The 276,049-nt window shown below is 46.9% G+C and overlaps 19 protein-coding genes and 2 pseudogenes across 89 annotated transcripts in view; 13 read left to right on the forward strand and 8 right to left on the reverse strand.

Annotated features, from left to right (window-relative positions):
* Positions 1–12,611: 12,611 nt before the first annotated feature.
* Positions 12,612–40,498, reverse strand: SEMA4F (ssemaphorin 4F). 5 transcript variants are annotated; one of them, XM_004029482.5, is made up of 14 exons: positions 40,193–40,498; positions 38,010–38,161; positions 37,065–37,124; positions 36,738–36,836; positions 31,866–31,959; positions 21,085–21,204; positions 20,833–20,984; positions 19,992–20,170; positions 19,633–19,780; positions 19,284–19,506; positions 19,034–19,143; positions 18,759–18,919; positions 15,336–15,394; positions 12,612–15,071 (listed from the first exon to the last, which is right to left on the reverse strand). In XM_004029482.5, the coding sequence occupies exons 1-14, from the start codon at positions 40,335–40,337 to the stop codon at positions 14,461–14,463; spliced, it is 2,313 nt and encodes a 770-aa protein (XP_004029531.4). In that variant the 5' UTR covers positions 40,338–40,498; the 3' UTR covers positions 12,612–14,460. The 5 variants fall into 5 exon arrangements, with proteins under 5 accessions (XP_004029531.4, XP_004029532.4, XP_018877101.4 ...); XM_004029483.5 differs by lacking the exon at positions 36,738–36,836 and having other exon boundaries at positions 40,193–40,496; XM_019021556.4 differs by lacking the exons at positions 38,010–38,161; positions 40,193–40,498 and adding an exon at positions 37,970–37,987.
* Positions 39,950–136,898, forward strand: M1AP (meiosis 1 associated protein). Of its 3 annotated transcripts, XM_063695758.1 has the most exons (11): positions 39,950–40,133; positions 45,470–45,560; positions 54,122–54,413; positions 79,290–79,475; positions 87,199–87,367; positions 112,529–112,702; positions 117,735–117,897; positions 118,776–118,917; positions 131,914–132,120; positions 134,490–134,630; positions 135,914–136,898. In XM_063695758.1, the coding sequence occupies exons 2-11, from the start codon at positions 45,544–45,546 to the stop codon at positions 136,070–136,072; spliced, it is 1,650 nt and encodes a 549-aa protein (XP_063551828.1). In that variant the 5' UTR covers positions 39,950–40,133; positions 45,470–45,543; the 3' UTR covers positions 136,073–136,898. The 3 variants fall into 3 exon arrangements, with proteins under 3 accessions (XP_063551828.1, XP_055234118.2, XP_055234119.2); XM_055378144.2 differs by lacking the exons at positions 39,950–40,133; positions 45,470–45,560 and adding an exon at positions 46,293–46,417; XM_055378143.2 differs by lacking the exons at positions 39,950–40,133; positions 131,914–132,120; positions 134,490–134,630; positions 135,914–136,898 and adding an exon at positions 125,836–127,249 and having other exon boundaries at positions 45,487–46,128.
* On the forward strand, positions 65,488–66,202 carry LOC109025596 (Golgi apparatus membrane protein TVP23 homolog B-like; annotated as a pseudogene).
* LOC134756828 (torsin-1B-like) lies at positions 70,197–75,578 on the forward strand (annotated as a pseudogene).
* Positions 136,899–137,242: 344 nt separating the features above from the next.
* Positions 137,243–145,915, reverse strand: DOK1 (docking protein 1). 6 transcript variants are annotated; one of them, XM_063695761.1, is made up of 6 exons: positions 145,625–145,915; positions 139,984–140,157; positions 139,345–139,644; positions 139,126–139,219; positions 138,716–138,900; positions 137,243–138,486 (listed from the first exon to the last, which is right to left on the reverse strand). In XM_063695761.1, the coding sequence occupies exons 2-6, from the start codon at positions 140,041–140,043 to the stop codon at positions 137,680–137,682; spliced, it is 1,446 nt and encodes a 481-aa protein (XP_063551831.1). In that variant the 5' UTR covers positions 140,044–140,157; positions 145,625–145,915; the 3' UTR covers positions 137,243–137,679. The 6 variants fall into 6 exon arrangements, with proteins under 6 accessions (XP_063551831.1, XP_063551830.1, XP_063551829.1 ...); XM_063695760.1 differs by having other exon boundaries at positions 139,984–140,076; positions 145,625–145,788; XM_063695759.1 differs by lacking the exon at positions 145,625–145,915 and adding an exon at positions 140,250–140,405 and having other exon boundaries at positions 139,984–140,076.
* LOXL3 (lysyl oxidase like 3) lies at positions 140,482–161,699 on the forward strand. 2 transcript variants are annotated; one of them, XM_004029476.5, is made up of 14 exons: positions 140,482–140,922; positions 142,149–142,473; positions 144,448–144,611; positions 145,214–145,428; positions 157,893–158,112; positions 158,350–158,530; positions 158,671–158,825; positions 159,068–159,235; positions 159,369–159,531; positions 160,049–160,292; positions 160,392–160,507; positions 160,587–160,723; positions 160,830–160,941; positions 161,144–161,699. In XM_004029476.5, exons 2-14 carry the CDS (start codon positions 142,161–142,163, stop codon positions 161,215–161,217), a joined length of 2,262 nt encoding a protein of 753 aa, XP_004029525.4. In that variant the 5' UTR covers positions 140,482–140,922; positions 142,149–142,160; the 3' UTR covers positions 161,218–161,699. The 2 variants fall into 2 exon arrangements, with proteins under 2 accessions (XP_004029525.4, XP_055234113.2); XM_055378138.2 differs by lacking the exons at positions 140,482–140,922; positions 145,214–145,428; positions 157,893–158,112 and having other exon boundaries at positions 142,161–142,473.
* HTRA2 (HtrA serine peptidase 2) lies at positions 161,487–164,976 on the reverse strand. Of its 2 annotated transcripts, XM_004029478.5 has the most exons (8): positions 164,311–164,976; positions 164,002–164,206; positions 163,718–163,912; positions 163,452–163,484; positions 163,121–163,226; positions 162,898–162,967; positions 162,109–162,204; positions 161,487–162,003 (listed from the first exon to the last, which is right to left on the reverse strand). In XM_004029478.5, exons 1-8 carry the CDS (start codon positions 164,814–164,816, stop codon positions 161,838–161,840), a joined length of 1,377 nt encoding a protein of 458 aa, XP_004029527.1. In that variant the 5' UTR covers positions 164,817–164,976; the 3' UTR covers positions 161,487–161,837. The 2 variants fall into 2 exon arrangements, with proteins under 2 accessions (XP_004029527.1, XP_018876430.1); XM_019020885.4 differs by lacking the exon at positions 162,109–162,204 and having other exon boundaries at positions 164,311–164,816.
* Positions 164,977–165,024: 48 nt separating this feature from the next.
* AUP1 (AUP1 lipid droplet regulating VLDL assembly factor) lies at positions 165,025–168,174 on the forward strand. 7 transcript variants are annotated; one of them, XM_004029477.5, is made up of 12 exons: positions 165,025–165,243; positions 165,324–165,461; positions 165,541–165,691; positions 165,890–166,074; positions 166,336–166,408; positions 166,504–166,577; positions 166,819–166,885; positions 166,987–167,089; positions 167,236–167,355; positions 167,463–167,578; positions 167,767–167,885; positions 167,990–168,174. In XM_004029477.5, exons 1-12 carry the CDS (start codon positions 165,194–165,196, stop codon positions 168,024–168,026), a joined length of 1,233 nt encoding a protein of 410 aa, XP_004029526.1. In that variant the 5' UTR covers positions 165,025–165,193; the 3' UTR covers positions 168,027–168,174. The 7 variants fall into 7 exon arrangements, with proteins under 7 accessions (XP_004029526.1, XP_018876431.3, XP_018876432.1 ...); XM_019020887.4 differs by having other exon boundaries at positions 165,114–165,243; positions 167,433–167,578; XM_019020886.4 differs by having other exon boundaries at positions 165,102–165,243; positions 165,324–165,691.
* Positions 168,175–168,255: 81 nt separating this feature from the next.
* On the forward strand, positions 168,256–176,725 carry DQX1 (DEAQ-box RNA dependent ATPase 1). The gene is made up of 11 exons (XM_055378140.2): positions 168,256–169,358; positions 169,637–169,830; positions 170,531–170,915; positions 171,298–171,525; positions 171,617–171,716; positions 171,821–171,979; positions 172,064–172,255; positions 174,766–174,885; positions 175,054–175,244; positions 175,570–175,760; positions 176,198–176,725. Exons 1-11 carry the CDS (start codon positions 169,053–169,055, stop codon positions 176,352–176,354), a joined length of 2,223 nt encoding a protein of 740 aa, XP_055234115.2. The 5' UTR covers positions 168,256–169,052; the 3' UTR covers positions 176,355–176,725.
* A 452-nt stretch (positions 176,726–177,177) lies between these two features.
* TLX2 (T cell leukemia homeobox 2) lies at positions 177,178–180,259 on the reverse strand. The gene is made up of 3 exons (XM_004029473.5): positions 179,606–180,259; positions 178,942–179,179; positions 177,178–178,838 (listed from the first exon to the last, which is right to left on the reverse strand). The coding sequence occupies exons 1-3, from the start codon at positions 180,003–180,005 to the stop codon at positions 178,622–178,624; spliced, it is 855 nt and encodes a 284-aa protein (XP_004029522.1). The 5' UTR covers positions 180,006–180,259; the 3' UTR covers positions 177,178–178,621.
* Positions 180,260–185,537: 5,278 nt separating this feature from the next.
* On the reverse strand, positions 185,538–211,729 carry TTC31 (tetratricopeptide repeat domain 31). Of its 19 annotated transcripts, XM_019020893.4 has the most exons (14): positions 211,607–211,729; positions 211,332–211,420; positions 204,642–204,744; positions 204,296–204,525; positions 204,030–204,113; positions 203,587–203,643; positions 203,396–203,476; positions 203,099–203,290; positions 202,717–202,768; positions 202,543–202,633; positions 202,327–202,468; positions 202,025–202,126; positions 196,512–198,423; positions 185,538–195,692 (listed from the first exon to the last, which is right to left on the reverse strand). In XM_019020893.4, exons 1-13 carry the CDS (start codon positions 211,644–211,646, stop codon positions 198,406–198,408), a joined length of 1,281 nt encoding a protein of 426 aa, XP_018876438.1. In that variant the 5' UTR covers positions 211,647–211,729; the 3' UTR covers positions 185,538–195,692; positions 196,512–198,405. The 19 variants fall into 19 exon arrangements, with proteins under 19 accessions (XP_018876438.1, XP_063551839.1, XP_055234102.1 ...); XM_063695769.1 differs by lacking the exons at positions 185,538–195,692; positions 196,512–198,423 and adding an exon at positions 200,215–201,850 and having other exon boundaries at positions 202,025–202,096; positions 203,105–203,290; XM_055378127.2 differs by lacking the exons at positions 185,538–195,692; positions 196,512–198,423 and adding an exon at positions 200,215–201,847 and having other exon boundaries at positions 203,105–203,290.
* Positions 187,067–189,726, forward strand: PCGF1 (polycomb group ring finger 1). The gene is made up of 9 exons (XM_004029471.5): positions 187,067–187,191; positions 187,620–187,725; positions 187,883–188,035; positions 188,517–188,588; positions 188,712–188,817; positions 188,999–189,032; positions 189,131–189,217; positions 189,350–189,430; positions 189,579–189,726. The coding sequence occupies exons 1-9, from the start codon at positions 187,099–187,101 to the stop codon at positions 189,624–189,626; spliced, it is 780 nt and encodes a 259-aa protein (XP_004029520.1). The 5' UTR covers positions 187,067–187,098; the 3' UTR covers positions 189,627–189,726.
* Positions 191,902–197,248, forward strand: LBX2 (ladybird homeobox 2). Of its 3 annotated transcripts, XR_010129942.1 has the most exons (3): positions 195,167–195,430; positions 196,448–196,988; positions 197,180–197,248. XR_010129942.1 is itself a non-coding variant. In XM_031008300.3 (2 exons), exons 1-2 carry the CDS (start codon positions 191,902–191,904, stop codon positions 196,837–196,839), a joined length of 585 nt encoding a protein of 194 aa, XP_030864160.3. In that variant the 3' UTR covers positions 196,840–197,248. The 3 variants fall into 3 exon arrangements, 2 of the variants coding, with proteins under 2 accessions (XP_030864160.3, XP_063551842.1); XM_031008300.3 differs by lacking the exon at positions 195,167–195,430 and adding an exon at positions 191,902–192,094 and having other exon boundaries at positions 196,448–197,248; XM_063695772.1 differs by having other exon boundaries at positions 195,160–195,430; positions 196,448–197,248.
* CCDC142 (coiled-coil domain containing 142) lies at positions 211,716–220,972 on the forward strand. Of its 2 annotated transcripts, none has more exons than XM_004029469.5 (9): positions 211,716–212,925; positions 213,205–213,291; positions 213,371–213,520; positions 213,657–213,787; positions 213,861–213,974; positions 218,994–219,108; positions 219,318–219,495; positions 219,605–219,804; positions 219,918–220,972. In XM_004029469.5, exons 1-9 carry the CDS (start codon positions 211,905–211,907, stop codon positions 220,172–220,174), a joined length of 2,253 nt encoding a protein of 750 aa, XP_004029518.1. In that variant the 5' UTR covers positions 211,716–211,904; the 3' UTR covers positions 220,175–220,972. The 2 variants fall into 2 exon arrangements, with proteins under 2 accessions (XP_004029518.1, XP_004029519.1); XM_004029470.5 differs by having other exon boundaries at positions 211,905–212,925; positions 213,678–213,787.
* Positions 220,973–221,675: 703 nt separating this feature from the next.
* Positions 221,676–222,731, forward strand: MRPL53 (mitochondrial ribosomal protein L53). Its single transcript, XM_004029467.5, has 3 exons — positions 221,676–222,142; positions 222,241–222,353; positions 222,461–222,731. The coding sequence occupies exons 1-3, from the start codon at positions 222,051–222,053 to the stop codon at positions 222,592–222,594; spliced, it is 339 nt and encodes a 112-aa protein (XP_004029516.2). The 5' UTR covers positions 221,676–222,050; the 3' UTR covers positions 222,595–222,731.
* A 6,506-nt stretch (positions 222,732–229,237) lies between these two features.
* Positions 229,238–233,647, forward strand: MOGS (mannosyl-oligosaccharide glucosidase). 2 transcript variants are annotated; one of them, XM_031007918.3, is made up of 5 exons: positions 229,238–229,368; positions 229,695–229,786; positions 229,960–230,186; positions 231,318–231,514; positions 231,692–233,647. In XM_031007918.3, the coding sequence occupies exons 2-5, from the start codon at positions 229,753–229,755 to the stop codon at positions 233,427–233,429; spliced, it is 2,196 nt and encodes a 731-aa protein (XP_030863778.3). In that variant the 5' UTR covers positions 229,238–229,368; positions 229,695–229,752; the 3' UTR covers positions 233,430–233,647. The 2 variants fall into 2 exon arrangements, with proteins under 2 accessions (XP_030863778.3, XP_004029514.5); XM_004029465.5 differs by having other exon boundaries at positions 229,270–229,786.
* Positions 233,648–233,822: 175 nt separating this feature from the next.
* On the reverse strand, positions 233,823–236,607 carry WBP1 (WW domain binding protein 1). Of its 12 annotated transcripts, none has more exons than XM_031008085.3 (6): positions 236,180–236,607; positions 235,617–235,718; positions 235,163–235,237; positions 234,970–235,072; positions 234,666–234,842; positions 233,823–234,494 (listed from the first exon to the last, which is right to left on the reverse strand). In XM_031008085.3, the coding sequence occupies exons 1-6, from the start codon at positions 236,231–236,233 to the stop codon at positions 234,034–234,036; spliced, it is 972 nt and encodes a 323-aa protein (XP_030863945.1). In that variant the 5' UTR covers positions 236,234–236,607; the 3' UTR covers positions 233,823–234,033. The 12 variants fall into 12 exon arrangements, with proteins under 12 accessions (XP_030863945.1, XP_055234110.1, XP_030863943.1 ...); XM_055378135.2 differs by having other exon boundaries at positions 235,532–235,718; XM_031008083.3 differs by having other exon boundaries at positions 236,046–236,607.
* A 157-nt stretch (positions 236,608–236,764) lies between these two features.
* INO80B (INO80 complex subunit B) lies at positions 236,765–239,695 on the reverse strand. 2 transcript variants are annotated; one of them, XM_019020898.4, is made up of 5 exons: positions 239,557–239,695; positions 239,133–239,325; positions 238,795–238,913; positions 238,456–238,625; positions 236,765–237,391 (listed from the first exon to the last, which is right to left on the reverse strand). In XM_019020898.4, the coding sequence occupies exons 1-5, from the start codon at positions 239,612–239,614 to the stop codon at positions 236,861–236,863; spliced, it is 1,071 nt and encodes a 356-aa protein (XP_018876443.2). In that variant the 5' UTR covers positions 239,615–239,695; the 3' UTR covers positions 236,765–236,860. The 2 variants fall into 2 exon arrangements, with proteins under 2 accessions (XP_018876443.2, XP_018876442.1); XM_019020897.4 differs by lacking the exon at positions 239,557–239,695 and having other exon boundaries at positions 239,133–239,452.
* A 12,590-nt stretch (positions 239,696–252,285) lies between these two features.
* On the forward strand, positions 252,286–268,791 carry RTKN (rhotekin). Of its 8 annotated transcripts, XM_063695774.1 has the most exons (13): positions 253,021–254,334; positions 254,710–255,137; positions 262,019–262,218; positions 263,992–264,053; positions 264,151–264,204; positions 264,304–264,421; positions 264,636–264,845; positions 265,731–265,825; positions 265,936–266,042; positions 266,277–266,405; positions 267,081–267,249; positions 267,400–267,504; positions 268,100–268,791. In XM_063695774.1, exons 2-13 carry the CDS (start codon positions 255,066–255,068, stop codon positions 268,429–268,431), a joined length of 1,653 nt encoding a protein of 550 aa, XP_063551844.1. In that variant the 5' UTR covers positions 253,021–254,334; positions 254,710–255,065; the 3' UTR covers positions 268,432–268,791. The 8 variants fall into 8 exon arrangements, with proteins under 8 accessions (XP_018876446.3, XP_055234092.1, XP_055234090.1 ...); XM_019020901.4 differs by lacking the exons at positions 253,021–254,334; positions 254,710–255,137 and adding an exon at positions 252,286–252,983 and having other exon boundaries at positions 268,018–268,791; XM_055378117.2 differs by lacking the exons at positions 253,021–254,334; positions 254,710–255,137 and adding an exon at positions 252,286–252,983 and having other exon boundaries at positions 267,918–268,217.
* Positions 268,792–268,918: 127 nt separating this feature from the next.
* WDR54 (WD repeat domain 54) lies at positions 268,919–272,961 on the reverse strand. Of its 9 annotated transcripts, none has more exons than XM_019020903.4 (10): positions 272,850–272,961; positions 272,291–272,513; positions 271,742–271,804; positions 271,289–271,355; positions 271,143–271,196; positions 270,692–270,819; positions 269,699–269,799; positions 269,446–269,599; positions 269,183–269,257; positions 268,919–269,104 (listed from the first exon to the last, which is right to left on the reverse strand). In XM_019020903.4, the coding sequence occupies exons 2-10, from the start codon at positions 272,510–272,512 to the stop codon at positions 268,973–268,975; spliced, it is 996 nt and encodes a 331-aa protein (XP_018876448.3). In that variant the 5' UTR covers position 272,513; positions 272,850–272,961; the 3' UTR covers positions 268,919–268,972. The 9 variants fall into 9 exon arrangements, with proteins under 9 accessions (XP_018876448.3, XP_055234097.2, XP_018876449.3 ...); XM_055378122.2 differs by having other exon boundaries at positions 268,919–269,034; positions 272,850–272,960; XM_019020904.4 differs by having other exon boundaries at positions 268,919–269,034; positions 269,437–269,599; positions 272,850–272,960.
* Positions 272,962–272,988: 27 nt separating this feature from the next.
* The window catches only part of C12H2orf81 (chromosome 12 C2orf81 homolog), a 7,539-nt gene continuing 4,478 nt past the window's right edge, over positions 272,989–276,049 (forward strand). The window contains exon 1 of one of the 3 annotated variants that reach the window (XM_031008325.3): positions 272,989–273,122. In XM_031008325.3, coding sequence (XP_030864185.3) covers positions 273,105–273,122 — 18 coding nt within the window. In that variant the 5' untranslated portion in view covers positions 272,989–273,104. Of the gene's footprint in view, positions 273,174–276,049 lie in introns of all 3 variants that reach the window. The other 2 variants (XM_031008324.3, XM_063695773.1) reach the window with 2 other exon arrangements.

Consider the following 276,049-nt stretch of genomic DNA (forward strand, 5'->3'; position numbering starts at 1 on the left):
TAACTATTAGGACATGTCACCACGCATCAGTCTTTCCCAACTCATTGTTAGCTGGGAATGACTGGGAATGGGAACGCTGGGGGAAAAATCCTGGATGGGTGTGGCTAATAAAGAGGATATGGCTGTGGAGCAGATAGACTTGGCTTCAAACTCTGCATTTACTACTTCCTAGCTGGGGACCTTGAGCAAACTGAGCTCTGGGTTCCTCATTTTGTAAAAAGAGTTCAAAAGGGCTCTTGGTGTGGTTGAAATGACGGTTCGAAATAATATACTCAGAGCACCTGCCAAGGTGTCTGGCCCCAAGCTGCTCAATGTCTAACAATGATTTCATCACCTTCCTTGCTTCCATCATGTGCTGGAAAATCTAAGTGCATTAAAAAAAAAATGAGAGACTGAAGGATGTGAATCGCTATGAGAAAGCATGAATATCAAGAAGGAAGCATAAAAGGTATGAAAGAAGCACGCACACACACATGCACACACACATGCAACAATTCCAGGCTCAACTGTCTTGTCTGCAGATGTTTTATCAAACACAGGAATATATTATAGCCAAGTTGTCTAAACTCTGTTTACCTGAGTCTATCAGAGTTTATCTGTTAGTAATCTATCTGTAAAAGGCTGAAAGCTTCCCGGTTCATTCTAACACAGCAGTCCCGTTTCTGAGAATTTACTTTAAAGTATATCCACACACCTACAAAATAATGGATTTATGGGGTTGCTTACTGCAGCAGAAGACTGGAAACACCTCAAATATCTATCACTAGGGAACTGGTTGAATAAATAAACTATGACACAACCACACAAAGGAACACTGTACCTATAAAAAAAAATGAGGAAACACCCTATGAACTGATAGAGGACAATTTCCTTGATTTATGGTTAAAAAGAGCAGGTGTAACACAGGTTATAAAGCATGCTACCTTTTCTGCAATATTTTCAAGGCAACAACTTCACCTTCCCGATCTGCAAAACCACTAACACAGGGCTGACCTTAGGAACAAATGCGGCTTCAGCACTAGGACATTCACAGGCTAAAGGAGAAAAACTATACCATCATATTACTGGCTGCTTATGAAGATATTTGACATAATTCAACATCCATCCTATCCTCTTAAAAGAAAAATATAAAACCCTGTTAGTGTTAGAGGTAATGCAAAGACTCCCTCTGTATTACAAACCTATTAGAAACCAAGAGGAAGTGTGAAAAACAATGGTGAAATACTAAAGCCACTGCTATAAAATCAGGTTCAAGTCAAGAATGAGTTCTTTCTGGGCCAGTTCTGGAAGTTCCAGCCAACATGCTGAAATAAGAAAGAGAAGAAAGAAACAAATGTATTATTTTCAAATGATGTGATGTTAATCAATGGAAGGTTAGTTAAAATAAGAAATATCAAGCAACAGAATCCTATGCAGGATGATGATATAGAATAACATTTTATTGTGGAAAAGTACCCAAGATATAGTATCAAATGGAAGAAGCAGTTTACAAAATAGTATCATACTATGTTTATTGAAAATATCTATTTATATCCCTATGTTGAATACATACATAGAGAAAAGTCTGAAAGGAAATCCACCAAAATATATTTAGAGATTGTATGGCCTATGGGTTTTGAAGTGATTCTTATTTTTATTTACTTTTCAGCATGTCCTAAATGCTTTATTATGAGCATATGTATGTAATTTTTTAGATAAATTTCTTTCATCCACAAATAAACACACTCGTGTGTGCACATGCAAAACTCATTTCAAGGTCAGTGAGATGAGCTGCATTTCTCTTAAAGTGGCTAGTGTTTGTGACCTAAGGCCACTTTCCAACTCACTCCCACCTTTGTGAAAAACCAAGCTGGTCTGCTCTGCCTGGTCCCTGCCCCTCTGAACAGAAGCCTCAGATCTGTGGGCTCCAAAAAACCTTACTCTGGGTTTGATTTCCCAGGTAACCATGGCCCCTGTCCTTGGTAACCATGGCCCCTGTCCTCATTACCCATACCCAGTCCTAGCCCTATCCTAGCTGTTTGCAAAGAACTCCCAGCCCTCTGAAGCCTGCCCACCTTGCCTGAGTGAAGAGGGCTCCTCCTTGCCACACATGCAACGAAGCCTTTGCCTACCCAGTGGGTGAATTTGGAGATCCCTGTGGCAGTCTGAAGCCTCCAAATGCCAGGCTTCTGAGCCCCACAATGGGGCTGAAGGTCATAGGCAGAGCATACCAGGTCCTGTCACCTCATCCCAGGTCTCTTGGGACCTTACATGTCCCCCATATGTGTTTCCTCCCTTGGGTCCCTGCCTTGTATTTCAGACAGCTAGTTGGGTGGATTCTGCTACCTCGTTTCTGTTGGCCACATTTCATGAATGTGGCCTTTCCCCACCTCATCTTAGGTGTCTGCCTTTCCCCACCTCATCTTAGGCACATTGCCTGGCACAAGCTGCTGGTATGTGTGGTGCATCTGATCCTTACTTATTCTCCACCTTGCACCCTGAAGTTGTGAGAAGGCCACTCCTAGGTCTCAATTCCTCTGGGGAGAGGACTGGATTTGTTATCTTCCTGCGTCAACTTGAGTCATAATCCAGCAGTCTGCCCCCAGAGCCTGGTACTTCTTTTGCCTGGTACTTGCCCCACACCCCACCAGCTTCCCTCCTGGCCCAGTGCCCACCACAAACCACACCATCAGAGGGTGGTCAGGCCCGCTCCGTAAGGCTGGACACTGTTACCCCAGACAGGAGCATTCCGATGGCTGCAGCAATGGAGTGACCGAGCCATATATACGTCCAGCATGACTCAGTAGACTGAAATCAAAGCTGGCCTTGATCATCTTGGGACTCTGAAAAATATTGGCATAATCATCCCTCATCTATCCAGAACCAGCTTCCTATCAGTCAGTGTCTCCTTTCCATAATTTAGTTATGAACCAGGAATTAATGCACAAATACAAATGCCTTCAAATAGAGTTACTTTGAACCTGGGAAAACTTTACATTATACTCATTTCTACCTAGCTTGGTTATTTGATTTCTAACTCCAAAACGTTTTAGGAAAAGCAAACTAGGAAAAGGGAAAGCAGCAGCTATGTGGCAGTCCTCAGGAAATGATTGCCTGATAATTGATAACATGCAAGGTTTGGAAAAGTACAAGACCTCCAAAAGAGGGAGCAAACAGTCCTTTGCATCTGATATTACCACTCAGCACAAAACCTCATGTTTATAACGTAACCCCAAGTCACACACATGCAAACATGAGTCACCTTCAGCATGCTCCCCGAGGATGCCTAGGTGTTTCCGAACAACTCCCAGACCTCTGAAGGCTGCACACCTTGTCCAAAGTTGAGAGGGCTCCCCCATGTAATGCATCCCCGAAAGCTTTGCATAATCACAGTACGCGAGCAGCATGGTCAGTTCTCATAATTTGTACTGCAGTTCTCAGAAACTGATGGGAATGTATTTTTACGGTTGACATATTTACAACAGTAAATATATATTCATATATTTAAAGCACAAATCGTGCTTTATTTGCTGCCTATATCCTTGTTTCTTGAATTAGCTAATGGAGGGGAAAGAAACCTTGACCAATTAATTGTTAATGACTTCAGTTTTCTAATGAACTTCGCCTTCCTCATCTCTAAAATGAAGCCAATAATACCTGCCTGAAGCACTTTGGATGACCACGAAAATCTAATAGGATGGCTATGTGAAAGTTCTACAGAAAGGAATAAAGAATGTGTAGTAATTTCCCTTATCTAGATTGGATCATGGATCTAAATTACAGAAGGAAGGAAAACTACAAGTACACATTACTCAAAGGTTAGAAATTAGGCAAATCTTGAAGACAGATAATTGACAGAATTGGGCACAGCTCAGAAGGGACTTCCACCAGCATTAGCAACAGGCTGTTCTTGGGGAAAAAGCGACACCTACTGCATCTAACTATACTGCAGTGGACCCAGAAAACCAAAAGTCTTCAAACTTGTGTTCAATGTTAGTCGGGCACGAGATCCCTACTTCACTATTGCAAAAATAAAAAATTAGAAATAGTCATATTGTATTTCTCCGGAAAAACCACAATCTCCTTTCATTTAAAAATAACCGTTGTTTTTCATATTCAAGTGTAATGCATATTAATTATAGATATTTAAAGAAGAACATAAATATCCTCTAATAACATCATTATCAAACATGTCTTAGTGCTGCTGCCACTGCCATCTTCATTTCTCTTCATTCTTCCATTTTTTTCCTTCACTTATTCTCCTTCCCCACCTCTTCATCGTCCTCCTCCTTCTATCTCAATTCATGCACATTGTAAAAAATAAATAAATAAATAAGACAGTAAATCAAAAGTAAAACCCCTCATCAGGGGTGACCATTGCTAACAGTTTGTTGTGTGCTATGCCACACAACTTTATAACAGTGGAAATACATTATCTATTACAAATGATTATAAGATAGTACTGGTTGTCATTGCTGTCCAGCCAAAGATCACTGGGAACACACCTGTAGTCAAGCAAGTTGGGGTTATTACTCTTTGCTGCGGGGGAGAATGGATGGCATGGGGAACTGTGGGGTGTTTCAGTAAGAGGGTGTTAGAAAGAACTTATTATGGGACTCAGGCTTGTGCTAGGGGGTTTGCAGAAGGGTTTAAGGAAGCAGGGTAATTCTGTGCGTGGGTATCTTAATAACTCTCATCCGGAAGGAGGGAAGACTGCTGCAAGGCTAAAGCCAGAGAAGAACTGGTAAAGAAGCACCAGTCATTCCTATTGGCCAGGACAGGAGGCTGCTCGGTCATTTTGTGGTCTGGACAATGTACCTGTTTTGCCTGTGTTGAGATATGATTATAGAGTGATCTCATTTTTTTCTTCATCATCGGCACTGAGTGTCCTTGTCTGATGTTGGTGTTCTATGAAATCCTTTATGTTCAATAGGAAAACACCGAGGCCTGGCTATGAGTGCCAGGCCAGCTCCTATCTGTCAGGAACCACTTTTCTCTTTCTTATTGTTTCCTCCTTTTTTGCTTAACAATGTGGACATTTTTTCATGTCAATACTGAAGCTTATTTAACCAAATTTCACTTGTTGAATAACTGATTTTTTTCCCAACATTTTAGGCTTATAATTAATATAAAAATAAAAATCTTTAAAAGTATGTCTTTGCACACTTATACTGCTATTTTCTTAAAATAAATTTCTAAAAGTGTAATTACTGGATCAAATGATATATACACTTTAAAGTTTTCAATAGATATTACCAGAATGCCCTCCATAGAGTGTGTACTAATTTCATTTCCAACAATAGTATAGAATGCCCACTCTCCACAAATCCTTGTTTGGGGAGCACACAAGGTCACCAACCTTTTTTTCTTGTTTTTTCTGGTTCCATAGACAGAAAAACATCTTATTTTAAAGTGTTTTATTATGTAAAATTTGATATGCACAAAAGACAAAATGAGGCATGTATATGTCTCACTAGACTACACTACATTAGACTGTCTCAGTAGCTTCAGGGGAGTCTGGTTAGGTGGTACAAATGCTTTGATTGGCATCCCAAACCTGTTTCTCAAGCTGCTAGTTAAGAAGAGAGGTCAGTAGAATGAGGTATCTTTGGGTTCCTCAGATTTGGAACACACCTTAACAATAGCGCCTTTCAAAGTGTGTTGCTGTCTGCTTACTCATCTGCCTATCCTTGAATTATGAGCTTTAAGGGGACAGGGACTATGTCTTATTCACTTTTGTGTCTCCAGAATCTAGCCCAGAACCTGACCTAAATAGACCTAAATTAATATTTAATGAACACCCCCCCAATCTATTTGTTTAAATCAATTGATACATAAGTAGTTGGGGGTGATAAATTAGCTACAGATTTTCTATGTAAGAAACATACTTATACATAAAATTCAATTTGTCCAACTACTCCGTTGGAATAATTCCTACAGATTGGAACTGCCAGGGCAAAGTATATACAAGATCTAAATTTTGAGTAAATTTCCCAAAACTGGAGTAAATTTTCCCAGTGTTTAAGAGTTCCCTATTTCCTAAAATTCTATACAAATGTTAGATTTCTGTATTTGTGATCATTGATAATGTAATATTACAAAGAAACTGCTTTTTCATCTATTAATGTTAAGCTACATCATCTTCATATCACCTTATTAATCATTTGTGTTATTTCATTTTCCTCTGTTTCTTTTATTTTCATTTCCCTTGTAATGTTAGTCTCTTTGTTACTGATTTCTAAAAGCTCATTTATGATTACGAATGTTAACATTTTTTCAAGTATTGCAAATGAAATACCATGTTTTTCTCATTTATTTTAATGTGGTGTTTTAATTTTTGGTTGTACAGAAGTTACGTATTGAAATATGATCATGTTCTGTTTTATATATATGAAATGAATGATGAGTGAAGGAGGAAACACCACTCCACTCTACGAAGGCAAGACCCAGTTCTTGGAAGTTGATCTGTAATGGGCACTATTTGGGTACTTTGTACACTGCAGGGGTTCTGAGCACAAGCTTTGGAATCCGAGAGACCTGGGTTTTAGTCACAACTCAGCTACAAACTAACTGTATGACCTGAGCAAGTTATTTCTCCTTCGAGCCTCAGTTTCACTGGCCGACAATGTGGCTAACAACACCAGTCTTTCTGAGATTGAGTTTGATGTAAAAAATGTTTAGCTCAATGCCCACATCATATCTAGTAGTTGATTATATTTTAGGGCATTATTATTATTATTAAGGGCAACTATGATTAGGGAATTTATGCTTGCAAAGTGGTGTTGTGCCTTCCAGGGATACTTTGATTCTTTCACTCTGAAAGAAAGAGCAGAGAGGACCTACCTGTGGACAACCAGACACAAATTAGGGCCCAAAGCAAAGAAGGGTCCAGGTTGGAGTTTGGAACACAGACAGGGAGAGGTCGTTTGAGGTCTAGGAGAAGGACACCCTAAAGCTATCCCTTGAAAACCATGAGTCTATGAGCAGAGGATCCCAGGGGCTGCCACTTGGTACTGCAGAACCACAGTAGCTGGGAGCTAAGTGGCCTCCTATAGGAGTACTGACCAGTGGATGGTGTTGGCCTCTCAGCAGGACCTGCGTTCTTTCCATTACCCAGTGGATCAGCTCGGCAATGGCCATATTCATTCACTCAATAAATATTGAGCATCTACTATGTGTCAGGCACTGTTCACTGTTCTAAGCACTGGGGATAAAACAGTGAACAAAAAAGCCATAGTTCAGGCTTTCATGGAGTTTGCAATCTAACAAGAAGGAAAATAATTAAACTAAGCAAACAAGAAAATACAAATTGATGATATGCTATGCTGAGAATTAAAATAGGAGGATGTGATAGGAAGTAACTGGGGGCTACTTTATACAGAGTAATCAGGGTGGGCCTCTTTATGGAGGCAATGTTTAAGATAAAGCCTCACTGACCAGAAGGACTTGCAAAGATCAGGGGAAACAACAAGTTCTCCCTAGTTGGGAACAAGCTTGGTGTATCTAGAAAGCTGAATGAAGGTTGGTGTGGCTGTTGCTCCTGAGTGAGGGGAAAGTAAAAATAGTTTAGATAGATGGACAGAGGTCCTAACATGTAAGGCTCTGTAAATCAGAACAGAGGATTTGGATTTCATTCTAATTGTAACGGGAAGTGATTGGAAGGTTTTCATTTGGAAGGAACAACATTATCTTATTTAGTTTTCTTTTCTTCTTTTTTTTTTAAATTATACTTTAAGTTCTAGGGTGCATGTTGGTTTGCTGCATCCATCAACTTGTCATTTTTACATTAGGTATTTCTCCTAATGTTATTCCACCCTCAGCCCCCCACCCCACAACAGGCTCCAGTGTGTGATGTTCCCCGCCCTGTGTCCATGTGTTCTCGTTGTTCAACTCCCACTTATGAGTGAGAACATGCAGTGTTTGGTTTTCTGTCCTTGTGATAGTTTGCTCAGAATGATGGTTTCCAGCTTCATCCATATCTCTGCAAAGGACATGAACTCATTCTTTTTATGGCTGCATAGTATTCCATGGTGTATATGTGCCACATTTTCTTAATCCAGTCTATCACTGATGGACATTTGGGTTGGTTCCAAGTCTTTGCTATTGTGAATAGTGCCACAATAAACATACGTGTGCATGTGTCTTTATAGTAGCATGATTTATAATCCTTTGGGTATATACCCAGTAATGGGATGGCTGGGTCAAATGGTACTTCTAGTTCTAGATCCTTGAGGAATCCCCACATTGTCTTCCACAATGGTGGAACTAATTTACACTCCCACTAACAGTGTAAAAGTGTTCCTATTTCTTGGCCGGGCATTGTGGCTCACGCCTGTAATCCCAGCACTTTGGGATCCGCCGAGGCGGGCGGATCACGAGGTCAGGAGATTGAGACCATCCTGACTAACACGGTGAAACCCCGTCTCTACTAAAAATACAAAAAATTAGCCGCGCGTGGTGGTAGGCGCCTGTAGTCCCAGCTACTCGGGAGGCTAAGCCAGGAGAATGGTGTGAACCCGGGAGGCAGAGTTTGCAGTGAGCTGAGATCACGCCACTGCACTCCTGCCTGGGTGACACAGCAAGACTCTGTCTCAAAAAAAAAGAAAGAAAAAAAAAAGCATTCCTATTTCTCCACATCCTCTCCAGCATCTGTTGTTTCCTGACTTTTTAATGATCACCATTCTAACTGGCGTGAGATGGTATCTCATTGTGGTTTTGATTTGCATTTATCTGATGACCAGTAATGATGAGCATTTTTTCCTGTGTCTGTTGGCTGCATAAATGTCTTCTTTTGAGAAGTGTCTGTTCATATCCTTTGCTCACTTTTTGATGGGGTTATTTTTTTCTTGTAGATTTGTTTAAGTTCTTTGTAGATCCTGGATATTCGCCCTTTGTCAGATGGATAGGTTGCAAAAATTTTCTCCGATCTTATTTAGTTTTCAAAGGTCACTGTCTATATCTAACTCTAAGACAGCTATAGTTAAGTTACAGTAATTGTGGTTTTTATTTGCCCAGCCAACTTAACCATGTCCCTCCTTCTGACAATTTAATCCTGTCCTCCCTGGGCACGGACTTGACTCAGGCCTGACCAATCATAGTATCCCATTTCCTTGGACACAGTCATTGGTTCAGTGTGGGCATGTGATCTAAGCTGAGCCAATCAGAGTCCTTCCCTGGGATTCCCGGATTGGAGCTAAAGAAGAAGTCTTGTCTCTACCCTACAGAGCTGAGAGAATGTGAAGGAAAGATGGCAACCATCTTTCCTAGTTCTAGGAATATGTCCATTTTCAGCAAGCAGAACATGCAGAGATGACAGACTAATGGAAGAAAAATAATCCTGATGGCATTAACACTGATTCCAGTGGCTAAGGCCTCAGTTCCTGAAGCCCTTCTTGCAATCCTGGGGAATAACTACTCCTTATCTTTCCTACTAAGTGAGACACTAAGTTTCTCTTTTTACTGAACCCTGTCACCATGAGTCCTCTCTAATTCAACAGCCCTTCTTACCCAGGTATTTTTTAAAATATCCAGTCGCCATTTCTCTAAGAGGAAATTCACTGTACTCCATGGAGACAGAAGAAAGGAGAGGAAGCAGCAGGTGCTCAATAGGAGGGATGAGTGAGATTATGAGTGCAAAGATTTAGTATATGTTTCCCTTCAAAAAAGATCCTAGCAAAAGGGTCTGAGGCCATAATTTTTGTTTTTGTTTTTGTTTGAGACAAGGTCTCACTCTGTCACCCATGCTGGAGTGCAGTGGCACGATCATGGCTCACTTCAGCCTCCACCTCCCAGGCTCACAGGCTTAATCCATCCTGTCGCCTCAGCCTCCTAAAGTAGCTGGGACTACAGGCATGCGCCAGAATCCCGAGCTAACTTTTGTATTTTTTGAGAGACAGGATTCCGTCATTTTGCCCTGGCTGCTCTGGAACTCCTGGGCTCAAGTGATCTGCCTGCCTTGGCCTCCCAAAGTGCTGGGATTACAAATGTGAGCCACCGCGCTGACCCTGTGGCCATACTTTAGGCACAAATGCTTAGTACTGTGGTCTGAGCACAAGGCTATCATAGCCCTTCTCCATCTGCTTGAACTTGCATAGTCACGTGGCTTGCTTTGATCATTGAAATGTGATCATGCATGTTACTTCTAGACAAAAACTTTAGGTGCCTACCTATGGTTAGCCAAGTTCCCTTTTCCTTTCTCTACAATCATGGAAGCTTATGTCAAGATGGAGCCTCCCTGAGCCTTGGTTCCTGAGTGACTACCAAGGATAGACATACGGCATGAGTAACAAATGTTTTAAGCCACTAAAAGTGTGGGGTTGTTATCGCATCATAGCAAAGCCTGCCCTGGCTAGTAACACAATAAATACCCAAAGTAGAATAAGAACTTACCTAGCAAAGATCTTAATGACAGCTGTATTACAAACCTTTGTAGAGGTAGCATGTGGACAGCTTATTTTGTTGACTGGAATCCTGTAGGTTCATACTCCCTTTTTTCCAAGGACATTTACCTAGGAATTACAAGGCAATCTCAATCTATGATGACCTATATTATTATGATGAAATCATAGGCTTTGTCTGGTTAAAAAAAAAAAAGTTAATTTGGTGGATATGTGTGGAGAGAAGTTGCATTAGGGGGATGACTCCTGCAAAAGGTTGGAGGGAAGTCCTCTTTCTTCATTTTGAGCACTTGGTGCTCATTCAACTCCACCCCATTTACAGCTACTCTGCTCTATCTATAGATAGGTTCATCACGCATATGCTCCAGACAGATCATTTTAGAAATGCTGATATTAGTATAGTGGCCAGGAATTTTTCTCCACAAACTCATAGGTACAAAAACTATTTCTATTTATTTATTTAATCAAGTTAACCTGATTCTAAGCATCCAGTCATCTGATGAGATATTTGATCTCAGCCATCTTCAGGGTGGTCATCCCTCTCCCAATAATTCCACATGAATCCAGGGGGCTCATGTGGCTCCCAGCAAAGAGCAGAAAATCCTCTGGTTCTTATGACTGCCGCTGAGAAGCTCCTCATCCAAGCCCATACAGAGGGTGAGCAGCTCCCTCCTTCCACACCAAGCATGGGGACCCTTTCTCACAATCCTCTATGCCACAGCTGTCTCCAGCAAACACACATTCCATCCCAGCAGAGGTCTGTCACATCTGAGGAAGTGGCATGGAAGCAGGGCATAGGTCTACATCACTCAAAAGAAAAAACTCCCATCCCCGTCCTCACCTCGGGGAAAGCCACTTCTGCCTTCTCTCTCCTTATGGAGGAAGGAATTGGAGCTTACGTATCAAACACACTTAAGTGTGTCTTGAGAGTGCTGAGGATGGGTGGCACATCCTCGTGTTTTGGGCTGGCATAAAGTTCAGATGAACCCATGTGAGGTGATTAGTGGCCCTTACTTGACAGACATGCAACGTGCCTAATGAAGGCCTGAGGCCTCAGCCTCCCTGACTAGACAGGTCCAATCATCCTTCTCAATCATTAATCGTCAGAGAATCCCTGCTGTCTTAAAAATGTACCCAGGTTTGTTCTAATAAGGTATAATAAGACACATAGATACAGAAATGACTGTCATCGAGAAAGTTGATACTCACAGGTCCCTAGAAACAGGAGGCAAAGCACACTATACAGGGGCCACATGGGGAAGCACCAGGGTCAGTCGGGATGCAGAGGGAGCAGGGAAAACGTCGGCAAGAGTGCTTATTGTGGTTTCCATTGGAAGAAATGAGTGAGGCAGGGTAGGCAGACTTAGGATTGGCTAGTTTGAGTAATTTCAGCAGGCTTTGGGGTAAAGAGGCCATCCCTAGTTGTCTGGTGCCTGGCCCTAGGTGATTAGAGCAGGCAGATAGTGGCTCAGAGTATAAGAGCTCTGGTCTCTCTCCTCCTTGAAAAACTCTTCTCTCCCACTCCCCACAGGAAGCCCAGTCCCCTTTGACATCTCCCCACCTTCCTCCCTCCCCCAAAGAGGAACTAGGCCACAACCTCAAGTGAGTGGGGTTGAAAGATAGGCTGAGGGTAAACCAAAGAACACACAGCCTTCCTCCATTCTATACAAAGGGATCTCAGGCCACTAAGGTCAGACAGGTCTGAGGATTATAAAAATCATAGATCTGCCTCCTAAAACCTAGAAACCAGCAGCTATGAGCTGTCCAGAGGTGACCCAGAACAGGACATCTGTGAAACAATGACTGTCCTTTACTGAGTGAGGCTTAATATGATTGCGAGTGTCATGGTTATCTTTTTTTTTTTTTTTTTTTTTTTTGAGACGGAGTCTTGCTCTGTTGCCCAGGCTGGAGTGCAGTGGCGTGATCTTGGCTCACTGCAAACTCCGCCTCCCGGGTTCACGCCATTCTCCTGCCTCAGCCTCCCGAGTAGCCGGGACTACAGGCCCCCGCCACCGCGCCCAGCTAATTTTTTGTATTTTTAGTAGAGACGGGGTTTCACCGTGTTAGCCAGAATGGTCTCGATCTCCTGACCTTGTGATCCGCCTGCCTTGGCCTCCCAAAGTGCTGGGATTACAGGCGTAAGCCACCATGCCCGGCCTACGAATGTCATGGTTATCATATAGTTAAGCTATATGGTTATGTATAGTAAGCCCATTTTTGCAATAACAACATCTATTGGTACAGACAGGTCTTTATTGTTGACATATTTTCTCATTTAATCCTTGAAGCAACCCTGAGGTAGGTTTTATTATCCCCACTTTGCAGATGAGTAAACTGATGTCCCTAGGTTAGGTTACTTGCCGAAGATCACACATTTATTAGTGGCAAAGCCACTGATAATTCCAAACCCAAGGGGACTCTTTTGAGTAGTTCACAGGCTGCTGCCAAGGAAAGTAGAGCAGAAAACTTTGAAGGGGAAGGACTGGATCATTGACTGGAGCTTGAGGGGCTCAAGCACCAGGGATGAACGAGGCACATTCACAGGCCAAGACCAGGACTCAGCAGGAGAAGCCTAGAGCCATGTGCGAGTGGTCAAGCAGGAAGAGATCTTGACGTTTGGTAAGAGTTGACAATGTCATCAAATACACATAGAGCTCAGCTTCCAGGGACTGGAGAAACAAGGAGGCATCCAGCAGCTACCAGTCCAGGGACTGGCCACAGTCAGTCAGACCCAAAGAGAATTGAGAGGCAACAACAGTCTTCCAGACCCAGCAACCTTTGGCATCTCAGTGGTAACTCCATTCCAGCAAATCACCCTGTTCCAGGCAGGGCAAGGCCAGGGAGAGCTGCCACAGAGTGATGCCATCCTAACTTGGCCTCAGTGCAGTAACCTCAGGGCAGTGGTCCTTTAACTTTGTTAAGGCCTTGAAAATCTGACAAAAGCCATAAAACCTCCCCACAGAGACATACAGACACACATGTACAAACAACATTTTGCATACAATTTCAGGGAGTCCATGGACCCCAGGTAGGGGGGACTCCTGCTTTAGGGCAAGGGTGTCACCCTGAGTAGTCACTGATTGCAAACGTATCTTTATACTGCTCGTATATCCTATGACTGTTCCCCTTCTGTTGTTCCCTAATCATTAGAATGTTGTTAATTTTTAATGGGAGCCAAGGAAATGGGGTACAGCCTACACTCCAGCCAGAGAAAGCAGCTGTGACACGGCAGTGGTGGCAGCCAGAGGGTAAAAACAAAGAAAAGGACGGGGTCATGTGTACTGCTGCCCTTCCCACCCGGAAGGTCACTTTAGGAGCTTTTCTCTACTCAAATTTAGAGTAACGTTGTGGGGCAATGGGGAGAGGGGCAGTGTTTCAGTTCCTTTTAGAAAGGAACGCCATTCCCTCTATGGCTACAGGGTCTAAAGTTCTGCAGGCAACACCCCCATTCCAATCGTCTCCCTCCCCATCCCTCATAAATATTCCTAAGCATCAGCCCAGTCATTCATGCACATGTGGCCAGGTCTCTTATGAACACCATGTATTTACACGTACTCTTTCATGGAAGGAAAACTGAGATGGGGAAGATCTCAGGGCAGAGACTCCATGTTGCAACATGGGGATCATGCACTCCCCACAGATTCAGATAAACTTGAAGAATAAGCAGAACTACCCCAAGGACACAGTGCACATTTGCCCCCAACCACCTCCAGGGCTCTTCCTTCCGGCCAGGCTCCACCCAGAAAGCAAAGTCATAGCTATGCCCTGTGCCCCATCCCCAAAACTGATGGGCCCAAGATAGGGGGCCAGGGATGAAGGGTTACAGGAGTTCAGATGTTAGGGGGAAGCCCTGATTTGCTGCAGAAAGCAGTTCTGATTTCTCATGGGAAATCAGGAATCAGGCAAAGGTCTGGCCCCAAGCCCATCCAGGCTCAGAGAGAACAGATACTAAAGTCCAAGCAATCACTCATACTCAAAGAGAACTCAGAGGCTGGGATGGTCTTCCAGGCCCAGTGACCCCCAGCATCTCAGTGGTCGCTCCATTCCAGTGATCACTTATACACTAGTGGTCATTTGCCCAGTTCTAGATGGATGTTTCATCACATGTGGCTAGAGGAGCCCCAGTTAGCCGAATGTGGGCTGGGCTTGGGCAAGGATCAAGCAGGAAGGGTGGTGAGAATCCACCAAAGCCACTGCCCCTCTTGGCCAGAGCCAGCGGCAACCGCTCATCTTCAGGAGAGGGGGAGGGAGGGTCTTGGCTGTAGCTTGTGGTCCCAGAAGGTGGAGCCCCCAGGTCCAAGCCCACCTTGTCTCTAGCCAGAAGTTCCCTCTGTCGCCGTCGCTGCTGACGCCGACCAATCAGAATGAGAGTCAGGGATGCTGTGAGAACCCCCAACAAGAAGCCAGCCAGTCCCGCCCCCACTGTGTGGGCCCGGCTCGGAGCATCTCGCTGGCTGCCCCATACCAAGCTGTAAGCTGCTACCACACGGGCTGCCCCACCCTCCTGACATTCACAGGCATAAGCGCCCATGGCCCCTGGGGTCACCACCACTTCCAGTCCATCCCGCCGGGGGGTGAGTGCAGTCACTCCACTGGGCTGGTGCCACACACAGGATGCCCATGCTGAGCTTGGAGAACATGGCAAGACCACATGTGCAGCTGTAGCCACGGGTACTTCAAACACTACTGGACGTTCTGTGAGAAACAGCAAAGGCACAAAAGGAGGTGAGGCTAAAGGCTGGAGGTGTGATGAAGAAAAGTGTGGGGTGATGTCAGACATGAAAAGGGGCTATGGAGACTAAGCTAAAAAGGGGATTCCTAAAGAGGCTAAGGCCCAAGGTTCCTGGCTGCCACATCTTCCAGGATCCAAGGTTTAGAATGGTTCCAAAATGAACAACTCTCTAGCCCCTTTCCATCCACTCCACCCACATTTCCCTAATCCATACAGACCATACAGACCTCCAGGCTCTTTAGGACACAAAGAGGAGACATCTGCTGACTCTATGTCTTGGACCAACCTACAAAGAAGAGAATGCTTGGTAAATCCAGTGTGAACATTCCCTTCAACCCTCCTCAGTATTACTGAAGACTCCCTCATTCAATATATCTCCCATCATCCCAGAAATCACTCCAGAAATATCAGTCAAGTTTCTCCTCATCACCAAATTTTTCCCCAATACCTCTTAATATTACTCATGACATTTCATTTGCCATATCAAATTCCATGCATCTTTCTAGCAGACCAGTGATAGCTAAATTTGCACTAGGTCTGTTGTAAAGATGTTTAGTGGGGGTGCTTTAAAAGAAACAGAATCTTCTAAGAAATGAACCTGGTTCTCCACAACCACAAGATTTCTCTAGGAAAAAAAAGGATAAAAAGTATAGGGATTATTTTTTTCCTCTTATTTAAGAGAAAGAGCAACTCCTTTTCTGTAGAAGCTAATCAAAATTCCTTTAGGGTCAGTGAGGTGACTTCTTGTTTCCTAAAAGCTCCTTGTCTCTACAAAGGAACTCTTCAATAGTGGTTGATATATACTGGCCTATGTGTTATTTCAAAGGATCTGGGGTCATCCAGCCAGAAGCTCCAGGCACAGTCCTGGCACTTCCAGGATTTGGGTGGACTATATCTGATGGAGGATAGCAAGATGGACTGCTCACTGCTGAACTCTCTGGCACCACTCCCAGAGGCCGGGAAGTCAATGAGACCCCTACACTAGGGTTGTCAGTGAAAAGGTCTGAACACACAAAGCCTCAATCAAACACAGACTCATCTGAGTATGAACTCCCTCAATATGAATTGAGGTCCCTGAAATGAGCTCCCAAGACTGGTATGAATAGATGGAAGTTTCTTGGGTAAAACCAAGGTTGATTAGTCTAGCTGAGAGTGGGGAACACAGGAAGACCACATGTACAGCTGCTGCCACAGGAACTTCACAGTCTATGTTCTTCTCCCTTGGATGAACTGAGGTATGGGCAATGTACACAAGAACAACCCAGAACACTGGCAATAAACACACAGCCCACACTCCCCACCACCCCCCTCCACTCATGTATACCTTAAGGGAATCCTTGAGGCTCAAGTATAGAGGATATCTAAGACCAGTGAATTCTTATTTTAATGGAAATTAAAACAATAAAGGACAGAATAAAGCCCTTGCTTTTCTCTTAGATGTTTAAAAGTTCTCCCCCAAAAAACTAAAAGACCAGGTTAAAGTTCTTAACCAAAAATGCAAAGCTGGCCAAGCCTGTCATCCAAGAGTTACTTTATATCCCCAACTGGCAAAAAGTCAAGAATCTGATCAAGAGACGGCATAAGATTTTACACTTATAATTCAAGACAAATATCAGAAAAACAAAATTAAATGTTATGACTAATCTAATTATATGTCAGTTTTTTCTTTCATATCTAGCCCTACAGATCAGTTACCATTTTAAACATTTCACTCTGTTTTGACATGTGTGAATTAATCTGTTTTATTCCAAAAGACAAGTACTTTTACCTCTACAGAATTTGTAGCCATGGGGTTTTGTAACATTCTGGATTTTGTATATACTTGAGGTTCTGTAGTATACAAATATGCTATAAATTAACTGGACTTCAAAACAGGAAATCTCAAGGTCAGTTTGCAAAAACACTTTCGAATCAAGTGATTAAAAATACTTTACTGGAAGATCTCAATAATTAAAAGACACTTAAGAAACATATCAACCAATTACAATTAACAAGCATTATTTGGATACTGACATAAATTTTTAAAATATATGCAATTGAAGAAATCAGAACACTGACTGGATATTTGATGACATTAAGAAAGTAAGTTTTTGGTATGATAATGGTAATATGGTTTTTTTTTTAAAGCCCTTGTATGTTAGAGACACGGACAGAAAGATTTATGGATGAAGTGAAATGATGTCCAGGATTTGCATCAAAGTAGTTGGGAATGAGTAAACGTACTGATGAGGCAAGATTGACCAGGAGCTGATGGTTGTTGAAGCTGAGGGATGGATGCATGGAAATTCATTATACAATTCTCTCTACTTTTGGATATGATTGAACTTTCCCACAGTAAAATGTTTTTAAGAGTCCTGGGCTGGGCGCAGTGGCTCACACCTGTAATCCCAGCACTTTGGGAGGCCAAGGCAAGTGCATTGCTTGAGGTCAGGAGTTCCAGACCAGCCTGGCCAACGTAGTGAAACCCCGTCTCTACCAAAAATATAAAAATCAGCCGGGCGTGGTGGCGGGCACCTGTAATCCCAGCTATTCGGGAGGCTGAGGCAGGAGAATCGCTTGAATAAGGGAGGCAGAGGTTGCAGTGAGCCGAGATGGCGTCACTGTACCCCAGCCTGGGCGACAGAGTGAGACTCCATCTCAAAAACAAACAAACAAACAAACAAAAAACTCCTTATCTAGTAGAGATACATACTGAAATATTTAAGATGAATATGATATGATGTCAGGGATTTGCTTCAATGTGACATATGCTTTTAAGCTGCTAAACGGAAAATGGATGGTAGGAGCCCAAAATGGTCAAAAGAAGACCAATTAGGTTATTAGAGTAGTCCAGTTAAGAAGCGATGATGGCTTGGACTAGAGTGGTAGCGGTAGAGGTGGACAGAAGAGGGTGGACTAAGGACATTTGGGTGCTAGAATCAGTACAAATCATAATACAATGTGGGCAATTTCTGGCTTGAGCAACTGGATGCATGGAGGTCCCTTTACTGGAATGAGGAAAACCAGAGGAGGAGCATGTGAGAGAAAGAGGAAACAACAGTGCATACTTTGACTTGCTAAGTTTGAGTTGCTTATGAAGCATCCAAGGGAATATCAAGTAGACAGTCGGATGGGGAGTTCCACAGCTCAACTAGATATATTTGTGGTTGTCATTAGCACTCAGATGGTATTGAAAGTAACCAGAATGAAACTGCCTAGAGAGAGCATGAACGTGTGAAGAGAATGGGTCCAGGACTGAACCCTGAGGAATATCAACATTCAGTTGTTGGATGGGAAAGTAAAGGAGACCAAAGAATGCAGTCATAGAGAGAAAGAGGAAAGTATTTCAAGGAAAGACGGAGTGGACAACTGTGAAAACACTTCCAAGAGCTCTTGTAAGATGAAAACTAAGCAGCATCCACCAGAGATGGCACACTGTCAGGTCAAGGCAGGTCCAGCAGAGAGGCAAGGACATTGATGAGGTAGCACTAGATGGACAAACAGATGAGCTAGTATGGACTGACAGAAGGACACACGAGTAATGTAGACACTAACAGACAGAAAAAGAAAACAGCCTCCGGCAGGGCAGCATTAACAGATGAGAAACGTAGACATATGGATGGGACAGAGCCCTGGCACAGTAAGCAAGAAATCCAGGCAGCTACACTCACCCTCGGTGCTCCCCGGCATGGGCCACACACTCATCCAGCCGGAAGCTCCAGGCACAGACTGGGTCCTGGGCCAGGATGCACTCTGAGCAGCTCTGGAGACGGCCACAGTTGGTTGTATTCACTTGTGTCACCTCAGTACGGGAGCCAACCAGGAGCCAGCTCTACAAAAACGGAGTGGGGAAGGGGAATACACTGGATCTCCCAGACCTCAGGGTCACAAACTGGCTCTGGACTCAGATGTCTCCCCAATAGACTCTCCAAAATCTACAACTCACGTGGTACAATTTCATGTTCTCAACTGGCTGTGGCTCTGGGAATAAGGCCAGATCTTCAAGAACACTGAGCTGAGTTCCGATCCGCACTGCTCGGTGGAGGTGTCCATCCTCTAGGGGACAGGAAAGGAACAAGAATAATTACATAATTGCCCCTGTGCCTGGGACTCAGACCTGTATGTATTACAGTACCCTCTCTGTGACGAGAATGTGTATGCACTAGGTAGGCAGCCTGCTTGACCATTAAATATACCTGTCCCCAGGTAGAGCACATCATACTCTTTCCCTGAGAGGCTGGTCACCCTGTGGGCCACGACTCTGAGATAGGCTGTATCTGTAGTGACCAGCAGGGGGTGGCCATCAGCTGGAAACACTGGCCTGTCCATGAGTGGGTGGTCCCGGATGAAGGTGAGTACGCGGTCAGGCAGGGAGAGAGATGAGCCAAAGTGCCGGAGCTTCATGTTGTTGGTGATGCACTAGAGGAAATACAGGGCTGGTGACAAAGTTTCCCAGGAACAGGACATGCCAGTGTTGCTTAGTGGGGCTCTTGCCTTAATAGCAGCTCTTGACTTCAGGTCTAGAATGAAGATCTGCCCCCTCACCTCTCCAGGTCTGGGCTGGGGCACATCATTGTCCACGACAGGCAGTCCTCTGTTGCAGTCATGTTTTAGTTCTCTGAAGGGACCATTCAGCACTGTCCGAATGTCTTGTGGTCGGAAGGCACAGACAGCAGAGATAGTAGCCCCCTCCCTGGAATTCACAGGTTGGAGCTGGATATATGGAGGGGTCTGGGGGATAGCAACTCATCCCTTGTCAAATGAGATGACCCCCGAGAAACGCACAGGGAGCCATGCAGCCAAAGGCGGGAGAGCCTGCCCCCTCTGGAAGAGACAACACTGACATTGTGCCAACCCCACATATCCCCCACCCTGTAACTCTCCTCCACACCAAGACCCCTCACCACTGGGAAGAAAAGATGCCATAAAAGATGGGAGTCCCTGCCCCAAGCTCAGGTCGAAGCACAGCAACATCCTGCAGGACACTGGAGGCCCGGCCATGCTCAGGCCCTGGACAGAGCAGGTCAGCTTTCAAAAACGTCGTCCATCTCTGCTGGAGGGTCTTCCGGCCCCCGAGGTCCCCCTGGGGTGACAAACACATGGGAGGTTCTCTTTAGATGATCATCATTGGGCAAGGAGCATGGAGACCAATTTAAGTTTCCTCCCTGACTTCAGGGCAGACAGACAGATGGGGAGACAGATACATACAAATGCAAGGACAGAGAGCCACACAGAGTAGCTGCGGGGATAATGAGATATGAGGGTGAAGGGGTCACAATAACAATGACAGTGACTAAGTTAACTGTGCCCTTATAAAGTGCTGTATTATGTGTTTTACGTAAGTTACCTCATTTAATCCTCAAACAGCCCTCACAGACAGGCATCATTATTATCCTCTTTTTATAGACAAGTTTCAAAGACACTAAAGAACCTGGACAGAGTTGCAAAGGCAGTTAAATGGTGGGTAGGGCAGGGACTTGAACCCTGGTCTATCTGTCACCAGTTCCTCCCTTTAACCTCTACACTAGTCCACCTCCTGTAGACAGTGTGTCACAAGGGTAATTGTGCGTGTCAAAGAGGCCAGAGCCTCTCTCTCACATTACTCAAGCTCCCAGAAGAGAAGTCAAGGCAGAGAAAATAGGAGACACAGGAGAGATTCAAAGACAGAGACCCAAAGAGGAAAAGATAAGACGGGGGACAGACAGAGCAGGAGACAACAGACAGACAGCTGGGATGGGGTCTCACCGCACACACACGGGCCACCCGTGGGACTTTAATGCGCTCGTATGAGTCAAATGCTCGGGAAGTCTCCGTAAAGAAGAAGTAGATTTCGTCGTCTCCATCTTCATCCCCCCATTCGGCTGGGCTCAACGCCACGGCTGCGACAAAGGCTGGGGCTGGGAATACCAGTGGGCTCAGATCCTCACAGACACAACCTAGGACTTCCCAGACTCCACCCCATCGGTCCCCCCAGAGGACCCCTCTCCCTCTCCCCACCGTTCAGCCAGGAAGGCAAGGTGTCTGTCCGAATCCAGTCCTCGGCACGACCCACTGCTCGGGTGATAATTGGCTCTGTCCCCAGGTAGTTTTTCACAGTGGCAGCATAGAGGACCCCCCCTGCAGGGCGACAGGGAGGAGATGGGCTATCAGGGACCCACTGAGGGAAGCAACAGAGGTCACAGGCAGAGTAGGGCATAAAGCAGGGCAGCGACTCTCAGGGACTAAACACCCATGAGTGCCAGACTCTGCTGAGCACATCACAGGCATTATTGCAATTAAGGAAATCTAGACATAAACTGCTCCAGGGCAGTCAGGGAAACCAGGATTAAGAAAATATTGTGCAGAAATGTCCATGTGTATGAGAATAAAGGCATCCCTCATAAAAATCAAGCTTGTTTCTCTGGGGCTTTTTTGTTGCTGTTTCAGTAATCCTGTAATGTGCTGATTGTACTGTGACTCTCCAAAAGGGGCATTTGCTTTGTAACAGGTCCCAATCTTATTTAAGTTGTCCCACTACGGTAAATGTCTCAGGGGATGAATGTTCTTTCTGAACATTAGTGGGCGTACACTGCTTTGGAACAAGTCACGATTTTAGAGAATACTAGACTCACTTGGGGAAGTGATTTAAATGCAGATCCCTGGGCCAGCAATTCTCATTCAGTAGAGCTGGGCTTGGCTCAAGAACCTGCATTTTGAAGAAGCAATCAGAGTAATCAGATGCAGGTGATTCAGGACCTCACTTTGAGAGATACTAGCCTAGGATATGAGTGGAGATTTCACAGGCAGCCAGGAGAAGCAACAAGGAATCAGGTCCTCCCTCCTAGTACAGTGGAGGGGCAGAGGTGCTCCAGGGATAGTGGAGACTGAGTAAGAGACAAATTACAGACACTCTGGGAAGGAAGGGGGGTTCAGCTCTGTGGGTTGAATGGGAGAGAACTGTAGCCACTCTGAGTACCACCACCAAGGCCTCTGACATGAGTAGGAGGAAAATGAATCAGAGAGTAGTACCAAGTCATGAACACCCTGGAGGTGTGTTGAGTATCACAGGCACTCTGGAGAGAACAAGGTGGCATGCCTTCACCAGCTACTATGTACAACAACTGCGCCGGGTGCTAAGTAAATCCCTGGCCCCAAGAACCCCCATGTGAGTCAGGAAGACAAGTGTGTAATCAGATTCCGGGAGGCACAGACTAACAGATATGGGGGACCCAGCTATATCTACCTGAGGGAACAGTATCTCAGAGGCAACATGTGAGCTGGGTATGGGAATGAGAAATTTGCCAGATGGAAGGAGGACTTCAGGGAGGAAGACAAGCAACCAGTTAAGAGGGTAGTCATGCTCAGCCATGTGGGGGCAGAGAGGCTGCTGGGCAGGGCCAGTGAGCAGAGAGGAAGCTGGAGGTGTGGGGATGGGCACTCAGTTGTGGTTAGTCTGCTCTGCCATGCCAGCAGATATGCACTTTACCCTGCAGGTAAGAATAAAACTGCAGAGATTTCTTTTTTTAGGAGGAAAGTGATATAAACAGTTTTGTTTTTTAAAAAGATAATGCTACTTAAAAGGCTATTCATACAGTCCAGGCAAGAGTGAAAGGCCCAAAGTAAGGCAGAGGCAGAGGAAATAAAGGGGCTGGATTTGGAAGGCATTTCTGAGGTAGAATCCATTAACAGGATTTGAAATTCATCAACTGAATATGAGATGAGACAGAATGGAGTAAACCAATGTCTCTCAAGGTTTCTAGCTTCTAAGACTGATGATAGTCAGTGGTGACATTATTAACCAAGCCAGCAAATGATAGAATAAGGCCCATAAAAGAGGCAGCTGGAGAGGAAATAAGTCCCCTTGTTGCACATCCTAAGGCTGAAGTGCCTTCAGGATATCGGTCAGAGATCCTGGAAAGCAATTAAGGGAAGAGCCTGGGAACAGGGCCAGAGTCAGCAACTTGGGAGTCATCACACTTCATGCTTAAGTCATGACATGAAAGTCATAGCCCGGGAAAAAGGTAAAGCCAGAAGAGAGCACTCTCATTTAAGGGGAGAGCTACCAAAGGCAACTGAGAAGATCCAGTCAGAGGCTAGAGAAGCAAGACAGGCTGATGTGCTGGAAGCGGGTGCATGAAACCTCAGCCAGAACCACAGGGCTCATGCACACTGGGGGAAGCAGCAGAGAGTGGGGGGCCACTTGGAGGGAAGCATGATCATCCTGGGGTCACAGATGCTCCAGAGAAGCGGCATGTCTCAGGCACCAGAAAGGTAACCAGCACTGAAGAAACACTCTACGCAGAGAACGAGAGGGCCAGAGCCTTACAAGGGCAGCAGTGCAGGGGCTGAAAGAGTTCTTTTGGGGTGGGGAAGTGAGACTATTCCATTATTTGCAATTATAAAAAGAATCCAAGTGTTTGGGAGCCAGGAAGACTTGGGTTTGAACCCAAGTACTAGTACTTGTATTAATACTAGTACCTAAGTATTAGTACTATGATCTTGGGCAAAATAACTTTTCTAAGCCTCAGGTTCCTCAAACGCAGAATAGAGATAATGCCATCTTCCACTCAGAATAGTGCTAAGGGTTAAATAAGATAAATAAAGAGACCTAGCTAAGGCCTGGCACATGGTTGACATTCATTCATGTTAGTTATAGCTCCTTATGAAACTTCAAAGGGCCATATGCTTGATCTGCCACCAGAAGAGGGGGAAGCTATACAAAGATATTCCATTCCCTTCTAGAAAATTTCAGGAAAGAAAAACCAAGTATTGGTCAAAGGTCCTGGCAGAAAATGGAGCAGCAAATGAGCCAACCCTCTGTATTTCCAAGGGGGGAAAAGTTGACACAGAGGCCAGAGTTTGAAAATGTTCCCTAAGAGCATGACACATTAAATGCTCTAAAACCAAAACCCTGGCAGAAGCCGTGTCATGGATACCCTAAGAATAGGAGATGTGGTAAAGCAGATGCTGGGAGCGTGACTTGGTACGTAGGGTTGGAGAAAAACAATCATAAATATTCTGGAAACAGTAAAGGACCACAGATAACCATGCAAAGATGCAGCAGTAGATGGAGGTCACAAAACTTCCTAAGTGACCAATGTGGGAGTCAGCAACACTGGAGCTCAGAAACACTGAGAGGTGCGCAGTCACTCAGAGTGGAACAGCCAAGGATCACTGACACTATGAAACAGCAGGAGGGATCAGACACTTCGGGAGCAAGTAGCAGGGCTCCAGGTGCCCTAAGAGTACGAAGGGGCTTGCAGCACATCTTACAGCAGACAGACAGACAGATATACATGTACACACCCCTACACAGCAGAAGGAATAGCAACCATTACAATATTGAGCATAGGCGTCCACAAGATCACCACATGTCCTGGACTCTTCAGGACACTCTCAATTCCAAATATTGTGATTGTGATACATTGCTTATATAATAACACCGACCATACAACTGTTTGGCAAATTATTGCTGAATGGATCAAGGCCACATCCGCCATCGGCAAAAGATGATGTGCAAAAGCGAGTAATTCCCACAGTGATGAGTTTGCTCAACAAGCAGGTTAGAAAACACCACCAGGAAAAATTCAACCCTATTTTTATTTTTTAAAAAATAAGTATATATGCCTGCAAGCATAGGAAAGATTATTCATTGAATAATCCTTGTTTTTTGTAGTTAGCATCTTTTACTTTTATAGTGCAAAAAAAACTAAGATATTTTCATTTTGAAAATACAAAAAAAAGACATTGAAAGCCACAAAAGACGAAGAAACACAGCCAAAGAAAAATCATAATTATGTGTAAAAATAGATCCCAACTTGCCCAAATGGAAAGCTTGTAAACATGTGTCATGGCAGTGAATATTTCTCTACAGCCTGGGGGTTTAAAATTTCTATTCTGGCATCAGAATGCTTCCTTTTAAAGGAGAGTTACAATAGGAATTATCAGTTCATTAGTTTTTTGTTTGTTACCTTTTGTTTTGTTGTTGTTGTTTGAGACAGAGTCTAGCTCCGTTGCCCAGGCTGGAGTGCAGTGGCGCTATCTCGGCTCACTGCAATCTCCGCCTCCCAGGTTCAAGCGATTCTCCTGCCTCAGCCTCCCAAGTAGCTGGGATTACAGGCACCCCCCCACCACACCCAGCTAATTTTTGTATTTTTATTAGAGACAGGGTTTCACTGTGTAGGCCAGGCTGGTCTCAAACTCCTGACCTCATGATCTGCCCACCTCAGCCTACCAAAGTACTGGGTCTTGAACTCCTGACCTCATGATCTGCCCATCTCAGCCTCCCAAAGTACTGGGATTACAGGTGTGAGCCACCATGCCCAGCTTACTTTTCAAGACAGGGTCTCACTTTGTCACCCAGGCTGGAGTGAAGTGGCGTGAAGAGCCTCAACCTCCTGGGCTCAAGCAATTCTCCCACCTCAGCCGCCCAGCTGGGACCACAGGCATGCGCCACTATGCCTGGCTGATTTTTTTTAAAGACAGGGTCATTTTTAAAGACGGGGCCTTTAAAGACCCCGTCTTTAATTTTTAACAACAGGGTCTCAGTATGTTGCCCCAGCTGGTCTTGAACTCCTGGGCTAAAGCAATCTTCCCACCTCGGCCTCCCAAATTGCTGGGATTACAGGTGCGAGCTACCACACCTAGCCTTGTACATTAGTTTTAAAAAGCTAATTTTTTTTTTTTTTTTTTTTTTTTTGGCCACGCTTGGTGGCTCATGCCTGTAATCCCAGGACTTTGGGAGGCCGGGGCGGGTGGATAACCTGAGGTCAGGAGTTCAAGACCAGCCTGGCCAACATGGCAAAACCCCGTCTCTGCTAAAAATATAAAAATTAGCTGGGCATGGCAGCGCATGCCTGTAATCCCAGCTACTTGGGAGGCTGAGACAGGAGAATCACTTGGAGACAGGAGAATCACTTGAACCCAGGAGGTGGAGGTTGCAGTGAGCCAAGATCACGCCACTGCACTCCAGCCTGGGCGACAGAGCAAGACTCTGTCTCAAAAAAAAAAAAAAAAAAAAAACTGATTTTTTACATGCCTTGGCCTTTCTTCTTCCACTGCCTTTTCTTCTCATAGTCAGACATTTTTCAGGATAGATAGCTCCTACTCAAAAAGTCTTTTCCTTATTTAAGGATTGAGCCAGCTGGATATTTTTTAAAAAAAAAATTTTTAAGCCTATTATTGGGCACAATTAGATGATTGGAGATGCAGTGTTGACTCTACCTTTCCCTCTGTTGGCCATGTAGGATTTCTGTAGCTGTCTTGTTTTCATGTGTGAATGCTAGTCTCAGAGATTTAAGAGGTAGACTTGGCCTCAAAATGTTGGCAGCATGCAGTGCATCTGGAACATGTGCAGAGCTCCTTGGCAGATGCGTTCATCACAAGATGCAATGACACCAAAACCATACGATAAAAACACAGGATGGGTTCCCAAAGAGAAAGAGCAAAGTCTTCTGCTCTTCTTGATAGAAACCCTATCTATTATAGGATGTGATAGGGAGGCCCAAAGACAACTGACTGCTGTCTCTAGCTTGGGTACCTGAGTGTATGGCACTATACACTCGGAGGAGGGAAGACTGACAGAGAAGCAGGTTTGGGGGAGGTGAGTAAAGATGATGAGCTCACTTTGGGACATGATGATTTTCAGATTCCTGTGGGACATCCAACTGAAGATGTGTGGAAGGCAGTTGGATGTGTGGTCTGTACCTCCAGGTAATGTCCAAGAGGCAGATGCAGATTTGGGAGCCATCAGAATGCAGTGGAAACAGAAGCCATGGGCTCACTGAGATCACAACTACACAGAGTGAGAAGAGAAGAGGCTCTTAGGTAGAAGCCCAAGGAACTCCAATGAGCAGAAGACAAAGAATGAGCAGAAGACAAAAGGCCTGTCAAGGAGACTGAGAAGGAATCACTGATGTTCTTAGGCTAATGTGAATGTCAAAATATTCATATTTTTCCAAATTAGAATAGCGCAAATAAAGACAATGAGATCATTTACTTAATTGTATCTAAGTATAGTACAGATAAACTTCGTATTTGAAAATAAGATTTCAGAGGCTTTCCCAAAAGAAACAGAAGTACCAATAAACACATGAAAAATTGTTCAACCTCACTAAAAGAAATGCCAATCAAAATATATATATCATACTGGACTTTGTAGGAGGTCACTGTTTGTTTGTACATATTACTTGGGACTGGCAATGGGACAGGCCCTTTAGCCACTGCTGGTAGCCATTGCTGGTAGGACTAACTGGAGAGCAATTAATTTGTCCAAATCCATCAAGCACTATCAAAATCTATACTCTTACACCTAGCAATTCCACTTTTTGGATTGACTCATATGCAATTAAGTAGATTAATGCAAAGAATTATGTAAAAGGATTCCTGCTGCAGCATTATTTATAAAAACAATAATTTTAAAATTTGAATGTATAATTATATAGAAATAATTAAGTCATGCTACATCCATCTGTGTACGCAGTACAAATTATGTAATTGTATGCAACTGCTAAAAATCATGTTTTGAAGAAACAATTTCTATGATGAGAAAATGCTCAGTATACAATAGTAAATGAAATATACATAATTCCAAGTTATAATAAATACGCAGACACATAGACACGGTAGAAGAAAACACTCAAAATACTCCAAAATAATAATAGTGGTTACTTGGTAATGATAGAATTACAAATAACATTTTTACTTTCTTCTTTATATATTTCTACATTTTCTCAATTTTCTACAATGCACATTGTAATTTTTACAATTTTAAGTAAATACTCCTATTATATTCTAATCATATTTTCATAATTAAAAGCTCTTTTCATTTCAAAATACTGCTATTATCTTTAAGGACATTTTTACAGAACCTAATTGGGAATTTTGGTTCTAATGATTATATAATGTTACCACTATTTCTATACTGCTATTTTCAAAACAGAGGCAAAGCAAGGCATAATGAATCATTCTTGAAAGCCCCAAGTAAACGCTAGCACTTATGTCAGACCAGGAAAAACTTTTAAATTATAACCCTGTAAAGTAATAACTTCAGATGAAAATGTATAATATTAGTATTGACTATGATTTGGATCTGAGACAGCTAGAGACATAGAGTTTCCACATTAACTGAAGCTAACCATTCTAAACCATTAGGAAGTGAGTTCTGATCGCCTCCATCAATTATCAACTGAAAGGCAACCCTGAATTTTATTTAAAAAAAAAAAGACTTAAAACCTTTTTGAAAATGTTCCTCCCACTTTGTCTTATAATGATCTTTATGAAATTTGTATTCTTGTGCTCGCTTCAGCAGCACATTTACTAAAACTGGAAATTTGTATTCTTAAACCACATTCTAATATGAATTCACTTGCTGACCTAATAAAGAGAAATTACTCACAGAGGGCTAAACATGCTTAAAGATTACTGCTTGAGGCCAGGTGCAGTGGCTCACGCCTGTAATCCCAGCACTTTAAGAGGCCGAGGCAGGCAGATCATGAGGTCAGGAGTTTGAGACCAGCCTGATCAACATGGTGAAACCCCATCTCTACTAAAAATACAAAAATTAGCCGGGAGTGGTGGTGGGCTCCTGTAATCTCAGCTACTCAGGAGGCTGAGGCAGGACAATCACTTGAACCTGTGAGACGGAGGTTGCAGTGAGCCGAGATGGCGCCACTGCATTCCAGCCTGGGCGACAGAGCGAGACTCCATCTCAAAAAAACAACAACAACAACAACAACAAAAAATTACTGCTTGAAACAAAAGTACGATAAATGATTATCTTAGAGTGTTGCAAGAAGTCATTTTGCTGATAAACAGTTTTATAGACTCAAGAGATATCACAACCACGAAAACTCAGAAATCTTTAATGACTCTGAGTGTTATCAAAGATGTTGATTAAAAACCTAGAAAAATAAACTATCGACTAAATTGTTTTATTCAAACATGTATAAGGAAGGTCTCAATTTCAACAATAGATAATGATAATCATGACAACTCAAAATATTGTATTTAGTCAATATATACTTTATGCTCATTTTCAAAAACTTTTTTTTATTTTTCAGAAAAAGATAAGTCATTAACTATAAGACTAAAGAGTGACTTAATGGCTGGGTGCGGTGGCTCACGCCTGTAATCCCAGCACCTTGGGATGCCGAGGTGGGCGGATCACGAGGTCAGGAGATCGAGAACATCCTGACTAACATAGTGAAACCCCATCTCTACTAAAAATACAAAAAATTAGCCGGGCATGGTGACACGTGCCTGTAGTCCCAGCTACTCGGGAGGCTGAGGCAGGAGAATGGTGTGAACCCAGGAGGCGCAGTTTGCAGTGAGTGGAGATTGCGCCACCGCACTCCAGCCTGGGCAAGAGAGCAAGACTCTGTCTCAAAAAAAAAAAAAAAAAAAAAGAGTGATTTAATTTGTATAGCTTTTAAAACTTTCCCTAAAAAATAAAGTATGCATAGGAAAAAATTTTCATTGTTAGATCTTGTGTCCCAATTTTTGTTTTACATAAAATATTTCCCAAAAATATAGGTAAAAATTAATTTTATGATAAAGTTGGCAAAAAAAGTCAGCAAGGAAAGAAAAAAACAGTATGATGAATGATGCTGAGTCAACTGATTAGCTAGCTGGGAAAAATTAATTTAGATCCCCCTCTCATGCGATTCATCAAAATAATGCCAAATATTAACAGATCAAAGAGTTATATGTTTGGAAAAAATTTTTAAGAAAAAAATGTTATCTGCTCTTTAAGTGAAGGATTGAGCTTAAAAATTATACACAATCACAAAGGAAAAGATATGTAATTGAAACACTAATATCCTACCTGTTAACTGGTCCAAGAACATAAGCAGAGGATTTACCAAAGAAGAAATAAAAATAAGTACTAAAACATGAAGAACATTCAACTTCACTAATATTCAAAGAAATACAAATAAAAACAAGGTGTCATTTTTAGACAAAATAGCAAAGATTTTTTTAAATGACAACAATACATTCTGGTGAAATTCATGTGAGAGAAAAGCCACTCTCATTCACTGCTGATTTAGGGTGTAAATTGGTATACCCTTTCTAGAAACTCAATTAGCAACAGATAATGAGCCATTAAATGTTCACACCCTTTGATACAGTAATCCATTTCTCGGAATCTTAAGAGGACAACCTAAAATGTGAGCAAAAATTTATGCACAAAGATGTTCATTACAGTAATATGGATAATAGCAAAATCTTTGAACTAATTAAATTTATATAAATAATTTGGAATTGTTTAATTCAAGGTAGATTAGCAGAATAAGTAACATGTCATTAAACATCTTTACAATGAATTTTTAAATTATATAGAAATGCCTGTGATATAAAATTACATGACAAAATTCAAAATTACATCCATGTAGCATGACATTTAAAAGTTTTATAATGTGCACATGCTCATAAAATTTCCATTAACCTGCTTTACACTACCACAAGAAAATGGCTTTTCGCTGAAAAGCCATTTGGAGGGTGTATGTTGGGTGGTCTGACCTAAAATTCAGGCTATGTGGCACAAAAACAATTTGCTGTGTGGCTGCTAATAAATTAGCCATTCTCCAGAAGAGGTTTAGGTTTGTGATAGAATCATTTCACACTTGAGCAATCACAGGCAGCTTGTTCAAAAGAAGTACTAGCAGGAATTTATTTAATAGTCATTACTGACTCCCCTGAGCAACAAAGGACTGGCAGCAAATGTATGTGCATGAATGTACATGGGTGTGCACACACATTAATATCCATTTAGAATATGATATGGCTTGGATGTTTTGTCCCCTCTAAAACTCACATTGATATGTGACCTCCAAAGTTGGAGGTGGACCTAGTGTGAGGTGTTTGGGTCATGCAGGCAGATGTTTCGTGAATGGCTTGGTGCTGTCCTGGCAGTAATGAGTGAGCTCTCACTCTGAGTTCACAAAAGATCTGTTTAAAAAAGTACCTCCTCCCTCTCTCTCTTGCCCCCCTCTCACTATGTGACACACTGGCTCCCCTTCACCCTCTGCCATGACTGTACGCTTCCTAAGGCCCTCACCAGAGGCAGATACTAGCACTATGCTTCATGTCCAGCATCCAGAACCATGAGCCAAATAAACTTCTTTTCTTTATAAATTACCCTGTCTCAGGTATTTCTTTATAGCAACACAAATGGACTAATACAGGATATTAGGAAATATCCTAAAATATTAGCAATAATTTTCTAAGTGGAGATATTTTAGAATTACACTAATATGGTACCACTAGACACACAGGGCTATTTACGTAAAATTAAATACTATTTAAAATTCCTTCCTTCAGTCACACTAGTCACATTTCAAGGGCTCTATAGCCACAATAGCTAGTGTCTACTGTATTGGACAGTGCAGATGTAGAACATTTCCATCATTACATAAAGTTCTTTTGGAAAGTGCTGTTCTAGAAGTTTTCTTCATGTTCTTCTTTATACTTTTTCCAAATTTATTACAATATGCATTGTAGTATATTCCACTTATTAACAGGAATAAAAACACTATGAGAAAAGAAAATGAGGTTAAGAGAGGAAACATTACACTAGAGGTGCAGAGGACACATTCTGTGGAGAGAATCCTGGGGATATCATACTAGGTGGGGAAAAGCAGGTGGTCACACAGGCACTCAGGGAAGAACAGGAAAGGCTAAAAAGAGACATGAGAATAATAGACATTCCAAGGTAAGAAAGAACACAGAAATTCTAACAGCAGGGGTGGGGAAGGAGGCAATTAGCAAGAAGTTACAGGTTCTTGTCTCTCCCCACTCACCAGCCATTACAGCTGCTGACCGCTGAGCTGGCTCAAAAGGACATTTCCCCCGGCCACTCTCAAGTCTTTCAACCTGCTGGAACCTGGACACGTCCTATAGACCAGAAGGGGGCAATTGGTTTAGGGGTCATAGGGAAGGTTCATGGTGAGAATTACAAAGATGGTCAGATGAAGGAAAAGGTCAATTCCCATTCCTCTCCCCTTCCACTCCCTACCCCCAACTATCATCCCCATATTACCAGTCAGCTATTCCTGATGCCCCCATCTACTCCTGCATTTCTCATCTCTGCTATCCTTTGTTCATCAGTTTATTCCTCTTCCCTCAATTCCCCCAGCAGCCAACACCCACATGCCCTGATGAAGAAATTCCTAGGACAGCCCAAGAAGCACCTAAGAGGCTGAAGGTAGGTCTTTCCTCTGAAACACTGCTGAACTGTAGGGTTTGTAACTGGCTGGAGAATATGCTACATGACAAGAAGGATCAGGAAGAAAGCAGGCCTCCTGAGGACTGGAAACCTTAGAAAGGACAAAGAAAAGTGCAGGCTGATAAAGGACCATCTGAAACCCAGAGGCCTAGAGAGACAAGGGCCATCCTCCTCCTATTCCCCACCCCAAGGATGAAAGACAGAGCTGCATCATACGACCAAGGGCAGAGGACAGGGGAACCAGCAAAGTCAGTAAAGAATGACCTGAAGCTCAGGTCAGAATGTGAGAGTTTGGTAGGTAAGTACCTTCCTCACCCAGGGACTCCAGAGGGACTGACATGGGCAAGGAACAAGAGGTGTAAGAGCTTCATCAGGGCCAGCCAGAAGTTACCTTAGTCTAGCATTTGGCACTAAGAGAGGCTTCAAGATAACATCTAAAAACAAGGATGATTTCAACCTAGGACTGAGAGGGAAGTTAACAGTGGCTGGTTGAGAGTCAAAGTTATGGCATGGAAATGACAGGTATGATATCTTTAGTTCACAAACTGGCATGGGCATATGGTGTCATTGGAGCCTAATTACTTCCATGGTAGCTGTTGCAGAAATATCAATATATATCCCCTGAACATAAGTGTACTACTGGCCCACTCCGATTACTCATCTCTTGTTCTAGATGGCAAACAAGATTCTATTTTACTGAGAGTCTGGAAGAAGGCCTGTTAAAACTTTTGAAGTCCCCAAAAAGGGAATGCTGGGTCAGAAGAGTCTGCTGGAATGGAGGACTCCACAGAGGCACAGCTCTCCAGCTGTGTGACAGTGGGAGCATCCTCACCTGAGAAGAAAGATGGGTTTGGTGAGAGATTAACAAGATGGTTGGGCACCCTAGAGATGTGGTACTTACCTGCTGCTGCTTCCCTTCTTACCTCTCACCTAAACCATGGCAGTAAACTCCTTTCTCCACATCATCTAGCCACCCCCACCAACCAAGTTATTCTAATACCCACCCAAGATTAATCTGAAGTATTGGTCACTGACTTAATAATAAATTTTTGTGCAAGAGAATGAGAAAATAGCCCACCATTGCCTGGAGTACAACCTCATCAGCCAAACCTACTTATTTTCAACTACTTCTCAAAATGACCTTTGTTCTATCCAAACCAGATCACCTGTTATTCCTGGAAGACAAATAATGTTTTCTATGCCTATAACTACTGCCTTACATTTCTCCAAGGACTAAAGGGATGAACTTTTTCTCAGTTCTCATTCTCTTTAACCTTTATGCACCATTTGATACTTTTGACTCACTCCCTTCCTTGAAATATTCTATTCCTTGACTCTCCTGAAACTCTGCCCTTCTGGAATCCCTCCTATCTGTTATTTCTCCATTTCCTTCTTCTTTCTAGCTCCCACATGTGTATCCTAAGAATCCACCCTTAGTAGCTTTCACATATGCTTCAAAGATCTCATTCATTCTTTCCAGCCAGATATTCTACGCAAATCATTCCCCAAACTCTCCAAATCTGGTATCTTCTAAACTCTAGCCCATATTTTTATTTGACTGCTGGACTTCCTCACAGAGATTTCCTATCTGCCCTTTAAAACTCAATATGTTGAAACTAGTTCTTTTTCAGTTTTCCTCAGCAGCATCATCATATCATCCAGGTTTCTAACCTTTGAAGAGGTGAGCCTCCTATTAACTAGATAGGTTATGATTATTGCATGGTCAAAATGACATTTAACTCGGGTCTGAAAGAGACATGACCACTCCACTATATTATCTATCTGAATGTTGAGATTCTTCATTGTATCGTCATTGTGTTAGTCAGCAGCATAGTCTCTGAGAATCAGCTGTGGTAAAGCAAAGCTCCCGAAGCTGAAAGCTGGAGCTGGACAGGAAGGCTCTCTCTGAGCTATGGGTTGGAACTGGTCCTTCGGCCTTGGCCAAGAGGAGTTTAAGGCATAGGAAGGACCTTTCCCAGGTGGCTAAGAAAAAAAGCAAAGAAAAGAAAGATGGTTCCTAGTACATGAAACACATCAAATGCCACAAGAAATTGAAGACAGATAAGGTCTTCTGGGCTGCAGGCTAGACTAGAGGGACAGGATAGTGGAACAGAGCCAGAGACAAACACAGGTTTAAATTTTGGTTCTGCCTCTGCTAGCTATTCAGTCTTAGAGACAATACTTAATTTCTCTGAACTTCAGTTTCATTACTTGTAAAATGGAAATAATACCTAAATATCATGATGTGGTGATAAGAATTAAACTTAATCCTTAATGTAAAGTACCTAATACCAAGTCTTCATCAGAGCAGACACTCAACTGAATGGTTGTCATTGTTGTTGTTTGTTGTTGTTGTTGTTAGAAGTCTAACATTTTTCTCTGTTAACTGCTAGAGGTCCCTCAACAAAACAAATTACGATATTTTCCTCCAATGTCCAATGAGCTATCACTGAAGGACAGCACTCCACAGTGGGAGCCCTTAGATCCAATGCTGGAATTTCCTTTTTGTAAGAACCTTCATTTCTCCACAATCAACTTTGATCAAGTTGCTATGTCTGGAACAAAGCTCTCAGATAATTGTTTATATACAGTCTCAAAGTCATCAGTCTAGGACATGAGAGGTTCAGCAGTGAGGATAAAGGAAGAACTTGGTCAAGCAGACTGGGGCTGCTGGGTAGTAGGATAAGACAGGTTAAGGCAGAAGAGAACTTTCAAAACGCCTACAGAGCAGACAGGATGTGGCTCAAAGGGTTACCAGAGTTGACCTCTTGCGGCTAGTCTCTATATTCTCCTTCAAACAAGCCTTGACCAAAGGATGGGCCCCCATTTCATAAGCCTGCTAGACAGGAGGGTTCAGGAAAAGAGCTGAATTCTTGGGAGCTCAGGACACAGACCCCTGGCTTCACTCTTCATTGCTGATGTTCCTCAAGAAGAGACAGGCATCCAAGTCACACCAATCCTGACAGGTATGTCCAGAAAGAACATTTTCTGTCTAGATACCTTATGTAACAACCACTAGAGTCCCACCTCAGAGAAACAAGGAAGAATTAAAGGCCCTAGGAGACTAATTTAGAACAATCACACTGTCTATAAGCCATGGCTCTGGGATTCATACCCATGGAATCCCCAAGCCTGGCAGAATGGAAAAGGACAAATATGGCAATGGCAGTACCATTGCTACCTTATAAACTTAAGGAGAACTGTAGGGAAATTAGACCTCAATGTTACCTGAGGGAATACAGAGATTTTCACCAACACCCTGAACTGCGAACCTTTCCAGAATGAGGGAGCTATCCAGATGCTGGTAGGGAGCCTGTATCACCTGCATTATGAAAAGGACTTAACATAAGTCCAACCCACCCCAAGGCAGCCCAGGGGGACTAACTGGAGCAATCATGCATATGATTATGATTAGCATCCTAAGCCAGAGATATGAGGGTGGTATGTAACAAAGAGGGGTTTAGAGATACATACTGACTTGATCCAGGTGGCAGGGATTACTGAGGACTGAAGAAGAGTCAAGACAAGATCTACAGTTAAGGATGAGGTCAAAAAAGGGAGCAGTTATACTCCCTCCTATTGCTCTACAGAGCAGAAAGGGAAGCCACTGGATATAAAGGATATGTGAGGCTTCTGACTCACCCCAGGGGCTTGTCACAAATGTGAGCTGCCAAAAGACCAGTGCTGACTACTGTGTAACAGATGGGAAAAGCTGAGAATTCAGAAACAGTCATCAGTCCCAGAGATTATGACTAGCCTAGATGTGATTAGGATACACATGTCCCAAGCCTGTCTGTGTTTGAGGCTGGTGATGTCCAGGCCTTCAGCAGCAATAAACAGCATCTATAAGAAAACATGATTGACAGAGTGCCCGCCCTGAAGGCAAGATCCAGAATATGGGGCCAGCAGATATTACATTAGTGGAAGTGACATCAGAAGCCATGAGAGGAGAGAGTCACAGCCCATATACAATGAGGTTGGCAGTGGAAGTAGGAGAAGGTGGTAAGAGACAGTCACATGCTATGAAAGGAAGAAACAGGCAACGGGCTGTACTAATTAAGAAATGGACACAGGCTGCCTGGACAAAGCATACACAGGGCAAGGGAAACATGAGTTTCTGGTTTCTGAAGTCTCTCCCTGGATTTGTTGTTTCCCCAGCCCAACCAGCATCCCTAACTTCCTTAACTATCCCACTATGTCTCTCTTCACACTTTGTATATCTTACCCTCTCCAGACAACCTCCCTTTCCCTCCCTCAGTGGCTTACACATACCCTCATCCCATGAGGACAGCCCCTACACCCAATGCTTATCATGCACAATGGTTGCCTTGACCATGCCCCCATCATGGTCGCTCACAGAAAACCCTTCCCATCCTCCCACCACCACCCCAAGTAACTCACACTGGTGCAGGCACCCTCTCCCTCTCCTCCCACCCCTGTCACTCACAATAACCCCGCACTTCGGATCAAAAGCGAAGGTGCCACAAGTGAGGAGGTGAGAGGCATTGGCAATGGCGAGAATCTGGACAAAATTGTGACATTCGTCCTGGGGGTCAGAGACGGTTAGAAAGAATCAGAAGCAGCAGGTACGAGGAAGGGTAAGGTAACGTCAGGACAGTTAGATGCAGCTTTGGGATCAGAGATGATGGGTGATGGCATGGTGTTAGAGTCTCTGCCTGGGCCCATTGGGATGGAAGCATTACAGGGGACTGAGAGTCAGGGCTGGGCCAAGGTCTCAACTGACACTCAAGACAGGGCTCAGATTTACACCTACCTCTTTCTTGCCTTTCTTCCTACAGTTCTGTCTGTGAGCCTCAGGAACCATCCAGTCAATCTGAGAAAGGAGAAGTGATCATTTCACCCAGATTCCCCTAACATCAAACTCCCTCGATGTTAGAGGAGATTAAACTGTTCTGTAACCTCCATCAATTTGGGAACTTCAGAAGTCCCCCTAGAGCATTGTTTTTCAAATGGAGGTCCCCACACATTAATGAGTAATAAAATCAATTCTGAAATCATAACCAACATTATTTTTAATGAAATAGAATATATCAAAATGTATCACATATAAGAGGTAGATATTGTTTCAAGAAAGGTTTCTTTCAGTACATAATTGTGTACTGGGCCACAATACACAGTATACACTGAGCACCCCTTATCTGAAATGCTTGTGATCAAAAGTGTTTTACATTTCAGATTTTTTCAGGTTTGGGGATATTCGCAGAATACATACTGGTTGAGCATCCCTAATTTCAAAATCCAAAATCCAAAATGCTCTAATGAGCATTTCCTCTGAGTGCCAGGTTGGCACACAAAAAGTTTCAGATTTTGGAGTATTTTGAATTTTGGATTTTTAGATTAGGGATGCTCAAACTGTATAGTTCTAATAATGGTCAAAAAAAAGTTTGAAAGCTGTTTCCCTAGAGTATTGTAATTTTAATGATCTCTCTGCCCATTGTCACCTGAAACCTGGTCACTGTGGTCTCCTCCCCATCATCATGAACCTCCTTCATATCCTCCCCAGTCACCCTGACCCGCCATACTCTTAGCTAAGAAAACAAAGTGGATGATCTCCCCCCATGTCTCCCAACTCACCCCCTCCTACTACCCCTGCTGTTACATCTTTAGTTATTATGAAATCCCCCACACACACACTCATAAAATCATAGATTTAATCACATGCTATAGGGTCGGGGTCCTTCCCTCTTTTGTCTCTCACCCTGCGGGGTCTCTCCCCTGAGAAGGGCAGGGATAAAGCGAAGATGGTGTCCCGGGCGCCAACATAAAGTGTGTGGGAGGCAGGATCCACAAGGAGAACAGAGTAATTGTATGTGTGAGGGACTGCGAACCGGGTGAGACAGGAGTCAGCCTCTGGCAGGAAGAGAGGAGAGTGATGTTAGCCATCGCTTCCTAAGGGTCAAGTCCACAAGAGCAAAACCAAAGGGGCCAATTTTTGTTTTCTTCCAAGTACCATTTATTAAGCAGCCATGGGGAAGAAACAGAGCCTTGACAAGTGAACCAGAGATAGATGAGGCCAGAATATTTAGCACACAATCCAGTGGGTAAGTATGCTTTTTCTATTAAAATAGAGCACTAGCTGGACACGGTTGCTCACGCCTGTAATCCCAGCACTTTGGGAGGCTGAGGTGGGTGGATCACTTGAGGTCAGGAGTTTGAGACCAGCCTGGCCAACATGGTGAAATCCCGTCTCTACTAAAAATACAAAAAATTAGCCAGGCAAGGTGGCGCGCACCTGTAATCCCAGCTATTTGGGAGGCTGAGGCAGGAGAATTGCTTGAACCCGGGAGGCAGAGATTGCAGTGAGCCAAGATCACACCACTGCACACCAGCCTGGGTGACAGAGCAAGACTCTGCTTCAAAAAAAAAAAAAAAATCTAAACCTCATATCAGCATTCAAAATTCGTATCTATTTAAAGATTGGAATAAGTTGGCATGAATTTACCTTCCTAGCTCAACCTCTGGTTCTGGGGACCCTACCCTTGCACCAATACAGCTCTGCTCTACCTGCTTCCTCTGCTCAGTACCCTCAAGACGGCAGAATGGACACCAACCCATTCATTCCTAGATGTACTGATGTGAGTCCCGCCCACTCCATCCTCCCACACCCATACTTACCTCTGTGCCCACTCTCTCATGCTTAGTATAAGCCCTGGATCACCTGACTTCCCTTCACATCCTCAACTCTGCTTCACCTTGCTTGCCATCTAGACATCTCTGGATGCCTGGACATCAACCCAGCCTGGCAATCTCAACTTACTTTGTGGCTATTGCTCGGGTGCAAACTGAAACCCCAGGCTCTGGCCACAACTTCGCCTTCTGGAATCACAGCATCCCTATATGGCACTAGTCTGAATTTAAACTCTAAACTACTATTAACCAGTCCAGAGTTGTTGCCAACAGGTTGTACTCTTGGCTTCACTGGTTCTGTCTGCCCAAGGTGCTAATAACACTCAATGCCCACTGAGAAGACAACAAGGTCCATGGCCATGCTCATACCCACCTCAGCAGAGTCTAAAATGTGAATCGCCCCAATGATCACTTTTAACCTTGTGACGTCTCCTAGCTTCTTCCACATCTTTTCAAAGGATCATATCCCCCTCCTCTATTTTTCCTTCTGAAGACTTGAAAAATCATTTAAGCAGAACTTTACATCAACACATTGAATGGTTTACCAATATTCAATGTAGGGAATGGGCAGAGGCAGCGAGGAACACTAAGCAAGTTAGGAGAGTTAACGTGGATCCAATAATGGGAGAATGGGAGCTGCTGTCAGAGATTTCAGGGGAGCGGGAAGAGGGTTAGGAAGATTAGGGCTGTCAGAAGGGCCAAGAGGTTCTGATGATGTATAGAACTGATAGGGAAATGAATTGGAGAAGATGGAAATGCTGACCTGGGGATCGGAATGGAAAGCTGGAGTAGAATAAAAGACTGATGGGTCTGAAAGCAGAGTGGGTGTCAAGCTGGAATGATGGACCCAGGTGTATGTGCGGGGAAACGGGACTAAGGGAGACGGAACTTCGAAATGAACGACCTCGGGCAGCCCCCACCCGAGCTCTGGGCCTCAGTGTCCGAGTCTGCACGGTGAGGACTGGACGCTCCTGCGGCTCTGGGAATAGGGCCCGCTGGGGCAGCCTGGGCGTGTCGTGGGAGCCGAGGCGCGAGGCCCAGGCTGGGGATGAGGGGCTGGGGGGCGCGGGAGGAATGCAGAGAGGATGCGGTGAAGTGCGAGGGTCTCGCCCCGGTCCCGGCGGGGCGTGGGCGGCGTGGAACGCCATACACCAGGCTGAGAGGCCCGGGTCCGGCCGAGCGGTCTGAGGAGCAGGTGGGTGTGGGTGTGGGTGTGGGCGCGAAGGGCTGAGGGCGTGGGCGCCCGCGCCTTACCAGAGATGGGAAGCGAGGTTCTGGGCACCGAGCGGGGGACGCGGCCGGATACCGGGCCGCCCAGCACCGCCAGCAGCAGTAGCGGGAAGGGCGAGGCTGTAGGCTGCCCGGGACCCGGGCGGGGCCGCGCAGCAGAGGCCGGCATCTTTGGCTCCGCCTGGCCGCGGGTGCGGCGCAAGCTACGGCCTCTGCTCAGGGCCCCGGGGCTACTGGCCTCGGCCCCACTCGGGTCCTCTCGGCTCGGTCCGGCTCAGCCTGAGGCTGAGGGATGAAACACCGCCCGGCTCCGCCCCCTCAAAAAGGGGCCAATGGTCGGGCCTCCTTCTTCCAGCCAATCGGGATTGAGTGAAGGCGGGGCTGAGGGGAGGAGAAGCCTAACCCAGGCAGAGGCGGTGCTAGACCCAGGTGAAGGTGGGAGTTCTGCCTCGGAAGTGCGCTGGGGCTGCCAGTCAGAGACCTCGAGTGGCGAGTTTGCTCCGGCCACTCCAAAAACTCAAACGCCCATAGCTGTACTAATAAGGAAAACTTGCTAATAAGAGGACGTGGATACACGCACCAAGTTTCTCAAAATTAATACTTTGCAAGCATTTAAGGACGGCTGCCTATGTGCTGGGCAGGCACAGTGTAACGCGCGCGCGCACACACACGCGCACACACACACACACGATTATACAGAAAATACTAAAAATCACGGCCCTTGCCCTAGGGAGTTCACACTGTAATGGGGCTTCCAATTGTAAACAAATAACTGCAAATAGATAATTGCAATACGAAGCAATGCACGTTTGCTATAATAACGTGCAATAAGTGTGCAGAAGGGCCAGGTTTTGCCAGAGGAAATCAGGAAGGCCTCACAGAAGAGGTGACATTTGAACTGAGTCTTCTAGGGTTGGTAGGCCTTTGAGGGCGAGGAACAAAGACTGCCTATGGGCATATCCACTTGGATATCCTACAAACAAGGCAAGCATAGGTCCTGAGGATAACTCACTATCTCCTCCATCCCAACCCTAGGTCCTTCTTCAAGCACTTAGTCTGCACTTAGTAGGTAGTCTTTGCTTTCTCCTCTTTCACCCCCATTGTATTAGTTATTTAGGCTGCAAAACAAATGTAACAAATTAACCTCAGAATTTGGTGGCTTAAAACAAACAAAAGACCTGGTCCCTGAATTCAAATTGCTTAGCCTGGAGGGAAAATCAGACATTTGGAATAAACTTTTATTATCTCTCACAGTCTCTCTGCGTCAGAAATTTAGGAGTAGTTTAGCTAGGTGGTCTGGCTTCCAGTCTCTCACAAGATTACAGTCCAGATATCAAATGGGGCAGCAGTCCACTGAAGGCTTGTCTGGGGCTGGAGGATCCACTTCCAAGATGGAGGACTTCCATGCCTGCCAAATTGGTAGTGGCTGTTGGCAGTAAGTGAAGGTTGTTCTCCACATGAATTTCTCCATGGGGCTGCTTGAATGTCTTCACAAAATGGGGTGACTTCCTCAGAGCAAGTGATCCAAAAGAACAAGGCAAAAGAGCAAATGATATATTTGTGACCTAGCCTCAGAAGTAACACACAATCTCTCAGCCATATTCTACTTGTCACACAGGCCAGCCCTGATGCACTGTGGAAGGGGACTTCACCAGGTGGTACAGGGATTTCACTGGGAATACAAGGATTTCAGCCTCCTTTCTTGGAGACTAGCTACCACGCCCATATGTAAGAAATCACTATGTCCTTATAAATCTGACTAAAAAGTAACTTAAATCCATCCTTTTCTTTCCATTATCATCATAGTTCAGGACATCATCATCATTCACCTGGACTGTGTGATAATTTCATTTAAAAAACAAAAACCTTGCCTCCAATCCCTCCCCTTCCAGACCGCCATCAGGATAATCTTTCTAAAGTGCAAGTACTAGTTCTAGGTTATTCTTTCAACAGTTATTAAGGGCTTACTATGTGCCAGGCATTTTACTAAGTACTAGAGATAAGATTAAGACATGGTCCGTTGGCTGGGCATGGTGGCTCATGCCTGTAATCCTAGCACTTTGGGAGGCTGAGGCAGGAGGATTACTTGAAGACGAGTTCGAGACCAGCCAGGTCAACATAGCAAGACCCTGTCTCTGCAAAATAATAATAATAGCAAGGCCTGGTGGCACACACCTGTAGTCCCAGCTACTTGGGAGACTGAAGCAGGAGGATCACTTGAGCCCAGGAGTTCAAGGCTGCAGGGAGCTATGATCACACCATTGCACTCTAGCCTGCCAAAAAAAAAAAAAAAAAAAAAAGCCATGGTCCTTGAATTCAAATTGCTTAGCCTAGAGGGAAAATCAGGCATTTGGGATCAGTACTTCTAATCTTCTCTCTGAAATCTTCTTTCTAAAACCAACCTCAACACAATGGAACCCCTGCCCCCATCTGAGTTTCTTCCTCTAGCCCACTATATGCCTTTCCTAAGCTGCTTCTCAGCAGTCTAGTCTAGGCCTTAGTCCCTTCTCTGAACATGACTTATTGGTTGTCTTTTGATTTTTTTAATATTTTTTCCATTTTTTTCACAAAACATACAATAAGAGGTTCTTATTGTGCAACCTAATCGCACTTAAGTACATGCATTCATGTACCCAATGTACATATTAGTGAGTTAAATTTTTAACAAAGTCATACTTACATTATATTTACCTTTACTTCAGGAGCTAAATTTTTTTTCCCTATCATGTTGCATTTTATTCTATTCCCTTTTTTTAAATGCTGGTTGCAGCCCACTAAATTGATTTTACTATTCATTAAGGAGTTGAGATCTCCACTTTGAAAAAAAAAATCACCGTTCTATGTAGTCTCATTCATACTAATTTAGTTAATAATGATTTTCTAAATCTACATTTCCAGGCCATATCTTTCTCTTCAGCTTCTGACACACACATCCAAGTGCCTAGTGGACATTTCCACACAGTGTAACCACAGGCACCTTGATTTCAATATGTCCAAAACTGAACTATCGTCCCCATCCTCATAGCATCCTGGTAATTGTGTGGATGCTAAAACCAATGTTCCCCATCTCTATACATAGCACTACTGTCTTTCCAACTGTCTAAGCCAGAGACTTTGCATTTGTTTATTCAATAAGTATTCATTGAATGCCTACTATGTTCTAGGCCCTGTCATTTTGGATTCCTCCTAATCAATCAAATCAATCATAAAGGCCTGTTAATTTTAACTCCTAAATATTTCCTCCCACATCTCTGCATCCCCTCTGCCAATACCCTAATTCAAACAACTATCTTCTCTTGGCTGGGCTCCTTCCTACTCTTGTCTTGTCCCTATGCTCCGCTGCCACCACCCCAATTTCAGCCCCCAATCCATTCCTTTTAAGGCAGGGAAGGCAGGGAGAACGTTCTCTCCAGTACACAAATCAGATCATGTCACTCTTCTGCTTAAACACTTCAGTTTATCTCCCCATTCCAGCCCACCCCGCCTTTGCTATGAGATAAGATCCAAAATCTTTACTATAGTCCACAGATCGTATATGTTCTGGCCCTTTGCCTATCTCTCCTGCTTCATCTTTGACACTCCTCTTCCACCTACTATACTCCATACTGGAGTATAGTTCAGCAAGACTGTTGGGGAATCATCAAGCCAATGTTGCCCATTAGAGGAGTGCTGTGTGAGAAGTGCAGTGTTTCCCAGGAATGGGTCTGCCTTAGTATCTCCACCACATTCAGTCAGTGGCTGGGAAGATGGCCTCCATGCAAATGTGGCAGTAGATTTCTTTTTTCTTTTTTTTTTTTTTTTTTTTTTTGAGACGGAGTTTTTGCTCTTGTTGCCCAGGCTGGAGTGCAGTGGTGCAATCTTGGCTCACCGCAACCTCCGCCTCCCGAGTTCAAGTGTTTCTCCTGCCTCAGCCTTCCGAGTAGCTGGGATTACAGGCATGCACCACCATGCCTGGCTAATTTTGTATTTTTAGTAGAGATGGGGTTTCTCCATGTTGGTCAGGCTGGTCTGGAACTCCTGACCTCAGGTGATCCACCCGCCTTGGCCTCCCAAAGTGCTGGGATTACAGGCGTGAACCACTGCGCCCAGTCGTGGCAGTAGATTTCTAAGGCAGCAGCTGATGCCCTTGGTCAGTTACACTCCTTGTAGTTTAAAGTCTGCAAGGTGCTTTCTCATGACCATTACAGTTTGTCACCCTCAGAAAACAATTCTTATGTCATAGTCCCCATTTCTGGTACAGTTCTTTGCATATTTTTAATAAATGCTACAGAGGGTACAGAAAGAAATTAATAGTAGGTAGGAGCAATGGGTGGTATGGTTTGGAGTGAGGCTAGTGCTCAAGTTTGAATGTGTCCCCCAAAGTTCATTTGCTGGAAACTTAGTACCCAGTGGAATAGTGTTCAGAGGTGGGGCCTAACAAGAGGTGATTAGGCCATAAGGGCTCTGCCCCCATAAATGAATTAATGTCATTAACTTGGAAATGAGTTAGTTATTGAGAGAGTGGGTTTGTTGTAAAAGTGAGTTCAGCTCCCTGTTGCTGTCTTGCTCTTTTGTACCCCTTGCCCTTCTGCCTTCTGCCATGGGATGATACAGAAAAAGTGCCCTCACTAGATGTGAGATTCTCAACCTTGGAATTCCTACCCTCCAGAATTTAAGAATACATTTCCTTTATTTACAAGTTACTTGTTCTGTGGTATTCTGGTATAGCAACACAAAGGGGAGTAAGACAGTTAATGCTGGGGTTGAGCCTAGTAAGGTAGGTGGGGTCAGTTATAACGGACTCTCTAACCGAAAAGGAAACATAAGCCATTTTTGAGACAGAGAATGATATGATCAAAATATTTTTACAAGGACAATTCTAATATCAGTGAAAACGATAATCTGGAGATTAGAGACAGAAAGGCTAATTTGGACTATATGGGGGGAAAGAGCTGTTGAGAAGCTACCCTTTAAACTGAAACACAGGAACTCTATTGAATATCAGATTATAGTGTTTAAAAAAAGACATAGGTTAAATAGTTCTGTTCTTACCTGAGGAACAGTTGATAGGAGCAAAATTGTTTAGTGGGACTAGAATACAAGCAGGCAACTCTTTTCCTGTTGAAACATCTAACCTATCCTGTGCCACTCATTGAAATATTGCCCCACCCCACCTCCAACCTGCATCTAGACAATGAACTGAGAAAATAACAATAATAATAATAAAGAAAACAAGGAAAACTGCTTGTACATTTCTAGCTTGGAACTAGCACTATCTTTCCCTCTCCTGTGGACTAATTCAGAGAATTCCTTTTTAACCAGAGTTGAAGACCCAGACCAACCAACTGTTAAGGACCAGGACGCTCCTACCCCATCTGGAGTTCGTCAAAGGGACTATGGGAATCAACCTCAAGTAAGCGAGAATGAGTATGAAGAGAGCGACAGACCCTCTTGGAATACAGGAGTTTGAAAAGACTTAAAAGAACTTTCTGAAGGCAGCTATAACTTCCATGAGGGCAGGGACCATTGTCTGTACATCCACTGTACTCCAATCCTAGCACAATGCGTGGCACATAATGTGCCCACCACAGACGTTTAGTGAACAAAATAGCGACTGGCTGAAGGAAATGATGTGGAAGGGAAAAGTTAAAACCAAGAAAACGGTCGGTGGGGGAGCTACTGGCATGTTTCATGGGAAGGGGTAGAAAAAGAAAAATGTCAGGTTTAGCACAGCATTTCCAACAAATAGACAAAATTCTACCTAAGGGACAAAGAAGGACTGTTTTCAGGGTATCTAGGGACTTGGAGACCGTTTTCCTGAAGCGCCACCTGAAGCGCACCCTGAGGCAGCCAGGCCCCGCCTTGCCCGCAGTGAGCTTCCCGCCCAGCCGCGCCGGCCTGAGGGGGGCGCCTCCGAACGCGCGGGCGCACGCTGAGAGCTGGGAGGACCAGGTGAGGGGGCCTCCGTCTTCCGAAGACAGGTACGGTTCTCCACGCCTCGGGGAGGGAGGGCAGCCCGAGAGCAGCCGGCACCACTTCGCAGGCTGGGCGTGGGCCGAGCTCGGGCCCGTCCTCAGGCAGGTGTTGGTTGCGCTGGCCGTGGCGAGTGCCGGCGCAAGACTGACGCCAAGAGAGAGGCTCCGAAATCGCTGTCGGAGTTATCTCTCCGCATACTGTTCTGGGCGGCCAGGCCTGCGCGGAGTCTGGGCCCGGAGCTTCCTCCGCGGGGCCCCCAGGCCCGAGGGCCGGGCTGCTGATCTGCCAGGCACGGTAGGCGCCATGCCGAGGGACCACGGAGGCTTCAGGGAGCCACGAGAATTTTTTTTCTTCTGGTTTTGCTTTGTTTTTGAGACGGAGTTTCACTCTTGTTGCCCAAGCTGGAGTGCAATGGCGTGATCTCGGCTCACTGCAACCTCCGCCTCCCGGGTTCAAGTGATTCTCCGCCTCAGCTTCTCGAGTAAGCTGGAATTACAGGCTCCCGCCACCACGCCTGGCTAATTTTTTTATATTTTTAGTAGAGACGTGGTGTCCCTATGTTGGCCAGGCTGGTCTCGAACTCCTGACCTCGTGATCCGCCCGCCTCGGCCTCCTAAAGTGCTGCGATTACAGGCGTGAGCCACCGCGCCCGGCCACAAGAATGTTTTCATTTCGTTTAAAGTGAACCCATGAAGTCAAAGAAAGTGTTTTGATTTTTTTCTCACATCAGGAGGGGGAAATGAGATTTTTAGGGCCTACAAAATCCATTAACTTCTTTTAATCTTTTTTTAATGGAGGAAGGGGCCCACGAAGACGAAAGTGGCTTAGGGCCCACGAAATCTTTAATAGGGTCCTGCCAGAGGGAGAACCATTGAATCGTTTATCACGCGACAAAGTGAATGAGGGCTTGTAAAGGGGCCCTAACCTAGAAAGCTCAGCACGGAACAGAACATCCGCAGAGGCAGACACAGCGAGAAGCCGATCTGTGAGAGGTGGATCTCCCGGGGTGCGGGCAGGGGAGGGCCTAGTGTGGGGATGGAGAGTTGGGCAGAAGGCACAAGCAGAACTTTAGGGCCAGGGTAAAGAGATTGGATTCTGTTTCCAGTGGTGTAATTGGAAATCCCTGGAGGGTTTTTAGTTTGGGCATAACTTGGTTTGGAGTGGTTCAAGGCCCAGTTCCAGTTTTAACCAGTTTGCAGGGAGAATTCATTAAGCGAGTGTTCTTGGCAAAAGTGGAGAGTATAGGGTCAAAATAAGGTCAGAGCCTGTTTAGTACTATGCCCAGACACATCAGATGCATGAATTGATGAAGTTTGAGGATGTAAGGAAGAGAGCTGCCTCTTACCTCGTTTAAAATACAGTCTTCCAATTGCACATTAGTGTGGGATTGAAAAATGACTGCAAGCTGAAACCATTCAAAGAGATCTTAAACACCAATGGGAAAAATTACAGTTGTTCTATAACCTTGAAAAATTGTCAAAACACTAAAACTTTCTTACTAACTGTATAGGGAAATGTAAAACAGTAAAACTATTTCATACACTAACTTAAAACATTAGAAACATTGAGAGCTAAAGTGTTTTATTTGTTGAAAAAAAACTTACCAAGAGTAGTTTGAACAGTACTTGTTTGCTTCTCATAGTAAAACTTATGAGAGAGCAAACATTTTTTGTGTGTCTTGGCAAACTGTCATACTTCTTTCTAAGTTTGGGTTAGTTTCCTACATTTTATCCTTTGTACCTTCAATTTTGTAAAATATCTCTGAAAGTTTCTTTAATAATGAAGCTTTTTGCCAGTGGCCCTTTCTGTAGGATGTCTTCATCCTTTTCATCACAATGACTTTCCTCAAGTATGTTGATAAGTTTGCCTTCACTAAATTCCTCTGGCTGCTTCTCTAGAGTCTATCAGGTGGAGGCAGTGTCAACACTCTCATAGTCAGCTGTTTCTCCTTTAACTCCACTTATGTTAGATTCAGATTTCACTCTTGGCATTATCATTTTTTATTTATTTGCTGCTCCTTTTATTGGCTAGTTTCCTCTTTCAATTTTTGTTTTTATAAAACATCACATGGGCTTATCACTAGGAGACAAGGAGGCGACACAACTACACACTTCTGTCTGTGCTTTAACTGACTAATGGATCTGCAGTGACCGGTCACCAACAGACTTTGAAAGAAGTGATATAATTAATTACTGATCATGATGCACTGATCACTATATTATATCAGTACGCTATATCAGTATACTATACTATTGATACTGATAACTAGTAATTCGTGAACTAAAGAGCTAGATACTACTTTATGTAATTACAGTTAATATTCCATGGTAACTGAAATTTCAACTGTGTTGTTGGAAGACTAGTGTTAATTAACTAAACTGTAGTAACTGAAATCTATATACTTGAACCATGCAAAATGAGGACTGCCTTTACTTTATTTTTTTATTTTTATTTTTTTCAAGGGTGAGCTGGTGATGTTAAACAGCAACTTTTATTGAAGCAGCAGTGTACAGCAGCAGCAGAGGTACTGCAACTGTGGAGCAGGGCTACCCCATAGGCAGTGTGCCCAGAATAGCAGCTCAGAGGTAGTTCAGCAGTCATAGTTATACCCACTTTTAATTACATGCAAATTAAGGGGGAGTTGATGGAGAAATTTCTAGGAAAAGCATGGTAACTTCCAGGTCATAGAGTCGTTGCTATAGAAAGGGATGGTAACTTCTGAGTGTTGCCATGGCAATGGTAAACTGACAGGGCACACTGGTGGGCATGTCTTATGGAAAGCTGCTTCCACCCTCGCCCTGTTTAAGCTAGTCCTCAATTTGGTCTGGTGTCCAAGCGCTTCCTGCAGAGTTGAGTCCCGCCTCCTACCTCACTATCAAAACTAAACTCATACGTGCCTTATGGCCCAGCAATACTGTGTCCAGAATTGGTGGGTTCTTGGTCTTGCTGACTTCAAGAATGAAGCCACGGACCCTGGCGGTGTTATAGTTCTTAAAGATGGTGTGTCCGGAGTTTGTTCCTTCTGATGTTCGGATGTGTCTGGAGTTTCTTCCTTCTGGTGGATTCATGGTCTCGCTGGCTTCAGGAGTGAAGCTGCAGACCTTTGCGGTGAGTGTTACAGCTCTTAAGGCGGCGTGTGTGGAGTTGTTCGTTCCTCCCGGTGGGTTTGTGGTCTCGCTGGCCTCAGGAGCGAAGCTGCAGACCTTCACGGTGAGTATTACAGCTCATAAAGGCAGTGGGGACCCAAAAAGTGAGCAGCAGCAAGATTTATTGCAAAGAGTGAAAGAACAAAGCTTCCACAGTGTGGAAGGGGACCTGAGCAGGTTGTCCTGCCTCTACTTTAAAATGGCGTTTTCAGATGTGAGAGATGGAGATGGATAATTAAATTTAATTATACATTAAATAAGGCCTCTGACTACCTGTTTGTGTGAATTTCTCTGTGTCAGCTTCAAGTTCAGCATTCCATGTAGAAATTGGCCCCATGTACTTAAAGTACAGTTTAAAAATATGTTATGTGCTTTCTTGGTAAATACATTAGTAATTGATTTGGATTTCTGGTTCAAGATGACTTTCAACAGATTAGCATATTCATTCATTTATTTTTCTAGCTGTATCCAGCACGTAATTGGAACTCAATTTTTAAAAATGTTGAATGAACAAATGCTGACTTCCACTATCCAAAAAGGGAAGTTTGAAGAGAATAACTTCACTGATTCATTTGGGGAAATACATCTATCTATGTATTTTTTTTTTTTTTTTTTTTTTGAGACGGGGTCTCGCGCTGTCACCCAGGCTGGAGTGCAATGGCGCGATCTTGGCTCACTGCAACCTCCGCCTCCCGGGTTCCAGCGATTCTCCTGCCTCAGTCTCCTGAGTAGCTGGGATTACAAGTGCGCGCTACCACGCCCGGCTAATTTTTGTATTTTTAGTAGAGATGGGGTTTTACCATGTTGGTCAGGCTGGTCTCAAACTCCTGACCTTGAGATCCACCCGCCTCGGCCTCTCAAAGTGCTGGGATTACAGGCGTGAGCCACCGCGCCCGGCCTATCTATGTATTCTTAGATCATTTTTAAAGATTCTAAATTCCAAAGTGTTTCTGAAAATTATCATAATTATCTTTCTATTGGTCACAGGGGAAATCAAATAAGCTTTAATTTTCCCTACATTGTTTAGCTAAAAACAATTATATAGAATGATTTTAGTTCTCAGAGGTGGGGACATATTTTTTAGCTATCTTTTTTATCATATTTCTTTTGTTTTCTTTTGATTGTCCTAATGTTCTTCTTGAAATATTTTTATTATTAAATATAACATATATACAGAAAATGTCATAAAACATGAATGTATAGTTTAATAGTAGAAAGTGAATATCCAATATCCACAATAAAGATCAAGAAATAGAACATTAGGCTGGAAGTGGTGGCTCTTCCCTGTAATCCCAGTACTTTGGGAGGCCAAGGTGGGAGGATTGCTTGAGCCCAGGAGTTTGAGACCAGCCTGGGCAACATGGCAAAACCCTGTCTCTACCAAAAAAACACACAAATTAGAGAGGCATTGTGGTGCATGCCTGTAGTGCCAGGTACTTAGGAGGCTGAGGTGGGAGGATCACTTGAGCCTGGGAGGTGGAGGTTGCAGTGAGCTGAGATTGGGCCACTGCTGCACTCCAGCCTGGGCGATGGAGCGAGACCCTGTCTCAAAAAAAAAAAAAAAAAAAAAAAAAAAAAAAAGAACATTACCAACACCCCAGGACCCCCTTCTTTTGTCTCTTCTCATCATAATGCCTTCATTCTTTCCTAGGGAAAATCACTACCCTCATTTTTGTGATAATCAATTCTTTACTTTTCTTTATAGTTTTATCACTGTGTATGCACCTCTAAACAATATAACTACTTTTGCTTATTTTTAAAATGTAAATGAAATCATGCTACATGTGTATGTATTCTTTGTGTCTTGCTGCTTTTACTCAATATTATGTTTCTTAGAATCATCCATGTTGCCACATGGAACTGCAGTTCATTCATCTTCATTGCTGTATGTGGAAATATACTATGATTTATCCATTTTAATGTAGATTGACATTTGTGTTTTTTTCAGTTTTGGGTAATTGTGAACAAGATTGTTATTAATAGTCTTTTGGCTGCTATGATCTGACTTTTTTTTCATGTATCCTGTTATATATGATTATTTAAAGATTATATGATTAAGAACAAAAAAAATCCAAAAAGTTCTATAGATAAATTATTATAATTAGTAAGAGAGTGCAGCAAGGTTGTTAAAGTCAATATACAAAAATTAATTATAGCTGAGCACAGTGGTTCATGCCTGTAATCCCAGCATTTTGGGTGTCAGAGCCGGTTGGATTGGTTGAGCTCAGAAGTTCAAGACCAACCTGGGCAACATAGCAAGACCCCATCTCTATAAAAGATTGTTTTAATTAACTATATTTCTATACATAAGCAACAAACTAAAAATGAAATTTAAAAAGATGAGAAAGGGAAACTTTGTCATCGATAGTTCTTTGAAATGTAAATTAATATTTAAAAATTAACAGATCCCTAAGACTAAAATTTGACAAAAGACAAGGAGATCTTTTGGGAAAAATTACAAAGCTGTAGATTATTTTAGATTTTCTATATACACAATCATTGGCACACAATGACAGTTTTCTTTCTTCCATTGCAATGCCTTTTATTTATTTGTCTTACGTCGTTACTACCTTCACTATAATGCTGAATAGAAGTGATGATAGCATGCTCCTTGTCTTACATGGAAAGCTTTCAACATATCACCATGAAGAATGATGTTTGCTCTCTCTTTTTGTAATATATTTTGTCAGATTATTCCTATCATCTATTCTTACTCAGTCTTTATCATGCACAAATGCTGGGTTTTAAACAGAGGCTTTTTTGCATCTATTGGGATGATCATATCATTTTTCTCATTTACTTTTTTAATGTGACGAATTACGTGATTGATATTCTAATGTTATATCAACCTTATGTTCTTGGGATAAACTCAACTTGGTCATGCTGTGTTTTTTTTTTTTGTATATTATTAGTTTCAATTTCTCTATATTTTATTTAGAATTTTTACAAGTTTATGGGTGAGATTATCCTATAATTTTTTTCTTATTACACCTTTATCTGGTTTCACTTTCAAAGGTTGTGCTAACCTCATAAAATTAATTGAGGAGGCCAGGTGCCGTGGCTCACGCCTGTAATCCCAGCACTTTGGGAGGCTGAGGCGGGCAGGAGTTCGAGACCAGCATGACCAACATGGAGAAACCCTGTCTCTACTAAAAATACAAAATTATCCAGGCATGGTGGCACATGCCTGTAATCCCAGCTACTCAGGAGGCTGAGGCAGGAGAATCACTTGAACCGGGGAGGCAGAGGTTGCAGCAAGCCAAGATCATGCCATTGCACTCCAGCCTGGGCAACAAGAGTGAAACTCCATCTAAAAAAAAAAAAAAATTAGTTGAGGAGTGTATCCTGTTATATATGTCCTTCTGTTCTTAAAATAATTTGTTTAAGATTGAAATTCTTGGCTGGGCACGGTGGCTCACACCTGTAATCCCAGCACTTCAGGAGGCCGAGGCAGGTGGATCACTTGAGCCCAGGAGTTTGAGACCATCTTGGGCAACATGGCAAGACCCCATCTCTACAAAAAAAAAAAAAAAAAAAAGATTGAAATTCTTGGTCTTTGCATGTTTGATGGAGCTCATCAGTGAAATCATCTGACCCTCTTACTTGTGGGAAGATATTTGATTACCAATTACATTTCCTTAATGATTATAGACTATTTAGGTTTCTAAAATTTCTTTAGTATTGGTTAGATACATTTTTCTAGGAATTTGTCCACTTTATCAAACTTATTAGCATAAAGCTATTCATTATGTCCTCTTATAACCCTTTTCACGTTTGAGCATTTGTGATGATGTCCCTTTCTCATTCCTTATATTGGTTCTTTGTTCTCATTTGTTCTCACTTCCTAATCTGAGTCCTGGGGATAAGTATAAGTAGCCAGTAGAGAAAGAAGGCAGGAGTATTGGAGGCAGAGAAGCAGCATGAGCAAATGCACTAAAGTGAGTATATTTGGTATTGTTTCCATGAAAACCTTGAGGCGAAGAACAATTTCTAATGAGGCTAACAATTAAGTAATGACAGGTCTTAAAGACAGTTTAAATTTTACCTTATAAGAGATTCAGACAACCAAAGAATTTTAACCAAGGAGAAATGTAGTCATATTTTCATTTTTAAGAATTATTCGTTAGGTACTAAACACACATATGCTAGGCATTGATGAATAATATCAACAAGACAGGTTCTCTACCCTTGGGAAGCTTACGATATAGTGGGAGAGGCAGTCATAGAAACAAATTGTAATAGAGTGCAATAAATGCCAATAAAGAAACAAAGTTTATGAGGGCAGATAGCTTACTTTGAGACAGAAGCTTGAGTTTTTTGGTGTAACTTTTGATTAGTTCCACTCAGCATCTCTAAGCATTCTCAGGCTTACATTATAGGCAAACATCTAGATCTCTTGGGAGCTGTTAAAATAGGATGGCCTGGGCCAGGTACGGTGGCTCACGCCTGTAATTCCAGCACTTTGGGATGCCAAGGCGGGCGGATCGTGAGGTCAAGAGATCAAGACCATCCTGGCCAACATGGTGAAACCCCATCTCTAAAAATACAAAAATTAGCTGGGCGTGGTGGTGCGCACCTGTAGTCCTAGCTACTCGGGAAGCTGAAGCAGGAGAATCGCTTGAACCTGGGAGACGGAGGTTGCAGTGAGCCAAGATCGCACCACTGCGCTCCAGCCTGGTGACAGACCGAGACTCTGTCTCAAAAAAAAAAAAAAAATAGGATGGCCTGGACAAGCTTTAGTACCCAATCTGACTCCTTTCTGGATTTGTTTCCCTCGACTTGTATTTTATATTTCAACAGAGCACACATAATTCAGTTTGAAAACCAGTGGTTTCTCTTTCCTTCCCTATAGGTGTAAAGAATATCCAGCTGGTGGCTACAGTTCCCCCTCTGGTTTTGCTGCCATGCATCCTGGGCGAACTACTGGTAAAGGGCCCTCCACTCCCACTCAGATTGACCAGCAACCTCCACGGCTTCTCATTGTGCACATTGCTCTACCATCCTGGGCTGACATCTGCACCAACCTCTGTGAGGCTCTGCAGAACTTCTTCTCTCTAGCCTGCAGCTTGATGGGCCCCAGCCGCATGTCCCTGTTCAGTTTATACATGGTACAAGATCAGCATGAGTGCATCCTCCCTTTTGTGGTAAGTGTATCTATATTTATTCATTTTACCCTGAAAGCAAATACAGTGGTAAGGTTTCTGGAATAGAGATCACAGTTATTAATACTTACAACAATAACCGCACTACTTCTCCACACACAGTAGCCCCCGAGTAACACCATGAGAGCCAGAGGGCATCCTGCATATATAGGGGTGTGTACTGTTGAAGAGAAAATCCAAAATTATTAATCTGGGAGTATAAATAGGCTACAAGCTCCACTCCAGAGAGAGGGAGAGAAACCTTGGCATTGACAGATGTTTGAAATGTAAACAACTGACTCCTTTTATGCCCTTTGAAATGTAAACACACAAGGAGGGAAGCCTCTAAATCTCTTCTGAGGTCTCCGACTATTCAATCGTCTTTTAACTTCCAAGACTTGCCCTTTAACCCAGGTACCAGTTTTCTTCGCTCAGAAAGCCCTAACTATGCAAAAACGTGAAAATATTTTTTCTACATTCCACATAGACTCAGGTGAAACTGCCCCCTAGGGTTATGGAAGGTAATGGCTGGGCCAGGGGCAGTGTCTTTACAAAGCTCCTTCATACATAAACAATTATCTATGCTCCTCCTCAAAATTTCAATCTTCCCTTTCTCCCTTGTATAAAATTCAGAATCATAGTGAAGAGAAAGACTTCCAGAGGTTCTATGCATCTCCTTCCTTGAGGTAGCCTTGCTGCTAATATACGTTATCAAATGGATATAAGTCTTATTTAAGATTTCCAAAAGAGGAAATTTCATAAATCCATTGCTGAATTATGAATGTAATATATGACTGAAATCTATTTTTTTATTAATGCCTTAGTTTCCCTCATTGGAAGTGGAAAGATAACATCTCTGTTGATACTATAAAGAATGAAAATAATATATATTACTTCATGCTTCTTGAGTTAGAACATACCCTGGTTGCTTTGACAGAACCTTAGGCTTATAACAACTCATGGTTTATTTCTTGACAAAAGTCACACAGGGAAAGTTTTGAGTATAAATGCTCCAGTGCTAAGTATGGGGATTTTGTCTGTGCATTGTTACTTAGGCTGGGTTGGGGATGGGAAAAGGATAAAATTATTTAAGAAATTCAACGGATCCTTTCTACAGTTTGAGCAGAATTTGGTACCTCTATTCATTGTTTATTGCTGTGTAACAAATTATCCCAAAATGTAGTGGTCTAAATTAATAAACATCATCTCATAGTTACTATGAGTTAGGAATTCATAAGTGGCTTAGGTAGATCAGGCTTGGGGTCCCTCATGAGGTTGTAGCCAAGATGTCAGTCATCTGAAATCTTGATTGAGGTTGGAGGATCCAGTTGCAAGATGGCGTATTCACTTAGCTGTTGGCAGAAATTCTTATTTCCTGACCACTTGGATCTCTCCAAAGGGCTGCTTGAATGTCCTTAATTTGTGGCAGTGGGCTTCTCCCAGAACAACTGATCCAAAAGAGAGAGAGCAATGAAGAAGCCAAAATACCTTTTATGTCTTAGTCTCAAAAGTAACATGTTGTCACTTCCTCCACATTCTGTTCATTGGAAGCAAGTCACTGTTCCACCCTAGACAGAATAACAGCAAGCTGATTTACCCTCTTGCCTCAAACAATAAAAAAAAACTGGATAAAACCTATGAAAAACACTTTTCAAAACACTGGACATCACGCAGCGAAGAACAAAGCCCCCTGGGAGATAGGAAGTCAATGAGGTGAGACTTAGAATTGTTCCAGCTTGCAGATCACCTGAGGTTAGTAGTTCAAGACCAGCCTGGCCAACATGGTAAAACCCCACCTCTACAAAAATACAAAAATTATCCAGGCATGATGGCAGCTGCCTGTAATCCCAGCTACTCGGGAGGCTGAGGCGGGAGAATCGCTTGAACCCTGGAGGCGGAGGTTGTAGTGAGCCGAGGTCGCGCCACTGCACTCCAGCCTGGGTGACAGAGCAAGACTCCGTCTCAAAAAAAAAAAAAGAATTGTCCCAGCTTACTGCCTTGAGAAAGTTTCTAAGCTACAATGCAGAGAGGGAGAACCTAGGGGCGGGTGCCAGTGGTTTCCTTGAGTCAAGGAGATGGATCTGGGACTTCAGAGAGACCAAGGTATTAATAGCTAGAGGAGAAGGAGCTACATACAGAACTCTATAAAGACCTGAAGAGGGTCCCCCTTGAGTATTCAGCAGAGTACTGATCAGTACATGCACATGAGGAAACTACCCAAGGCCAAAGAAGGAGCCACCCTAAAGGACTAGAGACAGTGGTACCTGATATTCACAACTGGAATAGTACCTGTTCATATCAGCCAAGCTGGAAATCCTCATAATTCATGATACATTGGATAGAGGACTCACAAAGATCTTGCCTCAGTAGTAGGGCATAAAATAGCCCAAGACTTAGTACTGCTCAAGACTACCTAACATAAACACAAGATCCTAAGTGTCAAACTGTTTCCAGGTAACTTAACTATCCCAGAACAAAGCTCAAGAATATTTATAGAAATACAAAACTATCTAGCACCCATCAAGGTAAAATTCATACTGTGTGACATTCAATCAAAACTTAAATAGGTGTGCAAAGAAGCAGGAAATTATGACTCATTATGAAGAAATTATTAATTAAAACTGACCCAGAAGTGACATAAATGTTAGAATTAGCAGATGAGGACATTAATTGTTATAATCAGGTTCCATGTGTTCAAAAAGCTAAGTGGAGATATAGAACATATTTTAAAAGTTCCAAATCAAACTTTTAGAGAGGAAAATTACAATTTCAGGCATGGAAAATACACTAGATGGAATTATTGGCAGATTAGACATTACAAAAGAAAAGATTAGTGAGCATGAAGACATAGGAATAGAAACTATCCAACATGAAACACAGAAAGAAAATAATCATTTTTTTAAATGGATAGAACATAATTGAGCTCTGGGGCGACTTCAAGCCATCTGATATATGTGTAATTAAAGTCTCCAAAGGAGAGGAACAGGGGATAGAAAAAATACTTTTAAAAAATGGCCAAAATTTTTCTAATTTTGATAAATACTCCAAACCCACAAATTTAAGAAATCAATGAATGCCATGCACAAGAAACATGAAGAAAACTACATTAAGGCACATCATATAAAAACTATTGTTAAAGATGAAATCTTGAGGCTGGGCATGGTGACTCACACCTATAGTCTTAGCACTTTGGGAGTCTGAGGCAGGAGGATCACTTGAGCCCAGGAGTTTGAGATATATGTATAGGAAATACCTAAGACAATTATATTATAAACAAAGCAGGGGAAAGTGATATAAAGGGAGGTAAGTTTTCTACACTTCATTTGAACTGGTAAAATGTTGACACCAGTTGACTCTGATAAGTTTCTATGTACAATGTGATAATTAGAGCCACCACTAAAAAACCTATACAAAGAAATACACTCAGAAACACCATGGATAAATCAAAATAGAGTATTTTTAAAATATTCAAATAGCCCATTGGAAGGTATGTAAAAGAAAACAAAGAAACTAAAAACAGAGGGAACAAGCAGAAAACAACAAATAAATTGGCAGACTAACACATCAATAGTTACATTAAATGTGAGTGACCTAAAAACATCAATTAAAAGAAAGAGCTTGGCAGAGTTGATTTTTTAAATGACCCAACTATATCCTGTCTAAAAGAAACTAACTTCAAACACATTAAATGTAGGCTGAAAGTAAAAGAATGGAAAGGGATATATCATGCAAAGATTAACCAAAACAAAGCAGGAGTGGATTTATTGATATATCAGATGAAACAGATTTCGGATCAAAGAATACCAGGTACAGAGAGGGACATTAGACAATGATGAAAAGGTCAATCCACCAAAAAGATACAGAAATCCTAAATGTGTATGCATCAAACAACAGAAGCTATAAAATACGTGGAGCAAAAATTGATTGATCTAAAAGAGGAAATAGATAAATCCACAATTATAGTTGGATTCAGTGTCCTTCTCTTAACAATTATAGAACATCAATAAGGATATAGAAAAACATCAGCCAACAGGATCTAATTGACATTTATATAATACTCCACCTAACAACAAGCGGAATGCACATTCTTTTCAAGCACCCATGGAACATTTGCCAAACTAGACCATACCATGGGCCATGAAGGAAAGAAACTTAAACAAACTTTAAAAATTGAAATCATACATAGTATGTTCTCTGACACAATGAAATCAAGGTAAAAATCTATAACAGAAACATAACAGAAAAATTCCCCCGAACACTTGGAAACTAAACAACACACTTCTAAATAATCCATTGGTCAAAAAGCAAAATGTCAAGGGAAATTTTAAAAGACAATACATTGAACTGAAGGTAAATGAAAATACAAATATCAAAATTTGTGGGATGCAGGTAAAGCAGTGCTGAGAAGGAAATTTATGGCACTAAAATGCTTACATTAGAAAAGAGAAAAGTCAAATCAGTAATATAAACACCCACCTCAAGAAACTAGAAAAGGAAAAGCAAAATGAACTCAAAACAAGCAAAAACAAGGATATAATGAAGAGCAAAAATAAGTGAAATTGAAAACAGAAAATAGAGAAGATCAATGAAAACAAGTTGATTCTTTGAAAAGATCAATAAAATTAACAAACCTCTGGCAAGAATGACAAGGAAAATAGAAAAAGAAAATACAGATTACCAATATCAGGAATGAAACAGGGGAGTGTCATTATAGGCCCTTATTATTCCAAAGGATAATAAGAGAATACTACAGATACCTTTACATACGTAAATCTAACAACTTAGATGAAATGGACCAATTCCTTGAAAAGCACAAACTATCACAATCGCCCAATATGAAACAGATAGTTTGAATGGCCCTGTAACCATTAAAGAAACTGAATTCATAATTTTTAAATTTTGAAAAAGAAATCTTCAGACCCAGGTGGTTTTATTGAAGAATTCTACTAAACATTTAAAGAAAAATAACATCAATTCTACATAATCTCTTTCAGAAAATATAAAAGAAGGAAATACTTCCAAACTCATTTTATGAGGCTATTTTTTATCCCCAAAATAGACTAAGATGGTACAAAAAAAGAAAACTGAAGACCGATATCCCTCATGAACATAGATGACATAAAACTTAACAAAATATTAAAAAATAGAATTCAGCAATTAAAAAGAATTATACACCATAACCAAGTAGAACTTATTTCAGGGATGCAAAATTGGTTCAATATTTGAAAATCAATCAAAGTAGTATACCATATTAAAAGGCTAAAGAAGAAAACCACATGATTATGTCAATTGAAGTAGAATAAGCATTTGACAAAGTTCAACGTCCACTCATGATAAAACCTACAGCTAATGCCATATTTAATGGTGAAAGACTGAATGCTTTCCCCCTAAGATTGAGACAAGACAAAGATGTCTGCTCTTAGTACTCCTCAGCATAGTACTAGAAGTCCTAGGCAGCACAATAAGGTAAGAAAAGGAAATAAAAGGCATGCAGCTTGGACACAAAGAAATGAAATTGTCCCTGTTTGTGGATGATGTGATGCGCTAATTAGAAAATCCCAAGAATTTTGTACTACCCTTTGAGGAGAAGTATGTCAAAGAATTTGTATACATATTTAAAACCACCATGGTTCCCTTCTGGTGATATACTAACACCTTAAGTCAAGTGATAAGAGCCTGGATTTCTGAGAGGGAGCTCAATCCTCAGGTACTTCCCACTGGTAGTTTTGCCCTTATGAAATTGCCTCTATAGTAACCACCAACCTTCTCATTACAAATATACAAGGTATTTGTTGGTCATTTTCAGACACTCAATTCAGACAAATCGCTCTATTTGCTAATATGTTAATAACATTAAGCTGATATTATGGAGTGCTTACTGCATACATGGCATCATGCTAAGTGTTTTTTCCATGACTTTCACTTTTATCCTAATATATGTTTGCTTATTGATGTGTGTATTCAATGTAGTTTTTAAAATCTATTGTTATCTTTTAGCTTATAACTTTAAAAAGTATTTTAGATTTTATTTTCCTTTTTAATTGAGTATTTATGTAAGGAGCTGTTAAGTCAGTCAAATTGCTAGGAAGAAACAGATAGATGGCACACTCAAACCAAATAATTTTCAAAGAAATGTAAAAGGGAATATTTACGTAGGTGTGGGCAGAGTTTAGGTGGTGCAATAGCCATACCACCTCTAGGACTGAAGAGGAGGGAACTGTCTGAAGAGGGATGCCTGACAGGATCTTTGGCCTTTGTTAAAGAAAAAGTTATTCATGACATTGTTAAATTATGGTAAGAAAGACTTTACTGAGGACCAACACAATAGGTATGTTGTTATGGTCCTAAATAAAGGGACCATAGCACTGGTCCCTTGGAAATCCATCAGTAGGTATAAGGACCATGACAATGGGATGTTGCAATGGGAAAGAGAGATTGGGCTCAATTCTGAATATGGCACAAGCAAGTGGGAATATATAGCCAAGGAGCCTGTGGGGATCAGTGGATAGATAATTACTAAGAGGAAACATCAGGGGTAAGGGGAATTCTGGCTAAACTGACTTACAGGATTCTTGCTGAAAACAGGCCAGGGTGATCAGACATCACCTGGGGGATGGTGCAGGATGAGGAACCCAATCAGATACTGAGAATGATCAGACATTAAGAGTAGGGGATTCTCGCCAGACTGACTTAGCAGGGTTCTTTGCTAAAACGAAATTTTACAAGGAAGTGCACAGATGGGCCTAAGAAAAGGTTTAGAAGCCTGACTAAAATTTGATCAAGCAAAGAATCATGTTGCCTTCAGAAGAAGGATGCAGCCATCCCATGGCAATCTGGTGAGGAGGAAATCAGGAGATGAAATACCCTGACCTCACTTTCCTCCCACATGCAGATCTCCTGCTGGTGCCTCCCATTGACCAAAGCCAGCTGGAAGTAAGAGTGTGAATGACCTCATTGAATCAGTCCCTATGGACCACCTTCCTAGGGCACAAAATAGGGTAGAGAAAGTAGAGAGTGATCTGGAAGGGCAAATAGAAGATATCCAGTATAAGAGGTTTCTTAGGAAATGAGCCCATGTCCCAAACAAGGGTAAAAGGATTTTTTTTCCTCCTCAAGTGGCTATGTTATATCCCTCTGGCACTCCTCAGTACATTTGGACCTAGTTGAATCCCTTAATCTTTTAATCACTCCACTAGAAAAGGCACACAGTTTTACACTAGAAACCACTGACTTGTCAGAAGCTCAACTAAGCTAGGGAAGAGCTGAGCTGTCATAGTAGCTGATTAACGACATCAAGCCACAAATAAAAGGGTAAGCCTTTGATTATTTACAGTAATAGTATAAGCAAGAATCTAAACTGGAGAAAGTGCCTACTCGCCCTATTCCATTTCCTCCATGGAACTGTGCACTGGTTGAAGATAAGTGCAGACATGGGGATAGTTTCACTGTTGAAGGAGTCCCAAACAAAAGGCTCTAGCAATTTTATGCACCCTGGGGTTGAGGGGAGGGCAAGGAGGGAAGGCCAGGAGTGGAAAAGTACTGAGTAGTGACTCAGAGTAGGGAAAAGTGTCTTTAAGTCTTCCTTCTCCCTTCCGCCACAAGGAGGTCTTGACAGATGGCCTGAGGAGGACTTGGCCCAAGGCCTCAGATGAAGAGAGCTAGAAATGAAAGTACCAGAGCTAGGAATACAAATATTCCAAGAACATGACCAGCTAGGGGTTCTGAATCCTTGACTGCAACTCCCTACAGAGACTGCAGTGCATTGGCTGTGCACCAAGTCTGGTGTGGCAAAGGCAGCTTTTTCGCCATGAGGTCTGCCAGGTAAATTATTTGTAATTGCCTATGGTCAGGCCTGAAAAAATCACACATAGGTTTTTAACCAGGAATCAGACTCCTCACTGGCTTCTCAGGAAAAATTGAAAGCCAAAATTTCTTTCCAACCGAACAATAAGTTCAACCCTAATTAAAAGCTCAAGAAAATTGCAGAAACAATGCTATTACCTTACGTATAGAACAATCCAATCTTTGCTTATGGAAAAACATGACCTTAAATCCATTGTCACTGACCTATATAAATATTTGACATTTTCCATCTGCAGAAGCAGCTTAAAATATAAATGGAGAAAGATAGCATGTGGGAAATCTTACTCAGAATGAATACCTCAATGTATCCTCTCATATTTAATTTTTGAGTATAATCAAATAATTCTGAATGTTTTATAAGGAGTCATGACAAGGGATTCATAATTAATATTAAAATTCCTTTTATATCCATTGTGCCCTTAATATAAATAATTCCAACCAGAATGATTCATTTCCCCTCAAAACAGGGTTTCAGAAGAATGCCCTTACTGTAAAGATCTTCCCAATTATTTTACTTTTTTATAATAAAAAACTTATTTAAATCATGTTATCTACAATGAGATATTAGGACTCAGAGTATTCTAATTTAGCTATAATACTTATTTTCTCATTCTTAATAGCTGGCATTCAAATGGAATCACTTCAAGGTGACAAATAATAGAGATATAATATATTAAACAGCATAAAGGTAAACCCCAAGAAAGATAATATAATAAACTATAAGTTAGTGCTGCAATAAAGGGAGCGTAAGAGTAATAAAAGGAAATACACTAATTTTTTCATTTCTATAGTGGTGAATTGATAGATACTGCTAAAGATTAACTTAAGGGAATTACACAGAGTTATAAAGATAATCACTAAAGCAGAAATACAGGCCTTCCTAATCATGACAAGACAAACATACAGAAAAAATAAAAATATACAGTAAAGTGATTTTCTAAAAGCTGTAAAAATAAAGAGTATACCATAAAATAATATAACTAAAAACAAACATATCTGTCATATCAGATGCTTTTTAGAACTTACAGACAAACTTGATCACAAAGCAAATCTGTTGTTTTCAAGAGACACAGCTACAACAAAATGATTCAGAAAGGTTGAAAATAAAAGGGTGGGCAAATATATACTAGGCAAAGGCAAACCAAACAAAGAGAATTACGATCAATTGCAGACAAGGTTGAATTTGGAGCAAAATGCATTAAATGAAACTAAGAATGGCACAATGGCACTTTAATGCTAGGGCAAAAACAGAGTAGAGTACAGAGTGATCAAGAAGGCACACTGAGAAATACCCTTTGACCCAGCAATCCCATTACTAGGTATATACCCAAATGAATATAAATCATTCTGTTATAAAGATACATGCACACATGTGTTTACTGCAGCACTATTCACAGTAGCAAAAACTTGGAACCAACCCAAGTGCCCATCAGTGATAGGCTGGATTAAAAAAAAATGTGGTACATACACACCATGGAATACTATGCAGCCATAAAAAGGAATGAGATCATGTCCTTTGCAGGGACATAGAGGAAGCTGGAAGCCATCATACTCAGCAAACTAACACAGGAACAGAAAACCAAAGACAGCATGTTCTCACTCGTAAGTGGGAGCTGAACAATGAGAACACATGGACACAGTGAGGGGAACAACACACACTGGGGCCCGTTGAGGAGGCGGGAGGAGGGAGAGCATCAGGACCAATAGCTAATGCATGTGGGGCTTAATACCTAGGTGATGGGTTGATAGGTACAGCAAACCACCATGGCACACATTTACCTATGTAACAAACCTGCACGTTCTGCACATGTATCCCAGAACCTAAAATAAAATAAAAATTTTTTTAAGGTGCATTGAAGATATTTAGCATAGAAGGCTTGTTGGAAGGGGAGCCTATTAAAAATATATCAGTTTTGAATACCTCTATACCAGCCTGGTGAGGTGGCTCATGCCTATAATTCCACTTTGGGAGACCAAGGAAGGAGGATCACATAAGCCCAGGAGTTCAAGACCAGCCTGGGCAACATAGTGAGACCTCATCTCTACAAAAAAGTTTTTTAAAAGACATGGTGGTACATAGCTGTAGTCTCAGCTACTCAGGAGGATAAGGCAGGAGGATCACCCGAGCCCCAGAGGTTGAAGTTGCAGTAAGTCATTATTGTGCCACTGCACTCCAGCCTAGGCAACAGAGCAAGGCCTTGTCTTAAAAAAAAAAAAAAGTTGTGAATCTCTTATCCAAAATACTTGAGACCAGAAGTGTTTCAGACTTTGGATTTTTTTGAATTTTGGAATATTTGCATGTACATAATGACTTAGGGATGGGACCCAAGTCCAAACATGAAATTCACTGGTTTCGTATATACCTTATATACACCATCTGAAGGTAATTTTATACATTTTTTTTTGAGACAGAGTCTTGCTCTGCCGTCCGGGCTAGAGTGCAGTGGCATGTTCTCAGCTCACTGCAATCTCCACCTCCCAGGTTCAAGCGATTCTCCTGCCTCAGTCTCCCGAGTTTCTGGGATTACAGGTGCCTGCCACCGCACCCAGCTAATTTTTGTATTTCCTAGTAGAGATGGGGTTTCACCATCTTGGCCAGGCTGGTCTCAAACTCCTGACCTCATGATCCACCCACCTGGGCCTCCCAAAGTGCTGCGATTACAGGCATGAGCCACCGCGCCCAGCCTATACAATATTTTTAAAATAATTTTGTGCATGAAACAAAGTTTTGACTGCAACCCATCACATGAGGTCAGATGTGCGGTTTTCCACTTATGGCCTCATGTTGACCCTCAAAAAGTTTTGGATTCTGGAACATTTCAGATTCAGACTTTTAGATTAGGGATGTTCAACCTGTATTGGCAATATAATCCAGTGTCACATTAAAAGAATTATATGCCAAAAATTGAAATATGCTTTAATATTAGGAAATCTATTAATATAATTTACTATGTTAACATATCTAAGGAGAAGAAACATCTTATGATCATGTTCATCTCTGTAACTTCTGAAAAGGCATTTGATAAAATTCAACATCCAATTTTGTTTTGTAAAAACTCTAATGAAACAGAAACAGATAGCTATTCTTTAGCATAATACATTTCTTTTTCAATTCAAGAGTTAGTATTGTTCTTAATGGAAAAACACTAAAGACATTCCCATGCAATATAAGGAAGTTTAGTATCATCACCATTATTTAAAAGTATTCTGGGCCATGAAGCAGCAGGATAGTAATGATGACACTGCAGCTGTTTCACTAATTGATGCAGAAGAGGAGACAACTAATAGACCAAAAAAATCCAAAAATCAGATATTCAGTGGTATCGTTTTTCCACTTATTCTTTCAAGTCAGTGCAATCATTGTCTATCGTCTCTGTGCGTTACTCAGCAGCAGCTTTATTGCCTGTATGATGACGATTACCTTGTTGTTGTCGTGTGACTTTTGGGCAGCAAAGAATATCACAGGTAGACTAATGGTTGGCCTATGTTGGTGGAGTCACACTGATGAAGATGGAAAGAACCATTGGGTGTTTGAATCTAGAAAGTCATCCTCTCAAGATAATAAAACTGTGTCAGAAGCTGAATCAAGAATCTTTTGATTGGGACTTATAGTCTGTGCAGTGCTTTGGGTGATATTTGCCTTTAGTGCCTTGTTCTCCTTCAGAGTAAACTGGTTAGCAGTGGTTATCATGGGTATGGTGTTAGCACATGCCAACCTATATGGTTACATCAGGTGTAAGGTAAGCAGCAGAAATAATTTAACCAACATGGCTACCTCGTATCTTGTAAAGCAGTTTTTAAGACAAAACACTGGAGATGATCGGAGAAGCTTCCTGAATAGAGAAAGCTTATGTGCTTTGTTACATTGGGGAACAACTGAACAGATTCTTGACTCTGAACCTTTTGGAGCTTACTTGATGTCTCAATGAGGAGGATTGGCTTTGTTTTTCCACTTAAAAACTATTTATAAAAAGGAAAAGTAGTTTTCGTATTGTTTTTATTTCCTTTCCAGCAGTTGGGAATGGAAAGTATGTTGGCAGTAGAAACATTGTCAAGGTTTGTTCTGTAGTGTATGTACATGTTCCATAGGTATGCGCATGGTCATGTAATATCAATATATCCCAAATTAATGAAAGAGTTTATTTATATATATAATGGAGACCTTTGCATTTTGATCCATAGAACATAGGAGGATGTTCTTAGTCTATCTCAAAGCTCTATGTGTTTGTATATTATTTCTGTAGATTATTTTCAGAAGTAAGTTTTGCTTTCATGGTAAGAGTGAGTGCTTTGACTTATGTAAAAATGAGAAATAATTGTTAGATTTTAATATGCACTTCATGGAGAAATTTCTTAGACAAATGCAAGCAAGTGAAAACCAAATTAGGGCTAGTGGTATTAACTAGTTTCTAAAATGTTATTTTTATTTGCAAGAAGTCATTTACTTACAGCCCAGGTAATATGAATGGAATCATCATAGTTTATGTTTAAGGGATACCCAGAGATTCCTGCTGTTCTATTTGTTTTACGGAAAAGATGGCCAGATTTTTCTTTAGAACTTCCTGAAAGCTCTTCAGTGGACCTTGAGCTAATAAAATCTATCTTTTACCACTAAAACAATAAAAATAAAAATAAAAGTATTCTAGATATTTTCACTGATGTAGTGATACAAGAAAAAGAAATTAGGGTATGAAATGAGAAAAGAGGAGATTAAATTGTTATTTGCGGATTGTTTGATTATCCAGAAAGCCCAAGAGAATCAACTAGGAAATTATTTGAAACAATAAAATAATCCACAGCAAAATCAACACAGATATTTGTACTCTTTATATGTCTAAGAGCAACAAGTTAAAAGTTATAATGGAAGAAAATTTTTCATCACAATAACCAAAATGATCAAATACTTATGAAATGAACAATAAATATGCAAGATTTATATGACTTAAAATACTATTGATATATTTACATTAATAATAATGTTATATGTCATAAATATATATAGTTTTCCTTTTGCCAATTAAAAAATTGTTTAATACTATTGAGAAACACAAAAAGAGACTTGAACAAATAAAAAGCCATTAGTTTTTGGGAAGACTCAGATGTCAGTTATCCATAATGTACAAATGTAATGCAATTCCCAAAAATTATAAAATTTCCAACAGGATAACTAGACATTCTGCTAGTAAAGTTCAACTTTTAAAAGAAAGAATATCCAGGGACTATTCCTATCAGATATTAAACAGATATTCAAAACGATGTGATACTGGAGATTGAAAAGACAGATTGTAATGGAATACAATTTAAAGTTCATTTAAAAAAATATATGTGGGAACTTATTATGTAATAAAGATAGCATTTAAAATGAGTTGGGAAAAAGGCTATTAATAAATGTTTGGATCAGCTGGATAGCCATATGGGAAAAATAAAGCTAGATCCATACTCACAGCATATAACAGCATAGATTCCTGATGGAGCAAAGTATAAAAATAAACTATACAAGTACTAGAACAGATTGTATTAGTCTGAGTACAGTCAGGAAACAAACCACAGAGTGATTTAAACAAGGAAAGTTTGTGTAAAAAGTTTTAATACAGGCTGGGCGTGTTGGTTCATGCCTGTAATCCTAGCACTTTGGGAGGCCAAGGAGGGAGGATTGCTTGAGGCCAGGTGTTCACAACCAGCCTGAGCAACATAGTGAGACCTCATCTCTACAAAAAATTTAAAAATAAAAAATTAACCAGACATGGTGGCCTGCAACTGTAATCCTAGCTACTCAGGTGGCTGAGGCGAGGGGATCCCTTGAGCCCAGTGCCATGAGCTATGATTGCATCACTACTGCATTCTAGCCTGGGTGACAAAGCAAGATCCTATCTCAAAAAACAAAAAACTGAAATATAGCTTAACGTATTAAACTATGATAATAGATTACCTATAAGATATAAGGGAATTTATATGGTACCCTAGGGCTAAGGGAGAGATCCTAAGGAAAGTCAAACTTGAAAGGGGGACTCCCTTCCCGAGGCTGAGGTTCACACCAAATTGCAGAATGTGTATTTGTAACCCACTGGATGGCAGAGTTCACTAGTTTGTCAAGGCTAAAGTGGGTCTGCAGTTCCTGGGAAAGCAGGAAGCTACTCTCCAGTGATAGGTGAGCTACAGTGGTGGCTGGGCTTACAGGCATGCAGAGAGAGTGCAGGCAGGATGCCCAGAATATGTGTTCTCCATGTTGGAAGAGCAGTAGCATTGAGATGGCCACAGGAGACAAACTTCTCACGGGGAGGAACAAGTAAGCAAAGGGAATTAGGCATTAGTACAGGCAGGAGGCCTGAATCATGTGGTGTCCATGTTGAAAGGGCTGCAGAAAGGTGATTACTAGGCCAGGCAGGGCTATGAAGTCACTGAAAGACTATGAATTCTGAATGCATGGATGGGTCACCATTAGATGTCCCTATACTCCATAGCTGACCCACAGTATGCTGCATGTAACAACAGGAGAGCCTCTTTATGTCCCTCCAGTGCCCTTTACTAAGAAAACTTAACATTGTGCTCACTGTAAAAGAGAAATGCTTAAAGGAATTTATCACAGAGCATGTACTGAAGGATGAATTGGGAGTTGAGAGGCAATAAATTAATAATTAATACACAGACCGTGGGGAGAAAATAATAGGAATGGCTTTTCTAAGCATAATATAAAACCAAAAAATCTAAAAATAAAAGATTAATAATATATAAAAACAGAAAATGTATGCTTGGAAAAGAACATATGCAAATTCTAAAGAAATAACTATGAGGAAAAATATTTGCTTCTCATATCATGTAGAGTTAATTTTCTACATACATAGAAAACTCCTACAACTCAGTAAGAAAAAAACATTCAATAACTCAGTAGAAAATGAGGATGGATATACACAGTCAGTTTTCAGAAAAGAAAATATAAATGACATTGAGACATGAAAATACATCAACATCATTCATAGTAAGAGAAACCCAAATATGCAGAGATGTCACTTTCCACCTATATGATTGGCAAAAATTTTCTATGACACATTTTCATGAGAATTTGAAGAAATAAGCATGCTTATATGCCATTTGTCAGTGTATAAATTGACATTATAGAGGGCAATTTGGTGACAGTATCACAATTTACATATCTTTTAAAGTAGCAAATTCACTTCTAGGACCTTATCCTACATATATATTTACACATGTACAAAAATAACTTAAGTACAAGATTATTCATTTTAGCCCTGTTTGCAGTAACAAAAGATTGGAAACAAACTGAATGTCTGTAAATAGGGGATTGGTTACATAAAATCACGGTTCATCCATTAATGGAATACTCTATAATGATGTGAAATGATTGCTCAAATACAATAATCAACAAAAGCAAGATACAGAAAAGTATTGCCGTCACTTCTATTTAGGGAAGAAAAATGATAGAATTACATATCCTTTTGAATTTCAAACCCTATGAATGGATGTATTCAAAACACATAAATAAATATTAAAAATACATTTATGCTGATAAAATACCAATTTATATATAGGGAGTCTTTGTAAGATTTGATTTTTTATAAAGGGAATTCTGATTGTCTTTTTAAATATTTTTAATTCCCTCCCTAAACTGCATTCTGGTTTCTTGACCTGACCTCCAATGAAACATCAATCTAAGTTATCCTAACTGCCTAGGGCCATATTATCTATCTATAAGATAACCCAAAAAAGTTCATGTATGAAAGCCCAGAAATAGAATTCTTGAAGATTTTGTCAAGCCAAGGCATTTACATGATGTCCAACAAATATTAGCCATACTCAAGTGTTCTAGGTCAATAATATATGTCTACTGATTCCTGGAGTTTACCCAATTATTACCAATTTTTTATCCCTTATTTCTCTAACTTGACTTTCTGATAACCAACTAGAATGTGCCACAGCTTTACAGCCTCTGAAATCCTCTTCACCTTTACTTTAATGCTGGCTTATGCTGATCTAGCACTAGCCTATGCCTTTGTGACCAATCCCTCCAACAATGATATGAGTGTCAGCCTATTTCAAGACAACTCTATAGATAGATGATACACAGAGAAAAGACTTAAATTTTACATAAATGAGATAATGCTATGCCTGCTGATTCCATTATCTAATTTTTTTTAATTAACAGTATATTGTAGGCCAGGTGTGGTGGCTCACGCCTATAATCCCAACACTTCGGGAGGCAAGGTGGGAGGATCGCTTGAGCCCATGAGTTCGAGACCAGCCTGGGCAACATAGCAAGACCTTGTCTCTACTAAAAATTTAAAAATTAGCCAGGTGTGGTGGTTCATGCCTGTAGTCCCAGCTACTCCAGAGGCTGAGGAGGGAGAATCGCTTGAGCCTGGGAGTTTGAGGCTGCAGTGAATCGTGATCACGCCACTGTACTCCAGCCTGGGTGACAGAGTGAGACCCTGTCTCAAAAAAAATTATTTAGTTTAATTAAATAAAACATAAGTTAAACCAGTTTCAACCTTAGCTGCACATTAGATTTGCCTGAGGAACTTTTAAAATATATCAGTGCATGGAGCCCACCTGATAAAATTTAAATGTCTGAGGGTGTGTCTCAATGCCTCAAACTCTCTCTCTCTTTTTTTTTTTTTTATAGACAGAGTCTGGCTCTGTTACTCAGTCTAGAGTACAGTGGCACAATCTCAGCTTACTGTAACCTCCACCTCCTGGGCTCAAGCTATTCTCCCACCTCAAGTCCCAAGTAGCTGGAACTACAGGCACGCGTCACCATGCCTGGCTAATTTTTATATTTTTTTTAGAGACGGGGTTTCACTATGTTGCCCAGGCTGGTCTTGAACTCTTGAGCTCAAGCAATCTGTCCACCTCGGCCTCCCATAGTGCTGGGATTACAGACGTGAGCCACTGCGCCCAGCCCTTAAATATTATTTTACTCTCAATTATTACTGTTTTTAGGTATGCATATTAGAGATGACATACAGTGGAATTTTTCAATCTAGTCCAATAATTTGTTTTTTAGCTGGTATATTTTAGGAAGTAAGTTTGTATTTATTGTAATTACTGACCTTATTATTATTAAGATTATTCTGATTATCTTACTTGGTGTTTACTATTTGTCCTGCCTTTTCTATGCTTTCTTCTCCCATTTACTATCTGATTTTCGGTTTGTTTTTTTTTTTTCACTCTATTTTTTTTTAAAGTGTATAATCTATTTATTTTCTTTTAGGGGTTGCCCTAAATTAATTGGTATCTCTACCCTTCACTAAACAATACCTTAGAATGCTTTAACTCCGATCATCTCCCTCTCATCGTGCATATTTTTGCCCCTGTGTTTTACCCACAAATTGGACATTACTGCTATTGTTTTATACAGCTAATATTTATTTCATTTTACTCATATATTTACCAATTTATTTGCTTACCCTTCCTTCTTGCGTATCAGACCATTTCTCTGTGATCAGTTACCCTCTCTCTTCCTTGAAGTATATCCTTTAAATCAGCACCATTTACTAGATATGTAATGTGAGCCACACATATAATACAAATTTTTCTATTAGCCACATTTAAAAATAGCAAAAAAAAAAAAAAAAAAAAAAAAAAAAAAGCAGGCAATGGCCAGGCGCGGTGGCTCACGCCTGTAATCCCAACACTTTGGGAGGCCAAGGCGGGCGGATCACCTGTCAGGAGTTTGAGACCAGCCTGCCCAACATGGCGAAACCCCGTCTCTACTAAAAATACAAAAAATTAGCCAGGCATGGTGGCAGCGACCTATAATCCCAGCTACTCAGGAGGCTGAGGCAGGATAATCGCTTGAACTCGGGAGGCGGGGTTGCAGTGAGCCAAGATCGTGCCACTGCACTCCAGCCTGGGCAACAAGAGCAAAACTCTGTCTCAAAAAATAAAATAAAAAATAAACAGGCAAAACAAATTTTAATATTTTATTTATCCTGACATATCCAAAATATCATTTCAGTATGTAATCAATATAAAAATTTATTGAATTTTTAATATTATCTTTTTTTTTAAATTTTGAGATGGAGTCCCACTCTGTGGCCCAGGCTGGAGTGCAGTGGCACGATCTCAGCTCACTGCATCCTCTGCCTCCCAGGTCTAAGTGATTCTTATGCCTCAGTCTCCCGAGTAGCTGGGATTACAGGTGTGCACCACCACACCCGGCTCATTTTTGTATTTTTTTTTTTTTTTAGTAGAGGTGGGGTTTCACCATGTTGGCCAGGCTGGTCTCGAACTCCTGACCTCAAGTGATCCACCCACCTCAGCCTCCCAAAGTGCCAGGATTACAGGCTTGAGCCACCGCCCCCAACCAATATTAAACTTTTTAATGTTTGTTTATTTTTTGAGACGGAGTCTCGCTCTGTTTCCCAGGCTGGAGTGCAGTAGCGCGATCTCGGCTCACTGCAAGCTCTGCCTCCCGGGTTCACGCCATTCTCCTGCCTCAGCCTCCCGAGTAGCTGGGACTATAGGCACCCGCCACCATGCCCGGCTAATTTTTTTTTTATTATTATTTTTTGTAGGGACGGGGTTTCACCTTGTTAGCCAGGATGGTCTCGATCTCCTGACCTCATGATCCGCCCGCCTCGGCCTCCCAAAGTGCTAGGATTACAGGCGTGAGCCACCGCGCCCGGCCAATATTATCTTTTTTACTACTCTTCAAAGTCTTATGTGTATTTTACATGGATAACAAACCTTCAGTTAGAGTAGCCACGTCTCAGATAATACCCACAGGCGGCCAGTGGCTGCCATATTTGACAGAGGCCCGGCTGGATCAGTTGTTAATCTGTGCCTCTCATTTTGCCAGCTGGGAAAGTGCTGCTTTTCTGGTGCTTTTTTGTTTTTTGGGGTTTTTTTTGAGACGGAGCCTCGCTCTGTCGCCCAGGCTGGAGTGCAGTGGCGCGATCTCTGCTCACTGCAACCTCCACCTCCCGGGTTCATGCCATTCTCCTGCCTCAGCCTCCCGAGTAGGTGGGACTACAGGCGCCCGCCACTAAGCCTGGCTAATTTTTTTTTTTTTTTTTGTATTTTTAGTAGAGACGGGGTTTCACCATGTTAGCCAGGATGGTCTTGAACTCCTGACCTCGTGATCCGCCCGCCTCGGCCTCCCAAAGTGCTGGGATTGCAGGCGTGAGCCACCGCGCCCGGCCTTTCTGGCATTTTTAAGGTGTGTTTCTCTATTCTGGAGCTGACTCCTAGAGCCCTCAAGCTGGATTTGAAGGAGAAGCTGTTTGGACAGCATGTTGCTGCGGAAGTGATTCTCAAGGCGCTGACTAGCTTCAGAAGCAACAGAAATTCCTAGAAACAACTAATTCTTTCCTTACATGGCTGAGCTGGCATAGGCAAGAATTTTGTCAGCCAAATTGTGGCTGAACGTCTTCACTCAAAAGGCCTGAAGAGTAACTCTCCACCTATTTGTACCAACTCTGTACTTCCCTCATGAGCAAAAGATAAAAAACTGTACCAGGCAGGAGAACCCAGCATTATCTTGTTCACAGGCCATTTGGACTGGTCTGGGCAAACTGCACTAACTCTGGCCTCTGCTTCTCTTTTCTTTGCATTGCAGTAGCCCCAGGCTGCACTGAGTTAAGACACACTTGAACCCAAATTTCCCAACTCCCAGTTTACATGGTAGTCACATCCTCCAATGAATGAATGCACTCAACATTCCCAGCAGAGCATTTGGTGTTAGGTGAGGGTTGTTCAGCAGGTTGTTTGGGCATGGGGTCATTTAATGCTCTCCACCTATGATGCAGCCTCAGCCTTGCCTCTGCATGTTGCAATGTAGATTAGAGGATTTCTTTTCTTCTAAACACCTTTTATTCCCTTTGTTCCTCTCATCTTTCGAGTCCTTGGCATTGCTTTCTTCAAAGAAAGCCTCAAAGAACTGAACATTGACACTGTTTCTCCTTTTCAGATATTCCTTCCACATTTAATTTATATTACATTATCTAGGAGGGTTCATTCTCATTTAAATGAATGTCGTCCTTGTCAAGGTTAATATTCCCACTATTAGGTGGGGACTGAAATAAGAAACAGAAACTTAACTGAACAAGGAAGTGAAAGTGAGTGTTTGCCACACAAACTGTAAGATAGAGAAGACTGCCAAAATCAGGAATAATTTTCTTATTTTTCACATTTTTTCATAAATCTCTAGAAATATAGTAAAATAAATAAGGATGTATCTGGGGGAGTTTCCTGGTCACAACCTTTTTACATTGTGAGGTTGAGAGCTTGTTGCTTGGGTGTCTTTTTGTTCCAAGAATGTATCAGAATAAATGCTTTTCATGAGATGTCACCTAGGTCAACTCCTTCGTTCATTCCATCAGTACAAGGCATTGGTCTCGGGCACTGTGCAGGTCTTAATCTAGTTCCTTATTCTTCAATATGTCTGGTAGTATTAAGTTGAGATTTCGGTTCACAGTGAGATGAACACTATGGATTAGTTAACAGTGAATGATAAATATTTATGTATCTTGTGTCTCTTATACCTTTAAAAAAGTCACATTTAACATGTCATTTGAGTTAGGAAAAAACTTCCTTGCATTTTAGCACCTATCTCTCTGCCAATTTCAAGTTTGTATAGATAAAGTTTTGGAAAAACTTACCCACTGAATGGAGGTGAGAGTGCAGTTTCCTAGAGTTCTTCCCCAGGGAGCTCTGATCTTAAGTCTTTTAGAGCGTGAAGAGCAGCATAGTGCTTCTGCTCCCTCAGAGCATCCTTTGAGCCTCCCCATCCCATTTCATCTTTTATGGTTGATCTAGGACCAGTTACAGAAGTGGATTCATGGTAATGTGAGTGCATGTTCCAGCTATTTTCATATTTGACAAGATGCATAAATTCCACCCCCAGGGTTGTCAACACAATCAGTCTGTTTCTAGACCACTACAAAAAGGTTTTTACCAAAAAGCCATCTTCATCTTTCCCAGAAACATAGACAGGGACCTCATAACTGAGATAGCTCTTGACTTTTGGTGGGTAGGAGGAAGGAGGGAAGACATTTAGCTGAAGGACCTGGAACCTGTGCCGTCTGATAGTCTTCAATAATAAGCACAGTGGTCTGTGGTGCAATGGACTGATCAGCAGAACCTTAATCAATTACTTTACCTTTTTCCTGCCAATGAAGTACAGACGTGAAAATATGCATGAAGGCAGAGATGAGGGCCCATGGTTCTGCTATAGATGAAGACATTGTCACAAGAGTGGCAGAGGAAATGACGCTTTTCCCCAAAGACGAGAAAATCTACTCAGTCAAGAGCTGTAAGACTGAACAATGACAGTTAGATTTCCACTGAGCTCTTAACCAGATGGGATAAGAGGGATTTGAGAGTCTCAGCACACGAGGGACCTTGCCTTTCAGAGGCATTTTGAAGACTTCTTTGGGGTTTGGCACATTTGCACCTGTGAACTTTCGGGATATAGAAGTTTCTAAGAATTGGTTTTTGAAAAGACACTAATCTGTCAAGTGCACTTGTCATTTTGCAACATGACATCAATCCAGCTGTTAATTGCAGTTAAAGATAAACTATAAAATCCCCTTCACACTTGTTGTTGCTGACTTTGACAGAAGTGCCTGGAAACAGCTATGCAAGGGAGGCCTGAGGATCGAGGATTGTTTCTGACCCACAACAACCACACTTCAGAAGCTACTGTTGTGACTGAAGGGGTTCAAGGGCCCTGCTACAGTCTGAAGAGCATTAGGTTTTCACCTGCTAAAAACATTCTTCTGATGTTTCTTTTTCTTCACACAGAGAGGGTTCACTGACTTGTATTTTCAGTTTAAATTGGTGGCACTTGACAGGTACAGGTGGTGTCTGGTGGGAGGACATGGCCCTGCACGCTGAGCACTCTTGGCCTGGGGTGAACTGTCTGCATGTGGGGTGGGAGCTCCATCTGAGGTCTCTGCAGAGCAGGGCAGACAGGTCCATTGCTGTGGCTGCTGATTACATCTGTGATCATGGAATTCCTTCACCCATCTCTCACTTGATATCACTTACCCACTTGCCTTCCTTGTACCACATCTTCTCCTGACCTTCACTTGCTACTAAATTCCCCCCAACCATATCATCATAGAAGCTAATCAGAATAAGACTGTAGCTTCAAATTTGAATCCTTGGTTCCTAAGGTTAAACGTTTGCTGTTACCTTTAAAATATGGGTCAATCTCTTGCTTTACTCCAGAGAACCATTTGAAATTCACAGGACATGCACATTCTCCATGGTTGACATGTGCACAGACTAAGCAGTCAGTTTGCAGATTCGGCATTGCCAAAGAAGTGGGAGTATTAAACACTAGAAATGCTAAGAGTTTTCAAGGATTTGTATATTTATTATAATGTTTTTACTTCTGAACCTTCGATAATAGAAATATAGAACATTGCTTATTTTAAAACATGAGAAGGGCACAAAATGGAATAATTGCTTATTTTTTCCCAGACACTCTTAAAACAAATGGTATGAATTTTTTTAACTTTTATTTTAAGTTCAAGGGTGCATGTGCAGGTACATAAGTAAACTTGTGTCATGGGGGTTTGTTGTACAGATTATTTCATCATCCAGGTATTAAGCCTACTACCCATTAGTTATTTTTTCTGATCCTCTCCCTCCTCCCACACTGTACCCTCTGACAGGCCCCAGTGTGTGTTGTCCCTTTTTATGTGTCCATGTGTTCTCATCACTTAGCTCGCACTTATAAGTCAGAACATGCAGTATTTGGTTTTCTGTTCCTGCGTTAGCTTGGAATTTTTATTGTTAAATCCATAGTAATATGTCATCACAATTGTAGACACAAACAAGCTTAGTCCGAAGTTGTGGCTGGTTCTGGGTGTCATCTAATAATGACACCCTATATGACATCACCAGGCTGGACTGCCCTGATCACTGAGAAGTAAGGCTTAGATTCCAGCTATTGTGAATCATTCTGTGTCTGTCCTATAGTTGTAGTACAACTGCTGACACATAATTAGAACAATGGTGTAGCATTTTTGTATATAAAATGTGATAGAATGAATTTGTGACATGGGAATGCCTTGTAGGGTATCACATTTAGTCTTTTAAAATACCAAGGTGAGGCTTAAAATTTTTAGTACATATTCTCAAATTGGAGTTAAGTTACATTTCTTTTATAGCCTTTTGGGTATCTGGTCAAGAGAAAACAAGATTTTTCTCTGTTTATAATGATGCAATAAACTCAACCCATGTTGGCCACCAAATAAATAAAATAGGAATAAAATTTGATACTGAATGTTGTGTCATTCGATCAGTAATCATTTTATTTATTCACACAAACCTGAGCTAATTGAAAGAAGAGCCCAGCTTGTCCATGCCATTAAGAGGAATATTTCCAATTATTAAGAGAAACATTTCCAATTAAAGCTATGCTTAATGCCAATAATTATTTCTCAAAATTTGTATATACATGTTGTTTTAATAAATTGTATATGAATGATAATTCTAATAATAACTCAATCTAGAGTGCCCCTTAGAGCCTATGCTCATAGGAAACTTAGAACTCTTGCAAAATATAGCTGTTTTAGATGCAGAGAAGTATGATGGGATGATCAATAAAAGGTTGCCAAGCATAAAAATTCTTTTACATTATGATAAAACTCTCAGGGAAAGTGAAATGGAAATATGAGTTCAAGGAGAAAAAGGAACAATCTAAATTTCTATCTCTTGGGAAAAAAAGAGCTTGTTCATGTACTTTTAACACTGAATAATGGTGAGTATCAAATCACCATGGCATTTAGATTCAATTGGACTGTTTTGAAGAGTTATATTATAGTTTTATTTTTAAATGTTGATACTTAAAATATGCTGGAAGTTACATCCTTAGCAACCACTTATAAAGTTGGAATTTTAAAATATAGATGTTCACTTAAAAATGCTTAAGGGGGTACATTGTTTCTCAGATTCTTTTAGGGGGTACATGAGAAGAAATGCTTAAAGCCTACTAGGCTACACCTGTGGTGTGATTTCTTCTAATTTCTTTCTCGGATAGTTTTCTTATTTTCCTTTCTAGATTACAAGTTTTCTTTGTGTAAGAATTATATGCAGTTCCTTGTGTTTTCACCCCAAAGACTTGGGGAGAGAAGAATGTAATCAACTGTGGAGCTAAGCCCAGGAAGGTGTTGACTTAAGCAGTCTTTGTATTCTGGCAGGTTTACAGCTCATGCTCATGGATTTTATGTGCATTACAGATATCACTCAGTTCTGCTCTATGGTCAGGAAGGTGTCCCCATCCCAAAATATAATTCTTCCCCACCCCCCACCTGCTATTGATGCATGGAATCCCTTCAAATGATGTCACAAATCTTCAGTCCACATTTATCAAAATGCATATATCCTTAGGAGAAGTAACATTGACCTAGTATCAGATTAAATTAGTTGACTCCTAAGAGCAAGTTTTTATAAAGGTAGATGAGGAGAACCAAAAGGTCGCTTCTCTCGGGTTAACATGTTGGCTCCTTAAGCTGACTGCAGACTAACCCAAATATCTCTTCTTTACTGAAGTTATCCTAAAGAGCGTATTAGATAGGACGTATGAATTCTGAAGTGATCAACCACATCAAAATTCTCACTTCTGGGAAAACATCATTTTTAAGTAGAGAAGCTTTTGGTGCCTAGACTGACTAAGAAATGAAGATAATGTCTAAGGTGAACACTGTCTGGCCTCCAGTTTGCTGGTCACCCCAAAGTAAAACTAAGCAGTCACACAACTGGATTTCCCTTTGTGTGAGTGAATGAGTTAAAACACTTCCTTTCATGTTTCTGGTAACTCTAAGTAATCAAAACCTTTATGGCTGCAAATTTTCCTTCTGCTAGTGTAGGGAAGATTTTGGTGCAGTGGCTAGAACACAATAGGAATTCAGTAGATGTTGGTCAAATAAACAAATTTTCAGGAAGGGAAGGAACTTCTGAGGAATTATTTATAATAAATTTAGACTGCCAATTAATCTGAAACCTGGTCCCTAAAGACTTGTGTCTTTGATTCGTTTTTCTCTGCAGCAAGTGAAAGGGAACTTTGCTAGGTTGCAGACCTGCATCTCAGAACTCCGCATGTTACAGAGAGAAGGGTGTTTCAGATCACAAGGTGCTTCTCTGCGGCTGGCAGTAGAGGATGGGCTCCAGCAATTCAAACAATACAGCAGACATGTGACCACAAGGGCAGCTCTGACCTATACCTCCCTGGAGGTAAGTGATGCTGGCCTTTAGGACTCCAAGCTGTGTTCCGATTTCAGTCCATATAGGTCATTATTTATCATCTTTACATTGTTCTATCTTTCATTCACTCTAGATGTAATATTCAAAGCAAGATTTTCAGCTCCCTACAGGCAGAGGACATGTTTCTCTTCTTCCTATAACCTGTACAGTTCTTAATGTAGAGATAGTTATAGAGAAGAGCTCTAAAAATATAGACTGAAGTGAATTATGAGGAAAAACTGAAATCAAAATAAAATCTGAATATGCCATCTGCCTCTGGATTTTTGGAAGTTGTAAAGAAAATGTTAAACTGCCTACATTGGTAGCTGTATTTATATTTACCTTGGTACTCTTAGGAATTTACAGTTGTTTTTAATCAAATCTTGGCATCAAATTGAGGAACTTTTCTCGGGATTAGCAAGTGTGCAAATACAAGAGTGCCAGACTGAGCCAATCTTAAAAATATAAATAAGGGCATGGCTGGATACTCCATTGGGTACATGAGTAAGTGTGAGTTAAGACAGTTTCGGTCTCTTGTAACCTCAGGGATCAAACAGACAGGACAAAAAATAATCGTGTGAGATTGCTGGTTTCCAATTCTTCATGTAAGGAGCTTGGAAGTTGCCACTCCATCCTAACTAGTAAAAAGCTTAACAAACTAAAAAATCAACAATATTTTTTAGATCCCTGAGAAGTGAGGTCACAGGGCAAACTGTTGCATCCAAAATGGGAGAGACAACCAGGCAAATACAGAGAATCACAACATACTGGAACAGAAATCTCCACAGGAACCAGTGCTAGAGTAGGAAACTGTCATTGACATTGCTACAGGCTAGGTGTAGACATGTCTAAAATTTTAGGAGAGGATGAGCATTGTGGCTCACACCTGTAATCCCAGCACTTTGAGAGGCCAAGGCAGGAAGATCACCTTGAGGCCAGGAGTTCAAGAGCAGCCTGGACAGCATAGCAAGACTCCATCTCCACAAAAAATAAAGATTAGCCGGGTTTGGTGGTGTGCACCTATAGTTCTAGCTACTTGAGAGGCTGGGGCAGGAAGATGGCTTGAGCCCAAGAGTTCAAAGTTGCACTGAGCTATGATCATACCACTCCACACTTTTGTGAGTTTTACCTCCAGGAGCTCAACCAAGTCCTCATAGTAAACATCGGGGGAAAATTCCCTCATGCCTCTGACAGGGAGAGGGAAAAATGAACCATTTTGAAATATACCAGAGCACTCTGTTATTAACAGGTATAATGAAACTACCCTAACAGGTAGTTACTCAGGAGAAACTAGTTAAACAGAACCTAACCCCTAACCTCCTGGGATTTTATCAGAGTCGAAATGACCTGGAAGAAGGGAAATACCAAACTCCAGCCAGCTGTATCCTTCAATGTAGCAGAAAGGAAATACTCAACTTCAGCCCACTCTAGCCATCCTGTCCCACCTAAGTAGGGAGAGAAAAAACTGAGGAACACTTGTAAAGTTCACAGTCCAGAGGCATAGGTTCACTAAAAGACTGAGACCTGATCATACTACCCCTCCCTCTATCCCTTACCACACATTACTAAAGGCCTGCTTATAGCAGCTCCTTTAGCCTGGAACATCATGTACAACTATAAAAAGCGTACTAAAAGACAAAAAAACACAGTTTGAAGAGACAGCAAGCATCAGAATTAGACATGGCAGAGACACTGGAATTCTCAGACCACAGAATTTAAAGCAACTATGATTAATATGCTAAGGGCTCTAATGGATAAAGCAGACGGAATGAAAGAACATATGGGTAATGTAAGCAGAAAGATGGAAATCCTAAGAAAGAATAAAAAAAGGTGCTAGAGATCAAAAACATTGTAATAGATGTGAAGAATGTCTTTGATGGGCTTATTTGTAGACCTATGGCTGAAGAAAGAATCTTTGAGTTTGAGGATGTATCAATAGAAATGTTCAAATCTGAAAAAGCAAAGAGAAAAAAAAAACTGGAAAAAAAACCCACAGCAGAATATTCAAGAACTGTGGGACAACTATAAAAGGTATGACTTATATGTAACGGGAATACCAGAAGGAAAAGAAAGAAAGAAACAGAAGAAACATTTCAATAATAATAACTGAGAATTTCTTAAAGTCAGACACCAAACCACAGATCCAGGAAGCTCAGAGAACACCATTAAACCACATGCTCCTGAACAACCAGTGGGTCAATGGAGAAATTAAAAATGAAGTTTAAAATCTTCTTGAGTCAAATGAAAATGGATACACAATATACCAAAACCTATGAGATACAGCAAAAGAGGGAAGTTTATAGCAATAAATGCCTACATCAAAAAAGAAGAAAGATATCAAATAAACAACCTAGCATTGCACCTCAAGGAACTAGAAGAACAAGAATAGACTAAACCCAAAATTACTAGAAGGAAAAAAAATAGTAATGATCAGAATAAAAATAAAAGAAATAGAGACTTAAAATAGTACAACACTTTGGGAAGCTAAGGCAGGAGGATCGCTTTGAGGCCAGGAGTTTGAGACCAGCCTTGGTAACATAGTGAGATCCCATCTCTACAAAAAATTTTTTAAATTACCCAGGTGTGGTACACATACCTGTAGTCCTAGCTACTTTGGGAGGCCGAGGTGGAAAGATTGCTTGAACCCAGGAGTTTGAGGCTGCAGTGAGCTATGATCACACCACTGCATTGCAGCCTGGGTGACAGAGCAAGACCTTGTCTCTTAAAAACAAACAAAAACATAAAAGTTCAATGAAAAAAGAACTGGTGGCCGGGCGCGGTGGCTCACACCTGTAATCCCAGCACTTTGGGAGGCCCAGGCGGGTGGATCACGAGGTCAGGCGATCGAGACCATCCTGGACACGGTGAAACCCCATCTCTACTAAAAAATACAAAAAGTTAGCCAGGCGTGGTGGTGGGCGCCTGTAGTCCCAGCTACTTGGGAGGCTGAGGCAGGAGAATGGCGTGAACCTGGGAGGCGGAGCTTGCAGTGAGCTGAGATCGCGCCACTGCACTCCAGCCTGGGCGACAGAGTGAGACTCTGTCTCAAAAAAAAAAAAAGAACTGGTTTTTTTTGTTGTTTTTTTTCTGTCTGTTTTTTGTTTGTTTGTTTTGAGATGGAGTTTTGCTCTTGTTGCCCAGGCTGGAGTGCAATGGCGCAATCTCGGCTCACCGCAACCTCCACCTCCCGTGTTCAAGCAATTCTCCTGCCTCAGCTTCCCGAATAGCTGGGATTACAGGCATGAGCCACCACGCCTGACTAATTTCGTATTTTTAGTAGAGATGGCGTTTCTCCATGTTGGTCAGGCTGGTCTTGAACTAAAAAGAACTGTTTTTTTTTGAAAGGATAAACAAAATCACAAACTTTTGGCTAGACTAAGAAAAAAAGAGAGATGACTCAAATAAATCAGAGATTAAAAAGGAGACATTACAACTGATACCACAAAATACAAAGGATTATTATAGACTATTTTGAAGAACTATATGTCAACAAATTGGAAAACTTAAAAGAAATGGATACATTCCTGTATATACACAATCTGCTAAGATTGAATCATGAAAAAATAGAAAGCCTAAACAGACCAACAGTGAGTAATGAGATTGAATCAGTAATAAAAAGTCTTCCGTTGAAGAAAAGCCCCAAACCTCATAGATTCACTGCTGAATTCTACCAAACATTTAAAGAAGAACTAATAGCAATTCTTCTTAACTACTCTACAAACTTGAAGTGGAGAGAATTCTTCCAGACTCATTCTACAAGGGCAGCATTACCCTGATACCAAAACCGGACAAGGGCACAACAATAAAAAAGAAAACTATAGGGCAATATCTCTGAAGAACATAGATGCAAAAACCCTTAAAATATTTGCAAACCAAATCCAATAGCACATCAAAAAGATCATTTACCATAATCAAGAGGGATTTGTCCCAGGGGTGCAAGGATGGTTCAACATATGCAAATCAATAAACATGACACATCACATTAACAGAATGAAGGACATAAACCATCTTCATGGATGCAGAAAGAGCATTCAATAAAATTCAACATCACTTCATGATAAAAACTCTTAACAAAATAGGTACAGAAAGAGCATACCTCAACACAATGAAGACCATATATGACAAACCTACAGCTAACTCATACTGAATGAGGAAAAGTTGAAAGTTTTTCCTCTAAAATCTGGAACAAGTACCAGGTGCAGTAGCTCACGCCTGTAATCCCAGCACTTTGGGAGCCGAGGTAAGAGGATCACTTGAGGATCAAGACTGGCCTAGACAACATAGTGAGACCCTGCCACTACGAAAAAAAACTTTTTGGAAAAACTAGCTGAGAGTGGTGGTGCATGCCTGTAGTTCCAACTACCCAGGAGGCTAAGGCAAGAGGATCCCTTGAGCCCAGGAATTCAAGATTGCAGTGAGCTATGATCATACCACTGCATTCCAGCCTGGGCAACAGAGCAAGACCCTGACTCTTAAAATGAGGGAAACAATTTGTGACATTGGTCTGGGCAAGGATTTTTTTTAATAAGACCTCAAAAGCACAGTCAACAAAAGCAAAAATAGACAAATGGAATTTTATCAAACCAAAAAGCTTTTGCACAGCAAAGGAAACAATCAAAAGATTGAAGTGGGCCAGGTGCAGTGGCTCACACCTGTAATTCCAGCACTTTGGAAGGCCAAGGCAGCAGGATCACTTGAGTCTAGGAGTTCCAGACCAGTCTGGTCAACATGGTGAGGCCTCCATCTCTACAAAAAAAAAAATACAAAAATAAGCCAGGCATGGTGGCATGCATCTGTGGTTTCAGCTACATGGGAGGCTGAGGCAGAAGGATCACTTGAGCCTAGGAGGTCAAGGCTGCAGTGAGCCATGGTTGCACCACTGCACTCCAACCTGGGCAACAGAGTGAGACCCTGTCTCAAAAAAAAAAATAGAGTGAAGTAAGAGCCTACAGAATGGAAGAAAATATTTGTAAACTATGCATCTGACAAGGGATTCATATCCGGAATATATAAGGAACTCAAACAACTCAATAGGGAAAAAATGAATAATCTGAAAGCTGAATAAACATTTCTCAAAAGAAGACATACAAATGGCCACAGGCAGGTGCAAAAATGCTCAACATCACTAATCAGAGAAATACAAAGCAAACCCACAATAAAATATTACCTCACCCCAGTTAGAATGGCTACTATATAAAAGATTTTAAAAATAACAAATATTGGTGAGGAGGTGGAGAAGGGGGACCCTCCTTACATTTTTGGTAAGAATGCAAATTAGTACAGCCACTATGGAGAACAATATGAAGGTTCCTCAAAAAAATTAAAAGCAGAGCTACCATATAATCCAACAATCCCACTACTGGGTATATACCCAAAGGAAATGAAATCAGTGTGTTGGAGAGATATCTTCACTCCCAGGTTTATTGCAGCACTGTGCACAGTAGCCAAGATATGGAATCAACCTGAGTGTCTATCAATGGATAAATGGATTTTTAAAATGTGGTATTTATACACATTGGAATACCATTCCTTCATAAGAAAGAATAAAAGCCTGTTGTTTGTGACAACATGGATGAGTCTAGAGAACATTATATTAAGTGAAATAAGCCAGGCACAGAAGGACGAGTACTGCATGATCTCACTCATTTGTGGAATCTAAAAACGTTGATCTCATAGAAGTACAGAGTTGAATAGTGGTTATCAGAGGCTGAGGATAGGGGGGAAGGGTGCATGAGGAGAGGTTGGCCAATGGTGCAAAGTTACAATTAGACAGGAGGAATAAGTTCTGGTGTTCTATTGTACAATAGCATGACTATAGTTAACAGTAATGTATATTTCAAAATAGCAGAGAGGGTTTTGAATGTTCTCATCACAAAGAAATGAGAAGTGTTTGAAGTGATAGATATGCTAATTACCCTGATTTGATCATTATACAATGTATAAATGTATCAAAACATCACACTGTACCCGTAAATGTGTACAATTATTATGTGTCAATTAAAAACAAAATAAAACTTTAAAAAATGGACCAAGGGCCTTATCAGATACCTCACCAAAGAAAGTACACAAATGGTAAACAAACATGAAAAGATGCTCCACATTATATGTCATCAGGGAAATGCAAATTAAAACAACAATGAAATACCACCACATACCTATTAAAATGGCTAAATTCCAGAACACTGACAACACCAAATGCTGGTGAGGATGTGGAGCAACAGGAACTCTCCTTCATTGCTGATGGGAATGTAGAATGGCACAGCCACTTTGAAAGATAGTTTGATGGTTTCTTACAAAACTAAACATACATTTACCATATAATCCAGAAATCATGCTTCTTGGTATTTACCCAAAGGAGTTGAAAACCTATCCACACGAAAATCCACACTTGGGTATTTATGGCAGCTTTATTCATAATTGCCAAAACTTGGAAGCAACCAAGATGTCCTTCGGCAGATGAATGGATAAATAAACTATGATTCATCCAGACAATGGATTATTATTCAGCACTAAAAAGAAATGAGCTATCAAGCCACAAAAAGATATGGAGGGACCTTAAATGCATATTACTAAGTGAAAGAAGCCAATTTGAAAAGGCTGCATATATATCCCCAACTATATGACATTCTGGAAAAGGCAAAACTATGGTGATATAGTAAAAAGATCAATGGTTGCCAAGGGTTGAGGAGAAGGAGGGATGAATAGATAGAGCAGAGAGGATTCTTAGGGTGGTGAAAAGGCTCAATATGATATTTATTATACTGATGGGTACATGTCATTATGCATTTGTCTAGACTCATAGAATGTACTACACCAAGAGTCAACCCTAATGTAATCTGTGGACTTTGGGTGATTATGATGTGTCAATATAGGTTCATCAATTGCAACGACTTTGGTGGAAGATACTGATAATGAGGGAGGCCATGTATATGTGGGACAAGGGGTATATGGGCTATCTCTGTACCTTCCTTTCGATTTTGCTGTGAACCTAAAACTTCCCTAAAAAATAATGTCTTTTAAAATAATAATAATAATAGTGCTTTAATCTACATCCCTCTTCATGGATCAAAAACATCTAAGTACAAATGAGAATTGCATATGTTTAATGATTACTGTCCAGTGTTTAAAAGTTCAAGAGGAAACTGCTAATAATAACATACAGTGGCCAGTCATGGTGGCTCACGCCTGTAATCCCAGCACTTTGGGAGGCCGGGGCGGGCGGATCACGAGGTCAGGAGTTCGAGACCAGCCTGACCAACATGTTGAAACCCCATTCTACTAAAAATACAAAAAAAAATTACCCGGGTGTGGTGGCACGTGCCTGTAATCCCAGCTATCCAGGAGGCTGAGGCAGGAGAATCACTTGACCCCGGAAAGCGGAGGTTGCAGTGAGCCAAGATTGCACCATTGCACTCCAGCCTGGGCAACAGAGCAAGACTCCGTCTCAAAAAAAAAGACTAAAACATACATATGGTTTCTCCAGTCACTTTCTAGGGTCAGCTCAGCCTGATTGGAAAGGTCCTGTGATAACCTGTCCCACAAGAATCTGTCAGATAAAATTTGATTTTAAGTTACAGCCAAATCCTTTTTGCACTAAACATAATAGCCACCACCACAGACTTATGCTGTATTTATCCTCCGGGTAGGGACTGTTATGTTCCTCACTCTGTACATCAGGGAGAATAGACACATTGATTCTTGGATTTATTTTCAGATTACTATTCTGACTTCTCAGCCTGGAAAAGAGGTGGTCAAACAGTTGGAGGAAGGGTTGAAAGATACAGACCTAGCCAGAGTCAGGAGGTTTCAGGTCGTTGAGGTCACAAAGGGAATCCTAGAGCACGTGGACTCAGCGTCTCCTGTTGAGGATCCCAGCAATGATGGTAAGAATTTTTTAACAAGGTAAAAAGAATTGTAAGAATTTTAATGAAAATGACGAGCTAATGGGTGCAGCACACCAACATGGCACATGTATACATATGTAACAAACCTGCAAGTTGTGCACATGTACCCTAAAACTTAAAATATAATAATAGTAAAATTTAAAAAAAAGAATCTTAATGAGCAGTCTTTTACAAGTCAGAAAGATTATTTTCCGTGGTCTTTTTGTGTTCTTAAATGATAAAAGAAGCCAGCAGATTTCATTGAGGTTCAGACAGATGTTTCTAGATGTTGGAGTTGAATTTTGTAATAATCATTTTATTTCAGAAACAATATATCCTAATAATGAAAACTAAAATTTTATGGGTATAAAAAGTAAAAATTCGTTTCTCCCCTAATCACTTTGAAGGGATTGGGCTATCCCTTCTAAAATTCTTTTATATATATATATATGCACACACACACACTCTCTTAATATTTTAATTAACACTCAATCTTTTATAGATACATATATACACATACACAATTAATTTACTGAAACCTTCTTTGTTTATGTGTGTTGGACAGCTGTGTCAGTGTTTATAGATCAGACTCGTTTTTTAATGGCTTTTTATTGTGTTGTTTTACCATAATTTATTTGTTTAATCACTAATGTAAACAATTTGGTTTATTACATTTTAGTATTATAAACAGTGGTGTATGAACAGACTCATATGCAGGGCTGGCTTCATGGGCTAATGACCAGGGGAGTCACACAGGGTCCTAAGTACAGAAAGGCCCCCATCCTTGAGATTTAATGCCCTGTGGCTTCTGTCTTAAAATTCTTAATAATTTTATCTTTGAATTTGTGCAGTTTGATGGAACAGTGGAGCATACACCAGGAGTTTTGAGCCTTGGCTCACACATGCCCTGCCTCCTGCTTCCTTCCCACCACTCCATAGTGGAGACCTCACTCATTTGCCAGCTTACCAGCCATCCAGTGACCTCTGCTGGCCTCTGTTCCCCCGGCTGGGCAGAAGCCTAGACACCTGTGCGAAGGTCCAGCACACATTACTTTTGTGTTGAGTTGCCCAGGCATCTTTGAGGGTCTGCACTTGCTTGGCAAGTATCTGGTGCCGCCTGAGGAAGTATGACATTAATAGCAATTTTTTTTTTTTTTGAGATGGAGTCTCGCTCTGTTGCCCAGGCTGGAGTGCAGTGGCGCGACCTCGGCTCACTGCAAGCTCCGCCTCCCAGGTTCACGCCATTCTCCTGCCTCGGCCTCCTGAGTAGCTGGGATTACAGGCACCCGCCACCAAGCCCAGCTAATTTTTTTGTATTTTTAGTAGAGACAGGGTTTCACCGTGTTAGCCAGGATGGTCTCCGTCTCCTGATCTCGTGATCTGCCCGCCTCAGCCTTCCAAAGTGCTGGGATTACAGGTGTGAGCCTCCGCGCCCAGGAGCAAACTTTTAAAAACCATGTCATGATGAAAAAGATGAGTAAGTTCTAGATATCTGCTATACAACATTATACCTAGAAATAACAATACTGTACTACTGTACATGTAAAAATGTGTTAAAAGGTTAGATCTCATGCACGGTGTTCTTACCACAATTAAAAAACAACACCCATACACACATACATACAATGACATCTTAAGAAAGAGACTATGGAAAAAAGGAAAAGGAAAAAGTTTTATATTTTAGTATTGTTGATGGCAGTTTTTTCCTGCTTTTTGAACAAAGGGCTCTGCATTTTCATTTTGCTCTGAGCCCACAAATTATGTAGCCTTTCCTGTTTATGTGTATAACTGTGCATTTGTGAGGATGTTTTCTGTGGAATAAATTCCTAGAAATAAAGTTACTAGGAGGTAAAACAGTATATGCATTTTTGACAGTTATTGCCAAAAAACTCTCCAAAAAGATCATACCAATTCATACTTCCACCAATAGTAAATAAGACTTTCCTAGTAGGAATTATCCTTGTTTGTTTGTTTTTTTATTTTTGCTAACCCCATGGGGAAAAAAAAGTCTAGTTTTGACTTTCTTTCACCATGTTGGCCAGGCTGGTCTCGAACTGACCTTAGGTGATCCACCCGCCTCAGCCTCCCAAAGTGCTGGGATTACAGGTGTGAGCTACCATGCCTGGCCAGACTTTTATTCTTGAATTACCTCCTAGGATTTTTTTGGAGAGAAAGTGTGGAGTGGTCCTACGTAGTGATCTTTCCCCTTGTTCCAGTCACTCTGTACCTTAATGACATTTTCCTTGATATTTACGTACTGAAAAATATTCATGTTTATTGCAAACAAATTAAAAATGCAAATAAGCACAAATAAGTAAATCTAAATTACCCACAATCCTACACTTCCTAAAAGAAGAAATATTCAAACTGTGTCTTAGAGCAGGGATCTCCAACCCCCAGGCCATGGACTGGTACCATCTGTGGCCTGTTAGGAACTGGTGATCACACAGCAGGAGAGGAGGGAAGGGTGGAGGCAAGTGAGCATTACTGCCTGAGCTCCACCTCCTGTCAGATCAGCTGTGGCATTAGATCCTTATAGGAGAGCAAACCCTACTGTGAACTGTGCATGTGAGGGATCTAGATTGTGCACTCCTTATATGAGAATCTAACCCCTGATGAGCAGAGGTGGAACAGTTTCATCCCAAAACCATTCCAACCACCCATCTGTGGAAAAATTGTCTTCCATGAAACCAGCCCGTCATGCCAAAAAGTTTGGGGACCACTGTCTTGGAAGACAAGTAGGAATTAGCTAAGCAGAGGAAAAGGAAAAGGGCCACTCAAAAAGGAGACCCAGAGACATGAGAAGCAAGATATGCCCAACTTTTGAGAAATGCCCATGCTTCCCTACACCAGAGCCTGTCAGGCAGAGGTGGGAGTGAGGCATAAAGGTAGGCAAGGGTTAGATGGAAATGGCCATCTATGCCATGCTAAAACATTTGGATTTCATTCTAAGGCAGTGGAAATGTATGAAAATATTTTAGTCAGGAAGTCAAGTAGAGATCTCCAAATTATGGAGTTCAAGGGCTTAGGGACGAGTTTTAATTCATCCAACATTCAAGTTACAGTTCACCCTCCTGCAGTCCTTTTGGGCTGTACTGGCCTTTTCCATGGTTGTGCATACATGGAAGTGGCCACTGTTCTGATACCATCGATTTCTTTCTGGTCGTGTGCAGATGACTTCACTCTTCCTCCCCCTCCCATCTCACCTCCCTCTAATTAGGTAGGAGGGAGGGTTGGTTACTAAGGGTGTGGTTCCTGTCAGATTCTGACACATGTGGATCCTTCCACCATCATGCAGCCACTAACATTGTTCTGGCAGGGGAGGGAAGGCAACCAGCCCTAGCCGTGTGATTTGTGAGCTCTCACTGTGTGTCCTCCTGTCTCTTCACTGACTGTCCTTTCTGTCTCCATCCCTGTACTCATAGCAGTCTTTTCCTCTAAATTCCCTCTTCTTCTCTCTGAATTCCTTCCTCTATTCTCTTCCAGCCAAACCCTACTCATTCCTTAAATCCTAATTCAGGTTCATTACTACTGTATTGATTTTCCTCTTCTTAGAACAACCACATCACTTCTTCTTAGAACAACGACATCACTTGTGGTCTCTACCACGTAATTTAGCACTTAATTATATAGCATGTAGAATCGTTCACCATTGCTTTATTGTGCAATAATTGTGTCTTCTCGCCTAAATTGTAAACTACTTGATATCTTTTCCCTCTGCATTAAACTGTAAGCACCTTGGCATTAGAAACTTGTCTTACTCATTTCTGTGTCCTGGTGTATATCCTACATTATCAGTATATATTTGTTGAGTGAATCAATGACTTTGATACCCATGGAGGCTACTCTTGGTCTGCCTAGCATCTTCCATATCCCCTTTCTCTGGTAACACCTCCACCTTCCTGGTCACAGAATGGGTCATGACCCAGGTTGAGGCAATCATAGTTCCCTAGGCCACCAGTCAGAGCCCTTCTCATTGGGTTCTCAAAATGAATCTGTGAGAGAGAAGCTCTTTTTCTCTCTTTGGCCAGTGACAGATCAGGCATGGACTATGTTCTTTTCTGCCTTCTGTGACTGTCACCAGAAAGAACTTGTTATGTCTCTAATTGCATAGAGCTTAGAGTACACTAAGGCTGCCTCATGCCTTTCTTTAGAATAGTTAGTGGCTAGCACTGTATAGAACAGCTTTTAAATGCAGGAAAGCAGCTTTCTACCTGTGTCAGTGCTGATGACTCTTCCAGTAACTTCCCATTTGCTTCTGAATAATGCATCCTTCCATAAATCGCTTGTAATTCCTCTTTGTGGGTTAAGTGTATATGACTCATTGCTCAAAATCTTCCTAGTTTGCCTGTGCTTTCCTCATAATTAATTGTTTTATTCCCTTAGTGTTTTACTTCATCTTGGTGTTGTTATCAAGACATTAGCAACAGCAGCTTCTCTCATTCTCAGAAGGATGTGTGCTCCAAAATTAGGTTGCCCAAGTCTAAATTGCAGTTTCTATAACTTTCTAGCTATGCAACTTTAGGCAAGGTATTTAGCCTCACTAAGCCTTAGTTATTAATTCCTACTCCATGCAGTAGTTGTGGGAATTAAATGAGATCATGTAAGTGCTCTACAAAAGTTAGCTATACTTATTATTAATATTTTTGAAAATTTTTGTATATGGATGGTTTGTTATATTTCTGAGATTTGTTTTTAATAGCCAGGTCTCAAGTGAACTGTCAGTTACCTGGAACTAAGACTGTGTCTTATATATCTTTCTATCACTAACGATTATCACTCCACCTGGCACACAGTAGATTCTCAATAAATGTTTTTTGACAAAACAAATGAATGATTGAAAAAAAAACAAATGATTTGTGTGAGTGATTGGGGTCAACCTCTGTGACATCAGCTAAAATAGTTAGGGATATGTCCCAAACAGCCATAGCTTCCCTCGATAACTCATGAATATCATAAATTGATTCAAACACTTCTTAAATCTAGTTATAATTCTTTTATTCCAGTAGCCATGATCATCAATTAAATACAAATTATCTATAGTCCACTTGTCAGAGAGAAATACATCAAAAGCAAATGTTGATATTGCAGATTCATTTATAAAATAACTATGAGAATGTGTCCTTCAATCAGTCTAAATGCTGCCTACTTTAGTACAGTTCTGCATAGTGAAAGCTAATTATCACAAAAATGACTTAAGGACCCTGAAAGATCCAGGATCACTGTAAAAGAATGAATTTAGAAATTAAGAAAGTAGACTCACATCTTAGAAAATTCTTTTACAGGGTCTAATATGAAAAGGTTAACTTTAAATTACATTCACATTAGTTAAGGTTTTCTATAAATTTTAACCATATAGCCTATTATATATTTTCTTCTAACTGTATAAATGGGACTTCCTTTAATTTGTTCCTGGTCTTTTTCATTTTATTCTTTACTTTAAAATTTTGCTGAAAGATCCTGTCCAGTGCTGTTTGTAGTAGCTTTTGCCTGGCTATTTTAAAATTTTTTTATTATGCATTATACAAATGTAAACATTATAGAGGCATAATAGAGACTGTTCAAAATGACCCCAAATTCCATCCTCCAGAGATAACTACCATCAACACTGTAAGACACATTCTACTGAATTGCCCTCCTTACACATGCATGTATACTGATATACATGTAACATTATTATTGATATTATTTACTTTGACAAAAAATGAGACTATACCATACCAACTGCTCTGCTTTTTTTTCATTTAGCTATTTATCTAGGATTTTTTCCGTATTGGCACATAGAGATCTAACACCTCCCTTTTCATAGCTATGAAGTATTCCAATGTATGAATTAATCATCATTTATTTAACTATCCTTTTGGGTTTTTACATTTTAGTCTAGAACTATGTAACCTTGAACAAGTTAATTTAACTCTTTATTCCACAAATTTCTCATTTATAAAATAGGGCTTTATAAAATAGTTTGTTTTATAAAGCTCATTTGTAAAATAATAGCTACTTTATGGGGTTTTTGTGATGATTAAATACAACTTGCATGGAAAGAAAGCACTTATAACAGTGCCTGGCACAAACAAATAAATGTCATCTACTGATATTAATAGTAGTAGAAGTCCTTCTTATATATGCCTTTTACTGAGAAAATTTCAAGCTCTAATAATTCGTATTTATTAAGAACATAAGACTATAATTTTTAATGTAAAATTTCTCATTTCACCACCCCATTGCACTTTTATTTTTGCACGTTGCTGCTCAGTTGTTCACTCATGTTTATGTTACATAGTTATAATTCATGTATATAATTTTTTGTTTTCATGTAACATAATATTATAAAACTTTTTCCATAGTTCTCATAGCCTTTCTTTTCTGTTCATTCTCTATTTTGTTCCTCTTTCCTCTTTTCCTCTTGAAGGAGAACTACGAACTGTCTGTTCAAGAAATAGAGATAAGAAGATACATACCTCTCACAGGGAAAGCCAGATGCTTTCTTTGTCCTTAAATGCCCTCTTTACATATAAGCCAACCCTACAACCCTAGAGCAGATCCCTAATGCTGGATCTTCATCATAAATTTAGGATAGAGGAGAACCTGCCGATTCTAGCAACCAATGTTAACCCCATAGAAGAGCCATAAATCATGGGAATAATGCTGCTAGCTTTGTTTTTAAATAAATTCTGAGACTTGAGGAAAAGATATGTGAACTAAAGCCACAGTCTCTTAATATTCTAACATTTGTTTTTAGATCATAATTACGGCAACATTTTACTGAATACTTACTGTTCAAATACTTTCTGTTCTAAATAGTTTCTACATATTATCTTATTTAATCCTTGTTTATCTAGATGAAAAAACTAAGACATATTTTCTTGTCTATAATAACTTTCCCAGGGTTTTTCAGTTGAGATAGAAAAGGATTGACATCCAAGTATTGTGCTCCAATGGCCCCATGCTTAACTCTTCTCTATACTGCTTCAGTTGAAAAGAACAATAGAGATCAACAGTTCAGGGCCAGGTGTGATGGCTCATACCTGTAATCCTAGCACTTTAAGAGGCTCAGAAGTTTGAGACCAGCCTGGGCAATATAACAAAACCCTCTCTCTACCAAAAAAGTTTAGGCACGCTGAGGAGGAAGGATCTCCTGAGCTCAGGAGATTAAAGTTATAGTAAGCTATGATCGCATCAGTGCACTCCAGCCTGGGTGAGAGCAAGACTCCACCTCTTTAAAAAAAAAGAAAAATCCTGTCAGAGTTTTTAGATGAACTTGACAAGCTGATTCGTGTGTGTGTGTCTGTGTGTGTGTATTATATATTATATATAGAGAGAGATATATTCTAGAATATATGTATTCTATATATTAGAAGTAAAGATACATATTAGGGCCAGGGGTTTGCCTTATCAGATGTTTAGATGGTTTATAAAGCTATTCTAATTAAGATAGTGTCATATTTACATAGGAATAGACAAATTGTCCAAACTGGAATGGATTAGAGAAGTCCAGAAACAGCCACATGAAAACTTGATATGTGGCTTGGCTGACATGGCAGAGCAGTGTGAAAAGGATGGATTTAGCCATAAAGTCATATTGAAACTATCAATATTCCATATAGGAAAAAATATTCCTACCTCACACCATTTATAATAATGTTTTTAGATGGATTAAAGACTTCAATGTGAAAAGTAAAATGTAAAACTTTAAAAAAAAAGCATAGGAGAAAATTTTCATGACAAGGGTTGGGGAAGAGGAAGAAGCATTTCCTAAATAAGACATAAAGTTTGCTAATCATAAAATAAGAGATTTTTGATGGAGTCTTTGTCACTCAAACTGGACTGCAGTCACATGATCTCAGCTCACTGCAACCTCCACCTCCTGGGTTCAAGCAATTATCATGCCTCAGCCTCCCAACTAGCTGGGATTATAGGTGTGCATCACCATGCCCAGCTAATTTTTTGTATTTTTAGTAGAGACAGGGTTTCACCATGTTGGCCAGGTTGATCTCGAACTCCTGACCTCAGGTGATCCGCCCACCTCGGCGTACCAAAGTGCTAGGATTACAGGCATGAGCCATCGTGCCCAGCCCATATAATAAAAGATTGATAAGTATAACTACATTAAAATGAAGAATTTCTGTCCATCAAAGTATACATGAAAATGGCTGGGTGTGGTGGCTCATGCCTATAATCCTAGCACTTTGGGAGGCCAAGGCAGGAGGATCACTTGAGCCCAGGAGTTCAAGATCAGCCTGAACAGCATAGTGAGACCTCATCTCTACAAAAAATAAACAAAATTAGCCAGGCATGGTGGCATGCACCTGCAGTCCCAGCTACTCAGGAGGCTGAGACAGGAGACTTGAGCCCGGGCGGTCAAGGCCGCAATAAATGAAGATCACACCACTGCACTCCAGCCTGGATGACAGAGCAAGACTCTGTCTCAAAAAAAAAAAAAAAAAAAGTTGATATACAGAATAAATATTACAAGGAATGTTTGGTGGAAAATCATACATTTTTGAAAACGAATGGTCCACAGCTATAAATAACAATGTGAATGAATCTTTTCAATATTGAGAAAAAAGCAGATAGAGGTGTATACTATATGATACTTATTTATAAAGCTCAAAACTAAAATTATAAGGTGTTATTTAAAGTAACAAAACTACTTTTATTTATTTATTTATTTATTGACATGGAGTCTCGATCTGTCACCCAGGCTGGAGTGCGGTGGCGCAGTCTCGGCTCACCACAACCTCCGCCTCCCAGGCTCGAGCCATTCTCCTGCCTCAGCCTCCTGAGTAGCTGGGATTACAGGTGCACACCACCACACCCAGCTAATTTTTGTATTTTGAGTAGAGACAGGGTTTCACCATGTTGGCCAGGCTGGTCTTGAACTCCTTACCTCAAGTGATCTGTCCACCTTGGCCTCCCAAAGTGCTGGGATTACAGGTGTGAGCCAGCGCATCCAGCCACAAAACTACTTTTAAAAAGAAAGAAATTATAAAAATAAAAGTCAACGTGGCAAGATTTCTGGAGAAGATTAGGGAAAAGCATGCAGATATCTCAGGAGTATTGATGATGTTCTACATCTGAAGTTAAATAAAGGATTTGTGAGTGTTCACTTTTGTTGTTATGCTTCATAGCTTACATTTTTATTGCATGTATTTATTGGCATACAATAAAAGTTTTACAATAGTTTTGTGAAGAATGACTAAGTAATAAATATGCCAAAACTAAAATAGCCACTGAGATCAATAACTTTGGCATCCACAGGGCATCTGTGCAGGTTGACAGCAGTCTGCACTCACTGGGTATGTAAGTCATTCAGCCAGTTACAAATCAACCTAATGATGCTGTCAACTAGTCTACATCTCTCAGTCATACACAAGGATATCAGGTTCCCTTTCTAAGTGCTCACAAACCATCTGTTTAGTATTTCCTCCTAGACTTTGCCAGGGATCAATGTCAAGCTCTTTTGGGAAGGTATTTTCTCCATATGTGTTCTCAGGAAACACCAAATGTTAACAACCCAAACATAGAAGATAAAGATTCATTGCTTCCTAAAGAATGCCAGAAAAAAGGGCTGGGGGCGGGGTGGGGAGCCTCTTCTATGCTTCAGTGCAATTGTCAGAACAGATACTGATTTTCTCCCTTTCAGTGTCTTAGAAAATAGACCAGAAAACACAGCTATTCATTGTGTCTGCCTTTGATAACTGCATTAAAGTCATTTCCCTCTGACATTAAGACTAAATTAGAACCACTGTTGTATTTATTACCTAAAGATTTTTAACACAGAGAGACATTTGTTTATTTCATTAACAGAAGCCATGGTCTCAGAAAAATGGCAGATTTTTCTCTTTAAACTTGAGTTAAATAATTTTTTGAGTTCAGTAGAAAATCTAAAAGTATTTAAAAATTGAAATTTAAAAAATTTTTCCTTTCCTTCCTTTATTGGGGAATAATTTACATACCATAAGTTGCATCCATTCGAAGTATACAATTCAGTGAATTTTGACCGATGTATATGCCCACAAATCATCATCACAATCAATATACAGAACATTTCCCTCATCCTCAAAAAAGATTTTTCTTTCCCCTTTACACTCCATCCATCCCTCCAGCCCCAGGTAAGACCACTTATCTGCTTTTTGTCTGTAGGTTAGTCTGTATTTTGTGTAGGTGGAATCCTAAAGTACACACACCTTTTTTGTTTATATTTTTTAATTCAGATTTTGAGATTCATCTATGTTGTTTGTATCAGTAGTGAGTTTTCTTTTTATTGCTGAGTAGTGGTATATTGCATGAATGTGTCATATTTTGTTTAAACATTTAAAGTTTAAGCATTTAAACATTCCAGTTTTTGACTATTGTGAAGAAAGCTGCTATGAATGTCTGTACACAAATCTTTGTGTGGGTATATGTTTTCATTTATCTTGGGTCTTACTGTTTTGTTGTTGTTGTTGTTGTTGTTGTTGTTTTGACATGGAGTCTCGCTCTGTTGCCCAGGCTTGAGTGCAGTGGCGTGATCTTGGCTCACTGCAAGCTCCACCTCCCAGGTTCACACCATTCTCCTACCTCAGCCTCCTGAGTAGCTGGGACTACAGGTGCCCGCCACCACGCCCGGCTAATTTTTTGTATTTTTAGTAGAGACAGGGTTTCACCATGTTAGCCAGGATGGTCTCTATCTCCTGACCTCATGATCCCCCCACCTTAGCCTCCCAAAGTGCTGGGATAACAGGCGTGAGCCACCGCGCCCCGCCATCTTACTGTTTTTATGGTTCATCCTTTCCCATCCATTTACTTTCAACTCATTTATGTCTTTATACTTAAAGTCTCTCTCTTGTAGACAGCATATAGCTGGGTCTTGCTTTATGTCTATTCTGATCATCTCTGCCTTTTATTTAGAATGTAGAGTCCGTTAACATTTACCATACATATTCATATAGTTGGACTCAGGTCTACCATTTTATTTTCTGTTTGTCCTGTTTTTCATCTTTCTTCCTTGCTTTCCTGCTTTCTTTTGGATTATTTAAATATTTTTCAATTTCATGTTAATTTATCTATTGTCATTTAGCCATTCATCTTTGCATTTTTTCTGGTTTCTCTATGGATTACAGTATATATACCTAACTTTTTACAGTCTACTTAGAGTCAATATAATACCATTTAATATAAAATGTAGAAACTTCAGGATTACAATATTCACATAAAATGCAAAGACCTTGTGGGAATTAAAATGTATTTTAAACACTCTTTTACAGCCTACTCAGAATTAATATATATAGTACCATTTCATGTAAAATATAGAAAACCTGCTATTAAGTCCATTTACTGCTCCCATTCACATACACTATCTTTCATGTTATAATTGTCATGTGTATTACATCTACATAAACTCCACAAGAAAAGTGTTGAAATCTTTGCTTTTAGCCTACAATCCCAGCACCTTGAGAGGCCAAGACAGGCAGATCACTTGAGCTCAGGAGTTCAAGACCAGCCTGGGCAACATGATGAAACCCCATCTCTACAAAAAATACAAAAATTAGCCTGGCATGGTAGTGTGCACCTATAATCCCAGCTACTCGGGAGGCTGAGACAGGAGGATCACTTGAGCCTGGAAGGTCAAGGCTGCAGTGAGCCATGATCATGCCACTGCACTCCAACCTGGGTGACAGAGTGAGACCCTGTCTCAAAAAAAAAAATTGTTTTTGCCTTTAAGCAAACATATATTTTAAAAAACTTAAGAGGGCCAGCCATGGTGGCTTATACCTGTAATCCCAGCACTGTGGGAGGCCAAGTGGGGAGGATTGCTTGAGCTCAGGAGTTTGAGACCAGCCTGGGCAGCATAGTGAGACTTCATCTACAAAAAAATCAAAAAATTAGCCAGGTGTGGTGGTGCACACCTGTAGTCCCAGCTACTTGGAAGGCTAAGGTGGGAGGATTGCTTGATGTTGTTCCACTGTCTTCTGGCCTTTCATGGTTTCTGATCAAAAGTTACAGTCTCTAACTCTTTTTTCCCTGTATGTAAAGGATCATTTTTTCTAGCAATTTCAAGAAATTTCTCTTATGTTTATTATTCAGCAGCTTGACAATGATGTGTTTAGGTGTGAATTTCTTCTAATTCATCCTATTTGGGATTCCCTGAACCTCGTGAATCTGAAAATTGATTATCTTTTTTATTTTGAGATAGGGTCTCACTGTGTCACTCAGGCTGGAGTGCTGTAGCGTGATCACAATTCACCGCAGCCTCTCTACCTCCTGAGCTCAGATGATCCTCCCACTTTAGTCTCCCAAGTAGCTGGGACCACAGGCTCGTGCTACCACACCCAGCTAATTTTTGTAATTTTTTTTGTTGAGATGAGGTTTCACCATGTTACCCAGGCTGGTCTCAAACTCCTGGGCTCAGGCAATCCTCCCATCTTGGCCTCTGAAAATGCCAGGATTACAGGCATGAGTCACCATGCCCAGCCTGTAAATTTACATCTTAACCCAACTTGGGAAATTTTCTGCCATTTTTTTTAAATATTTTTTCGGCCTCATTCTTTCTCTCTATCTTTCTAGGACTTCAATTACCCAAATGTTAAATCTTTTTAAATTGTTCTGCACAGCCCAAGACTCTGTGACTTTTTGCTTGGTTGGTTGGTATTGTCCTATCTTTTCATTTTTTATGAACATATTTTCTATTCCTCGTTGAGCAAATTCTAATTATGTCACTTTAAAATCCTTGCCTGATAAATCCAACATCTCTGTCATCTTGGGGTTTGCATCTGTTGACTCATATTTTCCTTTGAGACTGAGTCATAGTTTTCTGTCTCAGTATGCCAAAACATTTGGGTTGTATTTTGTGAACATTGTGTTATAAAGACTCTGGATTCTATTATATTGCTCTGAAAAGTGTTTATTTTTCAGAAAATTAACTTTGTTAAACTCAAACTGCAACCTGTTGTGCCTGCAGTGAGCAGGGACTCAGATCTTAGTCTCAATCTTTAAGCCTAAACTATAAGCTGCTTTCAGTTCACCCCATATGTGTATAGTGCAAGGTCCAATCAGCTATTTACCTAGACTGAGTTTAAACACATAATTTAGGGCGCTCCAGCTCTGGCTCTCTCCTTTCGTGGATTTCTTCCTCACTCTCTGGAGGTCCTGGTTGCCCCAGACTCCTTACCCTGGCAATGCTAGTGAAAGACAAAGGCTTTTCTTTCCAATTTTTAGCTGCCTTCACACTATTGTGACTGCAGCCACTCTTAGAAAGTGCAAAAAATGGGGAACTCATTCCTTGCTGGCTTACTTGGTTACTCCAAGTTTCAACTCCTCTCCAAAGTCTGTCTACTTTTGTTCATTCTGCAGAGCCTTCAGGTAGTTGATTTTTAAATATTGTTCAGGCCAGGCATGGTGGCTCACACCTGTAATCCCAGCTCTTTGGAAGGCTGAGGCAGGCAGATCACTTGAGGCCAGGAGTTCAAGACCAGCCTGGCAAACATGGTGAAACCTTGTCTCTACTAAAAATACAAAACTTAGCCAGATGCAGTGGTGCACACCTGTAGTCCCAGCTACTCAGGAGGCTGAGGCATGAAAATCACTTGAGTCTGGAAGGTAGAAGTTGCACTGAGCCAAGATTGCACCACTGTACTCCAGCCTGAGTGACAGAACGAGACTCTGTCTCAAAAAATAAATAAATAAATAAAATAAATATTGTTCAGAGTTTATAGCTGTTTTTTACAAGAAAATCAGTTTGTTGGGTACTGGAACCTAACCAGACTGGAATTCCCTTATTTACTCTTTTTCAATTTGGTTCTTTCTTTTTACCTCCTTGTCTGCCTTCTCTTCAGCTCAATAAGCTCACGTTCTCCATCATATCTCTCACTCTGTCTCTTTAGAAGATTTTTGCTTAAAAGAAGTTCTTCTGATTAAATCTCACCTTTTCTCTCCTCATTCCCCATCCCCTAACACGTTTGACAGCACTGCTTTACTTGGCAAATGACTTGTGTTGCCACTACCCAATCTGGGGACAATCTGGCCACTTCTCTATCTGAAATCAGCCCCATCATATACCCAGCACTAGAGCATTAGTTAGTACAGTGCAAGAATTGATTGGGACACAGCTATATACATATTCAAGGTCCAGAAATAGGCACGAATATAGATATTAATTTAGCATAGGATAAAGGAGACATCTCAAATCACTAAGGCAAAGATGAACTTGCTCAAAAAGTAATGCTGGGACAACTGGTTAGCCATCTGGAAAAGATTCCAAATGGACCAGGGATCCAAATGTAAATAATAATATTAAAAGTATTAAAAGAAAACATTGGTGAATTTCTTTACAATCTCAGCATAGATAAAGGTCATCTAACTATGACTCAAAATCCAGGTACAATAAAGAAAGATTTATTTATTTAACTATATGAAAATAAAAATCTTTTGCATGGCAAAAAGTACCATAAACAATGTCAAAAGACAACTGAAAAACCAGGAGAAAGTATTTGCAATTTATGCCATGGGAGAAAAAAAAGACTAATATCTCTAATATATAAGAACACTTTAAAACTGAGGAGTAAGAAAAAGACCAAAAACACTAGAGAAAAATGGAAAAAAGTCATAAACACATAATTCAAAAAAAGATTTTTAAATGGTCCTTAAACATGTGAAAATATGTTCAACCTCACCCATAATTAGAGAAATGATAATTAAGACTATACCAAAATATTATTTCCTACCTATTGTTAGATTGGCAAAAGTTAAAAAGTATGACACCAATAGAAGTGGCATGTGTTTATTTTTAAACACAAAATTACATATGTGTTTTACTTCTATCCCTAGAAGTCACCAGCCCCACTTCTAGGAATCTAATACCCTGAAGATACACCCCCAGATCTACAAAAATGCATGTATATACACAGAGTCGGTTGCAAAGCTGTTATACAGTCTATCTAGAATTTTTTTAAGAATATGTCTTAGGTCTGGGCGCAGTGACTTATGCCTGTAATCCCAGCACTTTGGGAGGCCGAGGTGGGCGGATCACTTAGGTCAGTAGTTCGAGACCAGCCTGGCCAACATAGTGAAACCCCTTCTCTACTGAAAAAAAATAAAATAAAATAAAATAAAAAGTTAGCCAGGCGTGGTGGTGGGCGCCTGCAATCCCAGCTACTCAGAAGGCTGAGGCAGGACAATCACTTGAACCTGGGAGATGTAGGTTGCAGTGAGTTGAGATCACACCACTGCACTCCATCCTAGAGGACAGAGTGAGACTCTGTCTCAAAAAAAATAAGAGTATGTCTTAGGACTTTCTTTGATTTGAGTGTCTTCTTTAGCTTTTCCTTACTCTACTTAGCTCCCCCAAGTAAGTCTTTTCTTTCATGGCTCCACTTACATTTATTTTCACCTCAAGGCAGCTCTTTCTTTCAGTTCCCTTAGGTGTAAGGAGTCAAAACTGCCTGGTGTGGTTCTTGGGTCATGTCAAAAGATTTAATGCCTTCCTAACTCTGCTTTCTTCTTAATTCAAACTTCTCCTAAATAACCCATTCCCCTGCTCCCTCCCCCACCACAGTGCCTATGACAATATTTCTTCCCAGCTTTTCAATTTTGCATTGCAATTTACATTAAATGCTTTTTGGTTTATAGAATATATGTATTAGTCTCGTAGAAAAAGAAGACTTTTAAAATACCTTCTAAGTCTAATGTTTCTCACGTCAAAAAATACTTCAGACTTTGGAATATTTCAATCAATAGTGATCAATCTCTTTTGCATATAAGCTGCATTTTTCCAATAAAATGGAAATGAAGCCATTGAGACCCATAGATAAAATATATTTTCTTACAACTTAGATCTTTATTGAAGAGAAAATTTTCAGCAAAAGAAATGGCACTGGCTTTTAGTGAATAAAATGTTCATATCTACTACATAGACAGCTGGGAGGCGGCTTTATACTCTATCATCCCTTATAGTTGCATGATGCTTTAAAGTCCACAAATTGCTTTCAGGAGTCAAGTGTCATTATTTCATATTCAAGTAAACCCTTAGCCTAGGTATCACTATCATTCCCACTTTACAGATGGAGAAATTGAGCTTAAAGAGATGAAGTGACTGGCCTAAGGTCACAGAGAAAGTAAGCACCAGGCTGGCTAGTTTCTTCTGTTCAATATAACGTTTACTGAGCCCCTGTTGTATGTAAACACTGCACTAGTGCTGTGGGTACAGAGGTAGATAAGGTGCTACAACTGGTGCCAGAGGCAGGTATACCCTGCCTTAACCAGGGCCCTTCTCTCCCGTACCTGCAATAACTTCTCTCTGGACTGTCTAGGGCAGAGCAAGTCACTCAGTTCAAAGTGGGATTGGCAATCCGGGAACACTTCCGTGGCTCCAGAGGTGAGGGGTGCAGTGCAGCTTCTCTCATAGGGCAGTCCCCACTTCTGCCCTCTTAGAAACACACAAGCCTAAGAAAAAGAGATTCTAAAAAGGCTACTCTCCCAGCCAAAATAATTGCTCTCTAAACTTTTTCTTACCCAATTCATCTGTTTACTAAAGGCTGAAATACTACATTTGAAATTGTAGTATTTGGGACCTATCTTAGAGCTAAGGGAGTCTGCTATGGTCTGAATGTTGTATCCCGCCCCCACCCCCCCTAAAATTCATCTTTGAAATCTAATCACCAAATAGATAGTATTAGAAGGTGGGGCCTTTGAATGGTGGATTAGGTCATGAGGGAGGGCAGAATCCTCCTGAATGGGATTAGTGCTTTTATAAAATGTTCCCTAAGGAGCTTGTTTGCCCCCTCCACCATATGAGGATACAGTGAGAAGGGGCCATTTATCAACCAAAAACAGGTCCTCCCCAGACATTGAATCTGCCAGCACCTTGATCTTGGACTTCCCAGCTTCCAAAACGGTGAGAAATATATTTCTGTTGCTTATAAGCCACTGGTTTATGGTATTTTGTGATAGCAGCCCAAATAGAACCCACTATTCCCTAGTCAGAAATTATGTAAATCAAGTTTGTCCAACCTGCTTCCCGCAGGCCGCATGCAGCCCAGGACGGCTTTGAATGCAACCCAACAAAAATTCGTAAACTTTCTTAAAACATTATAAGATTTGTTTTTAAGCTCATCAGCTATCATCAGTGTTGATGCATTTTATGTGTGGCCCAAGACAATTCTTCCAATGTGGCCCAGGGAAGCCAAAAGATTGGACACCCATAATATAAATCATCCATTGTGAACCATTAGTTCTTTAGTTAACAGTCAATTATTTTTTTCAGCCTGCCTTAGACTATATTAGCTTGATGAGGGCAGGTGAATGGACAACTGCTAACAGTAGAATTCCCTGGGTAGCTGACCAGAGCTGGGAAAGAGGCATGTCCACTACAGGCTGAAGGATCTCTGCTTGAGCTCTGCTCATGGAACTCCCAGATTCCTCTTCCCTCCTTCCCCACTGCCTGCCAGCACCACACAACAGGAAAGCATAAGCGGTAAAGCTGGGCTGGGACATGTGGCACCTTACACAAGCTGATAGCTTGGGCACACCTTCAAACAGATATTTTTAAAATGCTAATCAGTAGTTGTTTAGAAGCTAAGAGCTACAAAGAAAAAGGAACTTGCTTTACTCTGCCCCAGTCTTGCACAGTTCCTGAGCAATACCAAATTGCAATAATGGAACCCACCCTTCTTCAAAGCAAGTGTAGTGACCCCTGTTGATACATGAGTGTGCCACTTTGGGGGTCTTGTTCTTCACCCCAGCAGCTTATTAGCTAGTCCTCACTTCCTTCCTTATTCTGCTTTAGTCTTCTGGCTAATCCCCCAACACAAAAAGCTCATTCCCATCTCAAGACCTTTGAACTTGCTCATCTCTCTATAAGAAACAATCTTCGCACAAATGTTTTTATGACTCACTTCACTTCATTCAGGTTTCTGCCCAACTGTCAGCTTCTTAAAGAATACTTCCCTGGCCAGCCAAGCTAAAACTTCACATGCATGCACGCGCACGCATGCACACACACACACACCCCTTTATTTTTCTTCATAGTATCTATCATCTGAAATTGTATTCTGTTTTATTTGCTTGCTTATTGTCTGTTCTCTCACTAGAATGTAAGCCACGAAAGTAGGCAATTTGTCTCTTTTCTTGATGACACCAATAAGTGCCTAGCTCATAAAACACAGTAAACTAATAAGTGCTTGAATGACTAAATAAATGAATGACTAAGCGAATGAATGAATGACAACAGTTCTCTCTCTGAGAAGAGTTCTGGGATATAAATTTTCTCTATCTCATTACAGTTATGGTGATGTTTTGACCCTCTTACAGATTGGGGCTCCAGGAAGATAGTCACCACTAGGTCCATTCCTGCAGTCACCTTTCTGCACTGAGTTCACATGTTGATAACCACTACCACCACCCCTGCCAACTCTTTTCAAGGGGCTTCTCCTTTTTCCTAGGGTCCAAGCATCACTTCCACAAATGAGGCAAATGAGCTTAGAAAGACAAGCTTGACTGCCTCACCGTTGTAAGCTGTTAGATTATTCTCATGTTGTTTTGATTTAAAGACAATGGTTGGATGATGCTGCACTGCTGTTCCTGACTAAGCTTTATCTGCTGTGATTACTTACCCTGGTTATTAACATCCTATAGCTATCCTGTATTCAGAGAGTAGACAGCTCATTGTAAACCAACCCAGGCAGGCTAAGATACTGTGACTCTATAGTCTCTGTAGTGGTTCTTGACCTTTTTGGGGTCATAGAGCTCTTTTGAGAATCTGATAAAAGCTAGGGGCTTTCCCCCTTCCCCCACCCCACCAAAATACATCTATGCATGTACAGATGAATTGTATATAATTTTAAGGGGTTCTCAGAATGTCTGAAGCCCATCCATGACACCCAAGTACAGGCCTCATGAATGTCATTCGGAAAGGAACAGGTCAGGCCTAGAGGTTAGGGCCCTGTGAGATGGGGGAAGATGTGGAGGACTGGGCAAGAGCACCTTTTCCTGGGCCTCTACTTTCCTGGGCCTCTACATTTTATGTGAAGAGAGAAATACAGCATTGTATATGCACGTATGTATGTTAAAGTCTCCTATTTTAAACACACTTTAATTTTATAACCCTATTTTAAGGTTTCTTCTGAGAGGGTCTACTTCAGGTATTACCTCATCTTCAATCATTTGGCTTTCTTAGTTTTTTCCCATTGTGGCCGCAGGAGGGCAGGGTAAGTTCAAAAACAATGTGAATGCTGGCTGCAGCTTGGGTTGCAGTGAACCGGGCCTTCCTCACTGCTTTAACTATCCAAACACTAAGGGCCACCGTTTCACTCCTGTAACCTTTCCATTTCATGCCATTGGTGTGACCCGTTCATCTAGTGCATGGGTACCCTGTTCCCCAGCCAGTGAGGGAGCTTTCAACATCTGAGAAGTCTCCTCCCCGATCCCCAGATTTAGCACATTTAGTTGTATTTGTGAAGAACACAATACGTACTAGTTGTTGGTGTTCAATGTATGGTAGTCGGGGGTAGAAAGCAGTGACCAAGGGAAAAAAAGCTTTAAAAAAGGAAAACATATGGCTAGGCGTGGTAGCTCACACCTGTAATCCCAGCACTCTGGGAGGCCAAGGAAGGTGGATCACGAGGTCAGGAGATCGAGACCATCCTGGCTAACAGGGTGAAGCCCCATCTCTACTAAAAATACAAAAAATTAGCAAAGCATGGCAGCAGGCGCCTGTAGTCCCAGCTACTCGGGAGGCTGAGGCAGGAGAATGGCGTGAACCCGGGAGGTGGAGCTTGCAGTGAGCCAAGACTGCACCACTGCACTCCAGCCTGGGGGACAGAGCGAGCCTCCGTCTCAAAAGAAAAAGAAAAAAAAAAAAAGGAAAACATATTATTATCCTATAAGAGTTCATTTTGTGGATGAGAGAAAAGGAAGAAAATTATATTTGTTGGACCTACTGGATGCCATTTATAGATAATCATCTCGCTTTGTAGTGCTTTACTAAGAAATACGTTGTACTATTCCACTTCGCCCAAAATCACATAGCTAACAAATTTTTTTTTTTTTTGAAATGGAGTTTCGCTCTTGTTGCCCAGGCTAGTGTGCAATGGCACGATCTCAGTTCACCGCAACCTCCACCTCCCAGGTTCAAGCGATTCTCCTGCCTCAGCCTCCCAAGTAGCTGGGATTACAGGCATGCACCACCACACCTGGCTAATTTTTTGTATTTTTAGTGGAGACCGGGTTTCTCCATGTTGGTCAGGCTGGTCTCAAACTCCCGACAGGTGATCTGCCCGCCTCAGCCTCCCAAAGTGCTGGGATTACAGGCGTGAGCCACCGTGCCCAGCTGCTAACAACTTTTAAGCCTCAAGTCAAACCCTGGTCTTTCCATTAAGCCTTTCATAAACTCAGGAAAAGAGAAGAAAATCCTTTAAAAAAAATAAATCAGCAGTGCGATTAATATTGCCCAAATGAAGCCCACAGATACCCAGGGATGGCAATTAAAGCTAGATAAGGGAGGATATAGTTAAGCATAACTTCTTGGACAAAGTCAGTCCTGAGTTGAATTCTGGAAGAGGTGCAGGCCATGGGCTAACATTAATGAAAGCACTAAGGAAGGAAGGAAGTCATGTGGCAAGGAGACTAACTTAGATGAAGCTCAAGAGTTACAGGAAAAAGTAATGAGAGCTGAGGAGGAGGGAGTCACTGTTCAACTCAGGCATTTGCTAAGCTTCAGCTCTATACAAGGCCCTGATAGGGAGGATAAAAGTGAAAAGAAACAATACCTACCTTTTAATTTACATTTAAATGGGAGCGATCAAACGTATTCCCAAATAACAATAGTACTAAGGTAAAATGTAATGTGAACTATATTACAAATGTAAACCAAAAGCTATGGGACTATAATAATGGAAGGAATACAGTAATGGCAGACTTCATGAAGGAGGTGACATTTGAACTCGGTCTTCAAGGATGGCAATATCTCAACAGGTAGTGATGAGGAGGAAATAGTCTGAGCCATCACAGAGGAAGGGAAGGGTAGGGTACTTGTAGAATAATGAGTAGTACCAAGTGATACAGGATGAGTGAGTGACAACAAGAAGGCAGTGTGTGCTCTTGAGCAAAGGAGGGATCTGATGAAACCATGTTTCAGAAAAAGTAACTGGTAGTAGTAATAAGAAGTAATGGAGGGGAAGAAATGGAGTTTGCTAGGACAGTTAAGAAGCTACTGCCATAATCAGGGACAAGGAAATGAATTCCTAGAATGACAAAGAAAATGGAAAAGAAGTTTAGCCTCTAAAACATTCTGGTTTACACATAAGTCTCTAGTTTGGATAATGTAAGTCTGCCCCCAAGAGGTGCTCACTCCCTTCTGAAACTGCAAAACTGAAAGCTCAAACCCGACACACAGCACCTCTGTGGAGATTATATGAGGACTTTTTCAAGAAAGCAGTTCTGCTTCATGGCTCTTCCAAGAACATGTAGGTTAAGAAGTTAGAAAAGAATGTCAGAACATCGATGGGTGACAACAGGGAAGACTGCTGCCTGGCTGGCTGCCAGGAGGACCTAACCACATGACATTTTCTTTCATAGAGAGGCTGTGCTTCAAGCCTGGTTCTTTAGCTTTGCAGGATCAGAAAGTTAATTTTGCCAGCAAAACACGCACCTTCCTAAGCTCAAGACTAAAGGATAAGCCAGAATGTTTTAGAGGGAGAACCATAACCATAATCACAAAAAAGAGCAGAGACTTGACAAACACATCTCTGCAATTGGGACACATCACTGAGTCCACTGCACTTAAGATGGGCACTGCCAGCACGCGTCGCTGTTCCCCTTCTCTGTGCTGCATTTCTGGCCAACCCTCTCCCCTTACAATAGACACATTCATTCTTTAGATATGCCAATATAGTCTGGGCAAGGTGGCTCACACCTGCAATCCTAGCATTTTGGGAGGTCAAGGCAGATGGATTACTTGAGCTCAGGAGTTTGAGACCACCCTGAGCAACATGGTAAAACCCCATCTCTACAAAAAATACAAAAATTAGCCAGGTGTGGTGGCTCACACCTGTACTCCCAGCTACTTGGGAGGCCGAGGCAGGAGAGTCACTTGAGCCCAGGAGGTGGAGGTTGCAGAGAGCTGAGATCACACCACTGCACTCCAACATGGGTGACAGAGTGAGACCCCATCTCAGAAAAAATAAAATAAAATAAAATAAAAAAATATATATATATATGGCAATAACATCAATAAGGCTACAGCCAAATCTTGCCTTGGACAATAAGCCATTCTGCCTTCTTAGGGTAACTTTTTCATTGGCCTCACCATTCTGGTTGATTTTATAGTTTAACTCTCTGAGGAAACCTTTATTTTCCTTACTTACAGATTCTTGATGGGACATGGCTTTGCATTGCTCCCTCACATTGCCTGTGGTAGGAGTGTCTCATCATCCACCCTTTCCCTGGGGAGAAGAAAAGAAACACTTACTTCTTTTCCCAAAAATTCTGTTATTTCAACTCAGCAAGTTTATCTTCTCTACTTTTCTTAGCTCCTTTGCTCAATTCTATTTCTTTTTCTTTTTCTTTTTTTTTTTTTTTTTTTTTTTTTGCAACTGAGACAGTGTCTCACTATGTTGCCCAGGTGGGTCTTGAACTTTTGGGCTCAAGCTATCCTCCTGCCTCAGACTTCTAAGTAGCTGGGACTACAGGCATGAGCCACCATGCCTGGCCTCGGTTGCATTGCTTTAGTAGCCGCCACTTTATGCTTTAAGAACTGTTTTGCCTCACTGAAGAGAAGCTGCTGAGTCATTTTCATACTTGTTACTCAAATCAAAGTACAGGCTTCAGGCTTAGAAAAATTAAATTACTCCTTGTTTTGCCTGTGACAAAATAAAATGCACATTATTTTTTAAAAACATATTTCTCTTTACTTGCAAGGAATGTTTTTTTGGCAATGACTTTATATATATCACAGTAGTACCCTAAAACATAATGAGGCAGATGAGAGTTTGGGGAAAAATGGTCAAGATTCATGTTGCTTTATAAACTCCATAAGGGCACAGAGTGTCAGATATATCTGATGGAATGAATGAAATAACTAACTAGTTAACAATGAATCCTCATAACTATTCATGGAAGATGGCACAGTTTTTATCATTCTGGCCATAGAGAAATGCATTTGATGCCCCTTTTCAGCTGCAGGATAAGTTGTTAAATATGACATGAAGTCGTTTTTCACCACAGTTCCCCTGTGTTGGAACAAGTATGTTGGACTGAAGCCCCTTTGTTCCCTGTGGAAAGTCTGCCACCTCTGCAAACTTGTCCTCAGGAATGTCATTCTAGAAATAATCCAGACTTCTCCCTGGGGTCTATGAGTCATACACAGAAGCTAATTCATTGGAGCAACTGGCTTTTCTTAGGCCCTTTGTAAAAGTATTTCAGAGATCCCTCCTGATGAAGCAAGGAAAGTAGAGTTCCCCCTCAGCTTCTTTCTAGTTCTTCCCTTATTTGCTCTGTGCTTCTTCCACCACCTCATATTTGGCTTTCACTGATGACCTTTACCTGCAGACCCAGGCCCCAATTCCTTAGCTAGTGTTGCCCGAAGCTGGAAGTACACCAGCAAAGCCTCATTACCCCACCTACCCAGCTCCATTCATTCAGATTTGGAATTAAATCACACTCTACCAGACCCTCCCCATCCTTTTTGCTGTTAACCACACTTGTGAGATACAGTATGCCAATGACTGATGCTCCAGGCTTGGTTCTCTACTATAAGGGGATACCCAAAAATTCATCTTTTTTCCTTTTAATTTTTTTAAATTAATTTTTTATAACAAGTAGTAATAGAACACATTTTCACTGTAAAATAACATGAAGCTGAAGTCCCCTTTGTTAAACTAAGTATTTAATTTGCATTGCTGTATAATTTTTGGTTGTTTTTATATTCTAGAATGTTTTGGGGTTGTTTGTTTGTTTTTACAGTGGATTTCTTTCTCCCATGTTTTATTTTTTATTTATTTTATTTATTTATTTATTTTTCTTTTGAGATGGAGTTGCCCAGGCTGGAATGCAGTGGCCTGATCTTGGTTCACTGTAGCCTCTGTCTCCCAGATTCAAGTAATTCTCATGCCTCAGCCTTCCACGTAGCTGGGATTACAGGTGCCCGCCACCACACCTGGCTAATTTTTGTATTTTTAGTAGAGACAGGATTTCACCATGTTGGCCAGGCTGGTCTCGAACTCCTCAGCTCAAGTGATCCACCCACCTCAGCCTCCCAAAGTGCTGAGATTACAGGTGTGAGCCACCATGCCTGACCTAGAATTTTTTTTAACACAAGAAATGCACAACTCCAATAAAATTCAAACAGTATAGAAGTATGAAGAGTAAAAAGGGAAAGTATCTCAGAACCCTGCCCTATTTACACTTCCTGTCCACTGTTAACAGTTTGATGATAGCCTTCCGGAGCTTTGTAAAATGCATTTACATATATATGTAGATAGTTTTATTTTTATATAAATGGGATCATGTTATATCTGTTCTACAGCTTCCTTTATTTACTTACTATCTCCTAGTTTTTCATGTCAGTACATTTAGCTTTGTTAACAAACACGTAATACTCCATAGTTTGAGTGTGTCATAATTTAAATATTTCCCTATTGAGGGGATTTGAACTGCTTCCCGTTTGGGGTTTTTATTATTACAGCAATGCTATACCAAACATCTTTGCATATGTCTTTGTGTACTACTCAAGAATGTCTCTAGGCTAGATGTCTAGAGATACAGTCAATGGATCAAAAAATAGATGTGGAAGCTGGGCCAGTGACAAGTGCCTATAATCCCAGCTAATCCCAGCTACCTGTGAGGCTGAGACAAGAAGATTGCTTTGAGGCCAAGAGTTAGAGACCAGCCTGAGCAACATAGCGAGACCTCATCTCTAAAAAAAAGTTTTTTAAAAAATTAGTCAGTCATGGTGGTGAGTGCTTGTAGTCCCAGCTACTCAGGAGGCTGAGGTAGGAAGATTGCTAGAGCCCAGGCATTTGGAGGCTGCAGTGAGCAATGATTGCGCATGTGAATAGCCACTGTACTTTAGCCTGGGTGACATAATGAGACCCCCGTCTCAAAAACGAAAAGATGGATGTGTTCAAAATTTTATATTACTCAAAATTTACAATCTAAGTGAACACTTTATTTCCCTTTCTTTTGCAGAGAGTTCTATTCTGGGAACTGACATTGACCTTCAGACTATAGACAATGATATCGTCAGCATGGAGATTTTCTTCAAAGCCTGGCTACATAACAGTGGAACAGACCAAGAACAAATCCATCTTCTTCTTTCTTCACAGTGTTTCAGCAACATTTCCAGACCCAGAGATAATCCAAGTACATAACCCCCAAAAGATATTTAGGCTATGATTATTCTTATCTGGGATCAGAACTCTAGATTGGTGAGTCAGTGGAATATAGCATCGTTGAGGTTTAGGGACTGGAAGAGGGTTGGATGAGGCTGTCCAATATAAGCGTGAGGAATAAGAAGAGAAGTTCTAAGAAGCAATCATAGTTAGAAAGCTGAACCTAATTAAGCCCAACCAGCAAGGGCCAGTTAGTTTAGGGGCAAAGTCTGAGACACCTCAATGACAGAGAATTGGCTAGACTACATAAGAACACAATGGATCACATTTCTCAATATTCTCATTTTTAATGTGGTAAATATAATTGACATTATAGTTTGGAGCATGCTGCTACCTCAACAATATCAATACAGCCTGTGGCGAGAGGAAGAGAACCAAGGTTAAATAAAGATCTTCTCGCTAGGGAGGCAGCAAATGGGGGAAAACTAAAGAACCTACAGAGATATGCCCCAGGGAGGACAACCTGTGCCCAAGACCATGTTCACAAAGCAGTTCAGGCAATTACTGAAACCGAGAGATCAATCCAGTGTTCTGGTCATGCCAAAAATATCCTGGATAATGGATACTGTTCTGCCTGGCAATTATACTTCATTCCAGGTCCCACTAGATGACAGGAATAAGGCCGTTTCCATTCTCCCATCTCCTCGGAAGTCTGGCTCAGGCGGGACCTGGGGTGGCTGGGCCTGAAGATAGATGGGCCCATCTATCAGTCTAATCAGCCACACTGAGGTTGGGAAAGCTGAGTCCTCAAAGACCAGCTCCAAAGAGAAATGACCAAAGTATATCTTCTTTGGGGGTGGGAATTTGTACCCATCTTTCTCATTGAACAGAATACTGGTAGTGGTAGTGGCTACAGAGATCATTGAGGGTTGAAGAATGGATTGAACATGACGTTTACCAAAGCCCTTCTCGTAAGTTTTGACATGACTCACTGGGGTTACCGCCTCCTTTGAGAGCTCTTTCTTGGCCATTGGCAGTATATTTGAGTTTTTATGTATGTTCCTTTTCTTCAGCTGTAATAGAACTCTTTATGACCATTGTTTCTTTAGGACAGGGGAGGGCTTTTTGGAGGTGTTACTACACAGGATTAAGGCTTCCCAAGACCCTTTCTGTCTAGGGATGGCCGTCAAGTCTCTTCCTCTCTCCCCCATTTCAACCTAGTGCCCAGAATGTCTTTGCCAACTTAACTTGATTTTAATCTGTCTTTTCTTTGTGTAAAATATTCTTCCCAGAACCTCCTTTCCACCTCTTTTGTCCAAGGCTGATAGTACCAATTTCTCCCTGTCCTAGCCTCTGGACTTCACTTATCTGTTTTCCCTACTTAAGGCAGCTAGCAACTTTATATAGAAGCTAGTGTATAGCTAACATTATTAAGCCCTGCCTCTGTGCCAAGCACTAAATTAGCTTCATTTCTTGCATTATCCCATTTTATCTTCACATAACACTATGAGGCAGATACTGTTACCATATGTCATTGAATCTAAGATGCTATCAATTGTAAGGTACACCACTATTTTATGTACCAGTAAGAAAGAAAACAGGCTAGGTGCAGTGGCTTACTCCTGTAATGCCAGCATTCTGGGAGGCAAAGGTGGGAGGATCCGTTGAAGCCAGGAGTTAATGACAGCCTGTGTAACATAGACCTACAAAAAATAAAAATAAAAAATTAACTAGGCACAGTGATATGCACCTGTAGTCTCAGCTACTCAGGAGGCCAAGGCAAGAGGATCACTTGCACCCAGGAGTTCAAGGTTGCAGTGAGCTGTGATGGAGCCACTGCACTTCAGCCTGGGCAACAGAGTGAGACCCTATCTCTAAAAAAATTTTTTTAATAATAAAGATTTTTTTTAAAAAAAAAGAAGACATTGCCCGTTAAACATTACACAGCTCTTTCTTGTCACTTAGAAGTAGTATTTTACCTGTATCGAGAGAGCTCTTTTAGGTTAGAGTAGTAAGTAAGGACTTAGAGTGCCTGCCTGGCCAATGGCAATTGTAAGACACATACAGAGATGAAAAAAAAATGTGTCTTAGAATCAATTAAATACAATATTACCCCCATTTTCCATATGAGAAAACTGAGACTTAGAGAAATTAAGCACACTTTCCCAGGGCTGCACAGAAAATTAGTAGCAGAGCTAGGATTTGAAGCCAGGCAACAGGGCCCACTCTTAACCCTTAGGATCAGAAATCTATATTTTGTACACTTGACACTCTCAGCCCAGACAATGTCAATAAACCCAGGTCTATCTTCCTCCAGAACCTGGGCCTTTATCTACTATATTAACCTGCCTCATGCTAAGCAATTCTGAACAAAGGGGCTAGAGATTCACTTCTTTCATTAGGAGGGCTGGTGCCCTCAGAGGCCAGGAACTCCTGTAACCAGCCTTTCTTCCACTATCACATGGCATTTGCCCATGGTGCTAATCAGAATTTCTCTGGCTTCCCCTCTGTCTTTCCAAAGCTTTCAGCACCAGGATCAGAGCCAGAATATTTAACTCCATCTATAATCATTTTTTCAGAAATCTGTAGGTCTTCGGGATGCACAGTGGAACTTAGATCCAGACTGCAGTCAGCTTTTCTGCTGGGGAGGTCTTCACTGGAATCCAGATGTTCAGGCACAGCTGGAATGAGGTCTGGGGAAATTAGGCCTCTTCTAGGGTGGATGTGACCCACCTGAGATTTTAAACAACCACAATAAGATTATGCTGTCATTATTATTTTAAAAATTGATGTATTGCCACACATGTAGATTTCTGGACTATGGCTCACTACAAAAAATGAAAGAAAACAAAACAAAAAACCCAAGCTTTCCTCCTCTAGACTCTCTGGGGTATGCATCTCAGATGTTCACTCTGACTCCTTCTTACAAGGTTCTCTATCTGATGCCAGCTGCTTCTTTGCCTAGGGCCCTTCACCCCGTCTCTAGGTGCTTCCCTTAGAAAGGCCTTCCTCTGACAGAGCACACAGTGAGTTACACATGAGTTTCTTTTCTTGTTCTTAGGTATGGTGTCTGCCACATCTGCATCTGGGCTCTGGGTGGGAGAAGCACACCTGGTTCTAGATTCAAGCCCAGCTAAAACAGCTTTCCCAGCTTTGGGACACTCTGCTGAGACCACAGTTTGGGTATTTCTTAACCCAGGCTGCAATAAGAATCACATGGGGAACTTATAAAAAATACCAGTGTCTCAGGGCGGGGAACATCATACACCGGGGCCTGTCATGGGGTGGGGGTTTGGGGGAGGGATAGCATTAGGAGAAATACCTCATGTAAATGACAAGTTAATGGGTGCAGCAAACCAACATGGCACATGTATACATATGTAACAAACCTGCACGTTGTGCACATGTACCCCAAAACTTAAAGTATAATAAAATAACAGTGTCTGGGCTTCACCCCCAGAGACCCTGATTCAGTTGGTCTGGGGTAGGGCCCAGACATCAGTATCTTTTTCAAGTTTCCTAGATCAGGGGTCCCCAACCCCTGTGGCCTGTTAGGAACTGGATCAGCAGGAGGTGAGCAGCAGGTGAGCAAGCATTACCATCTGAGCTCCACCTCCTGTCAGATCGGCTATGTCATTAGATTCTCATAGAAGCCCAAACCCTACTGTGAACTACACATGCAAGGGATCTAGGTTGTGCACTCCTTATGAGAATCTAACTAATGCCTGATGATCTGAGGTGGAACAGTACCATCCCCCATCACCCCATGGAAAAATCGTCTTTTATGAAACCAGTCGCTAATGCCAAAATGATTGAGGATTGCTGCCCTAGATGATTCTTACTGCAACCAGAATTGAAAACCTCTGCCAGATGAACACAGCTGTCCAGTGCTAAAGCCTCAGGACCGGAAATGGAGAAGTCAGGCACAGAGGAAATAAGAGGAAGCTGGAGTCCTAGGCAAAGTCCCTCCTACTGACTTCCTGTGCTCTGGGACATGTCAGGCTGAGGGCTGTCTCACCCAGAATGAATGTCTTATTCACAATGTCTAATGTGATAAGACCTAATGTCTAGGTCTTATTCATAGGGCCCAGGAGGGCCAGCTGGGTCTAACATCTGTTCTGCCACTCTATTTTTTTCTATGTTGTTTTTTTACCTCATATTGCAGTTAGTACAGTCATTTCACAAGTCACTAACATCAACTACCAGCCTTCTCAGAAGTACTCAACATTCGTATATTCACAAGTTTGTTATCAGTATTCAAGCCAGGTATACGTTTTATTGAAGAACTTTGTAATATCAAGGATTCAAGCTTGTGTAACAGATCATCATACACTATGGCATATGCAGTTACCTACTGGAGCAGAAGCTTAATGCAGAAGAGTAAAATACCTAGATGAGTAACTCCTACCTAGCCTAAGCACTCCTCAGAACTGTTGTCTGATGCCACTGTGATGCTCCAAGGCCCAGAAGGTCCTAAATTCATGTTTCTTTGGGGAATTAAAAAATAAGCTATTTCAGGAACTTATTCCTTTCCCCCCACTCTGAATGTCCCTGAACGAGCCCACAGAGAAACAGTAGCAGTCATCTGACTGCCTGACTTCTGCTTTCCTGCTCTTCCTTCATCTGACCTGTACTGTTGCCAAAGCTTAGCCACAAGGAAGCAGCAGAAGCAAGATTTCCTTCTGTGATTGCCAAAGGGCCTCTGCATATTTTGGCATTAGCTACCTCCTCCACAGAGGATACATGTTCCTCAGACTGGATCACAAGCCAGATGTCTCACTATGAGACAACTGCTCAGCCAGCCCAGGAGTAAAACAAGTAAAAATCATGTCAGACTCTTGAAGATAAGTTAACTTTTATGTAGAGCGATAGAGATACTATAGCTTCCAGACCTGTTCTCCCTTTCCAAACCAGTCAGGCTTTCCTCTTTCCACTCTCCTGCCTCCTCCTATCCCTTGCTTGCCTGGTAGAGATGGAATGGGTAGCAAATGTTGTCTCTTAATGGCATAGCCTAAGGTAACTTATTACCCACAATCCTTCCTCCGATGCTGCTTTTATTGTAGTGTGTCTGAAATGTGATCTCCAAGAGCGACTGCTCAGCCCATCCCTACTCGCTGGCACAGCTGACGGCTCCTTGAGAATCGATGACCCTAAAGGAGACTTCATCACACTCTACCAGATGGCTTCCCAGTCATCGGCCTCTCATTACAAGCTCCAAGTGATCAAGTATGGTCCAAGGGAACCTCCCCAATCCATGCAAATGCTATTCTTAGTGGTTCTGTGGCTAGGAAGTCCAGAGATAGATGGTATCTCTTAAGTGTCAGGCAGGCAAGAGTCAGTTCCGAAGTAGCAGTTACAGCTATGGCATGAGGAAGCAAAGACAGGCTACTCAGCATGTGGAGGCCAAATGTGCAGATGGTGGGAGAAGCGCTGCAGTAGAACACTCTGAGGTCTGCATGAGGATTGTTTTTCTTTTGACTCATTTAAAAGGTGTTTATCCATTTAGTAAATGTTTATTGAATAGCTACTTTGTTTAGGCATCAAGACAGAGATCCAACCTTCAAGGAGTAAGTGGTACATAGGATCTACCCCTGCCCCCTCCCGTTTCTCTAAGTACTAGAATTCCTTCTTCCAGGAGAACCAATTGTAGGATAGAATTAGCAGACCAGGCACGGTGGCTCATGCCTGTAATCCCAGCCACTCTGGAAAGCTGAGGCAGGAGGATCGCTTGAGCCCAAGAGTTCAAGGCTGCAGTGAGTTGTAATTGGACCACTGCACTCCAGCCTAGGTAACAGAGCAAGCCCTTATCTTGAAAGAAAAACAAAACAAAACAAAAAAACACAATGAATTAGCAATAATGGCAGAGTCTGCTTCAACTCTTCCCAGTTCCTACCACTGTGCCCATGCACAGGTTCCTGAACTTTGACAATCTTCTGTGTGCTAGATACTATGCTAGATGCTGGCCATACAGAGATGCATAGTTCACAGACACTAATTTAAAAGCTTTCACAGTACTGTCTTAGAGTTAAGCTGAATTGAAGTGGATCTAGGTGGAGGTTCTAGATATCACTAAGGAGTCTTTCACTGTAATTATCTCTTCCTAGGGCTTTAAAATCTAGCGGGCTCTGCGAGTCATTGACATATGGACTCCCGTTCATCCTCAGACCTACAAGCTGTTGGCAGCTGGACTGGGATGAGCTGGAGACAAATCAGCAACATTTCCATGCTTTGTGTCACAGCCTGCTGGTGAGTACCCATGTCCCCAGGTGAAAAAGAAGAATCGTTTTTAAAGTACCAACCACAGAAAAGCAGCTAACTAACTCTGCCCAATCCTAAATCTGCCTCAACCCTCAAGAAGACAGAAAAAACTGGAAATACTCTGAAATTTGGAGTAAATATGACTTGCCTTTTGTTGGTTTCATGCTATAGAGAATAATTCCTGAATTCAGTTATACAACACTAAACTTGAAAATCCCCAATTGGTAAGCTTAACATTTAAATGGCAACAGGGAATTTTCCGTACGTACCTGTATTTTAAAACCTACTTCCTTCCTAACACTGATAGACGTTATGGTTCATTTAAATGAAGAGCACTTAGTCTATGCCAGACATTGTGTCAAGCCCTAGATATATATTCTGTAGTGACCTAAAAGACATTACCTATGACCTTAAGAAACCCACTCTCCAATGGAAGAAACAGAAATGTATATATTCTTAATTATGAGAAGTTTATAAAGGAAAAGAAGAAGCTGCTATAAGAAAGCCTGTCTATAGAAGTGACATTTAAACTAAGACCTACAAGATAAGTGAGAATTAACCAGGTGAAGGGTGGCAGGAAGAGCATTCCAGGTATAAGGAAAGGCATGTGCAAAGACCCTAAGGCTGGAAAGAGCTGAGAGAAAAATCAAGAACAGAAAAGCCATTGTGACTGAAACAGGGAGGAAGGGAGAGAGTGACAAAAGGTAGGGTTGGAGAGGTGAGCAGGGGTCAAATCATGCAAAGCTTTGTAGGCCAAATTAAGGATTTGGACTTAGGGAAACAAATCATGAGAAATAACATTATCTATTTAAGTTTTTAAAATATTACTTGGGCAGAAATTTGGAAATGAACTCGCAGAAGCAAAAATGGAAACATGAAAATGAGATAGGAGGGTATTGCAGTAGACTAGTCAAGAGACCGTGGTGGTTTGAACTAGAACATTGGAAGTCAAGATGAGATGAGCAAACCAATTAGAGAAATATTTTAGAATCGCTTCTTGGCCTTTTAGCTATGACCAAGTGTAGAAATATTTTAGAGAGAAGATTGTCAGAACTTGGTTGAGAGATTGGATATAGGGAGTGAGAAAGAGGAAGTATCAAATAACTGCATGGTTTCTGACTTGAACAACTAGATGGATGTCATTCCCTGAAATGGAAAAAATAAAAGCAGTCACATGAAACTAACACAACACTTAGCAAAATTAAAACAACTGCAAATAGAATGCAAGGACAGATATAGAATAAAGGTTTGACTTAGTAGGATGATCAGGACAGCACAGCAATGCATCTCTTTCACTATCAGAAGCAGACTTCTTTTTTTCCTGTTTCGAAGCCCACACTCCCTTTTAGGTCCACCCACTGAGTTCCTGTTTCCTGTCTAAAGAACACCCATCTCCTGTCTTTGCAGAGCAGAGACAACGGAGCCGTTGTAACTGTTAGTGCCCAACAGCTCAGTTTACTATTTACTCCACCCAGTTCCTCAGAATCTGAGATGATACATCACATGGGAGGAATTTCTCCCAGGTGGCTTCAATACATTCTTACAGTATTTGATATTTTAAACATACATTGACATTTTAATACACTGCTAGAGAGGATGTAAATTTTCCGGAAAATGATACCCTTTCCTTTTGCTGGGAATGTAGCCAAAGAAGACAGTCAGGAAAGGGACGAAGATATATGTACCAGCATGTTCATCTCAGTGTTATTTACAATGGTGAAAAATTGGAAACAACTCAAATGTCCTAAGTAGGGGAAAAGTTATAGGAACTATAACCTGGTGTGGTGACTCACGTCTGTAATCCCAGCACTTCGGGAGCCCAAGGCAGGTGGATCACTTGAGGCCAGGAGTTCAAGACCAGCCTGGCCAACATGGTGAAATCCCACAGCTACTAAAAATACAAAAATTAGCCAGGCATAGTGGCACGCACCTCTAATCCCAGCTACTCAGGAGGCTGAGACATGAGAATCACTTGAACCCGGGAGGCAGAGGTTGCAGTGAGCCAAGATCGCACCACTGCACTCCAGCCTGGGCGACAGAGCAAGACCCTGTCTCAAAAAATAGTTATAATAGTCTGGGCACAGTGGCTCATACCTGTAATCCCAGCACTTTGGGAGGCCAAGGTGGGTGGATCACAAGGTCAGGTGTTCGAGACCAGCCTAGCCAACATGATGAAACCCCGTCTCTACTAAAAATAAAATAAAATAAAAAATTAGCTGGGCGTGGTGGCAGATGCCTGTAATCCCAGCTACTTGGGAGGCTGAGGCAGGAGAATCGCTTGAACCTGGGAGGCGGAGGTTGCAGTGAGCCGAAATCGTGCCACTGCACTCCAGCCTGGGCAACAGTGTGAGACTCTGTCTCAAAAAAAAAAAAACGGTAATAATAAGGATGGGAAAAAGTATTCCCTTCCATCCTGGCTTACATACACGAGATTAGAGTCTCCCTGCCACTAAACTCATGGTTTGAGGATCTGTATTTATCTATCTGTCTATTTATTTATCAAATATTTACTCACCACTGTATGCCAAGCACTGTTGTAGAGATGAAGAGACCTCTTCTTTATTAGTCTTCTATCTTGGAAAAGGGCAGGGATGTAGTTGACCTGTCACTAGTAGATACCCATATTTTGGAGCATTTACTAAGTGGTAGTCACTTAACCAAGTGTTTTGCATACTTTACCTCATTTAATCCTCACAATAATCTGAAGTAGAGATTGTTATCCCAATTTGCAGATGGAGGAGGCTGAGGCCTAAAAAGACCAAGTAAGTTACCTAAGGTCACACAGCTACCAAAGTAGTCTTGTCAGAGTTTGAGGACCTAGCTCACACATGTAATCCCAACACTTTAGGAGGCCAAGGCAGAAGGATCACTTGTGCCCAGGAATTCAAGACTAGCCTGAGAAACAGAGTGAGACCCTGTCTCTATTAAAAATTAAGAAATTAGCCAGGAGCAATGACTCACGCCTGTAGTCCCAGCTACTCGGGAGTCTGAGGTGGAAGGCTTGCCTGAGCCCAGGAGTTCAAGGCTGCAGTGACCCATGATCGCACCACTGCACTCTGGGCGACAGAGGGAGACACTGCTTAGGGGGGGTGGGAAAGAAAGAAAATTTAAAAAGAATTTGAACCTAGTTCTGTTGACTACAAAGCCCATGTTTTTAACTTCTTTGCTAAATTCCCTACTCTGGATGTAGCCAGATAAATACAGACTATAACACTGAAGCTAATTCTCCTTCACTTACACCCTATGCTTCTGTACTTCAGTGGAGTTGAACTCACTTAAAATGGCACAGTACTCATAACAACTGCTTACCCATCTTGTACTGCTGTTCTCTTTACTCCGTTTGGTCCACCTCATCTAGATTAAAGACCACTCTCCTATTCTGGAAAAGACAGCAGCAAAACAGATTTCTTTCTTTTTTTTTTTTTTTTGAGACGGAGTTTCGCTCTTGTTGCCCAGGCCTGGAGTGCAATGGCACAATCTTGGCTCATCACAACCTCCACCTCCTGGGTTCAAACAATTTTCCTGCCTCAGCCTCCCGAGTAGCTGGGATTACAGGCATGCACCACCACATCTGGCTAATTTTTTATTTTTAGTAGAGACGGGGTTTCTCCGTGTTGGTCAAGCTGGTCGCAAACTCCCAACCTCAGTTGATCTGCCCACCTCAGCCTCCCAAAGTGTTGGTATTACAGGCGTGAGCCACCGCGCCTGGCCGCAAAACAGTATTTAAATGCCTCTTCCTTCTTGTTTTTCACATGACATTTTCTCCAAGCAGCAAAAATCCTGAATGGCAGTATGTTATAGAGTACAAACTTTTCACAAACTTCAGCTCATTAATTCAACACAAATATTTTTAAGTGTGACGAGACTTATTTAGGGTTTTAACCTCCTAAGCCTATTTTTACAAGTTTGCCATGCTTCTTTAACTCCATCTTTGGTTTTTTATTCTTTCATATACCTTTTTCATATGTTCTTTTGAAATCTGATTTCAAGTCAGCTCCATATTTAACTCTCTTGCCTTCTGTTTTTCACTGTAATGTTCCCCTCCAGCCAACTTCTCATTCTAACTTCTGCCTTTCTGTTAATAGCAGCACCACCATTGTCTAGTCACCCAGGCTTGAAACCTCAGTCACTTTCAGCCATCTCACCCTTTACACCTACTCCATCACTAAGTCCTATCAATTTTCCACTCATAACATGAGTTGTAACTCTCCTTTACTTCCTGTTCCCACTGCTTGTCTCACCAAGACTTCTTCAGTAAACTCCTAACTGGCTTCCCTGCCTCCAATCTCTCTCTCTCCTGGTTTTCCCTGCACATTGGCACTAGCTTAATCTCCTTGAAGCATTCCCCTATCACATGTTTTTCTATGTATCAATACTCAATCACGTATTACACCTTGCCTATTCTATCCCTATAGCATCTGTTATCACTATCCTAATTCAAGCCCTTTTAACCTTTCCTTTAATACTGCAATAATCTCTCAACTTGTCTCAATGCTTTTTTAGTGCTTCCCATTCCTAGTCCATTTCACATAATGCCAACAGATTAATCTTTTGATTAATCTGATTCAGCACTGATTCTGCCACTACTTAGCTGAAAAATACTTTGTGGCTTACTATTGTTTATCCATAAAGTCCATATTCCTTAGCCTAATATTCAAGGTCCCACCTTATCTCCCATTATTCCCCTTCATGTACCATACACTCCAACCAAATTAATATAGAAACCTTAAATTTTTCCACCTTTGAGCCTTTGCTCATGTTGACCTTTCTCTCATCTCTGTGTGTTCAAATCCTACCCTATCCTGAAAGACCAAACTCAAATGGTACTTCTTGAATGGGAGCTCTCTAGTTTCTTCCACTTGTCATTAGACATTTGTATGCTGTTTCTTTTTGGAGAAAAACATATTTCAAATAGGTTTTTAAATATAGGATCCTATGTTTGAGATTAAAGTCTCAGATATAATTTGACTACCCAAACTCCAGATTGACATAGTGCCTTTTCTACCACTTCCCCACTTTACTAACCAATTCCTAGGCTTTGGTCAAATTTAGGCCCAGAATAGAAATTCCCCCCTTTCTTACTTCTCTTTTTGGAGGAGTCAAGGGAAGGTAGTTTTCTAATATGTTGTAGTAAAATATAATTTGTGTTGTCCAGGAAAATCCTGGACTGTGGAATCAGACAGCCTTAGGTTCCTGACGCTTTTTTTATTTCCCAACTGTGTGAACTTAGGCAACTTGCTTACCCTCACTAAGCATTGGTGTATTCATCTATTTGTAACCCTAACAAATTTAATGGCCCCTATGTGGCTTAGTCTCTGCACAAATGGCATATATGGAAGCACTATCAGAGGCCCAAAAGTAAATTTTAAAGTGATTTGTGTATTCAAAGGACACCAAAAAGGATCTAGTTCATAACCCATAATGACATTTCTCAAATTTTCTTCCCCCACTCCTCAATTATCTCTAACCTGAAGCTGTTCCTAGAACCTTTCACACACACACACACACACACACACGCATGCACACACACACATACACACATACACACACACACACACACAAATTATCTCTACCTCCTCAGTCCCTGTTCTCTCTCAATCCTCTTCCTCCCTCTCTCAGCCATATATTATAAATTGACTTAGCCTTTCTGACATAATGTAGTCCTCCTCTCTCTCAGGTCCTGTCTCTTTCTACCTATTTAAAATACTAAGAAATAAAGCTGATAAGGCTTCTCCTTTAATCAATAGAAGTAGAGTGAGGGAGGGCTGGGCACAGTGACTCACACCTGTAATCCCAGCACTTTGGGAGGCAGAGGTGGGCAGATCAACTGAGGTTAGGAGTTCAAGACCAGCCTGGCCAACATGGCGAAACCTCATCTCTACTAAAAATACAAAAATTAGCTGGGGGTGGTGGCGCATGCCTATAGTCCCAGCTACTCGGGAGGCACGAGAATCACTTGACCCCAAGAGGCAGAGGTTGCAGTGAGCCGAGATCACGCCACTGCACTCCAGCCTGGGTGATAGAGTGAGACTCCATCTCAAAAAAAAAAAAAAAAAAAAAAAGTAGAGTGAGGGAGAAGGTGCATGACACACACATTAGTAACTCTTGTCCCATCACATATAAAATATAGACAATAAAATATACCTCATGTGGTTTTTAAGATGATTAAATATTGCGTGTGTAAAGCACCCAGCACATGTCTAACACGTGATTTCCACATAGTGGTTGGTTAGCAGTTCTATAATTTCCATTTGTTTCATTTTTGTAGATTCTAATTCTCTGAAGAAATTCTCCATATTTTCATCTAATTTCTTAAATATACTAATCATGGTTATTTTAAGGTTCTTGTCACCTAACCCCAATACCTGGATCACTTATGGATTTGTTTCTATTGTCTCTTTTTTCTCTTGGTTTTCAGACATGTGGCACATGTCTTTTGTCACACCTGGCAATAACATATATAAATAAATTGTAGAGACTCCAGCTGGTGTTAGCTTTCTCTAGAGAGGGCTCACCCTTCCCACACTAGGCAGACAGAGTGGTGGCTCAGCATCCTGTTTCACTAGAAACTGTACTGAGTCAAGGCTGGGCTGCAGTCCTGCTAATGCTCAATCTATCCAGGGTTTGTTCCTGGCCCTCCAGAGTTTTCCACTGAAAACCTGGTGTATTATGTATATCCCCTCCCTTTGGAAGGTCCCACCTCTAATCACTGGCTCCCAAGTCTGCTAAAACATTCTACTTTTTGGAAGCTTTCTCCTTAAGTGTTTTTGCCTTTTGCCCCATGGAGCCCTAATATTTGGCAAATGTGTTTGGGGGAAAATTGACTTGATTCCCATCCCTTCCCACCACCAAGTCTCCACCAAAAAATCTGCTAGTTTCTCTGTTCTCCTGTACTTGCCTCCACAGGTGGAAGTCTTGGATTCTCAGCTCCTCCAACCACCACTACCACCACGCCCTCTGTCGCAGAATCAACATACACTCCCAGGGTATAAGCAGCTGCAATAATTCCCTCATCTCTCCGGACTCTTCCTTCTCTAGAGACTTAGCTACCGCTAGATCTCATTGCCTCAGCAACTCCTTACTGCCTTCCAACAAATTATCCAGCTTTTCCGATTGTTCTAGGCAGGAGAACCAGTCTGCCTCTGGCCACTGTAACCCACTTAGATGCAGAAGTAGATGTTTATTAAATGCTCATTTATTCCCCCTTTGCTATCTGTTCAGACATACAGCACATCTTCTAAGTTCCCCTTAGCCAGTTGGCCGGCTTCACCATGTTTTCATTTTCAGGCTCCTGGATTTCCTTACAAGTGTGGGTATTGCTCAGTTTATTCAACCACTGCCTCTTCACTTGCCCTTAAGTCGTAGTGATTAGTGCCAATGTACCAGTCCTCATCGACTATAAATGTTGTGTAACTTTTCAAATTACATTTTACAGATACTCTAAGCCTTAGTCAATCACAGCCTTGTTATTTCATTCCCTGATTTTTCACTTGAAAATTGTTTCTGTCTTCCTCACAGATTATTTTGCTTTATTCAGGTATTTCACTTGCTTTTCCTCAGAAAATGATCACTTCATCGGATAGGCAAGACTTTTCCCAGTCTTTTCTGAAAAATATGTGTTGTCCACCACTCCTGTAAATGTCACTCTTAGATTAATACAGACCACAAGAAAGCTATGTGTTTTGGCAGCATTCTTTGGAGCTTTTATAGATCTATATCTAAGAATTATTCACGTATTTTTAATTTAACAAAGTTAAATAAACATTCATAATTAAATGTATTTTTCACTTTGAAAAGTTAACACTTCATGGTGCTTACCATGTACCTGACACAGTTCTAAACACTTCACAGCTACTAACTTATTTTATCCCCATAACCATTCTATGAAGTAAGAATTATTATCCCTGTTTTACAGATGAGGAAACTGAGGCCCAGAGAGTAAATGGTAGAGTAGGGATTGAAAGGCTGGCTTCAGGCCCCAAACTCTACACCACTCTACAGCTACATGAAATTTATCAGCATATTGATTGCAGGAGTGCTCTGAAATATATTCACTACTCAATAAGAAGCCACAGACAGCTTCTCCCACATTTTATATCAGGAAAAGCTATGGGGCTCCCTTCTAGCAAAAGTGGGTGGTTTGTATTTCTGTGAGCTTATCTAATCCTGGCTGTATTATTGCCCTACTTTTATTTTTCTTTTACGCAGTCCCCTTAATTATTTATTTTATCTTTTTATGCTGTTCCATTTTTCTAAACTGGCATAGCTGTTTTGTGGAATGTGGTAGGAAATAAATATATAAATAAAATTAATTTTGTCCAAGTCTTTATGAGATCAATCTATCCATTGCCAGGAAAATATCATTTCTATTACCAAATCTTTCTGTATAGTCCCAGTTATGTAGCTAGTGACTCACTTTCCACATCCTCATTTCAATTACAAAGTCATGTCTGTGTGAACTAGAAAAAGAAATGAAAATACCACCTAGGTCTTTCAGTTTCCTACTTAAAATGTCAGAGTCTCTGGAGACACATTCCAGAGCTTTACAGTCCATGTCTGCCCTAATTGGCCACAGAAGTTACAGGATTCAAGCCATGATGTGTTCAGCAGGAGTCTAAGTACACAGGCGATGAGCCAGTTGGGCTATAACTGGGTGGGGAGATGGAAAGTGCTTGGTTAAATAGGCAAAGACTCAAGACCAAGAATCCAAGCTGAGAGTGGGGTGATGGCAGGTCAGGAGCCATTCGAGAACAGAATGAGGGAGGTTACAGTGTAGCATCTGGGCGGGTAGGGGGGATAGACAGGTGCTAGAACAGCAGCCTAGCATGAGTCAGTGGGCTTCCTGTGACCCAGCTTTGTCTGTTTCTCTTGCTTCATCTTTCACCTACGCCCCTCCCATCTTCCCCCCAGTCACACTAATAAATGACTGAATGTTCTCCAAATATGCTGAACTGTTTCACACCTCCACACCTTTTTTCATGCTGTTCTCTTCCTTTTGCCTCTGTCTACCTGACAAATATCTACTCATTTTTTTCCAGATCCTGCTTAAATAATTTCAGTATGAAGCCTTTCTTGCCTCCACCACAGCCTATCTCCATTCATCTTTCTTGCCTTTCCACACCCATGTACTTGTTGCCACATCTATCTAGACCTTTTGCACCATAGCTCTCTGATACGAGAAATGTCACATTACTATATTTTTCTAAATCAAATTTAGAAAGCATTGGTTCCCAAGGGCCAGGATGTTGACACACTCAATATCTTTATGGGTGCCTCTACCCCTAGGATCATACCCAGAATCCAAAGAGCTTAACACAGTACAGAAAATGTGGAAAATGACCTTCTGGTCTTCAGCACACCTCCCAGGACAATACTGAATAGAAGTAGCAAGAGCAGACATCTCTGCCTTGTTTCTGATGTTAGAGGCAGAGAATCCACTCTTTCACCACTACATATGAGGTTAGCTGTGGATTTTTTTATAGAGGTTTTTATCAGGTTGAGGAAGTTCCATTCTACTCCTAGTTTACTGAGCATTTTTATTATGTAAGGGTGTTGGATTTTGCCAAATGTTTGTGTGTGTGTGTGTGTGTGTGACAGCATCTCACTCTGTTGCCCAGGCTGGAGGGCAGTGGTGTGATTTCGGCTCACTGCAACCTCCGCCTCCTGGGTTCAAGTGATTCTCCTGCCTCAGCTTCCTGAGTAGCTGGGACTACAGGCACGTGCCACCACTCCCGGCTAATTTTTGTATTTTTTTAGTAGAGATGGAGTTTCACCATATTGGCCAGGCTGGTCTTGAACTCCTGACCTTGTGATCCACCCACCTCGGCCTCTCAAAGTGCTAGGATTACAGGTGTGAGCCACCACGCCCGGCTGCCAAATGTTTTTTCTCCATCTATTGAGATGATTATGTAGTTTTTGTTCTTTATTCTGTTAATATAGTATATTACATCGGTTGATTTGAGGGTATTAAACCAGCCTTAGGGATAAATCCTACTTTGTTGTAGTATATAATTCATTTTATATGTTGCTAAATTTGATTTGCTAATATGTAGTTAGGGTTTTTGTATCTATATTAATAAGAGATATTGATCTATAGTTTTCTTTTCTCATGATGTCATTGTTCTGGCATGGTTCTGTGTACCCACACCTAGTGCTTGGAACATAATAGGCGCTCAATAAATTCTTTTTTTTTTTTTTTTTTTTTTTTGAGACGGAGTCCCGCTCTGTTGCCCAGGCTGGAGTGCAGTGGTGTGATCTCGGCTCACTGCAACCTCCGCCTCCCGGGTTCAAGTGATTCTCCTGCCTCAGCCTCCTGAGTAGCTGGGATTACAGGCATACACCACCATGCCTGGCTAATGTTTTTGTATTTTTATTAGAGACCAGGTTTCACCATGTTGGCCAGACTGGTCTCAAACTCCTAACCTCAGTTTATCTGCCCGCCTCGGCTTCCCAAAGTGCTGGCATTACAGGCGTGAGCCACTGTGCCTGGCCTGAATAAATTCTTAATAGACAAAAAATTCACAAGTAAATGCACGAATCAATGTAAAAATAGAAGATTTAAAATAATACTAATAATACAAATCCTGAGCCCCATCAGAAGTTACTTAAGCCAACTGAAATGGAGTCCCCTGAAACTTCCTGGTTTCTATCCCTTCCAGGCTTAAACAGGCCATGTCCTCAGAGCAGGGGGCAGGTCCAACCCACAACCCACATACACACACACAATGATTTGTATACCATTTATTTCCAACATGATGGATTTTAAGCATCAAGCTGACTTTCCTGCACATTTGGATTTGTTCTTCAGGAAGACAGCACATCTCTAGATAGAAGCAAAATGCTAAGAAAGCATGAACTTCTGAAGGCACGCATAAAGCTCTTGGCACAGTACCTGGTGCCTGATAAGCATTCCTTTAAAGTTTGTAATTATGATTATGACTAATTTTCCCATGCCCAAATCATCTGTCCCACCCCCGAAACCTTCTAGTGAGGATGCATCATGCCTCCCGAATTATCAGTCAAGTCCTACCCCACAAAGAGGTCAGCAACCTCAGGAATGGTACATACCTGTTTTTCTTGGAGCTGTTAACAGGTTTCCTACCACTTGCTGTGCCTACCAGACCTCCTCAGAGCTCCGCACTGCACAGAATGATGACACTGCTTTAAAGTGCAGAGCCTCCCCTACACCCACCCCAGCATGTGCCCCGTGGGGTCTAACTCTAATGCTACAGCAAGTGTTTTCTGTCTCACTGTGTCACTTTCTATTTGTCTTCCACAAGACACTGATAATCCTCTTTCCTCTAAAAATCTTTTCCCCCTTTTTGCCTTTCCTCTTTTATTATTTGTCTCAACTTTTCATATAAGAGTAGCCAGAACTCATGTGTTTTCTTCTATCTTATGTAGCAGGGAGGTTGTTATGGTTTGTACCAGATGTAACTGAAGATCACCCCCAGTAAGAGGACACAGTTTGAGATGATTATGATAGTTCTAACTCCATATTTCCTGGAGTTTTGTGGTTTTTGTTGAAAAGCTACCACAAAAAAAATTGCCTCATTTTCATGGCTCATTTAAAAGGGTACATCTACAAAATCTTCTCAGAAGTCTGGTTGTCTCTTCTTCTTACCCATGCCCTAACCTCTGCCATCACCATGGCACATGGCAAAGTGCCACCCTCTGTTCCATAATAACCCATCATCCACAGAGGCACTGCCCCCAGAATCCTGACTCTTCTTGTCCTGTGATTGGCTGAGATGATCTCAAGGGCCCTGCACCCACCCACCTCTCCCTCTGCTCTTTCTTTATGTTTTTTTTTTTATGTTTTGAGACAGAGTTTCGCTCTTATTGCCCAGGCTGGAGTGCAATGGTGCAATCTCGGCTCACTGCAACCTCCGCCTACCAGGTACAAGCAATTCTCCTATCTCAGCCTCCCAAGTAGCTCGGATTACAGACATGCGCCACCACGTCCAGCTAATTTTTTTGTATTTAGTAGAGATGGAGTTTCACCATGTTAGTCAGGCTGGTCGAGAACTCCTGACCTCAGGTGATCCACCCGCCTCGGCCTTCCAAAGTGCTGGATTACAGGTGTGTGCCACTGCTCCCGGCCCTGCTCTCTCTTTCTCCTCCCACTTTGCAGGCTGCTTTCACTGCCTTCTCTCTATCTGTCTGTCTATCTATCAATCATCTATCTATCTTTATTTATTTAATTTTTTGTAGAGTCTTGGTATGTTGCACAGACTGGTCTTGAACTCCTGGGTTCAAGCAGTCTTCCTGGCTTGGCCTCCCAAAGTGCTGGGATTACAGATGTGAGCCACCACATCTGGCCTTACTACCTTGTACCCTCTCTGGACATTCCAGGGATACTGCCCAGTCAGCCCATTCTAATCCCAGTCGTTAGCAAACAACCAGACTTTATTACCCTCAAAAGAAGAACTGAATTTCTACAACAGACAACACCCCATACAAGTCTTGGTTTCAAGACACTGCTTTTTTCTTTTTCCTTTTGAGACAGGGTCTCACTCTGTCACCCAGGCTGGAGTGCAGTGGTACAATCATGGCTCACTGAAGCTTTGATCTGCTAGGCTCAAGGGATCCTCCCATCTCACCCTCCTGAGTAGCTAGGGGTACAGTCACGCACCATGGGCTTCAAGACTCTGTTTTTAAGAATTATAATTCTTAAAAGTCCACATGTATGCTGAATGTGGTAGGCCCCTCTGGGATGAACACCTACTTCAAGTTACAGGGAATTTCTTAACTTTTCTCTCCATTGTTGACCCTTTTATATACTCTCTCTGGCACAGGGAGGAAGAGTAGTACATTGTGATATTGATAATTTCAAGCAGGAAGTCCCTCCCTGCCAGGGCCAAAGTTAAATGGCTCTGCCCTCCTCAGCACCCCTGGAAGTCAGGGAAACTTCAATTGGGACTGATCCTCAAACCATGCGATAGACTAAAGATGAACCAGTATTTCTGTATGTCCTTGTTTCAGAAAAGGGAATGGCTGCTGTTAGCCAAGGGGGAACCACTGGGCCCAAGACACAGCCAGAGAATTCCTGCCAGCACCTTCTATGTGATCATGCCATCACGCTCCCTCACACTGCTGATAAAGGCGGTGGCCACGCGGGAACTGATGCTGCCCAGCACCTTCCCCCTGCTACCTGAGGACCCACATGATGACAGCCTTAAGAATGTGGAGGCAAGTGGAGCCCAGATCTCATGGGACAGATCTAGAAGCGAATGGAGTTTGAGAAAGAGATGAGGGAGAGGAGTGAGCCCATGAGGGAATGGATGCGGAGCTGAAGGAGTGTGGTAAGAGAGTAAGAAGAGAAAGCAAGGATAGGCAATTATGCCAGAAGAAGGAAGTAAACACTTAGATTATGGCAGCAGGGTAAGAAGTGAAATAGAATGGAGGGAAATGAAGCTTGAGAAGAAAACATTGGGAGAGAAAAGGGATATTGGCATCAGTGATGACTGGGAATTAGAGCCATCCTGGAGGACACACGACATGCACACGGACCTGAAATCTGAGGAATGGGTAGCTGTGAAGGAGAAAAGGGAGCATCACAGAGTGGAAACCTGATGTCAGGCCAGGGCACAGGGAGGCAGGGGAGGAAGCCACAACACTAGCAGGTCCAGCTCCTGGGGATGCACTGGACGCTTGTTTGGTTCGGTTTTGTCTTTGCGCAGACTGGTTCTCCTGCCCCCACCTCCTCCCCAGAGAGGAGATTGTGAAGTTAGACACGGGAGAGCAGAACTTTGGGAGGGAAAGGAAAGAAGACACAGTGGAAAGCAGACGAAAAAAGAAGGGAGAAGGGAATAAAAGGAGACCCAAAAAATCAGCCTTTGTATGGGTTTTCGTGTCTTTGTGTGTTAATTTTTGTGCCCGAGTGTGTCTGTGGTTGGGTCTCTAAATTGGTGGCAGTGGGTGTAGATGCGCCTGTGCACACCTGTGTGCTGGTGTGTTCTTAGGGGTCTAACTGTCTGCATTGCATGTGTGCATATGTGTATACCTGTGTTTGCGCTCATTTATGTTTGTTGAGAAAAGGCAGCCAATGTAGGTGCCCAAAATAGGAAGGGCTTCAAGATGAGATGTGATAGATGCAGATGCAGAGGAGCAAACAACTCTGAAAGCGATTTTTACCTCCTTCTTTTTCTTCTCCTCCTCCTCCTCCTTCTCCTCCTCCTCCTCCTTCTCCTCCTCCTCCTCCTTCTCCTCCCCCTCCTCCTCCTCCTCCTTCTCCTCCTCCTCCTCCTCCTTCTCCTCCTCCTCCTCCTTCTCCTCCTTCTCCTCCTCCTTCTCCTCCTCCTCCTCCTCCTCCTCCTTCTCCTCCTCCTCCTCCTTCTCCTCCTTCTCCTCCTCCTTCTCCTCCTCCTTCTCCTCCTCCTCCTCCTTCTCCTCCTCCTTCTCCTCCTCCTCCTCCTCCTCCTCCTCCTCCTCCTTCTCCTCCTCCTCCTCATCCTCCTCCTTCTCCTCCTCCTCCTCATCCTCCTCCTCCTCCTCCTCCTTCTCCTCCTCCTCCTCCTTCTCCTCCTCCTCCTCCTCCTCCCTCTCCTCCTCCTCCTCCTCCCTCTCCTCCTCCTCCTCCTCCTCCTCCTCCTTCTCCTCCTCCTCCTCCTGTTTCTCCTCCTCCTCCTCCTGTTTCTCCTCCTCCTCCTCCTGTTTCTCCTCCTCCTCCTCCTGTTTCTCCTCCTCCTCCTCCTGTTTCTCCTCCTCCTCCTCCTGTTTCTCCTCCTCCTCCTCCTGTTTCTCCTCCTCCTGTTTCTCCTCCTCCTCCTCCTTCTCCTTCTCCTCCTCCTCCTCCTCCTCCTGTTTCTCCTCCTTCTCCTTTTCCCCTTCCTGGGATCTGGATTCTCTATATTTGCTCTGCTAGTCTCCCCAGGCTAAGAGTGGGAGGGATGGCTCTGGGTAGGGAGAACTGGAACCACGTTGCTGCTGGCTCACTAGCTTAAATACAGCAAGGACAAGGCCTGGGATTGTGCTCTTGGCTTGGCGGCCACAGAGACACAGAGAGAGGTGGGCACAAGTGGCCATGGCCTGCTCAGTGTCTCACTTTGGGGCCAGTGGTTCCTGGCACAGGATGTTGTGGCCGGAAAACTTGACTGCACAGGAATGTTGTGCTCCTGTATCCCCTCCTCCCTTTCCATTCAGCTCAGCTCACCTCCAGGCTGAGAACTCCATGTACTCGCCTTGCAGGCTGTGAGCACCCCGCCCTGCTGGGTAGCCCACTGACACACCCTCCCTCCGTGCTCACAGTGGTTCCCTTGTAGCATTCATGTGCGCTGGCCCCCTCAGAACCCCTGGACATGCATCTTGGGGCCAGAGTGTTCAGTGTTCCTAACCACTTGGGGTTGTTCCTACTTCTCCTATCCATGCCTGGCCCTTACATCACAAGCACTGGTTCTCAGGCCAGAACACCCAGTGGGACAGCATCTATTTCACAGCCTTCATGGCAGCCCTGGGGTTTCATACTTCCTCCAGCCCCTCACACTCCTGGATCGCTACCTGACATCTTGTGTTCTGTGATCCCAAGTTCCCTGGTGAGGCCCCTCCTCTCTTTTCCTCAGAGCATGCTGGACAGCCTGGAGCTGGAGCCCACCTACAACCCCTTGCATGTTCAAAGCCACCTGTACTCACACCTGAGCAGCATCTATGCCAAGCCTCAGGGGCGGCTCCACCCACACTGGGAGAGCCGAGCTCCGAGAAAGGTACCGCTCCCCTCCTTCCCTCCTCTTCCTTACTTCCCCTCCCTCCCCTTCATGCCCAGAGTCCTAGAAAGCCCTCCTCCCCCATCCCAACACCACCCCCATCCAAGGGAGTAGCCTTCCTCCAGGATCCCACCCCTGGTGGAGGGGAAAATTAGAACCCTTACTGGGTAGGGAGGCCTGTTTGCTAGGGCATTTACATATAATAATGTTTAGGTGTTTTAATTGTAGTGTTTATGATAGCTCATTAGTCATTTAACAGACCATTGTCCCATTAAGCAAACTGGCTACACAGGAACTATAACCACAGTCCTCGTGAAAGAAAAGGCTGAAGGAAAGGTGGGAAAAGAAATGCCCAAGGGATGGGAAATTAATATTTATAGAGCACCAGTCATTTGTCAGGTTTTATGATAAGTGTTTGCTTATATGTTTTTCTCATTTAATCCTCACAGCATCCCTGCAAGGTAAGTGTTTGCTCATTTACAGATGAGGAAAGGAGGCTGACCAAGATTAGTAACTTGAGAGGACTCCCATGACTATCTGGGGTTGAAGACAGTTGGGGTTGAAGAGGGAAGAGTGATTGAGGATAGAGAAATATTTTTATGAGACCCGTGTTCTATATAATATTTGGGCTTCCTTTTGCCCTTATTAACTTTTTCTCAGTTTCTTAGTAACACAGCCTTTAGAAAAATTCTCATTTTAGGCCGGGCACGGTGGCTTATGCCTATAATTCCGGCACTTTGGAAGGCCGAGGCCGGTGGATCGCTTGAGCTCAGGAGTTTGAGACCAGCCTGGGCAACATGGCAAAACCTTGTCTCTACAAAAATACAAAAAAATTAGCCAGGAGTGGTAGTGCACACTGTAGTCCCAGCTACTTGGGAAGCTAAGGTCGGGGGATTGCTTGAGCCCAGGAGGTCAAGGCTGCAGTGAGCCAAGATTGTGCCACTGCACTCCAGCTTGGGTAACAGAGCAAGATCCTGTCAAAAAAAAAAAAAATTCATTTTGTCTTAGCTAAAATTACAGGAGGACGTTTCCAAACCAGAGGTAGGAGCAGAGGCTACCACAAGTTAGCTGCTAGGCAAGCTGCCAGAGGTAGGACACCAGGCAAGGAGACAGGCACTGTGGAGGCTGGGCTTAAGGGACTCCAGATCACTGTCCTCGGCCTTGAGGCTGTCACTCCAGGGAATGAACTTAGGAAAGAGTTAGGACAGGAAGCCCAACAGAGAATGGGATAGGTGCTCAGAAACTCTGATCTTCAGAGAAGGCTCTGGTTGCTCTCTTTGCAGACTGGGCAGTTGCAGACCAACCGAGCTCGAGCTACTGTGGCCCCCCTACCTATGACTCCTGTCCCAGGCAGAGCCTCCAAGATGCCAGCAGCCAGCAAATCTTCCTCAGATGCCTTCTTCCTGCCTTCAGAGTGGGAGAAGGATCCCTCAAGGCCCTAAGTCACCAGCACCAGAGCCCAGCTGCCCAGCTTAACCATATCCATGCTCAGGTTCACATAATGGCTATCTGTGGTCAGACTTGCTCTCTATCTGCCTGAGCCTCTGTGAGTGAGGGCTGACTGGGAAACAACAGCCTTCCTGTCCTCTGTTTCAGTGCTGTCCCACTCCTCAAGTCGGGAAGCAACACACCCGAGCCTGTCCTTTCTCCAGCAAGGACTTTCATTTTCTTTAGAATCATTTGCTACTGTTTACACAGGTGAAGATTAAACACCCAGTAAGCTTCTACCATTGTTAGGAGCATTCATAACTCAGAATTTCTTCTTGTAGCTCTGTGTAAGCAGGTGGATGAGGTCAGATCACCTTTGGTAAACTGGACCTCAGGAACAAGGATGAGGTTTTGAAAGCTCATAAAAGACAAGTAAGATTGAAATCCAAGCCTCATTTCAGAGCCTGTGCCCTTCCCGCTACACCACCAGGCTTCAGCCTCCAGAGAGACAAGTGCTTGGTACCTACATGCAAAGTGTGTGTGCTGGGGGGTGGGAGGGCTGCCCAGAACAGGGGAAAGGATGGTATAAAAAAAGACCTACTCCTTTCCTGTTACCCTCTCCCCACACGTACCAACCTTCCTGTTGCTCCCTCCATCCACAGAATAATAGCTACCATTTATAAAATATTTACTCTGGGCTGGGAGCAGTGGCTCACACCTGTAATCCCAACACTTTGAGAGGCTGAGGTGGGATGATCACTTGAGGCCAGGAGTTCGAGACCAGCCTGAGCAACACTGTGAGACACCCCCCCATCTCTACATAAATAATAAAAACTTTTTAAAAAAAAAAACACCCTGTGCTTCAGATTACACTAAATACTTATAATGTATCTAATTTCATACAAAAAGCCCTGTGAGGTAGAGCCCATTATAGCTTTTCCATGTTACAGAGGGGCACAGGGGAAACTGAGGGTTGCAGATGTTATCACCCAGGGCCACAGAGCTCACGTCTAGCCCAGGGCAGCTTGACTTGACTCCCCAGGCACTGAACCGCCACACTCCTGTTCCCTTCCTGGGCCCCTTGCCTCTCCGTGACTCTCAACACATTCCTGGTTCTCCTCTTGATCCCCACCACACCCAACCCAACCACTGTGTCCCCTCTTTTTCTCTTCACACACATAAACTTCTTAAACCCAAGCTGACTTTAATGAGAATTTTAAAATTTTTAAATAGGTCTCTGGCAAAGAACAATGCAGGAGTAAGGATCCAGGCACAGTCCAACATCTCCCTGAGGCCTCCACACAAGCCCCTCAAACTGCACCCATTCTGACCATGCACCACTTTCCACAGACCTGGTCCCACAGCTGTCCCTTCATTTGGGGAAGTAGGGAAGGGATGGCTTTGGGGGATGCAGAGCCCATCCTCAGCCCTGCCATCTGCCCCACTTCTTAGGACTTCCTGGGATTGTCCTTCCCTTGACTCTCCCATCCCTCTGGTCCCCTGGTCTCACACAGCATGGCCCCTCCCACCTTCTGGCTTCTGCTGGTTCTAACCATTTTCTTTGATCCCTAGTGCCACCTCCCCATGGTCCTCCTTAGCCACCTCAGCCTTGCCCTCCTTCTCAGGTAGAGCCCTCTGACTTGACCCCAGTCTTGTCAGTCCCTACTCTAGAGAGCCCACAGTCCCAGCTCCCTGAGGCCCCGCTCTTCTGGACCTGGCTGTACAGGGCTGAGTTGTGGCTTTTGATGCCACTGCCAGTTGCAGTACCAGGTTCAGGGAAGGCTGGGCCCTGGGGCTTGGGAGCAAGGAGGGGCTTTGTGCTCCGAGGGGGTGGCACAGCGTAGTCATCAGTGGCAGGGTTGTAGGGGAGCTCATAGCCCTCCTCCTTCACCCGAGCTTGGCACCACCATGCATCCTTGGGCTCCCGAGGCAGATCATAAAGGCCCTGGGGAGGGACTGGGGCCAGGCCCTCAGGTTCATCATAGATGGGGTCCTCTTTGGGGTCTGTCAGCTTGGCCTTCAGCAACTGCTGCTGCGCATGCTCATACAAGTCCCAATAGAGAGGTTTCTTCCGTTGTACTCCCTCTCCTGCCTGAGCAGACGTGCTGTCCAAGGGGTCTGAGTATAGGGAGTCATGGGAAGGGCATGGAGCAATGCGCAGGGAGTCTAAGGGCTCAGCATACAGGGCTGGGGGACTGTCGAGGAGCTCTTGGGGGCCAGGTGGGGAAGGCAACTTCCCCTCCGCCACCTCCCCTTCATGGGAGTCAGCTCTGAGAACATCGTGCCCCTGTCCGGCCTTTCCCTGGGCCTTCTGCCGGTGGATGGCAGTCTCAACTGCCTGGAAGATGTCATTTCCTTGTGCCGTCTGGAAGGTGAAGGTTCCAGGGCCTGAGGGGCAGCGGCGGCCGGCCTCGAAAGAGAACATGACCTGAGGAGGGTAGAGGGGGAAACACATTACCAGGAGCCATCAGAGGAAGTGAGTCACACGCCTGCACTAGTTAGGGTATCTACAAAGAAGAGACCACCTGCGAACAGACGTGGGGTCACCGGGTAGGCAAGAAAGGGGGATCCAAAGGTCAGAGCTTCCCACTTTCTGACCTGCCCTAACCTTCCCACAGCTGCCCAACCCAGGAAGCCCTCCCGGACAGCCCCTGCACCTTGTCCCGGCCATAGCGACGCAACAGAGTGTAGGGCCAGGACAGGAGTGGCTCCAGTATCTGACTCTGGGCCCCCACGGTCAGGAGAGTCAGCCTTTCAGCCTCCACCCTCAGCACGTAGGAGCCATGCAGGCCACAGCGCTCGGCGGCCTCAGTCCTCTGCACCGTTACCCAGAATTGGGATCCTGGAAGGCATACACGATTAGACAGCTGCGGGGGAGGGACGGGGGCAGCAGTGGGGACCCAGAGGACTCATGAGCACAGTGTCCAGGCACTCACTCGGAAGCCAGATCTCAGGGCCTTCCTACTTCTTACTTCCCCATGGGCCCCTGGGTATCCACCCACTTCCCAAAGGCCCTCGGCCCTCCTCCTCTTCACTCCATCCCCGCCCGGGCTTCTGAGGCGTCTACCTTCCCAGGTAGGGCTGTACAAGGAGTTCTCCAGCATCTCCAGGGCAGAAAGCTTAGGTGGGTTATCGGTAGGCGCCAGAGTCCAGCTGCCTTTCTGTAGTAGAGAGAGAGCATCGAGAAACCCGTAATTTCCTCAGCGGGGAGCGGGGGTCGGTCTGAGGCAGCCCCATTTCTCTGCCTCTGTAACTGCCCCCACCCCGCATCGCCGCAGCTCCTCACCGGAAAGGCGTTTCGGCACAGCGTCTGCACCCAGGCTGCACTGGACGGCGCGTCGGCCGCCAGCAGGTGCGAGCGCTGAGCAGTGTCCAGGCGGAAGGCAGTGGCGCCGGGCTCAGGGGGGGTCTCCACGGTGACGGGGGCCACACTCACACACTCAGCCAGACGGATCACTTTGCAGTCCAGGCGGCGCGAGCTCCCTCGGCCACCCCCAGAGCTCGACCCCTTATGGTCAAAGAACTCGAGCCGCGCTACGCCGTGGGGACTGGCCGGGTAGAGCACGGCCCAGGTCTTCCTCCACCTCTAGGGAGAGAGTGAGAGTGCTCGAGAGGGAGTGGCGTGCGCAGGCGGCCCGGGTCCCGACGGGGAAGGAGGGAGCGGCGCAAGTCGATTTGGGATCTGGGGCTTCCAAACGGGGTTGGGGGCGAAGTTTCCCAAGGACGATGCCACTCCGTCTCCCCAGGACCAGAACCCCTACACTACAGACGCTTCCCGAGAGTGTGCAAAGCAACTTCACCGGAAAGTCACAGGCTCTCCAACTCCCGGCGCCGCTCTCCAGCCCGCTGCCCACCTCTCCCTGTTTCTGGGCTCTCTCACCCACTACTAGCCCGGATAAGGTTCGGCATCCGTGCGCCAGACTACCTTGGTCCCAAAGCGCTGACTCTGCAAAAAGAGCGGCCCTTCCATCACTGCTCCGTCCATGGTCCCCGGCGGTTCCTTCCGCGCTTCCTGGCCCTGCGGCGGGAGGCGGGGCGGGAGGCGGGGCCGGGTTCCCTGGAGGAGTTTCCGCCCCTCCCCGGCCCCCGCCGGCAGCCGCTGGGGGGTCACGGTGGGGTGAGGGAGAGGAGCGAGAAGGAATGGTAGAGACCCCCGGATTAGCCGGGCGCTGCAGCACCCCAGGCCCCTACCCGCCGTCGTGGGGGCGCGCCAGTGGCTCCACCGAAAGTCCTCGGTTTTGGCGCGAGGGCCCTGGCCTCTGGGCGTGGTGGCTGCGCGTGACGTCATATGCCCAACGTGACGTCAGAGTGAAAGCCATGACATCACCCCGAAAGCGCCCCGGGCACCAGAGAGACCCACGCGGGCCTCCGGGGCTTTATTTCCCCTGGCCGGGCCCGCCCCCAGCCCCGCCCGAGCCGGGCTGTTTAGACTCCGCTGGCCCAGGACTCGGAGGGAGGGCTGGGGTTGAACCGCTTCCCGCCACCACCGGGGCCGCCCCGCCGCCCGGCGGCCGCTTGCATGTCAGCTCCCTGACCGCAGAGGCCTGGCCTCCATGCCGCGGGAAGAGAAAGCTTCATTGAACGAGCCGGGAGGGCCAGGGAGGGGGAGGGGGCGCGGCAGTGGCCAGCTCCACGGGGAGGGAGGACCCAGAGGAGGAGAGGAGGGAACTGGCCGGGAGGAATGGAAGGAGAAGGCGGAATGTGGGAGGGCTTAGGGGGATGTGGGAGGGACGAACGGAGAAGGGGGAGAGAGGGGGGTCCAGTCTCCCCTGGCCGAGCGGTTTTTTTTTTTTTTTGGAAGTCCTAGGACTGATCTCCAGGACCAGCACTCTTCTCCCAGCCCTTAGGGTCCTGCTCGGCCAAGGTAGGGGGAGTCACGCTAACCGCAGAGGGAATGAGTAGGGGATGGAGAGGATGGGGAGGGACCAGGGAAAACGGGTGGTGTGGGATGGAGTCGAGGGGAAGCCACCCAACTGAGAGTTTGATTCTTGTCAAAGGGCAAGTGAGACAGAGTACACGGAGGAGGCACATACCGGAGGCGGGGGCTACGGGTGTTCGAACAGGGCCGCCAGGAGCGCCCTAAGGGAGGGGGCTCCTCCGGGAGGCGCTACCCCTGGGTCCCCAACCCAGAACAAAGCTGCCTTGTTGGATTGATTGTTTGGGTTGGGGGAAGCATGTTGACGGGGGCTTGCTGTAGAGGGACTGTTCTCAGCCCTAGGCAGAGAAGGCCTTGGCTGAGGAGCCATAGCGCCTGGCCTCCCGTTGCCCGGTGACAGCGATGGTGGTGTTGGCAGGAGGCTGGGACAACCCTACCCCATCCCCCGCCCAGCCTTGAGGCCTGGCCCTCCTGGGCCTCTTGACCCTGCAGGGCATCTGAGAGCCTGCGTGTTGGGGAGGGCGTGCAGCAGGTTCTCCAGGCGAGCTTTGGTGCCAGCCTTCCCTGCCTGGGAATCTGCTGGGTTAGGACTCTGGGCTCCCATTCAGGGGATCTGTGATCCCAGGGCCGCCTAGGGCCCCTTACGTGCCTCTCTGCACAATCAGTACAGCTGTCTGTCCTCCCTCTGAGTAAATGGGGTCATCTGGATCCCTCCCACGTCCGCCCCTTGGCTCTTGTCAGTCCCTCTCCTCACCCGCGGTGTGCTTGGTTCCCCTATACTGAGTGCTTAGTTCTTTGCCTATCACTTTCTATCCGTTGTCTCTCTCCTCTGTGTCTTTCTGATTTTCTCTCTCTCATTCCCACAGTCTCTCTTCCTCTCACATCCTGTCTGTCTGGGTCTTCCTCTCTCTCTACGTGTCTCTTGCTCAGTCTCTATCTCTTCTTATTGACCCTTCTCTGACTCTCGGTCTCTCATACTTGTCTCTTATCTCTGGGTCTCTCAGGCTGTGCCTCTATGACCTGTGCCTCTGCCCTTATTTAATGTGTTTCTCTCCCTGTCTCTTGGTCCCTGGGGCTCTTTCTCTCCTGTTGTCTCTCGCTGTCTCTGTCTTACTCAGTGTCTGTTTTTCTTTCGTGACTTCTCCCTCTCTTTCTGACTCTGGGCCCCACTCAATCTGTTTCTCTCACGCACGCTTTCTCTCTGGGGCACCCAGGCCTTCCCTGCCATGCGACCTGTCAGTGTCTGGCAGTGGAGCCCCTGGGGGCTGCTGCTGTGCCTGCTGTGCAGTTCGTGCTTGGGGTCTCCGTCCCCTTCCACGGGCCCTGAGAAGAAGGCCGGGAGCCAGGGGCTTCGGTTCCGGCTGGCTGGCTTCCCCAGGAAGCCCTACGAGGGCCGCGTGGAGATACAGCGAGCTGGTGAATGGGGCACCATCTGCGATGATGACTTCACGCTGCAGGCTGCCCACGTCCTCTGCCGGGAGCTGGGCTTCACAGAGGCCACAGGCTGGACCCACAGTGCCAAATATGGCCCTGGAACAGGTGAGCAATGATCCAGGCATATCCTAGGTATTTCCTATGTGTGGCCAAAGTGCAGGGAAAGGGAACACCAGGATGGCACAGCCATAGGGACACACGACACCAAGAACAGCCAGCATTGAGTAAATCCATGGATGACAAACCAAGCAACATCGTTACTTCCCAGAGCTGTGTGACCTTAGGCTAGTCAGTGCTTTCTCTGAGCCTCAGATGCCCTGTATGCAAAATGACTAGATGATGTCTAAGTTCTTTTCTGCTGCAAAAGTATGATCCTACAAAGCCATCCACAAAACAGCCCAGATACAGGTGAGCCCTGTACAAATAAAGTACAGTTGGTCTCATGGGACGCTAAGAGCAGGTAAATGATATCTGGATGTCCCAAAGTCACAAGGGGTCACAGACACTGCAGCTAACAAAATCAGGTTATGGGCCAGAGCTAAAACTAACAAGGTGGTACTGACTAAGGACAAGTATAAAATCTAGGACAAGTATGAGTGTGGGTGGTGGAGGCTTAAGAGCAGTTCCCTAGGTGAGGCCTAGGACTGTGCCCATGGTATGAACCCACAGTGGGACTGATGGACAGAAGCAGGTGCAACCTGCAGCTGATCCCCCAGTTCCCACTGGCTAGACCACCTGTGGAATTAAGTGTCATTTGTAGATGCTGTGTTTTAAGAGGGAAAGTAGAAAATGGAAATACTTTCAGAGGAGAGCTGCCTAGATGTGAAAGATTCAGAAGCCAAGTTTCAAGGAGGAATTGCTGAAGAATCAGGGGATTGATATGGAAAGTAAAAACCTTGCATAGCAATGACATAATGGTTGTTTTCAAATATGGGAAGGACAGTCGTGTAGCTGAAGAATTTTTCTGGTTGGCACCAAAGGAATGAATCAGATGTGGTAGGGGAAAGTCATGAAGAGTCACAAGGACTTTGATGGTTACACAGTCTGGTGGGGCAGGAGCTAGGTGTCTCCGCAACAGCTGGGTAAGTCCTGTTGGGATGTGAATGAGATGTCCTTGAACATTGGCTAGGACAGATGACCTTTGAGGCTGCACCCAATTCTGAGAGGAAGCCAGTGATACTCCACAGGGTTCAGGCCGGGCTCAGTGGCTCACGCCTGTAATCCCAGCACTTTGGGAGGCTGAGGTGGGTGGATCACCTGAGGTCAGGAGTTCGAGACCAGCCTGGCCAACATGGTTGAAACCCTGTCTCTACTACAAATACAAAAATTAGCCAGGTATGGTGGCACATGCTTGTAGCCCCAGCTACTTGGGAGGCTAAGGCAGGAGAATTGCTTGAACCTGGGAGACGGAGGTTGCAGTGAGCTGAGATCATGCCACTGCATTTCAGCCTAGGCAACAGGACAAGACTTCGTTTCAAAAAAAAAAAACAAAACAGGTTTCAGACAGAGAGAAGAACAAGGGGCTATATGGCAGCACAGACAGGGCGGGCACAAGAGAGAATGCAAGGATGTGAAGAAAGGATCTTAGACGTCCAAGCCTCACAGATAGATCAAACTCCTAAGCCCCCATGTATTGGCTTTATGGTCTTAAGCAAGTTGCTCAGCTTCTCTAAACCCCAGTTTCTTTATATAAAACAGTGTTCTGGCAGCTCTGTTCTAAGAATGATCACATATGTGCACACCATGGCAGAGCACCTGGCACACAGTAGGTACCTGATTAATTGTAGCTATCAATGAATGGGTAGAGACTGATCAGAACTTCAGGGTTGATTCTTGGTTTTTTATTCACCCTATCAGGTTCTTGAGTATCCCCAGATCACACCAATTTTCCCTCAATCTTATGCCCCCTTCCTATTCCCTGCCAGGGTCCCCTGTCCCGTCTCCACCCCTTATCATACCAGAAAGATGGGATCATCATGGCCAAGTGGGAGGCCTCAGCACTCACTCTTCCCTACATCCCCATTACTCCCCCATCCTCCCTCCCCAAGCTTCTCTGTCCCTTCATCTCCCCTTCCACAGGCCGCATCTGGCTGGACAACTTGAGCTGCAGTGGGACCGAGCAGAGAGTGACTGAATGTGCCTCCCGGGGCTGGGGGAACAGTGACTGTACGCACGATGAGGATGCTGGGGTCATCTGCAAAGACCAGCGCCTCCCTGGCTTCTCGGACTCCAATGTCATTGAGGTCTGCATTTCCTAGACATACACACACACACCACCCAGGATAGCCGAGAGTACTGTGGGGTGGTTAGCAGAGACATTAGAAGGTAGTTACCCCTGGGGGATCATTTGGATTGGTGGGAGACTTGGAAAAGCAAATGATAGAGCTCCCAGATGCTGTAAAATCCAACAGGGTTTTTAGCATTCACATTCAAGGGGCTAAACCTGGCATGAGCCTCTCCAGCTTCATCCCTAGTCACCCCTGGGGCACCTGGTGCTCTCCTTCTCCTCAAATGTTCCTGCTTTCCTGAGACATCTTCCTTCTGACTTTCTCCTCCTTCAAAGCCATTTCCTCTTTGAAGTGCTCCCTCCTGCTCCAGGCACAGGGAGGTGCTCCTTCCTAGTGCCCTGAATCCTCTCTGGGAGCACAGCACATCCCACGCGCTGCTGGCTGCAAGAGAGTCCACACCGCGGACTGCGGCCATCGTGGCCGCTCTCTCAGCGCCGCCTCGGGCCCATCCCGCCACTGGGTTTACAGCAGGCACACCAAGCAGGGTTCCTTAAGGGCGGCAGGACACATGAAAGGTGCCACTGGGATTCTTTCCCTGCTTGTGGCCCCGCCCCCAGGTAGAGCATCACCTGCAAGTGGAGGAGGTGCGAATTCGACCCGCCGTTGGGTGGGGCAGACGACCCCTGCCCGTGACGGAGGGGCTGGTGGAAGTCAGGCTTCCTGACGGCTGGTCGCAAGTGTGCGACAAAGGCTGGAGCGCCCACAACAGCCACGTGGTCTGCGGGATGCTGGGCTTCCCCAGCGAAAAGAGGGTCAACGCGGCCTTCTACAGGTGAGGGGCCGCGGGCGCCGGGCGGAGCAGGCCGGGATTGGGGTGCTCCCTGATGAATAGCCTTGGGAGACATCTGAGCAGGTCCGGGGCACGGGAGGACCCAGGGGTCGGGACGCGCGGGAAAATATGGAGGCCGTTGCAAAGCTGGAGAGTTGGGAAATCTTGTGGGACCACGAAAGGTGCCCCAAGGGAGTACCTGAAATGGGGACCGGCGAGGCTCCCGCTCTCTCGTGGCCGACGCCTGGGCGGGCAGGCGGATTCCTCGGCCCCGGGGCGCGCGCCGGCCTCGCGAGGCCACTCCCAGGCCCGGGGCCGATTTCAGCGCTGGCGCTGCCGGCCAGCGAGTTCCGAGTTCAGCAAGGACGCGGCCGCCCCTGGGAGGCGGCGCCTGGGTGTGTCCCGCGCAGGCTGGACGCCCAGGGTCCGGGGGCCCGGGGACGGCGGCGCGCGATGGCCGAAGGGCGCCAGGAGAGACAGCGCCAGCCTCTCTGCCCGGGCCGCCCCGGGGCGGGGCGCGTATGTGAACGCTCGAGCCCTCGGGGCTCCTGCAAGTCCTGGAAGTTTCCCACAATCTCTTTTGGCGAGGCCCAACCTCTCCACCTGCGCTGGAGCCCTGGGGTCCAGTCCGGCTTCCAGGGAAACGCATCACCCTGGGAACTGCCTGTGCTTAACGTCTCCCTTCCCTGGAACATCTACTTTGATCTTTTTGAGAAACTACCATTGACAGCCAGGCATTTATTTGGAAATCTTTACACCCTCTCACTGTAATCTATTTTGCGAGCCAAAAATCCTTCCTTTTTTCAGTGGTTCCCTAGATCAGTATTGCTGAAAGGCCTCTTGATGTCCGGATAGCTTTCCGCGGGCACACTACTTCAGATGGGGTCTGATGCCGCCAGCCACTGTAGAAATCCTCAACCCCGACTGAAGCGTGCTCGGATTACACTGTCTTCCTACTGCGGCAGCTTCCCACTGCTTATACTGAACTTGTCATCACTTAAAACCAGTTCAGGTCTTCCCTATGCTTCCTACTGATAGAGCAGCCTTTTCCAACCCAGGTATAGGTGACGTTTACCCTATTACATTTGTTTTGATACATAATTTAGAAGCCATAAAAAAGCCATGATGATCCCATGAGATTATCTTGAGTCCTGATGTGACTTTCCATCTGTCATTTCCCCTCAGCCTCCTCTGCTGAATAGACATGGCAGCTTTGCCTTCTGGCTTCATCCAAATGGCTAAAAGTTGTTGTGGAAATGTTTAAAACCAAAGTCTAACTCTTCTTGCAAAATGTTCCTGTAGATTTTCATCAAGCTTTTAATCATCAGCTGTAAAATATGTTCCTTCCACCAACTGGGAAGAAACAGAACACTTCAATGATGTAACCAACATTTCACCTTATCTATCTATATATTTCTTATCTGTAATGAAATCATGGGAGATTCTGTTAGTTTTTGATAAAATGCAGATATGCTATGCTCACAGCCATTCTCCAGCCTTCCAATTTAGTAATCCTGTCAAAAAAGAAAATCATAGTAGTTTGAGTCTATTTTTACTGAAAAATCCTTTTAGGTCTCTAAGAATCACCTTATTTTTGCCTAAATGCTTACAAACTTCTATTTAATAATTTATTCTAGAATATTACTTATGTGTAGATTGAGGAATTGAGGAATCCTTTTTCTCCTTTTTTTTTTCTTTTGGAAGTCAGGATGTTATCCAGTCTCCAGTCTTTTCTATACCTGCTCACACTTTCTTTGCCTTGGCTCTGAGGCTCATCTGAAATGTCTTTCAGTACTGAGGACTTTCGGTACTTTATCTGGCCTGGACACTCAAACCACTTTAAAACAAACGTGCTGTGCCTCTTTACTTTCATCCATCTTGGGGCTGCATTTCCTTCTCTGTGCTGCTTACCTTCCCTAATTTAAACCCCATGTTCTGAAAGATGCGTAGAATTTAAATAGACATTTCCAGTGAAGAAGATTGCGTGAACAAAGGTGTAGAGATCCATTCACCCAATATTTATTTACTGAGATCTTACTATGTGCCAGGTACTGTTGTAGACGCTACCCGTGGCTCATGCCTATAATCCCAGCACTTTGGGAGGCCAAGGTGGAAGCATTATTTGAGCCCAGGAATTCGAGACCAGCCTGGACAACATAATGAGACCCTGTCTCTACAGATAATTTTTTAAAAATAAAATTGGCTGAACATGGTGGTGCATGCCTGTGGTCCCAGCTACTTGGGAGGCTGAGGTGGGAAGATTGCTTGAGCCCAGGAGGTCAAGGCTGCAGTGAGCTGTGATCATGCCACTACACTGCCTGGGTGGCAGAGCAAGACCCTGTCTCAAAAAATAAATTAACTAAGGCCGGGCACGGTGGCTCACACCTGTAATCCCAGCACTTTGGGAGGTCGAGGCGGGCGGACCACCTGAGGTCAGGAGTTCGAGACCAGCCTGACCAACATGGAGAAACCCCATCTCTACTAAAAATACAAAACTAGCCGGGTGTGGTGGCGCATGACTGTAATCCCAGCTACTCGGGAGGCTGAGGCAGGAGAATCGCTTGAACCCGGGAGGCGGAGGTTGCGGTGAGCTGAGATCGCGCCATTGCACTCCAGCCTGGGCAACAAGAGCGAAACTCCGTCTCAAATAAAAATAAAATAAAAATAAATTAAGTAAGTAAGTAAATAAATAAGTGGTCAAGGAAGGCCTCTTGAAGAAGGCATCATTTGAGAAAAGATTTAAAGGAAGTGAGGGCACAAGCTATGCAGACCTCTAGATAAACATTTCTAGGAAGAGGGATCAAAAATGAAAATATTCTGGGGTGTGTGTGTGCCTGTGTGTGTATGTAGTGGGTGATGGGATGAGGCCTCTCCTTCTCCTGGAGGCCACTGTGGCTGGAGCTGAGTGAAAAAGTAGAAAATGGTAGGAGATGCAGTGTAGGTGGTCTTCGGAAAAGAATGGGAAGCCAGATCCTGCGGGCCATCTGGGAGAGGATGGCTTTCGTTCTGTGGGAGATAAGGAACCACTGGAGGGCTTGGAGCAGAGGTGTGACATCGGGCTTCCATTTTTTTTCAGTACTACTTTCACTGCTTTATTAGGAATAGATTGTAAGGGATGCAGTAGAAGCAAGAAGTCAGGTGGCTGGTTATGGGGTTATTGTCTTCTGAAAGCCACGTAAAGAAAGTGAAAGGTGATGGTGACCAGTGAAAGTGGTGAAAAATGATTAAGATTTACAGACAGTTGAAGGCAGAGCTATAGGACTTGCTGATGGATTCAGTGTGATGTGAGAGAGAGGAGTTAAGGCTCTCTCCAGGTTTTTGGCCTCAGCTGAGTAAGAAATTGGCCTCACCTGACAAGGAAAACAGTGAATGGAGCATGTTTTGTTGGGAGACGGGCTTGGGGGTGGAGGGTAGGAACTTGGTTTTAGACCTGTTAAATTTAAGATTCTTTAAGACATTGAAGTGGCGAGGCTAAGTTAGGTAATTTAATATAGGACTCTGGAGTTCAGTTGAGTAAAACATATAAAGTCCTGAAACTGGACAACATACCAAAGAAGTGAATGTAAATTTAAAAGACAGAGAGAGGCCCAGAGACTGAACCTTGGGGAGACTAAATATTTAAAAGTCAGAAGATAAGATGAATGCAAACAGTGAGGTGAGGTAGGAAGAAAACCAGGGGAGTGTGGTGGCCTGGGAGCCAAGTAAAGTGCTTCGAAGAGGAGAGAGTGACCAGCTAAGTCAGTGCTGCCCAGACCTAAAAACATGAGGGCTGAGAAACAAATGCTGGATTTAGCAACAGGAAAGTCACTGTTGGCCCCAACAGAGATGATAATGAATGGTTTATATTTGGAAGACAGTAAGTTAGCAAGAGTAGGTTTATACTGAGAAATAGTGGAAGATCTGGATAAAGGGAGGCCAGAAAATGGAATGCTTTAGGTGCCAAATTGGAGAGTTTGGCCTTTGCCTTATAGAAAAATTACAAATAAAGGTATTTATATGGGACAAGAATAAAGCCAGTGTTTTTGAAAGTTTGCCTGATAGTAGTGGATGAGGAGAGGAGGGTCTTGATGCAGTAAGACCAGTCAGGAGTTTGTTCTAAAATTGAAGCTCATCAGGAGGGTAAAAACAAAGATGGAGGAAAATGAATAGATGTAGGATGACTGATAGAACATAGAGAATGAGAGAACAGACACCTAAAATGATTCCGATGCTGCCTGAGAGAAGGATGGTACCAGCAGCCATCTCTGGGCTTCAGGTTAATATGAACTAGCTTTAGAGATGGGCTGTCCTTGGAAAGTTTGAGACACAGGAATTGTCCCCCAGTATGCAAAGCTGAAATAATTTTTAGGGATCAGGAATATTTGTTGGACATATCGGAATCTCATACTAAGTCTGGGATATAAAGGCTGGAGAAAGAGATACACTAAAGCACAGAGGCCATTCTTCGTGGGGAAAGAGATTGCGGGAGCCCTGGGAGATTCTGTGATGGGGCTATGATCTAGATCCTTCACAGGTCAGGCCCAGCAGAGGGAGCATTCTCACAGGTGATACAATTATTACAATTATGAAAGATAGGCAAGACAGTTGTAAACAACTCTCCCCTCCTTAGGGAAAAAAAGATGGATCTGCTGGCTTTTAGAGGAAGTCAGTAAGATTTAGGGAATGAGAAAATCAAAACCTGATGTATTAATCATTTTTCAATTTGTTTTGGTAGTTCTACCCTAGAACATGTAAAAGTTGTAGAACTTTAGAATAAGAAAAGAATGTACAGATAATTGAACTATTTACTGCTCTTTTACAGGTAATGAAATTGAGGCTCTGAGAGCTTCAGTGCTATTTAAGAAGTCACTCTTCTAGTTCATTTCAGCTTGACAGATGTTTATTGAACTCCTATTTGCCAAGTACTGTGCAAGGTGCTGAGAATACAAAGGTGAATAAATGACAAGAGAGGTTATTAGGCTGCAGATCATACAAGACCTTATAGGCCATCATAAGGATTCAGGTCCTTATGATAAAAGGATTGGGAAGCCTTTGATGTTTGGATTGTTTGTTTGTTTGCTTTGTTTGTTTGTTTTGTTTGTTTTTTTGAGAGGGAGTCTGGCTCTGTTGCCCAGGCTGGAGTGCAGTGGCACAATCTCTGCTCACTGCAACCTCCACCTCCCTGGGTTCAAGTGATTCTTCTGCTTCAGCCTCCTGAGTGGCTAGGTCTACAGGTGCCCACCACGCCCAGCTAATTTTTGTATTTTTAGTAGAGACGAGGTTTCACCATGCTCGCCAGGCTGGTCTTGAACTCCTGACCTCAGGTGATCCGCCTACCTCGGCCTCCCAAAGTGCTGGGCTTACAAGCTTGAGCCACCGTGCCTGGCCATTGAAGTGTTTTAATGGGGAGGGCTATGAAATGGCATGATCAGGTTTGTGACTCCAAAAGATCATTTTGAATCTATTTCTTTTTTTTCTTTTCTTTTCTTTCTTTTTTTGAGACAGAGCCTTGCTTTGTCACCCAGGCTGGAGTGTAGTGGTGCAAACTTGGTTCACTGCAACCTCTGCCTCCTGGGTTCAAGCAATTCTCCTACCTCAGCCTCTCGAGTAGCTGGGATTACGGGCACGCGCCACCATGCCCAGCTAATTTGCTAATTTTGGGGTATTTTTAGTAAAGATGGGGTTTCTCCATGTTGCCCAGGCTGGTCTTGATCTCCTGACCTCAGGATCACATCAAGTGATCTGCCTGTCCTGGCCTCCCAAAGTGCTGGGATTACAGCTATGAGCCACCACGCCCCGCCTTTGACTCTGTTTCTGAGAATGATTAGGAGAGGAGCAAAAGATATGGATTGGAGAGATATTTAGAAGTAAAATTGACAGGACTTGGTTATTGATTGACTTTGGGATCCAAGAAAGGGAGAAGTCAGGATTGACCCCTAGGTTTCTGGAGTGGATTTTACTGAGATAATTATCTTTTTTTTTTTTTTGGACCTACATTACATTTCAGATTACTTTCAGATCTCTACCTAGAAACATCAAGAAGGCAATGAAATAGACAAGGTTATGAATACACTAGGTGTGAATTAGACCATATAGAGGGCCCTATATGAAGTGAGAACAAAATGCCTAAGAAAGAGCTCCACAAATTTTAATGACCAGATAGGGGAGGAGCCTGCAGAGAAGACCAAGAAAGAGCAACCAGAATTAGGAATAGGCGGCTCTGGGCACACTGCCTAGGAGTCAGCCCTGCTCCCTGGGGAGCCACTCTGGAAATTAATAATAATAATAAGCAGAATTAGGAATAAAACCAGGATATTGTAGTGTTATAGCAGCCAAGGAAAGAGAGGACAGTCAGATGTTGCAGAGAGGTCATTAAGATGAAGACTGAAAAATGTCTGCTGGATTTAACAAAATAGAAGTTTGCAGAGTGATAGGTAGGGAAAACCAGAGGAAGTGGGTTGAAGAATGAGTAAGAGGAGGCTGGGCATGGTGGCTCACACCTGTAATCCCAGCACTTTGGGAGGCCAAGGCAGGTGAATCACCTGAGATCAGGAGTTTGAGACCAGCCTGGCCAACATGATGAAACTCCGTCTCTACTAAAAATACAAAAATTAGCTGGCTGTGGTGGTGCGTGCCTGTAATCCCAGCTACCTGGGAGGCTGAGGCAGGAGAATTGCTGAGCCCAGGAGGCGGAGGTTGCAGTGAGCCAAGATTGCACCACTGCACTCCAGCCTGAGTGACAGATCGAGACTCTGTCTCAAAAAAAAAAAAAAAAAAAAAAAAAGTAGGAAGAGAGGATATAAAGATGATAAGTATGGACAGCTCTTGAGAAATGTTACTGTGAAGGGGAGGAGAGATGAGTAGAGGGTGTGTGTGTGTGTGTGTGTGTGTGCATGTGTAGGAGTGATTTGAATGTTTAAAAGGATTCAGTTGAGAAAAAGAAATGGTATGCAGGACCGAGAAAAACTGTAAGAGATGGAATTTAGAAACATTTAGGTACAGTAGACTTAGAGAAGAAAAATAGTTGAAAGGTATGAGAAGAGGATATGCAAATGTAGACAGGTTTTTGTTTTGGGTTTTTTCTTTGTTTGTTTGATTCTTTGTTTTTGAGACAGGGTCTCTCTATGTTGACCAGGCCAGAGTGCAGTGGCGCCATCATGGCTCACTGCAACCTTGACCTCTTGGGCTCAAGCGATCATCCCATCTCAGCCTCCTGAGTAGCTGGAACTACAGGCTCGAGCCACCACACCCGGCTAATTTTTAAATTTTTTGTAGAGACGAGGTCTCACTATGTTGCCCAGGCTGGTCTCAAACTTCTGGGCTCAAGCAGTCCTCCTGCCTCAGCCTCCCAAAGTGCTGGCATTACAGGCGTAAGCCGCTGCCCCTGGCCTACATAGGTTTTTATGTTTGATGGTTGAAGGAAGGAACAAATGGTAGGTGGAAACAAACACATCTGTGAATGAAGAAATTTAAATCAAGACAAATAACAGCACTGGTCCTCAATAAGGACAAAGTCCTTAACATAACTTATATATAATTTTATATATAAAATATTTATAAGATAAAAGGGTCTAAACTCTTTTATATAAATATGAAATAAGATTACATATGTTTGTGTGTATATATATATATAAATATATATAAATAATACAAAGACCTGTTGATATAAGGTCCTTAAATAATTTAGAGAAGAGGTACTTCTAAATTTCTAGATAATACCAAAATGTTTTAGTACTACTCTGGAGATCAAGGTGAACTCTCCAGGTTGATTGGTGAAGAGGCCAAGTGTATTTCATTTTAGACATTTTAGACATGTTTGAGAAAAAGACATTTGGAGAAAAAATTTCACACCATATTTATAAGATGAAAGAGTCTAACTATTAGTAATGTCTCAGTAAAGGGACCTGAGAGTTGTATATTCTTTGCCAGGAATATCCAACACTTTGGACACTTTGGCAAAGAGACCAACTAAGTACATCCTCAGGAAGGAGCTGAGGCAGAAAATATCAAACAACTTCTGACTGGTTTAAAATATATACATATATTTAAATCCCAAAGTGTCTTCACACATTAAACAGTCATCCCTCAGTACCCATGGGGGATTGGTTCTAGGATCTCCCAAGGATACCACAATTCAAAGATGCTCAAGTCCCTGATATAAAATGCTATAGTATTTGCATATAACCTATGCACATCCTCTGTATGCTTTAAATCATCTCTAGATTACTTATAATACCTAACATAATGTAAATGCTACATAAGTAGTTGTTATATTTTATTGCTTAGGGAATAATGACAAGAAAAAAAGTTGGTACGTGTTCAATACAGATGGAGGTTGAATCTACAGATGCAGAGCCCATGGATATGGAAGGCCAGCTGTACTATGTTGAAATATGACTCCTCAAGAGAAACAGCGGAGCAGGAACATGTTCAAAGAAAGGACAACTAAGGCTGGGCTCAGTGGCTCATGCCTGTTATCCCAGCACTTCGGGAGGCCAAGGCAGGAGGATAGCTTGGGCTCAGAAGTTTGAGATGAGACCAGCCTGGACAACATAGTGAGACCCTGCTTCTAACAAATATTAGCCAGTCATGATGGTGCACACCTGTGGTCCCAGCTATTCAGAAGGCTGAGGTGGGAGAATCACTTGAGCCCAGGAGATAAGGCTGCAGTGAGCCATGGTTGCACCATGGCACTGCAGCCTGGGTGACAGAGTAACCCTGTCTCAAAGACCAAAAAAAAAAAAAGGAAAAATTATTTATTTCCCTGGAAGTAAGTTTGCGAGATGAACTCAGTTTGTGAATGACCACAGCATATGGGATTGGAACTTCAGCAGGAAGAGTGGTGTCATTGTAAGGAGCCTGGCCTGTGTTCCCCAGTCAAACCAAGTTAACGCCCTTGGATATTCGGCCTTGGTTCTTGGTCCTGGTCCAGCAGCCTCAGGCCTGAACAATGCCAGAAGTCTTTCTCAAAGAGAGCATCCAGGAAAAAAAGACACAGTAGCCTCCCTAGGCCTGACTCAGGCTAGTTCTCCCGCCTAGCCTGGTCAGTCTGGCAATCTTAACAATCCTAACGATGCTCCCCTTAGCCCTCCACTGAGGTTTAGCACTAACATCTGGACTCAGGAGTCCTTACTTGCCATCTGCCCTAGCTAATTTCTGAGGGTGCTGGCATGGGGGCACCGTCCTGAGTCCACGGCCTTCACTTCTGCTCACCCACCTGGTCATGTGCTGAAGAGGCCAAGCAGCTATGAAAGCTTAGGTCTCAGCCAGGTGCGGTGGCTCATGCCTGTAATCCCAACACTTTGGGAGGCCAAGACAGGTGGATCACAAGGTCAGGAGTTCGAGACCAGCCTAGCCAACATAGTGAAACCCCATCTCTACTAAAAATACAAAAAAAAGAAAAAAGAAAGCTCGGGTCTCAGGAGTGTCTGCTGTTATAATATCCTGCCACCAGGAAGCCTTCGGACTGCTAGAAGAGAAATCTTGCCCCGGTCCTAGTTGCACCAGCTTTTCCACTTGGTTCTACACTAACCCTGACTACTATTGTCTTATCCTCACAGAAAGTTGAGGAAGCGAGCGGCCAAGGTCTCAGCCCGACACCCCAAGCCCCTTGGAAGGTAATGGGGCAAGAGCCCCGGGACCTCCTGCTCGCCCTGCGGCCCCAGGAGGTGGATGGATGGATGGCAGCCTATCCATGTCCATCCCAGAACCCAAGCTGATGGATTAGGGATGTGAGGAAAATGGCTTTTCCTGCAGGGAGGTGAAGGGAGCAGGCATGGGGATGGGCAAGCTTTGATCTTAGGGAACACAAGGAGGAAGTAATGTAGGAGTGGCTGAGAAGCCTCCCATCTTTACACCTACCCCAAATAGCTTGGATTCCAGCCTCAGCCACCTTCATTCTTCCTCCTTCCTGCCCCCTCCATCACCTCCCTTAGTTCACCCACATTCCCATTCTCTCCCCTCTCCACCTTTCCTCTTCCCTTCTCCCCTTCCCAACTCCCCCACCTGGATTGACATCGCTAGATTTCCCATTACTGTTGCTGAATCCAGAGAGCAGCATGAGTTCCTGAAATGCAGTTCAATGGTGTTCAGCAGACGGTGGATGCGGAAAATCTTCATTTTTCCCGTCCCCATGCTGCCCACAAAGGGTCTTTCCCAGAAACAGAAAAATAACCCTGTACCTTTCCTGCACCACATACGTAACCACTACCTCTACCAACTTCCTTCTCCTTTTTGCAGACCAATCACCAAGCTTAAAGTCAAACCCAAACCCCGAGTGGTCAGGGGGTCACACAAGAGGTAAATAAAATTCAGGTTGGGTGGAAAGGAGAGGGAGCATGGAGTTACTCGGCTGTGGCCAGGGAGGGAGGGGGTCCAGGAGGCCTTTGTGGCTGAAAGAGCTGACCAAGAGGAGGAGCAGCAGCAGCTCTTAGAAATCACCTTCCAGGGCATTTACTGAAGTGTTACGCAAGACCGGTCCTTACCTTGGTCTCAGGAATGATGCTTGTCCTAGGATTTGTTTTTTCACTCACTGACTACCTCGTTCCACATGTTTACTTATCTTCCCCTGCTGAGTTCCAGGAGACAACCTAGTGCTTTTCTCTTTCAGACGCCATACTTGCCTCTCCTGTAAGAGGTTACATTTGCCTAAAGGATCAGTGTTCCCAAATCAAATGCTTTATTTGATTAGTTGTTAAAAATAAGTGCTACCAGCTTACTCGAGATGGAGGGAAACTCAGCGTCCCCTTTGGAACCTTTACCAGGAATGCAGTCAGATTGACAGCCCCTGCCTCTCTGGCTCATTTTCCACAATTAGGCTCCCAGTTCCCTAATTTTCCTTCTGGGCTCCTTTAGAACTCGAAGTGGGAAGCTTCCAACCCCTGTAATTACATCTAACTTGTCTTCAAAAGGCAGTTTGCACATTAAAAGTCTCCCTGATAACTTCAAGAGGGACTGAAGTATCGATAATTCATCCCTTTCTCCCCTCCTGTTCTCAAGAAGTTCTAGTCTCACCCAGTGGTCCCCTCGTAGCCCTCATTCCCCAGCTTCTCTGGTGGTTTCAAAGGATCTCAGAAATTTGGGGATGTTCTTGTAGTGCCCTTCCAGCTTAGGGTCATCTTTGCCCAACATGGCCACACTCTAGCCTTCCCTGACCTGCACATTAAAGTACACACTGCCATTTTTATTTTGTTCATTGTAGACAACAGAGATGAGGATGTTTAGAAGATAGATGTCTTTTTCCTGTGATGGGCTCCTTGACTTTTACTTTCAGCCAAACAGGACTGTGGGAGAGTGCCTGATCTCTTAGATCTTCAGGATCCATTTATCCTGAGCTTCCAAAGGTATTCTGTAAAGTCTCCAGGCTTCCTTTGTCTGTTTTGTGTATAAACTTTTCCTCCTCCTGTGTCTTCCTAGCCAATGGCTTCAAGTCATCATATTCCATCCTTCCTCTGACATCAAGTGATAGGGCACATTATTGCAATATTGCATGACTACGTCAGCCTCACAGGCCCGTTCCACCAGCACCAGACCTCATTTTCTTCCCTTTCTCTGCGGGCAGAGTGTACTTCACTCTGGCACGTGCCTCACTGCAGCCTCTCATTCTACTGGTATCGATAAACAAGTCCCCCCATTCTCTCAAACATCTCGGCAGCATTTCCAAGCTTTAGCATCTATAGTTCAGTCCCATTATCCTATTCAGATAGCTTTGGGACACTGTTATGTTGAAATTGCAGAAGCATGGACTGCCTTTTTAAAGACTTGCACAGCACAGGTCCTGGGATGTCTTTGCCATTTTGTTGTTCACATCCATCTCCTTTCTCTGGTCATTTATTCCCTCAAACTTTGACCTGTCCTGCATTTATACATCTTCGTTCTTGCATATGCCAGTCCCAGTTTTTCTTGCGTCTACCTGCTGGTCTGTTCTTGCTGCATCTGCCCCTCCTAATCTGTCCTGCAGAGTCTCTGGCCTCTGCGGAGCTATGGAGATGGGAGACTTCCTTAGTCCTTTGCATCCTGACTCATTCAGTTATTCCAGTCTCAGCATCACAGAAGGACTTGCTCGCCCTGGCTTTTCAGGCTTCCTGTGTCAGCCACTCCCTCCTCGCCATTTCTTCCAACTGGAAAGTCCTGGTTTCCCCTTCCCTGAGGCCTTAGCCTCAGCCTCCTTTAGGGCCAGCAGCCTGAAACCACTTGGAACAGTTTCTTCCAGGCAAGTCGAGACTAGCCATCCTTCTCTTAAGGTTGTTCTACTGCAGGAGGTCCCCAAGGCCCCTCCTATCTGGGTAGTTGAGGCTCCCTCAGCCTGGAAACTCAGCATGTATCTCCCCATGTATCTCCCGAGGGAAACACGGAAGGGGGAAGAAGAGGGGATAAATGGTCACAAAAGGGTGGGGGGCATGGTGGAGGCATGAAGTGGGAGGATGTTTGTGGGGCCAAGAGGCAGGAGCATTGTTTTACCCTACTGCACCTCACTCCTGTCCCCCTAGGCTGCTAGCCCAACGGCAGCAACACTCCTTTGGTCTGCATGGGGTGGCGTGCGTGGGCACGGAGGCCCACCTCTCCCTCTGTTCCCTGGAGTTCTATCGTGCCAATGACACCGCCAGGTGCCCTGGGGGGGCCCCTGCGGTGGTGAGCTGTGTGCCAGGCCCTCTCTACGCGGCGTCCAGTGGCCAGAAGAAGCAACAACAGTCGAAGCCTCAGGGGGAGGTGTGTGAGACAGTGATTATGACCTTTCCCACCCCAGGTGGAGAACCCCTAGCCTGGCAACCCCAGACTAAGCACAGCCCTGACCTTTGAGGACAGAGAGGAGCCTTCCAGGGGGTGGGCCACAGACCTGATACCACCCACTCCCTTCCACCAAAGTCTCACTCATCTCCCAGGTCTGCTTAGCCCTCCGTGCAGATGTTGCCATTTGCCTCTGTTGGGCACTTCTCTCTTCTATAGGCCCGTGTCCGTCTAAAGGGCGGCGCCCACCCTGGAGAGGGCCGGGTAGAAGTCCTGAAGGCCAGCACATGGGGCACAGTCTGTGACCGCAAGTGGGACCTGCATGCGGCCAGCGTGGTGTGTCGGGAGCTGGGCTTCGGGAGTGCTCGAGAAGCTCTGAGTGGCGCTCGCATGGGGCAGGGTGAGGCGGCATGGAGGTGGGAGGGAGAGGGAAGGAGGTACATGCTCCTGGGGGGCATATTCCTTCAGAAGGTTAGGTGTCCCCTGGGCAGACAGTATATGCTTAATTACAACTTCCTGATCTTTGCCATCTGGCCCTAGGCATGGGTGCTATCCACCTGAGTGAAGTTCGCTGCTCTGGACAGGAGCTCTCCCTCTGGAAGTGCCCCCACAAGAACATCACAGCTGAGGATTGTTCACATAGCCAGGATGCCGGGGTCCGGTGCAACCTACCTTACACTGGGGCAGAGACCAGGGTCAGTCATCCTCTCTACCTTGGTTGAGGTCTCTTTCATCCTATCCAGGTCTGGTCTCCAATCTACAGTCCAGTGGCCCCCAGCCCATTGCCCCAGGCCCCTGCCATCCTGCAGCTCCCACCTGACCCATCACTTGCTAGCCCATTATGTGCCTCTGAGTCACGCTTCAGCCACATCTGTTACAGACTCCCACTACCTCACCCCAAAGCTTCCTCCAGCGCTTCCATTCTGTGTCACTACAGATCCGACTCAGTGGGGGCCGCAGCCAACATGAGGGGCGAGTCGAGGTGCAAATAGGGGGACCTGGGCCCCTTCGCTGGGGCCTCATCTGTGGGGATGACTGGGGGACCCTGGAGGCCATGGTGGCCTGTAGGCAACTGGGTCTGGGCTTCGCCAACCACGGCCTGCAGGTGAGTGGGAAGGAGAGGTGAGCCGAGGCTGTTGTCTTAAATCCTGTGTTTTGGGCAGAGGGCTAAGGAATGAGTCCCTTTGCCCAAGATGCTGGATCCTGGGCCTTACAGAAACATCTGCATATGTCCCCAGGAGACCTGGTACTGGGACTCTGGGAATATAACAGAGGTGGTGATGAGTGGAGTGCGCTGCACAGGGACTGAGCTGTCCCTGGATCAGTGTGCCCATCATGGCACCCACATCACCTGCAAGAGGACAGGGACCCGCTTCACTGCTGGAGTCATCTGTTCTGAGAGTGAGTGAAGGAGGGGGTGATGCATGCCAGGGAAGGGAGTGTCTGGGCCACCCGTTTGCAGGGAAAGGGGGCTGTAATCTGGAGGGGCACTCCTTCCCCATAAAAGAACCAGTTTTGCCGGGTGCAGTGGCTCACGCCTGTAATCCCAGCACTTTAGAAGGCCAAGGCGGATGGATCACGAGGTCAGGAATTCAAGACCAGCCTGACCAAGATGGTGAAACCCTGTCTCTACTAAAACTATAAAAATTAGCCAGGCGCAGTGGCAGGCGCCTGTAATCCCAGCTACTCGGGAGGCTGAGGCAGGAGAATCACTTGAACCCAGGTGGCAGAGGTTGCAGTGAGCCAAGATCACGCCGCTGCATTCCAGCCTCGGCAACAGAGTGAGACTCCATCTCAAACAAACAAACAAACAAAAACAAAAACAAAAAACTAGTCTTACACACTAGGGAGGGATGGAAGCACCCCTCTCTGTGAAGTCAGCAGTGACTTCTAACACCCCCTTCCTTTCTTGGTGCAGCTGCATCCGATCTGTTGCTGCACTCAGCACTGGTGCAGGAGACTGCCTACATCGAAGACCGGCCCCTGCATATGTTGTACTGTGCTGCGGAAGAGAACTGCCTGGCCAGCTCAGCCCGCTCAGCCAACTGGCCCTATGGTCACCGGCGTCTACTCCGATTCTCCTCCCAGATCCACAACCTGGGACGAGCTGACTTCAGGCCCAAGGCTGGGCGCCACTCCTGGGTGTGGCATGAGTGCCATGGGTGAGAGGGTAGGGAGTCAAGTAGAAGGGCAAGACCACGGGGGATGGGGCAGACCTTCTAGGGGCAGAGAAGGAAACAGAAGTTCCCTTCTCCCCACAGGCATTACCACAGCATGGACATCTTCACTCACTATGATATCCTCACCCCAAATGGCACCAAGGTGGCTGAGGGCCACAAAGCTAGTTTCTGTCTCGAAGACACTGAGTGTCAGGAGGGTGAGTTGGGGACTGAAGTGGACCACATGGTATCCATTGCACAGCCTTTCCTTACACTGACATATGCCAATCCCTCCAGATGTCTCCAAGAGGTATGAGTGTGCCAACTTTGGAGAGCAAGGCATCACTGTGGGTTGCTGGGATCTCTACCGGCATGACATTGACTGTCAGTGGATTGACATCACGGATGTGAAGCCAGGAAACTACATTCTCCAGGTACCTGGAGTCTGGGGCTTCCACATGGGTGAGTGGGGGGAGCGTTAAAGACACCTTTGAATTTGAGGATTGTCGCTGGGTTAAGTGGCCTTTTTCTCACTCACAGGTTGTCATCAACCCAAACTTTGAAGTAGCAGAGAGTGACTTTACCAACAATGCAATGAAATGTAACTGCAAATATGATGGACATAGAATCTGGGTGCACAACTGCCACATTGGTATTTGATGGGAAAAGCAACCCAGGAAGCTTAGGGGATGGGAGGGAAAGACGTTCATTCTCTTTTCCATAACTTGTTTCTCCATCTTCCCACCCTCCTGTGGAGCTCTCAGTCCCTCCACTTCTACCCACCCTTCTCCACAGTGCATCTATCTCCCTCCCTCTGTGCAGGGCGCCTCCCAAATTGCCTGTCCACTCTGCAGGTGATGCCTTCAGTGAAGAGGCCAACAGGAGGTTTGAACGCTACCCTGGCCAGACCAGCAACCAGATTATCTAAGTGCCACTGCCCTCTGCAAACCACCACTGGCCCCTAATGGCAGGGGTCTGAGGCTGCCATTACCTCAGGAGCTTACCAAGAAACCCATGTCAGCAACCGCACTCATCAGACCATGCACTATGGATGTGGAACTGTCAAGCAGAAGTTTTCACCCTCCTTCAGAGGCCAGCTGTCAGTATCTGTAGCCAAGCATGGGAATCTTTGCTCCCAGGCCCAGCACCGAGCAGAACAGACCAGAGCCCACCACACCACAAAGAGCAGCACCTGACTAACTGCCCACAAAAGATGGCAGCAGCTCATTTTCTTTAATAGGAGGTCAGGATGGTCAGCTCCAGTATCTCCCCTAAGTTTAAGGGGATACAGCTTTACCTCTAGCCTTTTGGTGGGGGAAAAGATCCAGCCCTCCCACCTCATTTTTTACTATAATATGTTGCTAGGTATAATTTTATTTTATATAAAAAGTGTTTCTGTGATTCTTCAGAGCCCAGGAGTCAGTGCTGGTGGTTGGAGGGACCTGCCCCCACTGGTTCATTTAACCCTCTGTCTCGGTGCCCTCAGAGCCTCAGCCAGGAAGGCAAGGAGGAAATCAGAGCAGGAGCCTCATACTCTTGGTGATCTATTCATTCTGTGACCTCAGGGGTCACATATAAGGTCAGTGTTTCTCGTCCCCGCCGGATCTGCACTGCCAGCTGGGATTGGGTTCGAACAGCTTCATAAACATCTTCAGCATTTTGTACCATCTGCTCCCCAATGGCCAAAATCACATCACCAGGCCGCAGACCAGCCCTATAGAGAAAAATGGACAGAGAGAAAGGAAGGAGTACAAAGCCTAGTTCAAGGACACATGCACACCTTGCCCATCCCCATATCACACTGCAGCCTCTCCCTCACCGGTGTGCAGGGGAGCCCAGGATGACTTTATGGATGAGTACACCATGCTGAACATCGGGAAAGCTTGGTTCTCGAAGCTGTAGTTCAGCAAGGATGCTGAAAGTACACAGATCACCCTATTAGCCAAACCCAGGCATTCTCCCCATCCTGAGTTCCACCTCAAGTCTCTCATCAACACATTGATAAATATATGGACAGGACATGGGCTAGGTACTACAAAATACAATGGCAACTCACTTTCTGTCTTCTAGCAATAAAGTGCAACATGTACATAAAAGATGTACACCACATGAGGGCACCAAATGACAAACAGTGTTAAATCAATAGCACTAATGTCATTCTAGAATACTAAGAGAAGCTTTAAGTGGAAAGAACTTAAGTTGAGCCTAAAAGGATGGATCTGATATTAACCATATAAAACAAGAACAGCATAAATAAAAAACATGGGAGTAGGAAATCAGGTTGGCTGAGTATTCATATAGGAAGGTATTACAGCCAGGTCTAGAAAGTTGATTTACAGACAGATGGAAAATGGCCCTTAAATGCCAAGTTAATGGATTGAAGGCTTGAAATCAAAGCAGTAACAGGATGAAATCAATCTGTTGACAGGTGTACAAAGTGGAGTGGGATAAGAAAATCAAGATGATGAAGGGAGACAGCTCTTGTGATTATTTCAAGTGTGACGCAGTTCATCTTAGATAAAGACAGAAATGAGAACAAAGCTCAATAGAGGTGCCCCCCTCTGATTACACTGGTCACATTACATGTCACTGTCCCTAAAGCTCATACCTGGGACTCAGGGTCAGCATCATCACCCCAATGTAGCGCCGCTGGGACCCACTGATTCCGGAGGAGGAATCTGTGACAGAGGGACAAATGAGCCCCACCCAGCTACATCCTTCCTTCCCCGCCCTCTTCTCCCAGTAGACCACCCTCCAGGAAGTCCCAATGAATGCCCTTCCCCTATTTCCACCACTTTAAAGGAACCCGTTTCCCCATAAGGCAGGCTCACTCTTCTTTTCCCCACGATGCAGAAACTCTCGAAGACGATCAGAAGGGATGGCAAAGGAGATTCCAGCTGTGACCTTCATGGTGTTCACTCCAATCACCTCCCCATCCTGCAGGGATACAGCCCCCAGTTCCCTAGCCCAAACAAATAGTAGGGGATGGGGGCACCCGAACAAAAGTACCAGCAAGTGTTGGGGAGATCTGGTTGGATATTGAGAGATAGCCAACAAAGAACTGCTCAGAAACTTGACCAAACATCCTTGAATTAGGGAAAACCTACCCTTCCCACACTGACCTGGGGCAGGGATTCTTGGAAGGAAGGATGTCTCACTCACCAGGTTAACCAGGGGACCTCCAGAGTTTCCAAACTGTAGGACAAGGAGAAAACATGAAAGAGATCTGGGGATTCTAAGTCTGGGGGCATACCAGGATGTAGGTACTTTCTCCAAATTCTCTTCTTTCTCAGCCCATGAATGAGTGGCCACATTTTTGCAGCCTAAGCTCTATATAGGCTCATCCACCATATATCAGTTGGTGCTTGTACCACACAGCCTCTCTCCCCTCCCCCATCATTTGTCATTTCTCTCCTATCAGGACGCACATCAATAGCTGCATCAGTTTGAATGTATTCCACATTGGTTTGGGGGAGTCCCAGGTCTCTGGCTGGACGCTGAGCAGAGCTAACAATGCCGGATGTGATCGTGTTCTGCAGTGCAAAGGGACTTCCCATGGCAACAACAAACTCCCCTTGCCGGACATCAGCTGAGCGTCCCAGAGGCAGCGTGGGGAGAGGCTCCTAAGGGAGAATGGGTATAAGAGACCTGTCATCTGAAGATGCGAGCAAATAAGCAGCTCCAACCAGACCTGGCCTACCCCAGCCCCCACCTTAGTCTGAATCCTCAGCGTTGCGATGTCTGCCACGGGATCCACAGCTGTGACCACGGCCTCATACGTGTCGCCGCTTAGCAGTCTCACACGGACTCTGCGCCGATCAGCCACCACATGGGCGTTGGTGACAATGAGCCCATCGGCAGCCACCACGAATCCTGAGCCGTTCGAGATAGGGACCTCGCGGCCCAAGAAAGGGTGCCTGAAATGGAGGGAAAGCACAGATAAGAGGAGGCTCTGACCCCTCCTACCCGCCCGCCCTCCAGCCCGTGGCTTCAGTGCCTCCTGGTCTACCCCCACCATTACCTGTCCAGGATCTCGATATAGACCACGGCAGGTGCTGTCTTCTCCACCACATCTGCGATGAAGTTGTACTGACTCCGGGGAGAAGCGGGCGGCGGGCCAGGGACGGCGGCGAGGACGGCCGGAGGACCCCGACCCCCGCCCCACAACAACAACAGCACTGCCCCCCCAGCGCCCAGCGCCACCGCCAGCCACGCGCGCGAACGGGTTCCAGAGTTCTCTGAGGCCTCCTGGGTCCTGGTATCTGGGGTCACCGCAGTCAGTTGTGCCCGGGGACCCGGGGTCCCAGACGTCAGGCATGCTCGGGGTTCAGTGACCCTAACAGACAACCGGGCCCAGAGACTGGGGGTCCCATAAGTCACTCGGGCCCGGGGGTCAGAAGTTCCTGACGTCAGCAGGGCCCGGAGGTCAGGGGTCAAACGGGGTCTCCTCCCCCAGCGAATGCCCCCCAAAGCCCGCCATGCCCGAAGGCTCCAGCCTGCACCCCGCCCCGCCCTCGGCGCAGCCATCAGCTCCGCCTTGGCTGCCTCCTCGCCCGCCCTACTCAGAGGCGGCACCCAGGACGCGAGCAGGCGGACAGTAGGACGCGGGGCACGCCGGTACCTGAAGTCCTTCAGAAGTGCACGCCGGGACCAGGATTCCGGGAGGCCGACTCCTCCCCGCCCCACGAATGCCGGGAATTGTGGTCTCCGCCGGACGCGAGTTGTGAGACGGCCCAAGGGGCCGCGGGGTATGCTGGGACCGCTAGCCCTTCCGGCGCGCCTCAGGACTTCGGGTCCTCTCACCCCGGGCGGATGCCCAAAGACTCCGCCTTCCCAAGAGCCCCTGCGGCCGGGCGCGAAGATGGCGGCGGCGGCGACGGCCGGGCGCTCCTGAAGCAGCAGTTATGGAGCTTCCCTCAGGGCCGGGGCCGGAGCGGCTCTTTGACTCGCACCGGTAAGAGACCCGGCGGGAAGAGACCGATCCCCGCGTCCTCTCGGCCTTCGGCGCCTGACCACTTCGCCTCTCGCCCCCAGGCTCCCGGGTGACTGCTTCCTGCTGCTCGCGCTGCTGCTCTACGCGCCAGTCGGGTTCTGCCTCCTCGTCCTGCGCCTCTTTCTCGGGATCCACGTCTTCCTGGTCAGCTGCGCGCTGCCAGACAGCGTCCTTCGCAGGTTCCGACGCGGGCGTTCGGGGAGTGTCAGAGCTGGGTCTGGCCCGAGGCCACACAGTCACCACCTCCTGTGTCCCCAGATTCGTAGTGCGGACCATGTGTGCGGTGCTAGGGCTCGTGGCCCGGCAGGAGGACTCCGGACTCCGGGATCACAGTGTCAGGGTCCTCATTTCCAACCATGTGACACCTTTCGACCACAACATAGTCAATTTGCTTACCACCTGTAGCACCGTGAGTGAGAGCGAGGCCGAGAGCGCCACGGGGCGGTTCCCTGGGGCCCAGCTGAAGGCCCCGCTGTCCCCACTCGCGTTCCCCATGGAGGATACTGAGCCTTACCCCTAACCCCGATCCTCTACCCCACATGTCAGTTTTTTTTTTTTCATTTTCCTCAATATTTTTCTTCTTGCTTTCTCTTCTCCTGGTTCCCAGCCTCTACTCAATAGTCCCCCCAGCTTTGTGTGCTGGTCTCGGGGCTTCATGGAGATGAATGGGCGGGGGGAGTTGGTGGAGTCACTCAAGAGATTCTGTGCTTCCACGAGGCTTCCTCCCACTCCTCTGCTGCTATTCCCTGAGGAAGAGGCCACCAATGGCCGGGAGGGGCTCCTGCGCTTCAGGTGGGTTTAGCACAGGTATGGGGCGCCAGCTGGGTAGGTGGTCAAGCTTGTGGGCCCTTGAGTTTTTACAACTTTCTTCGGCCCTTAGCCCCCATCATCTCCAGTTCATTTCCTTTCTGTCCACTTTTAGTTCTTTCTCCTGAATCCCTTCATTCTTCAATTATGTGCTTGTAGAGTTTGACAGTTGCCTGTTATAAGGCAGGTGTGAGCTGCTGACTAGGCTGGCTGGATTCCCATCCTACTTTCTCCTTCCTCTTCTAGTTCCTGGCCATTTTCTATCCAAGATGTGGTACAACCTCTTACCCTGCAAGTTCAGAGACCCCTGGTCTCTGTGGTGAGTGTGTGTTGAACAGGGAATCTCTGGGGCTTGGAGGGGAAGTTTCCCATCCCTGGCCCTGGCTTAGGCCTCATTTCGTGCCCTCCCCTCAGACGGTGTCAGATGCCTCCTGGGTCTCAGAACTGCTGTGGTCACTTTTCGTCCCTTTCACGGTGTATCAAGTAAGGTATTAACTGTCCTCACATTTTGGTCGCTGGGGAGAGGCTCACCTCAAGGTCAAGGAATTAGTGGCCTCTGCCCTGTCCATTTGTAGATCTTTATATCAAGGTTCTACCACAGAGGCAACACAAAGTATTTACAGTATTTACTATTTTCCCACCCACCATGCAAAGAGGTACCAAAGTGGGGAATGGTGACAGCCTCTACCCTGGGTGCCTACAACATAGCCCTGGATTGTTTCTTTGCAGGTGGCTTCGTCCTGTTCATCGCCAACTAGGGGAAGCGAATGAGGAGTTTGCACTCCGTGTACAACAGGTGGTCGGGTGCACAGACAGGGTGGAGGCGGGGTCCCTGCTTAGGAGGAGAGGGAGGAAAGCTTGAGATCTTGACACTTCCAGTCTTCCAATTCTCCCTAGCTGGTGGCCAAGGAATTGGGCCAGACAGGGACACGGCTCACTCCAGCTGACAAAGCAGAGCACATGAAGCGACAAAGACACCCCAGATTGCGCCCCCAGTCAGGTATGTGGTCTCTATACATTACAGCTTTTGGGGTTTTTTTTTTTTCGGCCTACTGTGATTCCTCCCCTATTCCTGTGCTAGTTAGCCTCTCCTTCTAGTTCTCTACTTACCAGAATTTCTTTTTTCTTTTTTTCCTCTTTCCACAGCCCAGTCTTCTTTCCCTCCCTCCCCTGGTCCTTGTCCTGATGTGCAACTGGCAACTCTGGCTCAGAGAGTCAAGGAAGTTTTGCCCCATGTGCCATTGGGTGTCATCCAGAGAGACCTGGGTATGGGAAAGGGTGGCCCCACACTGGGAGATGGGCACAGGGAGGAACAGTGGGTTGTGAAGGAAGAAAGTAAGTAGGGAGTGGACTCCCTTCTCTTTTCTCCCCAGCCAAGACTGGCTGTGTAGACTTGACTATCACTAATCTGCTTGAGGGGGCCGTAGCTTTCATGCCTGAAGACATCACCAAGGGAACTCAGTCCCTACCCACAGCCTCTGCCTCCAAGGTGAGACCCAGGAAATGGTCAGATCCAAGTCTTGGGGTGAGTTGGGGGCAGGCTACGTACTCCCTTATCCCTGACCTTTCTTTTTTGATCCTGAGACCCTAGCATAGTGCCTCTCTTGCAAAGTAGGCATTCGATGCGTGTTTAATGATGATGACTCCGCAAGCCCTCTGACATTGTGATCACCTCAGTTTCCCAGCTCTGGCCCGGTGACCCCTCAGCCAACAGCCCTAACATTTGCCAAGTCTTCTTGGGCCCGGCAGGAGAGCCTGCAGGAGCGCAAGCAAGCACTATATGAATACGCAAGAAGGTGAGGGGGTTAGAGGACAATTAATAGGATGTGGCAAATTGGAGAATGGAATTATGGAGCTGCTATGGCAAAGCCTGAATAATATCTCTCCCTATGTCCCACAGGAGATTCACAGAGAGACGAGCCCAGGAGGCTGACTGAGCTCAAAGGAACAGGATGGCACCCAGAGCCGCAGGACGGAGACTGGGGGCAGCCCTCACCCAACTCACAACAGGCTGGATGGGTGGGTGGTAAAAAGGGAAGGATGAGGCTCCCCCAATGTCACATTAAATTCATGGTTTTCATTCAAGGCATCTGTTGTCTCTCTCAGTCTCAAAAGCCCTGTGAGTGGGTTCCTTATTCCTTGGCTGCGGGGGATGGGGGTGAGAATCTTCTTGTACATTTGAAGGGGGTAGTCAGACTGCAACTGTCTAAAATCACCTCCTCATGCCAAGTGATGAGTGATAAATTAAGGAAGTGTAACTGAACTGAAGACCCAGCTTGGGTGATCAGCCCAGGTTTTGGAGGAAGCTGCTGCAAAACTACAAGTCCCAGCATGCCTTTCACAAGCACACTACACATCATCTATAGAGTTTACACATGCTCAGTGTGGTAGCTGGAGCCTGTTTTCCATAGGTTCCTGACTAGGTTAAATAAGGTGGAGCAAATAGCCCCACCCCAAAAGCAGGCTTCAGGATTTGAAGTTTGAGCCCATCCCTGAGGTAGAGCCGGAATTTACCTTTGTACTTCACACGGTCAGGGTTGGTGGTGACTACGTGGGTCTGGAGCTGACTGCCGTCCTGACACGTCCTAGAGCTGCAAGCAGGTTTGAATCCAGGATCCCTGTGACTCTGCTGTTCCTCTCCCCACCCCCTATATTCTTTATCCTTTTCCCTTCAGGACTTTCCCACAGGTTACTAGGTCTCACATAATTTCTACTGCCCTTGAGGACCCCTGCCTAAGTAAGATTTCTACTACCTGCCAACAGGGTAATACTATCAGGTAGATTTCTACTACCTGACTATAGGGACTGTCGACTAACTCTCAGTAGCCCTTTATCAAAATACCTAGCACTGTTTCCTGGCAGGAAATGCTGGGAAGGGTGGGCCCCAGAGCATGATCAACTGAAGGTAGAGGTTAAGGTTAAGGTGGGAAGGTTAAGGTTAAGGTAGAGGTTAAGGTGGGAAGATGGTGTCGGTCACCAAATATGACCTTACTGGCTGCTCTGCCTTCTGCAGGTCCTGCCAGAGAGCCACCATGACCTCTCAGCCTCTCAGGCTAGCAGAAGAGTATGGCCCAAGTCCTGGGGAGTCTGAACTTGCTGTGAACCCCTTTGATGGGCTTCCCTTCTCTTCCCGCTACTATGAGCTGCTGAAGCAGCGCCAAGCCTTGCCCATCTGGGCTGCTCGCTTTACCTTCTTGGAGCAGTTGGAGAGTAACCCCACTGGAGTGGTGCTGGTGTCTGGGGAGCCTGGTTCTGGCAAGAGCACCCAGGTGTGGTGGGGGTTGTGGGGGCAGGCAGATTCTGGGAGTGGACAAAGGGAGGAGCTAGGGAATTGGCCTTTCCCTGGGCAAGGGGGGACTGGGCTGCGTGGGGTCATGAGGAAGGTGAACGAAGAGAGATGGGATGGGTTAGGTTGGCCCTGGAGGCTGGTGAAAGACCAGGGGACTCCCCAAATAAGGAAAGATTAAAGTGGCCATAGTTCCCTGAGCACTTCTGACTGAAGTCCTACATCTTCCTCACTGGCTCTCCTTGCCTACTTCTATCCCAGATCCCTCAGTGGTGTGCAGAGTTTGCGCTGGCCAGAGGGTTCCAGAAAGGACAGGTTACTGTTACTCAGCCCTACCCTCTTGCAGCCCGGAGCCTGGCTCTGCGGGTTGCTGATGAGATGGACTTGACCCTGGGTCATGAGGTTGGATACAGCATCCCCCAGGAGGACTGCACGGGGCCCAACACCCTGCTCAGGTGGGGGCCTCTGCAGGCCTTACCCGAATCTAATTCCCCTCATTCAGTAGAAACAAACCCATTCCTCTGGCATCTCACCATACCTTCCCTTAGCCCAACTCACTGTTTTTTATTTTATTTATTTTGGAGAAAGGGTCTCACTCTGTCACCCAGGCTGGAGTGCAGTGGTGCAATCACAACTCACTGCAGCCTCAACCTCCCGGGCTCAAGTGATCCTCCCACCTCAGCCTCCCAAGTAACTGGGAATACAGGCGCGCACCTCCACGCCTGGCTAATTTTTATATTTTTGCCATGTTGCCCAGGCTGGTCTCAAACTCCTGGGCTCAAGTGATCCGCCCACCTCGGTCTCCCAAAGTGTAAGGACTACAGGCATGAGCCACCGCGCCTGGCCCCAACTCACTCTAAATTGTGTGTGGTGCAATGGCTAAAGTAAGCCCTTGAATCCCAGCCAGGGGCCTCAGACATTCAGCCTCACCCTCATCAGAAAAATTTCACTTCCCAGCTGGCGTATATCTTGTGAACAAAGTGTTCTCAGCGGGGTTGTGGGGTCACAGTTATGGGTCTATAGGCTCAGGAAGTCATAGCATATTTTTCTGACCTTCAATATCAAAATATATGTCTCTTGGGGAGAAGATTCCCTGAGCTTGTGGGGCTGGTCAGTGTCCACACTGATTCCTCTGCCCACTACCAATGTCAACAGGTTCTGCTGGGACAGGCTGCTTCTGCAGGAGGTGGCCTCGACCCGAGGCACTGGAGCCTGGGGCGTGCTGGTACTAGATGAGGCTCAGGAGCGGTCGGTGGCATCAGATTCACTCCAGGGGCTACTGCAAGATGCCAGGCTGGAAAAACTTCCGGGGGACCTCAGAGTGGTTGTGGTTACTGACCCAGCCCTTGAACCTAAGCTCCGAGCTTTCTGGGGCAATCCTCCTATTGTGCATATACCCAGAGAGCCTGGTGAGAGACCTTCCCCCATCTACTGGGACACCATCCCACCTGATCGGGTGGAAGCTGCCTGCCAAGCAGTGCTTGAGTTGTGTCGGAAGGAGGCTCCAGGAGATGTGCTAGTGTTCCTGCCCAGTGAGGAGGTAAAAAAAACAAAAACAAAAACAAAACAGCCTGCAAAATGAGCCTGCAAAAGGAGGTACTCATCATCTTCCAGTCCTGAGGAATGGGAATGGGAGCAATGCCTGTTAGGAACAGTAGAGTTGCAGTATTTACTCTCCGTTGGGGTCCCAGAGAAAAACTTGAGGATTTCAGGGTAAAGAGGTTTACCACTCACTTTTTTATTCCCTTTAATGCAGAGATTTGTGATTCAGTGAACCCCTGAAATTATAAAACCTTCAACTTTATGAGTAATTTGCATTTTCTCAGAGTGAAGGGCCATAACTTTCAACAGTCTTTCAAAGGGATCTATGACCCCAAAAAACGTGAGAACTGCCCTAATGCCCCACCCACCCTTCTCCTCAGGAAATTTCCCTGTGCTGTGAATCCTTGTCCAGGGAGGTAAAGTCCTTGCTTCTCCAAGGGCTTCCACCACAAGTACTGCCCCTTCACCCAGACTGTGGACAAGCCGTTCAGGCTGTGTATGAGGACATGGATGCCCGAAAGGTTGTGGTCACTCACTGGCTGGCTGACTTCTCCTTCTCCCTCCCTTCCATCCAACATGTCATTGACTCAGGACTGGAGCTCCGAAGTGTGAGTGAGAGAGAGAGATAGCGGTGGGGTAGTAAAGACAGAAATGGCCCACTCTGATCTGTCTTGGCCTTGGTTGGGGGACGGGCAACAGGTTTACAATCCTAGGATCCGAGCAGAATTCCAAGTGTTGAGGCCAATCAGCAAGTGTCAGGCAGAGGCAAGACGACTGCGAGCAAGAGGGTTCCCACCAGGTAAGAGCCTTTGCCCTCACTGAAATAAAAAACCCAAGAGTCACCAACATGCAAGCCCTGAGAAATCTACAGTGGTCTTCTTTCCCAGGTCTTTTTCCCCTCAGGATCCTGCCTCTGCCTGTATCCTAAGTCCTTCTTAGAACTAGAAGCTCCACCATTGCCGCAACCCAGGGTGTGTGAGGAGAATCTGAGCTCCCTGGTGTTACTACTAAAAAGGAGACAGATTGCAGAGCCAGGGGAGTGTCACTTCCTGGACCAGCCTGGTGAGCACTTCTCCTGCCCAAGCACTGCCATCTGACCACCCAGTTCTGAAACTTCATATCCTGTAAGCCCTGTTTCCTCACCAGCTCCAGAAGCATTGATGCAAGCCCTGGAAGATTTAGACTATCTGGCAGCCCTGGATGATGATGGGGACCTGTCAGATCTGGGTGTCATACTATCAGAATTCCCTCTGGCCCCTGAGCTGGCCAAAGCCCTGCTGGCCTCATGCGAGTTTGACTGTGTGGACGAGATGCTCACCCTGGCTGCCATGCTCACAGGTATAAATCGCTGCTGTAAATCCATAGCTCTTGAAACCACTTCAGCCCTTCCTCTTGGGTTTTGGTGCTCCTGAGGCTAGCCCTTTCCTCTCTGCTCCAGTTGCCACCCCTCACAATGCCTAAAGAACCAGGCTTAGTCACCCATCTCCCTCTTGTCTCTTTAGCCTTTTTTCTCTGCTGGTTCTTGCCCTCAGCATGCTTAAATCTCTCCTAATCTGTTATTGCTAAAACTCACACACCCCTCTTCCTCAACCCTATCCTCCCCTTCAGCTATGCAGCATGATTTCTATCCTGTTCTAACTGGTGTATTGCTCACCCACTGCACTCCAGCTTCAGGTCTACCATGCCAGTGAAACAGCTTTCAATTCACCAGTGACCTTCCAGGTACCTAATCCAGTGGATACTTTTGAACCCTTATTCATGACCTTCTTTTGACACTTGAGATTGCTGACCACTCCACCTTGAAACTGCCTCCTCCCTAGGCCTCTGTAATGCTGCTCCTCATGGTTTTCATCCTACGTCTCTGGTCATCCCCTTTATCTTTTCCTTGAGCTCTTTGTCCTCTTCTTATCCATTGTAAGTTGGTCCTCAGGGTTCTATTCTTGCCTCTTTTGTCTTCTATTCCCTGAACTCTCTGAGCAAGTTTATCCACGCCCATGGTTTGAAGTGCTACCTTTAGCCTTAAAATTTCCAAACCTTGTGCCGTGTATCTCTCACCCAATACCATTCTTCGAATCTGAGAGACAGAGAGAGAGCGAGGGAGAGAGGCATGGGGAGAGGGGGAGAGAGGGAGAGGGAAAGAGGGGGAGAGAGGGAGAGGGAAAGAGAGGGAGAGAGAGAGAGCATACCCCAACTCCTGATGAACGTTTCTTTTTTTCTTTTTCTTTTTTTTTTTTTGAGACAAAGTCTCACTCTGTCACCCAGGCTGGAGTGCAATGGCATGATCTCGGCTCACTGCAACCTCTGTCTGCCTGGTTCAAGCAATTCTCGTGCCTCAGCCTCCCAAGTAGCTGGGACTACAGGCACGCACCACCATGCCCAGCTGATTCTTGTATTTTTAGTAGAGACGGGTTTTTGCCATGTTGGCCAAGCTGGTCTCAAAGTCCTGACCTCAGGTGATCCATCCACCTCAGCCTCCCAAACTGCTGGGATTACAGGCCTGAGCCTCGGCACCCAGCCCCTGATGGACATTTCTACCAGAATAGTTAACAGTACCTCAGCTCAGAACTGAACTCAAATGCTCTATTAAACCACTCCCTCACCACCATCACCACAAAATCTTTTCCTCTCTCTAGAGTCTTAGATTCAGATAATACTATTATCCCTGCTGCTCTGCTACCATCACTCTAGACCAGTCTTTCTCCAGGTTATTTCACTTTTATCTCCTAAATGTAAATATATATATAAATATATTCATCTGTCCTTCTCCATATTCACTTCCAGTGAATACGGTAGGTAGGATCTGCCAATGGTAGGTCCTCCTCATTGCTCAGCTGGATTTCCTCAGTAGCCTCCTAACTAGTAATGTGAACTTTTTCAGACACATGGACTCTCTTACTTAAAAACTCTTCTTAAGCCAGGCATGGTGGCTTGTGCCTGTAATCTCAGCATTTTGGGAGGCTGAGATGGGAGGATCACATGAGGTCAGGAGTTTGAGACCAGCCTGGGCAACATAGTGAGACCCTGTCTCTACAAAAACAAAAAATTAGCCAAGTGTGGTGGCATATGCCTGTAGTCTCAGCTACTGAAGAGACTGAGGTAGGAGGATCATTTAAGCCTGGGAGGTTGAGGCTGCAACAGGCCATAATCACGCCACTTCACTCCAGCCTGGGCAAGAGAGTGAGACCCTGTCTCAAACAAACAAACAACAACAACACAAAAAACCCACAACTGTTCCTCTACAGCTACTCTTTACCTTAAAGACAGTTCCTTTCCTCAGTACTCCAGCCTCTCATGACCTTACCTATACCTACCTCTCCAGCTTTATCTTCTGCCATTCTGCCACGTCATTTCATTCCCTCCACCCATACCAGATGGCTTGCAGTTCCCCAAATATGCTATATTATTAACTTACGTGCCATGCTGTTGCCACAGTCTAAAACATACTCCCTGCCCCGTCTCCACTCAGCTAATTCCTACTCAAATTTCAAATACTAGCCCAAGGGTCCTCATCGTTTTCTCTTACATCACTCACATCCTCACCACCTAAAGCCTGGATTAGGTATCCTTCTCTTTGTTTCCACAGTACCATATACAAACACCTATCATGCTTATCAAGTCTGCTTACCTGTTGGTCTCTCCCACCAGACTTGAAGCTCCTTGATGGCAGAGACTGTGTTTCATTTATTTATCCTCAATGTTTAATAAAGTGCATAGCATCTAGAGGTTATCTTTGTCTTTTGAATAAAGTTCCCAAAGGGACACTTCTGCCTTTTCAGCATTCTACCTGTACTACTATCCCTTCCCATTTCCCAAATGGCAGATTCTACCTTCCACTCTTCTGCCTCCAGCTGCCCCTGGGTTTACCCGTCCTCCACTCAGTGCAGAAGAAGCTGCCCTGCGTCGGGCCCTGGAACACATGGATGGTGACCACAGTTCTCTGATCCAGGTGTATGAAGCCTTTATACAAAGTGAGTTCTGCATCCTTTTATAGAATCCCAGATTTTCCAAAGAGGGGAAATTTTATGCAGCCAGCTGACAGATCTCTATGCTCAGAAAGAGGAGGCCCTTTGGCTGAGGGTTGGGTTATTTCAGGGGTCTCAAGGACTTTAGTTTAGCTGGTCCCTTTCCTCTCCTAGGTGGAGCAGATGAGGCTTGGTGCCAGGCTCGAGGTCTGAATTGGGCAGCATTGTGCCAAGCCCATAAACTTCGGGGAGAACTCCTAGAACTCATGCAACGAATTGAACTTCCCTTGTCCCTACCAGCCTTTGGCTCTGAGCAGAATCGCAGAGACCTTCAGAAAGCACTGGTGTCAGGATACTTTCTCAAGGTTAGAGGAAAGGGTGGGGGTGAGGGTGATCAAAGGAGCAAAAGGCAAAGAGAACAAATATTGGTAAGCCACTTTGAAATCAGGGTCCAGGTGGCCATTCAAAAGATTCTTTAGAACCAGAAAGGACTTTTCCCTTGAGGATTTGAGGTACAAGGGGCTATGGAAAATGCCATGAGGTATAGTAGAGACCAGACAACACCTAGAGGTAATGCTTTACTTTTCATGCTCTCATCACCCTTACTCTTTCTCAATCCCCTTTTATTTTTTTCTACTGCCTGCCTCTTCCCTTTTATTTATTCCGTCGATATTTCTGCCTTTCAATAAGGTGGCCAGAGACACAGACGGGACTGGAAATTACCTACTCCTAACCCATAAGCATGTGGCCCAGCTCTCCTCATACTGCTGCTACCGAAGCCGCAGAGCTCCTGCCAGACCCCCACCATGGGTGCTCTACCACAATTTCACCATATCCAAAGACAACTGCCTTTCCATTGTTTCTGAGATTCAACCACAGATGTGAGTTCCCTGACATCCCTCCTATACTGCCTATTCCTCTCCCTGGGGCCAAAATTATGGCTGGGGAGTTAGAGAGACAGAGGAAGGGATCTTAGTGGTTAGTAAAAACATGATCTGAGGAGACAGGATTTGTGGAAGGGCTGGTGAGAAGTTTAAAAGTCTGCATTATAAGAGAAGATGCACTTTTGGAGACCTAGGCAGGAGGAGTGCTTGAGGCTAGGAGTTTGAAACCACCCTGTAGTCCCAGCTACTTGGGAGATTGAAGTGGGAGGATTACTTGAGTCTAAGGCTAAGGATTATGGGAGTCTAAGGCTACAGTGAGTTATGATCATGCCACTGAACTCCAGCCCAGGCAACAGAGCGAGACCCTGTCTCTAAAAAGAGAGAGACAGAGAGAGAGAAGATGCAGATCATCTAATTATGACTCTCTCTATTAGGCTGGTGGAATTGGCCCCTCCATACTTCCTGAGTAACTTGCCTCCCAGTGAGAGCAGAGACCTTCTGAACCAGCTAAGGGAAGGAATGGCAGATTCTACAGCAGGGAGCAAATCATCCTCAGCCCAGGAGTTCAGAGATCCCTGTGTCCTGCAGTGACCTGCCTGCCTATGGAATGGAGCTGGGTTCATCTCATCACATTAGATTATCCCTCAGGGTGACACCAAAGCACCCAGACAGATTTAGAAGCCCAAAGTTTAGGGTCAAATGTAAACCCTGGAACCTGAGTCCCAAGAAATGGTAGACTGGGAATGGAAAGAATGGGGTAAACCACAGTCTACATAGGGAAGGACTCTTTCCTTAGCTTTCTCTTATTGATTGGAGAGGGACTGACATGCTCCTCATTCTCTCAACTTTGCCAAACCCATTCTTGTACTCCCTTGTGATCTATAAAAGATTTTTCTATGATGTCAAGTTTTAGTTTGGTCCTGCAGTGCCATATACAACATCCATAAATCAGTGATGATATTACAGTAAATACCCAGGGCCAGCTCCTCCAACGATATAGTCTCTAGCCTCTTCCCATCTCTAATCAGGCCTTCATGCTATGATCGACATAGTTGTCACTAGCACAGACATGAGTTGTCTGGCTACAGTTGGTCTCTAGCCTGGCCTCTCTTCCCTCTGTCACAGTGCACCAGCCTCCAGGGGACAAAGGATGGGGGTGCTAGAGGAATCAGACAAATTCTTCCCTTTCTTCCTCATACAGCTTAAATCCAATTCCTTTTTAAACCTTAAGGCTAACGCAACCATCCCCTAACTAGACTTTCTATTAACAAGCTTCCCAGCAGCCCAGACACACCCACAAGGGGAAGTCTTTCTAACAACTTCAGAGACATCATGCTTTCCTTTCTTTCTTCCTAGCTTCTCCTTCCTTCCCTTCCCCTTTTGTGCCCTCGGACTTTTTTTTTTTTTTTTTTTAGACGGAGTCTCGCTCTGTCACCCAGGCTGGAGTGCAGTAGTGCAATCTCAGCTCACTGCAACCTCCACCTCCCGGGTTCAAGCGATCCTCCTGCCTCAGCCTCCTGAGTAGCTGGGACTACAGGCATGTGCCACCATGCCCGGCTAATTTTTGTATTTTTAGTCGAGACAGGGTTGCACCGTGTTAGCCAGGATGGTCTCGATCTCCTGACCTTGTGATCCTCCCGCCTCGGCCCAAAGTGCTGGGATTACAGGCGTGAGCCACCGTGCCCCGCCTGCCCTTGGACTATTGACTTAGGTATTCTCCATCATCTTGCACATTGCAAACGTGGTTGTCGAATTTGGTGGAAAGGTTTAGTCCTTAGAACTCTGCTTTTCTCCTCAAGAGTTCCCTCCCTCAGAGGTTCTATCTGTTCTCATTCATTCTATCTAGGTCCACCTCTATGTGGATGTCAGCTGATCTCCCTCAAAGGCACTTCTCCAGGATTTATTCTCTCTAGGTATAACATTTAGTTTTGCCTATACAGTTAATTTTGCTCCAGTCTTCCCAATTTCCCTTTCATCATCCACAGCACCATTGATTTCCTGATGCTGCACATTTCCAGTCTTGGAATTACCTTTGATTCTTCTTAAGCTTGTCACTTCCAAATTATTTTCCAAATTCTCTTCACCCTAACTGCACTGGGCCCATTAACTTTGTCCACTGTTTCCTCCTCTCCCTTCTCTGTCCCTATGTGACACCACAGCCAGATTTTCTTTCTAGATTTTCTCTTTCGTTGGGTGTGTAAGTATCCGACTCGCCTCCTGCCCGGGCGTGTTGCCGGAGGATGTGGCCAGCAGGCTGAACACACATGACAACGTGAGGCTCAAAGTCAGGAAGGAATCCTTAGCGATTATTTTACAGTTGAGGGATGAGATGCCCGGGGTGGACAACCCTCTGGTTTCGGTCACAATCAGCCAGCCTCTCGCGCTCCAGCACCCCCTCTATTGCTTCGCCGTGGTCGGCGTCTTGTTTCCTTCACACCTTTGGTACAGACCCAGCCGGCACCGCGCGCAACGCCGCTAGAGCCCCTCAGAGCCCCAGCTCCCGACCACCCGCCGGAGAATTTCGAGTCCCTCAGGAAAGCAGCTCCCATTGGCCAGCCCGGCCCCCTCCCCGCACCTCATTGGCTACTGTCCTGCAGGTCCCGCCCTCTCGGCGCCTCAGGTTCCAGCGGCGGCGTAACGGCAGTGAAGTGAAAAATGGCGGGAAAGGCCGCCTCTGAGCTGGCCGTGCATCTGCGCAACGCTGGCTTGGGAGCCGGCCGGTGGTGGAGGAGCCCTCGACGACAGCCTCAAGGCCTGCCGCTCCTCACGCGCCCGGCTGCCACTAGACCATGGGCGCAGGCAGCCGCGCGCTCCACCGCTCCGGGCCCGGCGCTCCACGCCGATCGGACGGGCGTCGCTCACACCACCGAGGCGAGCCCGGACACTGAAGCCACTTTGTTGTCCTCGGCCCAGGGCTGCAGGTTCTGCAGCGCGAAGAGCGACGAGTTGTGCAGGCAGAGAGGGTCCGGGGGCAGCGGCGGCCGCAGCGGCCGTGGCAACGCGTCCTGCTGCAGGTGCAGGAGCAGCCGGCCCGCGCGGTGCCGCTCGGCCTCGCGCTCCTCCGCCGTCTGGCGCCTAAGGGAGGGAGACGCGGGGTCAGCGGGGCCGCCCGCCGCCTCGCTTCTCACCAGGCGCGGCTCGGGAACCCCAGTCCGCCCTCGCCCGCGCCGCGCCTCACCGCCACTTGGTGCGTCGGTTCTGGAACCACGTTTTGACCTGTGCGTCGGTCATGCGCAAGGCCTTGGCCAGCGCCGCCCTCTCCGCAGAGGCCAGGTACTTCTGGCGCAGGAAGCGCCGCTCCAACTCCAGCACCTGTGAGCGGGAGAAGGACGTGCGCGGCTTCTTCCGCTTCGGAGGGGTCCGGTTTTGGTAGGGGTGGCCTATGCGGCGCGTCCCAGAGAAGGGCGAGAGCGCAGCTACCGGGAGGAAGAAAGACCAGGGCAGGATTTGCTGGGTGGCCCGAGGTGCCACTGAGAAGGCCGCGCGGCTGTCCAGGCCGCAGAGCTCCCGCCCCCTGTCCTTACCCGGGCCCTAAGCATCAGCCGAGCCCTATAGCCAAGAAAGGCCCTTCCCCTGGGATGCGAGGGAGACGTCCCCTGTAACTTCACCCTCCCCTCCCCACGCGTGGACAGTGGGACTACAGAGGAGGGCGCGGGCACCGACGGCAGCTCCCTCCCCATCACCTCTCGGAGGCAGGACCCAGAGATTCGAGTTGGGGGAGGATCCCCTGGGAGGATCTAGTGGGAGGTGTGAAAGGGGTCCTTGAGTTGGAGCAGAAAGCTAAGAGATGAGGAGACGGGGTCAGAGTCGGGCGTGACGCTGGAGGGGTCAGACAACCTCACCCGTGAGCCGGTCCTTGGCAAAGCGGCGGCCGCTGTCCATCCAGGGGAAGGTGAGTCCCGCTAGGCCTCCGGCGCCGCCCAAACCCGAGGGCCCAGGCACTGCAGGCGCCCCTCCCGCGGGCGGCGGCACAGGCAGCGGGCGGTGCGCAGGGACGCGGATCACGCCGCCTGGGCCCACTCCGGAGCTGCCGGGCAGCGGGGCAAGTGAGCCGGCGGGACCGTAGCCCGAGGCTCCGTGGTATCCACCCGAGAACGCCCCACTCTCCCCATGACCCTGGCCCCCGCGACCCAGGCCTAGACCGCCCCCTGGGGTTTCGGGGCCGCTCAGGATCTGATCGATGCCGAAGCTGATTGGCTCGTGGTGTGGGAGGTTGTGTGGACCCAGCATCCCCGGCTCCATCGGTCTGGGCCGAGGAGAACCGCCGGAGGTTCGGTGGTTGGGGAGGATGCCTCAGGCAGCGCCAGAAGCCCAGCGGCGGCGCGCTCCGGAGAGTGGCCTCAGGGGCCCGCCGGGCTGGCCAAGGCAGGGCGCCGGGGTCCCCGAAACAGCAGCATCCCTGTGCACCCGGAGCAGCCGCGCCCGTGCCAGCCGCTGCCGGGCGTCAGCGCAGGGACTTGCATCCCGGGGGAGCACGGCCAGCTGGGGCCCCTGGAGCTTCCTTGCTGGCTCTTAAGCGCAAATAGACGCTGGGCGGCCGGCGCCCGCTGCCCAAGTCCCGGGTGGAGAGGGTTGGCCAGCTCCGGCTGGGGCAGTGACTGACGGATCGGCCCGGGTGGGTAGTGTGGGCTGGGGGTAGGGCAGGGGCGGGGCCCAGCAGTTAAAGGGGAAGGGACGCCTGTTTGCGCCAAGCGCAGGGGGAAGGCTGGCTGGCGGAGATGTGCGGGGCGGGGGACAGGGGGCCAGGGTGTTAGGAGCCAGGCTCAGCGCGGGAGGGGCCCGAGCATGGGCCGCTGAGTCAGCGGAGATGCTCACCGCGCCTCCATCCTTGCTGGCCTCCGCCTTTGGGCTGCCTCCGCCTCACCGGCTTCCTCCGCAGGTGCCTCCTCCCCCAGCCCCCACTCTTCGCCTCTCGATGGATCTTTCTGGCCAACTCCCGGATTCGTTGTGGTCCCCGCCTAAATGCCCTCGAAGACCAAATCTCGTTGTGGTTTCCCGGCTGCGTAAGAAGCGGCTGGGGAACGGCGCCCGGTGAGCTGCAGGCCCAGGAAGAGAACAGGTGTGGGAAGGGGACGGCAGGGGCTAAGGGCGGGGAACGGCCGCTTTGGGCTGGCGATCATGGTGCGCCTTCTGGCCTCTCCTGTAGGTCCCCCCAGCCCTGTTCATGCGCACCGGTAATTGGTGTCCTGTGTTTCTTAGAATTTCGATTTTCCAAAATCCGTGTAAAATGGACCATGGCTCAACCCGGGCCAAATCAGGCCGGCGGGTTCTTGGGGCTGGCACTTACCCCCGGACCCCAAGTGCAGGGAGTCCTCAATGCAGGACTCTGCCCCTCCATTCTTTGCCTAGGAAGTCTGTTCTCACACTCTTCCTCCTCAACGGCGGGAGGGCGAAATCTCGCCACAGGGGACACGTGGGACCTCACTGAGGCCTTGGTTGGATCCTGGCGGACTTGTTTCCCATAAACATTATACCCCACCCAAACTCAGAAAATGGCCTGGAGCTGTCAGAGAAGGGAGGTGGGGAAAGACCTAAGCCGCTTGGTGACCTTGTGACCTCTGGCCATGAATCCAGGAGCCGGGAGTGCGTGAACTCTGCGTCCTTCCCGGGGATGGGACCCCCGCGGGCGGGCCCCTGAGCCTTAGACCCGCCCCCGTCGCCGCCCTGCCCGGTGCAGGCCGCGGTAATCGGGTTAGCTGGGCCGGAATTACATTACCTTCCCCGGCCCGCCCCGGCCCCCGGGGGGGGCCTGGCGCCTCTGAGCCGGTGAGACTGGGCTCAGAGAGGGGGGCGCTTCTACCATCCTGCGGTGGCGGTGGCGGGTGAGCCCCAATGAGCAGCTCAGCCTACCTCTGACACGTGGTGGCCAAAGGACCTTACCCTGCTGTGCCAGCCCTCTACCCTCGTCCCGAGCCCACCCCGCTGTTCAGCTCCATCCTGCTGGTTCCCGTGTGAACCGAAATGCCTTGTAAGTCTACTAGCTGGATCTCCCTGGGAGCACTGATCTTCAAACTGATTCTCCAGGATCCCCTGGGAAAGACTCTGCCCCCTCCTTTCTCCCCAGCAGATGGGCTGGCAGCCTGGTGCCTGGGGCAGGGTGAAGGGGTCTTTTCTCCCCTGGGAACCAGGAATGATATTTGGGCATCTGGGCAGAAAGATAAAGAAGAGAAAGAAGAGTGAGCTCTGTCCACCAGCCCTCCAGTGTTCTCTGAAGCCTTATATCTAGAGGAGGTGAACCATAAATGGGACAGAGGGCAGTGGGAGGAACAGTGGGCATTAATATGTGTCAACCTGCCGGGCGTGGTGGCTCACACCTGTAATCCCAGCACTTTGGGAGGCCGAGGCGGGTGGATCACGAGGTCAGGAGATTGAGACCATCCTGGCTAACACGGTGAAACCCATCTCTACTAAAAATACAAAAATTAGCTGGGCGTGGTGGCGGGTGCCTGTAGTCCCAGCTACTTGGGAGGCTGAGGCAGGAGAATGGCATGAACCCGGGAGGTGGAGCTTGCAGTGAGCCGAGATCGCGCCGCTGCACTCCAGCCTGGGCAACACAGCAAGACTCTGTCTGAAAAAAAAAAAAAAGTGTCAACCTCCCCCACCTTGACCACTCTACTATCCAATTTGTCCAGCCCCTCCTCAGCCCTGCTAACAGCCCGTTCTGAAAGAGGGTGGGGGCTCCTACCAATTTAGCAGATGTATTTTCATCTTGATGGAGAAGACAGACATTATCACCTCCCATCTCTTTACAGAAACCCATGCACTTTTCTCAGAAGTAGAGAGGGCTACAAGGAAGCATGAACCTGTTTAGTCCAAATCTTCAGGCCGGGAGCAGTGGCTCATGCCTGTAATCCCACCACTTTGGAATGCCAAGAGGGGACGGATCACCTGATGTCAGGAGTTCAAGACCAGCCTGGCCAACATGGTGAAACCCCGTCTCTACTAAAAATACAAAAAAATTAGCTGGGCATGGTGGCAGGTGCCTGTAATCTCAGCTACTGGGGAGGCTGAGGCAGGAGAATCACTTGAACCCGGGAGGCAGAGGTTTCAGTGAGCGGAGATCACCACTGCATTCCAGTCTGGGGAAACAGAGCAAGACTCCATCTCAAAAAAAAAAAAAACTTCCTTGATAGCAAGGGCTGGATTCCTCCAGATGGGAGCAGGAAACCTAGGGAGACAGCAAAGAAATATAATCTCTGAAGAGGGCTGGTGTGCAGGTTAGGAGTTTGCTAGTCCCATTCTCTGCTCTGAAGGGTGAGTCTGGGGGCAGGGGGGCAGGGTAACCAGTGTGTCTCCAGCCAACCTAAATAAATCGTCCTTGAATGAATCAGTGAGTGAATCAACAAATGAAAAAAAGGCAACATCATGCAGACCCGTACACCCCTGCCGTTTGAGTTCAGCACAGATGGTACTGCCACCCAGAGACTGTCCAACTAATCCTTTAAGGAGAACAGTCACAAACTCAGTAGTTCATACAAGTCTTCTGGAGAGTTTTTAAAATATTTTAGTGCCCCACTTCAAGAACAGATGGCATCCAGTTACGTCACCCAGACCACAGTCTTAGGACTTTCTCTTTTTTTAAGAGACAGAGTCTCACTATGATGCCCAGGCTGGCTGGCTGGCCTCAAACTCCTGGGCTCAGACAATCCTCCCACTTTGACTCCCTGAGTATCTAGAGTTACAGGTGTGCACCACCACCCCAACCTGGCTTGAAATGTCCTTTCTTGCCTCCTTGTCTCTGATTCACGGGGAAAGGATGGTTCCTGCTGGTTTATATTGAAGATTGGCCAGGCGCGGTGGCTCACGCCTGTAATCCCAGCACTTTGGGAGGCCTAGGCGGGTGGATCACGAGGTCAGCAGATTGAGACCATCCTGGCTGACACGGTGAAACCCCGTGTCTACTAAAACTACAAAAAATTAGCTGGGCTTGGTGGCGGGCACCTGTAGTCCCAGCTACTCCAGATGCTGAGGCAGGAGAATGGCGTGAACCCGGGAGGCGGAGCTGGCAGTGAGCCGAGATCGCGCCACTGCACTCTAGCCTGGGTGACAAAGCGAGACTCCATCTCAAAAAAAAAAAAAAAAGACGAAGATAGAGGTGCTGGAATGAGTGCCCCCTCATACACACTGCTTTGGATCTGTCTCACCATGTCCTGTGTGTCCGTGGCTCTCATCAACTTAGTCTTTCCTACCCCTCAGCTGTCTCAGATCTTTATCATCTGGACAAAATCTTTGCCTGAGTCTTCAAGAGAGATCATGCTTTTCCTTTCCTTTTTACTTCATGCCTACTGCCTCCATTTCATCATGATTTATTCTTGTTTTAACTCAGTGCAAGCTGCCTTCATTATAGTAACCCTTTCTCAGAGAGCTCCAGTGTTCAGTATCCCTCCTCCAGGACTTCCCTGACATGTTTTACTTTGTTGGTCATCAATTATTTTTTGAAGTGTCCCTTCTTTTTGCTTCTGTAATATCTTATTCCACATCTTTGGACTTTCGTAGTCACTGCTTATGTTTTTCCTCCACTGATTTTACTTCTTCCACTGAAGACTGTGAGGATTCTTCAGAGCTCAGACTTAAGCTTTCTTTTTTCTTTTCTTTCTTTTTTTTTTTTAAGACATGGGATCTCACTCCGTCGCTCAGGCTGGAGTGCAGTAGCATCACGGTTCACTGCTGCCTCAACCTCCCAGGCTCGAGCAATCTTCCTACCTCAGCCTCCCAAGTAGCTGGGACTACAGGTACGCGCCACCATGCCAGGCTAATTTTTGTACTTTTTGTAGTGACGGAGTCCCACCATGTTGCCCAGGCTGGTCTCCAACTCCTGGGCTCAAGTATCCACCTGCCTCAGCCTCCCAAAGTGCTGGAATTACAGGCATTAGCCACTGCACCAGGCCTTAAGCTTTCTTTATCTCTTCATCTGCTCAAGTTTCACCCATTCCAAAAGTCCCAACTCTCATATCCAGCCAGATAACTCTGAGACCTCCATCCCTTGTTCTGACACTTCAGCCCCACCACTCACTCTCCTAGCCTTCTGACAAGCTCCCCCTGCTTCCCTGCAGCCACCTTAAGTCCAGCAGGCTGGAGGACATGCTTCCCTCCAAAGCTCTTCATTCACCCTCTTACCCAGGCCTACCAAGCCAGGTTCCTGGCTATTTCCTCCTATTATACTTTCCTTTGAACTGTTTCAGATACAGCCCTTCCTTTCCATTGCCATTGCTAAAACCCTAATCGAGGCTGTCATCACCATCACTTGGATTCATTCATGTATTCATCCAGAAAAGTTTTATTGAACACCAACTATGCACCTGGCACTGGAGCTATATCTGTGAACACAACAGAGGAAAAAAAAATCCTTGCCACTGAGAAGCTTATAGTCTAGTGGAAAAGGCAGATGAAAAACTAGGAAATATGTTTTCTAGAAAATATTTTCTGAAAATAACTAGAAAATATAATATATATTAGAAATGTATATTAAATAATAATAAATGATAGAATGCTAATTAGTGCTAACCAGAAAAAAAAAAGCAAGGAAGTGAAAGGGTGGGTGAGTTGTTATTCATCTAGAGTGATTACAGAAGCCTCATGAGTAAAGACCTGAAAGAAGGAGGGAGCCGTTTTGGATACCTAAGCATTTCAGGTTGGGGACACAGTGGAAGGATATCCTGGTGTATCTGAAGAGACTATGCAGGCCCTTGCACACCACTCTAAGACTTTGACTTTCATTCTGATTGATAAGGGAAGCTCTCAACAGGTTTTAAACGTAAAAAAGGAACAACCTAATTTTTCAACTTTATTTTTAATAGCTTTCTTGAAGTATAATGGACATATAAACTGCAGATATTTGAAGTGTACAATTTGATAAGTTTTGACATATGTATATACCCATGATACCATCATCACCATAAAAATAATAAACATATCCACATCTCAAAAATTGTCCTTTGTCCTTTGTGTTTCATGTTTTATCAGAATCACTAGCTCTGAGAAACATAGCACTGAACTCTGATGTTGAGAACAGGCGAAGGGGGACTCACGGAAAACAGTCAAGAGGCCACTACAGAGGACAGATGATAGTGGCTCGGACCAGGGAAGTAGGTAAACAGGGGCTGTAATGAATAATTGATTAATCACTAATCTCATAACTTCTTGCTGCATATTCACTTCAATTCACTCTGAAGAGAAATGAACAAAAATGTCGCTTTCACAGGATAACCTCCCTTCAAAAAAGTCCGCTAGCTCCCAATTGCCCTCAGGCTAAAAATCGCAACTCTTTATGGCCCTGCTTTTTCTATTACCACTCTCAAATCTATATCTTGACCTTTCTGTCCTCTGGTCATTCCCCTCCACGTCCTTTCTATTTCACCACACTTCCACCCCCTCCCCCAAGTCTAAATTGTGCCCAAAGTCCCACTTTCTCCAGAAAGCCTTTTTTGAGGTCTCCATTGGAATCTCTCCCTTCTCGTATCTCCAGTTGCATTTGATGTTAATACCTCATAGCAAATTTATCCCTTTTTAAGTACCCAGGGCCGGCGGTGTAGAGCTCTCAAGCGAGCACCCCGCGTAGTCCCCAAGTGCGGGACTGGGCCTATGCTACTACAGGCGCTCGCTGCCTAAGCCTGTCTGTGTGTGGCAGTGTCCTAGTCGTCCTCCCCTCCTCCTTCGGCATCTGCTCTGCATTAGTCTGTCCCAGGCCTCCGCAGGCGCCGATGATTAAATCATCATCATTAACCAGGGCCTGCCCCCCCCCATCCCCGGCAGCAGGGGGAGAATGGGGGAATAAGATCACTTCCAAGTCCCTGGGGGTCTCTCACTCCCCATCCCCCGGCACCCTCTCCGAGACTCTGCAAAGCCCGAGAAACTCCCTCCGTGAAGCCGGGAGAAGGCCCGCCATCTGGACGAAGCTCCGCTACGCGGACGCCGACAGGGCGGCATTACGAGGAGAGGACCCAGGAGGGGCTTCTTCAGCAGGGTCGTCGTCACAGAAGACCGACGACCCTGAGCGGGTAGCGGGCACAGACTGCCAGGCCTTTGGGGGTAGGAGGGGGCAGTCTTTCGCAGGCTCCAAAAGTTAGTCTTGAGGTCACGTAGGGCCTATTATGATGATTTCTACAGGAAGTTGAAGAGATAGGACCCTTCCCTATGCTCCCCCCCCCACTCCTTAATTACGGATTGAGCAGGGGAGGGGCCGGTGGGGCTCAGGTGAGCACACGGGGAGAAAGGGACGTGGGCGGGGCCTTACAGAGGGTGAGCGAATCCGAAAAGACCTAGAACCTCGTTGCTGGGAGACAAGTCCCGCCCTGCAGGCGGCACCGGAAGTGGCCGGCTGGGATCAGCCTTTAAGATGGCGTCTCCTCAGGGGGGCCAGATTGCGATCGCGATGAGGCTTCGGAACCAGCTCCAGTCAGTGTACAAGATGGACCCGCTACGGAACGAGGTGCAAGGGCGGCAGGGTTACTGCTGTGGTCGGCCAGCGGTGCGAATTGGGGCGGGCTAAAGGACGGGCGGTGGCTGGCCGGGCGCCCAGTGCGCCTGCGCAGAGACAGAGTGCCCAGTGCGCCTGCGTGGTTGCGATCGGGTTGCCAAACTCCGGTTAGGACGCCTGCGCATTGTGTCGCCAACGTTGTGTAGTCTCCCCTGGGAAAGGAGGGTCAGGCGAGTCCACGTGAGGGAAGCCCCCGCTGTGCGCGGAGCCCTCTGCTGGGCGGAGGGGGAGTGCCAGCCCCCAGGAGCTAATCACCGGCTGATGGCGCAGGGCGCGGGGCTTGGCCGTCTAGTGTGATGAAGGAGGCGACCCCCAAGGTGGGAAGGCGCACGGGTTGGGGTTTGAGGGTGGATGATTGGTGACGGAGGGTGTATCTTCAGGAGGAGGTTCGAGTGAAGATCAAAGACTTGAATGAACACATTGTTTGCTGCCTATGCGCCGGCTACTTCGTGGATGCCACCACCATCACAGAGTGTCTTCATACTTGTGAGTGCCTTGGAGACTGCTAGTTCTTCCAGTCCCTAGTCTTCACCAAGCTGACTGCCAGCTTTCTGTGCGGCCTGCCTCACGCATCCAGGCACCCCACCCAGCCCATGAATCCAGTTTCCAGAGGGCCTGAGAATCTGCTTTTCTTTTCCTGCAGTCTGCAAGAGTTGTATTGTGAAGTACCTCCAAACTAGCAAGTACTGCCCCATGTGCAACATTAAGATCCACGAGACACAGCCACTGCTCAACCTCAAACTGGACCGGGTCATGCAGGACATCGTGTATAAGCTGGTGCCTGGCTTGCAAGACAGTGAGTCACCAACCTGACTGTGAGGGGCCTCTTGAGAACTAATTGCTGACTGGCAGCTTGAGGTGACAGGGGTTTGGTAGGACTCACGTAGGCAGAAGGCCAAAGATGAGGGAAGGACAAAAAGTGAGGAAGGGCTAATACTTTATTCTTTTTTTTCTTTTTTTGAGACGGAGTCTTGCCCAGGCTGGAGTGCAGTGGCGCAATCTCAGCTCACTGCAAGCTCCACCTCCTGGATTCATGCCATTCTCCTGCCTCAGCCTCCTGAGTAGCTGGGACTACAGGCGCCCACCACCATGCCCAGCTAATTTTTTGTATTTTTTAGTAGAGACGGGGTTTCACCATGTTAGCCAGGATGGTCTCAATCTCCTGACTTCATGATCTGCCCACCTCTGCCTCCCAAAGTGCTGGGATTACAGGCGTGAGCCACCGCGCCCGGCCCCGAAGGGCTAATACTTTATTCTCATACTTCACCTTCTTCTAGGTGAAGAGAAACGGATTCGGGAATTCTACCAGTCCCGAGGTTTGGACCGGGTCACCCAGCCCACTGGGGAAGGTATGTCCTTGGCCGCGGGACAGTAAAGCCCCCAGAGCATTCTTCTTGCCCAGTTTTGCTCTCTGGGGAAAGAGGAGTATGGAATGTGTGCCACCAGCCACCTCACTACCCTATCTTTCTCAGAGCCAGCACTGAGCAACCTCGGCCTCCCCTTCAGCAGCTTTGACCACTCTAAAGCCCACTACTATCGCTATGATGAGCAGCTGAACCTGTGCCTGGAGCGGCTGAGGTGAGGAGAAGGTCAGGGGTTGCAGGAGGTGACAGTGCCAATGACCCAGAGCCAGGGAGGGTCTAGGGGAGAGGCCGAGCAGTGAGTGAGTGCCTATCCCCTTGAAGAGAGTATATCATGGCTCTGGGTGGGGGAGAGGAGGAAAGATAGGGTTCCCTAACCTGTGTCTATTTCCCCCCAGTTCTGGCAAAGACAAGAATAAAAGTGTCCTGCAGGTGAGAAGGGCTGAGGGGAGGGCCTCTCTAAGGAGACTCACCTCCCATGGTCCTTCCCTCACACACCTTGCCCTCTTCCCTCCCCTCCCTGCTCCCAGAACAAGTATGTCCGATGTTCTGTTAGAGCTGAGGTACGCCATCTCCGGAGGGTCCTGTGTCACCGCTTGATGCTAAACCCTCAGCATGTGAGTAGTCCCACAGTAGGTTTCTTGAGGGGGAGAAGGGGCTAAGAAAGGAGGGACAGAGTCTAGCGTGGACCAGGGTAGTTTTTGACCTGCCAGAAAGTTCCTAAAATTATGCCCTCATCTCCCTCCTAGGTGCAGCTCCTTTTTGACAATGAAGTTCTCCCTGATCACATGACAATGAAGCAGATATGGCTCTCCCGCTGGTTCGGCAAGGTAAGCCAGGCCACCCTCCCTGGCATCACACCCCCTTCAGACTCCCCCCAACCATCCTACAGTCCTCAGGGGAAGGGTGGGCTGAGGGGCCCTTTGAATAATATAAGAACACTCCCCACTGACTAGTACTTCCTCATTCTCTCCTTAGCCATCCCCTTTGCTTTTACAATACAGTGTGAAAGAGAAGAGGAGGTAGGGGCCAAGCCCCCACCCCATCCCACTCCCCTTCCCTCCCCAGATATTTATGTGAAATGAACTGCAGCTTTATTTTTTGAAATAAAAACTTTTAAAAAGCACCTCTCTTCTGCCTTATTCTTCCTGCCTCACACTCATGCCGTGTCCTGCCTTCTTCAAAAATCCTCTGAGTTTCATTGTGAAGAAGGGCCTGTCCTCTATGGCCATGGGCCCTCAATGTCTTGCCAAAGGAGAAGGGTAGAGGATCCCTGTATGTGTGAAACCAGGCCTCCCACACTACTGTTTTTGGTGATGGGAAGGTTTCCTGGAGGGGAGCTCTCAGCTGTCTTTGTATGCTGCAGCATACAGTGCGGGTGCGGGCCTGTTAGGAGGTTTCCTAATTCAACGGTGGTGAGACGGCTAGAGTTGGACAGTGGCTGCTGCAGGATTGAACAAGTGTGATTTTTTAAAGAAAAATCCAAAGAATTGCATTATAGTTTTATAACTTGGGGGATGGGGACAAAAAGGAGGGAGAAGTCTAAAAAACAAATGGAGTGGGGCCACAGGAATTGTCAGAAATGGAGGCTTAGGCTGTCCATACAGGATTCAGCAAGTACTTGGGGACTGAGACTAGAAGAAGCCAGGGTGGGGAATAAGTAGCTGAGGAGGAGAGGGAGCTGATGTGGAGGAGAGCAAGGGCAACTTCAAGGAACAAAAGGGAAGCTGCAAGGCACCAGCTCCATTAATTCAGCAAACATTCCTTGTCTGTATGCCATGCCAGGGTCCTTGTTCTATGGTTCTCTCAGTGGGGTAGCTAGAAACTTGCCCAACAGGAACAGACAGAAGCCAAAGCAAAGAGTTCCTGAAGGTAGCCGGCCTGCTGCCAAATCTGGGACAAACTGTATGGAGGCGCAGTGTGTGTAGCCAGAACCCGAGTTAAAACCTAGATCCCACCCTGGCCGGTCTGACTCCACGGCTTCTAGGGGTTGGTTGTGCAAAGCTGTTGAGGGCTGAAGGCGCTAACCATCAAAGATGGAGGTCGGGTGGCAGAAGATGGGGTGGGAGGCAGGGAGTGAGTACAGCGAAGGCGGCCTCAACTGGATAAGAAAACTCCAGACTTGCGGGAAAGGCCTGAGCTCGCATTGGACGCTCTGGGGTGCCACAATCGGACTCTGTTTCCGGGAAACCTCCGCCTCTCCGCGCGGATGAAGAGGCTGCAGACGCCGAGGAAGAGCTCGAGTGCGTGGGGCACTGATGGGGATCCGGGTGGGCACACCGCAGACGGCCTGGGTACGCTTCTTTCCTGACATGGTCTCCAAGGTTAGCAAAGCTTCCAAACGTTTCCAGGCCTCCAGCCTGGAATGCCTCTCCCCCCGCTCCCCGACCTCTTCCAGGAACACCCCAGCTCAGGGCTCCCCACTCCCCTTCCTGCGAATTGAAGTTCTGTGGGCTTTGCGGTCCGGGCGAGTACCTGGCGGCCGGGGCTGTTCTCCAGGAGTTTCTGCGCGGAAAGTTTCCTAGGAGTGACGGGATGGCGTGGGCTCAGGGGAGAGTAGAAACGCTCCCGGGGGCTTTGCAGGGACCGAGCAGCTGCGGGAGCTGGGGAGCAGTCTGACTGGGTCTCCCTGGAAGGCCCTGCCACTGGGGCTGGGCGGCAGCTCGGCGTCGAAAAAGCCGGGTCTGAAGATTAATGTGCCGAGGCCGGAGACCCTGAGGACCAAGTCACGGGACTTGCCCTTGGTGACTCACGCCTTGAGGCCGAGCAGCGCGGAAGGCGCTCAGGCCGGATCTGGGGTGGGGCCCAGCCGAGCCTTGGTCTTGTCTGTCAGCAGCGGCAGCTGCACTGCGTCTCCCAAGGTGGCTGAAGCTGGCCAGCTGCGGGCTCCGCGCCGCTCGTCCCGGGTCTATGGGTCCATTCCCCACGCCCACCCGGACCCCGGGGTCACTCGGGTCTCCGTCTGTGCCAGGGAGGGAGGATCACGCCCAGGGTCCTCTCTGGCTTCGCGCGACTGAGAACGCGCCCGGACGCGGCGCGGCGCTCCTGAGTCAAAGGAGAGGTGGCGGCAGGACCACCCCAGGGCGCCGTCTGCACCCCCGGACGCACTCGGCCGTGCTGCGCTTCCGGGACAAGGCGTCGGTTCTCGCCTGAGGGCCAAACCTTGCCCCTGCCCACCTTCCTCACCCCCGCCATTTCCAGGACTCACATCCAAAGGCGACAGCACCAGGATTTGCTCCCGCCTTTGGCACAGAGGAGGACGGGTCCCTCTCTCAGCCTGGCCAGTCTTTCCCAGGGCTTGATGGGAAAAAGAACTTCCCTAGAAGTGAGTCTTGGGGAGTTGGGGGGAGATAAGTGTCGAGGAGGGCGTCGGAGTTTCCCACCGCTGGCTGCTTCCCGACCCGCACGCCCGGGAGGGTGGCGGTGGGCGCGCAGAGATCTTTGCAAAACAGCGTCCAGGGCGGAAAACAACTCACAGGCCTGCCGCCCCCAAAGTCACGAAACTAAGATATAAGGATCGGTTCACTCCGCAGTAGCGCTTTCTGAAAGAGAAAACAATCCCAGAAGTGTGCGGGACGGACGGAAGCCCCGCCTCACGTTCCTCCGCCTGGACTTTCCTCCCTGAACTCCCACTTCCCTCTCACTCCAGTTCACGGACGTTTCCTAAGGGTGGGGAGGAGGGGAGCAAGCTCTTCGCTGAGATTGTCCTTGTCCACCTCCCCAAGGGGGTTATTCCGAGGGTCCTCCAACCCTGCTACACATTCACAGAATTCAGTGGAATGTCCGGGCCAGGCAATCCGAGACTAAAGGTCGTTTATTGAGCAGGCCTCCGTGCCACCAGTGGGGAACGGGGTCGAGCGGGGGCGGCCCGGGGTGGAGGAACCCGCCGATGGGGTGTGTGGGTGCAAGATAAGGTGGGGGTAGGGCTGAGGGGTGAGAATGGGAAATCTGAAAGGGGAGGTGTGAGGAAGCATCCTTAAGCGGGAATGGGGTGCCTTCCCAAGACAGCGAATTTGGAATGTGGGGATCTCTACAAGGGGAGGGAGCGCAGGGCCCCGAAATGTCTGAATGGACAATCAAAGGAATCTGAGAAGGTGGGAAACACAAGAGACTGCCTGAAAAGGAAAACCGTTGGCCCCGCGGGGCCAGCGGTGAAGGCTGGCCTCCGTGCATGTCTTGAGAAGGATCGTGAACAGGGAGGGTTCTACCCGCGGGTGGGAAGAGGCGAGCACCCAGGAGCTTCTGTGCTTCCAAGCTGGGGTGGGGGGTAACCTATAGGACAGCCGAGTGAGTGTCCCCTCCCCAACCCAGAACAAGTTTTAATCTCTTAATCTTCCTCATTAATCACTCACCCTCCTACCCCTCTCTGTGGATCCGATTTCGCCCCAGCTCGAGTTCCAGTACTGAGAAAAGTCCCCTTCTGTGGCCCCACGATCCCCTGGACTAGTCCCTGGCCGCTTTGACGACCTTAGAGGGGCCTCTGCTGTCCTGGGCCTCCTCCCTTTGCTAGTCTCCACTTCCATCTCCTCCCCCAAACTCAAGTTTAGGAGCTGTCCAATCCCAGTACCTGAGCCCAGCTGCAGAGGGGAGAACTAGGCGGGAAAGATGGAAGCGGCTGCGAGGCACAGGCCCATCAGCAGAGCTCCACACTCCTCACAGACACACGCAAGTAATTGAGAGCAGAGGTAGAGACAGACACAAAAGCCACATAGAGGATGCATGAGTGAAGGTTGCAGCATCTGCTTGGTGACATGCCTGGGATGCAGTGGGGCAGTTCCTGCTGCCTCCAGAGAGCTGCTTTATTGCACATTAAGTGAAACCACTAGGATGGTTTCCAGGGCTGAGGCCTGTAGCCCGAAGATCTCTCCAGGCCCTCCCCTGCCCCTCACCATTAATAACCATTTAACAAGGTCCTGAGGCAGCTCAGCTTTCCACCATGGCCTGGCTCTGCTCTTTGATCCAGCAGTGGCCCATCAGGCTTTAAGTGTGTTGCTCAGCTTTCCAGGAGGGCATTATGTGAATGTTGCGGGTGGGGGAGGGGGGTTGTTGGAGTGAGCCCTTTACCAAGAAGACCCTATCAAGGTGCCTTCCCATCTTTGTCAAGGAGTCTTTGGCCCAGGAGCCTTGGATCTCCTAAGCCCTGTTTAGGGAACCCCAATTGCATGCAGCAGTTGCCCCAGGGAATAGAAAGGTGGTCACTGCACAGATGGTGGGAGATGCAGGGGTCTACAAGGAAAGTGACATAATGGACAGTCCAGGAGGGACTGGCCTGGTTTTTCCTGACACTGTTTTTAAAAGCTAGAAGCACATCAGTTTCTGACTTCCCTGGGCAGCAAAGCAGCAAGCTCCTCAGGAGTGGCAGGGCTTCCCTGCCTCTAAGGTGTGAATCCTCCAGCTGTTTTGGGTGGAATGTAGGAACAAAACCCATACCCTGCTGGGCCTCCACTGCTGAGGCCCCACTGTCCCTGAGCTGCCTTCTTCCTACAAAGGAGGGCTGTGGGTGCTTACCCAGGTATGAGCCCAGAACCAGAATAAGTGTGGCAGATAAAAAGGGCCCAGATTAAATAGGAATGAGTATACCAGGCCTCACAGTTAGTACCTGGGTTGTCAGGAATGTCCCAAGATCCAGTTGGGTCCGTGAAGTCTGCCCTTCAAGTCTCTGTTCTATGGGGAGTGACCCCTCTCTGGTCAGGGCACCTTGCTCCCCTTGGCAGTTTCTGAGCCTCTGCAGGCTGGGGAAACCATACATACCTGAACTATGGGAGCTTAATAAAAAGAAGATAAAGACAGACAAAATCGACTGATTTTGCCAGTCCTCACTGACAAAGACCCCTCCTGGGCAGTTGCACCAGCTGGGAGTTCCCTGGGTCTTCTCTCCTGCGGCCCCGGTCTCCCGGCAGCTTCTCTGTGTGTTCTGATTTCGTCAGGTGGGGCAGCCTCGGGTCCATTCACCTGTGCTTGCTTCTTCGTGGCATCCCCACTATTCCCAGTTGCAGTCGCTCCGCCAGGCCAGGTCCTCCCAAGTGTTGCGCCCCCGACCCATGCAGCACTAATCACTTCCAGCCGTCAGGACCAGAAACAACGTTTCTCAGGGGTGGGGTGGGGAAGAGGGAGCCAGGTTAGGAGACTGAGGTCCTAGCTGGGATCAGAGATCCCAGCACAGTCAGCCCTGATAGCCTTCCTCAGAACTTTGCAAATCCCCAGCCGCTGGGGCCAGAGAAGGCAATTTTATCGTCTACTAGTTTATGAGCCAGAGCGGCGGCTAGGCGGGGAGTCGGCGGCATACAGCGTCTGGAGGTATGGCCCGGCCTGACTGTGCACGGTGCAGCGCCCCGCAGCGCGGAGCAGCCCCGTGGCCCTGCTCTGGTGGGTAGTTTGGTCGGCTTCTGCTCTCCGCGCCTGCCCCAGCCTGTAGAAATACCCTCCCCGGACATCTAGGAGCTCCAGATCCACCGCGGCCCGGGGTGGAGAGGTGGGGGCGCAGGAGGAGGGGCACACGGGACTCGGGCCCAGAGCCGGGGGCGGGTCCGAGGCTGGGGGCCCGGATTGGGAGCCGAGCGCTGGGGCCCAGGCGGTTGCGGAGCCTAGCGCAGCGGACAGCCGGACCGCCCCAGCCCGGCCGACCATGAACTCGGGACGCGAGCCCCGAACACCCCGGACACTCTTAAGCATCGCAGACATCCTAGCCCCGCGCATGGTCCCCCGAGCACCCTCTGCGCCGCAGCTTCCAGAGTCGGGTCCGGATCCAACGTCGCCGCTGTGCGCGCTGGAGGAGCTGACTAGTAAAACTTTCCGCGGACTTGACGCGCGCGCTCTGCAGCCCTCTGAAGGTATAGAGCCGGCAAGGTCGCGGACTCTGACTTAGCCTTTTCCTCACCTCTCTCCTCCTGGTTCCCCGTCTCAAACCTTTGTCCCAGCCCAGGCCACCCACCCTAATCCGTCCCCTGTCCTCAGCCCACGTGCCAGGACTCGCACCTGCGACTTCTCACCTCTCCTCCGTTAGTCCCTAGGTTCCGCGGCGGCTCCGGCAGGCCGCCAGTGCCAAGGGAAAAGGGCAGACCGTCGCCAACTGAGCGACCTGTTGCTCTGTTCCTTGTAGGCGGGGCAATCGCGATAGAGAAAGGCAGGAGAGAAAGAGACAAAAGGCTTCAGCCGCAGGCGGTAAACGAGTGAGCCTGCAAAGGCGGCACAGAAAGCGCTGGAGAGTCTAGTCTCTCCGGGTGACCAAGCTCCGCTCCAAGCCACTCTCTTCTCGAGGGGAGTCAAGGAGCAGAAAGCCCTTGGCGCAGCACTGGGCGCGGGACTCCGCACTCTGCCTTTCCTCGCTCTCTGTACCTCATTATCTCCCTTTTGGGCCGGAGGAGCGGGCTCTGGTGTCACTAAGGAACTGTAAACCGAATGCCCGACCCGATCCATGGAAGAGCATGATCTAAGTCCTGTTACCACCACCACGCTGGGTCGGCTGCCCTGACTCTTACTCGCCTCTGATGTCACCCTCAACTTATAGCCTGCTCAGCCTGAGGCTCCTAAAAGCCTCAAAGGCTCCACCCCAGAAGGTTTGACCCTGCACCTCTGAATCATCCCTCCCTTCCTTCACTTCCTTGCCCCTACAATACGCCCTCAGCCTGCTGCCTTTCGCACCCCTGTGGCCAGCCCGCTTTGCGCCCCATATCCCCACCTGGGCCTGACTCCCGATAAGGGATCACAGTTCTGGTCTCCGTCCGCCTTCCTGGCTCTGCCTCTACTTCCCCCCCGCCGCCACAGGCCCGACCCCATTCCCAACTTTTCTTTCCAGGCCCAGCCTGATTCCCGGAGGCTGGAAACTGACCCCCTCCCTATCCCTACAGGGCGGGCAGCCCCGGACGCGCTGGGCCCTGGTCCCTCCGGCCGCAAACGGCGCAAGTCACGCACTGCGTTCACCGCGCAACAGGTGCTGGAGCTGGAGCGGCGCTTCGTCTTCCAGAAGTACCTGGCGCCGTCCGAGCGAGACGGGCTAGCTACGCGACTCGGCCTGGCCAACACGCAGGTTGTCACTTGGTTCCAGAACCGGCGAGCCAAGCTCAAGCGCGACGTGGAGGAGATGCGCGCCGACGTCGCCTCGCTACGCGCGTTGTCCCCGGAAGTCCTGTGCAGCTTAGCACTGCCCGAGGGCGCTCCAGATCCCGGCCTCTGCCTCGGCCCTGCCGGCCCTGACTCCCGGCCCCACCTGTCAGACGAGGAGATACAGGTGGACGATTGAAGACAAAGCCGCCGCCAATCCTGGGCTCTGGGGCCCTGGACTCCTCACCTCGCGCTCTGCCTCCGGCCAGAGTTCCAGGGTGGAGGAAGGAGGTCCACTTGGGCCTCTTCCGGCCTACAGTCCAGACGCTCACCTTTCCCGGTTTTTTTGTAAGTTTATTTTGTTGTCTGAGACAGGGCCTCGCTCTGTCGCCCAGGCTGGAGTGCCGTGGAGCGATCACCGCTCACTGCAGCCGTGACCTCCTGGGCTCAAGCGATCCTCCTGCCTCAACCTCCTGACTAGCTGGGATTACAGGCGTGCAGCACCACCCCAGGCTAATTTAAAAAACTTTTTTTTTTAGAGAGGAGGTCCGCTATGTTGTCCAGGCTACTTTCCCAATATTTGAGAATAAAGTCGAGACTCTGCCGCACCATGCCTCTATCCAGACGCCCGCCAGGAGCAAGAAACAGTAAAATCTGTAAAGTGCTATGGAGAGTCCGCACTTGGCACTGTGCCAGGGCTTTCAATGCGATGTTTCCTTTAGCCCTTATAGCAACCCTTTAAGGTAGGTAATAATTACACCATTTTTACAAAGTCAGAACCCTGAGGTCAGGTTTTGGACCCAGCATCCAGCCAGCCTTCAGAGCTGATGCTTATCAGTCTACCAAGGGGAAGTCACCGGGCCTGAGTGAAAGACAGTGGGGCCTTGGCCCACCTACTCTCTGCCTGGGAGACCTTGATTCTAATCCCTAGGTTGGCCCCAGAGTGATGACATTGTTTCCCCACCTGTTAATGGGTTCCTGACCCTTTCCCCATCCTGCCAAAAGAACCCTCCGCTGGGACACAGGCAAAGAGACGGGTGCCCAGAGAGGCCACACCCCTACCTGGAAGACCTCTGCCAGGCCCCTAGGCCAGAAATTTTCCCACTAGGATGGTGGCAGCAGCCAGAGGGTGGAAAGGCTTGGCCTGCTGGGGCGAAGCTTGGAGTAGTGGCCTTGCCTGGTAGGGATTCCAGCCTAACTCAGCCAGTGGACATTTCTGACATTCATTTATTCCACTGGTGATAATCACCCTCCTGCAGTGTGAGGGGAGAGGAGGGGGAACGCTCAATAGTTGCAGGCCTTCCCCTCCCCAGTGGTCCCAGCCAATCTTCAGATCAAGCTCAGGTGTCTTTCCTGCTTCCCTTCTCTCCCGTCAGTCCTCCGGCTCTCTTCAGACTTTCTCCTGCCTCTGCCTAAGTGTGACAACCCCACTTTCAAGGAAGTTCCATGGGTTCAACGGGGGTCAGCTACGGCCTTAGTTGCAGGTGGAGGGCCCAAGAGAGAATATTCCTTGGAGAGTGAACAAGGCTGGAAGGCAGAAGGGAATCTGGCATTTTCAGACAGTACCACTTATTAAGCAGTTCCAAGTGCTTTGCAGGTATTAATCCTTAAAATAACCCAACAGGACAGAGACTTTTCTTTCCATTTTAAGGATGAGACTGAATTACAGAAACCTGAGGAAACTTGGCAAGGTCACAGTTTGTAAGCGGTGGCCCAGGGACTGAGCTGTTTGCTTGTCCGACTCAGGAGCCCATGCTCTTGGTCTCTATAAAGGTGACTGAGCCTAAAGGAAAGAAGCAAAGGATTTACAGAGAGAGGGGAGGAGAAAGGGCCACAGGTAGGGACTTAGGCATTGTACTTTAGAGCATGGTCCCTAGAGGTTTTAGAGAAGAGAGACAAGAGACCATTGTTTAGGGTAGGCCAATCTGGCTGTGGGCGCAGGTTGGATCAGAGACTGGTAGAGACCTGAAGAAAGGAGTATATATCTGGCCACTGCAGAAGGTAACAGCAGAGAGAACTCAGGGCCAGACTTGAGGTGGGGCTGGGAGGTGGTCACAGAAGAGGAATCTGCGATTGCCCCAGGGATCAAGGATTGCATGAGTCAATGACAACCTAGCAAATGTGGGCAACTGGAAGAAAAATGGCAACATGGAAACCGACAGTGACCACTGGTGTGGAGCTAAGAATCTGTCAGCCATTATGCATATGCAAAAAAATAATTCTTTGCAACTGCATTGCCCCTTCAGTACTCCCTTCTAAATACTGCCTCTCTGGAACATTTCCAGTAGGGTGATCAACTCTTTCCCATCTGCCCAGCATTTTCCAAGTTTTGGCATTGAAAGTCCCTCACTCCAGAACATCCCTCAGTTCCAGGAAAACCAGGATGGTTGGTCACTCTACTTTCCAGTCCTAGGAACTCAGAACTCAGGCTGTTGGGTCAGACCCCTATTAATTAGGAGGGTGAAAATGGGGCAAAGTGTCAGGAGTCACGTGACTCTTGGAGAAGCTACAAGTCCAGGGCAGGCTAAGGTACTGGGGAGGGAACATTTACTTGAGAAGCTAGAACAAGGAGCCAGCTCAGCTGGAAGGCAAAAATACCATTGAGTAGTGGTGGGTGGCCTTTGAGAGGTCAGGAGCCCTACAGACATCCCAAAAGCATGCAGGTCCCTGCTCAAAAACAGGAAAGCCAGATGGGCAGGCCTCTTATGGAACCACTGTAATATAATCACCCCTTGGACAAACACAACCACCTATGCCCATCCTGCTCCCCAACCAGGGGTGAGCAAAGAACTCTCAGGGCAAATCCTTCTAGTTAGGAAGGTAGGGTCCAGTCAAATTAACTGGCTGAGTCATAACCTCTCTCCCCATTGAGGTTTCCCAAATTCTAGCCCAGCTAGCACTGCCACCTCTTATACTGAAGACTTGGACAACAAAACTCAAACCTGTCCCACCAAAATGGCCTCCGGATGGAGGTCTGCTCCGCTAAGCCCCGCCCTCGAACAGTGTGTATCAGGATCACTTGGTAGGCTTATTGAAACAAATTGCTGGGCCCTGCTCCCATGGTTTCTGACATAGAAGGTCATTGCGGGGGGCCTGAGAAATTGCATTTCTTTTTTTTTTTTTTTTTTTTTTTTGAGAGTTTTGCTCGTTACCCAGGCTGGAATGCAATGGCGCGATCTCGGCTCACCGCAACCTCCACCTCCCAGGTTCAAGCGATTCTCCTGCCTCAGCCTCCTGAGTAGCTGGGATTACAGGCATGTGACACCACGCCTGGCTAATTTTGTATTTTTAGCAGAGGAGGCGTTTCTCCATGTTGGTCAGGCTGGTCTCAAACTCCTGACCTCATGTGATCCACCCATCTTGGCCTCCCAAAGTGCTGAGATTACAGGCGTGAGCCACCGTGCCCAGCCTGAGAAATTGCATTTCTAGTAAGTTCCTGGATGATGCTGATGCTGCTAGCCTAGAAAGCACACTTTGAGAATCCAGTCCCAGAACTCTGGATTTTGTGAATTTCAGCACCAATTCACCCACACTCCTCTCTTCCTATTGTGGGAAGCATGACTATGTAGGACAGTTGCAGACAAAAAGTGGTTTATTTAGCACCCACTATGTACCAGGCACTTGGGAGGTATTTTCTCACACTTTCGCTTTCCATCCTCACAATATCCCTTATGAGGTAGGGACTACCCTCATTTTTACAGGTGAGGGAACTGAGGCTTAGATGTTGACAGACCCATCCAAGGTGACCCAGCTGGTAATGGTAGACTTCATCCTGCTACACAGTATTTAAGGGGCCTAAACCATAAGCAATTTTTAAAAATTTGGGAAAGTCACACATAAAGGAGATGTTTCAATACCTCCTCTCTCCAGGTATGAACAGTATTGAGCAAGACCCACAGGGCAGCAATAATCATTTATCCTGATGAATGGTTCCTCTGTGAAAGGTAAGGGGGTTGGGGGAGACCTAAAGCCTTCTGCAGACCCACATTTAAATGAGCTGACAGTCCCAGCAGGACTACAGAGGAACCAGCTAGGGAAAGCTGCCAGGATCTTAGAGGTGAAATTAAAAGGAGATCATGATTCTTACCCAGGAAGTGGTGAATTCAGTTGACCCTTGAAAAAACTGAATAAATTAACATGGGGAAAGGCTAATTACAATGCCCAATGCTGGGGTGGAGAAACAGAGTGGCCAAGGTTGTAGCAGCCTGGGCACCTGCTGAGGCCCCATTCAGCGGGAGAGCCACCAGTTGGGAGTGTGGACATGTATGGCCCTACCATCTCTAAGCAGGAGCTGGTAAGGGACTTCCCAAATGCAAACCCTTGGTGAATATTCTAGCAGTGAGAGGAGGTGAGCACCAGACCACTGGACAAGAGAGGTCAGTCATACACAGCAATCTGGACAGGAAATGGCATGAGGAGCTGTGAGTAATCTGGGGGCTATGGCTAGAAAAACAGGGCACGAGCTGGGGCTGAGAAAAGGTGAGCATCCATCAAGCTGAAAGGTGGGACTCAAGCCCCCTCAGCACTGTGACCCCATTCCTGTACACCAAGCTCTAGTTGGTGAATGAGGTCCCCTGGACCAAGAGGAAGAGAAAGGCCCAGATGCTTTCTCACTGTCTCTGCTATAGCCTAAAAACCTGAACTTTTCTATAGTTCCCTTCTTGAGCCTTGGTGGGTTTTATTTTTCCTTACTGCCTCCAGAAGAAGCTTGAGAATCAAAGGATGTTTCAGTGGATGTGGGGCTCCTTTCTCTCATCAGAAGCTTCCCCATGGCAAGAGGAATGACTGCCAGGGCATCATTAACTATGGATCTAGAGAATAAGGTCTCAAAATATGCAGTGAACTGTCACCACACTATGCCCCCCACCAAGGGATATATACATGGCCCTGCCCTATGAGGGACCGGTGCCCCCTCATCTGGCCTGAGACAGATGCTGGAGCCCAAGTCCCAGGATGTCCCAGCCCTTTGAAGGGTCCTGGGGCTGGAGAGGATGGGGCCTTCTACTCTGAGTCTGGGAGAGGGGCTGGTTGGGGTGGCTTCGGTGACATGAAGGATAATGCAAGAGTGGAGACAGGCCAGGGGACCTCAAAGCAGTGCTTCGAGGGCACCTGAGGGAAGGTAGGCCTGAGGGTGCCAGCTCAGCATGGGGAAGTGGCTGGAGGGCCCCAGGTGACAGAGGTGGTGCACAGATTCCTCCTCGCTGACCCTGCTGAGAAGGGAGAGAGAAGGGCACCAGATCCTTCTTTTAAGCAGGACAGCCCATGCCTCTCATTCCACCCATCCTTCCCCGCCCCCTCCTTAGCCACCTGAGGCTTGGTATTGCAGTCCCAGCCAATTCTCCCTGATACCCGCCTCAGCATGACAGTGTGCCTGGCCCCCTTACCAGTGTGAGGTGGAGAAGGCAAGAGCGGAGCTCTCGGGCTGCGTCAGGCTGGGACCCATCTCTCAGAGTTTCCTGAAACACAGCAGCTGCCTCTCTGAAGCGCTTTGGTCCCAGAGGGATCAGAAAGAAAAGATTAGGTGTCAAGGCGCTTAAAAGTACCCTTTCTAAAACTGGCCCCTGCTCCTAGTACCACAACCATTGTGACACTTTGGTACTAGAAGCTTATCTAGAAAGTCAACATAGACCCTCTCCCCACTCCATCCCACTCAAATCTCTCCTGTTTCCAGCCCCAAACCTATTACCTGTAGTCCCATCAAGGCCTTGCCCAGGCGGAAGAGGCCCCGGGGCCAGCCAGGCCGTAGGGTAAGGGCCACCTGGGCATCAGCCAGGGCCCACGCTGGCTGACCCAACCTCTCATGGCAGAAGGAACGATTTCCAAATAACCTGATAAAGACAGAAGGTGGCCAAAGGTCTGAGTCCTCAACACTCTGCCCTGCCCTGGCCAAGCCCCCACCTACCGGTGGTCCTGGGGGTTGAGCTTCAAGGCCTGGGTGAAGAGGACCACGGCCTCATGGTAGAAACCATTTTGAGCAAAGCTGGTACCCAACTCTGGAAAGGAAAGAGGGTGAGAAGGTTCAGATGGGGCTACCCCAGGGAGGGTGGGGTGAGGAGGGAGAGAGAAAGGATCTCACTTGCCAGTTCCTGGCTCTGTTGTAAGGCAGCTGCCAGCAGTCCCGGAGATGCCTGGGGATAGGGTGCAAAGTCAAGCAGGTCTTGAGGTCTCAGCCTCCCCAAATCCTTCTCCTTTGTTTAAACAGGTAACACTGCAATTAGCATTACCCAACTCATGTAATCCTCATGACAGCCCTACAAGATGGTATCAGCCCTATCTTCCTAGAGAGGAAACCACCCGGGGTCATGGTGACAGTGATGGGGCCTGACTGTAGGTCTCTTGACCCTAGAGCCAGAGAACTGCCACTGGACCCTGGTCAATCCTTAGACCCTGTGCCTCCCCAGCAGCTCCTTGTGCCCCTTCCATGGTTCCAGCTGAATAAGGTTCTTCAGCCACCTCACCTGTACCTTTGAACTCTGCTGGGGCCTCTCCTCTCTTGGAGGGCTCTCTTCCTCTTGACCCATCTTCTGGAGGGCCAGACCCCTGCCTTGGGGCTCCTGGTTCAGTCCCTTCTCTCTGCGGGCACTGAGGGGCCAATCCCCAACCTTGCGCAAAGCCAGAGACACAAAAGTGCTAGATAGATCCAGTGAGTCCTGTGAACAAAATGGAAAGTTAGGGAGGGGGTGGGGATGAAGTACATTCTGGAGGAGGAGGAGGAAAATGAGCAGAGACCAAGAAGGGAAAAAAGGGGCTCTCACCTCTTCTTCACCACACTGTCCCTGAACTGGGTTTCCAGGGCTGGATGGGGGGCTCTCATCTCCATCTGAGGTAGTGCTGGCCTGGAAGAAAGATAGACAGGTACAGAGTTGGGATCACCTTGAGCTGCCTGCTTTCTTGGCCCTCACCTTCCTGGCACTTGGTGCTCTTAGTACCTGCCCTAGATACTCACCTTGGGCTCCCCACAGTACTGCTCCAAACGCTCCTGTCGCTTCCGTTCCTTTTGACGCTGCAACAGTAATGGTAACAATGATGTATTTTGAACACTCACTGTATGTCGTGTGCTGGGCTAAGATTTCTCATTCCATCTTTGCAGCTCTATGAGACAGGCATCATTATTATCCTCATTTTGCAGGTGAAAAAGCAGACAAGAGAGGCACCAGCAAGAGGCCGCATGTAAGGAGGCAGATTCCTACCTAGGCAGCACAGTAGGATTCCAGAACCACTGCACCAGATGGCCTGTGAGAGACCCCCCAGTCCCTGGGCCCCTTGTGTCCTCCTGGCAAGAGTCCACTGCAGGCCATCTTGAGCTCTCTCCTGTTCCCACAAAGTTTCCTCTTTCCCTCTCTCAAATCCCTTTGGCTCCCCTGCACCCTCCAGCCATGCTCCAGCCACCTTCTTCTTGAGTCGCTTTTTCTCTGCTTTCTGTTTCATGCGCTCCTCCTCAGCCACCAGCTCCTCAGCCAGGCGATTGGCTTCCTGAAGGAGGAAGGGCAGGTGATAGAAAAAGAGAGAAACAGGGAAATGGAGAGCAAACATGAAAGGGGGCAGGCAGTACAGAAGGATCTTGAAAGGTACCAATTAGGGGAGAATATAGGGATGGGGATACAGGGATTGAAAGAACCCTGGGGGACGGCAAAGCCCTCTCCTGAGAATCTCACCTCTTCTGTCACCAGGAGCTTCTGGGGCATGGCCACCTGAAGCAGGCTGTCTGAGACACTGGGGAAGGTGGCAGAGGCAGAGGGGCTTTGAGGGCAGGGCTCAGACTCTTGGGGAGGATACAGGAAGGACTTGCGGAGACCACAGTAGGTGCCCAGTCCCTCAGCCCCCTTGCCCCTGTCACTCTGTCCAGTTGATTTCCCTTCATCATCCAAGTGGCCCAGGAGGTAATCTGTCAGGAGGGAGAAAGAGACAGGAAAGAAAGAACATGAGAGAGGGGTGCATCTGAGGGTCAGCCCTCCCAGGGTACCAGCCTCGATCCCTGGGCCCGGTCCCTGCACTCCCCACCATGGTGCCACAGCTGCAGCCGCCCGCTGCTCCCATCCACATGGATCCGGTGCAGGCCCTGGGGATCACTCTCCACAAGCCGTCGAAGAAAATCCACTATGTCCTGGGAGGGGAGGGGAGGGGAGGGGAGGCTGGTGTTGGGGGCAGTTCCTGGAGAGAGCAAGGGCTTCGCTGGCTTGATCTCTCCACCATGGCAGCCACCAACCAGCTATCCAGCCCAGAGACTCTCACTGGCTCTGACCTCTCCCTCCTCAGCACCACAAAATCTGCTGCCCCCAGCTATTGTAGTGAATCACCTCCCCTCACTGCTTTCCTGCCTTCCCAAGCGTTGAGTATGGTATTCAGCCTGGCCTCCTCTACCATCCAGGATCTTCTCTCCTCAACCTGAGTTAGCCACACTGAGGCCCCTGGAATGAAGCCCTCCCACCTGCTCTTCCAGCTAGGCCCCCTGTCATATCTGCAGTATGAACAGCTCCACATAACCCACCCTGAGGCTAGCTCACACCCAAACAAGTACAGCAGCTCCTGGCTGGCCGCTCCTCTGCACCTCATCTGTTTCTCCACAAAACTAAGCTCTAAGAAATTACTTCCCTACTCAGGGACATCCAATAATCCCCCACTGCCAAGGCCATAGGCAGAGTTGAACCTAATTCCTCAGCCTTGATTCAGAGCCTTCCAAAAGGCTCCCAGGCTGACCTTTCCAGCCCTCCTTTTAATCCTCCCCTGCTTCACTGCTGTCCTCCCTCCCACCACCAGGCTCCCTCCAGCCTTGGGGCCTTCCCCCAGCTGCTCTCCAATCCCTCCTAACTCTGAGCTTCTTTCTCACATCTTGCCTCACCTTCAAGGTCCAGTTCAAATTCTATCTCCCTTCAAAGCCTTCCCAGACCCTTTCATCTCCAATTAACTCTGCCTCCTCCAACTAACTTGCAACTACATTATCTGTGTTACACGATTTAGAAACTTGTTATTGATTGCTTTCTATTGCTCTCCTCATTGGCCAGGCAGCATGGAATTCCAAAGGGCATTGTGCTGGAGTGGAGCCACTTGCATCTGAGGTTATTTTTTCTTTTGAGGTGGATTCTTGCTCTGTCACCCAGGCTGGAGTGCAGTGGCATGATCTCAACTCACTGCAACCTCTGCCTCCCGTGTTCAAGCGATTCTCCTGCCTCACCCTCCCAAGTAGCTGGGATTACAGGCACGCGCCACAATGCCATTTGTATTTTTAGTAGAGAGGGGGTTTCACCATGTTGGCCAAGTTGTCTTGAACTCTTGACCTCAAGTGATCCACCTGCCTCAGCCTGCCAAAGTGCTGGGATTGCAGGTGTGAGCCACTGTGCCCGGCCGACTATTTTTCGTTTGTTTCTGAGACAGGGTCTTGCTGTGTTGCCCAGGCTAGACCCAAACACCTAGGCTCAAGCAATCCTCCTGCCTGAGCCTCCTGAGTAGATGGGACTTCAGGTGTGCACCATCATGTCCAGCTTGTCCGAATTTTCACTCTGCCACTACCTGCCTGTTTGATTCTGGAGAAGTCATTTAACTTCTTTGGACCTCTCCCTCATTCACAAAATAAGGCAAGACTCTTTAAGGCCTGGCCCACACATTCTGTGGTCCTGATGGGAGTCATTTCCTCAGGGAGTATAAGCTTCAAAGACAGGAATGATCACATTCCTATTTGCCTAATCAGGCCTAAACAGAGCAGGACTGACTGAGACGCTTAGAAGCCAATGATCTTTTGGACTTATTGAGTTAGAAGCCACAAACTTAGAAACTCCAGCATGCTAAAAAAAATCTGTAGGCAGGACTTCAGATGATTGAGGTATATTCAATTTTCTAAACAATTTTAGATCCAAGGCTTCCCTCAGAAGATAGTCCTGGCTTAACAGCATCTCCAATACTGCTAGGCACTTTCATCAGTCTTACACTTAAAATTCAATTTCCTGGTGGGTTTGTTTCACCTTCCTAACTGCAACATAAGCATAAATAATGAGCCAGGTGTGGTGGCGGACGCCTATAGTCCCAGCTACTCGGGAGGCTGAAGTCGAAGGACTGTTTGAGCCCAGGAGTTCAAGGCTGCAGTGAACTATGATCATGCCACTGCACTGAAGCCTGGGTAACAGACTGAAGCCTGTCTCGATAAATAAATATGGCTGGGCATGGTGGCTCACGCCTGTAATCCCAGCACTTTGGGAGGCCGAGACGGGTGGGTCACTTGAGGCCAAGAGTTTTAGACCAGCCTGGCCAACATGGCGAAACCCCATCTATACTAAAGATACAAAAATTAGCTGGGCATGGTGGCACACGCCTGTAGTCCCAGCTACTCAGGAGGCTGAGGCATGAGAATTGCTCGAACTTGGGAGGCAGATGTTGCAGTAGCCAAGATCACACCACTGCACACCAGCCTGGGTGACAGAGTGAGACTCTGTCTCATAAAAATAAATTAATTAATTAATAATAAATAAATAAAGCATGCTCTCTGCCCCATGTCAGGCAGCCTCCTCAGGATGTGCCACTCAAATATATACTGTATTTCTTCTCTCTTCCTCCTCAAACCAGTGTAGTCATCATTAAAAATAAAAAATAAAAATAAATTTAAAAATAAAAAGCCGGGTGCAGTGGCTCACGCCTGTAATCCCAGCAATTTGGGAGGCCAAGGCAAGCGGATCACTTGAGGTCAGGAGTTTGAGACCAGCCTGACCAACATGGTGAAACCCATCTCTACTAAAAATACAAAAATTAGCCAGGTGTGGTGGCACGCATCTGTAATCCCAGCTACTTGGGAGGCTGAGGTAGGAGAATTGCTTGAAACTGGGAAGTGGAGGTTGTGGTGAGCCGAGATTGCACCACTGCACTCCAGCCTGGGCAACAGAGCGAGACTATGTCTCAAAAAAACAAACAAACAGGTACTTCCTTGACCTTCTACTACCTGTCCCCAAACCACAGTCTGTGCTGCTCTCTGAATTCACTACATGGCCACTACATTTGATCTGGTCCCCCAGTATCATTGTGAATCTTCTCCTATCTTGTTACCCTCCTCCAGCCACAGCAGTGTCCTTGGAAGTTCCCACAACATAGCAACTGTGCTCCCATCTTAGGGCTTTGCACTTTACTTTGCCTAGAATGCTCTTTCCCCAGTGAACAGCTCACTCCTTCGTCCTTTTTAGATCTTTATGTAAATGTCACTTTCTCAGAGAGGCCTTCTCTGAACACTCTTTTTTTTTTTGAGGTGGAGTTTCACCCTTGTTGCCCAGGCTGGAGTGCAATGGCATGAACTTGGCTCACCGCAACCTCCGCCTCCAGGGTTCAAGTGATTGTCCTGCCTTGGCCTCCAGAGTAGCTGGGATTACAGGCATGCACCACCATGCCCAGCTAATTTTGTATCTTTTAGTAGAAACGGGGTTTCTTCATGTTGGTCAGGCTGGTCTCAAACTCCTGACCTCAGGTGATCCATGTGCCTCAGCCTCCCAAAGTGCTGGGATTACAGGCGTGAGCCACCACATTTGGCCTGACCAGTCCTTTTAGAAGGAGAAACTTCCCAACTCCACTCAGCACTCCCTATCCTCCTTCTTGCTTTTTCTTTGTACTTCTCATATTTGACATACTATGTTGTTTATTTATTTGGTCACTGGTTGCCCTCATTAGATGCTCCTAATTTGTTGAATAGAAAGATTTTGGTCTGTTTGATTTACTGCTGTCTCTCAGTACCTACAACAGTATCTAGTACATAGGTGGTATTGTGTGCGTGCTGAGTAAACAGAGATTGGTGAGGAGGCTATTCCAATAGAGACAGAGCCAGGAACTGTGTGTGAAGAAACATGTGTGACACAGTGAGTGTGAACTTTTTTTTATTTTTGAGACGGAGTCTAACCCTGTCTCCAGGCTGGAATGCAATGGCGCAACCTCGGCTCACTGCAACCTCCATCTCCTGGGTTCAAGCAATCCCCTTGCCTCAGCCTCCCAAGTAGCTGGGACTATAGGCGCCCACCACCATGCCCAGCTAATTTTTTGTATTTTAGTAGAGATGGTGTTTCACCATGTTGGCCAGGATGGTCTCCATCTCCTGACCTCATGATCCGCCTGCATCATCTTCCCAAAGTGCTAGGATTACAGGTGTGAGCCACTGCGCCTGGCCGTGAGTGTGGACTTTATCTTGTCAGTGATAGCAGTGGACTTGATCTGGGGAATGAAACAATCAAATGAAATAGTCCTGAGACGGCCGGGCGTGGTGGCTCAAGCCTGTAATCCCAGCACTTTGGGAAGTCAAGGAGGGTGGATCACCTGAGGTCTGGAGTTTGAGATCAGCATGACCAACATGGAGAAACGCAATCTGTACAAAAATACAAAATTGGGCCAGGTGCGGTAGCTCACGCCTGTAATCCCAGCACTTTGGGAGGCTGAGGCGGGCGGATCACAAGGTCAGGAGATCGAGACCAGCCTGGCTAACATGATGAAACCCTGTCTCTACTAAAAATACAAAAAATTAGCCAGGCGTGGTGGCGGGCGCCTGTAGTCCCAGCTACTCGGGAGGCTGAGGCAGGAGAATCACTTGAACCCGGGAAGCAGAGGTTGCGGTGAGCCAAGATCACACCATTGCACTCCAGCCTGGGCAACGGGAGCAAAACTCCATCTCAAAAAAAAAAAAAAAAAGAAATACTGCTCAGGGGAAGACAAGGCTATGGATGTAATGTTTAGTTCAGGCCAGATACAAGGAGTCTTGATATAAGGGAATGGCAGCAAGACCAGGAACGGAAATGTGGGGCTTCTGTCAAGAGACATTTAGAAGTAGATTTTAGTGGCCGGCATGGTGGCTCATGCCTGTAACCCCAGCACTTTGCGAGGCCGAGATGGGTAGATCACAAGGTCAGGAGTTTGAGACCAGCCTGGCCAATATGGTGAAACCCCTCTCTACTAAAAATACAAAAATTAGCTGGGCGTGGTGGTGGGTGTCTGCCATCTTAGCTACTCAGTAGGCTGTGGCAGGAGACTTGCCTGAATCCGGGAGGCGGAGGTTGCAGTGAGTGGAGATGGCGCCACTGCACTCCAGCCTGGGCGACAGTGTGAGACTCTGTCTCAAAAAAAAAAAAATAAAAAAATAAATTTTAGTGACTAACTAAATGTTTGAGGTAAAGGAAAGGGATATAAAATGATTATCAGATTTCTAGATTAAACAACTAGATGAAAGTTTGTGTTATTAACCAAAATTGGGATTAGAAGAAAAGCAACCAATTTGCAAACATGATAAATTAATTTAACAAAAGTTAATTAAATTAACTTTTGGGTTTGAGTTTGAGATTCTAGAGAGTATAGCGCCTCAATGCTTCCAAATCTGATCCTGTCCCTCCTTCAAAAACCCTGCTGTCTACCGGGCATGGTGGCTCACACCTGCAATCCCAGCACTCTGGGAGGCCAAGGCGGGCGGATCACGAGGTCAAGAGATCGAGACCATGCTGGCCAACATGGTGAAACCCGGTCTCTACTAAAAATACAAAAATTAGCTGGGACTGGTGGCATGTGCCTGTAGTCCCAGCTACTCAGGAGGCTGAGGCAGAAGAATTGCTTGAACCAGAGAGGCAGAGGTTGCAGTGAGCCAAGATCACACCACTGCACTCCAGCCTGGGCGATAGAGTGAGACTCCATCTCAAAAAAACCAAAAAACAAAAAAACTCTGTTGCCTACTTGAGAACATCCAAACCCCTGTGCTAAGTCAAAGCCTTTCAAGCCATCTGCTGCCTTCTCTCCCACCCCATCTGTTACTGTGCCAACCAAATTCTCTACTCTGGTCTCACTTTGGTAAAGTTCTCTCAACTTTTCCTCGTTTTACTGTCTTTGCTCACACTGTCCCATCTATAAAAAGATATTTTTTCTTTTTTTTTGAAATGGAGTCTCCCTCTGTTGCCCAGGCTGGAGTGCAGTGATGTGATCTCGGCTCACTGCAACCTCTGCCTCCCGGGTTCAAGCGATTCTCCTGCCTCAGTAACCCCAGTGACTGGGATTACAGGCGCACACCACCACGCCCAGCTAGTTTTTTGTATTTTTGGTAGAGATGGCGTTTCACTATGTTGGCCAGGCTGGTCTCGAACTCCCGACCTCAAGTGATCCGCCCCCCTAGGCCTCCCAAAGTGCTGAGATTACAGGTGTGAGCCACTGGGCCCGGCTTTTTTTTTTTTTTAGACAGAGTCTCACCGTTCCCCAGGCTGGAGTGCAGTGGCACGATCATGGTTCACTGAAACCTTGACCTCCCGCGCTGAAGAGATCCCCCACCCACCACGCGGGCTAAATTTTTTAAAAACATTTTTGTAGAGATGGGGTCTCACTATGTTGCCCAGGCTGGTCTCTAACTCCTGGGTTCAAGCAATCCTCCCGTCTCAGCTTCCCAAAGTGTTGAGATTACAGGCACAAGCCACCGCGCCCGGCCTCCATCTTTTCCCAAGGAACTGGTACCCACTCCCTAATCCTCAACTCAGAGACCCTTGTCTGCTCAATTCTACCCACTTCGAGCATCTGTTACATCATCCTCCTGATCCCCTGCCCCTCACTTGCCTAAGATCCTCAAGGGCATGGCCGGAGACTACAACTCCCCAAAGCCTCCAGAGCCCCGTCTGGCGCCCATCCGTCGCGGGTTTCTGCACAGCTGACTTCAAAGAGGCGTGACCAAAATGAGCAGGACTGGGGGAAACTGGGGGTCGCTTTTACCTCTTCGCCGTAATCCTCTGGTCCGAATTCCTTGCAAAGTTTGGGTACAGCAGCGACCTCCAGTGGGCAGCTGGGCCGTAGAGGGCAGTCTACAGGAAAGGAAGGCGGAACCTCGTCAGCGGGCTCGGGACAGATGGGCTAGAGTCCTCCCCACTCTACCCTCGACTCTCCGCCCTCTGCATAAAATCCTACTCGAAACGTTCAGACCACAGGTGGTCCCAAGAGGGGCTGCCTCTGCCCTCCTAGACCCCCAATGGTCTTGTCATACCGCTCACCTAGCTTGATCCGCCCGACAGTCTTCGGAATCGGCGCCATCGCATCTACAGTGACCCGGAAATGAAAGGTAGTCTAGTATTTGATACCAGCCAAAGGGCGGGGTGGGACAGAGTAGGCGGCCATGTTTGTTAGGGGCAGAAACCTCCCATTACGGAGCACGAGAGAGTCCATGAAGGTCCCCGCGACTCCCGGACTGGAGAAAACGGCTCTTGCGATGGGGCGAAGTCCGAGCTGCGGCGGGCGTTGGTCCGTGCAGGGAAGTGGGAATCGTTAGGTTCGTTCCAGACCCGCCGCCCCATGGCCCAGGCGTCTCGCTCTGGTAGCCTGCCTCCACTCGTTATCGTGCCCCCGCTGAGGGCGCAACCCGGGGGCACTGGGGAGGAGCAGTGGGAGAGAAGTCGAACGGGCGGTCTTCGCTGGGAGGTTCACTGCTGGCCGAGCGGAACTTCTGGAGGGACGCCGTGGTGGCCGACGCCGGCAGATGTGAGCGAGGACTACGAGGTTGATGCTGCGGCCTGGAGGCGGGGGCCCGCAGGTGGCGGCCCGATCCCTCCCGCGCTGCAGCGTCTCCGGGCGGTGTTGCTGCGGCTGCATCGCGAGCGGGAGCAGCTCCTCCAGGCCCGAGACTGCGCCTACCACCTACAGTCGGCTGTGCGACTCGTGAAGACCCTGAGTCCTGGCTCGCCATCCGGCGGCCCTAGCCCCTTGCCCCAGTGGTGCCGCGACCTGCAGCTGCACCCTTCCCAAGGGGCAGTCCTGCGAATCGGCCCTTGGGAGACTCTCGAGCCGCTGCTGCTAGCGCGCCCCATCGGACTAGCCGCCCAGTGCCTGGAGGCTGTCATCGAGATGCAGCTTCGCGCTCTCGGCCGGGAGCCCGCTAGCCCGGGCCTGTCGTCCCAACTCGCCGAGCTGCTCTTTGCACTTCCCGCCTACCACACGCTACAGAGAAAAGCCTTGAGCCACGTCCCAGGGGCCGCACGTCCTTTCCCCACGTCCCGCGTGCTCCGCCTCTTGACGGGGGAGCGGGGTTGCCAGGTGGCAAGTCGGCTGGACGAGGCGCTCCAAGGATCGGCGTTGAGGGACCAGCTCCGCAGGCGGTGCCAAGAGGAGGGGGATCTGCTACCAGGGCTGCTGGGCCTGGTGGGGGGCGTGGCGGGTTCAGCCAGCTGTGGACTAGGGCTCGGAGGGGCTGGAGCCTTGTGGAGCCAATACTGGACCCTGCTGTGGGCAGCCTGTGCTCAGAGTCTGGACCTAAATCTGGGACCCTGGAGGGACCCCAGGGCAACAGCGCAACAGCTGAGTCAGGCACTGGGTCAGGGTGAGTGACGGGCTTCGGTGGGCGTTTGGGAAGGCTGGGGTCTCTTCCTTCCCCTTGGCCAACTCACTGACCTGCCATCCTGAAGGCAAAAGCGGGCCCTTTAGAAAGAACATCCCTGGGTTCAGACTATAGCTTCTGAACTTTCAAGGCAAAGTCTTGCTTTTCCACCCCAGTCCCGAGTCTTGGAGGAAGCATGCCTTCTTGCCTCATCATTGAGTGGGCAGGGGTTGTGGAAAGTGAGACCTTGTTTTCAGGCGCCAGAGTCATTTCTCCCACTAGCATCCCTGCCTCAGGAGTGTGAGAAGGAGCTGGCATCTTTGTGTCACAGACTACTTCATCAGTCGCTTATCTGGAGCTGGGACCAAGGTGAGAAGGAAGGGGCACTGGGGGTGACATACGTCCCAGGTTACCGCTTCCCCACCACACTATACTCTCTCATCCTCAGGTTTCTGCCAGGCCTTGGGATCAGCTCTTGGGGGTCAGAGCAGCCTTCCCACATCCTCTGGCACTGCTGAACTTTTGCAGCAGCTCTTTCCTCCTCTCTTGGATGCCCTTCGAGAGCCCAGGTTACGACGGATTTTCTGCCAGCCTGCAGGTGAGACAAGGGGCTGGGTCTGGGGAGACAGAGCAGTTGAGGATATCTCTTTTCTTTCACTCTGTTCTGAAGTCTGCCTCTTCCCAAAGGTACTCCATGACCCCTAAGATACTCACTGTGCTGCTCAAATCCCCAGATCCTGCGCCTGTCGCCCTAGGTCTCTGTACCCTTCAGACCACCTTGCTCTGGTTCCTGGGCAGAGCTCAGCAGTACTTGGCAGCATGGGACCCAGCTTCCTTCCTGCTCCTGATCCAAAAGGACTTACCTGTGAGTGGCTGGGGAGTAGGGAGGGGAGCAGCCTGAGCTAGGCTGAGCCCTCACTCCCTGTTTCCACCCAAAGCCTCTGTTGCATGAGGCAGAAGCTTTGTCTAGCCTGGCCTCAGAGGAAAGCTTAGCTCTGGAAGTGGAGCAGCAGCTGGGCCTGGAGATCCAGAAGCTGACTGCACAGATCCAGGTGAGAACAGGGGCCTCAACAGTGGCAGTGTAAGACCCTATGTTCTGTGCCAAGTATCGGGGGTGGGAAGAGTCGAACATCTCAGTAACTTGGAATCTCCTTGGAGTCTCTGCTAAATGTATCTTTTTTTGCTCTGTTCATTTTTTGTTCTCTTTAACTTTTTTTTTTTTTTTGAGACAGGGTCTCACTTTGTCACCCAGGCTGGAGTGCAGTGGCACAATCTCAGCTCACTGCAGCCTCTACCTTCTGGGCTCAAACGGTCCTCCCACCTCAGCCTCCCTAGTAGCTGAGACTACAAGCTTGTGCCACCACACGTGGCTAACTTTTGTATTTTTTTAGTAGAGACAGGGTTTCACCATGTTGCCCAATCTGGTCTCGGACCCTTGAGCTCAAGTGATCCATCCACCTTGGTCTCCCAAAGTGCTGGGATTACAGGCATGCGCCACCATGCCTGGCCCCTTTAACATTTTACTATGGAAAATTTCAAACATGTACAAATGTAGAGAGAGGTGTATAATGGACTCCCTTATGTCTATCACCAAGCATTTAACAATTATCAACTCATGGTCAATTTCATCTGTGTATCCCCTACCCTCTCCCCAGTAATGCCAGACTCTCGTTTTTGATGGCAACAGCGGATCATTGCCTCCATTCATTATTTCATTAGAGGTTGTAAAGTGGTAACATTTCAATTCTCATCATTCCTACTTCATTTATGAGTTGGATTACTCCTATGAAGAAAAACTTGCCTTCATTAATGATTTGGTTACTCTTAGGTATATTTTAGAGAGAAAATTCAGGATAAATGATTGCATCTTTCTCTTTACTTACCAGTTATCGGTACATTTCTCCTCTCTTAAAAGTTTAATTTGTATTTTTATTAATGCTTTGGGAGGCCAAGGCAAGAGGATTGCTTGAGGCCAGGAGTTCGAGACCACCAGGGGCAACATAGCGAGACCACCCTAGGCAACACAGACCCCCATCTCTCCAAAAATTAAAAAATTTAGCTGAGCATGGTGGCATGTGCCTGTAGTCCCAGCTACTTGGGAGGCTGAGGCAAGAGGATCGTTTGAGCCCAGGAGGTCAAGGCTGCAGTAAGCTGTGATAGCCACTGCATTCCAGCCAGCCTAGGCAATACAGTGAGAGACCCTGTCTCAAAAAATAAAATAGTGCATGTCTATAGTTTAAAAAGTGAAATAGAATATTATTTTATAAAACTAATGAAAAAATAGCACTTTGTTTGCCCTCACTCACCTCTGATTTCTATTTCACAGTAGTAACCTTCATCCATGTTTGCCTCTTTCTCCTAACATTTTCTTATATATTTACGAATAAAGCCATTATACTTTTTCTTCCCCATTTTGCACATTTATCTATTCCTATGTGGAAGATGTCTGTTTTTTTGTTTTCCTGCTCAGTTTTCTCCTCTTTGCCCTGAATAGGGGTGTGGCTGTAGAGTTCAGTCCTTAACTCTCTGCTTTTCTCTCAGTATTCCTGCTTACCCACAGTGTCTTACTGCTGTGAACTCCCGGGTTCAGTCTTTCTGGCTCCCAGAGTTCTTTTTTTTCTAAGATGGGGTCTCACTGTCACCCAGGCTGGAGTGCAGTTATGTGATCTTGGCTCACTGCAACCTCCACCTCCTGGGCTCAAGCAATCCTCCCACCTCAGCCTCCTGAGTAGCTGGAACCACAGGTGGAAGCCACAATGCCCAGCTACTTTTTTTTTTTTTTTTTTTTTGAGACGGCGTCTCACTCTGTCACCCAGGCTGGAGTGCAGTGGCGTGATCTCCACTCACTGCAACCTCCACCTCTCAGGTTCAAGTGATTCTCCTGCCTCAGCCTCCTGAGTGGCTGGGATTACAGGCGCCTGCCACCACACCCAGCTAGTTTTTGTATTTTTAGTAGAGATGGGTTTCACCATGTTGGCCAGGCTGGTCTGGAACCCCTGACCTCAGGTTGATCCACCCACCTCAGCCTCCCAAAGTGCTGGGATTATAGGTGTGAGCCACCACACCCGGCCAATGCCCAGCTACTTAAAAAATTTTTTTTTTGTAGAGACAAGGTTTTGCCATGTTGCCCAGGCTGGTCTTGAACCCTTTTTAAAAATATTTTTAAAAAACTTTTTTGGGAGGCCGAGGTGGGTGGATCGCCTGAGGTCAGGAGTTCAAGACCAGCCTGCCCAACATGGTGAAACCCCGTCTCTACTAAAAATACAAAAAAGTAGCCGGTATGGTGGCAGGTGCCTGTAATCCTAGCTAGTTGGGAGGCTGAGGCAGGAGAATCACTTGAACCCAGGAGGCGGAAGTTGCAGTGAGCTAAGATAGCGCCATTGCACTCCAGCCTGGGCAACAAGAACAAAAATTCTGTCTCAAAAAAAAAAAAAGAAAACAAAAAAATTTTTTGGCCAGGTGCAGTGGCTCACACCTGTAATCCCAGCACTTTGGGAAACCGAGGCAGGTGGATCATCTGAGGTTAGGAGATCAAGACCGGCCTGGCCAACATGGTGAAACCCTGTCTCTTCTAAAAATACAAAAATTAGCTGGACATTGTGGTGCACACCTGTAATCCCAGCTCCTCGGGAGGCTGAGGCAGGAGAATCACTTGAATCCGGGAGGCGGAGGTTCCAGTGAGTCGAGAGCGTGCCATTGCATTCCAGCCTGGGCAACAGAGTGAGACTCAAAAAAAAAAAAAGTATATATATATTTTATTTATATTATATCTATATCTATATGTATTTTATTTATATTATATCTATTTATATATATATATATATTTTTTTTTTTTAAATTAAAAGTTTGGCTCGCGACATAGCCCTCAGGAGATCCTGAGAACATGTGCCCTGTTGTTGAACTCTTGAGCTCAAGCAATCCACTGCCTTGGCCTCCCAAAGTTCTGGGATTACAGGCATGAGCCTCCACACCCAGCCTGGCTCCCAGAGTTCTAGTTAAACATCTGCATTTGCCTGTTGGGCATTTCTACCTCAGTTTACTGCTGTCTACTTAAACTCAACATGCCCCAGAGCAGGCTCATCATGAGTACTGCACACAGTGATGGTCATAGAGCCCTGAGGAAGGAAGGCTATAGTGGGCATGTGGTTAAAGAAGGCTCCATACATGGCCTATGGCTGGAGATGGTGGCTGGGAAGCCTCAGAGGAGTGGCTGGGGTTACTGGAAGTGGGCAGTTTGTAGATCCTTGTGGGGGTAGCAGAGAGGTGGCCTTACCAGAGCAGAGGTTCCTTTTGTGGGTATGTTCACTGGGGTTGGGTGTGGGGGTAGGGTAGTAAGAAATTTGGCATCAAATTGTGGAGGGCATGAACACCAGCCCCAACAATTTGCGCTTTACCTCATAAGTGAGGGGGTGACATTTTAAGAGCAGAAGGGTGTAATCCCAGCATTTTGGGAGGCCGAGATGGGTGGATAACTTGAGGTCAGGAGTTTGTGACCAGCCTGGCCAACATGGTAAAACCCCATCTCTACTAAAAATATAAAAATTAGCCAGGCATGGTGACGGGTGCCTGTAATCCCAGCTGCTCAGAGGCTGAGGCATGAGAATCGGTTGAACCCGGGAGGCAGAGGTTGCAGTGATCTGAGATTGTGCAACTGCACTCCAGCCTGGGCAATAAGAGCGAAACTTGGTCTCAAAAAAAAAAAAAAGAGGCATTGTGAGTTTTCTCCCTGTTTGGACTGTAAAATCCCAGTGGGTCGGGGAGAGACTGTCACATACTCTGCACCTTGTATTCCCTCAGTATTGAGTACAGAGGCTCCTAACAAAAGTCCATTGACAAAAGGGCAATTTCCTTGACATAAATAAGGGAGGAGAAGGGGGCTTGCATTTACTGGAGAAGAGAGGAAGATTTGGTTGTCAGATGTGCCAGGAGCCATATGGGCTCCACTCCATGTCTGGCCGCCCCCAGGTCTATCCTGTCTTCAGGCTCCCTGGCATCTACCATTTCTTTACAGAGCAGCTGCCATTAACCACATTTACTGGGGTTCCTCTCCCTCAAGATGGGCTGTAGAGCAGAAACCAGCTTTATTGCTGTGTTCTCTCCCTCCAAAAACAACCTATCAAACCAAAGAAACAAAACCAGCATATAGGCCTTTTCTTGCTTTATGGGTTATATTGCTCTGGAGTGGGCTGTGAAGAATAATAATATATAATAATGCCTTTCAATGTAAGGACATTCCAAAACTTCCTGAGTCTCAGAACGTTCAAATAGTCATTGCTTCTGGTTTACATACAGTTCTTGTCTTCCTTTTGTAGGTGATAACCAAAAGATCATTGTAGGCTGGGTGTAGTGGCTTAGTGGCTCACATCTGTAATCCCAGCACTTTGGCAGGCAGAGGCAGGCAGATCACCTGAGGTCAGGAGTTTGAGACCAGCCTGACCAACATGGCAAAACCTTGTCCTTACTAAAAATACAAAAATTAGCTGGGTGTGGTGGTGCACTCCTGTAGTCCCACCTACTTGGGAGCCTGAGGCAGGAGAATCACTTGAACCCGGGAGGCAGAGGTTGCAGTGCGCCAAGATCACACCACTGCACTCCAGTCTGGGTGACAGAGCAAGACTCTGTCTCAAAAATAAAAGGTCATTGTAATTCCCCTTTCTTCCCTCAATTTCTGCCCATCGCAGATCATACAATCCCTCTTTCTGGCATATGCTCTGTGTGTGTGTGTGTGTGTGTGTGTGTGTGTGTGTGTGTGTTGCAGGGGTGGGGGCAGGGTATGTCTTTCTTTTTCCTTAAAGCTCTTGTATAGTAAAATTAACCTCAAGGATTTTCCATCTTTTGAACCAAGCTGGGGAGAGCAAGGTAATCCTAGGGCAGTTGTTCATAATTTGGGTCCAGACCTCTTGGAAAACCCAATGACAACTATGGCATTGCTCCTCAAAAAATGGCCAGGCATACACAACCATGCAACAATTCTGGGGTTTTATGGATGTCAAGTTGGACATAGAGCTCCTTAGATATAGAGGATCATCATAATTTGACAAGCCCCTTTTACTTTCTCCCTATCCCTACAGCTCCTGCCTGAAGAGTCACTAAGTGTCTTTTCTCAAGAATGTCATAAACAAGCCATGCAAGGTTTCAAGCTCTACATGCCACGGGGTCGGTACTGGCGGCTTCGTCTCTGTCCTGGTAACTCCTCATCCCAGCTTCTCCTTCCAGAGTTCCAAGGGGGTAATAGTGTCTCAGCCCTTCCAAATTCCGGTTCCCCTCCACTGTCTCCATCCTTGTCCTCAGCTTCTGTGCCCTTCCCTCCTGAAATCCTACCCTCTTCTCCCAAACACTCCATTTAGGGGTTCAATGGATCTCCACAGTCTTATATTCTGTCTTCTCTATTCCAGAACTTCCCAGTGCTCCTAGTGAGTATGCTGGTTTAGTGGTCCGCACTGTACTGGAGCCTGTGTTGCAAGGATTGCAAGGGTTGCCACCTCAAGCCCAGGCCCCTGCCCTTGGTCAGGCTCTGACAGCCATCGTGGGTGCCTGGCTTGACCACATTCTTACCCATGGGATTCGGTTCAGGTCAGGAGTAAAGGCGGAAGTGGCAGGGGGTGAATGGAACTGGGAAAAGAAAGGGGATAAGTGGGAGAGGCAGGAGGGTCAAGTGGCCATACTGTACCTCTGCCTTCAGCCTGCAGGGAGCGCTGCAGCTCAAACAAGACTTTGGTGTGGTCAGGGAGTTGCTGGAAGAGGAGCAGTGGAGCCTGTCCCCTGATCTCCGCCAGACCCTGCTCATGCTCAGCATCTTCCAGCAGCTGGATGGGGCCCTGCTGTGTCTGTTGCAGCAGCCCCTGCCCAAGTCTCAAGTCCACAGGAGGCCCCCCTGTTGCTGTGAGTCACTCCCCTTCGCTCACTGCTTTGTGTGTCCCAAACCCCATTCTCACCATTAATCTGGCTTCAGTATATCCCCAGCAGCCACCTACCTTCCACTCCTGCCTTACCAGGTGCTTGTCGGGAGGTCCAGACCACGAAATTGCCTAGCAGCTGCCTCAATAGCCTGGAGAGCTTGGAGCCCCGCCTCCAGCCTGGAACATCTCCAGCCCAGACAGGTCAGCTGCAAAGCACACTAGGAGGAGGGGGACCTAGCCCGGAGGGCTACCTGGTGGGAAATCAGCAGGCCTGGCTTGCCCTCAGGCAACACCAGCGACCCCGTTGGCACCTGCCGTTTTTCTCCTGCCTGGGAACCAGTCCTGAATCCTAAGGAGCCTGGGACCAGAAGCCAGAAAGTTAAGAGCTCCCCATCTCTAGCTGGAAAATGCAGACATTTGGAATTGCATATTAAGGAAGCCCAGAACTGGAAGCTTGGAGGAAAGCATACTGGAGAATAAGCTACAAAGAGCCTGGGCTTAAGAATCCAAGATTAGGGGCTGGGCGCAGTGGCTCACGCCTGTAATCCCAGCACTTTGGGAGGCCGAGGCAGGCGGATCATGAGGTCAGGAGATCAAGACCATCCTGGCTAACACGGTGAAACCCTGTTTCCACTAAAAATACAAAAAATTAGCTGGGCGTGGTGGCGGGCGCCTGTAGTCCCAGCTACTCGGGAGGCTGAGGCAGGAGAATGGTGTGAACCTGGGAGGCAGAGCTTGCAGTGAGCCGAGATCCAGCCACAGCACTCCAGCCTGGGTGACAGAGCAAGACTCTGTCTCAAAAAAATAAAAATAAAAATAAAAATAAATCCAAGATTAGGCAGGGCATGGTGGCTCACACCTATAATCCCAGCACTTTGGGAGGCTGAGGCAGGCGGATCACCTGAGGTCGGGAGTTCCAGACCAGCCTGACCAACATGGAGAAACCCCGTCTCTACTAAAAATACAAAATTAGCCAGGCGTGGTGGCGCATGCCTGTAATCCCAGCTACTCGGGAGGCTGAGGCAGGAGAATCGCTTGAACCTAGGAGGCGAAGGTTGCGGAGAGCCGAGATTGTGCCATTGCACTCCAGCCTGGGCAACAAGGGCAAAACTTCGTCTCAAAAAAAAAAAAATCCAAGATCACTCCAGCACCTGGAATCCAGAGTAAAGAGCAAGACCATAGCCTGGAACCTGAAGGTCAGACCCTTGGGAGGTTCAGGCCTAGTTCCATCACTGAAGATATCTCAGGGATAAAGAGTTGAGTGCTCGGCCAGGTGAGGGGGCTCACGCCTGTAATCCCAGCACTTTGGGAGGCCGAGAGGGGCGGATCACGAGGTCCGATCAAGACCATCCTGGCTAAGGCGGTGAAACCCCGCCTCTACTAAAAATACAAAAAATTAGCCGGGCGTGGTGGCACGCGCCTGTAGTCCCAGCTACTCGGGAGGCTGAGGCAGGAGAATCGCTTGAACCCGGGAGGCAGAGATTGCAGTGAGCCGAGATCGCGCCACTGCACTCCAGCCTGGGCAACAAGAGCAAAACTTCGTCTCGAAAAAAGAAAAAGAAAACGGGCTAGAATGCACTTCAACTTAAGTCCTGGGAGCTACGCTAATTCATGGGGAACCACAGAGGTTTAATAGGCATTTCTATACCTGGATCAGCCCCAAGGACAGTATTACCCTGTACTGCCCTTCCTATTACTATTTTCAGTCATTTACGAATATTGGGCTGTAGTACTTTCACGTTTAAGCTTTGGCTATTCAGAGCTCACTGTGTTTAATCTTCAGTTACCTGAATGGTGTTTACCTTCTGGTGTGGATCATCCCGGCTTGTGTTAGTGCTCTCTCTTTGGAAGAAGCCAGGATTTAAGATCGAGTTAGCCTAGATGTGGCCCAGCAGGGTACAGAAGGGGAAAGGCTGCAGAAAACGGGCGTATTTTCGTGCAAAGAGGTTTTTGCGCCATTTATTTATGGTTTTCACCGTCGTATGAGAGGACTATTAATGATAGGCTGTATTTGCTGACAGCCTACGTTGGGCTCCCCCATGCGTTGTGCCGAAACCACCTCTTTCTTTCCTGCCTTCCTCCGCCTGGGCCAGGGAGCCCAGAGCTGCGGTTCGCAGGCCTGGTAGGCAGCCGGCGGCCGGAAGTCTATCCCGCAGAAGCGCAGCCATTCACGGCCTCACGCAATGCGACACTTCCGCCTGCACGAGTTCTTCCGGGGCGGAGGTCACCATGGCAGCTGCCTTGGCTCGGCTTGGTCTGCGGCCTGTCAAACAGGTTCGGGTTCAATTCTGTCCCTTCGAGAAAAACGTGGAATCGACGAGGTACGAAGGGGAAGTGGGTAGAAGCGGGAAGTGGTGCGCCTTCCTTCAGCCGGGGCTTTAAGCCCTCAGCTTGGCGCTCCTCTGTTTTTCCACCGTAGGACCTTCCTGCAGGCGGTGAGCAGTGAGAAGGTCCGCTCCACTAATCTCAACTGCCCAGTGATTGCGGACGTGAGGCATGACGGCTCCGAGCCCTGCGTGGACGTGCTATTCGGTGGGCTTGGTGGAGAGACGGGCAGGAGGGAACAGCGAGCAGCCCGCGCGCCCCTAAGCCCCAGCACTGCGGTCCCTCCCTGTCTCACTCGTTTGTTTCTTCCCCAGGAGACGGGCATCGCCTGATTATGCGCGGCGCTCATCTCACCGCTCTGGAAATGCTCACCGCCTTCGCCTCCCACATCCGGGCCAGGGACGCGGCGGGTAGCGGGGACAAGCCGGGCGCTGATACTGGTCGCTGACAGCGCCAAAGAGACCAACAAGATGATTTTAGCGTGGACTAGGACACCTAACCTAAGAAGAGTTTCACTTAATCATTCAAACCACTATCTGGAGGGCCACGGAGCGCAAAATAAAGTTTAAAACCCTGCTACCACAATGTTTCTGGAACAAGACTAGATCAGAGAGGTGTCTGGATGAACCTGAATTTATTTCACTTTCTTACTATCACTCACTGCTTAACCCTTTTGAAGTTGGCTTCTGGCTTCTCCTACCACTCACTCAAGGTACCTCTTTTTTTTTTTTTTTTTTTTTTGAGACTGGTCTGTTTCTGTCGCTCAGGCTGGAGTGCAGTGGCATGATTCTAGCTCACTGTAACCTGGGCTTAGCCGAACCTCCCAAGTAGCTGGGAAGTTGGGACTACAGGCACGCGCCACGCGCCACCACGTTTAGTTAATTTTTAAATTTTTTTGTAGAGAAGGGTTTTCACTATGTTTCCCAGGCTGGTCTTGAAGTTCTGGGCTCAAGTGATCCTCCCACCTTGGCTTCCCAAAGTGTTGGGCGTGAGCTACTGTGCCCAGCCCTCTTACTTTTACCAAATCTTGTGTGAAAGAACACTGATAGGCTGAGCGCGGTGGCTCACATCTGTAATCGCAGCACTTTAGGAGGCCGAGTCAGGCAGATCACCTGCTTGGAGAAACCCCACCTCTACTAGAAAATACAAAAAAATTAGCTGGGTGTGGTGGCACAAGCCTGTAATCCCAGCTACTCGGGAGGCCGAGCGAGGCAAGAGAATCGCTCGAATCCAGGAGGTGGAGGTTGAAGTAGGCCGAGGTCACACCACTGCACTCCAGCCTGAGCAACAGAGTGAGACTCTGTCTCAAAAAAAAAAAAAAAAAAGAACACTAACAGAGTGCTGTTTTTTCAGCTCTCATCGTTCTATCCCAGTTCCATCTTTTTTTTTTTTTTTTTAAATAGAGGTGGGGTTTTGTCCTGTTGCATGGGCTGGTCTCTAACTCTTGGACACAAGTGATCCTCCTGCCTCGGCCTCCCAAAGTGCTGGGTTCACAGGCGTGAGCCACCAACGCCTGGCCACATCTACAACTCTTGTTTGTTTTTGAGACAGAGTCTCACTCTGTCACCCAGACTGGAGTGCAGTGGCGTGACCTTGGCTCACTGCAGCCTCCGCCTCCCGGGTTCCAGTGATTCTCCTGCTTCAGCCTCCTGGGTGGCTGGGATTACAGGCATGTGCCACCACGCCTGGCTGATTTTTGTATTTTCAGTAGAGATGGGGCTTTGCCATGTCAGCCAGGCTGTCCTCAAACTCTTGATCCGCCCCCTCGGCTTCCCAAAGTGCTGGGATTACAGGCATGAGCCACTGTGCCCGGCCTGCAACTCTTAAGTCACCCATTTGTGGAACTTCTCTCCCTCTTGGGTCCTTTTTCTTTTCAACCACACAGGTGTTCTACCTTCGTTCTTTTTCTTCTCTATTTTTTTCTGGGGCATCTCATCCTCTTTCACAACTGGAATTACACCTTCTGGGGTTAAACTATTTCTGTTTGGTTCTAATCCCAACTTCTATGCTATAGTCAGGTTACCTGCTACCAATTTCCTCCAAATCCCACCAACTCTTCTTTGTATAAAATAGAATTGATAATCTCACATACACATATACTTGCCTCTCTTCCCTGACTTACCCATTCCTTTTTAAAAACAGGCACTTCAGCTACTCAGCCACCTGGGCTGGAAACCACAGTGTTCTCTAGTTCTGTTCCTTTCCATTCTCTGCATATCTGGTCACTCAGTTCAGAATATTCTGTCTTCTAAAAAAGTGCCTGAAAGTTGGGCAAGGTGGCTCATACTTGTAGTCCCACCTACTCAGAAGGCTGAGACAGGAGGATCCTTTGAGCCTAAGAGTTCAAGGCTAGAGTGAGCTGTGGTTGCACCACTGCACTCTAGCCTGGTGACAGAGCAAGACACTGTCTCAAAAACAAAACTTCTGAAGTGATCTCTCCATTCCCATTCACTCTATTCATCATTATTGCATTCTGCTACCCAGTCTATTTCCTAAATATTTTTGCTGCCACTTAATTTTATCCTTCCAAAACATGCGATGGGTTTTATCTCTCACTACTCCCTGTTTAAGAAAACAGTGCCGGCCGGGCACGGTGCCTCACGCCTGTAATCCCAGCACTTTGGGATTTGGCCGAGGTGGGTGGATCATGAGGTCAGGAGTTCGAGACCAGCCCAACCAACATGGTGAAACCTCATCTCTATTAAAAATACAAAAATTAGCCGGGCGTGGTGGCAGTTGCCTGTAATCCCAGCTACTCAGGAGGCTGAGGCAGGAGAATTGCTTGAACCCAAGAGGTGGAGGTTACAGTGAGCCGATACTGCACCACTGCATTCCAGCCTGGGTGACAGAGCAAGACTCCGTCTCAAAAAAAAGAAAAAACATTGCCTAAACTTTTTCATACTTCCTCAACACTCATTAGTGTGGACCATGCAATCAATTTAGGGAGTTAAACCAATTTTTTTTTTTTTTTTTAGATAGGGTTTCGCTCTTGTTGCCCAGGCTGGAGTGCAATGGCACAATCTCAGCTCATTGCAACCTCCGCATCCCGGGTTCAAGCAATTCTTCTGCCTCAACCTCACAAGTAGCTGGGATAACAGGCATGCACCACCATGCCTCATTTTGTACTTTTAGTAGAGGGGGTTTCTCCATGTTGGTCAGGCTGGTCTCGAACTCCTGGCCTCAGGTGATCTGCCCACCTCGGCCTCCCAAAGTGCTGGTATTACAGGCATGAGCCACCGCACCCAGCCTAAACCATTCTTAAAAAAAAAAAAAAGTAGGCCGGGTGGAGTGGCTCATGCCTGTAATCCCAGCACTTTGGCAGGCTTTAGCGGGCAGATCACTTGAGGTTGGGAGTTAGAGACCAGCCAGGCCAATATTATGAAACCCTGTCTCTACTAAAAATAAAAAAAAAAATAGCTGGGTGTGGTGGCAGGCACCTGTAATTCCAGGTACTCAGAAGGCTGAGACAGGAGAATCACTTGAACCCAGGAGGTGGAGGCTGCGCTGAGTGGAGATCACGCCACTGCACTCCAGCTCAGTTGATGGAGTGAGACTCTGTCTCAAAAAAAAAAAAAAAAAAAAAGAATAGAATAAAAATTATCAGACTGAGGCTGAGTTCAGTGGCTCATGCCTGTAATCCCATCACTTTGAGAGGCCGACGTGGGCGGAATCACCTGATGTCAGGAGTTCAAGACCAACCTGACCAACACGGTGAAACCCCGTCTCTACTAAAAATACAAAAAATTAGCTGGGCGTGGTGGCGGGCACCTGTAATCCCAGCCACTTGGGAGGCTGAGGCAGGAGAATTGCTTGAACCTGGGAGGTGGAGCTTGCAGTGAGCCGATGGCACCATTGCACTCTAGCCTGGTTGACAAGAGCAAGGCTCCATCTCAAAAAAAAAAAAAAATCAGACTGCATGGCACTTAGAATAGGAAGTTTAAAGAGATTAAGTCATGCTTTATCACCCAGGCTGGAGTGCAGTGGCACAATCGTAGCTCACTGCACCCTCCATCTCCTGGGCTCAAGCAGTCCTCCCGCCTCAGCCTCCCAAGCAGCTGGAATTACAGGCGTGAGCCACCATGCCTGGCCTAATTTTTTTTTTTTTTTTGAGATGGAGTCTTGCTCTGTTGCCCAGGCTGGAGTGCAGTGGAGCACGATCTTAGCTCACTGCAACCTCTGTCTCCTGGGTTCAAGCGATTTCCAGCTAATTTTTGTATTTTCAGTAGAGACAGAGTTTCACCATGTTGGCCAGGCTGGTCAGGAACTCCTGACCTCAAGTAATCCACCCACCTTGGCCTCCCAAAGTGCTAGGATTACAAGAGTAAGCCACTGTGCCCAGCCCTAATTTTTTTTTTTTTTTTTTGAGACGGAGTCTTGCTCTGTCGCCGATGGTGCCATCTCAGCTCACTGCAACCTCTGCCTCCCAGGTTCAAGTGATTATCCTGCCTCAGCCTCCTAAGTAGCTGGGATTACAGGCGCGTGCCACCATGCCCAGCTAATTTTTGTGTTTTTAGTAGAGGCGGGGTTTCACCATGTTGGCCATGCTGGTCTTGAACTCCTAACCTCAGGTGATCCACCCGCCTCAGCCTTCCAAGGTGTTGGGATTACAGGCGTGAGCCACCACACCCGGCCAACCCTAATTTTTAAATTTTTTGTAGATGGGGGGGGGGGTCTCCTCATCTTGTCCAGGCTGGTCTAGAACTCCTGAACTCAAGTGATTCTCCTGCCTTGGCCTCCTAAAGTGCTGTGATTACAGACGTGAGCCACCACACCCAGCTAAAAGTATTCTTTTAGGTAACTTGTTTTAAGTCTGAATCATGTATATAAGTTGTGTGTGTATGTGTATCTGCACATACTGGGTTGCACTATGGAATTATTTCTTATTGTGAGTTGTAGGAAAATGGTTGAAAGCCACTGCTTTAGACACCTTCACAATGCTCAGCTAGGTAACAAAAGATCTGTAGACAGTGGCCTGCTGTGTACTTTGCCAGATACATTTCCCACGACCTTCCTACAGCAGCATTACTATACCTTTTCCCTGTCTAAAAGGGTGCTATCTTCAAAGGACCGTTTTTCCCCTCCCCCTTTAAAAAAGAAAGCTAGGAGGAGGCAGTATAGTGTTGTAATGAGCCAGACTGCTTGGGGTTGAGATCCTAGCTTTGTTCTTATGTAGCTGTATGACTTTAGACAAATTATTTAATCTATCAGTGCTTATTTCATTTGTAAAATGAAAATAATAGTACTTTTCTCATAGGACTGTTAAGGAGATTAAATGAATTAATATCTGTAAAGTGCCTAAAACATTGCTGGGAGTGTAGTAACTGCTGTTATCTAAGAGGCCTTATTTATTCTTTTTTTTTTTTTTTTTTTTTTGAGACAAGAGTTTCGCTCTTGTTGCCCAGGCTGGAGTGCAATGGCACAATCTCGGCTCACTGCAACCTCTGCCTCCCGGGTTCAAGTGATTCTCCTGCTTCAGTGTCACGAGTAGCTGGGATTACAGGCAGGCACCACCATGCCCAGATAATTTTGTATTTTTTAGTAGAGACGGGGTTTCTCCATGTTGGTCAGGCTGATCTTGAACTCCCAACCTCAGGTGATCTGCCCGCCTTTGCCTCTCAAAGTGCTGGGACTACAGGCTTGAGCCACTGCGCCTGCCCTAAGAGGCCTTATTCTAAAGTCAAAAGAACAACCTGGATTTGAGTTCCCCACCTCCATAATTAACTGGCTGTTATTTTGGGTCAGTCTTAACTACTCTCCTCACCTGTAAAAATGGGGGTGGTCTGGCCAGGCGCGGTGGCTCACGCCTGTAATCCCAGCACTTTGGGAGGCCGAGGTGGGTGGATCACCTGAGGTCAGGAGTTCGAGACCAGCCTGGCAAACCTGGTGAAACTCCATCTCTACTAAAAATACAAAAATTAGCTGGGCGTGGTGGTGGGCACCTGTAATCCCAGCTACTCGTGAGGCTGAGGCAGGAGAATCACTTGAACCCTGGAGGCAGAGGTTGCAGTGAGCCGAGATCATGCCATTGCACTCCAGCCTGGTGACAGAGCGAGACTCCGTCTCAAAAAAAAAAAAAAAAAAAAAAATGGGTATGGTTCAACATGCATTGAGTGCTGGCATTGTGCTTCTAGACTGTGAACTTGAGGTTGGGGCCATTTTCTCTGAGTCCCCAGCACCTTGCATAATGCGATATAGGGTGTACAATAAACATTTGTTGAATTTATAAATATTTAGCATCTACCTTATGCCTATAATTGATTAGTACTGTGATACAAAGATGAAAAATGAAACAGGTATGTAATAAGTGCTACAATAAGGATGTCGACAAATGCAACGGTAGCAAGAAAGACAAAAGCAGGACTGACCATTGGGTTTGGTCAGATGATTTCATAAGCAAAAAGTCTACCACTAGTGGAGAGTGGGGCCACAAGTCAGATTATAGTGAAATATAAGTGGTCGTGTTGCATAAAGCATCAGTCTCTCTCTCTCTCTCTCTCTCCCTCCGTCCCTCCCTCCCTCCCTCCATCTCTCTCTCTCTCTTTCTTTTTTTTTTGAAACAGAGTTTCACTCTTGTTGCCCAAACTGGAGTGCAATGGCGCAATATCAGCTCACTGCAACCTCCGCCTCCCAGGTTCAAGCAATTCTCCTGCCTCAGCCTCCCGAGTAGCTGGGATTACAGGCACCCACCACCACACCCGGCTAATTTTTGTATTTTTAGTAGAGATGGGGTTTCACCAAGTTGACCAGGCTGGTCTCCAACTCCTCATGTCTGGTGATCCACCTGCCTCGGCCTCCCAAAGTGCTGGGATTACAGATGTGCGCCTCGGTGCCTGGCCACATCAGTCTTTTTTTTTTTTTTGAGACGAAGTCTCGCTCTGTCGCCCAGGCTGGAGTGCAGTGGCACAATCTCGGCTCACTGCAACCTCCGCCTCCCGGGTTCAAACGATTCTCATGCCTCAGCCCAACGCTAGATTGGTTTTTCCGAGCCTGTGAACTCCATGGGGTCGCCAGATAAACGCAATCCCTGTGGACCAACGCCCAGGATTGACGCTACGTACCAACCCTGTGTCAAGCCGCAGGCAGCGGTTCCGGACTCTGGAACTTAACCTAACGTGGCGGGGCGGGACTTCCGGCGGGAGGCGGAGGCGGAGGCGCAGGCGCTGGCTGGCAGGTGTCGCTAACCGGACGGTGGTCGCCAGGGCGAGAGGCGGGAGCCGGAGAGGTGAGGCAGGACCCGGGCTCCACTGCCGCCTCTCCGAGCTCTTGTGACGCGGACCTCAGTGCCAGGATGGCTCGGGGCGAGCGGCGGCGCCGCGCAGTGCCGGCAGAGGGAGTGCGGACAGCCGAGAGGGCGGCTCGGGGAGGCCCCGGGCGACGGGACGGCCGGGGCGGCGGGCCGCGTAGCACGGCTGGAGGAGTGGCTCTGGCCGTCGTGGTCCTGTCTTTGGCCCTGGGTATGTCGGGGCGCTGGGTGCTGGCGTGGTACCGTGCGCGGCGGGCGGTCACGCTGCACTCCGCGCCTCCTGTGTTGCCTGCCGACTCCTCCAGCCCCGCCGTGGCCCCGGACCTCTTCTGGGGAACCTACCGCCCTCACGTCTACTTCGGCATGAAGACCCGCAGCCCGAAGCCCCTCCTCACCGGTAACCGGGCCCCAGGGCGGGCAGGCAGGCGGACTCCTAATCTGGGCGCCCCAGCTTGAAGCCAGAGCAAGGGTGGGAAGGAATGGATCAGGAGAGTTATGAAGAGGGATGACCCGGAGACCCGGAGGGACAGGTCCCCTGCTCTTTGACTTACGTGGCCATTCTACCCCCAGGACTGATGTGGGCGCAGCAGGGCACCACCCCGGGGACTCCTAAGCTCAGGCACACGTGTGAGCAGGGGGACGGTGTGGGTCCCTATGGCTGGGAGTTCCACGACGGCCTCTCCTTCGGGCGGCAACACATCCAGGATGGGGCCTTAAGGCTCACCACTGAGTTCGTCAAGAGGCCTGGGGGTCAGCACGGAGGGGACTGGAGCTGGAGAGTGACTGTAGAGCCTCAGGTCAGGGCCTCAGGACACCCTTTTCTCAGCCCAGACCCCCTCCATCCTTCCCTTGCTGCCAGCAAATGCAGCATGAAGTGGGCTCTGGCTGCCTGGCTTAAATCCTGCCTTAAACAACTGCCTGTATAACCATTTCTATTTACCATCTCTAAGCCTTGATTTCCTTGCTTGTAAAATGTACAATGTAGATAATAATAGCACTTAACTCACAGGACTGTAAGAATTAAATGAAAAAGAGGCTGGGCGCGGTGGCTCACGCCTGTAATCCCAGTACTTTGGGAGGCCGAGGCTGGCGGATCACCTGAGGTCAGGAGTTCCAGACCAGCCTGACCAAAATGGAGAAACACCGTCTCTACTGAAAATATAAAATTAGCCGGGCGTGGTGGCGCATGCCTGTGATCCTAGCTACTTGGGAGGCTGAGGCAGGAGAATTGCTTGAACCAGGGAGTGGAGGTTGCGCTGAGCCGAGATCGTGCCATTGCACTCCAGCCTGGGCAACAAGAGCGAAACTCCATCTCAAGAAAAAAAAAAAAAAAAAAAAAAAAAAAAACGCCCGGCGGGGTGGCTCACGCCTGTAATTCCAGCACTTTGGGAGGCTGAGGCGGGCGGATCATGAGGTCAGGAGATGGAGACCATCCTGGCTAACACGGTGAAACCCGGTATCTACTAAAAATACAAAAAATTAGCTGGGCGTGGTGGCGGGCGCCTATAGTCGCAGCTACTCGGGAGGCTGAGGCAGGAGAATGGCGTGAACCCGGGAGGCGGAGCTTGCAGTGAGCTGAGATCGCGCCACTGCACTCCAGCCTGGGTGACAGAGCGAGACTCCATCTCAAAAAAAAAAAAAAAAAAAAAAAAAAGAATTAAATGAAATCAACTGTGTAGAGTTCTTAGTGTAGGACATAGTACAAAAGTATACTGTTATCTCCCAGGGCACCCAGTGCAAGGCTCTTTATCTCATCCCACTTGGGTGTACCTGGTTACCCTCAGTGACCCTCATTACTGCCAGATGTATGTTGTTTACATTACCCCTGCCTACTGTTCCTTTCCCTCACTAAGGCTGATTCTCAAGAGGGAATTCAAGAGAGAATGCCAATCTAACACTGTTCTTTTCTGTCCTCGTTGGTCACTCAGGCCTCAGGTACTTCTGCCCTCCCCTTGGTCTCCCTGTTCTTCTATGTGGTGACAGATGGCAAGGAAGTCCTACTACCAGAGGTTGGGGCCAAGGGGCAGTTGAAGTTCATCAGTGGGCACACCAGTGAACTTGGTGACTTCCGCTTTACACTTTTGCCACCAACCAGTCCAGGGGATACAGCCCCAAAGTATGGCAGGTAATTGGGGGAAAAGAATGTTGGGGGATGGAAGGGGTGGTTATTCCCATTTTCACCAGTCTCCATGTCCCCTGCCTGAGACCTCCCAACCTGACTCCTGAACACTTTGTATTTCTCTTTATAATGCCCACTGCCTTCTCTTGAATAATATTTCCTATTTATCTTCTCCCCTTCAAGCTACAATGTCTTCTGGACCTCCAACCCAGGACTGCCCCTGCTGACAGAGATGGTAAAGAGTCGCCTAAATAGCTGGTTTCAGCATCGGCCCCCGGGGGCCTCCCCTGAACGCTACCTCGGCTTGCCAGGATCCCTGAAGTGGGAGGACAGAGGTCCAAGTGGGCAAGGGCAGGGGCAGTTCTTGATACAGCAGGTGACCCTGAAAATTCCCATTTCCATAGAGTTTGTGTTTGAATCAGGCAGTGCCCAGGCAGGAGGAAATCAAGCCCTGCCAAGACTGGCAGGCAGTCTACTGACCCAGGCCCTGGAGAGCCATGCTGAAGCCTTTAGAGAGCGCTTTGAGAAGACCTTCCAGCTGAAGGAGAAGGGCCTGAGCTCTGGCGAGCAGGTTTTGGGTCAGGCTGCCCTCAGCGGCCTCCTTGGTGGAATTGGCTACTTCTACGGACAAGGGCTGGTATTGCCAGACATGGGGGTGGAAGGGTCTGAGCAGAAGGTGGACCCAGCCCTCTTTCCACCCGTACCTCTTTTTACAGCAGTGCCCTCCCGGTCATTCTTCCCACGAGGCTTCCTTTGGGATGAAGGCTTTCACCAGCTGGTGGTTCAGCGGTGGGATCCCTCCCTCACCCGGGAAGCCCTTGGCCACTGGCTGGGGCTGCTAAATGCTGATGGCTGGATTGGGAGGGAGCAGATACTGGGGGATGAGGCCCGAGCCCGGGTGCCTCCAGAATTCCTAGTACAACGAGCAGTCCACGCCAACCCCCCAACCCTACTTTTGCCTGTAGCCCATATGCTAGAGGTTGGTGACCCTGACGACTTGGCTTTCCTCCGAAAGGCCTTGCCCCGCCTGCATGCCTGGTTTTCCTGGCTCCATCAGAGCCAGGCAGGCCCACTGCCACTATCTTACCGCTGGCGGGGACGGGACCCTGCCTTACCAACCTTACTGAACCCCAAGACCCTACCCTCTGGGCTGGATGACTACCCCCGGGCTTCACACCCTTCAGTAACCGAGCGGCACCTGGACCTGCGATGTTGGGTGGCACTGGGTGCCCGTGTGCTGACGCGGCTGGCAGAGCATCTGGGTGAGGCTGAGGTAGCTGCTGAGCTGGGCCCACTGGCTGCCTCACTGGAGGCAGCAGAGAGCCTGGATGAGCTGCACTGGGCCCCAGAGCTAGGAGTCTTTGCAGACTTTGGGAACCACACAAAAGCAGTACAGCTGAAGCCCAGGCCCCCTCAGGGGCTCGTTCGGGTGGTGGGTCGGCCCCAACCTCAACTGCAGTATGTAGATGCCCTTGGCTATGTCAGTCTTTTTCCCTTGCTGCTGCGACTGCTGGACCCCACGTCATCCCGCCTTGGGCCCCTGCTGGACATTCTAGCCGACAGCCGCCATCTCTGGAGCCCCTTTGGTTTACGCTCCCTTGCAGCCTCCAGCTCCTTTTATGGCCAGCGCAATTCAGAGCATGATCCCCCCTACTGGCGGGGTGCTGTGTGGCTCAATGTCAACTACCTGGCTTTGGGAGCACTCCACCACTATGGGCATCTGGAGGGTCCTCACCAGGCTCGGGCTGCCAAACTCCACAGTGAGCTCCGTGCCAACGTGGTAGGCAATGTATGGCGCCAGTACCAGGCTACAGGCTTTCTTTGGGAGCAGTACAGTGACCGCGATGGGCGAGGCATGGGCTGCCGCCCTTTCCACGGCTGGACCAGCCTTGTCTTACTGGCCATGGCTGAAGACTACTGAAGGGAGGGAGAGGAGGGGAGCCAGGACACTCATGCCACTCTGGCTCTGAAGGGACAAAGGCTTCTGGCTTCTGCCCCCAGCCCCTTGGATACCAGTAATTCAAACCTTCCTCATTTCATCTCAGGTGTCTCCTTGCTGTCATCCCACATAGCCCTGGGGTGAATGTGAATCCAGAGTCTATTTTTCTAAATAAATTGGAAAAAACATTTTGAACTCTATTGCTTTTGCCAGATTTGCCTCACCAAGAGGCCTTAGGTCAGTCCAGGCCTCAGGACTGTCTGCTGTCCTCAGGGAAGGTGGGGTCAAGTGGCCATAACCTGTCCCCTTCAAACCCAGTCAGGTCAAGTGCAATGCAGTGAGTTGAGCTTTAGTCCACCCAAATCCACAAGTAGCTGGTTCACATCTCTTTAATGAGATCAAAGGCTCCTGTGTATGTCTTGCGGGGGTAAAGCTAGCACAGTCCCCCAATACTGCCCCTCTCCTCAGGGCTCCAGCCCTTTCAGGCAGATTCTAGGTAGGCAGGGAGGGGCCAAAAGGAACGCAAGGAGTTGGGACTAGGGCTGTTTCTGGTGGGCAAGTAACCCATCCACCCTCTCAAAACTACTTATGGGATGTCCCCTTCACTGGAAGACAGACCCATGGGAAAGACCTGCGGTACAGAATCTGGGGGCAGTGCACACGGGGAGTAGTCCTCCAGATCTGGCAGGGTGGCACTAACCCTAACCTCCTTGACTGGCTCACCCTCACCGGAGGCAGGACAAGGGCAGAGCTCAATACCGGAGTCGCCAGTTAAACGGCGATAGCGGCAGGAGGGGGGTGTGGGGGCAGGGGTGACCCCTGCCCCAGGCTCACCCTCCTGATGAGGGGGGGCACTGTGGTGGGAGGAAACACCTTCCACATTTGTTCCTTCAAAGTGGGCAGGGCAGCTGGATGAGGAGGAACAGCAGGTTTGTTCACTGGAAGCAGTCAAGGGGCGGCCTGGGGCCACAGTATAAGGGGGGGGTGGTGTGCCTGGGCGGTGAACCACATCCTCGTAGGCTGGGGGCTTGAAGGTGCTGAGGAGGCCTGCAGGGGAGAAAATTGGCATGACTGGTTGAAGACAACCAGGTATAGGGTGCTAGTTTTTATATTAGGGAAAAATACTTTGAAATGTGTGGAAAAGGGAATGTGAGACGATTTGGGGTTCTGGTTTGGGGAGGGCCACTGGTAGCTGACCCAGGGCATCAAGTCACTCACGAAGGTCAAGCAGTGAACCGGTAGGGAAAGGACCAGCCCCATGGCATGCCCCATGATAGGCCAACAAGTTGATTTCACGCTGCCGCTGCTGTTGTTGCAGCCTGAGTTTAGCTCGTCGGTGGCGGAAGGCGCAACAGCAGCTAAAGAGGATGAGGACAGTCCAGAGCAGCCAGAACCCTGCAAGAGGCAAGGAGGGAGCAACTCAGGCATCTTTCATGCAGAGAAGGGGCCCTGAAGGCCGAAATTCTGAGGTCCAAGGGAGGGTGGACACAGGGACCTGGAAATAACCCTCTTGGAGACTTACACCAGAGCTCATAGTAGTAGGTGCAGCAGCCAGTCTCCCCGCAGCAGTGACCACTCTCACAGAGGTAGGGCTGGTTGTTCACTCCTGGGCACAGCTCTCGAAGCTGCGGGCAAGGAGGCACTTAGAACTAAGGGAGATTCCAGCCCAGGGCACTGTCCACCCCCACCTCCTGCATGCACATACACAATCCCACCCTGTGAACCAAGTTCAGCTTGGAGAGATGGGGGAAGTGGAGGATGCTGAGAGGAGTGTTGAAATATCTGAAGGGCTGTCAACGTGGAAGAGGATTTGGAATAGCAAGAATCAGTCTAGAGAACAAGACAAAAGTGTGGACATACAAAGAGGGAGATTTCAGCTCTGCATATATGAGACTTCCTTCACACTCAAGCCTCACCCTCCCCAACCCCCCTACCCCCATCCCCTCGGTGATTTCTGTTAAGGGAGTGTTTTGGCAGAAGCCAGAAGACAGTCTGAGATAATCTCAGTCTCAGACAATGGGTAGCGGTAGGTCATTTCCAAAGCAAGTTGCTTTCATTATCCTGCACGGTTCACTACCCCCCACCCGCAACTGGATCTTTCCACCCCTGGGCCTCAGGCTCCCTAGGATAGAGGAGGGGCAGTGTGAGACCCAGAGCAGTGCTCCCAACCAGATGGGATTGCTGTGGATGATAAAGGATGGCATCCAGGGCGCGAGTCTGGGTTCCAGCTCTTCTCCAAATTGCTCCCTCAAGAGAAGACGCTGCCGGACTCTGTTGTGACAATAGGCACATAGAAAAAGATCACAAATAACTGTTGCAAGACAGAGGGAGCCTCCCTGGGACCTCACTATGCCTCTGGTCACTGGAGAACCACCGCAAGCTTCCACTGCAGCCATGGGATGGGGGGTCTATGAGGCTACAGGCAAAGTCAGCTGCATCTACGTTACAAAGTTTAGACAAAGAGTGGAAGAGACATGTTTAGGAACTTCACAGTACCTTTGGCTCCGTGAGTTCCTCCCCCACCCCCAAAAGGAAGGGACAAGGAAAGGGGAAAGAGACAAATGGCTGTCGTGATAGGTTTTGGAGCTATTGGGATACCTGCTGTTGCGGCGCCCGAAGTGCCCCCCAGGCCTCCTCGCTGCCGTTCCCGCTGCTGGCCCGAGCCATACCTCCACCTACAGCCCCCTGAGGACCACAGCCTCCTCTACCGCCAGCCGCCCCGCCCCTGCCACCTCTGCTGCCACCGCCATGGTCCCTGCCCGGCCCATCTTCGCTGAGGCCACCATCACTCCGCGGCCGGAGCTTCCATCCGGGCAGAACTCCACCAACTAGGACTCAGATTGCTCTGCCCTACCAATCATCATCGTCCCTTGACGGACGGGCCAATAGGAACAGATCAGAGGTTTCTCCCTGTGACCAATCCACAGCAGCGCCTCCGCCGCTCTCCCAGACAACAAGAGCTTGTACAGACAAAGAGTAGGTGAAGGTTCGACCCACGGCCCTGACTGACAGCGGCAATAGCCAATACAGACAACAGAACAGGCTCTGGCATATCAACCAACGAACAGCCGCCCCGAAGAGCAAGGTTGCCGCTGATTGGCTTGCGGTATGTTTTCGGAATGACGCCAAACGCCGAAGCACGCCAGGTAATCCCGGCTGGAAGAGGCGGGGGTCCCAAAAGTCGGTCCGACACCGGGCGCAAACCAGCCTGGTTTTTTGCGGTGGTTTCCAAGCCCCAGGCATCGACGCAAGCTCCGACAGGGGCAAAATACGTGTATACCGGAGACTGGTCTGCCCACAACATCCCACTCCCCCAGTTCTGTACAAGCCGAAGCACCGGATGTAATTTAATAGGGTGAGGAAGACACTCAAGAGCGGGCATGGGACAGGGCGCAGAGTCCGGGTTAAGGGCCTTACGTAGCCAAAAGGGGGGATCCAGGGCCCTCGGGCCCCCCCAGCCGCATCTGCAGGTTGATGCGGTAGCACTGAAGACTGCAGAGTGCCTGGCCTGTGCGGGAGCAAGCGTAGCGGCGCGGATGGGGACAGCCGGGGACAGAGCAGCGCGGCGGCGGGCCTGAGGGGGATGGCCGCTGAGACACTGCCGTGGGGGCGGGGACGCCAGGTGGGAAGGAAAGGGTGGAACCCTGTGCTCCGCTGCAGTAGCGCACCATGGGGGCCGGAGCCGCAGCCCGCCCTCCCCGCCGCTCGCCCCGTGCGGCCCCCCGGCCTCCCCGCCCACTGGTCGCCGCAGTCTTGGTGAGGCGCTCGATAGTCTGGTTCTTGTGCTCTTCCGCCCGCCGCGCCGCCTGGAGCCGCCGCTTCCGCGCCCGCTCCTCGCGCTTCAGCAACATCTCCTCTGTGAGGGCGGGAGGTGGGCAGCCCTCAGCCACAGGCAGCGGCAGCATAGGGGAAGGTTGACTCCGCGCCTTCTGGAGCAGAGCTCGCTAGGGAGAGACAGAGACGGGGTGCTGTCTGAAAAGGGAGGAAGATGGAGAGGCGAGGTCGGCCAGATCGGGGGAGGGGAAAGAAGGGACATGGAAGGCAGGGTTTTGAGCAGCGCAGGCCTTCAGAGGCGGGATATTAATTAATGAGCACCCTCTCCAGGACACCTTCCATAGGTTCCTCTTCATAAATACTGCCTCCTCCCAGATCTCCTGACATTTAGCTTTAGGTCCTTAACTCTCAAGGGGAGAAGCATCAGTAATGTTACCTGCCTGACCTGTGCACCAAAACTGTACCAGCTTTCCCAGAGGTCTGTTGTTATTTTTAATCTTATCTCAACAGAAAGTATCAGGTGGATAACTGCTCAAGCCAAAATCCCAGGCTTAGCCTTGATATATTTTCTCTCCATTCCCCTCCCCACAAGTATCTACTTCCAAAATATAGCCATAATTCATCTGATTTTCTCCATCTCCACCACTTTCGTCTTGGTTAAAGCAACCACTGCCTCTCAGCTGATTACTTCAACAGCTTCCTAATTGTTCTCCATACTTCTATCTCGTCTCCACGAAGATTCATTCTCTACAAAGATGCCAAAGTAATCTATTGAAATGTAAACCAAGTATGTCACTTCTCTGCCTACAGCCCTTCAGTGGCTTGTCCACTTTTTCTTCTCCTTTACTCTGCTAGACATGTTCCAGTCTCAAGGTCTGTGCGCCTGCTGGTCTCTGCTCAAAAGCTCCTCTGGTATTGCAAATGTTATCTCTTCAGAGAAGCCTTCTCTAACTACCCTAATGTTTCTCTTCCATCATTTCTATCTGTTTGTTTACGCCACTTTCTATTTCATCACCCTTTTCTTTTTGTCATAAACCATATAGCTTTTTGAAATTATTTACTTATTTACTTCCCAGCCCCCCAACACACACACTAGAATACTAGCTCCAGGAGAACAGAAACTTTGTCTTTTCTCTACTATCGATATCCCCACTGCCACGCAAAGTGCGTGGGTCGTGGAGAGTTCTCAATACTGTATACATTTGGTGAGTGAATAAACAATGAACCAACATACCTGTCGAGCAGTAAGCAGCCGCTCATTGATCTCCTTCTTGAGGTCTCCATTGTCATCCAGCTCCCCCTTCTCCAGGGCATCCAGCCACCTCTGTTCCTCCTCTTCCTCCTGACCCCCTAACCCTCCTGATAGGTCCCGAAGTGGAGAGGGAGAGAGATTACTGTCTTCATCTGGGAAGGAAGTTGGAGAAAGAAAAACAGAATTGTTCAGATGGGGCACCCTAATTTGGCTGAGTTAATACTGGGACATGGAAAATCCTAACCCATTTCAGAACCAACCTTCTTTCTTTAGGCGGGTATAATAAGAAACCCAGTTTCCCCACCTCCAGATCCTTCTCACCCAGCCAGGCACGGTACTGCTCAAGGGGGACTCCTTCCATAGGTTCCTCTTCATTATCCACAACCATAAGGGGAGAGGGTGAGCGAGGCCCCTCTGGGATCACAGTGAAGGTAGGAACACTGCAGAGAAGCAACACTACTCTTTAAAATGAGCAAGCGTCTCCTCCTCCTACTCAGTAGCTACACCCAACTTTCCCCACCCTCTTAGACTCTTGCTGCCTAAACCTGGACCCTGAAGTCACAGTGTCCATTCGGTCTTCTAGAAAGCCCAGTCGGCTTCTAACTACTATCTCTGCTCCTAAAGTTCCCCTTATAAAACTATGACCCTTTTGGCCTCACCTCTTGGTCCCCAGGACTTGTCCCCCAAGCTTGATTTTGAGTTTGAGCTGAGGCTTGGCAGGGGACGGCTGCGTGGGCCCGGCGTCTTCTTCCTGATGGTGTTTCTTCTTGTGTTTCTTCTTGTGCTTCTTGTGTTTTTTCTTGTGCACTCCATGGCCATGGGCACCCGCCAGGCTCAACTCCAGGGCTTCTCCTGTGGAAGGAAAGCCTGTCAACAGTGTTTGGCCGGAGGGTGGCAGGGGAAGCCCTGAATAACCTAAGCCCCTACTGGATCCCACCCTTCCCGCAGTACTCGCTGTTACCATAACAACAGCACCGCCTTTCTCCTTGCCACCTGTGGCCGAAGTACCCTGGACTCTCCGAGGAGCAAGAACGGGACTTCTTTTCTAACACGACCTAAATTGCTTGATCTATTCGCGCTTACCCGGCTCAGGGGCCTCCATAGCCCCAGAAGTGCTCCCACGCCGCCACACCTTACTCATGAGGTCCTGCGAGGAAAGGGGACTAGAAATGGTTGGGACACACGCAGAAACGCCTTTTCCGCCCCGCGGAAAAACTGGAGCCAGCAAAACAACCAGTTACTTCCGGTTCATGGCAACCATCCTTGTGCGGGGCACGCTTCGCGTCCAAAATCGTCCCTGAGAAACAAGGATCCTTCCAACGAACGTTCCGGTCCCTCTGAGGTCGGGACAGCCCAAATGGGCAGGGCTTTCCCCTGGCTCCGCGCCTCCCGACGGTAGCTTTCAGAACTCAGCGCGGATGAGTCAATTATTGAACTCAAGTTTGGTGAATGTATACACTAGACCAAGTGCGGGAAGCTAGTCTAAGAGGATGCAAAGATGAATATGAACACCTCCCCTGTCCTTGAGGAACTCACAGTTGGGTGGAGGAATACATAAACTATATTGATGACAAAACAGCACGAGTGCCCTAAGAGCAGATGCAGTTTAGGTATTTAAACTTCAATTTTCATAAGTAGGGAAATGAATAAATGAATTACGGTGCAGCTGTACAATGGGGAACACCATGTTGCTAAGAAAAGTTGAGTTGTAAGTAATTAATGAGATTGACACAGAATTTAAACAATCTAAGTGTCCTAATGAATTGGTGTATCCATACAGTGGGATGTTAAGCAGCTTGGAAAAGAAATGAGGCGCCCCAGAAGGCTATCTAGGAAATTGGTAAGAGTCATTTGCTGATGAGCAGCTGGAGAACAAGGGTGGATGGCGACCTATTTTTTTATGATTATACCCTCTTGTGCCTTTTGAATTTTGTATAAAACGTGTATATTTTACCTCATTTTAAAAAAGACATAAAAACAGGTAGGTTTGTATGTGCTGATACATGAAATAAGAAAAGTAAATTTCCCATCCTGGCTAATACGATGAAACCCCGTCTCTACTAAAAATACAAAAAAAAAAATAGCCGGCGTGATGGCACGCGCCTGTAGTCCCAGCTACTCGGGAGGCTGAGGCAGGAGAATCGCTTGAACCCGGGAGGTGGAGGTCGCAGTGAGCCGAGATCGCGCCACTGCACTCCAGCCTGGTCGACAGAGCAAGACTCCGTCTCAAAAAAAAGAAAAAAAAAAAAAGTAAATTTCAAGATTATGTGATCTGATTTTTAAAAGCATAATATACTAGCAAATACATAGAAAAAATTGAGGAATGTATACCTGTTAATGTTGGTTAACTGTAGAAGTTGGGGTTGAGGAACTTTCACTATTTAGGTATGTAATGTATTTTCTTACAGCCAATATATATCACGTTTATAATTAGAAAATAACACCTATATACATATATCTAAATATATATGAGTGTCTGAGCAAGGTAACAGCAGTGAAAAGTCTCTTACATTTCAGTGATAACATTATCAAGAATCAATGAGCAATTATATTGGGGAATCCAGGATGAAGTCATGTAGTATGTGATTATGAAAAGGGATTTTGGAGTCAGACAAGCCTATTATCAAATCCCAGTTTCACCATTTATTAGCTATGCAACCTTGGGCCTAAAATTATTTAAGCTCTCTGAACCTGAGAATCCAGCTCTATAAGATGGAATACAGTAGGATCCACCGCTATGAGGGCTCTTTCAAGGAATAAAGGAAATCAAGAACTCATGATACTTAGGGTGGCAGCAGGCACAGGCACATAGTAGATGCTTCAGTAAGCAAATAATAATAACTGACTCATAGGTTTCTAGCCTAAGTATTTAGCGGGAAGGTGGTATTTTCAGTAAGGAAGATAACATAGGAAGAGAAGCTTATTTAGTTTTGCCCAAGGTGACTTTGAAGTGCCTGTGGGAATGCCTGGGTGGAGGTGGAATAGCTGAGAGGAGAAGCCAAGGATGAAAGTGTGAGTGGGGATGTCATCAGCGTAATACTGGAGGTCCCCAAGTGATGGGAGTAGATGAGACACCCAGAAAGAGTAAGTAGATAAGAGGAAAAGAACCAGGAACAGAACCAAGTGAGCACCTGTCCTGCACAGCCAGGCAGAGGGGCCAGACAGGGTTGAGAAGGTCAGGAGAGGCAGAAAGTATTAAGGGACTAAGGCTGTGATCAGCTGGGTACAGTCCTTCAGAGGGTAGGCTGACCTCCAAGAAGAGGATGGATTTTATCACAGTGTGAAGGCAATACTCTTTTATCACCAGGAGTTACAGTGAGGGATCACTTGCAATTCATATTTGTAGAATACGTTAGAGTTTATAACCTGCCTATATATTCCTTCTCTCCCTTGGCCCCCACAGCATCTCCATAAGGGAGATACCATTGTTTCCATCTTATAAATGAGGAAACTGAGGCTCAGAAAAAGAAATGTTTTTGCCAAAGTCACAAAGTTAGGGAGTGGCAGAGCCAGACTCAAACAGAGGCTTCCTGACACCTGGCCCAGTGGTGTTTCCTCTGCATCATGATGCCCAGCAGGGAGGAAGTGGCAACAGTAAGTGACAACTGGCTTCATTATTTTGTTTGTTTTTAGTTTTGCTTTGTTTAGAGTGAGAGAGATTTGAGCATGTTTGTAGGCTGAGAGGCACTCTTCTTTCTGAAAGACTTCTTAGTCGTATTTTAAAAAAATTATTTTGAAATAACTTCAAACAGAAAAATTGCAAGATGAATACAAAGAACTCTCTCTAATAAAGTTTTTGTTTTGTTTTGTTTTTGAGACAGGGTCTAGCTCTGTCTCCCAGGCTGGAATGCAGTGGCGCAAACATGGCTCACTGCAGCCTCAAACTCCCAGGCTTGAGCGATCCTCCCACCTCAGCCTCCCAAGTAGCTGGGACTACAGGTACACACCACCATGCTCAGCTAATTCTTTTTTTTTTTTTTTTTTTTTTTGTAGGGACAAGGTTTGGCCATGTTGCCCAGGCTAGTCTCAAACTCCTGAGCTCGAGCGATCCTCCTGCCTCAGCCTCCCAAAGTGCTGGGATTACCGGTGTGAGTCACAGTGCCGGGCCAAAACTTTCTTATCTCCTTAAACATTCCATGTGTTTCAGGTTAACATGGAATGCCCAACATGGTTGGCGGGTGGGGCGGATTCTGAAATTTTTTTTTTTTTTTTTTTTTTTTTTTTTTTTTTGAGACGGAGTCTCGCTCTGTCACCCAGGCTGGAGTGCCGTGGTGCGATCTCGGCTCACTGCAAGCTGTGCCTCCCAGGTTCACGCCATTCTCTTGCCTCAGCCTCCCGAGTAGCTGGGACTACAGGCGCCCGCTACCATGCCTGGCTAATTTTTTGTATTTTTAGTAGAGACGGGGTTTCACTGTGTTAGCCCGGATGGTCTTGATCTCCTGACTTTGTGATATGCCCGCCTCAGCCTCCCAAAGTGCTGGGATTACAGGCGTGAGCCACCGCACCCGGCGAGATTCTGAAATTGTTAACATTTATCTGTGTTTATGCCCATTATCATTGTCAGTGAAAAGAGTCAAACTCTAAAATATTTGAAGAGATTTATTCAGAGCCAAATATGAGTGACCAATGGCCTGTGACACACCCCTCAAGAGATCCTGAGAACATGTGCCCAAAGTGGTCTGACTACAACTTGATTTTATACATTTTAGGGAGACATAAGACATCAATCAATACATGTAAGATGTACGTTGGTTTGGTCTGGAAAGGCAGGACAACTGGAAGATGGGGGCTTCCAGGTATTGGGTAGATGCAAAGGTTTTCTGATTGGCAATTGGTTGAAAGAGTTAAATTATTGGCTGGCTGTGGTGGCTCACACCTCTAATCCCAGCACTTTGGGAGGCCGAGGCGGGTGGATCACCTGAGGCCAGGAGTTTGAGACCAGCCTGGCCAACATGGTGAAACCCCATCTCAACTAAAAATACAAAAATTAGCTGGACATGGTGGCACATACCTGTAACCCCAGCTACTAGAGAGGCTGAGACAAGAGAATTGCTTGAACCCAGGAGGCAGAGTTTGCCGTGAGCTGACATCGAGCCATTGGACTCCAGCCTGGCAAAAAGAGCAAAACTCCATCTCAAAAAAAGAAAAAAAAAGCGTTAAATTATTGTCTAGAGACTTGGAATCAATAGAAAGGAATGTCTGGTTGAGATAAGGGGTTGTGGAGACCAAGATTTTATCATTCAAGTGAAGCATCCAGGTAGCCAACTTCACAGAGAATACACTGTAAATGTTTCTTATCAGACTTAAAGAGTCTGTTATATCAGTAATTGCAAAAGGGAGGAGGGTATAACAAGGCATGTCCAGCTCCCCCTTTCCCATCATGGCCCATACTAGTTTTTCAGGTTAACATGGAATGGCCCAACATGGTTGGGGGACTCAGAATTTTATTTTTGGTTTACATGATTATTCTTTTTCTGATCAACATGATAGCAAGTTGCAGACATGATATCATTTCACCCCTAAATCATGCAGTGTGTATTTCCCTCAAACAAGCACAGTTTTCTATAAGCTTTGTGCAACTGTCCCAATCAGGAAATTAACTTGATACAACATTAATCCAGACCCCATTCAAATTTCACCAACTGTGAAATACCTCCTTTTTCTTTTCTTTTTTTTGACATGGAGCCTTGCTCTGTAGCCCAGGCTGGAGTGCAGTGGCACAATCTCGGCTCACTGCAACCTCCACCTCCTGGGATCAAGCAATTCTCTGCCTCGGTCTCCTAAGTAGCTGGAATTACAGGCTCCTACTACCACCCCTAGCTAATTTTTGTATTTTTAGTACAGATGAGGTTTCACCGTGTTGGCCAGGCTGGTCTTGAACTCCTGACCTTGTGATCCACCTGCCTCAGCCTCCCAAAGCGCTGAGATCACAGGCATGAGCCACCGCGCCTGGCCTCAGTTTTTTTTTTTTTTTTTTGAGACGTAGTTTTGCTCTTGTTGCCCAGGCTGGAGTGCAATGGTGCAATCTCCGCTCACCGCAACCTCCGCCTTGCGAGTTCAAGCAATTCTACTGCCTCAGCCTCCCTAGTAGCTGGGATTACAGGCATGCGCTAATTTTGTATTTTTAGTAGAGATGGGGTTTCTCCTTGTTGGTCAGGCTGGTCTCGAACTCCCAACCTCAGGTGATCTACCCACCTCGGCCTCCCAAAGTTCTGGGATTAAAGGCATGAGCCACTGTGCCTGGTCCTCCTTTTTGTTTTTATCCAGGATCCAAATTTAGGATCATTTATTACATTTTTAAATTAAGTCTCTTTAATCTGTTTTAATCTGGAACATTTCCTCACTTTTACCCGCTCTGTCATGACCTTGACAAATTTAAAGGGTAGAAGTCTTTAATTCTATAGGATGCCCATCAATGTGGGTCTGTTTGGTGTTTCCTCAGGTCTAGATTTATACATTCATTGATTGATTGAGACAGAGTCTTGCGCTGTCAACCAGGCTGGAGTGCAGTGGTGTGATCTCGGCTGACTACAATCTCTGCTGCCCGGGTTCAAGCAATTCTTGGGCCTCGGCATCCTGAGTAGCTGGAACTACAGGTGTGCACCACCACGCCCAGCTAATTTTTGTATTTTTTGGTAGAAATGGGATTTTGCCATGTTGGTCAGGCTGGTCTTGAACTCTTGGCTTCAAGTGATCTGCCCACTTCGGCCTCCCAAAGTGCTGGGATTACACTGTGAGCCGCCACGCCTGGCCTAGACTTATAAATTCTTGGCAAGAACACCACACACAAAAAAAATTGATTTCTTTTTTTTTGTGTGTGACAGGGTCTCACTGTGTTGCCCAGGCTGGTCTTGAACTTCTGGGCTCAAGCGATTCTCCTGCCTCAGCCTCCCAAAGTGCTGGGATTACAGACATGAGCCACCATGCCCGGCCCACAAAAACATTATGCTCTGTTCTTCTCAGTGTGTCACATTGGGAGGCTCATGATGTCAGCCTTTCCCACCACTGATGCTATTAACCTTGATCACCTGGTCAAGGTGCTGTCTGCCAATTTCCTCCACTGTAATGTCACCATTTTTGCCTTTCCAAATAATAAGTATTTTCTGGGAAATACTGTGCAACTACCCTAATATCCCATTCCCCGTCAAACCTCCACCCACCAGGCTTTGTATCCATTGATGACTACTGTATGAATCAACTATACTATAATAATTGCCAAATGGTGATCTATTCCCATTATTGCAGTTACATGTATTAGTTAGCATTCTACTGTAAGAGCTTTCTCTTCTCCTCATATTTATTTACAGATATATTTATTTGTTTCAGCATGGATTCCAGTTTTAATCAGTGGGTTGTAATCCATTGCTGTCATTACTTATTATGATGCTCAATTTTTAGAGGGGGACAGAGTCTTGCTCTGTTGCAGTGGTCCAATCATAGTTCCCTGCAACCTTGAACTGCTGGCCTCAAGTGATCCTCCCACCTCAGCCTCCTGAGTAGCTGGGATTACAGGGATGTGCCACCCTGCCCAACTAATTTTTAAGATTTTTTTTTTCTGAGATGGAATCTCACTCTGTTGCCAGGCTGGAGCGCAGTGGCGCAATAATCCTGGCTCACTGCAACCTCCCCCTCCCAGGTTCAAGCGATTCTCCTGCCTCAGCCTCCCGAGTAGCTGGGACTACAGGCATGCACCACCATACCCAGCTAATTTTCAGATTTTTAGTAAAGACGGGGTTTCACTATGTTGGCTAGGATGGTCTCAATCTCTTGACCTCGTGATCCACCCGCCTTGGCCTCTCAAAGTGCTGGGATTACAGGCATGAGTCACCCCTCCCAGCCTTTTTTTCTTTTTTTTTTTTTGAGACACAGTCTCACTCTGTCACCCAGGCTCGAGTATAATGGCATGATCTCGGCTCACTGCAACCTCCACCTCCTGGGTTCAAGCAATTCTCCTGCCTCAGCCTCCCAAGTAGCTGGGATCAGAGGTGCCTGCCACCACACCTGGCTATTTTTTTTTGTATTTTTAGTAAAGACGGGGTTTCACCATGTTAGCCAGACTGGTCTTGAACTCCTGGCCTCAAGTGATCCACCTGCCTCAGCCTCCCAAAGTGTTGGGATTACAGGTGTGAGCCACCATGCTAGGTGGCTAATCTTGTACTTTCCCTGGAAAGAAGTGAGACTCAAATTTCCCTGGATAAAATATTTTTATTTCCCTGGATAAAATGTTTTGGGGCTCATCTCATACTTTCACTGGATAAGGAGCGAGACTCAAAGGAGGCCAGGCAGCACAAACTTATGGCTGAGGTTATGCCAAGGCCACACTGAAGTCAGGCCGCTTGAACATGCTGATGAGGATTTTCTGCTGGCACCACTACCCCCTTCTCAGGTACTGCAGGTGCAGTGAGTGTATATCATGAACTCTGGCTGGGTCTTGTCTGCACTCCCTCAATATTCAAAGTCCAGTTGGGAACATTCCAGTTAGTTGGGTTAGGCCAAGTGCCTACCTTTAGGCTGTGAAAAAGTGGGAAGAAGGATAAATGTTCTCCAACTGCCATAAAGGGGCTAGAGCTCATTCTGTCAATACTGTCCACAGTGGGGAACTGTGCAGAAATAGAAGATGATTTGAACCCTAGGTGACCCACAGCCCCTTTCCCACATATCTACTTCATAGCTGGGGAGATGTAGATACAGACATAAACAAAAAGATAAAGTTGGGAAGACTGTGCACCAAACCAGTGGCATGTTGGTAAATGTTTAACAAAAGCTCCCCAGGGGGGAAAAAAAAACAGGCTGGATTTGTTATGTTCACCTATTTCTGTTGTGTAAGGACTCCCACCATGGCCAATTTCAAATGAGACATCACTGAATACAGAGTTGGAAAGAGCTGTACATTGTCATGTCATTTATATAGCATTCCCTCCATACAGATACTAAAGATGTAAACTACTCAAGATGTCGTAGTAAAATGCAGTAAAATAATTAGGAAGTGATGAGTTTTGAATATTTATCACCTTTGCTTTAATAAAATTGATTTAATTATATGTTTATGTAATTTAATTTAATTTTTTTTTTGAGATAGTGTTTCACTCTTGTTGCCCAGGCTAGAGTGCAATGGTGAGATCTCGGCTCACTGCAACCTCTGCCTCCTGGGTTCAAGAGATTCTTCTGCCTCAGCCTCCCGAGTAGCTGGGATTACAGGCGTGTGCCACCACACTGGCTAATTTTGTATTTTTAGTAGAGACAGGGTTTCACCATGTTGGCCAGGCTGGTCTTGAACTCCTGACCTCAGGTGATCCACTGCCTCAGCCTCCCAAACTGCTGGGATTACAGGTATAAGCCACCATGCCCAGCCTTAATTTAATTTTGTTTTGTTTTGAGACGGAGACTCGCTTTGTCGCCCAGGCTGGAGTGCAGTGACCTGATCTCCGCCCACTGTAACCTCTGCCTCCCGGGTTCAAGCAATTCTCCTGCCTCAGACTCCTAAGTAGCGCCCAGCTGATTTTTGTATTTTTGGTAGAGACAGAGTTTCACTATGTTGGTCAGGCTGGTGTCAAACTCCTGACCTCGTGATCCACCCGCCTTGGCCTCCCAAAGTGCTGGGATTGCAGGCATGAGCCACTGTGTCCAGCCCGTAATTTAATTTTTAATTAAGGCAATGTTTAGCAACTGGCATGTCCAATTCCAGAAAAGTCATCAACACGAACCGCTGGTGTGAGCTTCAGCACTTGAATGCAACAAACTGTCTCAGTGTTTTCTTCCGGAAGTGGAATAATTGAGGGTGGGGAAGGCATACTTTTATTCATTTTTTTCATTATTTACATTATTTAAAAAACAGTGGCATTTATAGTGTTTAGAAAACTGTACACGTACTTTCAAATATTTTTCAAATGAAATTTAATTTAAAAAATAAATCTGGCCTGGCGCGGTGGCTCATGCCTGTAATCCTAGCACTTTGGGAGGCTGAGGCGGGCAGATCACGAGGTCAGGAGTTCGAGACCGGATTGACCAACATGGTGAAACCCCATCTCTACTAAAAATACAAAAATTAGCCAGGCGTGGTGGCGGGCGCCTGTAATCCCAGCTACTCAGGAGGCTGAGGCAGGAGAATCGCATGAACCTGGGAGGCAGAGGTTGCAGTGAGCCGAGATTGTGCCACTGCACTCCAGCCTGGGTGACAGAGCTAGACTCCATCTCAAAAATAAAAATAAAAATAAATGCATGCATACATACATACATAAATCCATAGAAATTTTGACCCTTGTCTCTCCTCCCTCAGTTGAGTGCAGTGTTAGTTGGCTTCCCTGACTCCAGTCACAACTCCTCCAACTGATTGATGGAAAAGGCTGCCAAATTACGATCTCTAAAGTTAATTCTGGGAGGAGGAACAGTGGTCACGCCTGTAATCCCAGAACTTTGGGAGGCTGAGGCAGGAGGATCACTTAAGGCCAGGAGTTCAAGACTAGCCTGTACGATGCTGTCTCTACAAAAAAATTTAAAAATTAGCCTCGCATGGTGGTGCACGCCTTTAGTCCTAGCTACTCAGGAGGCTGAGACAGGAGGATTGCTTGAGCCCAGGAGTTCAAGGCTGCAGTGTATTATCATGGCACCACTTTGCTCTAGCTGGGTAACAGAGTGATATATATTACATAAATATATACATAAAATATAAAATATAATATAATATAATATAATATAATATAATATAATCCTGATCATGTCCTTCCTTCCCAAAAATCTTCAGCCACATTGAGTACAAACTCTCAGGCAGGATTTGAGCTCAACCTCCTTTTTGAAGATCCCCCATTCCTATGCCTCCTTCCTGGGTCTCAGGCCAGGGGTTTTCAAACCCTTCCACAGAGCTTGTGTTCACTGGGGGAGCAGGGAGCAGCTGAGCACCTGTGGGTAGACAAGGCATGAGGCTCTAGCACCTGCTCCCATCATAGCAGCTCTGATTTGATTTCACACATTTCAGGTAAGATTTCATTAAAAAAAAAGGTTCTGTTGCTTAAAAACAAACATTTGAAATGAACTATCTTAGTCCAACAGGATAGCACATCTCAGTCAAGGACTCTCAAATCTGTTTGCTTCTCCTTTATTTACTTCAACTTATGTTTATTGATCACTTGCTATGTCCCAGGCACTGGGGACAAGACAGACTGCCCCTCCCTCGAAGGCTTACAGTTCAGAGGAGTGATGATGAATATTTGAAGAAATTAAGGAACAATATCTTTCCCTTTCTTTCCCCTCACACGTCTTTTGTGGTTAATCTCAAATGCCATGGACTTTATAAATCTTTTGATCTGCCTTTCCTACTGACCAGAACTCCCTTCTCCATATAAAATTTTGTGTGTGGAGGATGTTGGTTGTTTTTCCTGTTCATTTTCCATTCTCTCACCTTCTGGTGGTAGTGGTTGGAACATTCTTTGGGAAACAACCCTCCCCTCCCCCACCTTCTCCCTCCCAGTTCACTGGGTTCTGGTTAGTCTCCAGGAGTGGGCAAGTGACCCCAAGCCTGGCCAGCTGGCACCTAGAACCTCCTTAGCCACAGCAATTGGTTCAGATCTGGCCACCGTCTGACTCCAATGATTGGTTTGGGATGGATGAATGATCACAAATGTCTCACAGCGAATCCCAGACATGTGTAGGAGCCTCAGGAAACAGATGCTCTCTTTTCAGCTGAATTGAAGCCTGAAAAGATATAGACCCAGAATTTTGGGCAGCAATTTCGTTACACTGTGGAGAGTGAAGCCAACTTGGAGGAAAGTAGAGCCAAGTGATGGGAAGAGACTGGATATTCCTGACACTCAATGAGTGGGTCAAGCCACATCTAAAGCTTGACCCCTGGCTCATTTGTTTGTATTGGCTCAGTTCCAGGAGCCAATGCATTTCCCCTTTTGCTTTAGGAATTTTCAGTCAGCTTTTCCAAAAGAATGTTGAAATGATTTGCCATAGCAAAACATTTCTAATCTGGACTCTCTAAGAGCTCAAGACTGGTATGTCTCTGGGTCCAGCCAGCCTGCCATGTAGGAGTCTCACCCTTTCTCAAGTTCTCTCTGTGTTCTGAAGCCTTCAGGAGATCTGTTTATGTGTGATCAGCAAGCTAATCCTTTGCCATTTCCTTCTCTTTCACTGGGCTTTCCCCAGAGGGGGCAAGAAGGGAACCTTGTTTTTTGTTTGTTTGTTTGTTTGTTTGTTTGTTTTTTTGAGACGGAGTCTCGCTCTGTCGCCCAGGCTGGAGTGCAGTGGCACGATCTCGGTTCACTGCAAGCTCCGCCTCCCAGGTTCAGGGCTTTCTCCTGCCTCAGCCTCCCGAGTAGCTGGGACTACAGGCGCCCGCCACCACGCCTGGCTAATTTTTTTGTATATTTAGTAGAGACGGGTTTTCACCGTGTTAGCCAGGATGGTTTCGATCTCCTGACCTCGTGATCCGCCCCCCTTGGCCTCCCAAAGTGCTGGGATTACAGGCGTGAGCCACCGCGCCTAGCGGGAACCCTGTTTTTATGGAAGCAGGGAGTGGTAAGTCCAGCCGGGTAAGTCCAGCCATCCAGCAAAGCAGCTGATTATATCTATATCTATATCTATATCTATATCTATATCTATATCTATATCTATCTATAGATAGATAATATTGGCCAGGCGTGGGCCACGCCTGAAATCCCAGCACTTTGGGAGAACAAGGCAGGTGTATCACCTGAGGTCAAGAGTTCGAGACCAGCCTTACCAACATAGTGTAACCCCATCTCTACTAAAAATACAAAAATTAGCCAGATGTGGTGGCAGACGCCTGTAATCCCAGCTACTCGGGAGGCTGAGGCAGGAGAATCGATTGAACCCAGGAGGCAGAGGTTGCAGTGAGCCGAGATCATGCCATTGCACTCCAGCCTGGGTGACAGAGTGAGACTCTGTCTTAAAAAAATAAAAATAAAAATAAATAAATAAATAAATAAATAAATAAAATAAAAAATTATACATATTTGTAATGCTTTTTAAGAGATGGGGTCCCACTATGTTGCCCAGGCTGGACTTGAACTTTTGGGCTCAAGCAATCCTCCCACCTTAGCCTCCCAAGTAGCTGGGACTACAGGTGTGCACCACCATGCCAGGCTAATTTGTGTGTGTGTGTGTGTGTGTGTGTGTTTTGTTGAGACAGGGTTTCATGTTGCCCAGGCTGGTCTCCCAACTCCTGAGCTCAAGAGCGATCAGTCCCCCTTGGCCTCCCAAAGTGCTAGGATTACAGGCTTGAGCTGCTGCACCCAGCCACTTTTTTTTAGACGTAGTTTCGCTCTTGTTTCCCAGGCTGGAGTGCAATGGTGGGGTCTCAGCTCACCACAACCTCTGCTTCCCGGGTTTAAGCGATTCTCCTGCCTCAGCCTCTCAAGTAGTTGGGATTACAGGCATGCGCCACCATGGCCGTCTAAATTTTGTATTTTTAGTAGAGATGGGGTTTCTCCATGTTGGTCAGGCTGGTCTCGAACTCCCGACCTCAGGTGATCCACCCACCTAAGCCTCCCAAAGTGCTGCGATTACAGGCGTGAGCCACCGCTCGCGGCTGCTCTTTATGACTGCAAATATGGGGCACTTGCCTTGTGCCAGGCACTATGCTGGGCATTTTACCCTCATTCTTATAGGTAATCCTCATAGCAACTTGAGGAGTGGAGATAATTACAGTATTCCCACTGAACAAATGAGAAAACTGAAGCTCAGAAAGGCCAGTGACTGGACCAAGTTAATGATTGCACGGTTAGTTAGTGACAGAGCTGGGGTTTCACGACGTGTTTAAGCACCGCCCCATCAGTTGTGGCCACTAGGCTTAGGCGGATAGCCTCGCAGAGGAGCCTAGGTGGGGAGGGGGACGAAGAAGGAACATTTGGGACTGTGGGATGTTGAAATGGTCTCTTCGGAGGCTGCCGGGATTGAAACTGGGCAAGGTCCCAGGGCCCGAGTAGAGCCGGAGCGTGCTACGCGGCGATCCCTGAGCCACGGGGTTTTCAGCGCCCGGGAAGCCAGGCTTGCCAGGTTGGGGCGGCTGGCGGGGCAGGGCTTCTCGGTCCGTCCCAAGTCCAGGTAAGCGCTCGCGACCCGCGCGGGCAGGGAGAACGCGCTCCCACAGTGCTCGCGAGGTGCAGTGCGCCCCTGGGGGCTCCGGGGCCGTCGGGCCAGGTCGGCTTGGCGCCCAGGGACTGGCCGGACGGGCTGGGCCTTTGGCGGGGGTGGAAGAGGAGGTTGCCGCGCCCTGCCCGGCCCAGGTGTCGTCTCCGGGGGCGGGGTTTGGAGCCCCGCAGCGGGAGATTCCCGGCCGGACTGGCGGGCGAGCGTCGAGAGACAGAAGCCGAGGAGAGGAGGCTAAGCCGGGCGGCGCGGGGAGCGCACTGAGCAGGCAAAGTCGCAGGGCCGCCAGCATGTTCTCCCGAAACCACCGGAGCCGGGTCACCGTGGCCAGGGGCTCCGCCCTGGAGATGGAGTTCAAACGCGGCCGCTTCCGACTCAGCCTCTTCAGCGACCTGCCCGAGGTGAGAGACTCGCGTCCCTGCCTTCCCCTTCCGCGGCTCCCGGGGGCAGCCCCAGCCACCTCGGCCTCCTTCCCTCGCCCGCGTGCACGCCGAGGGGCGGAGACGCACGGTCTGGGTACAAACCCGACGGAGTTGTTGACTTAAAAAGTAAGGTGTGGACAGTCTGCATTTTCATCGGATCCATGCTGCCCATTCCCCGGCCTGGTTAGGATTATCTGCCTGAGCCTGGAAAAAGCCCGGGTTGGTCTCAATTTGTAGGGCCCCAGCTCGACTCCTAAAATGTGCCTGAACCCCAAAATGTCTTGGGCATCCCCGGGCCAAGGGCGGTGGGCAGCTAGGCGGGCCCCAAGCGCCCGGACTCTTGGCCTGGGCTCCCGCTTGTTCCCCAGCCGCCAGCCCCATCCCACAACCTGTCGCAGCCATCTGGGCCAGCCTCTGTCATCAGCCCCGACTTTAGGCCGGGGCCGCTCGCTTCCCCGAAGCCCAATTCAAAGGCTCCTCTATGCCCCTGCAGGGCTTTTAACTCCTTGGGGTTACTTCCCACACGCAAAATTTCCGCCTCCTTTTCTGGGGCCTAAGAGGAGTCCAGCCCCTAGGCTGAGCGTTTCCCCCGTCCGCCGTCCACGCGTTAACCTGTTGGATCCCCACCTGTAACGCCCTAGAGGCTAGGGCGGGGCTGAAGGTGTGTGGTTGAGCGGGGACTGAGGGCGAATAGCTACCCCGAAGACTCTTCTGTCCCCAAGGTCAGACTCACACTCGCCCAAGGAGAGCCCAGTTCCAAGCCTTCCCTTCCGGGTCTGGAAAGGGTTAAGTGAGGTGGGCCTTCCTTCCGCCCCCTCTACCTCCCGGCTGGGATTCCAGGCCTGGCTTCTGCCCTTTCCCTCCAGCCTGCCCAGAACAAAGAGGCTCTTTCACACCCTTGTCCCGGCGTCCCGGGCCTTCTCTGACTCAGAAGCTAGTGGACCTGGGGAGAGGGGGCCTTTGTCGCGTCCCCTTGCCCCCAAGCGACTGGGCCCGAGGAACCCGCGTGGGGCCAGCGTGGGGGAGTAAGGGGCGAGGCCCGGGACCAGGGGGAGGAGCCTGTGAGCTGGGGCCGCCCCTGGGATTAGCCCGGCCTTCGGGGACAGCTCGGAGGAGCTGGGGCGGAGCCGCAGGGCCTGGCGGCCGCCGAGTGGAGTGTGACTCCGTGGGCCTGGCGTGGAGGCGGGGGCGCTAGGCTGCAGCTGGCTCGGAATCGGGGCTGGTTTCCTGTCTGGAAGGGAAGGGGCCTGCAGAAGGGAGCGGGGACAGCAGCAGACAGGCACACCCCTGCCTTCCTCTCTCCCTCTCCTCCCTTCTCTGGAAAAGCGAGGTAATTGTGAGCCCAGGGTGGAGCGGGCTGGATGGGGGCCCTGAGTTGGAAGGGGTGGCCCTAGGGCTGGGCTGCTTTACCAACTCACCCCTTTGTCCCATTCCCTGGGCTCACTCTCCCCTGAGGTCCTCACCTGTGTGGCTCTTTTTCCCAACTTTCTCAAACTAAGCTGGAACCCCTCTCGGGAAGCTCCAACCTCCTGCAAACCCCATGACTCTAGAACCTGCATGAGGCGTCGTTTCCCTGCCCCCTTCCAGTTGTGCCTGCCCCTCACTGCCCTCTCCGCACACAGATTCTCTGTCCACCAGGCCAGGGATGTGGGCGGGGGCTGGGGAGCGGCCAGAGTCGGAATGAAAGGGCCTTTTTCTTCCACAGCTGGGAGAACAGCTGCCACCAAAGCGAGACTGGACACTCTGTGCCTAGAGCCCCCTCTGCAGCTGGCCTTTCCTCCTGGGACCCCACTCATCCTCACTTCGCTTTCCTTTTCTTCCCTGCCTGGCTCCCGGCAGGGCCCCGGAGCAGCAGTGGGCGAGGAAAATTTGTCACAGCAGCCAGAGGGGTTTTAACAGGAGTGCAGAGGGATAAGGGCAGCCTCTGCCCTCTGCCCAAGAGCTGGCCACCTCTTTAAAGACTGAGGGAACAGTGGGAGGAGGAACTGTGGGACAGTGTGGTACCTATCTGTCCCCCCTCTGGAGGGGTTGACAAGGGAAAGGGCACCGGGGGGCACAGAGATGCAGGACAGATTGCACATCCTGGAGGACCTGAATATGCTCTACATTCGGCAGATGGCACTCAGCCTGGAGGTAATCCCCCGACCCTTGGAGTTCACACCTCCTTCACTTGCATCCCAGCCCCAATCTCTGCCCTGCCCATTCCTGCTACAGCATGGTGGGGAGAGCCAGGCCTGCTTAAAGTGGGGAGAGGGACAGGTGGTTCCCTATGCCTTGTGTTGGGTGCAGTGTGTGGACCCAGGCTCAGTTCTGCCCATCATAGTCTTATGTTTGCAGCAGGGTTTTTATACCTATTTCAGGAAGCTCTGTGGGTGAGTGTAAATGTCTGTTCTGGGGACAAGGGTTCCTTTTAGGTATGGGAAGAAGAGAGGAGTTCAATGTGAGAGAGGTTTACAGAAAGGATGTAGCCTTGCTAGAGAAGAGAAGGACTCTGGGCTATGAGTAAGGATTCTGCTGGCCCTTGAGACAGCAAGGTGCTGTTTATTCATGTATTTGTTTTTTTCAATTCTTTACAGAGACGAGGTCTCACTATATTGCCCAGGCTGGTCCTGGCTCAAGTGATCTCCCTACCTCGACCTCCCAAAATGCCGAGATTACAGGCGTGAGCCACTGCACCTTGCGCTATGTATTATTAAACACATGTAAAAACATGTACTATCTGCCAAGCTCTTTTCGACCATAGGATACCTCAGTGAACAAGACAAGAAAGTTCCATTGTAGTGGGAGAACAGAAATATACATACAAACACATAAATAATATCACATAAAGAAATTATGATGAAAATGGGGATGTAATGAAAATCAGATGAGGGAGGCAATGTTAGATGTGGAGGTCAGGGGAAGCCTCTGTTGGGAGATCTTTGAGCTAAGCCCAGGAGGATTTGGAGATATGTGAAGACTGGAGGAAGGGCAAAGGCCCTGATATGAGGATGAGGGTAATATATTTGTGGGAAAGAGAGAGCCAGTGTGGCTGGAATATAGTAGTTGGGGTGGAGCTGATGGGCAGGGGCCAGATCATGCAGGGCCTTGAAGGCCATGATAAGGCACCTGGATTTCACCTTAAGTGTGATGTTGGGCCATGGAAGGGTTTTAAGCAAGGGAATGACTCATGCCATGTTTTTAAATGATGGCTGCTATGGAGAATAGGCTGGTGGGAAGTTGAGGGTAGGGTTGGGGGTGGAGGGTTGGCAAGAGAGTTCGCAAATGTCCACCAGATGGGAGGCTGTTTCACTCCCACTTCAGGTGGGAGTGAACCTGGTGGTGTGAATTAAAATGCTCATGGTGGAGAAAGGGAGTAGATTTCAGATGGTGGTGGTAGGTCTGACAGGATTTGCTGATGGATTGGATGGGAGGGGTAAGGCAAAGAAAGAGAACTCCAGGATGATTCCCAGGTATGTGGCTAAGCAACTGGGTGGTGTGGCCGTTTACGGAGATGGGGAAGATGGAGGAAGTTGTGGAAGTGACTGCCTGGACCAGGCAGGGGCTGCTGCTGAGAGGTCAGAGGCAGGACTGCAAAGAGTCTAGATCAGGAATGGCAGGATATTGTATGTGCTGCCCCCGCTCAAGCCCTGCCCCCACTCCCTGGATCATAGTAGACGTTACTGGTCAATTTTGGCATTCTTTATCAACGAGCCCAGACCTGGCCTCAGAATCTTTCTCAGGACCATCTTGGCATAAACTGTGCAGGTTGTGTCCTTCACACAGGTGCCAGCCAGAGGTGAGAGTCCTGGTCTGGTTTCAGCTGCATCAGGAGGGAGCACGTTTATCTAATTTGTTTGCCTGGAGAGGGTCAGCTTTTTCTAATTTGTAGAAAGGTGTCCAGTGAACTCGTTGGGACTCTATCTAATTATCCTCCATCAGTGCATGAGATAAAACCTATTTGCCATTCATAGTCCTCTGCACTGTCCACATCAGTTACATATGGCTATTTAAATCTTACTTTTAGTTCATTAAAATAAAATAAAACATTAATTCCTTAGTTGCTGTAGCCATATTTCAAGTGCTAGATGGCTACTGAACATTTCCATCACCACAGAAGGTTTTATTGGACAGAGCTGGTCTAGGTATGTAAATGTTTAAATTCTGCATCCTACCCTCCTCCAAAAAATGTAAATTTTCTCTGTGGAAGGCCTGTCCAAGTTCTGGGGCAGAGGAGAGGCTTAGTTTCACTTTGGTCACTCTCCTTTAGGAGACTGGCTGAGGGTGCTGTGTTCTTTCTCAACCAAGTTCAGCAGGTCCTCAAAAGAGAGACCCATTGATGTTTCAGGGAATGGCAAAAGAGATAGTCATGGAAGAGTAAATCCAAGAAGACTTTCTGGAGGAAGTGACTCAAGCTGCAAGTAAAGGGGGCTTATTTTAAAATATGTGCTAGGCCCAGGTAGAGATGAGACTTTCCCATATAATTCTCAAACAATGCTACGAAGGAGGTGGAATACTCCCCATTTTACAAACTCAGGTTCCAGGGGTCAAATTCTGTGGGCTTGTCAAGTCCCTAAGCCAGGATTTGTACTTAGCCCTGGTGGAGATTCTGAAGGGAAAAGAGGGTAGTGAGAAGCAGAGCAGGAAGTCAGAGACATAAGAGAGTGGGAGGGGTGGAAGGGATATCAACAGGGGGCCTAATGTGTGTGGGGCCCATGACTCATCCTCTAGCCCCTTGGGATCTGACCCGGGTCCAGCTGACACCCACCTCTGGGCTCTTTCCCAGGGGAAATGCTGCCCGCTTGGGGAGAGGGTGTGTTTGGGTGGGGAGGGGGCAACAAGGAACTATCACTGGGTTAGGGAAACGCTAGAAGCACAAGGGTCCAGATCCTGAGCCAGGATTCCCAGTTCCTCTGCCTGAAAGGGTGGGAGCCAGTTTCCTAGGGCGCTCCCGGCCTTGGGCCTTGGGAGAGTGAATTTGGGGCTGGAAAGCAGTAGGGAAATAGAGGAGGTGTCTGGGCTCGTGGTCCCGCTCATCCATGCTGGGCCCAGTGACCTCCCTAGGGCCCCAGCTCTCCCAATTTATACACTATCCGCCCTCCATACTCTCAGGCAAGGGGTCACCTTGGAGGGCAAACGCTAAGCGGGAGGGGCCTCCCGGAGCTGGAGCACGTCGTGAAGGCCAGGAGCCTTTTCCAGGGCGGCGCGGGCGCACTCCCGGAGGTCCGGTCCCGCCGCGATGGAGTCTCGGTAGAGGCACCGCCTTGAGCCAAGCCCAGCCAGGTGCCCGGAGGGACCTCCAGCGCCCTGGTACCCCTCAGTTGCTCTCGCGGCAATTGGGAGCTGATGTCACCGGCGTCCTGAGCGCTGCAGCTGGAGGCGGTGCAGCTGTGCTGGCGCCCTGGCTCCTCCGATTTCCCGCGGCCCTCGGGCCCAGCCGGCTCCCCAGGCCAGTGCAGCTCTCTGGACCTCGCGCGCCTCTGCTCGCCTCTCGCAATGGAGCGGGCTGGGGAAGGATCCGTGAGTGCTGGGACTGGGATGAGACTAGCCAAGATGGGGGTTGAGGACACCTCCGTGTCCCCCTTCTGCCAGGCTCACCCATTTGGGATGTTTGTGGCTGAAGCTGGGTGCAGACTGGGGTGGGGGTTGTCGGGCAGCGCAGAACCCTGGTGCAGACAAAACTAGACTGGGAGGACCTATGTAGTCTGAAAGGGCTTCCTGGTGAGGGGCTTTGGGAAAGGGTTGGCTTATTACAGAAGGAAAATGGGTGGATGGTGATGGGGGAAGGTGATAAAAGTCCGGCCTAGCACAGTGGCCCAGAAAATAGCCAAGGAAGCATCTGTAGGCAGGCAGGACAAGGCTTTTAGAAGAGGGAATTTAGGGTGTTCGGGTCTGAGAGACTTGAAGGCTGGAGCCACTAGGGACAGATGCAAGGGCACAGTGTATGGAGGAGAGCTGGTGTGAGGAAAAAGACAGGTTTGGAGTGGTCACATTAGTTCCCCTGTTTCAAATGGATGGCTCGACTTGTCTCCTGAACCAATCTGTACCCTGTGATAGAGTTAGTCTTCCAACTTCTCTCTGAAGCTTTCCTTGATCACCTCAGCCAGAAGCAAACAGAGGCTGTTTCTTGTGAGCAGGTTGTGCCATGACATGGCACTTATGGAGCAGCCATTAAAGTCATCATCTCTCACCTCCCAGCTGGATTTTAAATGTACAACCTTGGACAGTACAGGGATGCTCCAGTGTTGACTGAGTAAATGCTGCTACCACCAAAGTATAGCATCATTAAAATAAGCATCCCTGCCATTAATGTATACCACATGCTGGGCACTGTGCTAAGTGCTTTAAGTTCCTGCCTCACAGAATTCTCACAGCCCTAGGACTATTTCCATTCCTGATTTACAGATAGGGAAACTGAGGCTTAGGGAGGTTGAGCAAATTGCCCATTGCTTTTTAAGAAGCAGGACCTCCAGGGCTCCTTTCTAAATGAATGTTCCTGAGAATCCTGGTGTCTCTCCTAGGGCCTCTCAGCTGGCCCTTATCCACAGTCCCTCATTCCTGGACCACCTACCTTCCCATCCCCATTCCTTGCCTCTGACCTCATCTCCCAAGCTCAGAGGGCCGGTAGGTGGTGATTCTCTTAATTTGGGGTGTATAGGGTTCTGTGCAGCATCAGTGAACACTGTAGGTGGTATGCTCCTTGTCCACTGATCCCTTGCCAACTAGATGTCCCTGGCATCACTTGAGTCTGAGGGATAACTCTCATTTGCCTTTCATTCTGTCCATTCCCATGAGTTGGTGGTTCTCAACCTGGGTGTACCTCAGAATCACTTGGGGAGTTTTCCAAAAGTACATATGCCCCACTCCTAGAGATTCTTATTCTGCAAATCTTAGGTAGGGCCTGATCATTTTTTTTTAAACTCCAAAGATCTAATATTTTTTAAAGGAAATACAATTTCCAGTAGTACAAAGGGTATATATAAAGTATCATTAGGCTGGGCGCAGTGGCTCAAGCCTGTAATCCCACACTTTGGGAGGCCAAGGTGGGAGGATCACTTGAGGCCAGGAGTTCGAGACTAGTCTGGCCAACATGGCGAAACTCTTTCTCTACTAAGAATACAAAAGTTAAGCCAGGCATGGTGTCTCACACCTGCAATCCCAGCACTTTGGGAGGCCAAGGCGGGTGGATCACCTGAGGTCGGGAGTTTGAGACCAGCCTGGCCAACATGGTGCAACCCCGTCTCTACTAAAAATACAAAAATTAGCTGGGTGTGGTGGCTCACACCTGTAATCCCAGCTACTCCGGAGGCTAGGCAGAAGAATTGCTTGAACCTGGGAGGCGGAGGTTGCAGTGAGCTGAGATCATGCCACTTCACTCCAGCCTGGGCAACAGAGTAAGACTCGGTCTCAAAAAAAAAAAAAAAGAATACAAAACTTACTCGGGCGTGGTGGCACATGCCTGTAATCTCAGCTACTCAGGAGGCTGAGGCACAAGAATCACTTGAACCTGGAAGGTGGAAGTTGCAGTGAGCTGAGATCACGCCACTGTACTCCAGCTTGGGTGAGAGTGAGACTCGGTCTCAGAAAAAAAAAAGTATCATAAATGTTTTCCATTCCTGGCTCCCAGGCCTACAATCACTAATATTTTATGCATAAACATGCATATCTATATCTATGTATAGATATGCATGCATACATATATATATATATCATGCACAAATGGTAGTATGTGCAATACTACCATTCTTTTCTCACATCATTTATTTTGGAGATTGTTTCATATCTGCATACATACGCATATCTCTTTCTTTAATGTCTGCAATACTACAGGGTACAGATGTACTGTTACTTATTTAACCAATGTCCTACTGAAGGGGTTTTAATTTTGGTGTTTAAAACAATGCCGCAATGAGGCCAGGCGCGGTGGCTCACGCCTGTAATCCCAGCACTTTGGGAGGCCGAGGCGGGCGGATCACAAGGTCAGGAGATCGAGACCATCCCGATTAACACTGTGAAACCCCGTCTCTACTAAAAATACAAAAAAAAAATTAGCCGGATGTGGTGGCAGGCGCCTGTAGTACCAGCTACTTGGGAGGCTGAGGCAGGAGAATGGCATGAACCCCAGGAGGCGGAGCTTGCAGTGAACTGAGATCGTACCACTGCACTCCAGCTTGGGCGACAGAGCGAGACTCCGTCTCAAAAAAAAAAAAAAAATGCCACACTGAATATTTTTGTATGTATGGCTTTACCTAGATATATGTGAAATTATATGTGTAAGATAAACTGCTAGGTATTGGATAGCTGACTTAAAGGATATATGAATTTGTAGTTTTCATAGATTTTTTTCCAAATTGCACTCAAAAGAGGCTGAAGGAATTTATACTTCCAACCATCAAATGCATGAGGGCATCTCTATTTTTCTTATTTGTTTTATATATATATATGTTTGTTTTTTTTTTGAGCCGGAGTCTTGCTCTGTCATCCAGGCTGGGGCGCAGTGGTGCAGTCTCGGCTCACTGCAAGCTCCGCCTCCCGGGTTCACGCCATTCTCCTGCCTCAGCCTCCCAAGTAGCTGGGACTACAGGTGCCCGCCACCACGCCCTGCTAATTTTTTGTATTTTTAATAGAGACGGGGTTTCACCGTGTTAGCCAGGATGGTCTCGATCTCCTGACCTTGTGATCCACCTGCCTCTGCCTCCCAAAGTGCTGGGATTACAGGCGTGAGCCACCGTGCCCGGCTGTTATATATTTTTTTAGAGGTGGGGTCTCACTATGTTGCCCAGGCTGGCCTTGATCTCCTAGGCTCAAGGGATCCTCCCACCTCAGCCTCCCTCACATACCGCTGCACCTGGCTACAAAGCTTCTCTGGTTATTCGTGGGCAGCTGAGATTGAGACCCAATGCCTGCTCTTGAACTGCCTAAAACATTAGTTTCTTGTCAGTTTTACTGGCCACAGCCCACTTGGGGACTGGGGAGTGCTTTAGCCTGTCCTCTGACTGACATTTCCTTCTCACCCTTCCCCCAACCCTGGCTAGGACACGGAGTTGCAGAGGAAGCTAGACCATGAGATCCGGATGAGGGAAGGGGCCTGTAAGCTGCTGGCAGCCTGCTCCCAGCGAGAGCAGGCTCTGGAGGCCACCAAGAGCCTGCTAGTGTGCAACAGCCGCATCCTCAGCTACATGGGCGAGCTGCAGCGGCGCAAGGAGGCGCAGGTGCTGGGGAAGACAAGCCGGCGGTGAGCAAGGGGGAGGCGAGGCCTCGATGGAGGCAGGAGGCCTTCTGGGTGGTGGTGGTGCAGCGTGTGCATGTGTGGCATGTGGACCACCTTAAAGATGACTTCCCCATGAAGTCTTATCAGGGACCTGGGAGAGACCTTGGTGTTTTACCACCACTGTGTGTTGCCCAGAGGCGCATTTGTGAGTAGCCAGGGCAGGACTTAGAAAAGTCAGTGTGTCTGGTGAAAGGTAGCTGATCTGAAGGGTAGCAAGTAATGCAAAAGCACTAATTTGCTAAGCCCTGTCTGTGATCCAGTAAGACTGGCTATCTGGCTTTTGGAAAATTAATTTCCTCAACGCTGGTTCACAAAATCATCAATTTACCACGTACTGACAATAGTTTGTTATATCTGGGGTTCACCTTCAGAGGCAGGGAGTGGGAAAGGAAATAAGAAACCACTTAAGGAAAGCCTACCCATTCAAACAAATTAGATTGTGCATTCTAAAAGGGCTCAGCTTCTGGATGTAAAATGTAAGCAACACTGACATTAGACTGTTGATCTGACAAGTCTATAATGACTTAAGTGATGCCATGATAAAACCAAAATATTGGGGAAAATATTTGGCAAATTATTCTAATATGCCAATTTGGATAAAGTGGTCATTTGGAGAATTGGTTTTTAGGAAGTGGCCTACTTACTCCACTGAGGCTGCTAGGGGAAATAGTCCCAGCCCCTCACAGGTGTGGTGCCCATTCCAGCCATGAAGGCTGACACAAGGGGAGGTTGCCAGGAGCTCACCCATGAAGCTACCAGAAGAAGGCAGAAAACCCACTGTATGGCTATCCCATGAAGCTAGAGGAAGGGCAAGCTGGTGCGGGGACAGCCTCTCCTGAGAGGCAGCATGGACAGACTCTGTCCTGCCAAAGTCCTCACACAGCCCACACAGGTGATTTGAGGTACACCCCAAGTGCCTGGCAGCTAAACACATTGCCATGAGTGCCACATCATTTAGCTTAAGGCTCTACTAAGTCAGTAATTACTTTAGTGGCATTATGAATAAGTACAGATGAACTGGCAGTAGCTTCAGGAAAGGGACACGTGGTGAGTCCTGATGATGGGCAGGGAGGTGTCGGGCCCTGCAGTGGGGTGTGGGGGAGCTGCAGAACTTGGGGCACTAGTAGGGTACAGCATATCAGGCCAGGAGGAAAAAGGAGAAATCAAAGTTGGGGAGTGGTAGGGAAGGAAAAGGGTCTGTAGTGATTGGAACGTAACTCTTCCCTATTGGTGATTTTCCTTTGAACAAATGTTGGCCAAATTATTTTCTGACCCAGTACCCTCCTATATCAAAGAAGTGATGGGATGGTGGGAAATAAGCAGCTTTCCTATTGTTAAAAAAAAAAAAATAAAGACTGGAGACCCCTCTAAGCCAGGGGTTTAATGGAGAGCCCTGGAAATGAAGTCTTTCTGTGGGCACCTGTCCCCTCAAGGCCGCACCTGTCCTTGGCAGGGATCTGGAGAGGTGGTCAGGGAGGTTGCTTGGAGAGAGGAGCCCTGAGCTTGTGCCTTATGTGTGAGTTAATGTGGCTTGAGTGTCCCTGGTGTCCCCAAGCCTGGCAAACTGCTGGGTTCAATGGACAACTTTCCCTTATAGTCCCTCAGCCCTGCCTGTCAGCCTGGCTGGGAACCTGGTGGCTGAGGCGCTGGGATCAGGGGGATCCTAGAGTCGTTGGGACCAGAGCAAGGGGGAATAGTGGCTAGAGGCCAGGCCAGGACATTGTGATTTATCCACAGGCCTTCTGACAGTGGCCCGCCCGCTGAGCGCTCCCCCTGCCGCGGCCGGGTCTGCATCTCTGGTAAGAAGCACAGCTACCCCAGCTGCTGGTACCCCTTGCCCAAGCACACGGCCTCCTGCCCCATCTCAACATCTATTCCTACCCCTCTGCCCCTTAGACCTCCGGATTCCACTCATGTGGAAGGACACAGAATATTTCAAGAACAAAGGTGGTGAGTTCCACACAGCCTGGGACAAATTCAGGGGAATGACCCTGAAGTAGGAGGCTCTTGTGGGACGTGTTTTTTGAGTTTTGCCCTCTTTGTCCCCAGACTTGCACCGCTGGGCTGTGTTCCTGCTGCTGCAGCTGGGGGAACACATCCAGGACACAGAGATGATCCTAGTGGACAGGACCCTCACAGACATCTCCTTTCAGAGCAATGTGCTCTTGTGAGTACCTCAAACTGTGGCTACCTCCTTCCTCCACTCTGCTCCAGTTCTGGATGAGCGAGTTCCAGGGGAGGAAGCTGGGATAGGGGGAGGGTGGAGAGGAGGGGCACCTGGCCTTCTCTGTGGAGCTGTCCTGCACTTGCCTCACCCACATCCCCTACCCTCTGCCTCCCTGGACTTTCCTGTGACCACCCTCCTTTCTTCCTCCCACCAGCGCTGAGGCGGGGCCAGACTTTGAACTGCGGTTAGAGCTGTATGGGGCCTGTGTGGAAGAAGAGGGGGCCCTGACTGGCGGCCCCAAGAGGCTTGCCACCAAACTCAGCAGCTCCCTGGGCCGCTCCTCGGGGAGGCGTGTCCGGGCATCGCTGGACAGTGCTGGGGGTTCAGGGAGCAGTCCCATCTTGCTCCCCACCCCAGCTGTTGGGTAAGGCCTTGCACACCGACACCACCCTCAGCTGCCTGTATTCTGCCCACAGGTGACCTTTGAACTGTGTTGAGTGTGCAGAACCCATTTTGCATTGCTGCCAGGATGTGCAGACAGACATGAATGAGCAGTGGCCACGTAGCTGGGAGGCATTCCAGCCCACGCCCCAGAGCTGGGCTGAAGCCAGTCCAGAAGACCAGTGGGAAGGCAGGGAGACTTAGGCCCTGGGGTCTTAACTTTTTAGCAGCAGCAAATACACTTTATTTTTAGAGACAGGGTCTCACTCTGTTGCCCAGGCTAGTCTCGAACTCCTGGGCTCAAGTGATCCTCCCGCCTCGGCCTCCCAAAGTGGTAGGATTACAGGCGTGAGCCACAGCACTCAGCCTAGCAAATACATTTTATGTGGATAGAGCAGAGCTTCTTGGTTGGAGCAGAGTACCCTGGGACCTGTGGTGGTACCTAAATGCACCTGGAGACACCTCATGGGACCACTGAGACTCTGAGAAGCAGTTTGAGAACCTTTGGGTAGTGAACAGAATACTGATTTTGGACATAGATATGGGTTCAAATTCAAACTCCCCCACTTTCCAGCTATAAATTATGGGCAAGTTTCTTAACCTCTCTAAGCCTCAAGCTGCCTCATCTAGTTGAAGAATGCCACCAACCTCACAGGGCTGTCATAGGAATACAGTGGGATAAAACATATAACGCATTGGTCCTGACACTTAGCTGGAGCTCGGTAAATGTTCATTCCTAACCCTCTGGGGAGGCAAGCGAGTTTTCTGTGGGGCAGTCTGAACAATGGGGCAGATCTGCTCAGCCCTTAGAGTTCCTGCTGGCCAACATGCACCTCCCTTGGCTGATGCTCTCTCCTATCTCCCTTAGTGGTCCTCGTTACCACCTCTTGGCTCACACCACACTCACCCTGGCAGCAGTGCAAGATGGATTCCGCACACATGACCTCACCCTTGCCAGTCATGGTAAGTATGTGTGTGCATGGGGGACACACACATGTGATGGTGAGAAGAGGGGCTGTGGGATGGTCCCCTTCTCATTCCCCTACCTCACCCTGCACTTCCTCCTCCCCCAGAGGAGAACCCTGCCTGGCTGCCCCTTTATGGTAGCGTGTGTTGCCGTCTGGCAGCTCAGCCTCTCTGCATGACTCAGCCCACTGCAAGTGGTACCCTCAGGGTGCAGGTGAGGGGGCCCTGAGGAGTGGAAGGGAGCAGGGAGAAGGCAGAGGAGAGCTGGATAACCAGGAATAGAAGAGCTAATGAAAAATCAAGATTTGGGTGGAAGAAATGGGGTATGGCCAGACGAGGGGAGGAATGGACAGCAGGGTGGACAAAACGAACAGGTTCTCATGGGGGGCTGAGAAGAGGGATACTGGGAGCCGTGACTTCCCCAGAAAATGTTGAGTCATTTGTGCAGCAAGCTGGGGAGATGCAGAACTGGGCACAAGTGCATGGAGTTCTGAAAGGCACAAACCTCTTCTGTTACCGGCAACCTGAGGATGCAGACACTGGGGAAGAGCCGCTGCTTACTATTGCTGTCAACAAGGTGATGGGTCCCTTGGTAGTAAGGCCACCAAGGGCACAGGCCCAGGAGCCTCTCCTTCAGGCCCCAGGAGGGTGGGCACATACCTCAGAGAGATAGAAGCAGGCCTCCTGCTCCTGACAGTGCCACATCCAGCTTCAGGGGCCCGTATTTTCCCCAACTACAGCATCACTGTGAGAGGATCGTCCCATTCACTTGCCATCCTCAGTCCCTGCCAAATCTCAGAGAGGGTTCTCTCGCCTGCAAGTTCAGGGCTTTTCATCCTCTCTCCCTCTTCTCCCTCAGATTCCAATTTATATCTACTTTACCACTTCCCATTTCTCTCCAGGTCCAATTGCCCTTCTTTGCTCCCTATCCCTTTTATGGGCTTTCCTGCCTACTTTTTGTCAGTTCTGAGGGACCTCTGGCTGGAGCATCCTTGCCTACCTCTGTGTCTTCCCTGCCTTGCTCAATCCCTTTTTCCCTGTCTCAAGCTGCTCCTCCTCCCCTGACTCAGGACTGGCTGTCTCATCCCCAGCCCTTTTTTGCCATTCCTTCCTACTCTGATCAGTAGGAGGCAAATGAGAGGGCTCAGCAAAAGCCCCACAAGCTCATCCTTCTAAGGCAGGCGTGATCAAGGCTGCCTGATTGTCACTGCCAACTTCTGTGACCAAGGTAGACCTCTTCTTTCTCCTGCAGGAGACTCGAGTCCGGGCAGGGGAGCTGGACCAGGCTCTAGGACGGCCCTTCACCCTAAGCATCAGTAACCAGTATGGGGATGATGAGGTGACACACACCCTTCAGACAGAAAGTCGGGAAGCCCTGCAGAGCTGGATGGAGGCTCTGTGGCAGCTTTTCTTTGACATGAGTAAGAGAGAAGGGGGCTGGGTTGAACCTTTGGGAAGAACTGGAGTTTGTCATTTTTACTAAAAGCCTCTGTTTCAAGATTGTGTGGAAGGGAATGTAGCAGGAGAAAGGGCAGCCTGGCCCTCTCTTTTAATCAGCGCTCTTCTTCCAGGCCAGTGGAAGCAGTGCTGTGATGAAATCATGAAAATTGAAACTCCTGCTCCCCGGAAGCCACCCCAAGCACTGGCAAAGCAGGGGTCCTTGTACCATGAGATGGGTAAGTGAGAGGAATGTGAACTCCAGGAAGCTAATGGGAAGTAGGGTTGGGGACTTCAAGAGAAACCAGATAATGGAAACAGAGAGAAAGCACACTCTGGGCTACACCAGATCTCTGGGGACCCAAGTCTCACCCAATCCTGTGTGTTCTTTTCTCCTCTCCAACTCTTCTTAGAACCACCTCCACCAAAGTTCAAAACAAAACCCCAATGAGCCAGGATCATTTCATTGATTTCTTTCCTAATTTCTTCTTTTCTGTTTCCCTTTCTGCATGTGGATTCCTGTCTCTTCTTCTGACCCCTCACTTGCCTGGCACTGCTTTCATTTTCTCCTCTTTCTTGGTTTCTTCACCCACCTCTGCTCCCCACTCCTCCCCTTCCCATCCCCATCTACCTTGTGCCCCATGTCCCACAGTCTTATCAGAGCCTGTAGCCCCAGGGGGCCCAGGTGAGGGGCTGCTCCTGCAGGATAACGCAATCTCCGCTGAGATCCGGGCTTTGCTTTCCTATTACAGTGACAGGTGATAGGCCTGGGTAGGCTTGGGGCCTGAGCTCTGACTAGCCCAACCCTCCCCCAACCCCTTCCTGGTGCCACAGCTATTGAGCCGCTGGATGACATCGCAGCGGTGACAGACATCCTGACCCAGCGGGAGGGCGCAAGGCTGGAGACACCCCCACCCTGGCTGGCAATGTTTACAGACCAGCCTGCCCTGCCTAATCCCTGCTCGCCTGCCTCAGTGGCCCCAGCCCCAGCCTGGACCCACCCCCTGCCCTGGGGGAGACCCCGAACCTTTTCCCTGGATGCTGTCCCCCCAGACCACTCCCCTAGGGCTCGCTCGGTTGCCCCCCTCCCACCTCAGCGATCCCCACGGACCAGAGGCCTCTGCAGCAAAGGCCAACCTCGCACTTGGCTCCAGTCACCAGTGTGAGAGAGAAAGGTGCTGGCATAGGATCTGCCCAGAAGAGAAAATGACCCATGCGCAGTTGGGCTCTGGATACGGCGCTGTCTATAGCAAGTTGGCCAGTCTGGCCTCCTATTCCTCTGCTGGACCTGGGGTAGGCTGCAGGGGTGGGCAGAAGCCCCTCTTAAATTGTGGTTGCCATGGTACTGAGGGACTCATTCCTGGGGCTCGCTGGGACCTCCCTAAACCCTTCCTGGAAGAAAACTGGAACCAACTCTGCCCTACCTCCCTGCACTAACCAGCTTTGAGGATGGCACTGAAGAACCCTTGGAGCAAACATACCTCCCTTGTGACTCCCACATCAACCATTAAAGTTATTTAACAGCAGCCTTCACCTGGCTCCTGAGGACAGGGTGCCTCTCTCTGCCTGGTCTAGACCTGCCTCACATCATCCCTGGAGCATAGTTCACCAGCTGTGAAATATGACTGTGATACTGAGTAATCAGACAAAGGCTGGGTGGAGTGGGTACTTTATGAATACCACAGGGACAAAGGAACGCTGCTCTTCTCACACACTGCTGAATCTCCGGATCTCCGCAAGGTCATAGCCAGTCACAGCAAAGGAGTTGCCTGAGGAATCACAAAATCGAGCACCACACAGCTGGGTGTCGGAGACACACTCACCATGACAGTGTTCCACCTGGGGGAGCAGAGGGCTCGTCAGGGCCTGCTGCCCCATGCTTGGGCCCCCCCATTCCACCCACCCCATGACACATACCTCAATGTAGCCACTCTCTGGGCTTCTGCTCAGCTTCCAGATATGCACAAAGGTGTCCTCACCTGCAGAGAGTAGCTGTGGAGGAGGAAGAGGGGGAGTCAGAATGCCCTGACGGGACAGGTATAAGCTGGAATCCCCAGTCCAGGTGCCCCAGGGGAGGGGGCTACACTAGGTTGCAAAGATAAGCCTGTGGTATTCTCTCAACATTCCACTGCCAGGAAAAAGGGTATGTAGGGACAGAGGAGGAGACTGACCTTGCCCACCTCAGAAGCCAGGTCCAGGGCGCAGACGGCCCGGGCATGGGCATTGATCTGGACATGTAGATTTCCTGTAGTGGCCTCATACAGATGCACTTGTCCGTTCCCATAGCCTGCTGCTATGATCCCCTGCCACAGCTGCACAGAGGGGCACGGAACTCTGCAAGGGTGACACCCAACTTTGTTTTGCCCAGATCAAATCCTACTCCCCAGCCTGAAGCTATCTCAGGAAGCCCTCTACCCTTTCTGCCTCACCTACCCAAATCCTGGAATGCGGGTCAATAATGTGAATTCTGGCCCTGACCGCCAGACACACAGCAAGCCTGAGTCATCTGCCGTCACCATGTCAGCCACACAATCCTGAAGGGAAAGGCAAGATCAACCCTTCCCTTTCTCCCCTGCTATGATCCTGTATACAGGGCAGGAGGGGAAGGGAGGCAGTGTGTGCATCTTTGCCTCTCCAGGGAAAGGGCAAGGTGTGGAGCCCTCACTAGCTAGACCCATCAGAAACCACCCCTACCACCAGGGTTCCCTTGGGAAGCATGAACTGCTTTCCTTGAATTTCTTCATGGAGTCCCATCCCCCAATAACATTAGGAGGGGGCGCATAATTGCCTCACTGGATGGATGATAAAACTGAGGCCACAGTGTCATGACCTTCTGGAGGTCTTGTAGTGAACCAGTCACAGTCATGACTAGACCCTGGGCCCCTGCACCCCCAACACCAGGCAGCCAACACAGCCTATGGGCCTAGCCCTATGCCAGGTACAATGGAGAATATGAATAAGAAAATATATACCCTGTTCTCAAGAGGTTTGCAAATTACTTGGGGAGACAAGAGTTGTCTTTTGAGGGCAGTGCCAATTCAGGTTTCAGCTAAGAGACATCAGTGGGAGCTAGAATATGGGGAAGACTTCCTGGAGAGGATGGATGGCACTGGAGCTGGGCCTGAATAGGTGGGACTTGCCCTAGAGAAGGAAGCTGCACATTTCAGAGCTGGAAAGTATCTTAGAAACCATTTGTTCCAACTCCTCATTTCACATCAGTATTATAAAGTCTTAGTTAACTATAAAATACTACATAAATGTAAAGTATCTCTGGCTTTATCACTGAACCTGGTTGCTGAAGACTAGGAAAATGCAGATTTGCCCAAAGCCATCCACCTGTTTAGTGGCAGAGCCGAGACTCAAAGCCAGGTCCCCTGCCTCCCAGGGTGGGGAAGGCTCCCAGGTGGGTAGGGGAAGTCCACTCACCTGTCCCTGGGCAGGCTCGGTGGCAATGTCTGTGATTGGCATCTGGTGCCCAGCCAGCTCCTCGCTCAGTACAATGTTGGGACCCTTTGCTGGGATGTCAAACACCAGCACCCGGCCTGACCACGTTCCTGTATCCAGAACCAGTACTCCAGTGATGACTTCCTGACCCTCCTGGGTCTCCAGCCACCATACTCAACACTTACTCCATCCCAGAAACCTTAGTAACAAAATCCCCTCTCACTGCTCCAACGGCCATGCCCCTTCATTCACTAGCCTCATCTTATTCCACCCTGACCCTCTGAACCCTTCCATGGTTTACTGGAGTCTCTGATTCCACTCCACTTCCACCCTTCCCTTTAACTTTCCACAATTTCCTCAGGCCCTCATTATCCTCCTGGCCACAGCCCACATGCCCCAGCACCCCTCCATGCCCTGCACTTGGCTCCCTCACCCACACAGATGAAGTGGCCACTGGCAGCAATTCCCCGGGCAAACACAGCCTGTACTGAATATGAAAGGGGAGAATGATCAGAAATATCCCCTCCTGCAGCCCTAGCAAACACTCCCTGCCCCCACCCCACTTGGTCCTGCAGGTACCTGGGGAGGCATCTCCAGAGTCCAGTGCATGCCAGTAGACCATGGTGTAGCCATTGGACTCGTACATCTGGAAGACCGGGGCAAGAACCAGGGGGCATAACCCAACTGACCTCTGCTGAGTACTTCACATATCCATGTTAGCCTTAGCCCATTTAATCCTCAGAACAAATCTGGGATGTAGGTACTATTTTTATCCTAATTTTTTCAGAGGACAACAGTGAGAGTGAGAAGTTAATAGTGTAAGGACATACAGCTAGTAAAGGGGCAGATACTGGAGGTGGCACTTGGAAACTGGAAAAGATGGAAAGATTGAAGATAAGAAATAGAAAAAGAGTGAGTGGGCCAAGCATGTGAAAAGTCTGGAAGTGTTTAGAGGCAAGTGGGAAAGTCTGGAAGCCTGGCAGGGAAGCTGAGAAGGCTCTGGTGGGGCAAGCAGGAGAGTCCTCTTCTTACCTGTATTCCTCGATGTGAGGTGAGTACCAGCAGCACTCGGAAGGGGAGGACACACCAGTGGACCTGGAGGGAGGTGCATCAGTGTAGGGAGAAAATCAAAGCAGGGAAGATGAGTTGTTTTTTTTTTGGGGGGGACGGAGTCTTGCTCTGTGGCCCAGGCTGGAGTGCAGTGGCGCCATCTCGGCTCACTGCAACCTCAGCCTCCTGGGTTCAAGCGATTCTCCTGCCTCAGCCACCCAAGTAGCTGGGATTACAGGTGCACGCCACCACACCCGGTTAATTTTTTTTTGTATTCTTAGTAGAGAAGAGGTTTCACCATGTTGGCCAGGCTGGTCTCGAACTCCTGGCCTCAAGTGCCCGTCTCAGCCTCCCAAAGTGTTGGGATTACAGGCGTGAGCCACGGCGCCTGGCAGGAGAGGGGAGATTCTGAGGTTAGGACATGCCTGGGGAGATTCTGAGGTTAGGACATGCCTGCTCCTGAAGGTTTGGAGAGAAAAGGCTGGGGGTAGGACTGGGTTCAGCAACATCACTCCCAACTCCATGCCTCACCTGAGTGATAAGTGGGGGACTCATTCCAGCACCCTCCTTAGCGTGGAGCTGGCGCTGGGCCAAGGGCACACCCTCAGGAGCAGCGCTGAGAAGCTGGGCGCTTGGTCCATGAACCACGCCAAAATACGTGAGGTTGCGAGCCGGCAGCTGCAGCACACTGAGGTTGTTGCACAGGGCGGCGGCCGAGCCTCGCAGGGGAATGGAGCGCTCCCAGCGGAACATCCTGTGCAGGGGTGCAGCCGAATCACCAGGCGCGCTACAAACAGACGCAGCGGAGATGCCCGAGGGCGGCTATCATCGAGCATTTCGGAAGATGCCTGAGACTGGGTCATAGGATGGGGTGCCCAGAGGACGGTGATGGGGGAGGGTCTCGAGGAGCAAGACAGGGGAGTCCCAGGGCTGTTTTGGGGCGACGGGGGAATCGCAGAGGAGGAATGGGGATGACACAGGACCACCCGATGGCCCCAAGCCCGCGAGCCAAATAAGTGTGATGAAGCCCCCAAGGCTTTCTCCCTCGGCTCGGATCCCTGAAGCCCCCGGCCTAGATCAGAGGTAACACCTGCAGCCCCAGATCGGCTCGCCTGACTCCTGGTTCGTAGGGTCCCTCCAAATCCGCCGCCACCATAGAGACGACGCACGTACGCACGGCCCTTGGGCGGGGTGAACGGCCGGAACGTGCCGCGGGCGGCGCGGTTACCGGGGCAACTGTGGGCGGGGCGAGCGACCCCGAGCCCGTGGTTGCCCAGGCGACTGTTAGGTGGCTTCGCGGCCCGGATGCAGCAGAAACACCAGCGTTGCTGCGACCGCGTTGGCGATGGCGTACGAAGGCTCGGTGAGCTTCAGTTCAGCTGGGGATGCGCCAGAGCCAGGGTCGGCCGTTAAGGTCGGTGTCGGGAACAGTGGGCTGGCTCTGGGCCTCCCCGTGCCCCTACTTGCTCCCGCCCACCGCGCGGGAGTTTAGATGACCAAGGAAGCCACGTCGGTACTCGGGCAGAAAACCTACACCTGCACGGTGCCCACTCAAACGCTTTGTTACACTCAAGCCATGAGGGAAAGGGTCAGTGGGTGGTGTAGAGCCCGAGAACAGGAAGTGGATTTTGAAACAGCTAATGAATGTAGTAAGTCTCTTACATGGTGGTGCGTATTTAAATGGATAAGCATTTAGAGAGGGAAGATAACAGAAAAAATCTATTTCGAGAATTTCAAGAGGAAGAAATATATTAAATAATTCAGAGACTGCACTTGAAAGTCTAATTGTTTAAGAGCCAATCAATTTTAAAATAAAGAAAACGGGGCCGGTCTCAATGGCTCACGCCTGTAATCCCAGCACTTTGAGAGGCTGAGGCGGGAGGATTGCCTGAGCTCAGGAGTTCAAGACCAGCCAGGCCAACATGGCGAGACCCCGTCTCGACTAAAATACAAAAAATTAGCTGGATGTGGTGGCGCGGTGCCTGTAATCCCAGCTACTCGGGAGGCAGAGGCAGGAGAATTGCTTGAACTCGGGAGGCGGAGGTTGCAGTGAGCCGAGATCGCGCCACTACGCTCTAGCCTGGGTGACAGAGAGAGACTGTCTCAAAAAAAAAAAAAAAAAAAAGAAGAAGAAGAAGAAAGAAAACGGATTTGAAGAGCCTTTGTGCAAAAATATCTCTGTCCCTTCTGGTCACCATCACGGGTGTCAGATGCGAGGCTGGGAGGGGAGGTCTAAGGAACCAACTCTCTTTACTCAGTCCAGTCAGCTCTGCTCTAGTCAGAGCTCTGCTCTAGCCAAGCTCTAGTCAGCTTGGCCTGGGCTGTGGGCCACTCCTGGTGCTTGCTACAGGGCTGTTCTCACTGGTGGATAGGGTTAATGAGACTTCAGGGATTTTGAGTTCTGCAAGACTTAGGAAACAGCAGATTTGGGGGGATAATGAATTTTAGGAAACAGATATGAGACAAGGTTTTAGCGGGGCAATAGGCAAAGGTTTGGGAAGATCACATTTGGAAGTACATTTTGGAAGGAACCAGGTTCAGGGAGACTGTTGTGGGGAATTGAGGGAGCTCCCAAGTGATTGTTTGTAAACTTTTTATGTCTCTAAAGTGAGTTTTGGGGACTAGTCTTTTTTTTTTTTTTAAGTGATTACAAAAGGAAACAAACTCATTGTAGAGAACTTACAAAATAGAAAAGAGCATAGGAAGGAAACGTATCCTGTTATCATTTTGAAGTTTTCCTTTTGTTGAACACATAGTGGTTTACATATATGAGATCATAATTGATATGTAAGTTTGTATCCTGCTTCTTTCAATTAACATTACATCATAAACATTTGCTTTATGCCATTGCAAATTCTTTCTAAAGATTACCTTTAATGGCTGGGTTGGTGGCTCATGCCTGCAAGGTGGGCAGATCACTTGAGGCCAGTTCAAGACCAGTCTGGCCAACATGGCGAAACCCCATCTCTACTAAAAATAGAAAAAAAATTAGCCGGGCCTGGTGGCAGGCGCCTGTAATCCCAGCTACTCCGGAGGCTGAGGCAGAATTGCTTGAACCTGGGAGGCGGAGGTTGCAGTGAGCCGAGATCTTGCCACTGCACTCCAGCCTGGGTGACAGAGCAAGATTCCGTCTCAAAAACAAAAAGCAAACAAACAAAAAAAGATTATCTTTAATCATTGCATAATATTTCAGTATATATAGCATAGTCAATTATTTATTCTCTTTTTAAAGACATGTTTTCAATATTCTGCTATTATAAAAATACCGCAGAGAATTTGTTGGAGAATATATTTTTATCTTCATTTCAGAAAATGCCTCTTGGTTGTATTTATAGAACTGAAATTGCAGGGTTGAAGAAGTGAAAACATTTTTTAATGTCTTCGTGCATACTGTTGCAGCATGGTATCACACTAAACCTTTGCCAATGCTGAGTATTCTTGTTTTTAAAATAATTCCAATTTGATGAACTAGAAATCAGAATGTCAATACTATATTTATTAGTCATCTACAGTCCCTCTCTTGTGAAATGTCATGTACTTTGCTTATCTTTGGGATCTTAAATGGTTTTTCTTCTTATAGTTTAAATTTTTATTGCAGTATAGCCCAAGCTGGACTTGAACTCCTGGGCTCAAGCAATCCCCCTGCCTCAGCCTCCCGAGCAGCTGGTACTGTGGGTGTGTGCCACTGTGCCTGGCCATTTTTCTTCTTCTATTTTTTATTTTATTAGTTTTTTTTTTCTTTTTTGAGACAGAGTCTCGCTCTGTCACCCAGGCTGGAGTTCAGTAGCATGATCTCAGCTCACTGCAAACTCTGCCTCCCGGGTTCAAGTGATTCTCGTGCCTCAGCCTCCCTAGTAGCTGGGATTACAGGCGCCCACCACCATGCCTGGCTAATTTTTGTATTATTAGTAGAGACGGGGTTTCACCATGTTGGCTAGGCTGGTCTCGAACTCCTGACCTCAAATGATCCACCCACCTCGGCCTCCCAAAGTGCTGGGATTACAGGCGTGAGCCACTGCGCCCGGCCATTTTTTTTTTTTATATGAGCTTTTAATTTACTCGGGGATATTTATCTTTTTTCATATTTGTTGCAAATGTCTTTGAGAGGCTCTGGAGTCAGACAGACTTGCATGTGAATGCATTCTGACTTCACTACCTCCTACTTGTATGATACTGGGTAAATTACCATAAAATGGAGATAAGAATAGTTGGTTAAAAAAAAAAATGTAGAGAACTTTTTAAGCTCCCCTGAGCCGGGGCTGCGCTCTTCTAAGTGGGACTCCGAGCCTG

The sequence above is a fragment of the Gorilla gorilla genome, chromosome 12 (assembly GCF_029281585.2).
Source record: "Gorilla gorilla gorilla isolate KB3781 chromosome 12, NHGRI_mGorGor1-v2.1_pri, whole genome shotgun sequence".
In the NCBI taxonomy this organism is placed as follows: Eukaryota; Metazoa; Chordata; class Mammalia; order Primates; family Hominidae; genus Gorilla; species Gorilla gorilla.

Coding starts and splice junctions, on each gene's coding strand:
- SEMA4F (XM_004029482.5), bottom strand. CDS start 40,337: ATGCCGGCCTCTGCTGCGCGGCCCCGCCCGGGTCCCGGGCAGCCTACA. Junction 36,837..37,064: donor GGAAGAAAGGCAAGAAAGAG/GTAGGTGTAAAT, acceptor TCTGACCCCCAG/GACGAATGTCACAATTTTGT. Junction 21,205..31,865: donor GTCAGCAGCTGTAATGGCTG/GTGAGTGGGGAG, acceptor GTCGCCCTGCAG/GGGGGGTCCTCTATGCTGCC.
- M1AP (XM_063695758.1), top strand. Junction 79,476..87,198: donor TGACCTATACCTCCCTGGAG/GTAAGTGATGCT, acceptor ATTTATTTTCAG/ATTACTATTCTGACTTCTCA. Junction 118,918..131,913: donor CTTTGTGTCACAGCCTGCTG/GTGAGTACCCAT, acceptor TCCTTGTTTCAG/AAAAGGGAATGGCTGCTGTT.
- DOK1 (XM_004029480.4), bottom strand. CDS start 140,346: ATGACGTCACGCGCAGCCACCACGCCCAGAGGCCAGGGCCCTCGCGCC. Junction 139,645..139,983: donor GTCAGCGCTTTGGGACCAAG/GTAGTCTGGCGC, acceptor CTCTCTCCCTAG/AGGTGGAGGAAGACCTGGGC. Junction 139,220..139,344: donor TGTGCCGAAACGCCTTTCCG/GTGAGGAGCTGC, acceptor TCTCTACTACAG/AAAGGCAGCTGGACTCTGGC.
- LOXL3 (XM_004029476.5), top strand. CDS start 142,161: ATGCGACCTGTCAGTGTCTGGCAGTGGAGCCCCTGGGGGCTGCTGCTG. Junction 145,429..157,892: donor GTCAACGCGGCCTTCTACAG/GTGAGGGGCCGC, acceptor CTGTCCCCCTAG/GCTGCTAGCCCAACGGCAGC. Junction 159,532..160,048: donor TGGAGTCATCTGTTCTGAGA/GTGAGTGAAGGA, acceptor TTCTTGGTGCAG/CTGCATCCGATCTGTTGCTG.
- HTRA2 (XM_004029478.5), bottom strand. CDS start 164,816: ATGGCTGCGCCGAGGGCGGGGCGGGGTGCAGGCTGGAGCCTTCGGGCA. Junction 163,913..164,001: donor CGCTGAGGATTCAGACTAAG/GTGGGGGCTGGG, acceptor ATTCTCCCTTAG/GAGCCTCTCCCCACGCTGCC. Junction 162,968..163,120: donor GCATCGTGGGGAAAAGAAGA/GTGAGCCTGCCT, acceptor CCTCTGTCACAG/ATTCCTCCTCCGGAATCAGT.
- AUP1 (XM_019020886.4), top strand. CDS start 165,102: ATGCCCAAAGACTCCGCCTTCCCAAGAGCCCCTGCGGCCGGGCGCGAA. Junction 165,692..165,889: donor TGCTTACCACCTGTAGCACC/GTGAGTGAGAGC, acceptor CCTGGTTCCCAG/CCTCTACTCAATAGTCCCCC. Junction 167,356..167,462: donor TGTCATCCAGAGAGACCTGG/GTATGGGAAAGG, acceptor TTTTCTCCCCAG/CCAAGACTGGCTGTGTAGAC.
- DQX1 (XM_055378140.2), top strand. CDS start 169,053: ATGGTGTCGGTCACCAAATATGACCTTACTGGCTGCTCTGCCTTCTGC. Junction 170,916..171,297: donor TGTTCCTGCCCAGTGAGGAG/GTAAAAAAAACA, acceptor CCTTCTCCTCAG/GAAATTTCCCTGTGCTGTGA. Junction 171,980..172,063: donor TCACTTCCTGGACCAGCCTG/GTGAGCACTTCT, acceptor TTTCCTCACCAG/CTCCAGAAGCATTGATGCAA.
- TLX2 (XM_004029473.5), bottom strand. CDS start 180,005: ATGGAGCCGGGGATGCTGGGTCCACACAACCTCCCACACCACGAGCCA. Junction 179,180..179,605: donor TGCCAAGGACCGGCTCACGG/GTGAGGTTGTCT, acceptor TCCTCCCGGTAG/CTGCGCTCTCGCCCTTCTCT. Junction 178,839..178,941: donor AACCGACGCACCAAGTGGCG/GTGAGGCGCGGC, acceptor TCCCTCCCTTAG/GCGCCAGACGGCGGAGGAGC.
- PCGF1 (XM_004029471.5), top strand. CDS start 187,099: ATGGCGTCTCCTCAGGGGGGCCAGATTGCGATCGCGATGAGGCTTCGG. Junction 188,818..188,998: donor CTGTGCCTGGAGCGGCTGAG/GTGAGGAGAAGG, acceptor ATTTCCCCCCAG/TTCTGGCAAAGACAAGAATA. Junction 189,431..189,578: donor TCTCCCGCTGGTTCGGCAAG/GTAAGCCAGGCC, acceptor TTCTCTCCTTAG/CCATCCCCTTTGCTTTTACA.
- LBX2 (XM_063695772.1), top strand. CDS start 195,226: ATGAACTCGGGACGCGAGCCCCGAACACCCCGGACACTCTTAAGCATC. Junction 195,431..196,447: donor CGCTCTGCAGCCCTCTGAAG/GTATAGAGCCGG, acceptor CTATCCCTACAG/GGCGGGCAGCCCCGGACGCG.
- TTC31 (XM_055378124.2), bottom strand. CDS start 211,646: ATGGCGCCGATTCCGAAGACTGTCGGGCGGATCAAGCTAG. Junction 204,114..204,295: donor AGCTCCTGGTGACAGAAGAG/GTGAGATTCTCA, acceptor TTCCTCCTTCAG/GAAGCCAATCGCCTGGCTGA. Junction 202,634..202,716: donor ACAGAGCCAGGAACTGGCAA/GTGAGATCCTTT, acceptor TTTCCTTTCCAG/AGTTGGGTACCAGCTTTGCT.
- CCDC142 (XM_004029469.5), top strand. CDS start 211,905: ATGGCCCAGGCGTCTCGCTCTGGTAGCCTGCCTCCACTCGTTATCGTG. Junction 219,496..219,604: donor ACCCATGGGATTCGGTTCAG/GTCAGGAGTAAA, acceptor CTCTGCCTTCAG/CCTGCAGGGAGCGCTGCAGC. Junction 219,805..219,917: donor CAGGAGGCCCCCCTGTTGCT/GTGAGTCACTCC, acceptor CTGCCTTACCAG/GTGCTTGTCGGGAGGTCCAG.
- MRPL53 (XM_004029467.5), top strand. CDS start 222,051: ATGGCAGCTGCCTTGGCTCGGCTTGGTCTGCGGCCTGTCAAACAGGTT. Junction 222,143..222,240: donor AAAAACGTGGAATCGACGAG/GTACGAAGGGGA, acceptor TTTCCACCGTAG/GACCTTCCTGCAGGCGGTGA. Junction 222,354..222,460: donor CTGCGTGGACGTGCTATTCG/GTGGGCTTGGTG, acceptor TTTCTTCCCCAG/GAGACGGGCATCGCCTGATT.
- MOGS (XM_004029465.5), top strand. CDS start 229,435: ATGGCTCGGGGCGAGCGGCGGCGCCGCGCAGTGCCGGCAGAGGGAGTG. Junction 230,187..231,317: donor GAGTGACTGTAGAGCCTCAG/GTCAGGGCCTCA, acceptor TTGGTCACTCAG/GCCTCAGGTACTTCTGCCCT. Junction 231,515..231,691: donor ACAGCCCCAAAGTATGGCAG/GTAATTGGGGGA, acceptor CTCCCCTTCAAG/CTACAATGTCTTCTGGACCT.
- WBP1 (XM_055378133.2), bottom strand. CDS start 235,843: ATGGCTGCAGTGGAAGCTTGCGGTGGTTCTCCAGTGACCAGAGGCATA. Junction 234,843..234,969: donor CTACTACTATGAGCTCTGGT/GTAAGTCTCCAA, acceptor TGCCTCTTGCAG/GGTTCTGGCTGCTCTGGACT. Junction 234,495..234,665: donor CGGTTCACTGCTTGACCTTC/GTGAGTGACTTG, acceptor TCTCCCCTGCAG/GCCTCCTCAGCACCTTCAAG.
- INO80B (XM_019020897.4), bottom strand. CDS start 239,437: ATGGTAACAGCGAGTACTGCGGGAAGGGTGGGATCCAGTAGGGGCTTA. Junction 238,914..239,132: donor CAAGTCCTGGGGACCAAGAG/GTGAGGCCAAAA, acceptor GCTTCTCTGCAG/TGTTCCTACCTTCACTGTGA. Junction 237,392..238,455: donor GGCTGCTTACTGCTCGACAG/GTATGTTGGTTC, acceptor GTCTCTCCCTAG/CGAGCTCTGCTCCAGAAGGC.
- RTKN (XM_004029460.5), top strand. CDS start 252,873: ATGTTCTCCCGAAACCACCGGAGCCGGGTCACCGTGGCCAGGGGCTCC. Junction 264,422..264,635: donor TTTCAGAGCAATGTGCTCTT/GTGAGTACCTCA, acceptor TCCTCCCACCAG/CGCTGAGGCGGGGCCAGACT. Junction 267,250..267,399: donor GCAGCTTTTCTTTGACATGA/GTAAGAGAGAAG, acceptor CTCTTCTTCCAG/GCCAGTGGAAGCAGTGCTGT.
- WDR54 (XM_004029461.5), bottom strand. CDS start 272,512: ATGTTCCGCTGGGAGCGCTCCATTCCCCTGCGAGGCTCGGCCGCCGCC. Junction 269,258..269,436: donor TGGCTTCTGAGGTGGGCAAG/GTCAGTCTCCTC, acceptor CCTCCTCCACAG/CTACTCTCTGCAGGTGAGGA. Junction 269,105..269,182: donor CAGAGAGTGGCTACATTGAG/GTATGTGTCATG, acceptor CTGCTCCCCCAG/GTGGAACACTGTCATGGTGA.